Source organism: Trachurus trachurus (assembly GCF_905171665.1).
Source record: "Trachurus trachurus genome assembly, chromosome: 17".
NCBI classification, from domain to species: Eukaryota; Metazoa; Chordata; class Actinopteri; order Carangiformes; family Carangidae; genus Trachurus; species Trachurus trachurus.
Window position 1 is genome coordinate 20,473,026 of NC_139900.1, and position 288,358 is coordinate 20,761,383.

The following is a 288,358-nucleotide window of genomic DNA, read 5'->3' on the forward strand; positions in this document are numbered from 1 at the left end:
GAAGTCTGATTATGACTGCTGCTCTGGATCAGATTATTTGCTCATAATTCGGGTTATTTTCAAACAGTGGCCAAACAACAGATCAATTAATTATTATAGACTATATTTTCCATTTTTGCTAAGCGGTTTGTTCTGAATTAAATAAAAGCCTGTCCCATACAGCCGCGTGTGTTACGCCGTGGTTTGTTGATGCTATCATCTTTGCCTTGCGCAGATGATCCTTCATAATTTGTGATACATAATCATCAAGTCATAAAGCAAGACAGGCTTTATCATATTACAATAGTTTCTGTGATTTAGGCAGGGTATACAGTAGTTAGTTCTAGTTTAATAGCCTAGAGTTTAAGCTGTGGATTACTGCACAGATCACTGAGTCATCCGCCTGTCGTCCTCCGTTCTCACAGATGCCACCTGGTGGTTGTTTTGGCACATTGAGGCTTTTCATTAAAACCTCTTGTCTCGCCAAAGAAAAAAAAAGCCTGAGTCTTGTGCCGTCTCGCGTGGACCACGCGTGAAGTCCGCAAATTTGAACCAGTAACATCTGTAGGTTTTTGGCACTCAACGCATGGGAACGAAAAACGAGAAATTACGTGGTTGGCACTCAATGAGTTAAGAATGTCTATTTTCTAACAAAAAAATAAAATAAATAACTTGAAGAAAATAAATAACTTGTCATCTGGAGAAACCTAAATGATTTTACATAATGTTTGTTTTATTATGCTGTCATCGCTATACAGTGGCATCAGATGCAGTTCTGTCCTTTAGCATGTATAACAGAACTGTATTGTCAAAATAAATTACAGATCTGGTTCTGTACGTCATTCACAAAATACATATGCACTGTATAATATGCACTGTATCTATAAGAATAAGAGTAAGACTTACTTTATAAATCCCCAAAGAGGAATTCATTTAATTCATTATTTAATTAAAATGTATTCATACAGATAAGACTGTGGGCCGGATTTACTAAAGGTTTGCGTGTATTAAAACGTGTGCAAACGTGATTGCACGCGCAAACACATGTGGAACCTGATCTACTAACCGGACGCACCGAGGATTGCGTCCCTCACACAGGCAGAATAGCACGTGCGATCCATTTAGCGTGTTTGCCTTGATGCATATGTAAATATGGGCGTTTCAGCCAGAACGTGCAAAATACTGTGAGGAGTAGATGCAAATAGATTTATTTAGCGCGTGCAATGTGATTTACCAAACCAGGAAGAGGTTGCGGTGGCTGTTTTTGCGTCTTTATTTACCACGTCTGAAAACTAGGGCTGGGCGATATGGACCAAAAGTCATATCCCGATATATTTAGTCTGAATATCGATATACGATATATATCTCGATATTTTTCCGCAAAGTGAGAGCAAATGTTAAGTCAAAGTTAAAGCCAAATATGACAAGTCACAGGTAGTTTTATTGAAACCGGCTATTTCACTGAACAGTTGCAAAATCAAATGAATAAATAATAAACAGGTTTCTTCATCTGGTTCATGAATAAATGTTAAGCTGCTCAAATAACAAAATGTAAACATAAATACTACCTGACAAGAGTATCTTTTTTTAAATCAAAGTAATGGAGTATTTTAGAAGGCGTGATTCCATAAGGCCTCTTCTAAGATCAATGTTAAAAGTTGGCTGGAAATTTGAAAATATTGTCATTATCATGATTATTATAAGACATTTCTGTAACATAAACACCAGCTATAGCAGAGTCTTATAGAAAGGCACTCTTGAAATGTTGTTCAACCAATCATAAAAAAAAACTATTTAAATAAGTACAACAACTGCCTTGTGTCTCTGTGAAAGTGTAGCGTTTTTTTAATCTGGAGTCACGTGACGTGCCACACGTCTTTTTCCGGTCAGTCGTCATGGAAACGTCACGTGACACTCACGGATCCACGGTTTGAACCAGAGTGAAAACAAACGTGTGTAAACCATGGATGTATTATATTATCATAGATCCATGGGGTAAACGCGAACCTTACGAGCTGAATCTGGTGAAAGCACCACGGCTCACAGAGGTCTGGAGCTCTGACGCTGCTGCAGGGGACGACGTGCTAACGGCTAATAACAGCTAACGGCTAACAGCCGTGCTACAGCAGCTGACTGAGCCTCTACAGCCTAGGCTCGGCTCGTTAACGGCAACGAGGTCGACGTGGACTTGGTGCGTTCCTCTCGGTCAGCTGGTGAAGCAGTGGTCTGATAAGCATGAATAAAATAGTTAGAGGAGGGGCGGCGGCGTGGAGCGCGGCGAGCAGTGCAGGGAGCTCCAGATCAGCAGCCTGAATGGAGCAAGGATCACAGCGCAAATTTGAACTATATCGATATATGCGATATGGTCAAATTCCATATCCCATTAAAAAATATATAGATATATTTTTTATATCGATATAGCGCCCAGCCCTACTGAAAACCATGTACTAACTGATACAACTTTGCCAAAACGTATGCGTTTATTGATTTGATACCTGTCAGAGCCCCGTGATCTTACATCTCTGCATTTCCTCACGTCTGGGTAATTTTGTAATAGTTTTTCAGCCGTGTTAAAAGTCTTTTACGCGCCGTTACGCACGGGGCACGTCTGTCCTGCAGTGCGCTCCTCTCCTCTCCTCTCACCTGGCTGCTCAGCTCCGTCTCTCAGTCCCGGTCCCGGACTGAGAGACGTCACCGCTGCCTTCACCCGTCTTTGATCTCTTTCAGAGCGTTTAGATATGTGTCCCACCTGAGCTCTCTATTAATCCACTCGATCATGGGCGGCACACACACACACACATATATTACAGGTGTGTGATTGTCGCTGCAGCTGCTGCCTGTTCGTCACTATATACGAGTTGGGCCCTGTAGCGATTTGTGTTTATTTATCTAAACAGAGCGCGAGAGAGATGAACACACATGCTGTCATTGTATGTATCGGATCAAATGTCATTCTGTCCCTTTGTCCGTCCAGCTCTCTGTCCACTCTCTTCATGGCGGAAACGATTACACGCGCAAAACCCTCATTTACATATTGCGGTTTGCACGTGTTGTCATTTAGTGGGTTACTCTTAGTAGATCACCTGTTTTGCGTGCACTAACCAAACTCGCAATATTATAGCGGGCGCAAACAATATAGCGCCCTCTATCTGGGATCTTAGTAAATCCGGCCCTATATGTATAAATTCATTAATAAATAATCATGAAAATGAACATATTTTTGTAGGAATGTGGAGGATAAGTTCAGGACTTGCACTGCCTGGGGGAAAAAATAGTGATGGTGTGGCAGCAGATTCTGTATCTATTGCCAGACAGCAGCAGGGTGAACAGGCTGTGGCTGAGGTTTATATCATGAAATGATCATTTCCAATTCTATTTTATGCTGCACCTAGATTTCAAATTTTATGGACTTGAACTTAAAACATTGAGGTGTTTCATAAGCAGCAGAATAAGAAGTTAATTTTACGATACTGCAACACTCCATATCATATTGTTTCACAGCTTTCTGCCAGTCCTGCCCAGGAGCAAGAGGCAACAAAAGCTTGGAGATTGATTCCACCCATGCTTCATCCAAACAGCCCCCCAATATCCCCTACAGCGAATCACAGTCAGCAGGCAGTACCTGCAATACCATGAAAAGACAGATCATCAGACAATATCTTACTGAGGGCAGCTGGCTCCAACTGACAGCACTCCCCTCAGGACATCTCACTCTGAGCCTGGCTGCCTCGACTCAATCACAGTTAGCTCGAGTCTGTAACATGGTCTAAGTTGTCTGCTTTAATGTGTCATCAGTAACATAATCCTGATGGACAGTTGCATTTACTAGACCTGGTAACTTTGACATAGTTGAAAATAATCTACCAAATACAGATAGAGTGTTTGTGGATTATAGTAGTTCAATTCCCGTAATACATCTCTTGTCAGCATATGTGATTTATACATGTATGTTTAAATAGTGATTTACTGAAGAACATCCAATCCTGTAGTGTGGTGAAGTGCATGTGAGTTCTCTGAACATGACAGTTGGCGGTTACATGCTGCTATTCTGACATGCCGCTATTTCGACATTGACTTCTAATTGTCGGAATAGCGGCATAAACATTATTTTTCAAGCGTCCCACTATTCCAACTTTTTTTTTTTCATTGTCGGAGTAGCGGCACTTTACTATTTTTCAAACATTCCGCTTTTCCGACATTGTTATATAGTCAGACGTGTCCTTTTGATTTTTTTTTTTCTTCATCTGAGACACTGTTTCTCATAAAATAGGCCTATAGAGAGAAGAAAAAACAAACCCGCCAAGTTTAAAAACACACTGGCAGCAGCGCACACTGATCTGGAGCAAGACTGTTATTATTCTGTCACCTGAGTTAACGAGGTGCACGTGTGTTTGGAGCTGACGAGAGAATAAAGAGTGAGACAACACGGCCCTGAGGAGGAACTGTGAAGGACTCAGCTGTAATGGAAAATGACCTAAACGGTTAAACCGAGTCCAGTAGAGCTGTAACTGTGTAGTGGAAAGGCGTTCAACTATCGTCCGGTTCCAGGGTGCCATTCCGAAGGGCCGCCACTCCGAACGTTTACTTTAATTTGTCGGAATGCCGACCCTTAATTATTTATGGGAAAAGGGTGCCATTACGAACCTGAAAGAAAGGGTGCCATTCCGAACCTGAAAAAATCTTGAATGGTTTACGGCACGGAGTAAACAAGCCTAATTGCGGTGGTAGCGTAGTGGTCAGAGCATCTGCTTTTGACGCGGTGGATCAGGGTTCGACTCCCGGGGGGGATACATATTAACTGCGATTTTATTGGCCTCTACCTAACCTTTTTACTAAACTTAACCAACTCCTTTCTACATTGCCTAAACCTAACCAAAGCACAGAGCAAGGACATTTATTTTCAGCAGGAGTGCCGCGGCTGCATCAGACCATGGATGTAATGCATCAGACTCGCACCTGGGTGAAACTTTGGAGGCGGAGGGGGAGGGGGAGGGGCCGGTCGGGCGCTGTCCCCGCGGCGCGTCGTGTCAAGCCGGGCAGGAAGTCAAACCACGAGAGAATCCGGTCAATTTTCAAAATAAAACACATTCGGAACGGCGGCCCCTCGGGAAGTTCGAAATGACGGACCTTCGGGAATTTTCGGACTGGCAGACCGTCGGAATGGCGGTCCTTCGGAATGGCGGTCGCCCCCCCTATCGTCCTGCTTTAAAAGATTTTCTGGGATAACGTGGCAGAATACATAAGATTATTCTTCTTTCTGTTCCCTTTTGTTGAGATTTGGGAGGTTTTTGTTTTTATTGTAGCTTATTAAAATGCAAGATCATTTTTCTGACTGATTTATTGCCCGATGCCATGTATCTCGCTTTCTTTACCCCGCCCTCCGCCCGTTGTCTTCGTTGTTGCTTTGTTGTCACTTTGTAGCCGCTCCACAGAGGGCACATGGCTAATTAATATGCACGTGCTGACCATATATGGTTGTCTAGGCATTCCGGGGGCGGAATATGAGGTGTGTTCACGTGCGCACCATTCTTGGATCCAGTTTGATTTATCAAAGAGAAATTTCGGAGAGTTGTGCACGCACAGTTTGATAGATCTGAAAAAGGTGTAAATATTTTGGGTGTCTTTTCGCCGTAGGCCTAAGCAAAAAAATTTTGTAGCAGAAGTTTTACACTGCTTACTTACAGTTTTGATAAATGAGGCCCCAGGTCCAGAGCCCAGACGCTCACAGCTGCAGCTTCTCTGCGGCGCTGTCCGTGGTGCTGAAGGTCACAGGTTAACTTGACAAACTGCAGCATAGTTCTGTTTGTTTATCATGTGTGTCAGTTTTGTTTGCGACTTGATAGTTTAGTTGTTGAGATTAAGAACATCACTCCCTCATCAAACCGGTGATAGGCATGCTGAAAAGAAAAAAAGAGAGAGAGACGCGCCTGGGTATCGGAATATCGATACCAAAAAGTGTCGGAATACCGGGATGTCTAGATAGAGGGATGTCTAAATAGAGACATGTCAGAATAGCGGGATGTCAGAATAGCGGGATGTCTGAATAGCGAGCGGACCCCTGTGGGAGGAGGAGTAAGGAACGGCCGGGCCAATGGAGACAGCTGCAAAAGGCGACCACTGTTGCACTTCCACCATTGCACAGGGTCACCACCTAAAGATAAAGATCAAAATAATAATAAATATAAGATTACTTTTTCTGCATATAAAATAAATTTTGTTCATTCTGTGGGGGGTGGGGGGCTTTGTTTTAACAAACCTGTTGCTGCTCATAGCCTCACCAGACAACTTCAGAGCATATCGGACATACAGGATGGAGTTGAGGGTGTGCAAGGACATCCAATTTCTAAGTTTGCTCGCACTCATCTGGCTGAATAATATCTCGACTTAAGCATTTGAGTATGGCAGGGACAACACATGACAAGTTCCAGAAATGGGTTGAAACCAGCTGCATCCCTGAACTTCCAAACTTCACTCCAGAAGCCCACTGTGTTTTTAGTTTCATCCCACTTACTTAAGATGGATGGCACGCCATTGCTGGACAATCTTGTCTATCACTGCAGGAGAGTAACTAAGGAGCTTGGCTATTTTTATTTCTCCCAGGCCCTAATTGTGCTTTAGAGTTTGCTCTATATTGAAAACTGACATGTACTGTAATGCTTCAGTGTTGTCTGGCAGTCTCAGTCTCAGCTCATTAGTGAGGGAGATGGTGAAGGCTACACACCGCTTTCGGGCATTGTTCGTCTCCTCAGGCGCAAGGTGGAGTTCAGCTTCCTTTGACTCAGTAGAGTAACCAATGTATAGTTTGGGACTAATGTAACCATCAATAGGCTCTTTGAGTACATCAGTGTGCCAGTGGATTCAGCACCCTGCTACTCACAGACTTAACCAAGGTGTCCAGAAGTTTAAGAGGATCTACCTGATCCCCCTCAAAACCCTTGATGGCAGACTGTACCTCACCCAGCACTGACTTCAAAAAAGTCAGATAGAGGATGTTTTGGGAATCACTGTCCATGGGGAATGAAACCTCAGCCATGTAGCAGTCTTCACTGGACTTGGTGAGTGCAAAATGCAGCTTAAGCGCCTCCCACTGGTCCAAAATGCCTGGAAGTACTGGTTCAATGGACAGATTGGTTATTTGTAAGGGTTTCTTCCCACATGTAATTGTAAACCCTCTTGTTCGGTCCAGGGTGAACACACATAGGCTACATTCAGGTTCACGGTGTTTATTCCTCCTGACAGACAGAGAAAGCTGATGGTTAGGCTACCTTTTTTCTTCTTGCCTCTTTCCGACTCGATGCTTATCCAACCATCTTCATCCTCCAGATTGGGGCAATGCGTGTTAATTTAGAATACCTTTCTTTCTGTTCTTCAGTACTCATCAAATGGTATATTGCGTAAACCATCTTGGTGGACATAAAGTGTTATTTTGATGAAAGAAGTTAGTATGAAGTGTGTGTACCGCGAGCGCCGCAGACTCAGCGCGCACTGTCCGCAGTCGTTTGAGGTTTCATAGTCGAGCGTACGGTGTCACATTTAAAACAGGTTGATGTGAAGATTTCCCGCCGAGCAGACCATTGTGTGACACTGAGTCTGCGCAGTGGTGAGCTTTCATTTGGGCACGTCATAACACACACACACGGGCAGGTCAGGCTGGAACGCTAATAAATGCTAAACGCTAATTGCTAATTTACACACACACACACACACACACTCTCTTAACTGTCCATTGTGTACGATGATGACGCTTGCTTCTTGGGGTGGGGAGGGGGGTTAGCGATGTTGTCGCTGGTGCCACTTCAGGTGGCTGACGAGGCCGATCCGTGAGCCGATCATCCGTCCGCAATCTGGGCAGGGGAGCCCGGATGCAGGTTGGATGCCGGCTGCCCTTTGATGTCGCTGGGCTCGTCTCTCGGTCCTCCTCTGCTGGTTGCCGTCATGTATGGACGAGGTTACTCTGGCACAGGCGGCCTGCCAGGCTGGTCGATCAAGTGCCAGAGATTCAAGCTGCGTGGGGTTGATGGTGCTGCGCTTTAGCAGGTCTTTTGTGTAGTCCTTGTAGCGTCTCTTTTGTCCGCCAGGGGCTCGCTTTGCAGCACTTAGTTGGCCATAGAGGACTTGGCGGGGCAGGCGGTGGTCAGACATGCGGATGGTGTGTCCTATCCACCGTAGGTGTCTTTTGGCAACGGCTGCGTCCATACAGATGGAATTGGTGCCGTTCAGGACACACACACACACACACACACACACACACACACACACACACACACACACACACACACACACACACACACACACACACACACACACACACACACACACACAACCCCCCACCCCCTAAAAAAAAGGCTGTATGCAGAGGAGTTGTGAGCAGAGAGATTGATATGGCTCTGGTTGTGAGGAATTGAGAGGAATGGAGGGGAGCGGGAGCAGAACGGTTTTGTTATGCCGCCACTGGGGGGCGACTGACGTGGTGATTTATGACTGGTTTGGATTTATTGCGTAATAAATCCCAGAGATAATCCTGCCCAATTCAACCCCAATTTCAAAAATTTACAAAAACTTAAAAGACAAATATTTTGAATTTGGATGGAAACTGATTTCTAATTATTTTTTACATATTTAATATTATGTACATAAGACCCTAAATTACACAGTTAGAAGGCTTTTGGGGATTTGGGTCATTTACTGTGCGCAGCGTAGTAATGTCACTAGTCGATGCAATATTTAAAACAAATGCTATCACAATATAACACATTAACACACATTCACAGACAATCTGTACAACTCGGTTCTGCAAAAATCAATCAATCCGACCTTCACTGAACTAAGCAGTCTTTTTTTTTAAAGTATATTTTTTTCGGCTTTTTGCTTTTTTTTATTTGATAGTGATGACAGTAGAGATAGACAGGAAATGGGGAGGCAGAGAGAGGGGGAATGACACGCAGGAAAGGTCTGCCCGACGTGGGATTCGAACCGGGGACGCCTGCGGTGAGGACTGCAGCCTCTACATGGGACGGCCGCTCTACCCACTGCGCCACGCACCGCCCCTGAACTAAGCAGTCTTAACACAGTAATGTATATAGTCCTTTATGATACATTTAGTCCCACTGCCCTGTCCTCACCTTGGCAAAGACCTCATACTCAGCCTCATATCTACATTCTATCTGCCTAGCCAAAGCTGAAATACCCAGTAGTGCTGGCCTGAAAGGCAGTTTCATTTAAATGCCATGGCCTGATCAGTGGTCCATCTGCCATGTCTACATATCGGGCTCCAGCAGTCTTGTTACTAGTCACTAGTCAAATTAGAAAATGGCCAGTGTGTGACCTAGTGCACCTTTAAATCTTGAATCATAGCCTCTCTCAAGTAAAGAGCAAATACTTGGCAGCATGAACTGGCCATCTGCATTGTAATTGCTCACGTTTTGCTACAGTGGCCAGCCCAACTGGCTTGTTAGGCGTCTTAATATAAGAGCCAGGCCTGTTCCCATTTGTCCAACAACCATGTATAATTGTTTCCACTAATCTCACCAACAGCCACTTATCCAGAGAAATATCTCAACATTTACCCAATGAAATGTTGGCCTTACCTGTTGGCTCTAAATCCTGCACAGACATATACAGTTCCTAATGATGTTGCTGGTCTTCCAACCACCAACAGGAGGTTAGCATTAATGGTTTAGCCCTAATAGCTTGTTATTGAATTTTCGGCACAGAGATTCATATTGCCTTCTGGATCAACTATAATAATTGTTGGTCCTCTTAACTTTTTATAAGTGCCACTTTTGTTTTTTCCCATGCATCCATTTATGACCAATTACCTGCAACCTGTACTTTGTGGTTAACATGAATTAGTAAATGCTAGTATACTCACATTTCAAATAACATTCTTGATAAACAAAGGCAGAATAGTGTAATGTAGGATATACTATGTTTAATAAAAATATGAAGGAGAAACATGTAAAAAGAAAAGAAAACTGGTCCCACAACCGACCCTGTGGGACACTAACTTTGTGGCCATTACATCAATTGGAATGGAAGAGACTTTAGTTAGAGACACTGTTTCTAAAAGCTTGGATATGGAAGTGGGAGAGAATTGATTTGAGATGCTCTGGGGTGAGCAATAAACATTTCAGTGTGGGCTAAAAGGTACAACAGAAGCTCTGATGGATTTGCCAGCTGATCAACAGTCTTGAATAAAAATCTGGGGTCATGCTGACGGCCAGTGACAGGATGGGAGAAGTATTGGCTCTGGCATTTTTAAATGTATTATTATAGGGTAGTGGATAGCTCGTAACACTTTTAAAAACACATCAAAGCGCAAAAAGTGAAAGGATTTGAATATTTTCTTAAGTCACTGAGGACAGTGCTGCAATATACAGAGGCCTTGTTTGTAAGTTTGATTCATCTTCCTCTTACCTGACTGAGATCTGTGGGATTAAAAATTCTGTCTTTTCTCCCCCAAACCATGGATCCAGAGGGTTCTCCTGATCCTCGACAGTTTAATCAATAACTGTGAACACAAACAAGCCTCAAACAAGGGACAGACTTTGTGGATCAAATAAAGCCTTGCGAATGTGTGAATGCGTATGTGTGTGTATGCACGTGTGTTTAGTTCTGCTCTGTTGTAGAAAATTGTACACGTGCACAGATATTGATCAAGCTGTAAAAATCGAACAGGATTGACAGCATGCTCCATGTATAATGCAGCATGTGATCTTCACATTCTTCAATATCATGATGGCTGTTTGTGTACAATTATATTGTGGGTGGGTAGATTTGTATACGTGCTCTAAATCCTCCAGCTTATAACTGGGTAGAAACAGAATGATTTACAGTACAATCCACTTCAAACCACATCAAAAGACTGAATCTCTGGCTCACGCAGAGCTCTCACATTGAAATTGATTACAAAGGAGAATTTCAGAATATCAAATCCCCAGGAGAAAAACATTATAAGTCTATATGATTTTGCTCTCTGTCCATTTTAAGTACAGAACAATAGAAAGTCACGGAACAATTAATAAGAACTGGTATTTCAGAATTCCACTTCCCCCCCTCAGGCTGACCAGAGGCAGGACATAGAGGGATGTGTGCACACAAACAAACATATGTACACAGAGTAGAAATTAATTTGTACTTACAGTAAACGGCTGAAAAAAGCAAAGGGAAATTGAAACTATAAACTACTGCATAGTACAACTTGATGTATGCCTCCACCAACCAGCCAGGTGGCAGGAAATATAGTCACAATCTCCACCTGCTGAGTTACAGCCTTGAATAATGGACAGACGTTTTTTTAACATGTCAAGCCACTCCAGGGTTGCCAGGTCTGTGAGCAACTCAAAACCCATCCAACCGGATATTAAAATGGCCCAAAAACCAGCCCAATACCAGAACTCAAAATATGTCCATAAAAATCCAAATATGTTTCTTTTAAAGTCCAATAGCATTGCTATAATTGCGAAATGCACCCTAATATCTAACACCATAAACATTAAAGGCAATTTTACTAAAAAAGAATTATGTAATTTACAGTATATTATTAGAACTTAAAGCCCCAGTATGTAACTTATTTGGTGTTTTATTAGCAAAAATCATATATTGCTTTCATAAATACGTATTTTGTTGAATTACACCCGCATACAAATGAAAGCTTTCTCGTACCTTAGAATGAGTTGTTACAAGTCGTTACAAATACATAAGTGGGCGACGCACCGAACCTCGGCTGCCATGCTGCATCGCCATGTTTGGCAGCGTGACCGTGGGTAACCACAGAAACTCAGCGGAGCTGTCGGCTCGGGGAGAAAGTTTTCCAGGTAGCGCCTGTTAAAACTGTCACCACTGTGTAGTGTGAGGAAGGACGGAGGCACTGATGTTGCATTCAGGTGCAGTCAGGCGGACGGCCGTCGGCAAACCAACCGGATGCCATTTTATTTGACGAGAAAATGATGGTAAAATGTGGGTCAGGTAAACAATACAACATCACCATGACAACATATTGTCACGCCTGTATTGTTTTGCCTCGTGCTGGTGGACCACTTGTTTACATAGAGGCTGGTTTATCCTGTTACATGCAGCCGAAAAAAATTAAATAAGTCTATATTTCAAGCTTGTTTTGTAGCGGAAGCTCCTCGTCCCGGTTCATCCAAATTTGACGAACTGGGAAGAGGAGCTTCAAGAAGCTTTCGCTATAAAACAAGCTTGAAAAATAGACTTATTCAATTTTTTTCAGACAATTTCGCATTTCGGGACTCCAACACAAGACGGACCTTACATACGAGCAGCATGGAGGTATTTGGATGTTTTTTGGTGTGTCTTTTTGTTACGAAGACAGTTGGTAACCATTTGCATCCATTTTCAATTTGGGTGAACTATCCCTTTAAAAAGGAGCCCGATTCCAAAGGGAAAACCATGGACCTGACAACCCTGAGCCCCTCTCAACTGATTGTCTAGAAATTTACTCATTCTAGGTTAAAATTATGAAAGACAATACTATAATCTATCTGATTAACTGAGTGAGAGCAGGTGTGGTGTGAGCAGGGCAGGTGAAGCAGTGAGTCCGTGGAGAATGACAGGTGAGTGACAGGGACAGACTGTGACAACTTAAACATTATATGAGATGAGTCATTTTGGAAGACTGAATAAAATAACTATAGATGATGAATAATGAACAATGGTGAGTGTAAAATTGATCATTAGAGGTGTTAGAGATAAAGTGCTATGATAATCAGAATATTGTAAAATGAGGGTTTGATATGCGTTGGTATGGATCTCTTTGGGATAAAAGGAACAACTAGACAGAGACAGACTTTTTTTTTTTTTTTTTAGCAGTTTTTACTTAGCACCATCACTTCACAACTTCAACCCAGCCAGTGTGTAGCCGGCGGGATCTGGCTGCAAGACCACCATGATACGTTTTTAAATGTTTTATCAGGCAATAAATGCTCCTGATTCTGCTTTTGTTTAATTTTCAGGACAATTAGGACAGGATTCAGGATTCGGGACAACTGCTTTAGCGGAGTAGCTTCGCTCCAAAATAGGGAGGAATTGTGCACTTTGTGATAAAAGCATGACAATTGGTACACACATAGCCAAAGGCCTTCTGAAAAGAATTGCATATGGAGCCATTGTGAATTTTCAAAATGGCTGCCAAGTGTTATTGATATAATGTGAAAATCAGGACATAATTAGTTAAATTGACTGTTGATGAATTGTTTGTTGCACAATATCCCTCAGATATCTTTGTCCAGCCCCACTTACATGGCAAAGGTAGATGTGTCGTGGACAACAGCACTTGACCCCACACATGGCCTTCTTGGCTCTCTTCCTCAAGGGCAGCCTTTGTGGGGGGATTGACTGCACTTGTGCCTCTTTGCAAATAACCTCCACCTTGTGATTTCAATGTGAATATGCTGGTTCGGTTATAGAGTAGTATAATGGACCTCTCTATTGTAGCCATTACCTCCTGTGGAATGCCATCTGGGACACAAGAGAGTTTCAAAAGGGCATCTAGAAACACAGCCAATGCAGTCTCTTTCCCATGGCCAAGAAAGCTTGATACAGAGTCACATCATGTCAATGCATGGAACGTTGGTAGTGTACGTGCCTTCAATGTATCTGAAGTTCTTCCCAGTTCCAAATGCCAACCAAAGCTTGTGTTCTGGCTGTAAAGTCTGAGCCACTGCTACAGCCAACACCACAACATCAGTATCAACTGTTTGAATCATGATTTTATGAAGGCCATTTCTTACATGCTGCGTGGGCAGCATGTAATGACATGCGACTATCAGCTTCCTCAAGCGTACAAAGGGTAATCGAAGACAAATGGAGTGATGGCTGGCTGAGGATTCTCCTATCAAATGTGACAGCTGTTTATCCTTCTCCACAAAGCACTTGAGCAGAGCACCTGAAAGGAAATCAAACAACTCAGTCTTATTGCTGAGTTGAGACCTAGCACACCTCTCTGCAACCCTTTACCACGCTTTGCTCTTGTAGAAAAGCTTGTCCTGAGTCTTGTTCAAAGACTCAGGAAAGTAACGGTCCCATACCAGATCAAACCTAGACACACTTTCAAGTTGGTTTCAGCATCTGAATGATGGCAGCCCCATATATGGACAGTTAAAAATCTACACTGGGTGGGTGGTGGTGATGGTGGGTCAACAAGCAATTCATAATGGTGTAATGAATACATTTAGCTAATTATGTCCTCAATATCAAATATCCATCTGACATAGTGGCCATTTTGACCCAAGTCATGGCAGCCACATTAAAAATTGCTTTGCTTTGCTGCTCCACTGCTTGGATTTCAGGACCGTCCCTAAATGGTCACCTGATAAGGACAGTCCTGCTTGAGAGTGTGAATGAATAAACTGTACTTGGTAACTGTTAAATAACACTGTCTTTTCTACTCTTCCTCAAACACAACTAGGACACAATGATTCTGTGTGTGGCATTGTGGGTTAGAAGAAAACCCTCTGTAGAAAACACTAACAGACGTACTGTAGTGTATAACACTATGTCTGTATCTCTCCCCTTCTTCTTCCTTTGACCTTTTATTTCCTTGACAGAGCTATTTTCTTCTCCCTGTCACTCATTATTTGGGAAATGCTGATATATGAATATGTGCTGTAGGTATTTGGGTAAACAAGCTTTGAATGCCTTCTGAGAGGCAATGAATTTTGAAGCAGGCTTCAAACGATGAAGTTTGGTATTCTTCTAAGACAGTCGTCAGTTTGTGACTAGAGCTTTCTTTTTTTGAGGACATCCATGGATGTATTATTATTTTTTGTATGCCAGTGTGTTTTGCTCCTGGAAAAAAAAGACAGTAGCCTGTGCCAGCATTTGTTTTCAGTGCCAGTGTAAATCTACACGAAACCAAAGAAACTCTTTCAGAAACGCATTAAGGCAATTTAAATTATTTCCATAAGAGACGGAATAACTAATTTAAAAGCATTCTCGGAAGTTGACTGTTGAACCTGCTTAAAATGATAAAAAATATATAAACAAAATATTAAAAAAACAAATAATAAAACAAACAAAACTTAATTTACATAATATTATGATGCTGCCTAACTCAGAGTAGCTGCTCCTACAGAACATTTATAGGAAACTCTTCCTCTCTGTGCTAATAAAGTTTTGTTGAGCGCTGAAAGAGCTCTGATGATTTGCATCAGAGGAAACACCACAGAGACGGTTTGAGCCTCAGCCCTTGTCCACATGGAAACAGAGCATGACCCAAAACTATCTTTTTTTTGTTCGTTTAGTAGAAGTTTCCTCTTGTACACAACAAGAAAATCAAGAAATATCTGCGTACACACTGATCCACTGAAAACAACTCAAGGCGCTGTAGTGCAGTACATATCCCAGGCCTGTGTGGCGCTGGAATGCTGCCACATATAAACACCAAAAACAGAGAAGATGTAAAGCTTCCCCGCTGTATTCAAACTACAAACATTATAAGCTGATTAAATGTTGACTTGGAGTCGTGTCAGTGCAGTTGTGACAATCAGTGATGATTTAATGGCCACGTTTCAGCCGCAGTGTCAGAGGGACCTGGCAGTAGTTGGCTGTTGTTACGTTACGTCCATAGACTGTAACATCTAGCAGTGTGGCTTGGGGGGCAACCGCCATTCTGACATCCCACCGGTCTGACAGGCCTCTAATTGTCTAAATGGCAACACTTCATTTTCATCAAACGTCCCATCATTCCGACCATTCTTGCCTCCTATGGTCGGAATGACGGTATTTTTTTCTTTTTTTAAACATCCTGCCTTTCCGACAATTCCTTTAATAGCCTATGTTTTCCCCAAAAGATTTTGCACTGGTTGGGCTTAGGCAATGATGAAAAGGAGTTGGGTAAGTTGAGTAAAAAGACCAGGTAGAGGCTAGACAGGCCAGATAGATAGAGAGAGTCCACATGTGCGTTAACAGGTGACTACCTCCTATACATTTCCTTATATTGAAAGCAAGAATGGTGGTATGTCGGAGTGGTGGGATGTCGGAATGACAGCATGTAATCGTGTGGCTCAGGTCACAGTTTTAGAGTGATGGGGGGTATGACATTGTTTTTCAAAATCTGCTTGGGTGTCACTCTGGGACCTAAAAAATACTGTTTTGTCTGGACGGTAAAAAACGTATGCGCATTCACTGAAACCCGTATCCGTGTGGATGGGTTCTCAGTCAGAACCAGAGACTAGCATAGCAAAAACAGGAGTGTTGAATCAACTCCCACAGAGTCAATTTTAACACTTTTTCAGGGTTCATATAGCTCCACACTCTACAGAGTTAAATTAATATTTTCAAAATAGTTAATTATTTAATACTGTGTCAGAATTACTCTTTTAACTCACAGAACTAGGTTAAATTAACACTAGGCGATTTAACATTAACACTGTGTCAGAGTTACTTAAAGCAGAAGTAAGTGATATATTTGTGTTAATATAAGTCTTAAATAGTTATATCTTCCGACAGCAATCACTTACATAGAGTGTTTGGTCTGAAACACGGGTCTGTCAGTCACTCTGCTCTGCTCTGAGCCGAGGAGAAAACATTTATCGTATCCTACAGTTTTTATCCAATGAGGAGAGAGAACGGCATGCAGGGCTGTGTGTGCAGCCAAGGGACGCCGTGAATGTGGCGACGTAGGGACGAGGACTGTTATGGTGCGTTCAAGGAAACTCGTATTTTTCCGACCGTGAAGTCGTACCAGTTCGATCTGGTACGACTTCACCGGTCGGAAGTTACGAGTGGCCGGCCCGTTATAGTGACTTTCACCGGTAAAACAGGTCGGAGAAACACGAGTGAGTTGCCTGGAACGCTACAAAGTCGTAAATTGTGACTTGAAGCTGTAATTTACGATTTCAAAAGCCTGCCTGGAACGCAGCATTAGCGAAAACGACCGGACCACTTACTTCTGCTTTAACTCACTAAACTGGGTTAAATTAACACTACTTTTACTTACTTTTGAGTTGCTTTAATTTCTAAATGTATTGAATTTACCAAAATATGAATTTAATATAACCTTATAATACCATAATTAAAATGATGATCAAACTGGTACGACTTCACAGGTCGGAAAAACACTTGTTACGGGTTGCCTTGAACACACCATAATGTCTTGACAGCCGATGGAGTTTGCAGCCCCCGCCCTCGTCATGGATCTATTGGTCCTCGTCTATACGTCACCACATTCACGCGCATCCCTTGGCTGCACACACAGCCCTTCAAGCCGTTCTCTCTCCTCATTGGATAAAACTTGTAGGATACGAGAAAAGTTTTGTCCTCGGCTCAGAGCAGAGCAGAGTGACTGACAGACCCGTGTTTCGGTCCAAACACTCTATGTAAGTGATTGCTGTCGGAAGATATAACTATTTAAGACTTATATTAAAGCAGAAGTAAGCGATCCGGTCGTTTTCGCTAATGCTGCGTTACAGGCAGGCTTTTGAAATCGTAAATTACAGCTTCAAGTCACAACTTACGACTTTGTAGCGTTCCAGGCAACCCACTCGTGTTTTTCCGACCTGTTTTACCTGTGAAAAGTGCACTATAACGGCCACTCGTAACTTCCGACCCGTGAACTCGTACCAGATCAAACTGGTACAACTTCACAGTTCGGAAAAACAGGAGTTACGAGTTGCCTTGAACGCACCATAACAGTCCTCGTCCCTACGTCTCCACATGCATGGCGTCCCTTGGCTGCACACACAGTCGGAGCTACCGTTTGTGTCATAAACACAGGAATATCAACTCTTTACTTGCTTCAAGTGTACATTTTTTTCCACAGATAGCATCAGGTGGCTACTCAAACATGTGCCAAGAAGTTTTTTTTTACTTGAAGCAAGTAAGAGTTGATATTCCTGTGTTTATGACACAAACGGTAGCTTTCCCACTGCACCTGAACACACCGAGCACGGCAACTTGGGTCTCACGTGAGACTCCGGGAGACTTTGAATTAGATCTAGTTTTACAAACATGTCGGCTTGCTTGAAGTAAATAAACTTCTCGGTGCATGTTTGAGTCGCCATCTGACGCTGTCTGTGGAAAAAATTGAGGCTTTGAGGGATGTAAACAGCCTGCAGCAGAACTTGCATCCACTCCCATTCATTGCTGCCGTGGCGATGCGGGGACAGACGCAACTACCACAAAACAGGAGCGATTAAACTGAAAATCTTCAGATTCCTTCTTTTAGACCTAAAATGATAGGAAAATACAGCCCCGCGTTGAATTCGCCTGGAATTGTCCTTTAAGTATTTGACAAAAGACTGGCATGTCTTCCTCCGTTGTACTGCAACCAACAAGTCCAGCTTTGTACTCTATACCATCAACTTTAACTAAACTTGTTGAGAAAACACATTTTTGACAATAACATTTCAAGCAGTTTGCTCAACATTGCTGTGAACAATATTGAGGCTGGCTGACAACCAAACAATTTAAACTTAGGTCTTGGATAATAACTGTGCTCACCTTTTAAATGTGAAATCAGCTCCTGACTGCTGGAATAAACTCTCTTACATATAAAGCATAGCATTTTTGATCACAATGCTTTTTAGAGATTGTCTTGCCTTTTACTCAGGTTGTGACAAGTATTTCCTGGTTAAGGAGTTTGGTTCTCATGTTCCAAGCACCATTAGAAGACACACTGAACACAAAATGAGCTGTCAAAAGCTCATCAAATGCCCCACAGGAGCAGCTGGCCTTGCAGGGGATGAGACGCTATAGTCCATGGCGAAATAGAGTCTGTCGATCTTCCTCTTCTGGCGCCCAACATCCAGGAGGTCCGGCTTCTGGCTCAGCTGGTTCCGAAGATGTTCTTCCAAACTGCAGCAAGACTGGGGTTGACACAAGGACATTGGACATTAGACACAGAAGTCAGAGAAAAAGCATTACAGAAGTGATTATTCAAACATCTATGCAAACTCAAAGGCACTGGCTCATAATCTGGAGTTGGTCCCCGGGCGCTGCACCGTGGCTGCCCACTGCTCCTCAGGGATGGGTTAAATGCAGAGAAAGAATTTCACTGTACTAGCTGTATATGTGACAAATAAAGTACCTTTACCTTTACCTTTAAACTCGACAGCAATTTGTTTAATCAACCTTTTAGCCACTAAGACTGTAATATGACAAATAATCAAAAAATACTATAAATATTAAATTACCTTATGAAAGACTACATGTCAGTCCCCTTGGTGTCGGCCGAAGGAGATGTAACAGCAACAACAGGGAGGCCAGGCTAGCCTGACTCTCGCCAGACCCTTGTAGTTCCGCAAAGCTACGCTGAGCTCCACACAAGGGTCTGGGACTGCTCCATAGGCGATTCATTTCAGAAGGCGGGGCCTTGTAAAAAAATCTTGTATGTGATTGGATAAACCACTTGTCCGTTATCTTGAATGACGTGCTACTTCAGCCACTCACTGCGAGCCGCCATTGTTGTTTGACTCAAACAGTCGCTTCAGCGCTACGTCTTCTCCGGGGAAGAAGTTTGCATTGGCCTCGAGTCCAGACCCTTGTGTGAAGCTGAGCGTAGCGCCTCTGGTGGAGCTTTGCGGAACTACAAGGGTCTGGCGAGAGCCAGGCTAAGGCCAGGCAGCCACTCCTGCTGACAGCTGACTGAGGGAGATGCTTTGGTTGGGTTTAGGCAATAAAGAAAGGAGTTGGTTAAGTTTAGTAAAAAGACCAGGCAGATGCTAGACAGGCAAGAAGCACAATGAACGTTATATGTCATTCATTTGAAGCATTGCTTGTTTTACAGTTAATTATGCACATGATCCATTTGACCCCAAAAAGGAAAAAAGGATCAATGCGCATTGCGCACTGCACAGCCTCCGGTTCCTTTCTGATAACGTCCGTCTGTCCGTTCGGAGTGGGGGGGTTTCTGAATGGAGGGGTTTCCCCAATAGCCTTTTCGGAATAGCGGGGTCTTTAGAAACAATAGATAACCCCGCTATTACGATGAATGGAAGTCTATTTTCGGAAAGGGGGGTGTAACACCCAAAACTAGTTTTGACAGTTACAAACATGAAGCTTTGTTTTACACCACTTTGAGCATGCATTAGACTTGGTAAAATGCAATGGATAACGTTGGAAACAGTTTTTCACCTCATTAATAATTGTTAGCTAGCATTACATTAAAAAAATATAGGCTAAAAGCTAACGTTAATCCCACACATTAGCTGTTCAGTACCAGCAACAAAAAGCTTAGGAAAGTATCTTATAAATTCTCCATAGATATTTCATTTCATACACTGCATTTCATGTAATATTATTGTTCCCGTAAGTTTAATTTGTACTTACCGTCTGTGTAAAACTCTCCATCCAACATGCATCCATCCGTGGTGAAACCGAAACCAGCAGCAGCAGTGCACATGGAAGAGCAGGCTATTAATTGATGTACGGGTCTACCTGGGGCCTACCAATTTAACTCTGTAGAGATGTAATTCATCTGCTCTTTACATCTCTACAGAGTTAATTTGCTTGGGCTTGACTAACACTGGTAAATAACTCCAACACTGAACACTATTTGAATCAGAATGTGTTAAAATGACACTTTGAGAGTGGAAATCAACTCTGACATGTTTAACCCTGAAATTTCAACACTTTCAACACTTTTTGCTGTGAACAGTTAGCATCTTCTATTTGTTTTTGTGTAAGCTTGTACCTGGTACTGGCACAGTCTTAGTGAAAAAAACAAAAAAAACACACATTTTGAGCTAGATTTAGCTCAGAAGCAGAGCAGATAATAAAGCAGCAACAATCAAGAAACTGAGAGGGCAATAACAGCTGCGCCACATCTTAACTTTTTCATAGACTGACTGCAATTTTTTTTTTAAATGTATTTTATATATTTATATGTTGACATGATGAGTTCTCTCTTCCCTCATCTGACTTATTTATTGACTGATTCAAGTAGCAGGCCTGTGCTATATGGATTATTGCACCGTTGAATGGTTGTAATCCCAACCAGTGGCTACGGCTCTCTTCACGGAAGTCTGAATAAAAGAAATCATTTCTACATTGTACGGTCTTAATTTCCATTTATTGAAGCCTTGAAAAGATCTTAAATTGCATTGATTTTTTTTAAGACTGCGAATAAACCCTCTGAATGGGTTGACAAGCAGCAGTGTGACACGCAGCAGGATGACGGGAGACTTTGAAGTCTGTAAAGAAAAAAAAAAGCAGTGAACTGTGTCAGGCACACCGAGGGAGGGTCAGGAGGTGAAACAGGCACAAAAAAAGAAAAGGGTCTTAACAAGAATTATTTTCCCATATCAGATCTAAGAGTTGTCAGTCTATCAAAAGGATATTTCCTTCTCATTTCTTTTATTCTCTCAATCTTTCACTGTTGAACCCCAAACTTTTAACCTAAAACTCTGAGGAGACATCAACTAAAGCTTGTGAATTATCACTGAACCTTTTCCACTGGTTTGTTGGGCTGTCAGGTGACATACTGTAGATATTAATGGTTCACGTGTAAAACATCCTCTCCCCTTAGCTTTGACAGTCAAACATCTTCATTCAGTAGGTGTGACTGATTCCTTTCTCTCCTCAACTGTTTCGGTTGTTGTTCATTATCACGCCAGCACTTCATGTTCTGTTGTGGTTACATGTTCATAATGAACTAGCAGCTGGTCCTCAACGCATCACCTAGTGACCTGTTTAAAAGGATAGTTCGACATTTTTGGCAAATTGGCCCATTGCCATAATCCCTCTAGTCGCTGCAAGCTATTTTTAGAATGGCGGAGCAGAGCCGTGAGCTGCTCAGAGCTATGCTACGGAGGCTAATGGAATTTCTTGGTTTCTCTCATTAAACTCATCAAATACACAATCCAACAACATCTGGTGGACAAGTTGTGACCTGCACATTCACCACGTTATGAGATAATAACTGAACGTTCCGAGACAGAGTTGTTTTCGAGGCAAATGCAGAGACTGCTTGCTGAAAAACTGCCTCCGACGGGAACGCACATCAGTGGTTTCGCATGAATTTACCTTGAAAACATCTCTGTTCTGATTGAGCTGTTTACATAGCATTTTAATTCAGTTTGGACCTCTAAACCGATTCTAATTATAATATTTAGCTCCATGCAAACCCAGCTAATGTCGACTTCCTGATTTCACAAGGTTGCTCTTTTCTTTCACACCTGCACACCACACCATCCTGGATGCTGCATGCACACTCCATTCCTTTCTTTTTTGACAATACTGAGTATTTCTCAACCTCCATCCATCTACCCACCTCCAACTCCTCAGCCGCTCATCATCACAAGCTCATCCAAAGAGCCCACTCTCACCTCAGTACATGAATCTTCTCTTGGAGGAATGATGAAGCCAAAGCTCATTAAGATGTGCCTCCACTCTTCATCCCATCATTGTCCCTCTCTCCTTGACCCCCATTCATCCCATTATGACCATGCTTGTCATCCCAGTAATAAATGACATGGTCTTTGTTGCCTGCAGTAGATTGGCAGTGGTCTGTCTACAAATGGAAAAGCTGCACTCTCTGCAGCTGGTGATTTAAAACCAATCCTCGCACCGGAGCTTGTCCCCATCACAGCACAGTGATGGGCTTTGCATCTACTGTATCTTTGAAAATGTCCTGTCCTTTGCTCTGGTTTCTTATTTTGGAGATTATTTTCATTAGTAATTGTGCTTTCACAATTTCAATCCCTCTATATTTGTCGTATTTCCGCACATGTACTTAAAAGTTAGTGTTTTGCCTATGTGTGTGGGGTGTGTGTTCCGTCCTCGGGGGACCATCTCACTACAGCGAAACACGTGACCTGGCTCCACAATACACATGCAAATGCAGGCACAGCATGCCCAATGCTTGTCAGAAGGCAAGTGGCAGTACAAAGAGTCCTCTGAAACATCAAGTGGTGACTTCCACACTAGCTCAGGGGTAACATATCTGACCTTGGAAGAGCTCTCAGATGCTTCCCTTGCTTTCAGGAAATCACTCACTCGCTGCTCTTTTCTTCTCCCCTCTGCTGTCTCCTCACTCTTTGAATCACAAAGCGCAGCCCTCATTGTGGAATATGCTTTCACACATCACTGATTCCTCTTCAGTCAAAGCTCTGTCACATCCTCTTGTTTTTTTTTTTTTTACCTTTACGCCTCTCTCTCTCTCTCTTTCGTCTCTTTCTGCATATCTTTTGACTTCTAGGAACATAAACTACATTTACATGGACAGCAGTTATCCGACTATTGACTTATTCCGAGTAAGACAATATTCTGATTAAGGTGTTCACATGATTTTCCTTTAGAATATTCCTTTCATGTTCCTAGTTTACATGTTATAGATGGATTAATGAGACGGCTGTAGGAGTACGTCACGCCATCTGACTTTCCCTCCAGAACATTCCACACTCAACAAACAGTTTTGGGTGTTTCATTTTATTTGATGGAGGCTTCTGCTGCAGTTAGGCCTACTTATTTGTCATGCACATAGATGACGGCGTCATCTCCAACAACAGGCCTGTACTTTCATTCTGCAACCTTATGCCACCACTACAAACTGGGAGCTACTGGATGAGAGTACGAAGTAATGACTGGTGGGAGAGAGTCGCTTTAATGGGATTTGGTATCTCTTTGATGTCCCGTGTTTGCTGTAAAGTGGTTGACCCCTGCCATGTGTGTACCTGTCCTGTCGCAAAATGTAGCAAAATTCCCACAGATCGTTAATATTTCAATGAAGGTGTGTACATGTGTTGGATAATGGGACTAAAACAGGAATACTCCATACTGTATGTCTTAATTTCATTTTTTGTTAAATTAACTTTTCATTTCATTTTTTGTTAAATTCAACTATGACCTTGACCAGATTAATGTAATTAGAAATCGCTGTCAACATGGTAGTTTTCTAATCAGGGTATCAGAGACAGGGTTGTTTTCAAGACAAATTCAGAGACTGCTTGCCGAAATACTGACCCCGACGGGAACAGGCATCAGCGGTTTTGCATGAATTTACCTCGAAAACAACTCCATCTTGTAACGTTCCGTTATTATCTCATGGCGTGGTGAATGTGCAGGTCACAACTTGTCCACCAGAGGGTTTTGGAGTTGTTGGATTGTGTATTTGATGAGTCTGATGAGGGAAACCAAGAAATTCCATTAGCCTCCGTAGTGTAGCTCTGAGCAGCTTGCGGCTCTGCTCCGCCGTTCTAAAAATAGCTTGCACCGACAATTAAAGGTAAGGAACCTACTCCTAAAACTATACACTGTAAGAAATGTCCGTAGAAATTACGGTAAAAAACTGTCAAATAGCAACAGTAAAATACCGTAAAATCAAAAATAGTATATCACTGTAGTAAATACACTGAATTACCGTAAATCAAGATACAGTAAATAACTTTAAATTTTACGGTCTTACTAAGTAGAAAATATGGAATTTTACTGTGAATGTTGTAAAAAGTTCGCAAAATTCACGGTAAAATACCATAATGTCACAAGCGTGTAATTACCGTAAAATTGACGGTATCATTCTGTCTGAATTACAGATTTTGCTGGTGTTTACGTTTAAATTTACGGTACACAACCATTAAATCATACCATCATTTCTATAGAAAGTAGAATGTTAAAAAGTATGGTATCAGGACAGGCTGTGGTCACGTGGGCATTGTTCGGGTCGATGTGAAGCACTTAATGCAATTGAGAGTGAGGAGTTGTCGTCACAGCTCAGAATCCCAATACATCCATGTCAGAGCCCCGCCCCCCTTCTCCGCCATGATGGAAGGATTCCGGTGGCAAAAGCCATACTAGTCTATGGGCAAAACAAAATCGTCTACTCTGTAATTTACTGTTTTACAATGCCGGAAATAACTGCTGTGTTAAAAACTGCTCCAGTGATTTACTTTCTCCTTATTCTTTCTTGTAATTTGTTCATCTGTTGGCGCAAAAAAGAGCTAGAATTTAGTCCGTCTCTGTGCTGTTCTGATGTGTTGCCCCTGGCAACCGATAGCGTCTCCTTCCATCATGGCCGACTGGCTGCTCAAATCGGCACGTGACTCCTCACTCTCAATAGAAAAACTACATGTTGTCAAAACAGAATTAAGATAAGATTAAGATACTAAGTCAAAATAACATGTAATAGCCTATATGTAACATATATTTCAGAATAAATGTGCAAAAGAGTTTAGACATAAATATATATATTTTTTAAAATACAAACATCTCTATTGTACAAACATGTAGTCTCCATAACATACCTACACACAGTAAAAAAAAAAAGAAAGAAAAAAGGAAAAAAAGAAGAAGCTTGAGTCAGCTCTGGCTTGGGTGACCAACAGGTGACCCAGCAGTAACCATAGTAACCCATTTGTTGGGTCAACGGTTGGTTTGCTGCGCGCCACCAAGATCCGTTATTTTTGGCCGGAGCGCCGTTACAACCTGGTTACAACCAAGCTGCTCTGTTGTCAGCCAAAGACGACATAAGTAAAGTGGATTAATTTTATTTTTGATGGAAATGCCCCAGCTTCAGTCTGCAAAAAAGTCTGACTGCTTCAGCAACGAGTGTCGGTGGATCGGACTGGACTTTCTCAGGTTGGATCGATACCAACTGTCCGTGGAAAAGCTACAGATGAACTGTAAGTATTTAAAAATGAGCATGGTTTGTGTTACTTTGGCCGTTTAGCACATGAGCTAGGCTAACGCTAACGATGGCTAGGCTAACGCTAACGACCGTTATGCTAATACAGCTAACGGTCTATTGTTATGCTAATAACGATAACGGTCGTTATGCTAACGCTAACGGTGGATCGTTAAGCTAATAACGCTGACTACTATAGCATGAGACTAGCGTGAGAGACAGGACCTGAGAGTAACCAGAGTTTTTGTGTTTTCTAATCAGAGTAAAGTATGTGGAAGCTAACGTTAGCACATGGAGATAGACGGTCTGAAGAGGAGCCTTGCTCTCATGGAGGTGCAGAAGTTCCTAAGGGAGGCCAACATCATTACTGTTAAGGTAAAATATGTGTTACTGTGTTTGTGTGGAAGAGGGAAAATACACCGGCCTAAAACTGCCTTGTTCAGATATCCATGTAGCTACTTCTGTCCATTATCATTATTACTGAAGTGTTACATGAGTTCATTTTGTGTTCAACATATACTATATTTGTACAGAACCATCCCATCCTTAGTTGTACACATTTTTAACTCTACAAAATCATTTTACCTTCTCCTCAGCATGGTGCAGTTGGAGAATGCAAGGCAGCCTACTTTGCAGGAATGTGGCATGGCCAGTACATCTTCAGCGTTATCAACACTCAGCTTCAGTGAGTACATTTAAATTGATAGGCTTCTGAACTGGTGCTGCCATTAGCCTAAATGTTTTTGTTTCTTCATACCTGTCAAATATTTACATGGCCACATCAATAATTATGTCTCCCATTTATGTCTACTACCCTATTATCTGGAGTTCCTTAAGGATAAATCCTCGGAACTATCCTTAAAAAAAAACATCAAAATCACTGATTTAATGTCAAATCCAAAGGATTGTGTGTTTTCAGCTGTAGCCTCCACAGTTTCTCCCTCAGTCTCTCTCAATCTATTAGATCTGCTAAATCTGTTAACTGTTTTAAGCGCCTCCTGAAATCATATTTATTGGTTGGCCTTTCTATTAGATTTTTTAAACCTACTCTTCATTCACCATTTTTTTTTTTTCTGTTCCAACTTCTTTTATTAATGTTTTGTTTGTTGTTGTTGTTGCTGCAGGAAGCACTTTGCAACAGTGTGCTATATAATAATAATTATCATTATCATTAACAATGTTTTCTTTGTTGTCTTTCTTTGTCTGGTTGCAGAGAGGTTCATGCCAGTCCACAGTAAACACCTGATTGAAGACTGCTGGTGAATTTTCAAGCAGGAATGATGACAACACCTGCCCAAAGTTTCTTCAACATTGTACCATGTCTGTATGAGACTCTGTCCCACCTGTCTTCAGTCAAGTCTGGACCCAATGACTCAAACACCAGTCTTGTCAAGGCTAATTAGAGGTAAGCAATGGTTTATGTCAGTGTAGCAAATGAGTAGATGCAAGCACAACTCAAACTTCACTCAATCGATCTCCCACAAATGCACGGTGCCAACAGCTTCATACAAACATACAGTAGAAAAAAAATCAGTATTACGGACAGGATTCAGGATTTTGGCTGCAATTCGTCAAGGGTGAAACAAATACTGATGATCATTTAGTCCTGAAAAGTGACAGTTTCTACCTTTTACACTAATACAATAAAATAAATGAAATACTCCTGATGACCTGCAAAACTATATTCCAGAGTGCTGGTTTCATTCTATGTATAGCTCATTGGAGCTCAGTTTAACAACAGAAGGCTGAATTTATCTCTGTAGGCACCATGCTCAGGCACTGCATCAATCTAACCTTTGCTTTGTTTCTGTTTTCTGGCTGCAGATAGGATCATGCCAGTCTACAGTGGACACCAAATGGACAATATATGAGTCTTCAAGCAGAACTGGTGACTGCTGGATGCTTTAAGTTCCAGTTTCTTGAACACCATGTATATGTTAAGAGCCCTCTTCAGCCAAGTCTGGACTCAGTGACTCATTAGTGTTGATCAACACAGGGCAAGTGGCTCCTTTTTTCATTATGTTTATTTCTTCTATCATGGACTATCCTTCTTCATATGTATGGACACACACTGTCTTTTCAAGATGTCAACACTGCCTTGTGAGTATACTGGACAAGTTCTGTTTTTCACAGAGAATGTGTATATGCAAAGAGAGGTTCTTAAAGTTTATCAATTATAGTCTGTACTTTGGTTTACAATGGGCTTAAAGGACAATTCCAGGCGAATTCAACTCGGGGGTGTATTTTCCTATCATTTTAGGTCTAGAAGAAGGAATCTGAAGATTTTCAGTTTAATCGCTCCCGTTTTGCAGTAGTTGCGTCTGTTCCCGCATCGCCACGGCAGCGATGAATGGGAGTGGATGTAAGTTCCGCTGTTTAGGCTGTTTCCAGCCCTCAAAGCCGCAAATTTTTCCCACAGACAGCGTCAGATGGCTACTCAAACATGCACCGAGAAGTTTATTTAAGCAAGCAAGCCGACATGTTTGTAAAACTAGATCTAATTCAAAGTCTCCCGGAGTCTCGCGCGAGACCCAGTTGCCGTGCTCGGTGTGTTCAGGTGCAGTAGGAAAGCTACAGTTTGTGTCATAAACACAGGAATATCAACTCTTTACTTGCTTCAAGTAAAAAAAAACTTCTCAGCGCATGTTTGAGTAGCCACCTGACGCTGTCTGTGGAAAAAAATGTACACTTGAAGCAAGTAAAGAGTTGGTATTCCTGTGTTTATGACACAAACGATAGCTCCAACTGCACCTGAATACACCAGCACTGCAACTTCGGGCTCGCGCAAGACTCTGGGAGACTTTGAATTAGATCTAGTTTTACAAACATGTCGGCTTGCTTGAAGTAAATAAACTTCTCGGTGCATGTTTGAGTCTCCATCTTACGCTGTCTGTGGAAAAAAATTGCGGCTTTGAGGGATGGAAACAGCCTAAACAGCGGAACTTACATCCACTCCCATTCATTGCTGCCGTGGCGATGCGGGGACAGACGCAACTACCGCAAAACAGGAGCGATTAAACTGAAAATCTTAAGATTCCTTCTTTTAGACCTAAAATGATAGGAAAATACACCCCCGAGTTGAATTCGCCTGGAATTGTCCTTTAATTGGTTATTTCCTTAATAATTTACCATTTGCATTTTCTGACTGTAAAATCTACACCAACAAACTGTAATTCCATTATGTGTTGTACCGTATTTTTTACGGTGAAATTCTGGCAACCACAGCTGCCAGTATTTTACCGTGAATTTTGCAATAAAATACCGTACTATATCTTACAGTTTTACCGTGTTTTTTCACTGATGGACTGTAATTAGGTTTACAGTATATCCGTTATTTTTAAAAGAATTTACCGTAAACAGGTTTATATTATAACTGTTATTTTTACAGCAAATTACCGTAAACAAATAACAGTTCTCTACTGTGAAATTTACAGTTGCCAAAACAGCATACCGTAATGTGTAATACATTGTGACCGTATTTTCTACGGTAAAATTCTGGCAACCACAGCTGCCAGTATTTTACCGTAAATTCTACGGAATTTTTTTTACAGTGTAGGGATTATGGCAATGGGCCAATTTGCCAAAATGTTGAACTATCCCTTTAATCATCACCTAAGGGAGATGATGCTTTCTGCCTGGGTAGAAGGAAGGTGCAGATGGAGATGGCGTTGATTGAGATGATTAATGTGTGGACTTGGGTCATGAGAATTCTTGGCTGCAATGACAGCTGGATGAGAACAGAGAGAGAGGAGTCGGACACTTAAATTTGACAGCTAATGACTGATTTGTGAAAGAGAGAAGGTGGTGGACTGTTATTGAATGAAATCAAGTGATGAGTGGTGGAGCAAGTGGGTAGCAGGAAATTGGTTGGTGACTCAGTGAGCATGCTCAAAGAGATAGTCTTCCTGACTGAACTTTTGCTAAGATTTATAATTTAAAAATGAGATTCCTATAAAGAACTTGTTAGTTTCTTGGGAAAACCCAAAGGATGTGATGCCAGCAGAAATAGTATGCTATGATAGCTCATGTACACTTTTTTATCGTTATCGTCCTAGTTAGTCTCTATACAGTACTGTGTGCAAAGAAGTTCAGTAAGTTTTCACATTCAGTACGCTAAGAGGTAGGGGTAAGGTAGGTTTTCTCTGTTGAGTAGAGAAGACATTGTTATGCAGAGCAGATTACCAGTGGAGCTAATGTACTTTAAAAATGACAGCTCATTTCATCAGGTTTTGATAGCCACTTGACTAAATGAGATACTTTAGATTTGAGTATATTTTTAATACTGATGGTCCATTTCAGCGGTTATTTTTCTTCACCTGATGGAATGCACAGAGTGAACCCTTTTTAAGCGCATTAGACATTTTGTCTTTTGTGATGATGATTAAAAATGGTTCCCATTTGGTCTTGAGGTGAAATCTTAAATACACCATCATCATAGGAACTGAAAGAGCGCTCTTGACAAGTTAGATCACACAAAATTTTCTTTGAATCGTATCTTTAAGAATCCAAAAGAAATGTTAAAGTTTTAAACACTACTTTCACTCATGCCTTCACTTTTGCTCTGTACCAAATATGATGTTATTGTTCTTTTAATTTAGCAATTTAAAAAAATTACACCATAAAAAAGTACATACACATCTTTTAAATTCTGACTTTGTATAGGTTCTTTTTTTCCCCTCCATGTAATAACCTCTCACAAAATGAGGACAAGTTTTGCCTGTAAAGTCAGACTGGTGAAGCTATTTGAACTTGCTGTGTATGCATGCAGAGTGTTTTTATTTTTTTCCCCCATCAACAGCAGGACTTTGGCCACAGTGCTGATTACTGACCAGAAGCGTCGGTGGTGGACCAGTCAGCCATATGCCAGCCAATTCCCTGCTGGTAACCTTCAGCATGCAGCTGATATGCACCGAGGTGTCTTTTCAGAAGGTCTCCGAGGTAAGTTTTGCTGCTGATGAATCCTTTCACATTTAAAACTTGTGAAAAATGTATATTTTACTTTTTATTTATATAACCATTCTATTGCAGGAGGCCATATATATAATTTAGAGAATCTTTATGCACCACAGATGTAAGGCTTTGTCAGTGAATAGAAAATATTTTTCATGACCAGGAATGTTCCACTTATAAAATGAATACAGTTTATATTGCTTAACCACACACAAGCATTGCAGTTTGATTTGTATAGCTACCATGTACCTACAGTCTTTATCAAGCACAGTACATTATCCTCTCTTTGTGTTTGTCAGACTTGGAACTTTTTATGAGAGAGAGAAGGTGAAGGGGATTTGAATTGATTGCATTTCATATATACATTTTCGTCTGATTGTTGAAATGTTTCTGCACCTTGATTTTAGTCCAACTCTAGTAAATCCAGTTGATTGGACATGATTACGAAAGTCACACTGACAAATGATGCTGCTGCCTTGTTTGGATTTCCTGGTTGATGACGTAAAGCTCCATCCCCAGGTAAGCTCTCTCTCTCTGATCCTCACTACAGTATATCTGCACATGTGGTTTTTGGCTTGTCTTTTGGTTTTTACACCCAACAGTAGGAAAAACAAAACTAGGCTTTAAGAGGCTATTGAAATGTCACTTGACAGCCCAGAGGTAGAAAGGGCACATGTTAAAGACACACATAAAGGGCCCTAGTTTGGTGGCGCAGCGCAGGTGGCGCAAGGTAACGCAGCCGGTCTAATGCAAGTTTCGACCAGCGCAGCCTAGCGCAAAGTCAGATTGGAAGATTGGTAGATCGCGCTGCGCTGAGATAGGCGTGGCCGCGCAGCAGGGGGAGGCGTCACAGATTCAGCTTGGTGCAGTGGAAGTTGCGTGCGAAAATGTCCCGCCGAGGGTGCGCTGAAAGCTCGCCACCTCAAACCAGGTCTATTCTCAGCGCAGGGCGGAGCGCAGCAGGTGCAGTGGAAGTTTGGCTGACTGACGTGCAGTGTACACACGTCACCAAGACCTCACAGGCAGATTTCCACAGTTCCAGGCATATTTCAATGCAATAAATATCCACAATAACCACTATTTAATGCAACTAATGGAATCAACACGTGAATTTATATCTATATAGATTGTCCCGTCACATCTGACGTCAGATCAAAGCAGAGATCAAAGGCTGTGGCACGATTAATGGAAACTCCACCTGAATTAACACAGCAGGGACGAACTGGCACTGAAAAGCAGCTGTGGATGTCCCAAGCAGGACTGAGGGTGGATGACTGCATGTCGCTGCCGTGTTGAGATACGCACTGTGCCCTGATCCCCTTTATTTATTTATTTACTTATTAATTCATTAGCGCGAGCGACCACGTCGTCACGCAGCCGTAATGAAAAACAAAACACAAATCATCATCTCTCTTAGCCCACCACAACAGCCTCGGTATCAGATAGTCAGTATATAGCCTACTACAGTATAGACCCTTTCAGAGAGTATAAACAAAGACAGGTGTTACCAAGGATACTAATTAAGGCTCCATTCTATTTAGTGTACCAGAGCGTTTTCTAATGAGCCACACCTGTCTTTGTTTATACTCTCTGAAAGGGTCTATACTCAGCATCTCTCATCACAGAGAAAAAAGAAAAAAAAAGAGACGGACAGACAGACAGAGAGACAGGGGGGGGGGGGGGGGGGGAGCGTCCTTTACGCTGATTTCATCCCGCATGGTGTTTGTTTATGTTGTGATTAGTGTACACCTCTCATCTGTCTTACACAGGGTTTGAATAAATGTGAGTTTCTTTATTAGTTTATTAGTTGTTGTTTTTTAGCTGGGCAGTGGTTCTCAGTGTATCAGATCAAACCTGATTAAGGATATTAGTAAACTCATTGTTGGTCAGTTAAAGGTGAGGAGAGGAGCTCATTTGATTGGTGAAGATCCGAATCGGCTGTGTTAATCCCACTTCTCCTCCTGTCTCCCTCCCGCCCTGTCTCCTCCCCCTTTGCCGTTTGCGCCGGTAGGAGGGACGAGGGGAGGGTTTGCGCTGGCGTAAGTCGGACTGCGCGGCCCAGCAAACTTGCGAAATGGACCTGGACACACCCCGTTGGCGTGGCGAAGCTGCGCTGAACTTAGACTTCGCCCGGTCTAGGAAACTAGGGCCCAAAGAGTGCATATAGGCGTACACATATAAATACACACACATACATACTCACAGATGATTTAGATTGCTGTTGTTCCTGTTACATTTTTTTTTCAAGTTGATGAATTTGATTATCATTTCTGTTTCATTTTATTTCTACCTGATTTCACTCTATTGTTGTCATATCTCTGATTATTGCTGCGGTGATTGTTATTATTATCATTAGTGTAATTTAGTGTAACCCTTTTTTCTATTATTATTATTATTATTATTATTATTATTATTATATTTTTATTTTAACTTTTTCTTTCATTCTATGTGATTTTGGGGATCCAATTAAAATAAACAGTATGCGATACGACCAGTCAACCACATCTACACAACTGACTAGGGCTAGGCAATATGGCCTAAAATTTATATTGCGGTAAATTTTGAAGCATAGATGGTAACAATATTTGGGTTGACCCTGAATATTCGACGATTCGACAGCCAGTCAAATCGTCGCAAAAAATGGTTATGCCATTTGGGGTGCTCACTGTTGAGCAGCTGCTTTTCTTTTTCTTTTTTTTAACAATCTGTTTATTGAATTTTACATGTTAGAAAAAAACAATAGTGTTCCATACAATAGTAATTACAGATGTAAATTCAACATATCACAGAACAGATACCAACCCCCCACCCCCATCCCTCTGGCACCTAGCCCCAACAGATTAACACATATTAAAAAGTAAAGAAAGACAAACAAAAGGGGGGAAAAGATGGGTTGATAGAGGAAGAGAGAAAGAGGATAAATAAACAAGTGAATAAATGAATGAACGAATAAATAAATAATAGCAATACAGAAAAAATAAATAGATTAATAAGATCAATAAAGAAGCATAAATATCTAAATAGGCAGATAATAAGAAATATAACTCAATTAAAAATATGAACAGCTGTTTTTACATAAGATTTTTTTTTTCTAGCAAATTATGATACATAGCTTATTTTGATGCAAACATCAGCAGTGCATAATATGTCCACAAGGAGGTCCTGAAACACCAAGAGGGACAGAGGGAGAGAGACGGTCCTGGGTCAGGAAGGAGCTGCAGCTGGCTCAGCAGGACCAGCACCAGCTGAGTTGATTAGCACAGCAGGTCTGAGTTATCTAATCAATCACTCCCTCCCTAGAGGTCGTGGTGGTGGTGGCGGTGGAGGTGGAGGTGGAGGTAGTGATGGTGGTGGTGGTGGTGGTGGTGGTGGTGGTGGTGGAGGTGGAGGTGGTGGTAGTGATGGTGGTGGTGGTGGAGGTAGGAGAAGGACTGTCCATGCCGACTCAGAGGGCACGTAAGTCAAAAGGACTATTTAGTTTGTGCCTGGACATTTTAAGTTGGTGCGCTGGTGGAGCCATGTGCGAGCATCCTGTTTAAACACCACCTGGATGGAAGAATAGGAAATAAAAACACTTGCTTGCACTCTTTTTTTTTTATCTCAACCTTCGTCTGTGCCTGTAGTGGCATCTTTTACTAAAACAGATTTGTTCTGTTCCATGTTTTACGCGATTCCAGATAAAAAAAAACTTTACAAAACTTAAAGAACCATAAACTTAAACACAATCAAAAGACTCAATCTCCCACACCGTGGACTGTGGATGTAAAATTTCAATAGTGATCTTTTTTTAATGTTGACATTTAACAATCTGGATTAAAAAGATGGAACAGATTGTCAAGTAACCGCCACTAACAGGGCTCCATGCTGGCCAGTCACAGTTAGCTTCTCTCCATGTGGTCTGTCTTTGCCGTATTAGCAGCAACAAGTGTTGTTGTATATTATTTTATTATGAAGAGTGTAAATCATTTTTTCTGCCGGCATGGTGTTAAGGTGACAGATGGTTTCTAATTCAGCCCCAGCTCAAAAATACTCAGACTTTAAACGATACACCTGTTCATTCCACCATTTCCTTATGTGTTGGTACGGTATGTTAGACTTTCTCAGTCATCAAACATTCAGATACGTCCTGAGACACCTCAAAGATTTCAGGGATCCTGCCTTCTAAGCTTCCAAATGAGCCATCCCCATTTGCAGGAGTCATGTTCGTGGTCCTCTAATACAGCCTGAAGCAGATTGTGGAGATCAAGTCAGGTCAGCTCCAACTCCTCTGCTCTTTATGCCATTATTTTTCAAGACAGCTAGCGGAAGCCTCCTCTCTACTCCCTGTTCTCAGGATATGATGAGAGTGAGTCAATTCCCTGTACTCTCATATTTTCTGCTTGCTCCCTTGCAACTGACAGTAGCTGCAAATGTTGCCGTTTGCTGTCACTGCTGTCTCCATGCTCTCTCACACCTCGACATTACTGTAACATTTAGTTCCTGTGCAACTCTTAGACTCTCCCGCCTTTTGTAATTTTGTTTTCAATCCCCATCTTTCTCTAATGTCATATCCTTTTTAAATTAAACCTATCCCTTGTCTGATGTTTTGCCTTTGTATCTCTCTTCTCTCATCTACAGTATGTATTAAAGTAAAATTCAGATTACCTGGATCTCATTTGATGGGCTAGATTCGGTGGCGATGAGATGCCCAATGTAAGAAAACACAGTCGTGCAAATCATCTCAACACAAACAAATGTAACACAACACAATGCAGTCACTTTGAATTAATCCCTTTTTAGTGGCCCCAATACAACCATTGTATTAAGTATATGCCGGACATGTATGGTGAAATTAATGGAGATGTGTTAGATAGATAGATAGATAGATAGATAGATAGATATATAGATAGATATAGATAGATAGATAGATAGATAGATAGATAGATAGATAGATAGATAGATAGATAGATAGATAGATAGATGGATAGATAGATGGATGGATGGATGGATGGATGGATGGATGGATGGATAGGTTCTTAAGTTTAAGAAATTGCCATATTGTACAATGCACAAGACCACACAGCTTTTACAGGTATTTCAACCAGTGAATAAAAAAACCCACCTGGAATAGACCATCGTCTACAGCAGGGGTGTCAAATGTGCGGCCTGTGGGCCAAGACTGGCACAGCAGAGGGTCTAATCCGGCCCTCAGGATGAATTTGCCAAGTGTGAAAATTACATAAATGACAGAAGAGGCTGTTGTTGAAATTGCACATATTTTTAGCAAGAAATTTTAGGTTGTTTATAATATATTTTGTAAAAGGACAGATCATGAACTGTAAACATTTTAATAATGTACTAAAACAAAGGGAAAAATTCTAAGTTCTTTTTATTCATAGGTTGTCATGTTATTATTTTATTGGTCCAGCCCACTTGAGATCAAATTGCGTTGTATGTGGCCCCTGAACTAAAATGAGTTTGACACCCCTGGTCTAGAGGCTGACATGTGGACGCTGTTGCATCAACTGTGTACAATGTGTGATCTAGTTCCAGACGATTTATCTGATGTGCAAATCCCTCATCCGACCTTGGTATGAGGTGAAAGTCTCATCGAACTCTATAGTAGCTGGTTCCCAAGTTCTTGTCTTGTCTTGACCAGGGGCCTGTTACTGCTGTTGCATCTGGGAAAAAGAAAAAACAAAGATTGGTTTTGTTTGTATTTCATTTATCTGTATTGACTGTGGTGAAGGTAAGTGGGAACACCAAGGGAAGGACAATAAAAACAAAAGAAAGTAGGGTCAATTGAGAACACCAGAGGTTTTACCAGCCTCCTCACTCTGAGTCTGGGACTTTCTATTACTATGTATTGTATTTTGGGGAGCGCTACATGCAGCTGCCCATATGAGAAACAAAATTGTTCATAGAGTGAAACTGTGACTGGGTGGCATGCTGGTTAAATGGTTAGCACTGTTGGTTCTGGGTTTGATTCCCAGGCCTGGGGCCGCCCTGGCAGGAGTTAGTATGTTTTCCCTGTGCCTGCATGTGTTCTCTCTGGGTCCCTGTGTATCAGTCCTGCAATGGCCTGACAACTTCCCTCATCCTGTGTCAGCTGGGATTGCACCTCCGCCCACACCACTGTACCACTGAGCACTTTGATACTTTCACATTAATAATATAGAACTGATTTTTTTTTTTTTTAAGGGAATCTACAACAGAACAGAACCTTTAAGCCCAGGTCTAATGCCCCCCCTAAAGACTCAGACCTTGAACCTTCACTGACTTATAGATGTTATCTCTAAGTGACTGAGGGTGAGAGCCTGTGAGGGCTCCAGATGCTATTCACAGGAATGGGAAAGCACTTACCCCCTTTTATGCTACCATGACAACAAAATGTTGTTGACGCTGACTGGTCTGGGACTGATAATTTACTGTATACTGTACTTTCAGCACACACAAGATGAGGGACAGACTCAAAACAACTGTTCTTGGATCAGATCTGACTAAATCATCATACAAAAATCACAACACAGATGTGATGAGCAACATAGGACTGACACTAAACTTATTTTTCCTGCTTGATAAATTAACAATAAAGAACCTGGGAGCTCTCTCTGTCTATGGTCGTTTATTTACCTTTTTTTTTTTTTAAACACTCGTGTTCTGATGGCTTCCCCTGTATATAACTAAACAGCGCTATGAACTGTGGGTAATTTCCTTATGCAAAGTCAGCATCGATGCTGACTTAAAGGGGAACTATGTAAGTTTGGTCGCTTTTCCACTGTTTTGCTAACCCTCCTACTGGCCATGTGCATTTGTTCACAACAAAGCCGGCGTGCAATAGATGTTGTTACAGACAAGATAACAGTTTACAGTTTATGTCACAGAATGTGCGAAATATGGAAATGTTAGCAGGAGTAGATTGCTAGAAAGCAATCAATAGAGCGGTAGATAACATTATGTATAATGATGTTATGATGTTTATATTTGTGTAGTTTAATCTGTCATAAACAAGAGCTTACTGGTTACTGGGTGCGTTTGTGTCGCAGTGCACAGAGACGAGAACTGGGACACGGGGGCGCTCTTGCAAGGTTGGTTTTCAGCAAAGAGAACAAAAAGTGACACGCAAGTGGAAGGCAGAGAGCCTCCGTTCTCCCTTCTAACAAGTTAAGACATTTATTAAATCATCACAATTACCCAAAAGCTATTTAATTATGGTAGAAAATATAGCATAGTAAAGCTACAAATCCTGCATAGTTCCTCTGGGGGCATAAAGGGCTCACTGACTCACTGACTTGATGATTGTGTTGTATTTTTAATGTGACCTGCCAAGGGACTACATAATGCAAATTAGTTTAAAGCTATAATCTGGTACAACATGGCAACATTTATGTTTGAACTGTACACTGTCCCTTTTAAATAAATTAAAATTGAATTGAATTGATGTGACAATGGGACAGACACACTCTCATGGACTTCCCGTGAATGTGCCTCAAAGTCAGTGAGTCTGTGAAGGGTTGGATTGGAATTGGGCCTTAGTATCACATGAAACACCAGAAACTGTTTTTCCTTTTCCCTGGTGTTTCCCCTGTCCCCCTGTAACTTCTCTGTCCCTCCCTCTACATGGCTGACCTCCTGACACACCTCAACTCATCTCCCTTATCACTCACCACGTGCAGCTTAAAGACTGGTCACTCCCTCCATTCTCCATCACTTCGTTGTAAATCCTCCCGTGCTCGGCTTCTTTTTCTCTCATGTGCATTCTCTACTGTGTTTCTTCTCATGGATCTTTCTCTCTGTCTGTCATTGTCTCCAGTTCTGCCTCCTGGTTTTTGCCTGCTACTCCCTGTATTGCCTGCTCTGTACCTGCCCAGCTCAGCCTTCGCTCTCTATTTGAGGTTTTTGTTTTTTCGTTGTAAATTCCTTAAACCTGCCTCCTCCTTTGAGGTTTGATCTGTTTTCGGCTTTACCTGAACAGAAATATGCAATCTCAGTGACTTTGACTTTGATTGCATGATGGTTAGTCCCTTGGGCTGGGTTGAGTATACTATTTATGGAAATACTGAACTCCTGGGATTTTCGCACCCAATGGTCCCTGGAGTCTTTTTTTTCTTGGAATACTGCAAAAACAAATAACTGAGAAAAATGAAAAATAAAACAGAAAAGACAGCAGTTCTGTACACAGTAACATCTTTTTGTTGAGACCTTTCTTTTTTTTGTGATTCACTTTCTATTGGTTTTAAGCAAAAAAAAAAAAAAAAAAAAAAAAAGACATGTACATACCCTACCACAAGTCAAAACAATGCCTAAACAGAACATCTACACACACAGAAAACATACAGTATACACACAAATATATGCATACAAATGCAGACTGATGAAAATAATTAACGCAAAGGCTGCTACCAATTACTGTTGTATCACCTACTGCTGTATAAGGGCCCCGGATTTTCATATACATATACCTTCTTCCTCTGTTTGCCTCAGATTTCTCAACCCACCTTCTAACCACATCCCTCTCTCTGATCATCCTTACTCTCATCCCTCCCTTCCCTCATGGGAGCATATCTATGTTCCCCTCTTACCCCCGCAAAAAGTGCTATATGTTCCCCAGTTACCCAAAAATAGGTTCTATGTTCCCCGCTTATCCAAAAAAGGCAGGAGATATAGCAGTAATTCATTTACCAACCCTAACCAACTAACTAACTAACACTAACCCTAACCCCAAACAACATTTTTTTATTTATTATTGACACAACATACAATTTAACAAACTACACATAGAGAGACATCACCGAACAACAACAGTAAAGACACCAACAACAACAGACAGACAGGGGACAGGTGCAGGGGGCCTAGTTACAATTCTGCCTCCAGTACTTAGTTTGAACTTAATTTGAACTCAACCGCATCCCAGCCACAGTCCATGGACCCACATGCCCACCTACAGGGCCCTGCAGGGCAATAGATGCCTCCTCCATGGCAAGCAACTCCAGATATTCTTCAAACCACTTATCCATGTTGAGGCTGTTTGGTTTCCTTATTTTCCAGTTCGTAAGTATCATCCTTTTCGCGGTGAGGCAAGCCAGACCAAACAGGAGCTGTCCCACACAAGAGTCCACAGTGTTTAATCTTCCTCCCAGTATGCATAATATAGGGCACATTGGGATATCAATACACAAAAAAGATTTCATGAAATGTATGACTTTATCCCATAGGCTCTTTACATCTGGACAGTGCCACATCAGGTGTACTAAAGTGCCAGTCTCACCACAACCATGCCAACATAAATCAGACAGATCACAGTTCATTTTCTTAATGACTTTTGGGGTTACATATGCTCTAAACAACGTATTTAACTGTATTACTTTGTTTCTCACACTATTTGATAGATAGTTAGAGCGTTGTAAAATGTCTAGCCAATGGTCTGTGGTGAGCTGCAGTCCTAATTCCTTCTCCCACTGTACCTTAGTTGATAAAATGTCTTCCTTACTGTGGGACAAAAATCTATACACCTTAGCAACCGTGCCTCTATCATTGACTGCCTCTCTCAATTCTTTGTCAACAGCATCGTTATGACTTAGAGAGTTCCCCTTATTTAAAGCTGCCCTGTGGAGTTTTGCTCATTACGAGCCATCAGCCGTGTTTTTTTTCGAGTAGGAGTCAGTCTGCGCCGTTCGATGACGTTAACCCCCCCCTTCCCTCCCTCCCTCTCCGAACGGTAAGTGCAGGTAACCAGGCAACCAGGTGACTGGCGAAGTAGGAAGAGAAAAAAAAGTTGTGGTCATTCAGCTTTGGCATTTATTTAGGGGTGTGACCTTATACATGTGTAAACGTTTACACGGAATGAAACTGTAAACGTTTAGTAAAATCCCTAAACGATATCTAGGCCTACACACAATTTATTTTCATATTTGTATAGGCTACATAGGCCTACATTTTGGGGGAGCTGGGTGAAAAATAGTCCCGCACACTGTCTTAATTTATAGAAAACTATGATTTAATAAAAATGATGCTGTGACGCGCTTCCCTCCTCCAAAATGTGTGTAAGTGCGTTTTTTCTTTCCTTTTTTCTTGTCTTTTTTTTTTGCGAGCGAGTGTGATGGCGCCGCCACGCCGGGTCAAACATTGCTTTTCTGGTTGCCAAAAAATATTCTAAGCAAATATAGCCTCCCTAAACACAAACAAATAATCTTAAACGGATTGAAAGGGTCTCGGGACATTAAAGACGGCCGAGGACCGACGAGACGCCTCTGGGCTGGTTGCTCCTGCCCGGTCTGTCCTCCTCTCATCCTCACTTCAGCACCTGTCCTGGGCTGCACCGTGTCGGCTCGGCTCGCTCCTCGTTTTAAATGACTTTACTCCTAGTGTAAACAATTTACTGTTCTGATCACTCATATGCGTGTATAGTTAAGCTATACGTTGCATTATTATTAGTTATAGCTACTTCAGAAATAAAGGAGGGTGGAGCGAGCCAAGCTGTAGCCCAGGACAGGTGCTGAAGTGTGGGAGAGGAGGGAGAGACTGGGCTCCGCGGGGCTCTTGCGAGGAGGAGGAGGAGGAGGAGGAAGAGGAGGAGGAGGAGGAGGGGGAGAAGAGAGGAGGAGGAGAAGGAGGTCAGCGAGAGGGGGGGGGGGTACGGTGGTCAACTCTGAACGCGCTCACCGGGCGGATCTCTCCAGTTGCGGTGCGGTGCGTGTCGGGGGGGAGGGGGGCGGGACGAATCCGCCGTCGGGTCTCCTCCGCTCCGGTGTAACACCGGCACGGTGGCTCGGTGGCAGTGCTTCCACCGGCTGCGCATATCAGACTAGACAAAAATAAGATAACATGTTCTTCTTCTCTTCTGTTTACCAGCGCTCTAAACTCTACGTCAAATCCGAACGTGTTGCGTTGCATGCGTAATGCAAACGTAATTCCCTGTGCGACAGCGCGGGAAAGTCGCTCCTCAGAGGCAATTGCGCTCCTGGGTAAGCCAGGGACTCTTGTGTGGTGGAGATGCGTTCAATGATCATCCTAATAAGTCGTTTGGCAGTGGCTGCAATGTAACGGACATTGTTTTATATGTATAAACTCCACAGGGCAGCTTTAAATAGTGTTCGAGTATAATTTTGAGATGAATATATTGGAAAAACTCTGAGTCATTTAGATTTTATTGGCATTTCAAATCATTAAAATCAACAATTTTCCCACCAACTATCAATTGACTCAATGTATTGATGTTATTTAGTTGCCATACTCTATTGACAATAGGTTTCTCACCAGCAGTGAATAAAGGATTTCTCCAGATAGGACACAAAGGGAGTGAAAGCCCCGTAATACCTAGTTGTCTATGGAGTTCACTGGCTATTTCACATGACTGTTGGATCAAGGAGTTATTATTAATATATTTGCTGCCTCTTGGATGGTACCACAGCGAGGCTAGAGAGACATTTTTATTACTTTGAGCGACGATTTTTTGTTCTATCCACATCCAACTCCCCTCTGGGCAATGTCTTACATATGCCCAAGATAATACATATCTACTATTATATGATAGGTAGTATGATTATACATCAGGAACACCTAACCCCCCCCCCCCATTTTTCTAGAGATGGTTAGTATTTTCAAGCTTATTTGTTTGTTTTTTTTATCTCTCCACAAAAACTTTATAAATAATGTTTTTATTTCTTTAAACCACTGCTGAGGAAACTTGAGAGGGATTGCAGACATGAGGAATGATAGTCTTGGCAGAACATTCATTTTGATTACTTCAGCTCTTCCCCACAATGATAGAGGCAGGAACTAACTCACACTCACCCTAACCCCAAACAACATATTAACGCTACTGCTATGTTTCCTGCCTTTTTTGGATAAGCGTGGAACCATAGAACCTTTTTTGTGGTGGTATGTGTCTGTAGCGTGAGTAGGAACTGCAGTTGGCTGCTCCTCCACCTCCCTCTACCTGATTGGTGGAACAGCACCGGGTGCAGTGGATTTTAGCAAATACGATTACAGGCTGTAGGTGTAGCCAGAGGAGTTGGATTTGGTCCTTAATAACCCATTTCATGTACTACTATCAGAATATAGTGGCAGTTCCAGCAAATCTGACTAAATAATTGTTACCAACTGAAGCTTTAATACAGCCCCAGCCAATATTCTTGAGAATATTGAATATTCTCTAGCTCAACTTTTTTTTTTTTTTAACTCCGTTTTTAAAAAATTAATTTTCAAAGTAAAACAACAATGAAAAACAGCAGCGTCAGTGGGACACATGTCTATTTGTTATGGAAATTAAATGTCTTTGACTTCATCTATCTCAACTTTTAAACAACTACAACATAAATGATTACATTGCACATTGCTCTGGGTTTTGACAATATGGTATTGTCGGCTGGCAATTTATTTTAATTACTGGCACACAGTGTCTCCTGAGATAAGTTGGACCAAAAAGCATCCACCTGTTGGCGCCTTCAATGCCCTGGAAAAGAAGGACACATTTGAAAGAGACTTTGAAGTGGAACAATCCTGTGATGCAGTTGGTCTTCAGATGCATCCTGTCAAGAATAGTACCCCTGAACTGAGACACAGCAGGAGAGAAGTCATAAAAAAGAATTTCAAAATGTACAACTCCATGACAACTGGACAGTGTTGTCACAAAAAAAATAATGTGATATAATCCAAGACAGATTCTCAACATCCTTGTGTTGAGACATATATTGATTGCTAATATTGAGGAAAAGATAACGTAGTAGTAGAAATAAAAGCTGCTCCTCTATGTTAGTGAGTCCGCAGTCCTTTTACAAATGATGGATAAAATTATCTACATGCCCATTTCTATATTTTTTACACAGGCAGCATGGACTAGTCTATTAGAAAATCTAATATTCTGGAGATTGTTGAAAACTCAACTTGACATCTTGCGGTTTGTATTTGTGCAGACGCTGGTCGTTGCAGGTGTTTGAATGCATTTTTGTAACTAGATACCACTGTGTGTATGTGCATTTGCACAGTAGGCTATGCCTGGAAAAGTGCTCTCTCTCTCTCTCTCTCTCTCTGTCTGTGTGTGTGTGTGTCAGGCATGATGCTGATGTGGTAGAAGGCTAAAGTAGTGAGTGAGGGTGAATGTTCGCCTCCGCATACTGAGCGTGTCCACTTGATGAACAATTATCATTCATTACTGCTGGCTGTCAGCCTCTCTCACTCTCTCTTTCTCCCCCACCTTTGCTAATACTCTGTTCCTTCCCCTCCTCCTCCTCTCTCTCTCTCTCTCTCCTGCTTTTCTTAGATGTCTTTCAGTGATCGGTATGGAGCTGTCATTCTGTCAGCCCTCCATCAGCCTATCGATTCACTGATCTTTGCCTGACCATGGACAAATGCTTGCACGCCACTTTCTCTCTGTTTTCTCCTGCACTTTCCTTCTCCTCCGGTCCCTTCTTTCTTACTCTCTGACTTGTTCTTTAGCTTTAAATTAAGTAGTTTTGGCAGAGGGGTAAATAATCCATTCTAAACTTTATTTCACTGTGACAAGAAATATTGCTCTTTTAGACAAGAGGTAAAAAGTGGTGCGCCAGTGGTGTTTAGAAAGTGTGGAAAGTGATCTCCTCGCGGTTCAGGGAAAACAGCCTGATATTCAGACGGAAAGGCCATTTTGTTTCCATTCATTATTCACCTCTCCTTTGCCTTTATGCCAACCATTTTCTGTGGGGAAGAATTTGACTTTGTCCAAAAAAAGCAATCACCGGCGCGCAACTGCTCTGACGCTGTTTTCCTTCAGCACAGAAAATCGAGATGTGCCAGATGAGGTGTCCTAGAAATACCGAAAATAACAGAGGAATGATAGTCACAGATCTCTGTGATCAGAAATCAAAGTTCCCTCAGCAGCAGCAATAAGTCTGGTGTACTTGGTATTTCAACCGACAAAAACACTGTTATGAAAGAAGAGTCTACAGCCATGCTAGCAGGCACAGTGCTATCTTGAGAATGCTAATACGCTCACAATGACAGTGATAAATCAAAGTTGTGGACCCTTTTGACCTGATTGATCAGAACAGACTCATGTCTTTGAATGGCTTTGTTGCTTCACCTTTTTTCTTTTAGAAGCTGATAACTTAGGTTCTACATTTATTTTATGTACCTAATATATTTGGTGTTTTTATGACCCATATTGTGGTTAGAGAAAAAGGGAAACAACATAGAACCACATTTAGGTGGTAAAGCAATTTATTTAGTAGTAAGGAGTACACAAGGAGGGCAGTCAAAAAGATAGAAGGTGAAATGTTGTTGGTGCACTATGCATGCAATCTAAACCTGAAAAGTAAACTACAAGACTATCTTCTCTAATTTAATTAATCAAAAACACAAAAAGAATAGTCCCTATTTCTGGGGAATCTATTATTATTATTATTATTATTATTATTATTATTATTATTATTATTATTATTATTATTATTATTATTATTTTTACTAAAGGTGAAATTTCTGATCAGTTCCCAAAAGTACCAATACCTTTGTTAACAATCACGAGGGGGGAGTAGAAAACTGAAAATGTGTAGATGTATGAAGTAATTTCCAGACAGATGCACACTTTTTTGCAGCAATATACTGTATGTACTCACTTTTTGAAAAAAAAAATGGGAGAGAAAGATTTGACTTTCCTCAAACCCATCGCCTGAATGTGGCTACACTTTGGTGCTCTTTCCACTTCAGGTTCTGGACAATTAATATTGAGTGATTGTTGGTAGGTCAATCCCACAATATAATACTAATACTTTTTTTATTTTTTTATTTTGAAGATCAAAGACGCTAGGTGGAAGGTAGAGAGCCTCCATTCACCCTGTAACAAGTTACAAGTCATTTCTGTAAACATCATAATTACTTCAAAGCTGTTTAATTAAGGTAAAAATGTTACATAGTTAAATACTCGTACCATCAATACCATGACTCATATGTTCACCTTTGAACCAATGAAGTTGATCCAAGTACAGTCTGTCTATGTAAAGTTTTCTGGTGCTAGTTCAATATAAGAAATTCTCAGACTTTAATAGATGATGTGGAGTAACTCCATCTGCAGCCTGTCAAGCTCTATTACTGTACACACAGAAATACACATGAAATAGAATATCAAATTAAGCAAGTGATTCCTTTGAGGAAATCAATTCACATTGTAAACTAAACATCTTAGCACAGGTGAGTGATGGTGTGTTTTTTCCACTTAAAGCACAGTCCAGTAGTGAATAGAATTGAATACTGTAGAAGACAACCTGGAATCTGACTGTACCACACAGACTTATACCCCAGAGTCTGGCCTGATGTTTTTTACTCTGCTCTCTCCATGAATCCCCTTCATGTCCCTACTGGTGTTATCAAATAATGGCCAAAGACAAATGATAAATCATCTATGTTAAAAAATAAAATAAAAAGTCTCCCCTGAAAATGACTTTACCTTTACCAATATCTCACTCAGATAAAAGTCTGGCAGCAGGTGCATATTCACCAACTGGTGCCTGGTTTTTTCCCCCCAGTCTGACTATGACTCAAATGAGTTCCAACTAAGTTTTGTCCCAGAGTTGATTAATAAGCTGATGTGAAAAATGGCTGCAACCCCTCCTCCACGGCCTGTCATTAGAGGAATGTGAGAATTAATGAGTAGGGGGTGTTGATTCATTTAGATGAACATTATTCTTCCCACAGCCAGTGATACAGGATAAATCAGTCTGATGATCAGTTATCACATTATTAACTAATAGAGATTCAGATCAGAGTGATTTATATAAAGGTTGGTTTTCTTCGAATGGTATTATTTCTTTTTATCAGGTTTCTCCTGTTTTCTGATTGAACAGATACGTGGCCATGGTGCAGACAGTCACTGTGGCCGGTGACATGGTAACATGTCCAACTGTGACTCTGCTCTGGCTTACCATGGCTTTGTCTCTCCTAATCAGACCAAGTTTTCCACAAAGTCAAAACAACTATGTACAAACTTGCATCATTTACAAGACTCCATCAGGAGTTGTTTGCATATCATCACTGCTCACATTTGGAAAGGGCGCAGACAAAACCCACAAAGTCCAACATTGTCTTTGCATATCAACACAATGGTTTTAGTGACCTCTGATTGGTGCGATTGGATGTTGTTACTGCTGACGTGAAAGCATGTTTATACTAGCCTATGTGTACGTTTGTCTTTACATAGTTTTCAGTAGCAGAGTAGTACATTTGACCGTAGCTAACAGTGTTTTTTTGACACTTCAAGTTTGAAACATGAACTGGTTGGTCATAGATAAAAAAACAGTGATCGTGCCCATTAAACCCAATAAAGCTTGACGTTACATTGCTTTACAACATACACATGCCACATGACAACGGGGCTTACAGGCATTTCAAAATTTTGGACACAGTTCAAAACAGTTTAGAGTTCAGAGTTCAGCACCATGGATAGCGACCATGCCATTTTGAAACCCACTCACAGATAATGAGAGCAAAAGCCTACTGTAAATTGCCAGTAGCTACTGTTTACAAAAACCCATTATAGCTTGATAACAAACAAACAGTCCAAAAAAACACAAGAACAACAAAAACATAATAAAACAAACCAAAGCATTTGAACGAGTTTAACACCACGAGTGACCATATCATTCTGAAACCCACTTCAATTAATAACAGCAGTATTGGATCAATAGGTAGAGTGTTTAGTAAATGTATGAACTTGGTCAGTCCACTGGAGTACTGCCCTCCCAGTCTGAATAGTGAAAATTTAAACGTGCAGTATCTGTGATGGAGGATATAGCGAAATTAACTCGGTAGAGATATAACAACAAGAAATGCTACAATAAATCCCAGGAACAAAAAAATGGAAATTGAATATGCTTCACACAATGCTGAATGTTTTCTGTATTTCAAATTTTGACCTCATCCACCTAACTGTGATTATGAGATCATGCGGACAGCAGCGTGTGGTAATAAAATTGTAACGGCTTTCCATTCAAAACACAATCAGACGATGCTGGTGTTCATTTTATGAATAGAAAAATGCTGGATCTCTCTTTCTCCAATACTGGCACCATTTTTTAAGCCAACATTAAAAACACTGGGCATGAAGAACATTAACCATTGTCCACCATGGTGTCCTCTAAAAACTTTTTCTTTTTATCCCTCACTATCTGCATGTTTATTTATTCTCCATACAGTGCAAGACTGAGTGACAGAGGGAGTGTGTTGGGTGGAATAAAACAGGGAAGGAGAAAACAAGAAAATAAGACAATGAAAGGATGACAAATTGAGATGGGGAAAGAGGCAGACAGGCCGGGTGACATGCAAATATTCCCCAGCGGAAGTAGCTGTCCCCTGTGATAGTGATGCTGTCATTTGAGCAAGAGGGCTGAACAGAAGAGAATAGCATAAAGAGTGCAGTTTATCCTTTTGGGTAGAGTGAGGGGACTGCTGCCACAGAGCCACTGCTACATAGCTTTGTCAGACTACTAACTGCTTCCAAAATATGTCACACACTTACAGGGGAAATATATAAAGAATAAGGAATAGATAGAATGTCAGTTGAAGGAATAGTTCAACATTATGGCAAATTGGCCCATTGCCATAATCCCTATAGTTTTAGGAGTAGGTTCGTTACCTTTAATTGTCATTGCAAGCTATTTTTAGAACGGCAGAGCAGAGCCGTGAGCTGCTCAGAGCTACGCTACAATACGGAGGCTCATGTGATTTCTGGGTCTCCCTCATCAAACTCATCAAATACACAATCCAACAACTCCAAAACGCTCTGGTGGACAAGTTGTGACCTGCACATTCACCACGCTATGAGATAATAACGGAACATTATGAGACAGAGTTGTTTTTTGTAAATTCATGCAAAACCTCTGATGAGCGTTCCCGTCGGGGGCAGTTTTTCGGCAAGCAGTCTCTGCATTTACCTTGAAAACAACTCTGTTTCAAAACATTCTGTTATTATCTCATAGCGTGGTGAATGTACAGGTCGCAGCGCTTTGGAGTTGTTGGATTGTGTATTTGATGATTTTTCTGTGGGAAACCAAGAAATCCTATTAGCATCTGTAGCGTAGCACTGAGCAGCTCGCGACTCTGCTCTGCCGTTCTTAAAACATCTTACACCGACAATTCAAGGTAACAAGCCTACTCCTAAAACTATAGGGATTATGGTAATGGGACAATTTGCCAAAAATGTTGAACTATCCCTTTAACTGACTGAATCACCAGTTTTCATTTTTAAATATTTGTCCAATTACCAAGCACATACTGTACAGTACACCAACCACTCACTTCTAAAAGTCTGTTCTCTTCTTCCCATTGTAACCTGTTCATCTTTAGCCAAGAAAAAAAGAAGTGGATTCACCTTGCATTCTGGGAAATGATGATGGAAAATTTGCATCTGAAATATTCAGAATGTACTGATTCACTGATCAGATTTGTAGGGACAACTTGCAATTTGCAAAATCCTATGTGTCAGTTATGCTTTATTCTATATTCGGATCCCCATTAGCACTCTCCCTGGGGTCCACATATTACTATTACAAAAACATGACATATCACACACAGTATAATAGATATCAGTTATCTGATCCAACAAGTCAATTTAAAAAGTTTTTCATTATAAAAGCAAGAGAAATCACATGGAATAGATGCCAGACACCTGATCCAACAAGTCAAATTACAAACATTTCCATAACAAAGTCCACTACAAATCATTCATATCTTTTATATCTTATCTTATAATATCTACTAAGTGCAGTTGCTCATTTAACTTACAATAACGTTGTTATTAACATAATCTCTCACCAATTTCTAAAAGCTTGCCTTGCGGGGTAGTGAGTGAACACCATGTAATATGTTCCACATTGTGTTTGCCCTGTACATTACAAGTCTACTAAAGCCTCTGTCCTGGGTTTTTGTTTAGCAATATAAGCTCTTGCCTGCCTAGTAGTGTTGATCTCTCACATAAATTATTAATTGTTGTGTGTTTGTGCTAATATTACTCACCGTACAGTAGAAATATGAATCAGCAGGTGAATGGTATGACCAGAGGCTGCAATTATTTCAGCTTTGTTTATGAGAAGTCAGCGACAAATGGTTCTAAATGCTACAACACCTCTTTAGGCAGCCGTTGCTATGAGGACGGAAGAAGACGGCCTTCATCACATAAAACAACACCACCACAAAAACACCACTGTTGCCATTTCATCCAGCTTTGATCTAGAATTCTGTATGTACATTAAATAAAGTTGCACATTGTGGTTTTAGTTTCACCCAACATTCACACATTCTATGGAGTTATAGATGCTGTGATTGGACGTTTCTAACTAAAATTAATTTAGGGCAGTGTTTAGCCTCATTCCGTGCGGCCCCGGTTCGAGTCCCGCATCAAGCGGTCCTTTCCTGCATGTCACAACCCCCCCCCCTGCCTCCCCATTTCCTGTCTGTCTCTTCACTGTGCTTTCCATTAAAGGTATTCAGAAAAGAAAACTGAATTTGAGCCCACTATGGGTGTAATCAGAGATGTTCACAAGTCTTTTTTTGCGAGTCCAAGTCAAGTCTCAAGTCTTTGGTCACGAGTCTGAGTCAAGTCTCAAGTCTTTGAGGGGTGAGACTTCATCAAGTCTCAAGTCTTTGGTCACGAGTCCAAGTCAAGTCTCAAGTCTCTAAAAAATAAAAGACTCCTGTCTCTTCTGGTTGTAATGACCCTTCTATCATCTGCTGCTATCCGCTCTACTAAGAATACTGCACAGCTACATCTAAGAGATTCAAAGCATTTACTGTAGGTTATTATCACTCCTTTATTTATACAGTATTGATTAGTTGTTTATTATATGATCACTTTAAACAGGATATTGCAATGCAATATGAAGAAAACACACAATGAAAGATTTCCTTTAAAGGAAACTGTATTCTGAGTCAAGAAAGAATCAAGGCTGCTCTGCCCCTCTGCACTGGCCTTTTCTTTTTTTTTTGTTTTTGCTTTGTTGAATTCAGAAAACCCAGATGAACAACATGGAAAATGATTTAGGCTGTTAATTATAGGTCAGTCATTCGATCTGGATGGTATACATGTAGCTCACATCTTTATGTGCAGCAAAACCTTTCTGAGAAGAACTGGTTGTTATTTTTATTTTTTTAATTAGCTCTGTCAACTCATGGGGGCGTGTCGACACGTCCAGACTTCCATACGGGGCTTCAGTCATATTTCGCAGCAAAAACATAAATAAACAGGAGGATTTAGCCTACAGTAGCCTGATATGTGCCAGTTGTGCAGCAGCTAGTCCCCGTGAACGAAGGTCTGACAACAAACGGACGTTGTACCTCACATGTAGGCTACGGACGGTGCCGCTATTTAAAAAAAAAAAAAAAAAAAGCCGGTTCACAGTCGCCTGTCACTCACCCGCAGCTGACTGCGCTGTCAGAGGAGCTCTGCTGTTCCTTTCTCTTTAGCCTGGTGTTTGGCTGCACTCTGTAGGAGTTCAGTATGAAGCTCTAACCTCCATCTGAATAACGTAACCGGCCATGTGGCGTTGCTCCGCTAGTGGTGTGTTAACGGCAAAAAAAAAAAAAAAAGATTGTTCACGAGTCTCAAAACACGAGTCCGAGTCGAGTCTGAAGTCTTTTGGGCACGAGTCCAAGTCAAGTCTGAAGTCTCTGTGGGTGCGACTTAAGTGCGACTCGAGTTCGAGTCGCAAACTCGAGTCCCCATCTCTGGGTGTAATCACTCATCTGTCAGATGACGTAGCCCAAACTTTGTGCAAAATTCTATTTTGGAGTAAATCCGGGGTGAAAGTGGTGTTTTTTGTTGCATTGGATAATGCAGACGCACAAATTATGCGTCACGTTGCTCACGTTTCATCAGCCAATGATATCAGGATCCGTCATCCGTCAATCAAACATCTGAGAAAAACGAGGAGACTTGTCCACCACCACCGACACAAACTCTCCACCTCCAGATAGCCTAGGTAGCTAGGTTAGCAAGCTATAACGTAGCTAGCCTACTAGCTAACAGTTAGCTACGTTAGCTAAACACACTCGCACACACACACCGAGCTCGGTCCCGCCCCAAACATTGAGTATCCCGCCCGCTCGATAACGCCCAATCAAATTTGTTTTCCTTACTCGGTAGGGTTTCCAACCGTCCCTTGTAATACGGAATCGTCCCGTATTTAGAGACTAAAAGACGTGTCCCTTATTGAACTGATACAGGACGCACTTTGTCCCGTATTTTTGAAAATCCATGTCTTGCGATTTTTATTAATGACCCAGTGCAGTTGTGACCGCAGCTGCTGACCCTGCCTGTCTGGAATGAGCTTCTCATTGACCAATGGGACACCGGGTTGCAAGTGTTGCTCGGATACGCCTGCGAAGCCGCACTTTCATTGATGTGGCTGCTCGCTGATGCACTACGCTACCCAGACAAGTGCGGTGGCAAAAAAACAACAAAAGAAAAACGATCGCGGAAGTGTAGAAAAGAACGGGAAAAGAAACACAAATGGCAGGAAAACGTGAGAGATCATTTATACAGAGCCAACCGCACATCTCCCAATGAAATGTCTGCATTAGTCACAGAGGAATCACTGGGTCAGGACCATGGTCAGGACTCAGACAACCACAGAGGAAGGAGAGCCTTCAGAGGAGTCAGGGAGCTCTTTCAGTTTGTTCTTCACCAGGTATTTCAGGAGGCTGATATAGCATGTATTAATAATTATATTTATTTAATTTGACTCAAATCTGGTTGATAGATAGGCTAGCAGTGACAGAGAAGAAGGTAATCTGAAAGTATAGCTAGTATAACTAATTATTATTCTTTTTAAAATTATGATTAAAACACCACATGCAATTCTAAACAGTCGCCAGAAATTTGTGATGTCAAAAAGGGGTCACGAGCCAGAAAAGGTTGGGAACCACTGGCATAGCTGGATAAGATCAACCACAGGAAAGCTGTCAGGACAGCTCATGGTAAATGGAAGGCCTGCTGCAAGATGTTTAATTGCATGTAGTGCTGCTCCTCAAACTGTGACTGTCTGTAGGCTACCAAAAGTTCATCATATTTAGGTCTAGTCTAACAGTAATGTTGTAAAAAAATAACAAAATTAGTCTTTCTGTACTTATGTCTTATGTACAACTGCCAACCCCCCCCCCCCCCCCCCCCCCCCCCCCCCGCGCGCCTGTTGTCCCCTGTCCCTTATTTTCACTTCAGACAGTTGGCAAACCTATTACTCGGGTAAACTTGTGCGGCAACTCTCGGAAACTTGTGGAAGGAGGTGTGACAAACGGCCATTTCTGAACACCTTTAAAGACGAAAAGGCCCCCAAAAATATTTACATATGAAAAAAAAAAGAATCTTGGGAGTGGTGGCCAACTTCTGTTCTATATTCTTGCAACTTTGACATTTAATCAAAGAAGCAGATATACAGAGAGGCTCATCTTTTGTTCTCATGTCCTCAAGCAGCCTGTCCTGTGAGGTTAAAGCATTTTCATGCTGGAAATTATACAAAGCACTCTATCCTCTGAGGAGGATACGCCTCTGCTCCACTGCATAGAAATAATGTATAATATAATGTGTCACCTTGTTTCAAGGCTAATGATTGGAAATTAGTGCTTCTCATTAACAGGTTTCACAGAGGAAACTAAATCAAGGGGGACACGGTGGAAGTGTGTGATATTTCACTGACACCGACATATACCTGGTACAACAACACATACGATTCCGCCTCAAGCAACGGCTGATCTAGTGTTTAAACCTCTGGAGGAGAAATTGACATTTGCTTTAAAAAGGCAGACTCTGCCTCCAGTTTTAATGTTTTGAGAAAAAAAAATCTTACCTGATATAACAGGTAAGAATGTCATTTTCTCATTTAAATAAATGAAAATGGATAATAGCTTGCAGTTCATGACCGAGCAAAATTTGTTACACCTTTGCCTCACATTAGTTCCACCTGACATCTGCTGCATTCTTGGGGCGTCTCCTGACAAATAAAAGCAAAACCACAACAAAAACAGGGTTTGCTTCAACCATCACAAAATATGTGTCAAACCCCAAAGGACTGTTTCTCCCTTTTGTCCTGATGTCATCCTGTCTCTTAGAACTCTTGCACAGAGCACAACAAGGCAGCAAGTGTGAAAATATGAAATGCAAAACTTATGTGGAAACTCCCTTGAGGTCTAGCTTCCAAACTCTGCCAAACCGGAGTTTCTTTCCCTGCTTTCAATGCACATAATCTGAAAGGCAACCAGCTCACAACTCAGTATATAAGAAACGTAAAACAAGTTATTTTCTAACATCTTTCCTCTGTGTTCTTATGCTGAAAAGACAATATTGGTTGGAAAAAGTTAACTATTTTTTTTACAATACAAACATCATAAAAACTGAAGACACAGTCCAATGGGTTTGCCTGAGGAAGGTTCTTAAACCGGAACGTTCTTATAATAAAAAAATTGTGCAAGTAACGCAGTGTACAGGATTCCTCTTTTCACAAATAAGTCCAGATCCTTGTCCGATGCACCTGTAAAAAACAGATGTGCGAAGACGCCTTTTACTTTGAACTAACACAGTCAATAGACAAAGGCAGAGAGTGACATATAAACATAATCTTACAGTAGATATGGATAAAAACACTAAATCCATATTACATCCAAATTTTCATTCATTCATTTCATCATTAACTTTTATCAAAAGAAAAGCAGTGACAAGTATATCTCATTATAGCGTACATTTTCAAGAGCTGATACTCAAATAGACACCGGTCTCCTATACTGGCTACAGGTTTAAAAGTCGGTCTCAATAGGAAGCTGGATCTGATTCTATTTTTTAAGTTCTTGTGAATGTGCAAAACCTCTCAAAGCCCATTTCTAAGCTGCTTCATTCATGCTAGAGTTCTCAACCGGCCTGAAAATTAAAATGCAACCCAATCCGACCCATGTGGGTTGAAGCTTGGACCATGATGCGGCTGGACTCAACCCTAACCTTCCAGATCTGGCTATTTCCTTCTATACTTACTCCTTTAAAGAATAGAACGATCTGACAGTATTTTCCATCTTTGCTGAGCATAAGATTTATTCAAAATTGAATAAAAGCCTGTCCCATATCGACACCTGTCTGGAATATAAGCTGAAAATTGAAGTAAATAAAAGCTTGGGCTTCTATTTGAGAATTTACAGTACAAAGCAGGAAGCACAGTCTCTGAGACATTCACAAGGAGGAATTACAGGAAAGGGGTTAAATCAAGGTCCTCATTGATCATTAGAGCTTAGTTGCTTTTAATTTGAAGATCCATTTGGCCTTGATTTGATTCAGACGTTTCTGTCTGTCTGTCTCAGGGATATGATCAATACCTATGGCCAACAAGACAGACGGATCATTGCCATGGTGATCTTCAAAATAGGAGAAGCACAAATGACTGGTGGGAAGACAGTCAAAGACGCTGCCGAGGCATACCGATGTGAATGAATATAAAAATCCTTTATTGAAACGGGGACCGACAAACAAGTCTTCTTCAGGGTGTCAAAGAAGACTTGTTTGTTGAAACTTGTTGGTCCTCGTTTCAGTCATTGTGCTTCTCCTTCAGAGATTTCTATGCCTTGAAGAGCAGCTGGTATTTTTTACAACACATTCCAGCCCTCACCTTTTTTTCTATACTTGTGATCTTCAGAATGTTGGGCCATTTACCATTTTTTCCTTATCTATCATAAAACCTCAACCAGTCCAGCTTCTACTTTCTTACAGCCTGGTGCATCTGACACTGTTTCTTCAGGTTTCTCATCTGAATTTGTCATCACAGTTCCATCCAGATTCATTCGTACTTATCATACAAGACAAAATTGTAAGAACAATTGTAACACAATAATAATACATTGTGGTATTAATTGTGGTATGGCACCTTTAAGTGCAGATCAAGGTGATTCACAGAGTAAGAGAAGAAAAAGGCACTGATTGTTTTATGTTACACAAGTAATTGAAAGATAGAACACTTTTTCTCAACACACCTGATGCGTCACACAGTGCTCTTTGAATCATTAAATTAGAGCCTTCCATGCTCAAATATAACCTGATAGAGTTGTAGTCAAGCAGGTTCAGGAATATGAAGCAAGATAAGCAAGCACAGGTCTCAAGAGTTTGTTCCGTGTATGATCCAGAAGAGAATTAGCAAAGCCTTTAATCACAAATCACCATCATACCTGTAGGTCCTGTTGTTTCTAGGCAAGGCAAGGCAAATCTATTTGTATAGCCCGTTTTTACAAACAGTTTGTCTCAAAGGGCTTCATAGCATCATAACAATATCCTCTGCCCTTAGACCCTCACATCGACTGAGGAAAAACTCCATGGAAAACCCTTCTAGCCTTCAGCTCCAGTCTGGGTCCAGGAGGCCAACACCCTCTTTACATCAAAGACTGGGCTTAACACTTTCCTCTTTGGAGAAGCATATTGTAAGGCCTGCTTTAGAGGAGCTCTGATCCATACATGAACAAATATCATACACATTTCTTGTCCACATAAACTAACCTTGCTTTTCTCCTCTGTGATGTGTTGCACACAGGTGAAAAATGTGCGAGAACTGAGCTTCCATCAAAATCGGCTTCTGTATAATTTTCCTAGTTTGGTTCCTGCAGTTTCCATGGTCACAGGGTTCAGAAAGTTCAACCATCATCAATACCGACAGCAGCAGCAGCAGCAGCAGCAGCAGAGAGCTCTCATTCAGTGGTGCTGCTGTTGTGTTTTAGATTGGAAACAGTGGAGGAAGTTGCAGCAACCGCTCAGTTTTCTGAAAGTATCTCATGGATTATGTTATTTAGTGTCCGAGCCAAAGTAGTGGTCATTGCTGAGGATGAAAAAAAAAAAAAGTGTTTTACCTGTTTAAGCTGCAGGCAGAATCCATTGTTGCCTGGCAGTGGTGAAGGTCAGTGTGTTGATGCCAGGAGCCTGGCCAGAGGCTATGGTGACTGGACCTCAAAGATGAGTCCAGACCAGTCACTCATGGACAAGCGTAGCCCTGTCCCAAAGCAGCCGCGCAACACAGTCCATGTCAACCCCCCCTTACAATTGACAATAAAGTCAAACAAAATATTGCATCTCTCAAAGATTGTTGCCTTTACTAGCCTACCAATTTCTTAACAGAGAAATGTGTTTATTTCCTAAAGGTGTCTTCCTTTTTACTTCTACTACATAACACTCGCTTTTAGTGTCCTCAAAGAAACCGTTCGTTGGTATCTGGGCACACAAACCGTATTCAGCGTCTTTAATGTCCTCCGAAGTCTTAGAAACATCTAAGATTCTGGTGCTAGCTGAGAGGTTTAGTGTTAGATTCTGGAGCTTTTCCCACCATTATCCTAAGGAGTCAAAATCTTTCTCTCTCTCCCTCCACTGCTCTGAAAAAACTTCAAATTACTTTTTTTTTTTTTTTAGTTTTTGTTTGCAAAAATCCATGTTTTCCCGCAGTTTGATACTTAACAGGCAATAAGACTTTTAGAGATTTTACTGTTGGGGATAGATATAAAGTGCTTGCAGCAAGGTGATGGTCTTTAAAACCAACAGGATAGAAAGAAAAAAAAAGTGCTTACTACTCTAGAACTTGAAATAATAGCAGCCTTGCTGTAGTGATCCTCTTATTTGGTGTCCTGACTTGGCTCTGCTGCCTTGCATCTGACTTTCTAACCCCTCTGTGCATTGATTTTAATTGAGCTAAAATCTGCAGTTAATCCTAACAGACAGGTTACTGAATCTATTGCACACTGCAGGCAACTTCTATGAAACTTTGATTTGGAGTAAAGTCTCCCTCAGTCCTCTGATTCCTGGTTTGCAGCACAAACAACAATAGAAACAACTCTTTATCTCTTGTCACTCTTGGCTATTACATGGCACCCTTTGACTTTAACTACGCTGTCATCTACTCTTTAACAACAAAGAGTGGCAATTTCCTCAGTACCTCTGCTCCCAGGGGAAGCTACTTCTCACACTTCAGTTTAGTCCACATGTTTGTCATCTATATAGTTGTGGTTTTCATGTTAAAAATGGCAACTGGCTATTTTAGTAATAAATAATTTCTATCATCTTTACCTCCTGGTGACCACAGATGTATTTAGTGTATAAATCTGTTGCTGTTTTCCTTCGAACTTCAATTGGACACAAGATAAGTCAACCAAATCAAATCAGCTCAGCGTGTGCTTCCACTGCTGAGGATCAGTCAAGAGACCCACCGCCATGAAACCAGGCGTTTAAAGTCTGTTAGTAACTGCAAAGGCTTTGCAACAGAATTATGATTACTTTATTTAAGCAGTGTGAATGTGTGTGTGGCGGCCACACACACATTCACCACCACCACCACACCATAGATTGAAGTTACTTTTGAAGTTACAGATTGTCTTAGTTTGTTAATATTGTTTATTAGAATGTAATTTGTACAAACATTAACATTTCTCTTACAGTTTAAACCCAGTGACACTGCAAAGGGTCCAACTACTTTTAGTTTTAGGGCACAATATTTAAGAAAAATGTAAGAAAAATCAAAACTGAAAATCATTCAGCTGGAGTCTGGAGCCAAAATGGAGTCTGGAGCTAAAATAAATCAAATACATAACACAAAAATACAGTATGTAATAAAACTCTTCTAATATGAAAAATATTTTAAAAAGATGAACATTTTAATGGCAGAAAGCTGCCAGCATGCCAGTGTCAGTGTCTGCCAAAAGCACAGTCAAGCTCCATATGTTTCCACCACTTATAAATTACTTAAGAAAATTATTCCCAGCATGAGGCTGCATTATAGACAGTTTTCTCTGTAACTGAACATATTTCAGGTTGAAACAGATTTGCTATCAGGGCAGCACAATGTAGGCGTTGATCTTTCTTCAGAGGGTGTGAATGGAAAATAAACCTGATGAAGTTGATGCAAGTCTGTGTTTGTTCTGCTTTGTTACGGGTGAAGTCATGAATAAAACCAAAAGAAAGAAGAAGAAGAAGAAGAAGAAGAAGAAGAAGAAGAAGAAGAAGAAGAAGAAGAAGAAGGTTTTGTGGTGTTAATTTGGAGATTTTGATTTAATTTAGAGGTTTAACCCAATTTTTGACCCAAATTTTTCTTCTTTTTCTTTCAAAATGACCACACCTACTGCTTTTAGTACACTCCTTCAGGACAGTGCTCCGGGTGTATGACAGCATGTACAGTATGCCCCTTCGTCCCGGTGTGAGTACTGGATGTGTTTGGGCTGCCAGATCGGCTTGGGATCCTGCGTTTACAGGTGATGTCATGCATACAGCAATCATGATTGGTTGTAGGTCGAAAAAAAGGGTTTGTACAGATGAACAATGTTCAATAAAGTTTTTAAAAAAGTAGAGAAATGCATAAGAAACATAAGAAATGCCTGTTAGATTGGCTCATGGTCAGAGAGCTTTCACACATCTAGGGTTAGTTTATTGCATACACTATATTAATGTGTGCATGAATGGTGGACCCCGAGCCGATCTGCATTGTTGCCAACTTGGTGACTTTCTTGCTAAATCTGGCGACTTTCCAAACCCTCTTGGTGACTTTTTTTGTCAAAAGCGACTAGCGACAAATCTAGCTTTTCCTGGTGCTGTTACAAACGTTTCTGGTTTGGAGACTCGGACCAGAAAGCACGTTATCACTGCTGTTTTCAACGTGCGCGGGCGCTGTGAGCCGGCCGCCCCCGTCCCAAAGCACTCACCGGCGGTCAGTCACACAGTAGTGTCACGGAGCTGTCTCCACCCGCGGAGGTAATGACGTCATTTAGCTACTTCTAGAGACTTTGACGTTAGCCAATAGGGACTTTCCTTACTGAGGAGTTGGCAACAAGGTTCAACACGGTTCAACAGGCAGTGTTGGTGCTTGTTGCTTTCGGTATGGATGATTTTGGCCTTTTCAAGCAAACTGACAGCACTAGCTAGGTGTGGTCACCTGTCTTCTGAAGAAGACGAAAGCATCAAGGTTTGAAAAAGAATTGTTTTAATTTGTCTTATGAGAAAACCTAGCTATTGCAATTTGCAGACATGAACTCCATCAAGCTACCTAACCTTAGCTAAGGTTAGCTAACGTTAGCTCAAGTAGGTAAATCAACCTCAGGGAATACTGTTTGACCAATCAGGTTAAAAACATTTCTACATCTTTCATTCACTATTAGCCATGTTCACAGCGTCGCCATCTTTGCTTATGTCGGCACTCCGGTTGGGAAGATTCAACACCGTCACATAACGTTACCGTTGACGTTAGCAGTTGCAGCTATGCCGGCTAACTTAATTCAAATCAGTTTGACCCAAATGTACCGGGAAGCAATGAAAGGAAAGCAGTTAATCAGACTCCCGACGTTTGTACGGCTAGCAGCCAGGGCAGCAGTTGTTTACCCACTCCGAGTGATGACATAAGGAAAGATGGCGACGCTGTGAATATGGTCAATAATGGCATGCTTTTGTTTTCAACAGTAACTATTCATTCAGTTTGTGTTATTATTTTGTTTTAGTTTCCACTGTTGAAATTAACCCTTAGAACTCAGAGCATTCTATGTGCTTTTTTACATTACTATGTTAAAATGTATATACAGGGGGTATAAGAATGTGCAGGACAGAGTGTCTTATATCAATTTTTTCAGTACAACCTATGCAATCTGATGATATAATTATTTTTTCATTTTCACCAATTATATAAACACACCTAAGGAAAAAGTACTCAAAATTTTTAAAATCGATTTGATTTTTTTTTATTTAACATTCTATCACATACACAAAAACAGAGATCAAACATTTTTGAAAGCTTGAAATTGTAAAAAAAATTATACTGACAATAAAAACTTGAACAAATATATTATAACACTGTCTAAAAACCATAAAAACCATAAATAACTCATTCAATTTCCAGGCGGAATTTTATGTCAAGGCATGCCATTCTACCAAAGTCTCTCAAAAATCTGCCCATGCTTGCCACTTAAAAAAAAATTTAAAAGCTCCTGTTCAGGACAGGCAAAGGGGGTGTCACATTCAAATGTTATTAAATTAAAATGTTATATTTTAAACCAACTGTATACACAAACCTGAGACAGAAAATCTGAAATATTTGAAATCCGAATGACTTTTTTTCATTTAAAGTGCTCTCACAAACATAAACACAGAGATCAAACATTCTTAAGGGCTTGAAAATACTTATTCTGACAACAGGAAACATGGAGAACTGTATTACAAACAATATCAAGACACAACTTCATGCCAGCCTATGCATGCCACTCAGCAAAACAGTTCCTGTCTAGCAATAGAGAGAGGCGAGTGTCACAAGACTGAGCTTCCAGGGAGTGGTGTTACACATCACTTTTTGTGTACACTACTGTCTCCCACTATGGACCTGTGTCCCACTGTGGACCTGTGTCCCACTATGGCCCTGTTGGAGCTGTTGAACTCGGCAGCACATGCAGCTGGAGCATGGCTGCTTTATCTTTTTACAGGAATACCTGTCTTTTTCAACTCCACATAGTTGTTTCACCAGTTCCACGATGTCCTTGTGGGCCAGTCTCCATTGGTTCCTGATGGCTGCAAGCTCTAAGCATCATGCCTTGGTCCCAGTTGCAGCACTGCAGTTACATAAACATAATTTTATGAATTAGTATTACTGTACAACATGCATAGTACAATCAAGAACATGAAGAACTTTAGACACCCACATTTTGTTATCAATTTACTGTGCGAAAAATATCACCATTATTTTCATTTCACCACAGAGATAAATATCACAATATGCATTCAAGAATATGATTAATTTAGGCTCCAAATCATGTTTTAGTTTGCAATTTACTGCAGAGATAAACATGCACAAGCACACGCACACGCGCACACACACACACACACACACACACACACACACACACACACACACACACACACACACACACACACACACACACACACACACACACACACGGGTTCTGTGTTGCCCTGTCCCTCCTTCACATTTTCCAGCTGGGGGCTCAATGCGCCCACAGCTGACCATAAGCTGGCCCTAAACTGGCCACTGGCTCTATATAATTGTATTGACACGAGGAAAAACATATTTACATTCATGGCTTTCTATGATCAAATTCCGAGAGACCATACGAGGTTCAAAACAAACTTACGTTAGATGAGAGGCAGCGGGCGGCTGCCGTGGCTGCTCGTCTCCTCCGCCGTCGTCACGTCAGCGTCTCCGGTCGGAGGACGAGTCGACTCCTCGCCCGCAGATGGCGACTCTCTTTCTGCTCATTCTCATCTTCTTCCAGCCCAAATTAGTACACACACGCCTGATGTATATTCGTAGTCCGATGTTGATCCATGGTTCAAATCCATTCATACCGTTCAATCCTGTCGTTTTTTTCGTTTTCCCCATTTGCCGCTCTCTTTTCCTCTAATGATTTTCCGCGGGTCCTCTTGCTATTTGTTTCGTATTTTCGCGGGTCGAAATTACGTCGTCAATAACAATAACGTCAAATACGTCACAGTTCAAAGTTCACTTGGCTCAAACCATTGTTTTTGTGAACAAAAATAAAATAAAAACGATCTACTTTGCGAGTTCGGGCGAGTATCGCTACTTCCGGTTTAAAAAAAAAAAGTGCGATATAAAAATAATCATAACTTTGACTCAACATCACATAAAAAGACAAAAAAATGCATTTTGTAAAGCCTGAAGATGTTACCTATAAACACACACCCCCATGATGTCAATATAATGAGTTGTGTGCTTTTCCCATGGCAATTTATCAAGGGTGCGCTACCGGCACGGATCCGTGCCGCCTGAGTTCTAAGGGTTAACAGTGGTGCTGTTGGGGCTCCTGCAACTTTGAAAGTTGTTTGCTTGTCTGTTATGTGCAAGGGAAATGGAGTACAGCCTTGACAAATATGTCACATGCATGGGAAGAAAGAGTGCTGGTATGATTTATTTCACCAGCTGTTATTAAATAGAGGCATGGTGGTGCTGGGGACATACTGTAACACTGCCAGGGCTAACAAGCAGTTTTCATGTCTTCAAAATGCTGACAAAGAAAAAAAAGAGAAAGAAAGTCTGCTGCAATACGAGTGAATTTGTAATGTGACCTTGTCTTTTTTTGGTCAGAGGTAATGAATGAGTTTGCCAAGTGAGTCTTGGAAAGCAATATATGGGGAATAATTTATTTTTGGTGTTTTATTTTTTTTACAAGCTGTCATGAAACTGACAAGGTCTATAAGTCCTGAATTTCAGATTTGTCAGCCATGATGCGGCCGTTATAATCAACCACCTTAAGATAAGAACAACTTTGCCCGTGCCTCCTTCAGCGAAGGTCAAACACTCTCCAACTTTGCATTTAAATGTCCATCTCCCCCTCGCACTGTTTCCAAACATGAATCATTCCTCTGGATACATTTGTAATAGTGTAATTTGAAAGTAATTTCAAACCCTGCAATCTGGACTGTTATTGATGACTGCGTCAAATGACCTACAGGTACATGCGCCGCACACATACATACACACACACGCCCATGTGCCAGTCGATTTCACCAATTCTACCTCATTAATTCAAACAGTCTTACTTTCTAAACATCATAAATCACTCCCCCGACTAGCCGCCCAGCCCCTCTCACCTTTTTCTCTCCTTTTCCCGCTTTCTCTTCAACCTTATCGTCCCTCCATCTCTCCCTCTGTGTCATCTCTTCCCTCTTCAATCACCCTCATTTTCTCTCCCTTCCCCATCGCTTCTTTGGGAGGTCCAGAAAAGTTTGTAGTATGCAGTCTGAATGGTGCTCTGATGAATTGGCTGTCTTCCATTGGCCTGAAGATTAGCCCAAGGGCAAACCCGCTCCTGTTTCCTGGGTGCCATTCTGAAGATGAATAACTGTTTATTAACCCAATGCAGAGTGACTCCTTCCCTACCTCATTATGGAGGAAGGAAAAAAAAAACATGCTGGCAGCTCAAGCTGGCCAACGAGGCGCTCTTTCTCCCCCCCTGTCTCCCTGTCCCCCTGTCCCTGCCACTCTCCCTGTCTTTCTCTCTGTTCCTCTCTTGCTTCCCCCAGCAGATAAACCAGCAGCCTGATGTAATGTGACAGTGTGCGTTTGGTTCTTGTTTGCTCCCTGACAACCCAGGAAATTGGCTTTTCATCTTTACAAAAAAACACTGCACTCGGTATATTAGAAGGCATTCATCTTATTATGAGGGGCAGAGGGTAATTGGAAGTTTATGCATCCATTTTACGGCGATGGAGAGAGGGCCGGATTTACTAAAGCATTTGCAAAAAATTCTGTCCCAGGCGCATGTGCTGTATATGACACAAGTCCAATGAGGATGAGTCACTCACACTGTACCATGTATTTGCAAAGTGCAGCTCCTTATTATAAATGCTTTTTAGCCAACACTGTAAATATATAAATAATATTCTGTTGCACTTATCAAACCTGCAGAAACTGACTTTTTTTAACCACTAGAGCTGGAAACACAAAATATATTACCTTTTTAGTTGATATGGTGAAATTGTTGACATTTGTACATTTGTACATCCAACTCTCTGACCTCCTGGCAAACATAAATTAAATATCTCCTCTCTTTTAGCTCTGTTTTTGGTCCCTACCAGCCCCTGTGGGACTCACTCGGATCTTAATAGCTGCTTAATGCACCCTTCTGTTAACAGCTACTTTCCTGTCTTCTGTTTAAGCAGGTGGTGTACAGTGGAGTTTTTTTTAGAGTTGAAAACAGCTGCCAACTATGCCGGAGAGAATGGAGAGAGTGAACCAAAACAGTGGATTTACAGACCAGACAGTGTTCTCATGGGAGCTGCAGACTCAGATGATAATTCTCTGTGTGTTTGTCACTGTGTGTGTGTCTTTCATATTGTCCCATGGTTTTCTCATCAACATTTCATTCATTGGTTGTTGTGTTATACAGTTGCTATACAGTAACTAATTTAAGAACAGTGATGAGCCCATAGGTGCAGAGCTGGAAATCACACATTATATTCAATCCAAAATGTCAAAATCTATTTTAGTTCTGTAACAGCCCAAGATTTCCTCTCTCAAAATGCATTAACCACTATATTACTCATTAATAGCTCCATATATGATATATTGCATTGCGGTCTGGAGAAACACATATAAAACAAACACTAATTCAATATTTTCGTGGCAAAAGAAAAAGCCATAAGAATCATCAGTTAAAAAAAACCTTACAGCGAGCCAACCAACCCATTTATCTATTTGAACATTGTGAAATTCAAGGACTTAGTTGATTACATTAGAATACAAACCATTGTACAAAGCTATAAACAGAATTCTTCCTCCACATAGAAATCTGTTTAAAGTGAGGGACACCAGATATGACTTAAGAGGAACATTACTGCTTGACAAACCAAAGACATTTTACAAATGTAAAAAATGATTGTGTATCTGCTAAGGAGATAAATATTAAATTATGCAGCACGCTAGCCAGCTTTAAAAGACTTTATTTAATTTCTTGTTACAATATGGAAAATAAAGCTTATTGATATTGTACTGTTAATTTTGAATTGTACGCTGTGCACCATTATTTATTTTGTTGTGACATAAGTTTAAAGATATGGCTTTGTTCTTGCTTTTGCATTTTTTTTTTTTTTTTTTTTTTTTGATGAGTATCATCTTGTAAAGTGTGAAAAAAGGGGTAGGTGTAAATAAACCAAACTTTTGCTTACACCCTTACTGTGCCTTGAAATGTACTGAAATAAACATATTTGTTCATTCATTCGTTTAGATCTTTGCACAAGACACAACAAGGTTTTTTTTTTTTCCAGAAAGAAGAAATTTCCAGAAAATTGGTTTACAGTTTATGCTTTCTTCATCCACTTCTGTCTTTTACTGCGAATATTAGAATTTGAATCAAATTCTATGAATCACACTCAGGTTAAAAATTCACAGAAGCAGATGGTTTGAGACCCACTTAGTCCTCTATTTACATGAACCCAGCTCAGTGTGCCAGAGGTGAGCCAAAGGCATTTTGGTGTTTCCACAACCTTGCCTGGTGCACTGTTGGCTCGCTGGAGAACAGAGTAGAACATCATACATGTTGGGCGTGTTAGAGACAGTTACAGTCACAGCCAATCACATTCAGTGCTGCCATCCCCTTTCTGATGCACTGGCTGAAGTTGTGAGTTTCAAATGTGGATACGGCAGAGTGAATATAGTGTAAATATGTCTCTTGTCAAGTTTGAATTCTCTTTGGAGATACTAAAAATGCTATCATCATGTCCACGACTCATAGTGCACATTCTCTTGGTCATTACAATAGTCCAAAACCATCTGCAGTTTAATGAATGAATTTAGGTTTATAATTGTCATGTCAAAAACTATAGACAATAGCAGGTGACAGGCAGAAATGCTCTGAGACAACTTTATGGGCAACCAGACAAGCAGGTAACTTTTTTAATGGAAACAAGCTTGACACCATGGGCATTGAAGTTTCAGTGGCTATTTTTGCAGCTGCCTGGTGTTTTTGTTGCACAGAATTACACCAGTTCTCCTGACATGTCTCAGTGTGGCTTCATATTAGAGACTGTATCCATACTGTCATGTATAGTGAGGGATTATTGGATAGAATTAATGCAGTCAAATCCAACAATCCTACCTTCATTTTTTTTTTTTTGAAGCTGTGTAAATACCATGTAGATCGAAGTTTGGGGGTTATAGCAATATAATTCAACAGCACCACAAACTACACTCTGTCAAATAGTTGCATTTTGTTAAAGGGATAGTTCAACATTTTTGGCAAATTGGCCCACTGCCATGATCCCTTTTAGGAGTAGGTTCATTACGTTTAATTGTCGGCGCAAGCTATTTTTAGAACAGCGGAGCAGAGCCGCAAGCTGCTCAGAACAACACTACGGAGGCTAATGGGCTAATGTGCAGGTCACAACTTGTCCACAAGAGTTTTGGAGTTGTTGGATTGTGTATTTGATCAGTTTGATGAGGGAGACCAAGAAATCCCATTAGCCTCCGTAGTGTAGTTCTGAGCAGCTCATGGCTCTGCTCTGCCATTCTAAAAATAGCTTGCACCGGCAAGTAAAGGTAACGAACCTACTCCTAAAACTATTGGGATTATGGCAATGGGCCAATTTGCCAAAATGTTGAACTATCCCTTTAAGGAGAATCAGGCCATTGAGTGTAACTTTTCCTTTTGAGCAAGAAAAGCTCTTACCTCCATCAGGGTTATGTTTCCACCTGCATGTGCTGCTCTGTATGTCATCAAGACCCCATAAAAATAATATATTACTGATTTACACAAAACTTGATGGAGGGATGAGATACAGGCCAGGAGAGAACCCATTAAAGTGCCAGTAGAGGTCATTTCCTGGATATTAGATTATTATTATTTTATGTTGTTTGACGTTGACCAGGAGAGACACTGACCTGCTGACAAAGAAAGTACTACACATAAACTTTCAATGAGGACGCTTGGTTGTAGCATGACACATTGTTGACAATAATCATTACTGGCACTTGTATTGTAATTGTCAGTATATGTGATATAAAACAAGTTCGCTCTCTGTGGCCCTCATTTATGAAACTTGCGTACACCAAAAAAATGGGTGTACACCAAATTCACCGCAAGGATCGGCATTTATTAATCTGAGCGTGAGCGTACGGTAAGCACAAATCTCACGCCAGCTCTGACCAGGTGTACGCACATTTGGAACCAGCGTAGAACATGCAGGAAGGAGTGCTGCTGTGTCAAAATGATTATTAAACCACAGTCTAATAACGCAGCGATGTGGAGCACATGTTGTTGTTGTTTATATTGATAAAAAGATTTTTAAAAAGTAGCCAAAAAAAAAATGATACCACCGGTCCGTGTTGAAAATTTAACTCGACTTTTATTTTGAACAACTGAGATGAATTAAAAACCATGATGTGACAGATGCTCGTTAATCAGCTGTGTAAACAGAAACAGTCAATGACAGACAGACCTGTTATTGTAGATCACACACAAACTTCCAACATCTCCTGCACCAGAGCATGACTGGACGGCTCCTCAGTCTCTCTCTCTGCTGGACACCGGAGCGGGGGGGGGGCTCCGCTACCTGTCCAGGTGCAGCTGATCTCCGCGGCGGAGTGTTTTTTTTTTTTTTTTCCCCCGTCACCGGGACCTGTCAGCGGGAGATCGAGCCGGTGTTTCACATCCCTCCATCAGCCAAACCATGCCAGCGGTGCTGATGGTCATAAAGTCGCGTTCGCAGCAGTAATATGATATGATTCCTCCTCAATCACTTGTGTTTAGTAAACTGCAGGAGCATTTCATGAGATCGCTGGGTTTCCTGACGTGGTCGGTGACACGTGCGTCTGCAGCCTCTATCCACCGGGATGACGCTTATCAATCACAAAATCTATCAATCTATCAATGTCCAGATATTTAATGTTGCCGCCCTCTCCCTGTTCAACGCGGTAATGTCGGTAAAGTCCCTCTTCTTGGCCGTCTTCCGTGTCTCCATGTCGTAAAAGGGGCAGGGCGACGCCTCTAAAGCAGGAATATATCGGGGCGTGACATTTAAATTACGCTCGTTTTCAACCGCCGGATTTATCACCACCACGCCGGTTCTACGCCGAAATCAGCAGCGTACACACTTTTGGTGAATCACACGTGACACTTGGCGTACACTGATATTTACACCAGAATCTACACCAGATCCTGCGCAGGTTTGATAAATGAGGGCCAGTGTGAGGATAATTGGGAGCAAATCAGTCTGCCAGAGATGAGAACAAACACTGTAAGTGACGGGACCAACACATGTCCAAAGTCAAACACTAAATCCAGTAAATCCATCTTAAGGCGAAAACCAAACTCAATTACTTCTGCCCTGGGAGCTGCATTTAGTTAGCCTGATTAAAAATATAGGCCTATAAAATGAACTAATAGAGTGAGAGTTAATATTAATTACCCATCAAATTACTAAGCACGGAGGTTTTTTTTGTGACTTTGTGCTCATTAAACTTGAATTTGAACTTGACGTTTCATAAACTGCGAGGTCACTTGTATTTTCCCAGCTGCATTGCCCAGCTCAATGTGGACTCAGTCCTTACAAAGCAAGGACATTAGAAGAGATATAAACTTGTCCTAATACCTTGAAGACAAACGGCTCTGTAAGACATTGCTGTGTTTGTTGTACATGTGGTAACAGTGAGGGGGTGAAATAACTCTCTGAAACAAAGAAGAGGATGCCAGATAGATAAACCACTTTGTTTTTACTTAAGCAAGCTGAGCACAGAAGAACTGCTGAAAATGACATACAAGGTTTACTGACTGTCAGTGAGAAATTAGTGAAGTAATTTTTAAAATCATATCAAGTGTCATCCTGCTTAGTTCTCAAGCTCACATGTACCATCGCTGCCCTGTAGAAATCTTTGCAAGTCCGGTCGCCGTGGTAACCGCCACAGCCTAATACTGGACCCACGTGTAAAAACTAAACAAAACGATTCAAACAAACGAATGGAAACACAAAGGAACAAACCAGTTTTCGTTGACCTGAGACTAAACCGAAAAAACCTTTCTTTTTAAAAGTATAATAAAATCAATCAGGTGTCATCAGTTACTTAGGTTTTGTCCGATCGGCAATAGAAGGATTTTGCAGAACAATTACATTATTATGCAAGTACTGGTGTGCACTGTGAATAGTGACTCAAAGTTTCACAACACCAAATCAAAACAAGTGTGACTGGCATTTACATGGAAAAAAGCTACATTACCACGTATTCCGGAGAATGTGTTTGTTGTTCTGTCTTGGTAGAAATACTGAAATATAAAAAGCAACACAGCCTTTGCTGGGAAATCAAACACAAAAACCTAAATGTGCTTCTTATCTTAACATTGAATCTCCATATAAGGCATGAGTTTGTTTTTGTTATAAACATTTTTTTGGTCTTTGCACTCGGTTATCTAAAAAGCAATGTGCACTTGTCCACACCTGGGGGTTAGATGGAGCATTATTTACAGCGTTGTTGTCTGCAGACCTTTTTGTTACCACATCAGAAGGTTTCTTAATGATTTTTCAGCTCAAAAAAAGTCAAAAACTCAACATTGAAGATATTTTGCCATTCAGTTTGCTGATGTGTTAAACCGTATTTGGGTATAGACACACCACCAAGGACAGAACATCACTAACAGGCTTCTCACTCAAATGTTAAGCGTAGATACTTACAAGTGTTCAAATGCCAGATAAAATGGAAGGCAGGGATTAAAAAGAAATATTCAAAGACAGTAACAGGGTTCAGGATTATCAAATTTTAAACTATTAAGCATAACATAAACAACTCATTCACCACATATATAATATTATCCCATATTCCCTTCCCCACCCCCAAGAGGCAAAGAAAATAGGCATAGAAAAGGGGGGAATCCTTTTCCACTGACTGGGTTTTGAAGACGCCGTAAGAGTTCCTCTTTACATATCAAAATCGCCCTCATCTTTGCAAGGTACAGATCTCAGATATACTTAATGACATCGGCCCTCTCTGACGTTCTGATTCACAAAACCCATCGGTGCAAGGGAGTCACTCAGCTCGAACCAGTTTGTCAAAAGCGGAGCGGTAACAGCAAAAACGTAAGCCTCCAGGCTGGTACAGTAGAGCCTCTGAAAGAGAGTCCATGTGTCGGTGGTTTCTCCACAAAAGGACTCGACTCTCCCTCTTGTAACTTGTGGATAAAAATGTGACACCAGATAAAAGCAGCCAAGGGCGACGGTAAGAAAAGCCCAGTCAGCCTTCAGAGGTGTGTGTTCTATTAATCCGGACAGTTTGAGTCCAAAAAGCCAACAGTCGTAGGGCCTCAACCCCCCCCAGGGTTTAGTTCAGGGTTAAGGTCCCTGAAGCAGCAACTCTCCATTTTCCGTGCGCGGTATCGCTCCTGAACCTGATTGGTTGTGCTGAGCTAGATAGCTAGCTGCACAGCTGGGCCAGCTCAGGTTCAGGAGAAGCGTTGGGGAGCTTGGAGTTGAACAACTGCAGAGAATCCTTGATGCGCGCCACCTCTCCGGCTGACAGCTTGAGCCGGTGGCGCAGCAGACAAGAAAACAGGTCCAGTGGCTGCGGCGCCGGCGGAGACAGGCGGTTGATGCGGTCTCTCATCTCCAGCAGCATCAGGAAGGCAGCGTCCTGTGTGCCCTGCGTGTAGGGGTAGTCCAGCTGGAGGATCAGATCCTTGATGCCCTCCGGGTCAAAGTGCATGCTGTATCCAAACACTTTCAGCGTGTTGATCTTCATGTACCCCAGGTTGGACGTCTGGTCGTCCAGATCCAACGGCTCGTAGAAGAGAGTCTCGTTCACTGTCGGATCATCCGTGACGATGCGGCTTCGCAGGTAGATGTGCACCGTTTCAAAGAAGGACTTCCATTTGTTGCCCAGAGACAGAGTCCAGTTGTAGCACTGAGCCGTGACAACGGCGTCCAGTCGAGTTCTCTCCCAGTCAGGGAAGTCAGGCTGGGTCACTGGCATGAACCAGCTCTCCGAGTGACTCCCGCCGAAAGGATTCACGTAAATGGCAGGCACGGGCTCCAGTGTCGAATTCTTAGTCGAGCATATCTGGAAAGAAATGCCCATTAGCATGTGGATGAGATTGGACTTGTTTTTGTTGCTCTTGAGGGTCAGCAGCATCCTCTTCCTCCAGGCAGGGTTGAACCAACTCCCCAGGCGGACGTCGTTGCTGATGTAGATGGCATGGACCTCTATTCTGCTGTCCAGTCGCTGCAGCAGGTACTTCGCCTGGAGAGGGACAGATATAGGTATTGTTGCATCTCTCACTCTCCATATAGTATATATACACATTTGTGTGTGTGTAATAATGATTATATATTATCATAATTATGTACTACATATTATGTTTGATGTTTTAAACTTAATCTTTTGTTAATATTATAAAAACATGAAAACCATCTTTAGGTTTGGCTGTCAACTTTAAAATGGAAACTATGCCTTTTTCTGTTGTTTTGCCAACCCTCCTCCCGGCCATGTGCATTTGTTTTCAACGAAACCGGCGAGAAAGCAATCAATAAAGAGGTGGATAAGGTTTTTTTTTTTTTTTTAGCATATAAGCATTTTATGATAGTCTAATAGTCTAATCTGTCCTAAACAAGAGATTACGGGTTATGGGGCGCATTTGTGTTGCGGTGCCGCCGAGACGGTGGCTCTGGTCTTGCAAGTTACAAGTCACTTATTTAACCAAATTACTCTGAAGCTCTTTAATTAACATAAAAATGTAGCATAGTTATGGTAAAAAAAAGTTCCCATTTAATAAAAAAAATAAAAATCTACCATAATTCAGAAGAGGGGATGACACATTGACATCTTGATGGTGATGATGCCTTCATTTGCATATCTATATAACTCCAAAGTCATAAAATCTAAATTTTATAACTGCTATACACAATAAAAAATATATAAAATCAAACTCTATAACTCTGCTGTGACAAACTTTGACCGTGGTACTTCCCGCTACAGTTGGTGTCTCCTAGACCACATTTTGTTACGGTAACGTAGGCATACAAGGGGAAAACAATACCAGCCAAATTGTTGTGAGTGACATAAACTGAATTATGGAATTTAATCTTTTAAATAGCCGGGTGTTCTTGCTAAAATCTGTCTTGCTTGACTGAACTCAAGTGTGTGTATGCATTGTACACATTTTGTTTTGTCATCAACATGTGGACTTACAATAAAGATTGGGAATAAATATGAACGAGATAAATAAGTATTGTTAATTTACAGGTATTTCACGTTTGAGTATGTCATAGATTGTAGAACTTTTTCAGCAGTGTAGCATCCTACAAAACAAACATTGATTTTTCCAGTTTGTGTTGTTATTTTTTTTGCTGTTATTGTCTGAGGTCTGATTGTCTGTAGGTACAAAGAAAGACATGACTGTGTCTAATAAAGGCTACTGTACATTTTCTCCACAGGGGTTAAAGGACATCATATGAAACCAACAGAGTCAACAAATGTGAGAAAGCTATGAGAACCTCAGCATCGGGCATGTCCAAGTCAAAGTTCAGATAGTGGTCCAAGGATGCGGCGATGCTCGGCTGGCAGGAACCGAAATGAAGGAGGTTGCCATGGTGACAGGATCCACATCGGGTCGCATTGTCGCTGGCACAGGAGGAGCAGGAGGTGGTGGAGGTGCCCACAATGCAGGGAACGGCTCCCTGGCAGGTGGGCTGCTCGGCGGGGCAGCTGCAGCTCTTCACCTCCTCAGAGAAGGAGCCCAGCACGCCATGCTCGTTGCAGTACAGCAGAGACTGAGCCCTTCTCAACCAGAACCCCACAGACCTGCAGGGGAGGAAGGGAAAACACAATAATACAGCTGTGAATACAACATACAACATATTCCAACACAGTATGTTTTTATTTGAACTTGTATTATAAGTATTTTAAACTATTTATTGCACTTTATTTTTTTTCTCTTTTCTTTCTTGGATATGTGTGCCATTGTTACTATTGTAGTGTATGTATTGTGTATGTATGTATTGCAAGTACAAAGCAGCTGTTACGACGCCACGGGACAAATAAAGTTCATCTGATTTGATTTGATTGAGAACACAGGGGCAGATCTGAAAGCTCACTATATACTGTAATTGGGTGTGGTCAGAATCACACCCTGTACATCGCCATGTTGAGGTAGGAAATTACACACTTGGAGGTCAGCAAAAACGTGCATTTTAAAGGTCATAGTATACATTTTTTTTGTCATAAAGAAGGTCTTGATTCTATATCAATACAATGAAAGAATCAAACACAAATGCACACAGCCTGTATTCAGAAATTGAGCCATGAAATCAGCTGTTGTGGCTTCTGTATCTTTGTGATGTCACTGTGACACCTCGCAGGACTTGGTTTCTTTGAGTTTCTACCCGCTAACCTGCTCAACACTGCAAAAACTCAAAATCTTGCCAAGAATATTTGTCTTATTTATTGTAAAATGTCTCATTTCTAGTCAAAACTAATCTCTTTTCACTTAAAATAAGACTCATCACCTAAAAATGAACTTGTTTTTAGATAATTTTCATTTGTTTCAAACTAATTTTCACTTGAAATAAGTAGAAAAGTCTGCCAGTGAAAGCAGGTTTTTTGTGCTTGTAATAAGAAAGAAAAATGTGATCCACTATCAGAATTTTCTACTTATTTCAAGTGAAAATATGCTTGAAAGAAGTAAAAAGTGTCTAAAAACAAGTTACTTTTTAATGTGATGCGTCTTATTTTAAGTAGATCTGTTTTGACTAGAAATAAGACAAATATTCTTGGCAAGATTTTGAGTTTTTGCAGTGCAGAGAGAAACCTGAGAGAGAAGATGTAAAACTACACTGTGGTGATTTGTAGTACTTAAAATCACATCACTACTGAATCTTTTTATGGTTCAAAACTTCAAGTAAAACACAGCAGTGTTTCTTCTTATGTTACATCACCTCTTCTTCCCAATTGCCCTAATCACTCAAGTATCACCAACATGGCATCTACAGTGGCCCCTAAAGACAAAGAACATTCAGTGCAGTCAGAGAGTGTTTCTTTTGTTATGTTGTAGTGTTGCAGAAATCTTTAGGTCTGCCTGTGGGGAGTCAAAAAACAAGACCGAGGAAATAGAATGCACAATGATTTCATTCTCTATAGAGAAGGAGGTCTAGTAGCTCAGGGTTGTGCCCACTGACCAGTGGTTGCAGCCCTTTCTAATACTCCAACCCCAAGGTTTATTGCAGTCAGGGTTCAGTAGGTTACCTAGACTTATATTATATTATATTATACTTATTATTACAGAGAATATGCTAACTTCAATAAAATTTCCACCACGTGCTAGAATCAGACATGACGGCAAAAAGCAGACCCTTGGAAATGCAGAAAATATAAATTGACTTTATGAATTATGAACTGACTCCTAAATAACTGTGACTGCTAAACTTGGACAATAATAAAAGCTATTGTGGCTGGGTAGCAGGGCTGAGACTGGGGATATGATTTCAACTTTTAATTTGACATAATCCCATTCATAATGAGTCTAGTTTTCAATGGCTATCATCAGCAGCCATCGGGACATTCTCGCCGCATAAAGTGGAGTCGGCTCAGTGTGGAAAGAAATAAAAACATCAATGAGTGACAAAGAAAAGAGAGACAAGGCAAGAGATGGAAAGATAGAGACAGCAACTGTGTCACCACTGCGAGGTCCACTGTGGCTCTGTGTGTGTGCCTGTCACCCACCCACCCACCCACCCACACACACATCTATCTCCCTCCCTCTCCCATTAGTGCTGACCGGAGTGTGTGGGTGCACCCTCAGCTGTGACCGGCTCAGCAGCTAGACAGGAGACTAGTGAGAGCTGGTTAAAGCAGCTCACTATACTGTGTTATTAAGCTGTAACGACTGAGGAGGACTCAGACAGACTGGATGAGTTTAGACATGCAGGATTTGTGTGTCTGTGTGTGTGTGCGCAGTGAATTGACATGGCTGTGCTGGATAAGAGCTTGTATTGAAGCCGCTGTATTCCCGAGCTCCCGCGGTGTCTTGGCGACACATTCTGTCACATCTGATTCTCGCTGCGGATTCAAAGCACCGTGTGGTTTTGACGACGATTTCTCGGCTAATCTTAATAGAAGCAGCGAAACATAAAGTGCAGCTGAGGAAAAAAGCATCATAGATTCACAACACAACTGCAGTTGTAGTCCAAGCAATCCGCATCCATATCTACACTCGGAGGAGCTGCAGCTCTGCTCACTGCCGCTGAAAGTATCCTGTCAGAGCTCAGTCTGCTCAAAGGGGGCACGAGTAATAAACGCTTCATGTTAAATATCCCATCCTCCCCTGCTTCTGCAGTAGAGTAGTATTTTTTTTAATCATCTTTTTATTGTTTTCCTTTTGTTTCCTATATCATTTTTATTCCCTGTCTTACCCTTACCCCCTCAGTTGGTTTAGTTCCACATGCTACTTTTAGAATCACTGTCACTTCCCCTCCACTATTGCCTCATTTTATCTCACAGTTTTACTCAAACGCTCTTAGTTTTCCCTTTACGCCTTCCTCTATTTGAACTCCTTTATCCCATCTTATCGAATCTCATTCTCTCTCCTTTTATCCCCGTTTTATTTATTTTAACCAATTAACTGCATCCTGCATTTTAATTTAAGTCCTCCTGGTCTCAATTTGTCGTTGGGGTCTTGTATTGCCTGTGTTGCTGTATTGTTTGGGCGGTCCATCTCCTATGGCTTGTGACATTTGTATGTGACTTGTCTTCTTTGGTATTTATATGTGTGTGTGTTTTTATATTTTTTTAAGTATATTTTGGGCTTTTTCGTCTTTAATCAATAGTATAGTTGAGAGAGAGAGAGACAGGAAATGGGAGGCAGAGAGAGGGGGAATGACATGCAGCAAAAGGCCACCTGAGTCGGGATTCAGTGCCAGCTGAGCTAAACAACGCCCCATTTATATGTTGCTTTTGTCAAGCACTTTGTAAACTTGTGTTTTTAAGATGCTATACAGTAAATAAAGTTATTATTATTACAGTATTAGTAACATGCTAAGTGTACAGTGTGTTGATAAAGCATTATGCATTAGTCAAACATTATCATACTGAGTGGTGATTAGTAATCCCACATACGTAAATCTGCTATTGTCAAATGTTTGTCCAAAACATATTTTGCTCTGTGGTATACAGTATACTACATACTCCAAATAACGCAGATTACAATCTTGCTATCATGCAATATATTTGAATTATGAATATTGTTCCTCACATTAATTAATGACTTTTAAAGACAGTTTTCCCAGTGGCTGAAGTAATGGGAAGTGGATCATGCAATGTGTTGCGCCAAGACTTTAACTTATAAGGAAGGGGCATAAATAATGTCTCAAATAACATTTCAGTAATTAGGAATTAATGAGTCATTATTTTTGTGCCGCTGAGCTGCTGATTCGTTGTTGATCAGGTTAAAATGAGAAATTGTTTTGTTGTGGGAGTCCACAGGCATCCATCAAGTTATACAATGAAAGACTCAATGCACCATTTGTAAGATGCACAAATGATAGAACAAATACAACAATCAAATAATGAATCGCAAAATAAACATGGAAACAATTAATTTGCCAGAGGGAACATCATCCATGCCAAAATGAACTGGGCCAGTACCATCCAGCCGTGTGAGAGTAAACATGGTCACATCTAATTTTCCTGAGTTACAGCAGATCGGTGTGTTTTCAAGAACATTATGATGTCACAGTGAAGTTCACCTTTATCTTTACTTCGTTTTATCCAGCCCAGGGGTGAGATAGTGGGCGGAGCTTGTCATTGGTGACATGAGCTGATGACAGCCATGCCGAACAGCCTCTCACATTACAATAGTTTACTGTGGGATATGGCTCCAACGTTCAGTCACATTTATCATTATGGGACTGGGCAGCAGGCCGCTGTGCAGTCGGACACTCAGGGAAATTTTCTTGGCAGAATCCTCATACTTTCACCTCTGAGTCGTAATTGGACAGTTGATTATGTTCCATTCTGGCAGGAACAATGCACGTCTTTGTAGAAAACTGACCATGCTTTGCATTTAGCATTGGCAGGTCCGAGCGGTCCACTGGACAACAGTAAAATGCAACACACCTCCTCATTTCTCTATGTTGTGATTTGATTTTAATGTGGCATGGACAATGGATGCTCTCCAAACACATGTTTTCTTTCAATTTGAGTCGAGGTAAAAGCAGACATAAAATGGAAATCTACAATACGTATTCCGTCTCACTTTGTTTCTCTGTTTCTTCGCTTCTGTTTTTGCATTTTAAATGTTTCACAGATTTCATTCCATGGTTAGAAACTCCCAATATCTTGTACCTTACTTCTGCATTGCGAGGTGTTACTGCTAATGTTTTTCTCTCCATTTCATGCCTCATGTGGTACTTCTTTTTATTTCATTCCCCCGTTAACTTGAAGAGGTGAGAAAATCTCTCCCTTTTAAAGTATTCTCGGAGTTAAAAAAGTTAAGTTGACGGAGGGTATTCAAAGACAAGTTTCAGAGATGAGTGCCTTAAACACAAAACAAGCCTGTTTATTTCATATGCATCCCATTTTCACAGGTGAAAATCAAATTCACAGTCTGCTCCATATTACTTATAAATGGGTTTATTTATCTATGGCAATTTGACACCTCTTTTTTTTTAAGAAGGGTGGCTGTTTGGTACGACTGCAATACAGATGAAAATGCAGAAATACATAAATTACCATCCACTTTGGTGCGGTAACAGTAGCAACAAGTTCAGACTGAAAATTGGCTCTGCAGAGATTCTATCCTCAGGCGAAGTTCAGGAAATCTCACACAACATTGCCCAAATGCTCCGACAATTCCCTCCCCCCCAGGCCTATGTAAATAGACAAAAATGAATGATGATAAAACAAATGGATTTGTGCAGGAGGAAATTGGGAGTTTTTTGCAGCCGAGCAGCGCCTGATAATTTGCTGTTGCTTGTACCGGGTGGGGAGGGCGTCGGCATCGGAGAGACCGAACTCGGGGGAGACGAAGGTAACTGCGGTAGAGAAACACATAGGAAAGCCGAGCAGAGGAAGGGAAGGGAGGGGGGAGACGGAGTGATGGGAGGGGAAGAGGTCTGTCAGGGAAATTGAAGTCCTCTGTAAACAAGTGCCGAGCTGTCAGTCTGGGGAAGGACTTGATTACAGTGTGCCACGATGCCGCATGCCTCGGCCCACAACGGCCCCCGCAGACGGTAACAAGACCCTTCATCTCACTTTCCCCTTTCTACCTCTCTCAGTCACCATCCTGTCATCACATCCCTCGCACTTTCTTCCTTTGTCTCTTCATTTTTTTTTGCATTTTTTCTCTCCAGCTGTGTAGCACTATGTTGAACACCTGCTGTGCAGCAGGAGGCCAACATGGGCAGTCAGTCACAACTCCCACCTTACTTTAAACTGAGCAAGGATGTCATGTCCATGTTGTTAAAGGGGACCTATTGTGCTTATTTCAGGGGCTTTTAATATGATATTGGACCCCAGTGGGGCACTATTGAAAGTTTCGATGAATAAAAAAACTAACTATCGCATACCACGGAAGTTGTCTCACTCGGTAACCAAGAAGTACAGAAATGGGCTTGTTTACTATTCTAGCATATATCAAAAATATCGAATTCATCCACAACCATACGTTTTGAACCCGGCAACACACAGCCTGAATCTTCATCGCAGCAATGACTTTTGCAAGATGTCTCTAAATGGTAAACACCAAATTTCACGACATCTCATATTATCATTGTATGGTAAGATATAACATCAACCTCTTACTAAAAGTCTGCAAATTACACTGGGCACTGAGGCCAGAGGCCAGAGCCAGGCCTGTTGCTATTTAGGGAACCTCCACTCAAATAGTGACATGTCAAAGTGAGAAAAACTCTCAAGTGTTTTCAGCGGTCCAGAGCTACTGAAACTGCCCCCCTGGGATTACTTCAACACACGCCTACCTCATGATATGGCACTTCCATGTCCTCTAGAATAAGTATCCAACACTTTAAACATATTTCTGAGTCTGAAAAGCTGGAAAAGAATAATCGGTTCCTTTTTATGACATATTAATTACAGTATGAACTGAACTTGAGGCTTCACCTGTAAACTCTGATAGGTAAGCACAGTAGACAATTTGGATCATTTACTGTTGGCCATAGTTTTGCCTTCTAAATGAGCCTGACTAACCTGAGAGCTTATTTAATGCCCTTCTGTCTGTCTCTGTGTGTGACCATAATAGAGCTAACAGCTTGTAGAGTTGCATTTAAATGTATATTTTGTGAAACATTGTGTAAGCAAGTTCAGTTTAAATCACAACAACAATAATGGCGGTATGTGAGTCATAAAGAGTAAACATTGGTGTAATGTTTCTATGAACACAAGGGGAGATCTGAAAAGGATCTTTGGAGCATTAGCATGCACTTTAAAGATGACTGTGCCTCTGCTTCCTGTTTTTTGTTGTGGAAGGTCGGTGAAGATTTGTTCTGCATAATATGACTGTTTTTAACAGTTTGTTTTCATAGTAGCTTCACTTAGAGGCAAACTCTTCCTTTTTTTTTTTTTTTTTGGGGGGGGGGGGGCATTTATGCCTTTTTTTATAGATAGCACAGTTGAGACAGACAGGAAACGGGGAGGCAGAGAGAGGGGGAACGACACGCAGCAAATGGCGCCCGATGCGGGACTCGAACCAGGGCCGACTGCAGCGAGGACTGTGCCTCTATACATGGGGCGCCCGCTCTAACCACTACGCCACGCGACGCCCCAGCAAACTCTTCCTTTTAATATATATGTGTGTATATATATAATATATATGTGTGTGTGTATATATATATATACACACATTTTTATTTATTTATTTTTTTGGGGGGGGGGTCGCTTTTTGCTTTCAATTGACAGGACAGTAGAGGTAGACAAGAAATAGGTAGGCAGATAGAAAGAGAATGACATGCAGCAAAGGGCACACCGGGGGATTCGAACCGGGGCCGGCTGCAGCGAGGACTATAGCCTATAGCGTCCCAAAGGAAAGCCCTGAACATATTCATGCCTGAAACTACAAGATAACAGAACTGAGAGGCGACAGCACATGTTAGAGGCTAAACAGGTTTTGCGAACAAATTCTGAGAGTGCTGCGGACGGTCGATTCAGATGATCCATGGTACTCGCAGGCTACAGCTGTATCCACTATTTACTGCATAATCTGTTGACTGCAGAGAAAAGCAAAGCTGAGACAGCTGAGTGTGAACCGCGCTCATGTTTCCCACCAAGTTTCGAGGATTTGCTAAATTCAACTCTGAACTCTTTCCCGACACGTAGCGGTGGGATTTTCCCAGTGTGTCCTACTTGAGGCCGGGTGTTAAGAGAGCTTGCAGCTGTGAATCTGCACAAAGCTGCAACCTTAAAACTCACAGCGATGACAAATTATGACATCTTCATTTAGGTTGTTTTCTGTCGTTGTATCCCCGGGGAGGGAGTGTAGTGGGGGGAGGGGCATACCTGTCTCGGGGCAGACTGATGCGAGGCTGGTTGGGGCAGCGTTTGCTCAGGGTGAACAGTTTCCTGACGATCTTCTGGGCTTTTCCCAGGACCAGGGCGGTGCTGGACTCCAGCTGGGTGTAGCGCTTCTGGAGGGACAGGTCGGCCGACCAGAACTTGGCAATCATGGACACATTCAAGAACCGGTCTGTAGGCAAGCGCTTCATAAAGGCTTTGAATTCATCTGCAGGGAGTTTGACAGAGGGGCAGAGGGAGAGGGAGAGAGGTGTAGAAAGAGATAAAAGAACAAAATGAAATGCTCTGAAGTAATTTATATGTTAACAAAGCCCCTTTGAGCACAGCAAAACCCATTCACCACATGCTATTTTATCCCTGGTGGCATTCCTAGATAATGACTGTGGAGCTGGGGGAGTTTCATATGTAATTAGTATATTTAAAAAAAAGGCTGTTATGTTCTAATGAATTGCCATTACAAAGTAAACACCTGTGCCTCAATCTGTAGTTATGCTCATTCACCTCACCATTACCAGCTCATCATATTCACGGAAGCATCATTTGCAACATTTAGCAACACTGTTATTTGGAAACACTAGTCATCTGGTGATTGACAATATGGTGTCACGTACGGGTGGATATTTCCATTTGTGCTCTGCCTCAAAAAAAAAAAAAAAAAATCTAAACAAGTTAGAGGAAACATCCATAATCAGGAGCTGAATAGATCTGATGACACCTTTTGGTAAAAATGGTCCAAAATCCTGAAAACAGTTATAAATGTAATTCATGTAATTCTGCAGCTGTCACAGCAAGTTTGTGTCAAAAGCCAAATAGACACAAGAAGGAAGGTTTGACATAAATACGTTTATGACATTATTTCACTTCGTGCCAGCCTGACATCACCTCTGCCACTTCTAACAACATTTTTAAACCATCAAAGCCTCTGAATCATTTCGGGTTAGACAGACCTGTGTGTGATAAATGTAGAGGCAATGAATTCTCATTAACAAAACATAAAACAGGGCTTTAATTATCTTCAGTGGTCTGTTGAAGAAAATATCATCCCTTGACCTCCATGTTATCCAATTATCTTTATCTAAGAGTTTGCCAGCTGAATTCCAAATGTTCTTGTAACACAGGTTAGCAAGTTGTGGAAAGAGTTGTAGAACTCTCCAATAATTGGCAGCCTTTATGTGACATTAATGTTAACAGGCGCACTCACAGTTCAGATCATATTGTGTAAACTGTAATGGAAGAAAATCAATCTCTCATTTGCCCAGCAATCCATCTATAAATAGAGCTGGAAACCCAACAAATGGAAGAAGCTCATTCAGGCTGTATACCTTATATACTGTACACACTCACAAGCACACATAAACATATATAGAAAAAGATACAATTCCAACAAGAAAGGAAAAATAAAAGAAATCCATGAGTTAAAAAGACAACACATTTTAAGTGTAAAGTGACAGTCACTTCCTAAGAACTACATTTCAGATAAAGTATTAACTGCTGACATGAACATCTTGTTTGTTAAAAACCTTGCGCATCAAAGTAAAGTCTAAGATTTAATTTAGATATTATTTAAGTGATGGAGATGATTTACTCATGCCCACATCCATTCATTCAGTCATCCTTTCATTCACACATTCAGCTGGTCACGCCCACATTTTCACAATGCAGCCAATCACAGTCTCCTAGTCATGCACAGCAAAACCTGGAAAAGAGACTGGTCATTCATCCCTTCGACACAGCACACAATACAGCACACACGACTACACACGAGTCAAAGTCAGAGTAGCAGTTAAGAGCCAGTTTGGAATCTCAGGAGGCCAAATCACACCAGTGCTGATATACAGTACAACAGCACTCCCTCTCGTGTGATATTGCTTAAATAACTCATAAGTATGGTTATAATGCGTTATAGAGATAGGCATCAAATAAAGTGTTACCCCAAACTCTCTTGAACAGCAGTCGCTGTGGCCACATGAGCTTTAATTAAAGGGGAGCGATGCATGTCCGCTCGGTTTTTCGCTGTTTTGGTTACGCTGCTCTTGCCCATGTGCATTTGTTTACAACGAAGCCGGCGAAAAATCAATAAATGGAGCGGTGGATAACGATATAACATATACAATGTTACGATGCGTGTATTTGTGTGCAGTCTTAACCGTCATGAACAAAAGATTACGCGTTTGTGTTGGGGTGTGCAGAGACGAGAGCTTGGACACCGGGGCGACGACCGAGTAACTTACACTGATGTTGCAAGGATGGTTTTCAGCTGTGAGACGCCAGGTGAAGACAGAGAGCCTCCGTTCTCACTCATAACAAGTCACAAGTCATGTAGTTAACCATCACAATTACTCCGGAGCTTTTTAATTAAGATAAAAATGTAGCATAGCCACGGGAGAAATCCTGCTTAGTTCCTCTTTAAAGACATCCCCTGACATAGTAAACACATGCCACAACAGACATGTCTCCTGCAGCCTGCAACCCCAGCTATGTGCAGTGTGGGTTAGTTTGGATGCAGTGTGGGAGCTACTTAGCAGAAATGTGTGTATAACAGTGAAACAGTTTGAAAGGGTTGGAATGGAGCCAGACAACGTTTTTGCTTTTAGATGGAAATTGCTGTTGGCTCCACTTGACTGCTTGTAACAGAAACTGTTAAAGTGTGGACGTCAGCACACTCTCCTCACCAAGACGGTTGGTTTTCACCTCAAAGTACCGCAGAACTGATCGATAAATGATTAGCGAAGCATCAATCAGACAGACACTGTGTATCATCGCTGGTTACCAGTGGCAGCATACATTATCTCCTATTATATATAACCCTTCTGTAGCTCCTTCAATTCACGTCTCCATTCAGCAGCAGGTTTCTCCTTCACGAGGTGAAACGTATGACATATGTTGAGAGCTCAACACACCGCACTGCGGAAACACACAGGTGGACACGCTTCCTTTGACATCTGTGGTACTTGCGGTGTGTAGTGCTCAATTACAGTCAGTTGATTGCGGTCAATCCAGTTAAATTATAGTGTATTTAAAGATGGTGCATGTGTTGATCCAGGCTGCAGCGAAGGTTGTAGCAGTGTGTGTCTGAGCGAGGATGTGGAATTGATTCATGAAAATGATTTGTGAAAGCAGGATTGCGTTGTATCTGTGTTCTGTTATACAACATCCAGTCCCCTGCACTTGGCTGTGGTTGAAAATGAAAGAAAATCACCAAGAAAAGAGGCACTTAGAATAAGAAGAAGAGGAAGAAAAAGAATAACCTAGGGAAGAAATAAATAAATAAATGGTAGGTAATCGTAGTAAATTTCGCCTTTATAACAAGTGAAATGTCTTTGAACATGAAATGCAAGAGTCATGAGTGATAATTTAAGAAAGTGTGCCTCATATTCTGGATAGAATTTTAGAAACAGACAAGTTTTCCCTGATGGCCACGGCTCCTCGACACATGGACTTCTATTACTGCAGAGACAGAGAGAAATGCAAATATAACACTTGTGATTAAATGGTGGTGTGGTGTGTGTGTGTGTGTGTGTGTGTGTGTGTGTCTATTCACAAGTGAGTGAATCTCCAACAAAAAGAAAATGAACTGGGAACTATTGGAGTAAATTACACTGAGAATAGTGTTGGCACAGAAGACCCAGCCTGTACTCTGTGTTGGCTTTTGGCAAGAGTGTTATGTTGTTAAGATCATTTTGGTTCCATTATGAACCAGTGGGCAAATATCATGCCAGTGTGAAACCTCTGGGAGACATGAATTTACTTTTCTTTTTTCCTCCTGAAACCCAGCTAAGTGAGACCTTCTAGGATTGTTGGTCTGCTGGAGAATCGTATTCCCGTGTGCTGTTGTTGGCAGGGAGACAGTGAGGAAATCTGCAGCCAAGCCGACCTGAGCTGAGCCCAACTGAAGAGACTCAGGCCTATTACAGCGCTCACTGATCCCAGATGACACTGTGCTCTGTCTCTCTGCAGCCTTCTCTTTGTGTATGTCTGATCTCTCTCTTCTGGACCGGACTGCTGAGTTTTGGGGGGGGGGGGGGGGGGTTGTCTCGTTCTCTCTCACAGGTTTTGTGTGTCTGTGTGTGTTCCTGTCTGTCTCTGCACCTCCTGTTGTTCCCTCATCTCTTTCAGCAGCAGCTCCTCCTCCCTGTACTGACATGGGACTAAATTAGTATGGCAACATTAACTTTTTATGACTCTGTTTAGTGTTTACTTTCACTTCTACTGATCTCTACAAAGCATTAAAGGCTATATGAAGGTGCATTTTCAAGTTTGTTATCTGAAGGCCAAATAAATTACTAGATACAAAATAATTGTGGAGATCAACACTCTTTTACAAGCTGAGTTGTGGTGATTGTGTTTTTCAGTTGCATTTACAGCCCCTTACAGCAAAGCCACATGAACTTCACATGTGATTCAGATGTGATTTTTCACATGTGAAACATTTTGCACATGGTAATCATGTTATTTGCATGTGGAAAACATGTGGTCACATTTGTTACCATGTAGAACACATGTGTAAAATATGTTACCACATGTGGAAAATGGGTTCACATGGGAATTCACATTTGATTCACATAAAATTAGGCCAAAAACACATGTTTCCCATGTGCAAATAACATGATTCCCATGTGTAATTTTTTTTTTTTTTTTTTTTTTTTACATGTGAATCAAAGTTCATGTGGTTTTCTGACAACAATGAAGATACACTGTGTGAGTAGCACTGCCTCTTCTGGGAAGACTGGAGGCTACAGTGACTCGCTATCAGAAAGTTAGGTAGGACAAGCTACAAACTTAAACTAAAGAAAATATGTTATCAGAAATACTTAATCCCTTGCAGGAAAAGTGGAAAGTTAAGCTGGAGTTAACGGCCACAGGCTGCGCACAAGATGATGCATGCACAGTAACTCAGTATAATAGATACAAGTGTTGACATTGTTGTTGCTTTCCATCTCTGGAGACAGCTGTCGATGAAGTTTGATGCTGTTAATGACAGTGTTAGCTACATGGTGATGGAGAAGTAAAGTATGTGTTATTCTTTGTTTGTATTCTTTCTTTGTATATCTTTGTTATTAATGTAACACTGACAAGAATGGGATTAAATTTATCATACAATAAGAGGCACTTCAAAAGGACAAATGTTGATTCTGGAGCACCTTCACACACATGTTCCTTGTCATCTCACACACACGTTTGATGTATTTGCCTTATATCTTTCACCTTCTGTACCTCCACCCACCAGAGAGGCACCGATCACCACCTCTGTGTCACAATGCTACTGTATATCCTCCACTCCAGTATAATAACTTTTAAATAAAGTGAATAACGTATAGAAAATAAAGTGTTTTTTTAAAGTGTTTTAACTTTTAAATTTGAATTTTCTCCATGTCCCATAACATTTGGAGGAGGTACATATTAGGGGGGTTTAGGCTGCCTTTAAAGGTAGGCTACAACTTTTTATAATACATCCACAGAACGTCTAGAGGGGTGCAAATAAAAGTATTAATTTTACAGAAGAAATTTTGACAGGCCCAAAATATATAAACATTTACATCTGGTCACGTTGGCAACGTCGGCATTACATGATCTCTGCGCCAACAGCATGTGTTTTCAGTCTGCTGAAACCGGAGCTGCTGCTTGTTAAATACGGTTAGCGTTAGCTTAGCTTTAGCTACTAGCCGCTCCCTATAGGCGTACCTGGCAACCAGTACAATTTAAGCTTGTAGCGATAGCGGGTGAGTGTGAGTACGACACCTAGCCTACTGGCTGGGAGGAATTAAACTTGTAGCTAACACCTTTAACATCTAGCCACATCTAGCGGATGAAAAATGGCCTTGCTGGCTAACTGTGGCTCACTTACAGTTTTTTTTAAATAGGCCACCTACTGTTCATTAGTGTTGCATTTTCCCTGTTAAAAATAAACCAATTAAAACAGAAAAAGAAAATATTTTTAATGACTTCTACCATTTTGGATGACGGGGAGAAACTCATGTAATCTGTTTGTAACAAGCTGATAGCTCTCAGCCACACATCTGATCCTCACCTCATCCACAGCTTCTGTTGTTGACATGACTTCCCCATCAGATATAGCTCATTACAATAACCCTCTTGAGTTCTGTTTTGAAGGTAGGTATTTTTTTCCACTTGTTCTTAGCCTATCTCCTCCATCAGTAATTAAACAACACATTGGTCTTTATTCCTCATCCACTCCACTGACTCACTTTGTACTCTTTAACCTTTTTTTCTGTTTTCCTCAGTCTTGCTCTTTTAATCTGTCTTCTGCTCTCCTTCAGCATCACTTCATCCCAGCCTCTGCCTCTCTCTCTCTCTCAGTCCCTCCCTTCTCACACACTCATGGCAGTAATCATTAGCGCTGCCATCATGCTGGAGGAATTTGTCTGTCTGTTTTCCTCCCTTTTCCTGACATTTATGACTCCATGTCCCAAATTTATGGACAATTTGGCTCACTCAAAATCTCCCCGATAAAGAGGCTGGAGGGGGAGGGGGTCGTTTCCATGATGGCTGACCATGCGGCCCTGAAATCTCCATCTCCGGGCTGAGTTAGTGATTCATGTCATCATCAGGCGGAGGCGACAGTTAAGTGACTGGCTGGCTGATGCCTGTTCATTTAACTCCCTACAAGGACATGGGTTATTAAAAAGGCAAGAGCCAGGATTTTGAAGAGCCCAAACAGAACAAAGCTGTTCAGAGTGAAGTTCACCAAACTCAAACTGTCTACCACTTCTTGATTCTAGCTGAACCGGTGCTGGGGCTCCTGGGATATGAGTTTCAGTCAGTGGGTACACATCTGATCCAAAATTAATCCATCTGACTTTGGTGATCCTCTGACTTTTCTGCCAGGTTGACATTTGCAATTTTTCTGTGACATCTTGAATTCTGCTAATTATTTTTTACTGGCAAATTCTACAGAGAGTTAAGTTTTTACCTAACTTTTAATCCATCCAGAGTCATCACAAGGCCATCACTAAGCTGCACTTAATGAAGTTACAATGAGTTAAAAAAGAGACATTCCCTTCTAGTGAATTTCTGGGGACCCACTGGGATCCCTGAGGGGGTTTCAATAAGAAAGAGAAATCATGTATTCTCACTATGCTCCACTCATAAGCAACATATTCAAATGATGTATGACTATGTGTCGGCCATGGTTTTCAAACACTTTCTTCTTTCTGAAAGCAGAAATATTGTTTTGAGAAGTCAATGGGTGAGTTTAGGAGCTTGGTGTGAAAAAGCTTTAAAACCACTGATATGAATGAGGTGTAAAATAAAGAGCATTTTATTTATTCATTCAATATATTTGTTAAACTCAACTCATATCTATCTAATGCGGAGTGGTCATGACAGATAGGAAAATATAAACATGCATTCAAATTTATGAGAATCCCTAAGACTTCATACTTTATACGATGGATTTTGGTTGTACTGCAAAACATAACGAGGCTGTTAGCATGCTGATGTTCGCCAGTGATTCAATATAACTTTACAGTGCGGCTACAATAGCTGTAATCCATCTACACTGTAACACCACTGTAACTAAATAAATATGCATCTAGCTTTACCCATCAAGAAAGCTTCACACAGTCAACTGTTGTGTTTGTTTTCTGTTTCCAATAAGCAATTTTGATCCTTTATTACTTTAACCCTGTCTCTTATGGTAAACATGACAAAAGTGCACTCATCTACTGTATTTGAGCACTGTCACATCATAAAACAGCATCAGATTACTGTCTGATCAGTGTCACAGATACAGCTGTGGTCAGTTGGAACAAGGAAATAAATGAATGATATTTTCCTCCAGTGCTTCTCATTCAGCAAGAAACTGTTCATTGTGGGGAGGTCTCGAGTACTTGTCTACTTCACCTAACCCTGCCAAACAATGGTCACGAAAGGGTTAACTCCCATTGGAAACCATTGAAAATTAGGCAGATTTAAATGAGGAAAATTTGAATTAACTTATCTATCAGAAAAATAGTGGGGCTTCACCTTTACACTGTGGAAAAGACAACGCCAATGTACCACACTGCAGTCTGGTAGGCGGCAATGTACCTCTAAGCTATGATGTTAGGTGTTTTCTTGCCTATAAATAAGTCAGGAGAAAAAAAATGACAGAAAGTTAGCGATGCTGCGCGTAAGCCCCGCTAGTGTGGCTTCACCTCGATGTGAACCCCATGCTGTACAAGCATTGTGTGTTCCTGTGTTCTAGAGGCGTGGCTTCAGAGAGAAGTTTGAGGAAAGAGGCTTGCACTTTTGAATTGTGTATTTTAAAATGTGACCTGCTCAACCCCTTTCTCCAGGATCTCCTACCCTATACCTTTAATGTTTATTGTAAGACGTGAATTCTGCAGATACTGTTGAAATTCATCTTCCTGTATTGGGATAATATGAATCTTCAAATGTGCATCTAATCATTTCATCTCTCCAGTAAACATTGCAACTGTAACTTAAATGTAACTTTCGTTTGCAATTTCAGTTATTCTATGACACTGTACTGTATATAATTAAAATATTCTGTCCACCACGCGCACATGAATCAGTTCCCTTGTATATATTCGCTGTCACTGCATCTCTGTCACAGCAGGAATTAGAATTGATGGCTTTACAACTACCTGTCATACAGCAGTGAACACTGACGTCTGGAACATTTCCTTCCTCTGGAGATGCTTTTTGTCTGTGCAGTGCCCCTGTCTGTCACTAACATCTTAGCAACGATCCTCTTTATTAAATCCCACATGATTTCCCACAACAACAACTTCAATAACCGTCCCTCTTCCTCTGTACCTTAAATTCAGTCGCTATAATGACAGACAATAGGGTTGGAGTTGGGATGTCTGCAGGCAAATGCAGCAGCGCTCCTCCTCTTTTATTCTGCGGAGATGCCAGCTGGGAGAGATGGAGTGGAAAACAGAGGGTCCAGAGCTGTCGAGTAAGCTGCTATCTCCATCACTTCAAAGTGTCTGTAGCACATTAAAGGCGCCATCCAACATACATCGCTGAAACTGCTCACACCACAGTTAGCGTGGAGGATTTTATGGTTGATGGTCTCCTTAAATCCTCTGCTTTAAAGACTAGACTTGCTGTACTTTTTGGAGTGAGATAGGTCACTGCTCAGTGGACTAATTGGGAAGACTGGCTCAATGTAAACACTGTACTTTTTTTTCTTAGAGCTTTTAGTTAGGGCTGGCTTAGGTAACCCTGCTGTTTTTATAGCTATGCTTACATGTAGCCTACTCCTCCTCTTCTGTCCTCTTTTTTGAATTGTCATTATCTCTTCTACTTTGTAGTTTGGCCTTGGTGTCTCACACTCTCGCTGTGTTTTCCACAGATTTCTCCAGAGCTCCATCCCTCTGCACCAACCGCCTCCTGCATCGCCTCTTTTCCTCTGCTTATGAACCAGTCTGCCCACCAGTACTCCCATTAAGCTAGACCTGTTCTCCCTGCTTTCCCTGTACAGTATATGACCCAGCCTGCCCACCAGAAGCTGCCTTCATCAGCTCCTATTTCACTGAACAATCCTCATTTATCCAATATTCCATGTTATAAACTGTAAACTGACTTGTCTGGACACAACATCTATCTTGAATATCTCATATATCTCATATAGTGTTCAAATGACATTATAGATGATTTTTTTTGCAAGGCTGGATTGTGGGTCCAGGTGGGCGGGGCTTGACAGCTGGTTTTAAAGCCCTGTTTCTGATAACAGGCTGTGTGCATTTCTCTGTGGACTACACACTTTAATACCCTCACAGTATTGATGTAGTACTTAGAGCTGCCCTTTAGTATAAAAAAAAACAAACAAACCAAAAAAAACATGGACATCTACCTTATGGGGCATTTAAAAATTATAGTTGCTGTACTTCTTGAAGTGTGATCAGCCAATTCTCAGTGGACTGATCTGAAGTATATTGGAGTATAATGACTGACAAACACTTTACTAACGCTGACCTCTACATTTTTATTTAATACCATAGTGATGTATGACGTATGTATAGAATCATATGTCTGCCCATCATCCAAACTTGCAGGTTTGGTTTCCCTGAAATCTGAGTATTTTCATTAGATCACTCAGAAAACAGTGAGCCAATCAGAAGATAGACTCACTTCTGATCGGCTCAGCTTCCTGGGAGAGAGGAGATTATTTGGTGTTTAAAACCACAAACACATCTTCTCTTGGATCAATACTACAAATAGAACACAGAAAAAGTGTCAAACATGGGACTTTTTTTTAATCCTATCCTTAGTTAATGCTGATTTAGCACCCTGAAGTGTAAACATTATTCAAAACTAAAGCTTAATTTAAGTGCCCATAGTCTTATAGCTTCCTGATGCATAACCAGAAAAGAAAAGTTTAAAATTTCTACTGTCACATTTGTAGCTATAAATCCTGTCAAAGGATCAGGTGGAGAGGAAAGGGGGAGAAAATTGGTCTTAGCGAGTGATTCATTATGATACACTCTAATTACATTTGCTTCTTAATAAAGTAAGCCTTTTGTTTTCTGATTAGCCCATAATCCCCTGAAGGCTTGCAGTTGTTCCAGACACATCTTCCATAAGCAGTTTAAAAATCCTTCAAGAGGAAGAAACTGCATCTACGTACTTAACTTCAGCTGAACTCACAAACGCAGAAGTAACTTTACACTCAACTATCTATAATTAACAGTGTAATTAAAGTTGCATTTATCTTCATGTATTAAAGGGAAGGCTTTGGGAGTCTTTAAAAAAAACAAAAACACATTACAATGTTTTATCAGGAAACAGAGCATGTGATTGTTGCTTTTGATGGTAACACAACAAAAATGATATTTTAATGATGAATACTCTTAGTAGCATTGTTCCACACATATATCACTGTCCAAGCATTCACACACATTCACACACTAACGCTACATCACGGGCCAATGTTGGGTCCAGGTCTTGCTTGTTAACACTTCAACATGTGGACTAGAGGAACCAGATTAGCAGACAACCTGCCTTACCTCCTGAGCAACAGCCGTAAAAGTCATACATTTCAGTTTTGTTAATATTTGTTTGGATTTGAAATCCAGTGAAGTGCTGATCTGAATATTAGTACCACATTTTTGACACACCATGCTCCGATTGGAAAAGAGGCCAGCACATTTACCTGAAACTGAAACTCACCATTTGACTTTTGATATTTGCCCTTATTGGAGCTGCAAAAGCTCCTGATACAGCTGCACATCTCTCCACTGCAAACCATCGAACTGGAATTAAGTGGAATAAACTATAATCTTTCCTCAGCACTTTAAAATAACTGTGCAAGGTTTGTAAATGTCAGTGAAAATTGTCTTTGTGTAGTCCTCTCATTTTAAATTTCAGATCCCTCTAGAACTTAAGAAACTCAAAGTTGTTATAAGTTGAGTTGAATTCAGTCCCTACAGAACCCACTGAACTGGACAAAGTCACTGAGGGCAGCATTTCATGAGGTCTGTGACTCAGGTAACAAATCGATTCAAAAGTTGCGGCTTTCAAATGATAGTCAATGTAGCAGCAGTAGGTCTGCATGTGCCTGTTTGGACAGGTTTCTGGACAGCACTGGATGGCAGAAAGCAATGTATTTTAGAAAACAAAAAAAACAAACTAAATCAGTTTCATCATCACAGCTTTATATTGCCATCAAACAGTCCTTTGTAACCCAAACAGCTGATCTGCAGCAGGAGGAATACGGCAGCTCAACAGCTGAAAAATGTGTTTCCAAAGTAAAGAGCTGTTTGACAGCAAGATGAAAACTGAGGTTATTTTTTGGGGGGAGGCCATTAGTTAAGTGGCTAAAACACATGCTCCTGTGCACAGCAGTGTAGCGTACTGCTCAGCCCCCTGCTCTGTGCTGGTTCTCCTGACTGCTTCTCCAAGCTGGGAGTGCTACAGCAGCACAGGTAACACACTGACTAAGCACCAGACCTCTTTTACTGGGGCCCAGTAAAAACAAGCTGTGTGCCCCAGTATAAATGTCATATAGCAGATATACTTGAAAATATCACTTTCCCTAAAAGTCACATATGTCATTTTTAATTTGTAATGCATATTAAGGGGTTTTGGCACCGATCTCACGCCAAACAACCCTACCGATCTCACGCCAAACAACCCTACCGATCTCACGCCAAACAACCCTAACAGTCACTTTAAATGTTGACTGAGTCTGTAAACTATAAAAAATGCAACAACTTGAAGAAAGGAGGATGTGTTAGACAGAAGACACTGTAGCTCACTCCTCCTCTCTGCTCAGGGCTCGCAGTTCAAAGCTCCATTTTCCACCACTAGCCATAACCCTGCCAACATAACTTCTGAACTATTGGGTGCATTGTGGGTAGTATAAATGCCAGGTTTTGACAATGAATAAGGATGAGTGTATATCTGGTTCTGCTGCACCAGTTCAAATCAATACTGTTTCAATTTTCTTCAAGCAAGAGCTCTTCCCACCAGGATATAATTTGATCTGATTCATTGGTCAAGTAAAAAACTTGTTTAAAAAGGACAGAGAGTTACTCACAGAGTAACTGTTACTGTAGCAAAGCAACACAGGCTGATGAAATTGGTGTAGTCTTGCCAGTTCTGGTGGTGGACCGTCCCCCTGATGAGTGGACAGGACGCCATGTACTAACAGCTCTCATTCAAATTCCTCACATGAACCACTAAGTTCCGGCTTTCAGTGGAATACAAATGGACCAAATAACAGTCTCACCTCCCTCCGTCCGAGGCGCTGCCACAGGGGGAGGTCTAGCTTTCAGAGCTGTGGAATTGTAACGTTGTGATTTATAAAACTTACAACAGACAAAACCTGCACCGGCATGACACGAGCTGAATGAAACTTAGGATGCTTTCATATATATGGAGGCAAAAATTATATATTTTAAAATATTTCAGCAAGTGCTGTTCGTGTTCACACACGTTTGTTTTCACTCTGGTCCAAACACCACACGACTGACAGAACGTCATGTTTCCAAGAAAAAAAAAGTAGCGGCGGTACGTCATGTTCACATGACTCTTGTAGTGCTGGTCAATTCATTTAGTATCATTTGTATTTATCAGTCTTTGCAAATAATACTACAGGAGCCTTTGTAGCTCAAATTTGTGGCGTATCTCTTTCTCTTATCACGTGTATTTACAGTATGTCCTTTTTTACTATACTTAACACACATTGTCTTAGATTTACTCATTTACTTTTTCTGAGTGTTTCTGTATGTCATGTTCTGTTCTGAAAAAAAGCTCAATAAACAAAGTAAAAAAAGACATTACGTCTCATAACGTTCCGTTATTATCTCATAGTGTGGTGAATGTGCAGGTCACAGCTTGTCCACGAGAGTGTTTTGGAGTTGTTGGGTTGTGTATTTAATGAGTTTGATTAGGGAAACCAAGAAATCCCATTAGCCTCTGTAACGTAGCTCTGAGCAGCTCGCGGTTCTGCTCCGCCGTTCTAAAAATAGCTTGCACCGACAATTAAAGGTAATAAACCTACTGCTATGACTATAGGGATTATGGCAATGGGCCAATTTGCCAAAATGTTGAACTATGCCTTTAACATCTCAAGCACGTTTTTTAGTCATTCCTTTACAGTCCTGTTGTGTGAGCTGCATTTCCCTTTGGGAAACCAAAATGAGCAGAGGCAGAGCACGTCAGGGAAGAAATAACATCAGAGGCTGCACTTATTGGACTCTTGTGGGTGATTGTAACGTGACAATGAAAATGCTTTGCCGTTGTACCTTCAGCCTCCACCGGGTCATAAACAAGATCAATCTCAATTAGAAGCCACCGTTTACCTTCCCATTCAAGCTTGGTGTGGTGCCTACATTTTTTCTTGTTTCCTTTCCAGAACCAGAACAACCTTCGCTTTATTTTTGTTGTGTTTGTGTCGTATTTTGTCAACTTGTGATGGATACTTCTGTGTGGAGAGGAGATTCTTCAGAGAGGAGCGTATTTCACTGAAAATGGAGCAAGTGTGGAGGACGCCACCCTGTTCCAGCTGAGATGAAGAGGTGCTTCTGTGGTTGCCATGCTGGTGGAGCAAAGGTTAAAGTAAAGGCCTGGAAGTGGAGATGAACTGGGTCCTTTCTGCTGTCAGTCATCATGGGAAATGTCAACTCTGCCCATCAAGAGTGATGAGCCGGAGATATTGATGAAGACTCAGAAAGTAGACATTTTTTCAAATCATAATAATACTTATCCCACCGACGGTTACTGCTGAAGTTCCATGTAGAGGTCTCCAGGAAGTCAAGCCAAAATTCCTGAGGCACTTCATGTTACGAAGAAGTTGAAGGGCCAGCACTCACAAAATGTCCTTTAGGTAGCTTTAATGGAACAGGTGACGAGGTACAAATGTTTCGACAGAAGACTGGTACTGTAGAAACATTTGTACCTCGCCACCGGTTCCATTAAAGCTACCTATAAAGGACATTTTGTGAGTGCTGGCCCTTTAACTTCTTCTATGCTTATTTGAGCCATGCAACCATCATAGATTGACCTGGGAAAGTGCTTGCTGATCCCCCCTTTCTTTGACTTCAATCATCTTTCCCTGATGGACTAACTGGGGGATGTGGTGGAGAGATGGTGGAGGCCATTCTGAACAACTCAGGTCATCCACTTCATGGCACCTTGATGGACCAGGAAAGCAGCAGCGGTGGTGGACGGCTCCTCTCTCTTTACTGTAGGACGAAGAAAGAAGATCCTTTGTACCTTCAGCCATCAGGCTTATTTATTCTTCTGAAAATGGTCGATGAGCTAACAGACTAATTAATTTCCCTTCGGGGATAAATAAAGTAATTTGTATTTGTATCTCTGTGTTTTGGTGTATAGGGCTCAGAGACTGAGTAATGTCAGAGTAGTTGCAGTCATACAGGAGCTGTGAAAGCCAGAGTCACTGACACCGAGCAGCAGGATGTCTTTGTGGGTTTACATTCCACTAACAGGCTCAATATAGCTCCTCTTTGTTGAAGAACGGCTGTACACAAGTTGCAAGTTGCGCATGCACAGGGGGTTTCAGAGATTGACTCAGTCAATCATAGACAAGAGCTGTGGTCCCGCTAAAATGTCACAGGGTTAACAAGGCTAACACACCGAGCGTGCAGTGTCAGAATGGAATAAAAGAGAAAAGGGTCTGTATATACAGGGATTCAAATATGCACACTGAGTGTACGATGTCCTTCACAGTCTCAGCTTTGATTGTATACATCGATTGGGTGCTGTCAGTGAGTGTGTGAGTGTTTTACTGACTGTAAGTATCTCTGTGCTGGAAGTTGCTTAGAGCTGAAATCAGCCGCAAGCAACAAAGGGTATACTTTTTTTGATTCCTTCCTTTGAGCGGTATTGAAAAAGAAAAGATAAAGTGGACTTACAGCACTTCTACTGCACATGTACTGTATTTTTGCATGGTAGGGGAATACTGGCTATTAACGTTGGGCAGAGGTCGACTGTCAGGAGAGACAAACCAGGCAAATGCTTAGGGGGGAAAGGGCGCCCCAGTGGTCCATTGTATTGGCACAATTTACAACGAAATCTATGAACTCCCACCTCCCATAAAAGACCAAACCCCCTCTGGTGAAGTCCCTGAGGCATTTAGGGGATGTATGTAAAGTGAAGCATGAAACAATAGTCAGTTATGATGTGTTCCTTTGGGTAAATCACTGACCAACTAATATGCACTGAAAAAACAGGAAGCAAGACACCACATTATAAGCAGCTGGATAACTGTACTCAGCTAGATGTTCCAACTACTGAAGCTTGATCGTACACCCTGTAGTTAAAATATAATTACTGTACAGCATCACTGCACTAGGTATTGTGTTCCTGGTCTATAATGACTGGTAGTAGCCATTAGAAGATGTTAAACTGAGGCCATGAGGGGAGGAACATGGTCAGCAACAATACGTGTTGCATTCAAATGATGAGTAATCAGTATTGATGGCAAGAAGGCACCCTCCACATTGATACAGCAACCACCAGCAGCCTGGACTGTTGACATCAAGTCAGCCAGATTGGTCGGAGCAGGAGCTACTTTTTGCTACTTTTTCTTCAGTTTTGATGGGTGTGTGTCTGCTGCAACCCAGGTTTCTGTTCCTGGTTGACAAGATGTGGTCTTCTGCTGTTCTGCAGCTCCTCCACCCACAGGTTTGACGTGTTCTGACCTATCGTAGCCTTTTCCATTGGCTCCACCAGTCTGGACATTCTCTCCTCTGACCTCTCTCATCAACAATGAATGAGTAGTGTGTGTCTTCTACAGAGAGTGTGGCATTGTGGGTTCCCTTGATGTTGCTAGGTTATAGAGTGTGCTACGTTAGCCCACTTCAACCTGATGCCTTTCTGTTGGCTTGTGCAACGGATGGAAATGAATACCTAACAAGTGATAAAAACACCTCCTGGCCTTAGTGGTGGCAGAGCTTGTGTGAGTCACCACCTGTGAGTGTGTGAGTGACTCACAGGCTTTACAAATGTGGAAAAAGTTTTGATTTTACCTTTATATTCATAATCAGGCTTGCCAATACTCCTGATTTTAGATTTCTGCCTGTGATGATCGCTAAATCTGAAATTGAGGCTGGAATCACTGGCATTTTTCCTTTTTATTAGATTTGCAAAAATATTTAAAATTCCACTTTTTAATTATCTACAGAAGAAGATTGATGAGGGAAAAGATTGGGGTCCCAATACACTGCCAAGTAAATGCAAGAAGACTGTAGCTGGGTTTGTACCAAATGTATTTACTACCCTTTACTCAAGCTACTGAGATACTGAAATGTTATTAGTCAGGTAAATTTGATATGACTGTATGTCTTACAGCTGTACATTTGTGTACAATTCAACAGGGAACTAGAAAAGAGAACTAAAGTCCATAAAGTAGCTTGAAAATGTTCATTTTGTCTTCTGTTTATCACCATTTCTTTGAAACATCAGCCGATGCTTCAGAGGAAGACTGCAGGCTGACATTTGAATATAAAGGTAAAAGAACATCCCCTAACTTATTAGTCTGTTTAAAAGAAAAAGTCAAACTAAACTCCATAAACTTTTCTCTGAAAAACACTTGCTCCTCTCGACTGTGCACACTCCACTTTGTGCCTTCCCTTGTGAAACTATGAAATTAAGTCTTTCTTCACACTTTTGTCTGCAGCTGCAGACTCTGAAAAACACTTTGCCTGTTTGATCAATATAAATATATTCCTAGAAAATGTTATATTTCAGACAACACAGTAAGAGCAATAGTCTGGAAACAAAAGAACAGACATACTCCCCCCCCCATGTACTAACCTGGAAATCACAAACATCAAATTTCATGCGTTTCACACTGCATATGACCTCTTGCAAAATGATATACTCTTGTGGTCTTGGTGATTTGGCTATGATTTCCTAATAGAGAATCAACATCTTGAAAGTGAATGACTGACACAGACACATAGGTTGACAGGCGCGACAGTAGTTAATGCCCAATGCATGACGTAAGAATACTGTACATCTCCATAAATGCAACAAAAGGTACACACACAATCACTTTGTCCTTTGTGTGTTTAGAAATCAAAAGGGATGAAGAACTGATTTATTTTGAGCTATTCAGAGCATTAACTCTGACTGAAGCTTAAAAGTTTCTGTTGCTGGCTTTGCAGAGATGTGGAATAGTGATGTGTGGTATTAAAAAAAGAAAATAGGACTGGTTCAGTAAATCATTCAAACTAATCTGGGCTACAGCACCAACACACTGGTCCAACTCCCACTTATCCTGAGAAAACACACGTCAATATAATGTGACAATACGTTCAACGTCCATTTTTTACCAGTCCATTTTAAACAGTCGGTCTGTCGGTGGAGGCAGACAGCCACAGGAGTCCTGCAGCCTTGTTCCTGTCTGCATCAGTAAAATCACTATCTTCCTCCTCTCCATGGAGCTGTATTATCCTCCACATCAAATTTGGCCTCCTCTAACTGAAACAAACACCTCAGGAGGCCAGCGCTCCTTTAGCATAGCTGTTTGAAGATGAACTACCTTCCTGACTCCTGCTGCGAGATCAGAGACGGATAATGGATTTGGGTGAAAACAAGAGGGGGTGAGGTGGTCGGCCATTTATATCCAGCATGCAATTTTCAACCTGCTTCCACCTGCAGGGCATTTTTCTTTCTTTCTTTCTTTCTTTCTTTCTTTCTTTCTTTCTTTCTTTCTTTCTTTCTTTCTTTCTTTCTTTCTTTCTTTCTTTCTTTCTTTCTTTCTTTCTTTCTTCCACTTGCAGGGCATTTTTCTTTCTTTCTTTCTTTCTTTCTTCCACTTGCAGGGCATTTTTCTTTCTTTCTTTCTTTCTACGGAGGGCTGACAGAACACATATGCTCCTTTCAGCGATGTTCTGCTTCACAGTCGCGCAGTTACATGCATTTGTGAGATGTCCGTGAAAGAGCAGCCATGCATGGTCGGCTGCTGGGAGTTGCCCAGGGTGATGGCTGCTCAAGGACATTTTAACAGCGGCCGCTAAAGAACAGGAGAACATTATTGGTTCACTCCGCCTGCCATCCGCCGTGATTGAGATATCGTCTGAAGATGTGACACTGCGGGGTATTACTCTGTGCAGATTGCAGGGTGTCACTGAGGGGAATACATAGGGGGGTGTTTGAATGAAGGATGTGGGGAATCACTGTCAGGCAGGTGTGTTTGTGTGTTTTTGTGTGTGTGTGTTACTGGAGGTGGGGGTAGGAAAAAAGCAGCTAAATGCCTTTTCATACTTCACCTCAACATGGCTGCTTTAGTGTAGGAGACTCTGCGATATTTCTTTTTAAAAGAAGCGATGTCTTTTGTGTATGAGAGGTTTCTTTGATCCATAACATTATGTAGATATGAAACACAATGTGTTTCCTCAGGAAACAAGTTCTTACAAGTGAACAACAAATGATTTTCACAGAACAAACAAACTTTGTGATGTCCAGGTGCATCTTTCCTTTTTTTCACTTGGCGGGTTAGTGCTTAGCACATTCACAAGACCTTTCATAAATGCACAACTCATACATTGAGTTACATTGCTATGGAATAACAAACTGGGAAATGTTGCCAAAATAAAAGTCCCCTAACAGCACCTGGAAATACAAGAACAAAATACACGTTCAAGGTTATTTTTTATGAATATTTCATAGCTTATGAATGTTATTTTTTGTATGTCACTTTATAATACAGTAAATAAAGGCTTCAGTTATGATAGCAGTTATTTGTAAATTTTTCATTTATGGTTTATGAATGTTACTTTGCATGTCACTTTACTAAACAGGTGGTGAAGGATTCATAACTGAATGACAAATGATGCTACCACTGGAACGGTTTGGTGTCTGGGCAACTTTGGGCGACAGGAACAAAGCAAACAATGCATAAATTCTGCATACATGACTTTAATAAAGCCACGTGTGATAACGGGACTTTGATGAAACATCTGGGTAACACACATGTATTTGTGACTGTTCTATGAGGCCTTCATGAACCATTGCAATAGAATGCTGAATAATATTTTGATCTTCAATTCAATATCTTTATTGTCCACAATTAGGGATGGGTACCTTTTGCATTTGAATTGATATGGTATCGATACTCTGTACCTGGGAACCGATATCGGTACCAATCGGTACCTGTTTTCGGTACTTTTTGTGTGTGTGGTAATTCAAATAAACAAATAAATCAAAATGTCTAAAATTGTAATATTTACCTCTTAACAACATCACAACTCCTCAGCCTTTAAGAGTATTTTATGTTTTAGGGATGGGCAATGATTTTATTGGAATAGTCATTCAATGAAAAAACAAAAAACAGAAAAACATAGTTTATGAGACTATCGTCTTGTCTGAAAAAATGTCCGTTTTTACTGTGGGAAAAGGAGAAATATGGAGAGACTCCTACAGCCATCAGAAAGCTCTGTGTGAAACTTTGTCAAATAAAAAAAACAACTGAGACTGCAGTGCAAACTCTGCAACATGTGGACTTCAGGTTTTGACGAGGGGAGAGTGGGAGACTTCATCCTCGTTCAGATGTGCTCTCATTACGTTACAAGGACTTGAATGGCGCCGCTGTGATGAGAAGCAGGACTTGGGACCGGAAATGACACAATAACACACATTAAATAAATAACATGTCATTCAATACACAAAGATCTTGAATTTCCAGGTGCAATGAAGGGACACTATTTCCCAGTTTGTTATTCCATAGCAATGCAACCTTATGTATGAATGCTGAGTCATCCCTTAGGAAACCCTCATGAATGCATTACAAACACCTTATGAAAGATCTTATGAATGTGCCATGCACAAACCTGTCAAGTAAAGTGTTACCCACTAGGGTATTGGCAGACATACAGTAGCTGTTACATGGTGATGAGTCTTTTCACTCACAAACTTGGCGGAGAAGAGACAGAGTCAGCATCTTGGAGAGAGCTCAGCAACCAAAAGACCAAAATCTAGTTATAGAATCAACATCAGTAAGTGCATAGAGCCATCAATTGACATTTTAACAGCTTGTATTGTGAATTGTGTAACCAACAATAGCCTCCCCCTTATTAATAAATGATACATGGAGGACAGTAACTGGTAAATGTCTACTTAAACACTGTAAGACTATATGCCACCCGGGCTTCCGATCGACTGTATCCAGTGTGGGGCATTGTCCTTAATACTCCCAAGGTCTAGGCAGCAGAAACCCAGATGGGGCTGGGCTGCATTAGTCTGTGGACAGATGGATTTTTAATGGTGCATCCACTCATGCTGCAAATGATCCCAAGTTACAGCAGCACCCCACTTATGTTTTTGCACCTATGCGTTATCACCTTGTTTTTTAATGTGTGAAGGTTAAGGAGCCAAATGGATAAGCAGGCTATCTGTGAGGTGTGGAGTCCAGTCATTGTTTACCAGTGAGATACATTACAAGTGGTTCTGTAACTTTCTACAATCTAATATTTACACTCACTGTGACTGCCTAACTAGGGATGATATGTTATACAATATTCATAGTACTTTTAATGTGTAAATCGATGTGTAATACTGAGCACTTGATGCCTTCTCTCAATGTCTTGCAGAATCCATGACACAAGGAATGAAGGTAGCTTCAAAAGGTAAAGTAGGCCCTTCTATGTATTAGTATGATGTTCCTAATAAAGTGTAGAGTGTAACTCATCTTAGAAATGTTATAATCATCTACACAGAAATGCATTGTGCCCAGAGGATAAACTTTACTGACTCTGATTCTTTCCCCCTTGATTCTTGAATCATTTCTTTAAGGGACTGTCATCACAGTTTTTTCTGATGATGCAGTTCAAACTTTTCTACATACCAGGCTGAATGGCACAAAATCTGGTACACCCTTCATGTTCCCCAAAGGATAAATGAGGATTCTATCTGTTCAGTTACTGTCAAAATCAAGTATTTTTCTTCTGTACAGAAGCTGCTCTTTTTTCAGCTGAAAACTGAAGGGGGATGTTGGCAATAAGAGCATCGAGACTCTACAATGACCTGCCTGGAATCTGTGATCTCCTTCAGATTTTTATACAATTTTGCAATTCTCCATCTGTTCAACTTCTCTTTGAAGTCTCCTGATTTCACATCCTTTGTGAAACACCTTTTAACATAGACTTGCAAAGTGCTCGATCAAAGGTTATTATTTCCATGAACGGGAATCATTTTGATTATCCCAAATTTTAACCTCATAACTTCAGGTCAGCATCTCATTATGTTAAATAATTTCATTTCTGACCATACCGCTGCAAAATTGGGCTTGATTTTGGACATTGTCATATAATTAATGACCTCAATCAATCTCAACAGTGGACAGAACCAGCTCTGACCTGTATTGATATTCCCCTTGTTCGCCATTAAATGCAAATTCATTATTTGACTCCATGTTTCTGAATTTCCACAATTCCATCACTGCCATGCTACCTTTTCTCCCCAAATGATAGTACACTGCATTGAAAGAAACACAACAGTTCCTCCAGAAAGTGTTGCATTTGTGAGAATATTTGTTCAGTTGTCAGCATTTTTATTGTTGTGCTACTGCCATTTCTAGTCTACTTAATCTATTCATTCATTCATTCACTGGCACCAAGGTCCAGCGACAGTTAGTCATATGTTTCCTATTCTCTCGTTAGTACTTGAAGTATCTCTGAAGCACCGTCATCGTCTTGAACCGACTGACTGAAGAATGAGTTGAAGGATACGATTTTCCACTCTCCCAGCCTAAAGAAAAAAACATATTGTTTTCAATCCTTAAGAGCATTCACCTTGTGGTTCTTACAAGCTGTGCTTTTAAATTACACGAACGCGAAAGGTGAAATCTCTCCTGTGCTCGTAAATTTCTGCTTTATATTTGATGTTTTTCTATTAAGCTCCAACTGCGGGTTGATGGCGAAGCTTTAACAAAATGTAGAACTTGCAAGTGCACAGAAGTCCCCCCCCCCCCACACCATAGCTCAAACAATGAAGTATCAAAAAGACACAAATGCCCACAGTTTGACTTATATTAATACAACATATGAGCACACAAGCAAATCCCCCACCTGCTAACATGAATCATTCTTCTTACCCTCGGTCTCTGATATGATGATTAAAGTGTTGATAGCTGGGTTGTACACATGCAATCCAGGCCGCGTTCTACTGAGATGCCAAAATTTAAGCCTCTATTTATTGATCAAAGTGCTTTTTTTCAATTTTCTACAGCGCCCGGCCGGCCTTGGTGCTGCCAACAAGACGATGTCCTATGGCAAGTGTTCCAAACAATTACAGGTGCGGACGTCTCCCCATGATGAAGAGTGCGCAGTGAGCTGCACATCTTTGTTCTTTCCTTATGAAGTGGTAAAGAAGTGTTTGAGCCTGTCCTGCAAGACGCCTCAGATGTTTGGGGCCCAGGGCAAAGTAAAGGTGGGTGATGTTTGCAAGAGGCTTAAACTGCACAGAGCTCTCTGTACAGAAGCAAAAGGGAATTACTTTGTTCCCCCAAGGGGGCCTGGGGATCAGGAGGAGGAGAGACAGATTAAAAGAGATTGGCTGAGAGAACGAGAAAAGATAGAGATCGCTGCGAGGGATTTGGCAAGCACTAGCACCGGTCACTTAAAAGCCAGATTTGTGCTGAAAAATTGAAATTGACTTTTTCCTTCCCCCTCCCGCACTTAACCTTTTTACACGGGAGGGAAATAATTAAGAATCCCAACGAGGAGCCCATTGTGAATTTATGAATTGCAAATTTGGTTCCAATTATCTCCGACCAATAAGATGCCACCGCTGAGGTGAGTAATGAGGGGCTATAAATACCCAGTGTCATCTGGTGTGAAATGAAAGGTGATCATATCATCATAACGACTGAGTTACTGACTCATGTAAACAGATATAAACTTTCTAATGAATTAACGGCTTCATTAATGAAACTTCAGCTTACAGGGTGATTGAGATATTAAATGTTCAGCCTGTCCTCATTATGAGCTTGGTTTATGACGCAGCGGACAGTGAATGTAGAACGCCTTCTTCAGAACTCTGCTTCACATATTTAGGGATACACAATGTTTCCCCGACTACAGCAGCTCCCACAGGAGCAGTACAGTTGGACGCGCACAGGGTGTTAGCTGCATTCTAATGTGATATGATATGATATATTGTAATACAAACAGGACTGGGTGCCAGGAGCACCGGGTGTCAGACCATGGGTAAATCAAAGGAGACACAGATCTGGTGTTCTCCAATGTAGACCATCATGATGATGATCATGGGTTATCTCCAGTGTAGAACATCAACCCCTTTAAACCTGATGCTACGATCTCGGCCCATCATCACATGTACAGTAGTTGGTTGCCCACAGTCCTGCATCATCACAGAGGTCAGTGGGTGAATAACTGGGCAGTGAAGAGAAAAATAGGAAAATTCCTGGAGGAAAGTGCAGCTAAATGCATCTTCCTCTGCATGTCATAATGTGTTAAGTACATCTAATGCAGTACAGAGGAAATTGAAAATGTAGACAATTATAGAAAGGATTTGTGTACATTAGGTGGTAGTAGAACTAGTCACACAGTTGCCATGTGCAACATACTCTATACAACACAATACTCTATACCACTGAAACTTCTGTTTCAGTGGCTCCAGACAGTGTACAATACAAGATAGATTGATTTTGAAGCAGTGTATGAGTAGTAATTGAGATAAAAGATGAATTACTGGCAAAATCAGTAACAGAAATGTAATTTATTTCTTCAAACTGGTTAGAATGCTCATGTTGTTGGTATACTTGTCATTCTACAACAACCTTAACTGTGTTATGTCTGCTTTGCATGATCTAGCATGTGTGATTCACAGCATCAATCCTGTGCTCTCACTAAATCAGTACAGTCCTCCACCACCAATAGTCTTCAGATCAGAGGGAGCCAATCAACATATTCCAAACTTGGACTTAGAGAGATGCAATAAAGATGCAAGTAAGAAAGTTGACAGGATCCTACACACAGTGTTTCTGCACTTCCAGGACTTACTTGGACCAATACTTCAAATGAAAGGCAAGGAACTGCTGGACTGGATCCACAACCACAGACCAATATCTGAGTCAGACATAAAGCTTTCTCAACTCAAAGTCACGGTTTAAAAACAAACCAACAAAACAAAAAACTAAAGATTTAAAGGAAGCTGACCAAGATCTCCCAATTTATTCCATGAAAATAACCGGGGTCACTAAAATAAAATTGAATAACACCCCAGATATATGCTCATTATACCACGGTTAACAGCCAATCAGATTGCTGGATTTCACCTTTCCGTTTTATAACACCATTTATATGGACTCTAGTCCACTGAATAACAGGGATACAGTATGATTCATAAACCAGTAGAAAATTGTGCACAGATCAGGTATATGGGGTCCCTTCTGTCTTGACCTAATAACTGTTTTTAGCCTCCTGGACACACTTAAGAGAAAATCTAATTGGCATATATAAAAAAAGAAAATATAAGAAACACGATCCACACTGTGGATTGGTTATTGCCTACGCAAATCTTTTTTGTTGTAGGAAAATAAATTGCAGCGGAGCTTTAAATGGCATTTTAATTCCTCCTTGCGGCATAACATGAATATATTAATATATTACAAAACATAATTTCAATTTACAAGTAAGGTCAACACTTATATCACATAATGTACTAATAGGGGCTATGCTTCCAGTTCACCTTCTAATGGACTGGCTCAACTCTCCCCCCACCGGGAGATTTGTGTCATTAATAAACTCTAAACTAGAAGAACCGACAGATCCCTGCTCAGAATATGGAAGAGGGACATCGATCTAGTGGACAAAGAAAAAGACTAACAGCTTTTGCTCAAATAAATATATCTCATGAGAATAAAAATCTAATATTTATCAACTCAAGCCAATAGGAGGCTATATACGCACATGATGTGGGAGTATTCCTTTGTTCAACATTGGTATTGGTTAAAACGATGCCTTCTAAGAAAGGTCCTCTCAGCTGGCCAGAATATAGCTACATGTCTTGTGTTGGGTTGGTTTGGTTGTTACACTACTTTCCAAGTGTTTTGTTTGTTAGCATCAGCATGCGTTATAGCAAATATAACAGGTTTGAGATCAGGGCTAACTCAATTAGCTAGCTTGGCTGTTTGCACAGGGATCGCAGGAACATCACTGGTTAAGTGCTAACGAGAACAATTTGGGATCCAATGACATTCATATTAATACTTTCATTTAGCATTGTGTTCTTCATCAGTCTCATTAAGTTAACAAGTCAAACTGTCAAACAGGGCATGTCAGGTTCCAAGGGCTTCAGTCCAGGAGTAGTCTGACCTGACTGAAGTGTATTTCTGCGATTAGCCGGAACGAGCCACCCGGCGGAAGTCCCGCCTTCCTGTTGCAGTTTTTACAGTCCCCTCGGAGAAAAGAAAACAACAACAGGAACCATGGATATTTCGATATGACTGTAAAGATATCCTAAACATATGTTTACGCCATTTGCTATCCAAGAAGGACGTTCTGGCCTGTTTGCTTTTTATCTATCAAGCTAGGCCCATCATCTTTAGAGAGCTAACGAGGCTAATGCATACCCCGCCAGCAATATTTTGCAAGCGCACCGTTGCTATGGCACCGGCCACAATGATTGTGATTGGTTGAACGGAATCCAAACAGCCGGGGCGTTATTTTCTCCAATCGCAGAATCATAGACCAACCAGCCAGACCCTTCTTTTCCGGATTACTGGCGAGCGAGACTAGTAGGTACAGGAGTGACCTGAGGCCTCATTTACATAGGATTCATATGAAAAGTGAACGTGCAAACCAAAGCTGAAAACAAAGAAATAATCTGATTTCTCAACTTTAAATAAATGCAAAGAACTCATGAATCCTGCTACATGTTGATCCATCACATGAGGCGGCATGGTACTACACTTTATAACTGAGAGCACATGAGCATCGGCATCACTGTAGTGCATTTCCTCTGCGCTCTATGGGTTTGGAAATGTGGTGCCAGCACCTGAGGGGGAAGACACTGTCACCTGCAGGTCATAACGGAGAGTGATTGTACAGGCTTGAATTTGGATTAATATAACATGTTGTTTTATTAACAGCCATCACACTCAGAGCCTGCCTCTGGTCCTCACACCGCTGCGTGCCAGAATAAAAGAGTCATGTGTTGAGCCAGGCCACCATTTGTCACTTAGAGTCACGCTGCTTTTCTATTTACATAAACAAATTTGTTTTCAGACTGAGCCTTTATAGCAACATGAGTGCAGTCAATCTTGCCATTACATTTGGGAAGTCAGTCATAGCTGCAAATGGCCTTTTGATGTCAGCCTTTGTAAGGGAACTTGATGTATCAACGACTCATTTTCATGATATTAAGTTTGGTAGGTGAGCACGATTTGTTTATTTCTTGATAGATTAATAGACTGGCATATCCAATGTACTCTGTGTGCAGCAGAGTTGCGTTCACTGCAGCGAGGAAAAAATGTAAACAATATGAATGCCCTCAACATGCTCTTTTTGACACAAAAGAGCAGCAGCTTTGCTCAGAGCTCCTTCCACTTGCAGGTTCTGTAGCTCTGCCCTCCGGCTCAGGTCCCTCACCACAACAGTCCGCCTGTGAATCTCCTGCTGCACGCCACCCTCGCTCATGAACCAGACCCTGATACTCTTGGGGCAGAAACTCCATCCAAACCCGGAGGGGAGTAATCCACAGTTTTCTTGGTAAAGAATCACGGCCTCGGACCCGGAGGTGTTGACCTTCATCCCCATCGCTTCTCACTCTGCTGCAAACCGCCTCTCAGTCTCATCTCAGCAACAGGAAATGGCTGACAGGTTTCCTATGACTCTGAGCTACTGCAGCTGAGTGAATAAAGCAGACTCCTCCACCTTGGAGATCTGGTAGAAATAAGCTCTGTGGGTCGTGACTAGAAAAACACAATACATTATACCGCTCTATAAGATATAGTTAAAGGGATAGTTGAGCATTTTGGCAAATTGGCCCATTGCCATAATCCCTATATATAGGTTTGTTACCTCTAATTGTCGGGCCGAGAACGGTGGATTTCTTGGTTTCCCTCATCAAACTCATCAAATACACAATCCAACAACTCCAAAACGCTCTGGTGGACAAGTTGTGACCTGCACATTCACAGATTATAACGGAACGTTACGAGATGGATGTTTTCGAGGTAAATTCATGCAAAACTGCTGATGCAAGTTCCCGTCGGGGGCAGTTTTTTGGCAAGCAGTCTCTGCATTTGCCTCAATAACAACTCCAACATTCCAAAAAAAATATTGCTTTTAGTTTGCGAAAACCTGCAATGAACACGCAGCTACTGTCTGGATTGACCCCAGTGACTCTCAAAGGACACACAGTACTGGAAGATCTTTCTACTGTGGTGGGTGTTTATTCCCACATACACCCAAAATATATAAAGTGATATCATTATAGTGCAGAGTAAACATTTAACAAATACACTGGCCCAAAGCTAAACAGATACCTTAATAGGAGACTGGCTTCCCAGTAGAGAAACCTAAGAACACATTGGGAAGGCTCTGCACGTCTAGACCTGATGTTGATATTCAACATGTTGATCCTGCTTTGCTCAGCTTTGTATTTCAGCTGCACAGTAGAGTGCCCCCCCCCCCCCCCCCCCCCCCCTTCTGCGTAGTGTTTACAATATGTTTCAAGTCATTATAGAAAGACAAGATCCTGCAGCTGATGCAAATGTTTAGCCCAAAATATTACATTTTCATGTAAATATTGATTATTTGAACTCAGGCTAGACGATTATACAATTCCCTGAAAGTGATTCGAAAAATAAGAATGTGGAAAAACAACAACAACAATTAGCCACATTCTTTAATTGGTATGGCAGATGTATTTCTACAAGCAGAGCCTTTAACAACACGTATGCCCAAATCTACATCATTACATCTGACTGGAGTTGCAACAACATGGTAAGGATGGGAGATGATCGTAACCACAGTGCTACTGTTTCTGTCTGTTCCTCATATTTATGGTTTATTTGCCTAATGTGAAAGCCCTGTTTCTGGATCTGTTAATCACCTGGATGAATCACACCATTCATCTTTTTGTAGTTGGAAAAACGTGAAATGATTAAATACTGTTCAAGACAAATGCACATTCATACATTCGTTCTTCAGACTCACTAACAGCTGCATTACTCAGAGCACACCCTAAGCATTTGCTTAGGGAGACAACCTGAAGGAGTCATAGTCATTTACTTCTCCCTTCTCGAATCACTCTAAAGGCCTATGACATATTTTAAGGACTATATATAGGTTCCAGCCTGAATTAATGATATCTGTTCAAAATATGACTATTGTTGTATGACCTCCTGTCCGGCTGTCAAACTCTTCACCTCATACGAGTTCATTCCAGAGAGGATGAACTATACAAGATCCTGCAAAAGAAAAAAAAAATGTCTTTGGCTGTAGAAGCTCATTAACGAGCACCTCATTAACTGGAAGGCCTGTCTGCATGGCTATATCCAGCGGTGACACACACGCACACACATACACACTCTCAAAAACAGTTACTCTGTTATAAGAGGATGCATGCACACCCCCACACACTGTGATGACATTTGATAGGCTGTGTGTGTCTGTGTTCTAATTGAGTCTCTAGAGAGTCACGTAGGCTCTTGGCACCAGCAAAGTCTCTGTCCAGACACTCAGGCCAGCAGCTGTAAACACACAGCACCAACACAGACTGCTGCTAACATATGCTTTACACCAGTGGTTCTGAAACTTTTTTTTTTTTTTTTTACATCAAGGACCCCTGAACTGACACAAATTTGACCATGGACCCCCCCCATTGAACAAAATTTTGAAACAAACAGCAGAAATACACAAATATTTGTTCTGAGACTGAATAATGCTACTTTTTTAGTCAATTTACGTTCAAATCAGGGCCAATGGCGTGAATTTACGGAAAAACTTTAGAGAAATGTATGGAAAAAAATGTAATATTTCTATGAAAAAGTGGTAAAATTTCTAGAAAAACAATTTTAAAATTCTAGAAAAAAAGTGGTTAAATTTCAAGAAAAATTTGGGGACCCCCTTGAAACCTCTCAAGGACCCCTGGGGGTCCCCGGACCCCACTTTGAGAACCACTATTTTACGCAATGTGAGCATCTCAACACTACTGCCGGTGTTTTATATGTTTTATTCCATCTGTTCATCTTGACCATGAGTTACACAAAGTGAAACTCTGGTCCAGTATTAGCCTAGAAGACGACAGGTTATTCCACATCTTGAACGGGACAGTTTGTTTATTTTGACTTCTAATTAACTGCAATATAACAATTTAACATTTTTATTAATGCATTCTTGATTTACAGTATGATTTGCTGTATCATGCACAAACTGAGTTTTGTTTTTAACAGTGCTAAATGGATGTTGCTGATGTGTGGACTTCCCTTCTAATGTTAATTAGGAGTCATGTGTGTGACTACTTGATGAAAGCATGGTAAGCCCTTTGTTTACTCAGCTTTTAGCTCGGTGTGTCTGATGCTCCTGCCGGCTCTATCTTTCTTTCACAAGCTACTGGAGTGTACCTTTCCTCTCATTATAAAGGAATAAAGGATCCACTGCTGAGAGTTTTAAGTATGGTGCTGCTGATATGATATTAATATACAAAAAGAGTTCCTTTTAGATCATGTGACACAGCCACAAGGCACATTTAGTTGATGACATTGACATTTTTAAATCTAATTATCACAGATAAATGTAGTATTTGAATTTGTTTTTACTAATTGGTCGTTTATACTTCATTCTTGTCCTTTTTTTTTTGATTTGCTGTATTTCATTTAATTCACTTTCATTGTCATTCCACTGATTGTTTCTATTCTTATTCTTTCTCTTTTATTATTTTAACTACTCATATTTCATGGTGCGGTGTGCATTGGTCTCCAAATCCTTTTTGATTTTACTTCTTCTCGTTCATGTTGTTTTTGTTTTTCAATCAAACTGTAAAGCACTTTGTATGACATTTGATTTGTTTGAAAGGTGCTATGTAAATACAATCTGATTGATTGATGATTGATTGATTACTGGGGTTTATCAGAAATAGAATAGAGTTTAGGAGTAACCACAGTCACAGTTGGTGCAGCTTTAAGAATATAGGGTAACACTAAACACTATTAAGCATTAGTAAAGCATTAATACTGAATTCTTCATTTATAACGCATGAATACTCATTAGTATGTAGTTTATAAACACAGTTAGTGCTTATCAATGATGAGTAAACATGTTTAACTTTGTTTATAAACTACATACTACTGAGTATTCATGTGTTAATTGTCTGAACAAACGTGTTAATTGTTTCTCTTCACAGCTTAAAGATACATTGTGTAGGAATTACTCCCATCTAGCGTTGTGGTTGTATATCACAAGCAACTCAATCGTATTTTTCATGCTGCATTCATGTGAAATTGGGCAGACGGCAGGCGGACGACATCCGCTGCACGTAACGGCATAAACAAGCCTCTATGTAAACAAGTGGTCCGTCAGCACGAGGCAAAACAATACACGTGACAATATGTTGTCATGGCGATGTGGTATTGTTTACCTGACCCACGTTTTACCGGCTTTCTCTAGACTTCTGTGACTAAAATGACATCTGGTTTGTTACCGACGGCCGTCTGCCCGACTGCAGGTGAATGCAGCATCAGTGTAACGCTCCATTCCTCCTCACTGCGTTACCGCGGTGACTTTTCACAGACGCCACCTCGACCTGAGCCGACAGCTCCGGTGTCTCCGGTGAGTTTCCATGGTTTCCTACCGACACGCTGCCACTGAACGTAAAAACATGGAGACACCACATGGCAGCCAGCACCGAGCTTACCCGCTCCATGTAGATATGAATGATATGAACGGCTAATTCAGAGCTGAAAGGAACACTTCAGTTTGTTGATGGGGGTGATTACTGATTAATGAAAAACATACTTTTGAACCAAATAATTGATTTTCGTGAATAGATAACAGGAGAAGTTACACAATGTCCCTTTAACTCTTTCGCGACCATTGACGAGTAAACTTGTTACAGCCTGCCGAAAGTTCACGACCATTGATGAGTAAACTCGTCAAAACCGTTTTTTTTTTTTTTTTACAGATTACGATAATAGACACTCTGAGGTACCCTGTGTGTGAATATGGTAGTCCTCTGATATGTAAAACTGTTTTAAACTAAAATCAAAACATAATGTTTTTTATAAACTGTGTGATCTTGGTTTTGTTTGAGTAATCGTTCTCCTTGAATGCTGCTCTGGGGACGGCGTGCAGCGCTGTGCGGCTGTCGGCTACAGTGTTGCAACTTTCTCGCTGAATCTGGTGACTTTCCAAACCCTCTTGGTGACTTTTTTTTTTTACAAAAGCGACCGACGACAAATCTGGCGACTTTCTCCGGTGCTGTTACAAACGTTTCTGGTTTGGAGACTCGGATCTGAAAGCCCGTTATCACTGCTGTTTTCACGGTGCAGCGGAGCGGGCGCTGAGCAGCGGGTGCTGTGACCGGCCGCCCCCACCCCGAAGCACTCACCGCCGGCCAGTCACACATCAGTGTCACGGAGCTGCTGCGCTGCGGCCAGAGACCCACACCGCTGCACCGCTGCTCTCCACGCTGCCACACCCCCCAGATTTGCCTACAAAAATATTTTTTTAGCCGTAGAAATGATTTGGGAGACATGCCACACTGCAGAGTAGCGGTAAAATGAGCAGATTGCCACTTGACACAAAAATGCATTTTTCTCTGAAACTAGAGCGGGAGCTCCGTTTTTGGAGAAACCCAGCTCTCTTCTTCTACTTCGTACTCACGAACGAAACGGCGGAAAAACTCGCCGTTTTTTCGAGGAGCACGTTGGAAAGTCACTCTTCAACCACGTGAAGACCGTTTGTTTCTAGGTGATGTACAGAGTTCGGTTCGACGTGAGAAAAAGGTAAACAAATAGCCAAAAACATGTGGTCCTGAGCGGATGTGCTGAGGAATTAGTGTGGTCGCGAAAGAGTTAAGAAACAGAAGCACAACATTTGCCGTTATCTGTGTTTGCTGTTTGTTGTCCAGTAAAGTTCTTACAGGACCCTCACCTGACCATACCACTGTCCGTGGGCAACAGGAAATCCAAAGTGAGTGTTAGCAGATTGTAACCTCATGATAAACTCTCCTGGGTTTAGATCTGTGTGTGTGTGTGTCTGCCTGGGTCAAACTTCACCGTGGTGGTGACAGCTCTTCAACACACCAAGTCCCCGACTGCAGCAGTCAGCCACTAAATGACGTGTCCTCATGGCAACGGAACACCACCACCTTAGTCACACTTCACAGTGTCCGAGGACGTGATAAGAGTGTTCATTACACCGACCCTAGAGGGAAGGATGACGCTTCCTCCTCCTGTTATCTTTATCTTCGGGGAGGAAAAAAAAAAGGGAAAGGGGAGGGTTGGACAGATTTTTCATCAAGACTTGGGGAGCTGTAGAAGTTATGGGATCAAGAGTGTGGGTATTTTTGTGTTTTGTGAGTGTGAGTCTCCTCTCCTGGAGCAAAGACTCTCCTCTCATCCCACGCTGGGAAGGAAACTCTCTCCAGCTTGCTGCGTAAGAGCCGGCCCTTGATTTAGAACACATCAGAAAAGCGCGGATCTGTCGGCAAATCTCAAACAAGGGGGGAATCTGAGATGGAGGGGATTAAAAAAAATTACCTGACTTGACTTGACTTCCTTCCGCTCCCTGTCTGCCCAGCCTCCACTTATCGTTCTCTTTGCTTTGATCGCCATTTCCTCTTCTTCTTTTAAAGTGAAGAACACTCTTTAAAGGAAACCAACCCCCTCCCCCACCCCACCCCCCTCCGCATCCTCCCAGTGGTCTCACCCTCACCTTTCTCCTCATCTGTTCTCCCCTCCTTCTCTATAATCTCATCTCTTTTGTTCTGCTTTCATGTTCCCTCCCGTCTCCCCCTGCTTTCCTCTCTCTCTCTCCACCTTGATTTACTCTCTTCCCCTCCTCCGTCTCATCTTTTTTTCCCCCTCCACCCCCTCCTCTACGCATGTTGAAGGTTTAATAGCCAACAGGTTACGCCTTGCAGAGCTGCAGCATCACCCTCCGCTCGCCCACAACAACATTCAGAGATGAACTGCTGCCACCTGCCTCTCTGTCAGCATGGGGCTCATACACCCTTGGGCTATTTATAGGCACACTGCAAAAACTCTAAATCTTTCCAAGAATATTTGTCTTATTTCTTGTAAAAATGTCTAATTTCTAGTCAAAACTAAACTCTATAAGACTCATCACCTAAAAATTAACTTGTTTTTAGATAATTTTTATTTGTATCAAACTAATTTTCACTTAAAATAAGTAGAAAAATCTGCCAGTGAAAGCAAGTTTTTTGTGCTTGTAATAAGAAAGAAAAACTTGCTCCACTATCAGATTTTTCTACTTATTTCAAGTGAAAATCTGCTTGAAAGAAGTAAAAAGTGTCTAAAAACAAGCTACTTTTTAATGTGATGAGTCTTATTTTAAGTATAATGAGATTGTTTTGACTAGAAATGAGACAAATATTCTTGGAAAGATTTTGAGTTTTTACAGTGCATGTGGTATAAGAACGGAAGGTAAATTGCTTATTGAGCTCTGCTGATGAACTTGCTCTTTTTCTTGCCACCACCCCCTCCCTCATCACTCCGTGTCAGGCTCTTTTGTTTCCGTCAAAAATCAAACTGTACCTATCTATGCCTGTTGATGTGTCCCCTCCAGAGTCCGCCTCTGTCCTTCTGGATAATCCTCACATCCACCAACCTCTCCATCCGTCAAACCTCCCCCAGAGACATATGTGCCGCCACCACCACAGAGAACTGTTCGCTCTCTCCATCCTTATTCTTTTTCTTCCTCAGTCTATCTCTTTCTATGCATGCATTGACGAAAAAGTTAGTGAGAATGAACAGGTGGATAGGACTACAGATACTGGAGACACAACCCCTGAGGGCTGATGGAGTCAAAAAGAGAGAGAACCCTCCAATAAAGCAGATAATAACCGGTTATATAAACATCCTAATGGAGACGGGCTGAGTGAACAGTAGTTTGAAAACACTATAGACACTTTCTGATAAGATCAAACTTTAATGAAGTTGGAATGAATTCAAATCCTGTCCATTAGGTTGGACCTTTTTAAACCAGATACATTTTAAACTTATAAATATGGATTACTTCTCTCCTTCTCTATTTTATGAACAGCCACTTCATTTTGATATAATGTTTAATTCTATTAAATATACTAACTCTTTCTGCTTTTTTATTCACACACTTAACGTTAGAATTAAATATATATAATCTATGCACTGGATTTTAATTGGTGACTGATGGAGGCACAATGGGGGTGATCCAGAATGAGGCCCACAAAGAATCAGAGGATCCACTGCGATGTGTGCCAACTAGTCATTGTGAGATGTTCACTGACCACTGCTGACTGAGGCATGTCACACACAGCTGGTCCCCGAGGGAGTTTTTACACACAGATGTTGCTCAGCTGTAAAGATCCAGCTAACCCAACCTCGAGGTGAGAAGGATATATTTGTTTTTCTAAATGGTTTCCTATATTCTGTGTATTATTATGTTCTTTACGTTAGAAGGTTTGGACTGGATCCACATAGCCTAGCAAATTAAAATTAAAATTCAGGTTTCAACCAATATTTGAACTTGAAAAGTTACAGCTCTGTGCTTTCATGATTTGCATTTATTTTTTTATTTTTTCTAATGAGATGACTTAGACTTTGACTTATACATAGATACTTTATTGATCCCAAAGGAAGTTTAAGTATCCAGTACCGCTGATACATAGGTTGTAATATAATTGCATATAATATAATAAGGGCATGGTAGAGCAAAATAAAACAGAGATAAGAAAAGTAAGAATATAAACTAATAGTACTAAACTATAAAGCACTTTGTATTACATTTGATTTGTTTGAAAGGTGCTATTGTAACCGATGGGTTCTTTTCATTTCATTTCACCAAAAATCACTTTATATTACAACTTTTAGTTTTAATATATGTTTTTCTTTAATATTTGGTTTTGGGGGCTTTTATTTTGTTAGTTTTATTTTGGTAACGTAACCCTTCCTTTCCGTCAACATCCTGTGCACGTCGCGCCGTTTCTCTCAGTCCGAAAAATGGCTGATGAGAAGAGGTAGGGGTAAAACGTGCTAGTGTTTAAAATATTTGTTAATAGTGTGAAATGTATGTTTTCTTTGTGTTTTAACCAGGCGGTTTTAATGCCATGGTTTTTTGAGCTAAACTTGAGTGAATGGGTATGTTATGCGTGCAGTTGTGAGTGTATTTTGCACGGTGCTCTGAGTGACGGTCGTGAGTCTAAGCTAAGCTAGTCTCTCATGCAGTTGTTATTCCTCCCCTCCTCTAGAGGTGTGTGAGACTGAGAAGAAGAGTGCTGTGCTGTACTAACAATAATATTGCTGTACGCAGGTGAGCTCCCATTTGCTTTTGTGTATTTTTTTTATTGCATTTGTAATGATTTTACATTTCTTATTCACCCTTTTGGTGTTGATGTTCATATGTGTTCTTATTTACTTACTAAAATATTGCCAGTGGGTCATGGGGGGTTGTTTGATGATTGTATTATGACCACGAGAATGAGATTAGGAGTTACACATCCAGTCCGAAAAATGGCTGATGAGAAGAGAGGTGTGTGAGACTGAGAAGAAGAGTGCTGTGCTGTACTAACAATAATATTGCTGTACGCAGAATAAATCTCCCCCTGCTGGCTGAAAAAGAGAACTGTGGTCCTTCGTTCCTCAACAACACAACACAACGCAGACCGGTTACAGTGGTGCCGTGACCCGGATCCACGCTGCTTCAGACTGGTTCTTCGTTTCTTCTGGAGCTGTGGATCAACACCAGCTTGGTCACATGGGGTTGCTACCCGCCAACCATCTTCATTAATGTATCTTTTGGTATAGAAAAAAAAGGAAAAAATTGAAAAGTTCATTTTGTTCAGCTATTTTGTATTTCCTGTTCTGAGGATAAATTTGATATTTTTCTGTATTTTATTGTGTACAGTTGGGTGCTGTTTAAGAAATTTAAAATGGCATTCTTTTGGGAAAAAGCTGGGAAAGTTGATGATGACAAAATTTCAGCTGACATTTTTAATCTTTCTGTTGGGAGGGGAAGATTTCTCAGTGAGTTAGCCAGTACTCCAGTCAGAGGTGCAGCAAATGTTGGTTCACCCGCTCACTGTTCCACACGTGCACCTGGTAATGTCGCACCTAGTTCCAGTCAGGGTGCCACACCTTCAGGTCTTCCAGACACGACAGACCCAGTGTTAAATGACTTGATAACACATATTGCTCAGCAAGTAGGACAGACCATAAGAGATCAATTGAGGGTTGATTGTGACGGGAGGGATGTTAAAGGCACACAAGCTCAGAGCAGTGTTAGCCAGATACCCAGTGACCCTACTTACCTCAACTTGACTGGTACCAAGTTAGTCCTACAGTCAGACGTCAGAGAGCCTCCAGTCTTCAGAGGAGATGGCTCCGACAAGAACACAGTCTGTGAGTGGGAAGAGTTGATGGGAGTGTATCTCAAGAAACGAGCCACGCCTCCACACGAACAGTACTTTGAAATAATGTCCAAGCTCATGGGAAAAGCTAAAGACACAGTAAGGATAACTCTGAGGAGCAGTCCAGCCATGAGACCTCAAGAAGATCCAAAAATCATCTATGACATTCTCAGGCGACATTTTAGTGATGTAACTTTTTCATGCATGCCTATGGCTGATTTTTATAGCACCGTCCCAGTGCCAGGAGAGACCCCTGTAGATTATTGGCTCCGCCTGAACAAGGCCGTTGATGCAGCAGAGGAAGGTTTGAGAAGGTTAGGCAGACACATGGAAGATCCTTGTCAGGAGGCAACTATGATGTTTGTTAAATACTGCCCTGATCCCACTCTCACTGCTATTTTCAAGCTTAAAGCACCAGATAAGTGGACAGCTAGTGAAATTCAAGAGCACATTGATCGCTACCAACTTGAAATGAAAGAACACACGCTCACCAAATCAAAGCGCCTTAAGCCAGTGACAGCTCAGGTTCAGACTCCTGCACTTGATGATCTTGGGAAAAGCTGTCATTCAGTAGAGTCGCCTGCGCAGAATGAGAGTCTTGCATCATCCAATTCCCCCTGTAATGAGAAATGCCTTCAAGCATTAGTTAGCCTTTTTGAAAATGCACTATCACAGAAGAGTAATGCTGCTCACAAACCAGTCTCCCCAGGACAGTTTCAGCATAGCCCCTGCAGGGTCTGTAAGTCCACGGAGCACTCCACGCTTGCACATTGCAGGCAGAAGCGCCTGTGCCTGGGATGTTTTGAGCCGAACCACATAAGAAGGAACTGTCCTAACCGTAAGTCTGACCAGGCTCGGAGTCCCTCTCCACCACAAAACCCTCAGCCTTTAAACTAGCGGGCCTGCATCTGGCGAGGGGATGTGCGGGTGAAGAAAAAGAAACCCTCAACAGTGTTGACGAGCAGCACTACATAAAAGCATGTGCGGCAGCACCAGTTGGTGCTAAAGTAATAGTCCAAAGTACACAAAGACTGGGTCCTTATGATGAACTGTTTTATACCCCAGTTACAGTGAACAACACATTTCAGGTGCAGGGGATGATAGATTCAGGTTCCATGGCCTGTACACTAAGTGAGCAAGCAGAGCAGAAGATGTTGAGTGAAAATGTGCTTTCAGAACCTTCTCCCTTGACTCAAGAAGTTGTGTTAGTGGGGTGTGGAGGAACATTAACAAAACCTAAGTGTATGTATGAAGTTGAAATGAAGCTGTATGGAGAGACCTGTGTTGTGCCTGTCCTCGTAGTGCCCGGCCAACGTGATGATTTGATCATCGGCACAAATGTCATCAAGTTTCTTATGCATCAACTGAAAGTAACCGATGACTATTGGCGTCTTGTCTCTAGTGGCAGTCTTCTTCCTGAGTGTGAGCAGTTCCTGGACCTCATGGCAAATTCTTCCCGCTGGAGAGGTGAAGAGCTTCCGGACAGGATAGGAACTGTCAAGCTCCAGCAGTCAGTCACTCTGCTGGCAAGACAAGAACATCTAGTCTGGGGTAAACTGCCAAATAATGTTCCTATGTCACCGGGCAGCACAGTAATTGTCGAGCCCACCTCATCCAAGTCCCTCCCCCGTAACATCATGATTGGTCGTATAATCACACCTTTGTGGGGTGATAGGTGGATTCCCATGAAAGTTACCAACATGTCAGACAAACCTATTACATTGAAGAGAAACAGTAAACTGGCAGACGTGTCTCCCTGTTTAGCTGTAGAAGATTTTGAGGTTTTCCAGGGCACCAGTCAACCTGAAACAGTCAAACATGAGAAAACACATGATGAGGGCAGACCAGTGGACCTAAAGCAGCGACTACAACAAGCTGGGCTCACTGACATCGACATTGATCAATGCCATGCTGGTTCGATGGGAAAAGAAAAATTAGTTGAGCTGCTTATCAAGTACAATGACATCTTTTCAAAACATGCACTGGACTGTGGTGAGGCAAAAGGGTTTGTGCATCGCATTAGGCTCACCGACGAAAGACCATTCCGCCTCCCTTATCGGCGAGTACCACCAGCCCACTACCAGAAGCTGCGACAGGTTCTGTCTGAAATGGAAGAACAAGAGATAATAAAGAAATCAGTGAGTGAGTATGCATCCCCACTTGTTCTAGTGTGGAAAAAGGATGGGAATTTGAGACTCTGCACTGACTTTAGGTGGCTTAACGTGAGAACTCTCAAGGATGCCCACCCACTGCCACACCAATCAGACTGTCTGGCTGCGCTGGGTGGAAACACCTACTTCAGCACAATGGACCTGACATCAGGTTTCTATAATATTCCGATGGCAGAGGAAGACAAAAAATACACTGCATTCACGACCCCCATGGGACTATATGAATATAATAGGATGCCGCAGGGTCTCTGCAATAGTCCTGCCTCATTCATGAGGATGATGCTGAGCATATTTGGGGATCTGAACTTCAGTAGTTTGTTGTGTTACCTTGATGATTTACTTGTTTTTGCTTCAACAGAAGAGGCAGCTTTGGAGAGGTTAGAGACTGTGTTCCAGCGGCTCAGGCTTCACAACCTCAAACTGAGCCCCAAAAAATGCCACTTAATGCGGTCATCAGTCAAGTTCTTGGGCCACATTATAGATGGCAGTGGTGTGGCGGTGGATCCGGCAAAAATTGAGGTCATCTCCAAGATGTCAAAAGCGGATCTCATGGAGGAAGACGGCTGCGCACCATCGGTCAAGAGGATAAAATCTTTTTTAGGGATGGTTTTTTATTACCAACATTTTATCCCCAATTGCTCCTCTATGGCCAAGCCCCTTTTTGCACTCACTGCTGGGCAGAAGAAACGTGGTAAAGTTCGAGCCAACTCCAACGCTGGCTCTTACAGAAAGCTCAAACCCTCTGATTGGACAAATGAATGTGATGTAGCCCTGTGTGACTTGAAAGAGAGCCTTTTGAACTGTGTTGTCCTCTCACACCCAGATTTCTCTCGTCCTCTCATCCTATCCATCGACGCCTCACTGGACGGACTGGGGGCTGTATTGTCACAAATTCCAGCTGGTGAAAAGAAAGCCCGCCCCATTGCTTTCGCCAGTAAGACTTTGAGCAGCTCTCAGAAGAAATATCCAGCTCATAGGCTGGAATTCTTAGCCTTGAAATGGAGTGTGTGTGAGAAGTTTAGTCACTGGCTGAGGGGGCTTCCTTTCACAGTATGGACTGACAACAATCCTCTCACCTACATCATGACTAAACCAAAGTTGGATGCGTGTGAACAGCGCTGGGTGTCCAAGCTCGCTCCTTACACCTTCGACTTGAAACACATACCTGGCACTAAGAACACAGTGGCTGATGCTCTCAGTAGAGATCCCTTTGCAAGAACAGTCAGTCATAGGCTCATCACTGAACATTACAGCCACCTTCTCGCTGAAGCTGAAGCTGTCAGTCAAGATGGCATCCAGGATGCCTTCCGATTAAAGGTCCAGTCTCATCAGGTGAAAAGAACAGCTTGTGGTGTTGCCAGGTCCCAGCATGATCTTTTCAAGTGTAACTATGATACTGTAGCTGTTAAAGCTTTGTTAGACACACATGATCAGTGGGAGGCTGCTAGTGAAACCAGAGCTGTGGAGCTGATTCAGTCAGTTCAGAACCTGCTGCCGCCTGGGCAGGATGCCCTTCCTGTGTTTACATTGGAGGAACTACAGCGTAGTCAGGAGCTAGATCCCACTATTTCAAGCATCATGTCATTTGTCATCCGCAAGAGGCGTCCCTCTAGGCGTGAGAGAGCAAAACTAGACGGGAAAGCTATGGTGTTTATTAAGCAGTGGGAGAGACTCCAGGTTCAAAATGGTATTCTTTACAGAGTCATTAAAGATCACATCAGTAAACAAAGGAGACACCAGTATGTTTTGCCTGATAGTCTCAAAGAGAAAGCACTACATGGCATCCATGATGTTGCTGGGCACCAGGGGCAGGCAAGGACCCTGCATTTAGCAAGACAGCGGTTTTTTTGGCCCAAGATGGAGTTTGATGTGAAGGAGTATGTTAAGTGCTGTCAAAGATGCATTCTAGCCAAAACACCGGACCCCTCGGCCCGAGCCCCACTTGAAAGTATCAGGACTTCCGCTCCTATGGAGTTAGTGTGTCTGGATTTTTGGAGCGCAGAAGACAGTAAGCAGCGCTCAGTGGATGTTCTCGTTTTAACAGACCACTTCACAAAGTTAGCCCATGCTTTCCCGTGCACAAATCAGACTGCAAAACAAGTAGCTAAAAAGCTGTGGGATCACGTCTTTTGTGTGTATGGTTTTCCTGATCGCATACACTCTGATCAGGGGGCAAACTTTGAGAGCGAGCTTATAGCCGAACTGCTGTCACTTGCTGGAGTTTCAAAATCACACACTACAGCCTACCACCCCATGGGAAATGGAGGAACTGAGAGGTTCAACCGAACACTTGGAAACATGTTACGGTCTCTCCCTCTCAAAGAGAAACACAAGTGGCCTCAGCAAATACAAACCTTGACATTTGCATATAATGCAACAGTACATGAGACCACGGGATACGCACCGTTCCAGCTCATGTTTGGTCGTATCCCAAGGCTTCCGGTAGATGTGATGTTCAAGCAAGTGCTTCAGGATCCAGTGGTTGTTGATCACACAAGCTATGTAAACACGCTGATGTCATATCTTCATGAGGCAGCCAGAGTTGCACAAATACATGCAGTAAGAGAACAAGACAAGCAGGCAAGGAGCTACAACAGAAAAGTAAAAGGCACTCACCTGAACATAGGAGACAAAGTACTGATTGCAAACAAGACTGAGAGGGGGAAGAGAAAACTAGCTGACAAGTGGAGTGCAACAGTGTACACAGTTAAAGAAAGAAACCTGCAAACTCACACATACAAGCTGGAAGACAGTAGAGGTGACACAAAGATAGTACACCGCAACCTGGTTTTGGACATCAGCTTTCTGCCTGTGGTGACAAGTGAAGAAGGGCTGTGTGACACTGAATCTGAGGACCTGGATTGTGAGGAGGAAGAGGATACAGGAGACAGAACAAGTGATTGGATAATGAGTGGATCAGAGGACATTCAGAGTCAGGAGACTAGGAGTGAAGGATGGGCTGACACAGACCAGTCATGTCAAGATACTCCAGAGCTGGACTATGACGAGCCATCTGAAGATGACCAAAGCAACCACTCAACCAGAGACAATGACATGGACAGTTTGATAGTAGAACCTGACTCAGACTCCCCAATCCTGTCAGATGTGTCTTCAGGACACCCAGACACTCAGTTATATCCAGAAGACTCACACACTGACGCAGAGACTAAGTCACATTCAACAAACCTGAGACATGACACTGACACACAGTTGCATTCTTTAACTGACACAGACAATGTTGTCAGGACACGGGTGGGTCGGGTTAGTAAGAAAGTCAACCGGCTCATTGAGTCCATGGTTCAGAAACCTTTTTATTTTAGAGACTTGGCAGGTTCAGTCAGCAGAAAGTCTCAGTCACTCCTCACATTGTTTTAAGAGGGCAGTCTCTCATGTTTTTTTATTTTCTTAAGCTGTGAAGATGTATTTAAGGGACACTGAGACAAATTGTAATGTGTTTGATAGAGGCAGGTAGTTGTATGGTGTAAAAGGCATCATATTAATCTAAGAGATGCTAAGGCTTGATCACCCTTATGTTTTCTCTGAACCTATATTAGTAGGTGGCTCATATGGCCGATGTTAAAGCTGTGATGCTTTCAGTGAGTCCTGGCCCGGGTTTAAGCATTATGGTTCAGGTGTCCCAGTGCTTTACTTTGATTTATACAAAAGTATGGTCTGGATTTTGGTGAAATTTAGGAGGGGAGGATGTAACCGATGGGTTCTTTTCATTTCATTTCACCAAAAATCACTTTATATTACAACTTTTAGTTTTAATATATGTTTTTCTTTAATATTTGGTTTTGGGGGCTTTTATTTTGTTAGTTTTATTTTGGTAACGTAACCCTTCCTTTCCGTCAACATCCTGTGCACGTCGCGCCGTTTCTCTCAGTCCGAAAAATGGCTGATGAGAAGAGGTAGGGGTAAAACGTGCTAGTGTTTAAAATATTTGTTAATAGTGTGAAATGTATGTTTTCTTTGTGTTTTAACCAGGCGGTTTTAATGCCATGGTTTTTTGAGCTAAACTTGAGTGAATGGGTATGTTATGCGTGCAGTTGTGAGTGTATTTTGCACGGTGCTCTGAGTGACGGTCGTGAGTCTAAGCTAAGCTAGTCTCTCATGCAGTTGTTATTCCTCCCCTCCTCTAGAGGTGTGTGAGACTGAGAAGAAGAGTGCTGTGCTGTACTAACAATAATATTGCTGTACGCAGGTGAGCTCCCATTTGCTTTTGTGTATTTTTTTTATTGCATTTGTAATGATTTTACATTTCTTATTCACCCTTTTGGTGTTGATGTTCATATGTGTTCTTATTTACTTACTAAAATATTGCCAGTGGGTCATGGGGGGTTGTTTGATGATTGTATTATGACCACGAGAATGAGATTAGGAGTTACACATCCAGTCCGAAAAATGGCTGATGAGAAGAGAGGTGTGTGAGACTGAGAAGAAGAGTGCTGTGCTGTACTAACAATAATATTGCTGTACGCAGAATAAATCTCCCCCTGCTGGCTGAAAAAGAGAACTGTGGTCCTTCGTTCCTCAACAACACAACACAACGCAGACCGGTTACACTATATAAATAAAATTTGACTGATTGATGTCTGAGGTTGATCAGAAATACAAGAATGGACTGGAGTTCAGGAGTAACCATAGTCACAGTTGGTGCAGCTTTAAGAATATAGTTCCAAAAGCAACGGTGCATGTCTGAGCAAACATTTTAATAATTTCCTTTCAGAGCTTAAGAAACAAGATAAATATAAATTATGTACATTAATATGTTCTCCATCTTTGCCAGGAGGGCTGACACCCTTCATCAACAAGCTTCCTGTCAGGCCCAACCCTCTGTCTGGTGGTGGCACCATCACAGCCCACAGTAGTGCTTGTTGCTTAACTTCCTGAGTCCATTAAAGCTGAATCACTTTGCTTATTATGAGGTGAGTGCAGCCAACTGGACAGATCGCCAGTCTATCACAAGGAGAGGACAATCAACCTCACACACTCTCATTCGCCTCCTGTTGTGCTGTGTTTGGACTGTATGTGGGAGGAAGCCGGAGAACCTGGAGAACCTGGTATGGTTGTGTGTGAGTATGAGTATATGTGAGTTTACAGCTATATGAAGATATACAGTATATATTGCTCTTATTTTTTTATTTTTTTTAATGTGTTTCATATTTTTCATTTATACATATATTTTTTCTCATTGGCCTTGTGGGGAGTGGGTGGGTTCTGTAAACTGAAAAAAAAGTATATAAATAAAGTGTTTAAAAAATAATAATAATAATAACCCACACACACAGGGAGAACATGCAAACTCCACTCAGAAAGGCTCCAGGCTCAGGAATCAAACCTAAAACCTACTTGTTGACAAGCAACAGTGCCAACCAAGGTATGTTATTCATCCGCTCCCATATGTCAGGGGACAACATAGAAAATAAGATGCAACCGAAGGCAAACTCCAATATGCTCTCAGAAAACAAACAGCTCCACCTTTCTCCTCACTTTTTAATACTGCTAATGAGAATTTGCCTGTTCTCATCAGCCTTTAAGTAGACATGTGAAATGAGGATGTTCTATACTTAAATACTGGAGAACAGCTGAATGCAGGTGGAGGCCCAGTAAACTGCAGTTTCATTACCTGCTGCTTGAACTACTAACTACTAACAAACAAGGACAATTGTTTCTAACAGCTAATCTCTGCCAACCAGCACAACTCCCAATCCAAATCCAAAAACCTGAATAGTTTATGTCGTCTTGTCTGGAAAAGTGTAAATGTTCCCTTTTACTGTCGCAGAAGAAGGAGAAACCTACGATTCAGTAGAACGATCATCGTACAATCACACTTGACGTCATACCAAAGATTATTAGATCCATGTCTCATAGTGTGTCATGCATTAGTGTTAGAGGCCATTGTCGTGGAATGCCAACAATCATCTTGTCCCCTCTGCTCTTTCCTTGCTTGGCTGAACAATTAAACTATGGGTCTGTTCCAAGTTGTTCAAAATGCAGCAACTAGTGTATTGACCAAAACAAAAATGATTCTCACACATTAGACCAAACTTGGCTCACCTCGGATGGCTTGTGGCCTCTATTTAGATTCCATTTTCTCTTAATCACATACAAGGCTCTGAATGATCAAGTGCTGCATAGCGGAGCTCCTTCCCGTCTGAACAGGACCCTAAGGTTCTGCCAGTCCGGTTCCTCTAACTATTCCAGCCTGCAGGTTAAAAACAGAGTGATCGATTCTTTGCAGTACTTGTGTCTCGGCTCTGGAACAACCTTCAGACAACATCAGGTCTTAAATCTCCTCTATAAACCTACCAGACTACACCTCTCTGTGGCCATGAGCTGTTCTTTCATTGTGTTTATCTTTTATTTTCTTTGAAAGCCTCTAGCAAACTGTCCTACTGACTGTGTATGGCTACATATTTATATATATTTTACATATTTACTTTTGATAAATGTTCTAATGTTGATTATGTTTTGAATTTTGGGGAGCACTTTGGGCAAATTGTTTGAAAAATTGCTCCATAACAATTTATTCTAATTATCATGGTAATAATTATGATTATCTTTATTTCTTCTCAGGCCATTTTACCATCAGTGTTTCTTTTTAATATGGTGCTGTCAAGACATGATTTATTATGTTGCCAATGGACAAAGAACATGTTTTGCACAAAAATGTGACAGTTCAGACATGTTCTGTTTAGAAAAATGTATTTTACTTATTATATTTGTATAAACTTATTTCAGTTTTTACTACATACAGTATGAATTAGTGAATAATATATTATTTGATAATACAAAATACAATTCTGCCTGCTTGGTAATCTCTCTGTGTGTGAGTGTCTGACAGGAACACACACACTCCTTGATCCTCAGTACTGAGCAGGCTTTGTAAAAGCTCACTCCCCTGCTGATTCTTATTGTAACACTCCAACAGTGACCAGTAACTGTTCTGTTTTCAGGAATTTAAAGAGAAAACATGAGGGGTCAAAACGAGTGATCAGGAGAGGGAAAGTAGAGCAGCAGGAAACAACAAGGTTACTCTACATGCTGACTGAATGAGTGGAGTTCCACAAAAAAAAACAAACAGAAAAATCCAACCGAATGTGAACCCAAGCAAAACAAAAGGGTTAGCCAAATACCAAACAGCCATTTTGAGGTAGGAGATATTTTTTTTATCTGGAGCATTTTTTACTGCATTGCTTGAAATCCTCTTCATAGGATAACAATCCTATTGTTACAACACCCAGACTGCAGCGAATTAATTAAATTATTTTACACAAAAATGTCAGTCATCTATGGAATGGACAATCCTGTTTTCCCAGCATCTCCTACTCTACCTTTAAATGAAAGATCTTGTGATGTGTGTGTGAGTTACACTAATGAATAGAAGGAAAACATTTATAAAATAAAAATAGAAAAAAAAACACACACAACAGTTATGTTCTCCTCAAATATACTAGTTTTACACCAGCAGGCCTAATTAGCTGTGGCCGATAAACAGCAGCTGGCTTTAACTGTAGGCATCTAGAAGACAGTGAAGCAGATGCACATGTACCAGTGTTGTAATGTTTGACTCCAACACTCAGGCTTGATGTGGACTTGAGCACTGATGACTTTTACTTGGCTATTGTATCATACTATAAACAATCTGCCTTTAAGGTTGTAACAGCTGTGTTACTTGTGTTACTACACCTTTATCTTATTGTAAACTCTAACTGTTCAACTGTGTGTTTGGATTATAAATCTACAGTTCCCCTTCACCTTTCCAGTGAAATTTCTGTTTTTTGATTATACATTTTTAGCAATTTTAATGCATTACCCGTCACTACTTTTAGCACTTAGCACAGTAATATAGATGAATGTTGGTCCAAAACACTGGACCTGAGCTGCAAAAAAACTCGATTATACTTTAAACCTTGCAATTGTCTGGCAACAATGCATCAAACGACAATGTGTAACAATGTGAGAAAACTACTGTTCTGGTTCAATCACACATCACAGCAGGCAGCTCTTTGCAATGAAGAAAACTTTGACCCACTATACGCTTCCTGCTGGAGCTGGAACTCTACTCAGTCAGACAGTGTGTGCTCTCTCTGCACTTAAAATGTACATATGTGCTTCTGGCCCAGACCTCAGCTCTCTTGTCACCACAGGTTTAGGGCGTAGGAATACACAGCTGAATAAACTGAAAACAATGTTTTGGAAATGGCCGGCAAATGTTATAGATGAAACAGCAGGTCACACAAGACATTTCACATTTTCCACAGTCAGGCGAAAGCTTTCACCAGGCTCTGTGATGGTGATGGGCAGGCATCTGTTCGCACTCTGCTCATCACCATCACCCAGAAAAAAAAACACATTTCCTGATTATGTTTGTTAGACCAAAGCTGTCAAAAAAAAAGTGTGTTATGTGTGTGTTGGAGCATTTCTAATTCAGAGGCAGGAGAAAGCACAGCAGGGCACATCAATGCCTCCACCCCAAACCAAAGACCTGATGGAATCACCTTGTTCAATTAGTCAGTCATGTGAAGCCATTTAAGTTCATGCTGATCGCTGCAGACAGTAAGAGCCAATATTCTTTTGTGTTTGCTTCAGTCACTCAAGCAATTTCAGGCAATTTAAGACATCTCATCTTTTACTACTCAGTAGCTAATGGTGTGTGGGTGACCTGCACTGGAGGCCTCATGAAATCCATTAGAGGGACATGAATGTTCGAAGAAAAAAACAAAACAAAACCCAACAACAACTAATAAAAATATACACCGACCAGGCATCGCATTTTGACTACTGACAAGTGAAGTGAATAACACTGAATTACACTTCATCATGGCACCTGTTAGTGGGTGGGATATATTATGCATCAAGTGAACATGTTATCCTCAAAGATAAGGACATCCTTATGGACAAGCGTAAGGATCTGATCCAGTTCTCCAAGGACGACTGGGTTTCTCATGTGCTGCAGCTGCAGCTCTTGTGGGCTGTTCCCGGTCTGCAGTGGTCAGGATCTATCAAGAGCAGGTCCAAGGAAGGAACAGTGGTGAACAGGCTCATTGATACACGTGGGGAGAGAAGGCTGTCAGAATACACAGTGCATCACAGTTTGTTGTGTGTTTGGCAGAAAAGGGGACCAACACAATATTAGGCAGGCGGTCAGAATGTTATGTCTTATCAGCATGTGTGTGTGTGTGATTTTATTGAGGCATCTTGGGAACTGGTCATTCAAAGTTTAGCTTGGTCATTGGATGTATGTTGTCTCTGACGCTTTGTCGTAGTAAAACTGTCAAGTACGTCTTTATGCAGATGACAATGTTCTATATTTTATTGGTGATTTTTCGTGTGATTGTTACAATCATCAAGAAATATCTAGTTTAAACACATGGCAGTGTTGTAATTGGTGCTTGCAATGCAAAACATATTACAAGCTTGGCATCTTGGCTCAAAGCCTATTAATGTATTGTACTGTACATAGACAAGCAGAACCAGGTTCATATTGAGTTTCTGCAGGAAGGTTGTTGTTTTATTAACATTTCTAGACTATGGAGATGTATTGGTGATCCATTCGGAACCCCCTAGAGTCACTCAGCAATTCCACATTGTGTTTGTTATGAATCATGGCACCATGTAACCCTGTTTTCTTTGAGAAAATGTGATTTTTTTAATTGAATTTCTTTGACCTATTGAAACACATGTTTGGATTTTATGTAGTACTGCAGGCTGAGTTTGACTGAGGATGCCAAAGTAATTGTGGTTCAGTTTCCTCTATGGCCTTGGAATCCTGACACTGAGTAGCTAAGTGAAAAGCCATTCAGGCTATAGAGCACAATTTTCTTTCTTAACTGATGAAAACATTGCTTAAACTGATTCCAGGGTTTTATAATCTAAGAGAAAGAGGTTTAAAGGTCATTTCAAGTTTTAAGTGATGGATGTTGAGAATTTCTGCAAATATCAAGTCAGTGATACTCGGTGCAACATCATAAAAAGGCTCATCCATATGAAAACATCTTTGAACTACTCCATTATAAGCTCACATAGGCTCTACACCTGTGGATTTCTAAACAACGCTATCATGTAAAGGCTCACATCAGAGCCTGGAGAGAGGAGCATGCTAAACTCTCATGAATCCACACTCTAAGTGCTTTCGCTCAAAATGTACTATGAGACAGTGATAACAGCTATAACAAAAGCTCACTGAAAGTAAGGCTTGGTTTGGGATTTCAACAGTGAAAGAAATAATGATGGACAGTTAGCCTTGAGGGGAAAAGAAAAAAAGACAATGGGAAAAGGAAGAAATAAAGAGGAAGCAAAGAAGGCTGCCTGTGCCAAACACAGTTCTCCTGTGAAATAAAGGAAGGAAATGATATGAGAAGGTAAGGGAAGTGTTGCCAAATCTTGAGCTGAGGCAAAGCACATCTCTGGGAGTAAAATAATCTCTCCTCCTTTTGATGTTTTGATAAATCTAGGAGGTGCATGTGCTCCATCTACACCCTGAGACAGCGTGCTTTATGATAGCAATAAAGGTATAAATGGGCAGAGACTTAAAGCAGCAGTGTCTTGATAGCATTGAGTGGAATCCATGCCAGAACTATTTGTAGGTGGTACCAAGTATCAAACGGATTCCTGTTAGCTTGCAGGGAGGTTTTCTTTTAATTAGCATAATGGAGGACGACAGACAATTAGTAGACTTGTACTGAACTGCAAAACTACAAAAAGAGTAGTGTACTGTACAGCAGACAAGGTGAAGAATGAATTATGATCAGGACTTGTGGGTTCACCTATGATATATGACTGCCAATTATAACAAGAGGGTGATGGTTTTAGAGTGCTGTCTGTTACTGATATAAAAATAACTAGCTATAAAAATATATATAAGCAAAGGGCCCAGAACACTGAGAGCAACAAATTAATGAGGGCTGTCAAATAATAGAGTGCAGCAGGGATGCTGTGCTTTTTGAAGACCAACCTGGAAGTCAGCATCACACAGGCTCCTTTGACTTAAAGGTCAAGCCACTGGTTTTTGGATAACTGCACCAAATAACTATATGCCTTGATTGGCTTATTGTTTTTTCATCTTCAGTAATTTGAAACCACACATGGCAAATTGCTTGTTTTCAGAAGGTTAAACTTGTGACTCATGTGCTGGCCACAGGGAAGAAAATAAAAATAGAGAAAGGTGCAGGTTGGTATGCTTACAGCTGTCATGGTAACATACGCACAGTGAAGTGACTATGGTTGTTTTGTTTGCTTATAAGGATTTGCTGGTGGGTTGAAGGGAATGGATTTGTTTTTTTTAAAGATATGGAGAGACATAAAATTTGACCTGGTATAACAAATCATTATGTAGGGAGCATAAATATGTTCATAGCAGCTCGCAGTTCCACTCCGCTGTTCCAAAAACAACATGCACGGACAATTAAAGGTCACAAACCTTCTCCTAAAACCATAGGGATGATGGCAATGGGCCAATTTGGCAAAATGTTGAACTATCCCAAATCTCTTATTAACACCACATAAATCTACAGAACTCAATTACACATTTGTGTGATATTTAATGCTTTACAGTTAATATATAAGACCTTCTATTGACCAGTAATGGACTAATGCCCCCCTCAGAAGTGATCCCATTAAAAATGGGATTTCTTCTCTTACCTTACTCTTTCATTCTCTCCATAGAGAGATGACACATTGCCTCCCAACCACCTTCGGAGCAGGGAACTGAATCTCAATTACTAGTAAGTTCCATCTTATGTTTCATGTATGAGTGACCTCATTAGTTTAGTTACACTCCGCAGCAGGTATGGTGGCTGAAAACCCACTCTGCACAATGGGCGAGGTAATATCCCGATGATCCCACCTCATGGTTGACTCTCTGACATATGAGTCAGTGTATTACTGTGTCGACCTTGTTGGCACAGTCTGGTTCACTCATTTTTCAGTCAGTGTTGACTGCTGTGTAACTCCCCTATTAAATAGGCCTTGTGGTTTTTGTTGCTTAAATGAACAATTGTAAATACTCACTGGTGCCTTAAATGTGTCCTCATCCACAGCTGAAAATAGTTCCCATCAATTGCATTATTCACCCCTGTTTGAGTGACATGTTATATATTTTGGGGCAATTGATGCTTACATTTGCAACTCACTTCTAAATATGCTCAGAGAGGTTGAATGGGGTTGGATGTCAGAATGTACTGAGAGACTGACTAAAGGAGTTTCAAACTGTGAAATGATGAGTTTGTTTCAATAGAACAACTGCGATCAAAGGATCTACATGAGGCAAAATGAGAGAATCAGAGTTCAACTTGAATTAACTTTCATGCATAAATTTGTGACACTGAGCAAAATAAGTTTTGACAGAATTAGGAATAACTTTTTAGACATCAGTGGAGTTTTAGTACCAGGCCTGGATAAAATTGTTAGTTTTGATCCTTTCATTGTACTGTATGTGTGGATGGTTTCAAAACCACTGAATACTAACGATTGTTCACTCAACCAATTGCCAGTTGTTTTTTCTTCCATTTGAATTCAATGGGCTATTTCTAAGTTTTCTAAGCTCTGCTGCTGAACAATAATTTCCAGTTGGCAGCAGGTGGCGAATGCTGTTTGACAAGAGCTTCAGTCATGGCTGTGTTTACAAGAGGTTATAATACGTCTTACGAGCGGCTCGGCGTCTTCGGGGCAGACTGGAGGCTACGGTGAGCCGCTATCAGAGACTGCACAGATGGTCTGGGGCTAGCTGCGCTAACATCAGCAGAGGAGGAGGTGTGACGGAGACAAGACCACACTGATGTTTTTTTCCTTCAAACAGCTGTAGGTGAGTAAAGCAATTAAGTTTTCGATGAACTCTCACTGTTTCGTCTGGAGCTATGCACGGTGTCTGCTTCAGCTAATGGTTAGGTTTCTTTATTGGATTTTGTTGACCATAATAAACATACAGAATAACATCCTTATTGCATTCTTTCAGATGCAAAAACTATGAATTATTTGACTATTTAAGAGCAAGTGGGGTGTGCTGACATCTGTGACCAAATGTACAGTATATTTTCAAGAACATTTATTTCCTGTCCATTGACTGAAACATAAACACTTCAAACCAGGGGAAAGAGAGGGAGAGAGAGAGAGAGATGCTTTGGCAACATAGTTCTCGTAACATTCATACCAATAAAGCAAATTTGAATTTGAATTAGAGAGAGAGAGAGAGGAAATGACATGCAGTAAAGCCTCTAGTCAGCCATCCATCCCAGCCTGCTGAGAGCTAATGCCACCACATGATCTGCAGCTAGACCAAAAGCATTTAAATGAGACCAATTATGCTTTGAGTTTCCCCTCTATTAAAGTGTGTTATATAGCCCTTGTGCCTTATATGGTCAAAATAATTAGTGTGTACATTAAAGTGAGTCATTTGTAAGGGCAAAAACCACTTTTACTTATACTCTCATGGTGAAAGTCTTGTGTGTCTTCTAGGAGTATTGACGTCACTGCGCTGCGCTGCAGTGCCTCCTACCTGCTAGCTGAACCCTGACCTGGTCACGCCCTGTGAGCCTGACACGCTCTCAGAACACACAGAGAGGAAAAAACACTGTAAGAGCTGCAGCAGTGCATGAACTTGCTCTGTGACCTTGCTTCTCTCTTTCTGTCACCTGCTCTCTCTCTCTCTTTCTCTCACTCACACCACATCTTGTTGTCAGATTGGCTAATAACAACACACACCTGTTCATTTGCATTGTAACGTAGAGAAGTGGAATCTGATGACAATCAAGTGATCATCACATTCACCACGCTATGAGATAATAATGGAACGTTACAAGACAGAGTTGTTTTTTAGGTAAATTCATGCAAAACCGCTGGTGTGTGTTTCCTTCAGGGACAGTTTTTCAGCAAGCGGACTCTGTATTTACCTTGAAAACATCTCTGTCTCATAACGTTCCGTTATTATCTCATAGCCTGGTGAATGTGCAGGTCACAACTTGTCCACCAGAGCGTTTTGGAGTTGTTGGATTGTGTATTTGATGAGTTTGATGAGGGAAACCAAGAAATTCCATTAGCCTCCGTAGCGTAGCAGCTCACCGCTCGGCTCGGCGGTTCGAAAATTAGCTTGCACCCACAAATAAAGGTAACAAACCTACTGTTATGACTATAGCGATTATGGCAATGGGCCAGTTTGCCAAAATGTTGAACTATCCCTTTAACTCAACAATCATAATCAGGCTAAGCAGTCACACAATTGTGGTTATCAACTCGGTATGTCAATCCAGGGTTTATGAGCTCATGGACATGAGTTTGTAGAATCGCAAACACGGACACGTCTGACAGCAGCAAAGCAGCGTCTTTTACTGACAATAGGAGGAGACAATGGGCCTCATTCACCAATATCTTTTTAGATTGTTTCTTAAATCATTCTTAAGACATTTTTTAAGAAAACTCTACGTCAGATTCATCATGTTCTTAAACCGCAGAATTGTTTGCAGCTGTGTTCTTATGCCATCTCCTCGTAAATTGAGAGCGCGTGAGAAAGAAAGTTGAAATGCTCAAACGAAAATCTAGGAGGGAGCACCAGACTCCAAACGTAAAAAGAACTTTAGTAGTGAAGTGGAGCTGAGGCAGGAATGAAACAAAGAAAGAAACAAGAAGCTTTTAGATTGTACGTTGAATTATGCGATTGCATAATTGTGTTTTTCTGGAGGGACTGAGAAACCAAGAATAAAAATTGATGAACTGTAAAAATGCCCATAATAATAACTCTTGAATCTGTAACTGATGGAGCATACTGTATCTCACACTAATAATTAATGTCAGAACCAGGTATTGAAGAATCTGGTGTTAAAACCTGGCTGTGTTTTCCATTCTGCAACACCAATAGGTGTGATGTTCCAGAACTGTACATGAGAACCAGCCAGTAAAAAAAAAAAAAAAAAAAGAATAACCCAGAGCAAGGAAGATGTGATTTGTGTATGAGAGTGGAGCTAGCTATCAAGATAGCCTTGGGTTTTTAAATTGGGAAACAGTGAGTGGCTTAGGTTTGAGGATATTATTCTCCTCTTCTTCTCTCACACACAAAATGATGTAGTCGCTTCCTTGTCCTCCTTCTGTCTCTCAGACTCACATGTGAATAATCTCGCACACACACATTCACGCGCACGCACGCACGCACGCACGCACGCACGCACGCACACACACACACACACACACACACACACACACACACACACACACACACACACACAATCCTCCCAGTTGTTTTCCTCTCACCACAATAAATTTATCAGCCCATCCCAGCAGACGCGAGTCGGCCCAACTTCCTAGGCGCACCCAGAAGCCAAAAACCCACTTTCTCTGTGTGTGTGTGTGTGTGTGTGTGTGCATTACACAGTTAGAGGAGAGGCGGAGAGATAGGAACACAGAGAGAGAGGAGGGAGAGACAATAAATACTAACATCTAGCTCTGAAAGTCAAACACTATTTGCCATGTAGATTCCCCTCCTGTCATCTCTGTCTATTCATTTGTCAGCGTGTGCCTGTGTAAGGCCAGCGCACGACTGCATGTGTAAGTGAAGAGTGTGTGTTCCTTAAAATTAGATAAAAATTTGATGATCCCCTGGATACATGCCTGAGGGTGTACAGTACAGTATATGCCTGTCTGCGCTGTCTGTCCTCGGAAGCCTTTCATGATATTTTTAGCTCCTTATTCAAACACAGTCTGTAAAAGTACATAAAGGCCTCATTTTTCATGACAAACAGCACAAAGTTACGCTGCTGACAAAAACCATAAAGTCAGCGGAACAAGAAGAAACACTCGTCTTCCTCCTCTGTTTCCAATCCTGTCAGTGCATCTTTAGAAAGCTTTAATATGCAGCAAAAAAACCAAACAAACAGAAAAAAACAACAACCTTGCAGAGTCAGGTGCTGTCAAAACCACACTAAGTGAATGCAAAGAAAAATGCTGCTTGCCTTCCGTAATGTCACTCTCAAAGCAATTTCCACCTAAATGGCAGCGCACGCACAATGAACTCCCCGGGGAGACACAACAAGCTCACAAAAGTTTAAGAAAAGCTGCCAGAAACCTGTCTCCAATTAAATCCTGCCTACACCTTCCAAGTCATTAAAAAATGAGAGGGGTGATGTGTTGAGATGTATCATAAAAAAAGGGTGAAAAAAGAAGCTAATTTAGAAAGTGACGCCCGACTTGTTCTTCATCATTGCTGCCATTACATCACACACCTGTGTCTCACTCTCTGTGATGAATAGTTTTGATAAAGAGGCCCAGCTTGCCGAAAATCGATTTCGCAAAGAATGAGATTATACACCTGACGATGGGCCTCCACAGACACACACAACCAGCACACTGCCGCCTGTAAACTTTGTCACACATTACGATATTATGTTTAATAAATTTGCAGCACTTTCAAGAAAGTAAGTCGAAAAAAAAAATCCTAGATAACACACAGTTCCGCTGAGTAATACTGTAAGGCCCCAATCTTGTGTCTTTTAGAGAATGAAGAGGTTTATTGAATTCCCATCCAACTTTTCTTTAATTATCAACTTTCATAAGACAGCTTAGCTCAGTAGAAATGAGTCACACTGCTGTGAAGTTATCTTTTTTAATTTCACATCAGGGAAGAACAGGCCTCCACAAAATCCTTAACTTTAACTTTCAGTGTTAGTAATAAAACTCCAACAACTTGTGTTCCTCTTTTTCCCTCTTCCATTGGTGTATATTGCTGCTATTAAGTACACCTACTTATCCTCTGGATACCACTATTGCTACTAGAGTTCTCAAATACTTCCTAAATCTAAACCTGACCTGAAAAAGTCCAAATTGTTCAGGTCAGGTCAGGATCGTGTAACAGAAGGTCCATGGTGCACTGACTCACTCACCCATAAAGGACGTGCAAACCAGACTGCCAAGCGGTCATTGACCGCTTGACAAATGGTCACACGTTTAGGCAGTCCGTACCAAACACAACGCAGAGGGCCAGATAACATCAGCTATACTCGGCTTTGGGTAAAAAATAATCAAATGCCATCAATCAAAGTTAATGAGGTGACATGACAACTAACAATAAAAAGGCTGAATTCCATTCTAATGAAAAAAGACACTGTTAAATTACATTACAGAATGCCATGGCAAACATTGTAACAAACATGTGTAGTGTACATTGCACAGCCTGTCCAGATCCAGCTCTGCTCCTTTTCAGGACCATGGACAGCGCCGTGGTGTTTTTACCCTTGAATCTCTGTGACTCTCCTCTCTGTGACACTTGACCAGTATTTGTGTTGTTTTTGCTGATTCTACATGGTACACAACTACAGTAACTCCCTCGTGGTGCCAGGTGTGAGTCTGTCGGGCTCCAGGTCAGCATTGTACATGATGATCTAGGGCGGGTTGGGTTTTGGATTTTCAGGCCTGTTGAGAACTCTATCTGTTAGCATTAAGGTGGACAACAAGGATGACAGTGGTGTCATCCAGGAGTGTCACGATACCAGAATTGCAGTAGTTGATACCAATACGAGTGAATATCCATGATTCTCCCCCACAATTAAAAGCAAAACAAACCATGTGCCTCTAAATTCACTCCAAAAAAAAAAAACAGTTTCACATCAAACTTTCTTGTTTTTAAGCTCCACTGAGATTCAACACCTTCTGTAACTGCAGAGAATATAAAGTGCTGGCAGCAACATAAAGTTAAGAAGAAGAAGAAGTTTGTTTTCACTCTGGTCCAAACGCCGCACGCCACTGGCAGAGCCTCATGTTTCCATGACGATCAACCAGGAAAAGATGCGTGGCGCATCATCTTCACATGAGCTCGAACTTGTGCGTACACCAGGTACAGTAGTAGGTGTGGGTCAATGTTTGGGCCGTGATGATCACATACTAACAAACAGGCTGTAGCCGCACCGAGACTACGCGTGTGCTCAGACTCACATGCATAAACTGCCTTGCATCAGGCCCAACAGGAATCACACGGCCTGCCAAGGACAACATTGTATCTGGTACTCATGGTACTGGAAAAAAAAAGCTGGCACTGACGTATTTTTTGCGTGTTGGTATCGACTTGGTACCAAAGTATCAGCTCTGATGACACAGTCTTACAAGGTGGAGTTAAAGGTAACACTTTATAATGAGTACACACTATTAAGCAGTAGTTAAGCATTAATAAATACTGAATTAACGCATCAATACTCATTTGTATGTAGTTTATAAATACAGTTAGTACTTATCAATGATGAGTAAAACATTTTTAACTGTGTTTATAAACTACATGCTAATGAGTATTCATGTGTTATAAATGATGAAGTCAGTACTTAAAGCTTAACTAATGCTTAATACTGTGTACTTATTATAAAGTGTTACCGTTAAAGTTTATCATGTGATAAAGTTAAAAGGGTGTCCTTATAGAGAGAAGTCCATGCTTTTTATTGTGAAGCAGGTCAGTTTCTTTGCTATTACTGTGAGAGAATCAAAGCCTTGGTCCACAGCCTGTAACTGAGCCTGACAATAAGCCATCAGAGCATTACTCACCTAGCTTATGCTGGCTAATGTAGCTCACTTCACCTAGATGTTGCTTTATAACAGGCTGCACTTAGTCTTACTTCACTACTACTTATTAAATTACATTGAAGTATCTCCCTTTATCCCACTTACGGCTATTGCGTCAAATGTTTAGAGGAAACCCCACACGGCATACTGAAGTCATTACAACCACATACTCTATATCACAAATATATTAGTGCGTATTTCTTTATGAAGAAAAAGAGCAGCAACTGAACAGCGCACCAGGTATACTGCAAAATATCACATATCCTCGGTGACTGTGCTCTGTTTGTCATTAAAAATCACAAATGATTATGAGCAACATTTAGCAGGTACACGCTAAATAGATGGAGCGTTACCGAAGAAAACAGCGATCCAGCTTGGAGCTATAACTCATCGCCATCCCACTGGAACGAGAACAATCTTATGCAACACACTCCCCGTCCAGCTGTCCAAGCCTCATCTCTTATTCTGCGCTGTAAAAACCTTTAGTACCTTGTAAGCCTGTCTGAGCCAAAATATGACTGTAATAATGATTATGTATGTATGTATGTATGCAACGCATGTAACATTTTGTCAGCTGAGCCTCATGTTCTAGGAGGTTAAGGCCTAACACCACGGATAATAATGTGTTGATTTAAACAGATGAAGACATTTGAATAAAGCAGCACTTGAATAAATACATTGATTTGACCATTTTATGCACATTTTGTGAAAGTCTTTAAAAAAAAATCAATATTTGCTTGCTTCAGCTCCAAAAAAAGACTGAACAAAATATACAGCCACTAGTAGTAATTAGCCCACCAGGGTGCTAGCAGCTCACAGGCATTATATACCATAAAATGGTATTGAATCTTTCATGAAACTGACAATGCTCTCGGGGAGTGACATCACATGTGCAAAACAAATCCAATACTGAGCAAGTAAAATGTTGTATAGTAGGCTATAGTACAAACTTTCCTCACCATCCAGTGGATGTGCTGTTAAATGTCAGTACTGTAGGACATACAATTGATTTATAGCACTGCCTACAGGTAGAATATCCTGAGAATATATGAGTTTGGTAGCCTAATGATAGCAGAGTAGTGGCCAATTTTGATTTATGAGTGTTTTTTTGCTCTTAAAAACACAAGTTTAAAGGTTAATAATTCCAAAACTTTTTTATAAAATGAAATTCTTGTGATAAATTCATCTCAGCAGTGCCCATAGATGACAAGAGCTGTGTCCCAATTCAGGGGCTGCATCCTTTGAAGGGTGGATTTGAAGGCTGATTACGTCACGTCACAGCACTGCGTGAAGGCTGTCCCAATTCGTCCAAATTCGAAGGCTCCTCCAAATGCGTCCTCCTTTTCCCCACATTCGGAGGATGCACCGCTACTATCCTTCGTGGCCTCCCGTATCCCAAGGTGCTTTGCGCCGCTAGCTATCAAACGGTAGCAGCTCTGTGCTGTAACCACGGTAACCCGGCTCTGCGGCCGGCTTGGAGGCGTGGTCGCCCGCTGAGCCGAGCTCTGCTGGCCGCACAGGTGAGGAGCGGAGGCAAAGCATCTGAGTGTGACAACTTTTAATAAGAAAGCTATGAAAACACATTACTTGTGCTCTTTATTCTCTATTCACTTAATAGCCTACCCCCCTGGCTGCTGTTCAATGGTTTGTTTATTAGTATATTAATGATAACTGCCCTTGTATTGATTCTACTTCTTTAAAAAAAAAAGAGTGAGGGGCGGAGGAGCGGTAGAGCCGTTGCAAGCGCCACTTTTAAATGTTTAACGTTCGGCCGTTGTTTATGTAACCGGATCCCCACTCCTGGTTAGTACGCTATAGGTTCGTGAGGAGCTAAGGGACAGGACTGCTGAAACCATACAGGAAAGTACACACGACAAGGTAGGTTGCAAAATGTATGTTTTAGTTAAGTAACTTGCAGGTGATAATTCACAACATGAAATAACATATGAATTACAATGAAATAAAATTGGGCCCTTTAAAATAATAAATCTGGTCAGTCAAAAAAGAGTCAATCTGTCAAGTCTGTACTGTGATCTCTGTCACAATAAATTGTCTTTCAAATCCAGTGTCTGGATTTTCCTTAGTATTCAAGTGTCCAATGTTCTCATGAATGTTCCTGGGAAGAGTGAATGTGAATGTGTGAATGTGTGTGACAGTCCTGGCGGCTGACACCACCCTACCACCAGGTGGAGTATTCGATGAATCGGGTCTCAGTTCCAAGCAGAATCACGCTGGGAGGCTCGCCATCAATGGATCTCCTGAAGAAGTTCTCACTCTATCCATAAGACCTGACCGAGATCGACCGATGGAAAAACCGAGACTTCCTCGCTCCGGACCGTCTCCAGGGATTTCACCGGCGGGTTATATCGATTCACTGGCGTGCATAAACTATGTGTTTTAGCAGCTATAACCGTAACTTGTTAATTCTCTTCCCTTTCCTTTTTTTAAGCTCCGTCTGCTATGAGCTCGTCTCCGCACTTCCACACACAGCTGATCACGCAGGTACGTCGTGATCTGTCAATCACGCTCAACCGGAGGCGGGACTTTACCAACTCCGTGTTTTGATTGGCTGTCATTTCTCACTCTCACAGCATAGAAATAGTGCATCTAGATTGACACATTATTACTTTTAACCTGTGTTTCTATTCACTGGGTTACACCCTCCCCTTCTAAATTGACATGAGTCCCTTCATGTTGTTTCTTTCAGAAGGATTGTTACTTTCAAATGTTTCAACTAGAACTCTATTAAATCCTTCCACTAAACTTTGAGCAAAGGAAATCAAGGGATTTCCAAGTTGTGGGTAAGTAAACTTCCCAGGTGGTCTCTTTGAACGTTCAGATTTACGTACACTGTCCATACTTTGTTCACTAATAGCACCATCTGTTTTTTCTACAGGAACATGGCCGTTAGCGGTAGCTGGATGGTTATGATCTGTCGGAGGAGCATCAGCTAAGTCACATGAACTTGGCAAAGGAGTAACTTCTGCTCCTTCAATAGTCTGCTCTTGAGAACTGTTTGGAGTGGTTAACTGTTTCTGCTCTCTCTCCATTAGTTGTTCATCCCTTTCCATTCCTGATACGGATGCATGAGGTGAGCTTTGAAGTTCAGTCGTATCATGTTGTGTTTCCATCTGATCAATGTGTTTTTCTGTTCCATCACAGAGGTTGTTTTCAGGTTCCTGTTCCATTGGGTTATTTTCCACAGGTTCAGAGTTGTTTCGAGTCAAATCAGGTAAGTTTCCAGTCAGGTTCGTATTTTCTTTTTCCACAGGTGAGTTCAACACATCTGCTGTTGAAAGTTCAGGTAAGTTCACAGGTAAGTTTCCCGGTTCCATTTCAGGTACATTTTCCAGATCAGGTGAGGTTTTTGTTTGAGGTCCTGTTTCACTTTCAGTCGTTTGAGGTCCTGTTTCACTTTCAGTTGGTACTTCCTTCTCAGGTAAAGTCATACTGACAGGCTCAAGGATCCTTGCTTCTGTCTCAACCATTTCAACTGGATAAAATAACGGACTGTCATCTTCTTCTTCAGAATCCAGAGGTCTCTCATCGGGTTGGACTAGGGTTCGTCTTGTTCTAGGCCTAACAGTGGGTCTGGTTTGTTCAGGCTCTCCCTCTACTTCAGAGAGGAATCCGCATGGGAGTAATAGATCCCGGTGCAGTGTGCGCGTTGGGCCATCCTGACCTTCAGGGCAAACTGTATAGACAGGTAAGTCTCCTGCTCTCCGCTGCACCACATAAACAGTGGACTCCCACCGGTCAGCGAGTTTGTGCTTACTGCGCAGGCGGAGATTACGCACCAGAACCCTATCTCCTATCTCCAGACTCGACTCTCTCACCCTCATGTCAAACCTTTGTTTGTTTTTGTCCGCTACTTTCTTTGCATTTGACATAGCTAATTGGTAGCTTGCTGTCAAGTAAGACTTCAAGTTTTTCACATATTGTGAGTGTGAAGTGGCTGAGCTGTCTCTGACTGGCAACCCGAAAGCAATGTCAATGGGTAGTCTCGGCTGTCGCCCAAACATAAGCTCATAGGGTGAGAAGCCAGTTACTTCGCTCCTCGTGCAGTTATATGCATGAGCGAGCGGCTTCACATACTCACGCCACTTTGTCTTTTCCTTTTCCTTTAGAGTACCCAGCATGCTCAGTAGTGTGCGGTTAAACCGCTCCACTGGGTTTCCTCTGGGATGGTACGGACTCGTCCTGGTCTTCTTTATACCTACTAAGGTGCAAAGCTCCTTAATGATCAGAGACTCAAAGTCACGGCCCTGATCACTATGGAGACGCTCTGGGAATCCATAATGAACAAGAAACTGCTCCCACAGACATCGAGCTACTGTGGTGGCCTTCTGGTCTCTGGTAGGTATAGCAATGGCGTATTTTGTGAAATGGTCTGTAATGACCAGGACATCTTTGGTGTTATGACTGTCCGGTTCCAGGGACAGGAAGTCCATACAGACAAGTTCCATCGGTCGGCTGGTTTTGATACTGACCAAAGGTGCAGCCCTTTCTGGCTGGCTTTTCCTTTTGACACATCTTTCACAGGTTTTGACCTTTGCTTCAACATCAGATGACATTTTAGGCCAATAAAACCTAGATCTTGCCAGCTCCAGGGTGCGCTCCATCCCAACATGACCCATCTCATTGTGAAGGCTGGTGAGCACAGATGACCTCAACACATGTGGGAGAACAAGTTGATACACTGGTCTGTTGTCACATTGTCGCCTCCTGTATAGTAGACCATCCTTCAGTTCAAAACGACTCATCTCTCGCAGCATTAACCGAAACTCAGGTGACTCAGAGTTTAGTCGGGCAGGTGCTGGTTCTCCTGACTGAATCAACTTTATGATACCAATGATGTCGGGGTCTGCTTGCTGTAGTCTGGCCAACTCGGTGTCACTATACCTGGGGACCGTGGAAAGCCCTTTAAAGGAGTCCTCCTCTTCAAATGCAGCTGGAATGGCATCTGGATGAATAGCAGTGACTCAATTAGACAAGGGGGCAGTGATGGTTCGTCCTGTTCCACAATGTGATACTGACAGGTTGCCTTGACTACATCCACAGGAGCCAGGTGGTGTGAGGTAAACTCACGAATCCGTGAACTCTCTTCTTGAGAACAGCTGTCATCAGTCAACTCTCCATGTGGCCTCCTCGACAAGCCATCTGCGTCCTGATTCTGCTTTCCCGCACGATATTTGATATCAAATGAGAAAGTGGACAGGGAGGCTAACCAGCGGTAGCTAGTGGCATCCAGTTTGGCAGTGGTGAGTATGTACCGGAGGGGGTTGTTGTCGGTTACTACTGTGAAGGTGTTTCCATACAAGTAGTCGTGGAATTTTTCAGTGATAGCCCACTTTAAAGCGAGAAATTCCAGCTTGTGGGCTGGATATCTAGCTTCACTGCATGACAACCCTCTACTTGCAAAAGCAATAGCACGACTCTCCCCATCCTGCACCTGGTACAATGCCGCTCCAAGACCGGTTGTACTTGCGTCCGTATGAAGGACATATGGTAGCTGAGGATTAGCGAACCCTAGGACTGGAGAAGAGGTAAGTTTACCTATGATTTCCTCGAAAGCCTTCTCACAATCGGGTGTCCATCTTTCTCCAAACTGCTCCCTGGGATTGAAGTATTTGGCATCGGTTTTGATTACTTTGGTCCCTTTACGTGTCGGCGGATAACCTGCAGTGAGATTTGTTAAGGGCTTCACAATCTTAGCATAGTCTTGTACAAATCTCCTGTAATAACCGGAGAAGCCAAGAAAGGACTTCAGCTCTTTCAATGTTTGAGGTCTCGGCCAGGTCTTAAGTGCTTTGACCTTTTCTGGGTCCGTTTCAACGCCGTTTCTTGACACAATGTGCCCCAGGTAGCGTACTGAGGTTTGAAAAAACCGGCACTTCTCTGGTGAGAGCTTGAGGCCATTATCTCTCAGTCGATTCAAAACATTGGTCAATCGGATCTCATGTTCTTCCAAGGATGTGGAAAAAACAATCAAATCATCAAGGAAAACGAGCACTTCCCGCAGGTGTATGCTGCCCATGCACTTCTCCATTAGGCGCTGGAATGTGGAAGGTGCATTCGTTATTCCTTGCGGCATTCTATTCCACTCCCAAAATCCCAAAGGACATACAAAAGCTGTTTTTGGTTTGTCGCTCTCCTCCATCTCAATCTGATAATACCCCGATTTCAGATCCATTACAGAGAACCATTGAGCCCCACTGAGTGCAGAAAAGGATTCCTCCAAGTTAGGTAATGCATATGCATCCTTGATGGTTTGAAGGTTTAATTTCCTGTAATCCACACACAGTCTGATGTCACCATTCTTCTTCTTGACAACCACAATGGGTGACGAGAAGGGAGACTCAGATTCCCTGATGACACCTGCATCGAGGAGGGATTGGAGATGGCGGCGCACAGCTGCATAGTCCTGTGGATGTATAGGGCGGGGCCGCTGTTTGAAAGGCGTTTCATCCTTCAATCTGATATGATGTTTTACCTTTGTTGCATGACCGAAATCAAGCTCATGATGAGAAAAGACATCAGAATAGGAGTTCAAGGTTTTTGTTATTCGAGTCTTCCACTCCATGGGAAGTGGAGAGTCTCCAAAATCAAACTTGAGGCTCTCAGGCATGTTGCATGGCTGTGGATTTGTGTTGTTAGCCGATTGTTGTTGTGTCAAGGAGCTAACTGTTTGTGATCGACATGAATGACTAACTTCTGGTTGCTGCCGACTGGTGGTGTCCTGGGCTTGTATGATTTCTTGAGGAACACTAAGCTCAGCAATAACACAGTTAGTAGGTAGAACAACATCATGACTAGTTTCGTTTCTCAACACAACAGGGATCTTGTATGGAGACTGCGTTGGAATGGAAATCAGACAACCATCAGTGAAGATTCCACCAGGTAAGGATGAAAGGGTAGGTTGTTCAAGTAGTGCCCATTTCTCATTGTTTAAACTACTGACATTAACAAAACCTTCCAGTACAACTTTTTGACCAGCAGGAATAACATCTGCCTTTTGTCCTCGCAGTTTGACAAAACCAAGTTGACCATCTGAATTTTGTTTGTGTCTGAGCTGTAAGGTTTTTAAAACCTGTTGGTAGCCACAGTACGATTTAGCCTGTAGGGAACTGTCATCACAAAATTGCTCATAAAGCGGATCAAGGGTGTTAGTTCCAATCAGTACAGGTATGTCACTGTTGGAACGGACATCTGGTACTATCAAAGCTAGAGTTTGAACTTCCGGCTCAGAAGCAATAAACTCTCTTGGAAACTGCACATTTAACTGCACATAGCCTGCATATGGAACTGACTGACCATTTGCTCCTTCTATTTCTAATATGTCGCTCACTGGATGGATAGTGTGGTCTGACAGGTGTAAATTATAGAAGGACTGAGACACAGTTGTTACTTGAGATCCTGTGTCAAGCAATGAGTGGCAGTCAACTCCGTTAACTTTAACGTTAGCGGTGCTTTTACTTCCTACGAGACCTTTAGGCAGCTTTCTGGTTTGTGCTGTTCTGTGTTCTTTTAATGATGCTGTGTATTGTGTTTTATGCTCAAAGTTGGGACTTATAACTTCACCTGTTCCCATTTGCCCCTCAATAGGAACATCACCTAGTTTAAAGGGGAAGTGTCACTAGAGGTGTTTTTCTTGTCCCAAGCCTGTTGTCTTTCTTTCAGCTCTTTTCTTTTAGCATCAACCAGCTCCGGATTTGGGGGATTGCTACAACTGGCGACGACATGACCATCCTCCCCACATTTAAAACAATACCATGGTCTGGGCCTCGACGACGGGGTTTGGCCTGGTGACTGCTTCTGAGAGGTAGGTCGGCTTCCATTTGTCTTACCTTTTTGAATCTTAGCTGTTTTAGATTTCACAGATTTTTCTCCCGCTGCACATGAGAAAGCTGAAATCTGAGCTTGGAGATTGGCTATCTGTTTCTTAAGCTGCTCCACAGTTGTTGATATACTGTTGTCCTGGATTTGCATATCATAATCATTTATCTCGTTGATGCATGCAGCTTGTGCGTTAGCCTGAACTTTTGGCTTTGTGATTCCTAAATGCTGCTTCATTCTACTCGCCTTAGCTGCTTGCTTATCTTCTTCGGTACGCAACAACAGCAGAAGTTCTGAGAAACTTGGTGGATTATTCTGCTTTTGTTCAAGTTGGAGTGTTGCAATCAATGAGTTGTTCCAGCAACCTCTGCAGAACTGTTTAAGTAGCTGCTTGTCTGCGTCACTTGCACATACAGTTTTCTTTCTCACAACTGCATTCAAGGATGACTGCAGCCTATGAAGATAGCTGGACGGCTTCTCTCCTGCATTCTGGTGAGTATTAAGGAATTTAGCGAACAACTCATCACCGTCTTCAATGGTTGCATACGCTGAGTCAAGCAAATCCAGGTAGGCGTGTGGAGGAGCCTGGGGACCTAAAGGCTTCACTACATTAGCCGCGGGAGGTAAGAGGCTGTCAACGATTCGTCTTACCAATTGTGATTGGGAAACGGTAGAATCCATCAAGTAGAAGTCGACACTGGTTCTCCAGGTGTCGTAGTCAACTTCATAGTTGGGACACGGGACTCTTCCTGAAAAAGATCTCAGTTTAGCAGGTGAGTGGAATTGAGATGCAATGTCTGTACTTTTCACAATGTGTTCCACCACTACGCGCTGTACATCTGGCGTACTGAGATGCTCAGGAGACAAGTTGAAGTTATGCATGCTCCCTCCTTGTACAGGTGAAAATAGTGGCACAGCTGATTCTGTCTGAAGTGGAGTTTCAGCAGTGGTAAGTTTTAACTCTTGAGCTTGTGTGAGATTGGGCGGAGTTATGGCAGTTGCAGAAGGGGTCGTTAACTCCTGACTCACTGGTTGGTTAGGGTTCCCAAAAGTTTCTGTTATTCTGCTAAGCTCCTCTTTTAAAATGTCCTCAAAGGACTTTCCACTCAGTTTGGCTATGTCTTTAAGCTCAGTTAGGAATGTATGAGTGACCTTTGTGCCTGCTTCACCGCTGTAGACACTAGACAGGGTTTGCACATGGTGAATAATATTAGGGTCTGCAGAACTTGGCCTATCAAATGGCAACATAGCGCTAAGGTTCTGTACTGCTTCACCCGATTCAAACTCAAAAATAGCCTGTTTGTCAAATTCTGACTCAGGGTTATCAATACCAACTATCCTTGCAATTGACCCATACTGCTTTAGGTAATCAGCAATCTCCTCATCTACAGAGGTGTGAGACAACCCACTAATGATGAGCGAGTTTGGTACTTTGATATTCTCTGTCTCAACAATCTCCATTTTTACAGTGTATCACTCAAAAGCTCTATTTAAACCTGAAGTTTTCGAATATTTCTTTTCAGAAAAAACAATATGCAACAAAATACTGCAATCAATTCAATTCAATTCAGGTGACCTTCATGTATGATTGCAGTCTGTCCACAACGCTCCTGGCTGGCTCGCCAAGTTTTGTAACCGGATCCCCACTCCTGGTTAGTACGCTATAGGTTCGTGAGGAGCTAAGGGACAGGACTGCTGAAACCATACAGGAAAGTACACACGACAAGGTAGGTTGCAAAATGTATGTTTTAGTTAAGTAACTTGCAGGTGATAATTCACAACATGAAATAACATATGAATTACAATGAAATAAAATTGGGCCCTTTAAAATAATAAATCTGGTCAGTCAAAAAAGAGTCAATCTGTCAAGTCTGTACTGTGATCTCTGTCACAATAAATTGTCTTTCAAATCCAGTGTCTGGATTTTCCTTAGTATTCAAGTGTCCAATGTTCTCATGAATGTTCCTGGGAAGAGTGAATGTGAATGTGTGAATGTGTGTGACAGTCCTGGCGGCTGACACCACCCTACCACCAGGTGGAGTATTCGATGAATCGGGTCTCAGTTCCAAGCAGAATCACGCTGGGAGGCTCGCCATCAATGGATCTCCTGAAGAAGTTCTCACTCTATCCATAAGACCTGACCGAGATCGACCGATGGAAAAACCGAGACTTCCTCGCTCCGGACCGTCTCCAGGGATTTCACCGGCGGGTTATATCGATTCACTGGCGTGCATAAACTATGTGTTTTAGCAGCTATAACCGTAACTTGTTAATTCTCTTCCCTTTCCTTTTTTTAAGCTCCGTCTGCTATGAGCTCGTCTCCGCACTTCCACACACAGCTGATCACGCAGGTACGTCGTGATCTGTCAATCACGCTCAACCGGAGGCGGGACTTTACCAACTCCGTGTTTTGATTGGCTGTCATTTCTCACTCTCACAGCATAGAAATAGTGCATCTAGATTGACACATTATTACTTTTAACCTGTGTTTCTATTCACTGGGTTACATTTACGTTAGGCCATTTTTTACGTTCGGATCAGGAAATGCTCCTAAGGCTAGACCGTCCCATTTACCGATGGTTGATGCGGCCGTCGGAGGAGCCTCCGAAGCCGTTGCCTCCAGAGACCGCGTAGGCTGGGTCCTCCGAAGGCTGCAGCCCCTGAATTGGGACACAGCTAAGGTTTCCTTGGAATTGGGTGATCAAGTTTAGAATTGTTCATTTTGGGTATTTGTTTGAACCTTTAAAAAGAAATAGCATTTTTAAAACGTTAAATTGGCATCATTGGAGCAAAGATGTAGATCATTTCACAGATCAAAGTGTCAAGAAGATGTTCATTCTAGCCAAATTTTGAGACAATCGAAAAATTGTAAACCTCATTATTATAGCACCATGTTTAAAACAATTTGTATCCTCTTTCGTGACTGAGGGCTGTCTCATATGATAAAAAGAAAATACTAAGAACAAATCTAAGCTTTTGCTGCTTAGACCCTGAATGCATCATGATGCGCATGAAACAAGTGACTTAAATGACCTCTGAAGCTTCTACAACACTGAAGAGACAAGAAATAGCAGCAGCTGACATCAGATCTGTGTGGAGTATAATGAAACAAACAGCACTGTCATATCTCATAACCATGTTCCCACCATTTGTAGTTTGCTGATTTTTTTCAATTCAGTCATCATTTGTGCTACATTTGGATGAAAATTGAACTTACAATAAAATCACACACTAATTCTACCAATATTGGCTATAATATGGCCTTATTTTCAGTGCATTATATCTTAAAGCTGCACACATGTCTGTTATAGTGTCCTTGTGCCAACCACAGTCATACCAACTACAGTAATCCTGCACATGAACATTATTGATTGTTGAGGCCATAGATCTAACGCCGTGCTTATTACTGACACACACAAGCAGGATTTGGTTTTAAACAGTCATTCCAACACAAATTAATGGCTTCCTGTTTCCATCAAACTAAAACCTCATTCAACACAAGCACTTTGTCTGCTTAAACAAGTTTCCTATGAGCCATCACAGCCCTTACCTGATTCCATGAACTCTTGGTTGAAGCTGCTCCAGGCCTCTTTGCTCTTCTCCAGGTTCTCCTCCATGACCTTGATGTCAGCGAAGGGACAGTTGCACTCTGGGAAGCGGGCAGAGCACCGGCACCAGCAGTCGTTGTTTCTGCAGAGCAGCTCGCCCTCGGAGTTGCACGCCACATAGCTGAGGGCCGCCTCCACAAAACGCCCACGCAGGAACTCTGGCAGGACATCTTGCAAGCCTGAAAAACACAGGGTAAAATAATGTTTTTATTTTCAGAGTAAAGTTCTCACTTTTTTTCTCCCCTTCTTCTTCTTCCTTCCAGACGGTAGTTCAGCAAGATGCACTGAAAGACATCATGAGAGGAAATCCCTTCCAGAGATGTGTCTATCTTGATGGATGACAGTTTTGCTTTGAACGGTATCTTTTCATAATTTGTTACCGATTATTCCTTCAACGGACATACATTTTTTAATCACATAACATGATTTTGATTTCTGCCATGCATTCACGCCGTGACAACGCATTGACAGCTCTAATTCATGCTTCAATATACACATCAGAACACAGCTATTTAAATGCCCGTCTGCCATAGACTCACTGAACGCTGCATAGAGATACTGACACTAATAACATGGCTTATTATGACAGAGGCCAATAGAGATGACACAGCAAAGACAACAGCTCATCTGCTGGCTCTGTCTATTGTGTGGTGGTGGTGGTGGTGTCTGTCACTCAACAACATTTCAATTGGCTTTCTGTACTGTAGATGATTGGTGAGGAGACTTCACCTTCATACAGTTGCCGTGGTATCATCACAGGAGTTTTTTCTCCAAAGCAGCTCTCATCATATCAGCCTCAGTGGCAGCTGTTGCTACAGGTACTGAAGGTGCATATATAAAACCTTTAGAGGTTTGCTCCGGGGCATATTTAGAGAGTTTTGGGAGCGTTCAGTAGCAACTGTCAGCGAGTCTGCAGTCACCATAAACAACCTGCTGTTCCAACCTGGCATGTACAGGTTGTTTCCTATTATTTCTTCTTCCCGCTGTGTGATGGAGATGCTCAAAGCATCATGAGAGAATTTTTTTTGTTTTTTATTGCAACAGGCAGAGATGCTACTTATCTTGGTCCATCTGTTTTTAAGAGCAGTGCGCGGAAATGTGCAGACACTTGACATTTGTTGTCCTGCTGTGCTTGTTACATCATTTATTTTTTCCCCCACTCCAAAAATGATTTGCCCTTAACCAGAAAGATGTTTTATTACTTTGACGTGCAACTGGATAAAGCTTTGCAATACTAGATGTAGAGTACACAGTACAGCTTTAAGAGTCTTAAAAAGGAAGCTTTGGAACAACTTCTGGTGTACCTTTCTACCTTACCGTTCTGTTCTTTTTCTTGATATTTTTCATTGTTTGTTTTTTTTTAAGTTTTGAGTGCTGTTTTTCTAGGCTGCATATATAGTCTTGCCTTTATTTCAATAGCAACAATTAGAGAAGAAATTGAAAAACAGGAAAGCTGGAGGGAGAGCTGTCATGCAGAGGTCAGATTCACAGCTGGCTGCATAGGAAGTTTTTATAACACACTCCTCGAGGTGAGACACAATTTGAGTATACTGTATTTTACAACTATCAACCATTTTCTTTTCAGCTGTAATGACGAACGGCTCCTGTGCTGCCACAGATGTGACCATGAGGATATAACCTTAATTGAGGCAAAAATTCACCATGGCAACCTACTACATTAGTAGCCACCCAAAACCGAACAATCTGTCATTGACACACACCTGGACCTTCTTGTAGCACCGCATTAGGCCTATGTAATTGCGCCGCATTATGTAATAATGTAATAAATTTTCACCTCATAATGTAATAACGCAATATTTTGTAATATAATTCTTGAACGCAATATGTAATAAACTTTGCTGCATTTTATAATAAGTTGTTACATAGCCTAATGCACCAAATTATAACAAAATGCGGGTGTTGCACTTTTTTTATGAAACAATTTAATAATTTGGTGCAATATGTAACAACTAATTACAAAATGCTAGCCTGGCTAACACCAGACCTCATCTCAATGTTGAGACTCGCTCTGAAAACCACCCATTCATTTTTTCGTATTTGAGGCGTGGTTCATGAAAGCCCAGAGCTGTTTATTACTACAAATGTCTATCAAATGCATCTGTGTACATAGCTTAGCCAATCGCATCAATCATACCCGATGACGTATGTAGAGCGACAGAAATCCGATGAGGAAAAAAACGCTAAACGTTGGTCTTTTTTCAAAATAAACATTCTAACGCTGCATCAAAAGGTAAAGCAGCTGCCACCATGTTTGATCGACAAGCTATCAACAAAGTTGCTTCGGCGTGTCGTCATCGTCTTGCTGTCCCCTCCTCTGTTCTGTGATTGGCTCCCTCATTGAGGGAAAAATTGGGTCCATGGTTTCCAGTCTGACTTTCAGAGCGAATAAAATCGCGCGCAAGGCAACATGGGTATACCCAGGCTAACAAAATGCGGCAAAGTTTATAACACATTGCGTTCGAGAATCTTATTACAAAATGAGGTTAAAATTTACAACATTATTACATAATGCGGCGTTATAATGTGGCACTACATCACTCACTGATATAGTTGATCACATAACAGACTGGCCAATGCTACCCACAGCTTCCTGGACTGGACAACAGAGGATAAGAACCATGTGAGTTAGAGACTAACTAAAAAGAAAAAAAAACTGAACTGAACTGAACTGAAGGGGAAATGACAAGCAAAAAACCAAACAGTTTGGAATCCAGGCAGGACAGAGAGAGAATGACTGACAGCAGCTATTAGTGCAGCTAGAACAGGTGATCTGATCCTAATGACCCGACTCCACCCACCAGGCTCCTGCAAGGAGGGGCCTGCTTTTCATTCCAGTCGCTGGTGCAGAGCTGCCGTAATCGTGAGACAGCATGGCTCGGATGAATAAGTGCAGGAGAACATGTGTATAGGTTAATGGAAGTCACTGTAGGAGTGAGGTGAATGTAAATGTGTCTCTCTGTGTTTGGACTCTCAGCTTTAATTACTCATTTAATCACCGGTGGTGGTGGTGCTGCTCCTGGTCGCCGTGGTCCACACTCACACCTGTTTACTTGTAGAAAAGGTGGTAATTAGGAAGTGATTTCATAAAAACACTGATAAATAAAAGCAGGACAAACTTTACCTGTCTGACTGTCCCTGTTGTCTCCCTCCCCAGCTCTGCTCTCCCTGTCTCCTTTGCCTCATGACACCGGCTACAACACAACTACGATCATAGACTGTATGGGCTACAACGAAGGATGTCTTAGTCTTTATTTCTCCATAACAACAGACTAACTCTACATTATACCACTTATTACACGGCTTATGAGTGCAATAATTAATTTAATTTAGCAAAATCTGCAAGTCCGGTCACTTCTTTGCTGTTTTGCTAACCCTCCTCCCGGTCATGTGCATTTGTTTTCAATGAAGCCTTTGATAATCAATCAGTGGATTGATGAATTATCATAAACATGTTACAGTGTGTGTATTTGTGTAGTCTTATCTGTTGTATACAAGAGATTACAGTTTACGGGACACGTGTGTCGCAGACTTGTGGTGCCACAGAGACGAGAGCTGTGACACCGGGTCTGAGGCTCTGATCGCAGGTTTGGTTTTTAGAGCCTCCACTCTCCCGAAGTCTTTTATCTAGCATCGCAATTAATCCCAAGCTGTTTAATGACAGTGAAAATGAAACAGGTAAATATCTTGCATAGTTCTTCTGCTCTCTGCTACTCTGATCAGAGCGGCGTCCCTAGCAACAGTCTGTTTTACTTAGCAATGGTCTGTTATACAGAAATAAAAGACAATAAAATGTAGAATCAGAGTGTAATTCATTAGAGTGCAATCAAAATGCATGTGTCATAAAAAATGTTAATCCACTCTTTTTGTAAGAAGGCGACAGATAAGTCGGTCCTCAAGATGGCGCTGTGTGACGTCACACGACATCTATGAATAAACGCCTCACTACTATCCAGTGAAGGTTTTATCCAATGGCTTTAATATTACTGGAGGATATCTGGCATTTTGCCGCACTGAAGAACAACTGTATGTGTCCGTTTTCCTTTTTCTCACAGCCATAACCACTTGTACTGGCCAGGTGTGTGGGAGTGAGCAGGCAGTGGACCAAACCACTGTCAGGCCTGTTGTTCCAAGAGCTCCAGAGAGGAGTTGTAAAACTATGCAGAGATGTTTTTTGGATGTTAACCCTTAGGGGTCTGAGTCTTTTTTGGCTAGTTTTGAATACTTTCGATTTTGCATTTATATACCGCATAAAAATATAAAAATAAATATTAATCATATCCATGTTTGGTATCTTTCTTTTTCAGCACCTATATGATCTCATATAGTATTTTTTTTATTTATTTTAACATACTTTATTAACATATTGGACCCAAAAATACACAAACAATCACAGAGTAGTGGCAAAAAATTACGAATATGTCAAAAGAAATGGAACATCTGTCCATCCCATCCCACTTTTGTGCTCAGATAAACATTTTTGTACTATCAAATTAAAACTATCATATCTCTGGTTTTACATGGTCCATCAATGTCAAAATTCAAATAAAAATGTAAAATATTGGACCTTGAAGAAGTGAGTTTGTAGATTTGTTACATAGCTACAGTACTAACTAAAGACCCAACCCACTGAATCTAATGCCACAACAAAATGTTCAAGATATGGGAAACGCTGTCTGTGTTCATGTCCTTTATGTAACAACAGGGTATTGTAACATCACAGTTTCAATTTCACTGCTTTCATTATTCAAATTACATTCCCATTCTGTTCAGCTTAATCCAAACTTTCCGTCAGACTCACAATAACACACAGTGGTGTGCTAATTACGGTGCCAAAGTTTTCCTGACAATGCAGTGTATTAAACCAAAATCAAAGGCTGCTGTGTGATTTTAAAAGTGCATCATGGGTTTGTTAGGGAGCAGCAGGCGGCTCTCAGAAGACTTGCAGTGTGGTGTTAATGCTGCCTCTGTGAATCTGTCTGTTGGTCCATGTCTGGCTCCCTGTCTGTCGGGCTAATAATCATCAATTTGTTGTGTCAAAAGCTTCCTCTTTCCACTTCACAGTCTCATTCTGGATGATTTTCAACATCCAAGGTAATCCCGCTGTGCCTCGCTATGAATATGCATGTCTCTTCTTTGGTATTTACTCTTTCAATGGCTTGGAAAGAGATGTAATTAGTCATATTTTTCCTCTTCCGTGCTTTGGCAGGTACGAGGAGGCTTTTGCATGTGTGTGTGGGTGTGTATGTATGTACTAGTTGCAATTCTGGCAAGGTTTTCTTCAGTTTGGGAGACAGCTAAACACCAATTACTATCCCACTTTATCCCACTTTCCTTTGCTTTTCCACCTGGGCCTTTCTTTCTTTCTTTCTTTCTTTCTTTCTTTCTTTCTTTCTTTCTTTCTTTCTTTCTTTCTTTCTTTCTTTCTTTCTTTCTTTCTTTCTTATTATCTGTTGAAGCATTTTTGACCTTGGCTTGGCTTATAATGGATTGTTATTGCATTAAAACAAGCCATGGAAGCAGTAACACATGGACTCAGTGGTAAAGTCACAGAGGAATGCCCATTCAAATTATGTTGATATCATAGGCCAAAGAGGACTCATCTTTTTTATCCCTCTGTAGGTTAACTTCCATAATTGCGCTCTCATCTGATAAAAATCTTTGCACAGGGTCCACTAATGAGAACATTTCTTGTGCTATTTCCTTTTCATCTGATCATGACATGTTTCCAGTAAGTGGACCTTTAACAGAGATTTGTTTTGCAAGTACCAGTTTTTAAAATTAATTCAGTTTCTTCTTTCCTTCCTCAGCCACAATCATCCGTTGACACCATTACCCTCGTGACAGCAGAACATCACTTTGCTCAGTAACAGTTTGACATTAATGACTGTCCTCCAATGATACACAAGCATAATCCTGAATTGAGAAATTTATAAATATAACCTTTTCAGTAACACTTTATTTGACGCCTATCTCCATAACGCATTATAACCATACTTAAAATGAGTTATAATGCGGTTATAGCACTGTATAACTATAGTTATAAACACTCATATCAATAATAATATCAATAATCATAACACACTATAAAGCATTTTATCATGACTTATAACGTCAAGTATTATAATACATTATAATTGTTAGTAACTCACTGTCAATGCCCTCATCGATAATGCATTATAAATATAATTATGATGTATTATAATTGGTTTATAAACGTGTATAACTATCCTTATAAACATTCATACATTATTATAAGACTTTATAACAATAAGCATAACACATCATAGAGCATTTTATTATGGCTTATAAGGTCAAGTATTATACTTAATGATTGCTGGTCCCTTGCTAACCGTTTTTGTTGCAAGGGTCAAAGTGTATTATAATCATCATAGTTGCAATATATTAAAACTCTTTATAATGCATCATAATCACTGGCATAATGCATTATAATGTGATTATAACTTACTCTACGTGGTCATTTGGTGCTTCAAGTAAAGTGGTGAAATTGCTGACCTGATAAAATGCTTTATAGTGTGTTATGATTATTGTTATTAAGCATTATGAGTGTTTATAACTATAATTATACAGTGCTATAGAATTATAACTTAGTATAAGTATGGTTATAATGTTTTATAGAGATACGTGTCAAATTAAGTGTTACCAAGTTTTCTCCTTTATTAATGCAGTGTAGATGTAGCCAACTAACAAAACCATGACTGCTCCATAAGCTTAGTAAATTAATTATTGTAACCATGACTATGAATGTCTCTAATGTTAGCGGGTTGCTATTTCAGAATGTGCTACTGTGGGCTGTATCAGAGGGGGAGGAAACGGCATCATGGTGTTGTGAGAAATCCTAAAAAAACACGTGAAACAGTTTAGAAATTGATAATCCAAATTCAAATTTAACCTCTCTTTGTCCTCTTTTAATATTCTAAAATAGTTAAACAGTAAAAATTATTGTTTATATTCAAGTACTGAGGGAAAGAAAATCAGTGTGGCTGTCAGGCATGTACTCCTTCTCTCAGTTTGCAGCTTTTCACCTTTGACACGCGTGTTGTTCTTACAGCGGTACACGAGTACTCCTCCAAATGTTTGTCACATTCATCACGCAGCTCACATCTGCTGATCCAAAACTGAAAGAGAGCTCACGCTTCACCGTGTCACATAACGCGTCTGGCATGAACATTAACCCCTGCGCGGCGCCTCATATCATTCGAGCTGCGGCGATGCAATTAAGCCAGTATGCGTGTAGCTGAAGTGGGAATGATATGGCAGGCTTATTCTGCTTGAAAGAGGCCTTCAACATGACTCTTTCTGAACTGTCAGGATACACATAAACTCTGAGAGGAGGATTAGCTGAAAAGGAGTCACATCCTCCAGCATTTGAATGGAAGCTAAAATGAAAGTCTTTTCAAGTCGGCACGTCACTGCAGGGGGAAAGTTTTTAAATTATATATCAACTTTCCAAGAACCTGGACAGCCTTGTTTCACTTTGACCACAGTTTACTTTTAATGAATGCTGCTGACAGTTTTGGGACAGTTTTTTTCTTTTTTTTTTTTTTTGGTGGGTCTGAGTGTTATTTAACATTCATCCTGTATTTAATTTCAAATTCATCTCTCAAGTTAAATTAATATTGACCCAATTTGATTTGGGAAAGTTTCACAGGAAAACAGTGGACGCATTTTTGCATTGATAAAAATTAAGGTAGTTAATTTAACCAGTTTTCTTTATGAAAGGATTATTTTTTTAGACTGATCTTGGCTCTGGCATTTTGCTGTTGCTGTGTGTCACTGGTTGTTGTGTGGATGACGACGCTGTTAGGATGCTGATTGTAGATTGCTGTATTTATTGTTGTTGTCTTTTATTATATCTTCTATTCATTATGGATGGGCTGACTGGAGAAATGAATTGCCCTTTTGGGATTAATAAAGTATTCTGGATCTGGAAATGGCATGCCAAACGATTCAAACACGGGCATTGTGTATACGCTTGTTCTGTTTCTTTTCTGTTTACCGTGTCAAACCTTATCTTTGTCTATTATGTCAAATGTTGCTGTCTTTCCCACAGTCACAATGTTCTTTATATTCGCTCATGAGATATGAAGCTCCTCACACCAGCAGGGTGCAATGATTTAGACGAGGGCCAGCGGGGTGATGGGTATCAACATCCACAGTGTCATTTTTCAAGCTCTAGTTTTCTATACACTCATAAAGCAGCTATTATTTAACTCTACAAAGGTTTTCATTTCCAATACTAAGTAATGAAGTGGAGATGTTTATTAATACATAAGAAAATCAACCTGCTTCACTTCTAAGCGAGTGAAACGAAGTCTGCGACTCTATATCCACACTCCTAACATCACACTGAGCAAAATGAGGTGGTGGTAATATGTCAAAACGTGTAGGTATGAACCTGACTGACTAACAAACGCGTCATTTTGATTTGAGCCAACTCTACAGTCTCTTTATAGCTGCACACAGAGCTAAATGTCAGTTGCTATTTTTTGTCTGTTCAGTTAACACAAGTGCTGTTGCATTTTATCTTTTTTTTTGTGCATAAACTGAAAATGTGTTTTCATATAGACGGCCGGACACTAACATACTGCATGGTGTATTAGATGGCATCAGAAAGACATGACAGTCACCAGTCAGAATGGTCCAACCACCACTCAGAAATCTGTAAATCTGAAGACTGATGATAAAAAAGGTTGTTGTATATAATGGAAGAAAAGCTCAATCGAACTAATTTGTCATAATTTCTCTTTTTGGCTGGTGAAAGTGATCCAAAAAAGAAAGAAAAACAAAAAATTGGATGCTCTTTCTATTTATTTTTGTCTCAGTTTTCCACTCCCCATCAATTTCAGGAGAAACCTGTGGCTATCCCCTCTCGATGGGTGCTTTTAGGGTCATTACCCATAAAGCTCTGCTTGCCTCCATACAGCGACAGATTTAGATCACCCCAGAAGACCAGAAATGGCAGACCCATGGTTTCCTCTCCCTTCTATCCCTCAATCTCCAGCAGGGCCCACACTATCCATTTTGGGCAATTTGAGGCTCTTAAGCCTCCCCCATGATCACCAACCCAGTGTGTGCATGTGCTCCATAAAGCTCCTCTATGGCGAGTGCCATGCCCACTACACTGGAATGCACTCTTGGCTGTGGAGACGATGGGCTTGGTACCCTTGGACTGTGCTCCAACTCTGAGAGCCTCGGGCTTTGGCAGTGACCCAACTTCAATATACAATACAGACTGCCACAGACGCTGCAGTATCGCACACACACACACACACACACACACACACACACACACACACACACACACACACACACACACACACACACACACACACACACACACACACACACACACACACACACACACACACACACACACACACACACACACACACACACACACACATCCTGTCTCATCTGTCTTTATGCTCATCTTTATGCCTGCCTATCTTTTTTTCTCTCATGACATTTCAGACTGTCGATTGAATTTTCCGCAGACCTGTTGCAGAGAATGGCATGCACATTTCTCTCAGCTGGAATCCTCTGTTGTTTTGTGCTCTCATGTGACAGTTTTGTTTTCTGTCACAAACGCTCAGCTACATGATGGTGTATGGAAAATGCAAGGAAATAGGGTTGAGTGAAGAGAGGGAGCCAATATGTCTGAGGCCACTAGACCTGTAACCAATAAATGATTGAAAATAATTAGATTTAGAGTGTTTCTATTTTAACTAATGCAGGCCTTTCATGAGATGCTACTCAGGAAATCAAGCAGTGTTTGAGAAAGTACAATTTATGATCAACTAATGCACTGCTAGTAAAAAACAACAACAAGAAAAACAGCAATCTCACAGTGAGTGCAGAACAAAAATGCATCTATTTATATATTCTTGGACTCTACATTACTACAACAAGACTTTCCTCCGAAGAAATTCCTCAAAATCTGGATTGGTCTAAATTAAGGTTCAGTAATCAATAGGATAAACACAGGTAGACGATTTACTGGAAAATGTTTTCGCTTTCGTCCATCTTGCACCAGTCCAAGAATTTCACCGTGCGCGTGAAGGCTAATGGGAAATGTAGTGTGAAAACACTCCCGCATTCCGAAAGTCCTCGTACTCCCTTTAAGGCAGAGTTTCTGAAACTTTTTCAGGCCAGGGACCACATAACCCATAAAAAAACACTTGTGGACCACCTAACTCTACATAACCCCCAAAGCAATTATCACCTTGTGGACCACTAGGGGTCGCTCACGACCTTAGAGCAGCCTTTCTCAAAGAGGTGTTCTGCAGGGTTCAATACTGGGACTTTCCTGTTTTGTTTAAACATAGTCTGCCTCATAAAAATTATAGTTGCCTAAGAAATATAGAGCTAGACCGTACCTTACACTGGAAGATATAAGAAAGATGACTCATGTACTGCACTTGATTATAGAAAAAAAAACAATGGATAGGCCACGGTTTATGAACTCTGCAGAAGTTTTAACTTCTGCACAAAAAAAGTCCATTCATTACATCCATTTTTAGAAAACAAAGACTTCTATTATAATTGTAATCACTGCGCCTTGAATCAGTGAGTGAGACGTACACACAGGGGAGAGATGAGACCAGAGACAATAGCTGGAGAAATAATTGGTGAGAGTGGGGGAGTAGGATATAAAAAGAAAAGAAAGAGAAAAGGAGTTGTTTAAGCCGCTCAATTGTTTTGATGTGTTGAATGTTTTTTAATATATAAAAATTGCTGAGACTGTTGAGATGTGAAATGACTCTAACAATAAAGACGAAAAGCGAAACTTAAGCTCATGTAATTCTTTGGAACTAAGCACATTTTCTCAGAAGCTCTCTATTGTGTATATATTACTATTACAGTGCTTCTCCTCCTTGGAATGGGAGTGAACATCTGATAATTACTGGAGTGTTATCATCACTATACCCCTGGACCTTTAACCTTTTACTTGAAGAAATTACTGAAAGGACACTTTCTAGCCATCTGACAAATGGACTGCACTTACATAGCACTTCTCTAGTCCTACTGACCACTCAGAGCAATTTACACTGAAGGCCACATTCACACGTTCATAAAACACTCTTTCCCATACATACTGAGCTTTTCTATGTCACACATGCTGCCGTCTCGAAAGGTGGCCGAACGTCTTTGAATTCTAATTGCCTACCCCCGCTACAGGTTTTGACAGAACGCCTCTATAGGAAGTTTCATCTGCCGCTTTTCCCAAAGTCTGCCTCTCTCTAAACAAACCCTTACATTGGAGACCACTTAGCCACTTCGGGCTGCGATGTCAAAGGAAGCACAGAGGGGAAATTTTGGCAAACGATTTATATGCTGCTATGTTTTTACGGTGACAGGTGGTGTGTTGAGACTTTGTCTCAGTGACTACCTGGACCTGGAGGGAGGCACTTGACAGATCTCTCAACCTGAAGGAAGTCACAAGTGTTGCACAGCATCTGTCCCTGGGCCCTGCTCCTGCTGCTGCTGGAACTCCAGCAGAGCTCTAAAGTCGTGTTTGAGGGAGGATGTGTTGGAGCTTTTCCTGGAGTGACTCTGTGATGTCCTCACTACAGTACAGTACAGCTGCAGCTATAGCTAAACTCTTGCTCGCAGTCGTAGTAAGCCTTCCTCTTTGCTCTTTGCGTCCTTTCACATAGACAGAGTGGGACAAACAGAACAAACAAAAATTACCATCATGTTCACAGCATGAACTCTTCCCAGTCTAAGTACATGTAAATGATCATTTGAAACCCTCTGAGGTCGATGCCATTGTATACGATGGCAGGGGTATTGTTTTACTCTTTTGCGTCTATCTCTGGAACGCCAAAAGGTAGCGACATAATTCTTTTTTTATTGAAAGCACTGGTGTGTCTGTAGCTCACCCAGAAGCAGAGTATCAGCCTCAAACATCCGTGTCCAATAGGAGACTCCTGTCCCATCACAGGCTGGGCCAAAGTCCTATAGGAGACCTGTGCGCCTTCACACAATGTGTCAAACAGTGTTCATTTACACAAGATGGTTGCTCTGTTGCCTTGTAGCCTATGATTGTGATTATCACCATTTACACATTTTAGTCAGGCTAAGACCAAGACATTGGAGTCATATAGAAGAATAAAGTTTGTTCACTGCAGGAAACAAGACAAAAAAGCCTGTGCACCCCATGGATGTCAGGCCTGTGATGTGGTTCTCTGCCTTATTGCAGACATATTGTTTTCATGCCAGGCCAGTGTGGCATTTTTGTAAATAATGTAAATAATATATTTTTTCTATCATAGTTAGAGCCCTTATTCGTTTTCACCTCAAAAAAAATCTTTATCTTAACATTACCCTAAAAAGTGCAACTATGAAGTTATGTACTTACGACATTGCCTCTGTGACATTTACAGTGTGGATGGTGCAGATCTAAATCAAATCAAAATAAAAGTCTACCCATCAAAGCAGAAGCAAGATACTGTGAGTCACTGCTTTTAGTAGGAATAGGAACGTGTGGGCTGCAGATTGCGCATTTGTTTGATTCCATGAGTTTTGGAGTGTTTTCATTAGGGATGGGATTTTATATTCAGAGGTTTGTACTGTTGTCATGGTCAAGGCCAATTCTGACAAACCTTTCTCACAGTGTATTTCCACTTCGAGAACTTTCACCAACTTTCCACCAGAAGAACCAGGGTCAAATTAAAGTTCCAGAGAGATCATCTGACCCTGAGAAAATCCTTGCTTGACACATGCAGTTACAGCAGTGTTATACCACACCTGTTGCTTTCCAAAAAACCTGTGACTGCAGTTTTTGATTAACAATAAAACAAATATAGCAGCCCCAGAGATTAGAACTAGATAAAACTAATAAAGACTAATAAAGTCTTTTTTGCATCAAATGCAAAAGAAAAGGTTTTTCAATACGATTCCTCAATGTGCTATGGACAGTGTGAGTCAAAGGACCAAAATGCAGTTTTGTTTGTGGCAGAAAACTCAAGATCAAAGCATCTGGATAGGGCAGTGGTGTTTATCTACGACCCAGTGGGACCACAAGAGGCCCTGAAGCAAAAATGTGGTATGAGGGAGATTCTTGGAGGTAGATTATTGAAGGTATGGATGACATGCCTCAGTGGTATATTGAATGAATGACTTTTATTATTGTGTCATGCATACTTCTGTTCGCATTGGGCTTATAAGACACCAAGAAAACAAATCGGGACCAGAGCACATCATCAACACATCAAAGAAATAAGAAAACAGAGGTTCAAAACCATTATCCAAAAAAAGAAAAGGAAAACAATGCCAAGGTTCAAGGGAAATCATCAGAAATTAATTAAACTGATGTTCCTGTCTTCTTTTCCAGGCTTTAGAAATAAAACTAGCAGTCTTAAATACACTGAGATTGAACAACCACTCCAGCTGCTGCTCATCAGACCACCAAAATATCTCAGGGTTTTGTCCACAGATTATAATACCTTTCTCAAATCATCATACTTTGTACAATATAAAAGGAAATGGGACTCACTTTCTACATCAACCTTGCTGTTGATATAAGCTTTTATTTGTATCTTTACTTCTATTTTGCCCTTGTAATGGGGGTGAGGGCTGATGGGGTATGGTGGGGTGGGCGGGAGGGTTTTGGGAGATCATGTTTCTATGTCTAGGACCCCCTAGAAGACGAGATGATACATCTCAAGGGAGTTATCCTTCAGTAAATTTGAATTTGAACGTCATCTAACTCACACATTTAAAATATTCTGCTATCCTCTGGAAATTTTTAAAACGACCAACCTCAATGGCCAGAGGACATTTTCAACAATCCTGAACTCATGATCTTTTCTGAGTCACCCACAATTTAGGGAGTGAGTGATGAGTAAGTGATAAGTGCATGTAGTTTTTCCTGAAGGTTCTCAGCCACCCAGATCATTGAGGTAATATATTCCCAGGTAAATCTTTTGTCAGGAGAAACCAAGGCACTCATCTGGAATCTGAGGATGAGTCACATGTTTGGCCTGGATCCTGAACTCTCTGATCCTATGAGTGTTCTATAGACTTTGATCCAATGACACTCTCATGGGACATCGTGCTGAGAGCTGGTTGCTTTCTTTGCTCTCATCTGTGGATTATGTAATCACTTGTCCGAGCCAACCGATGCGCTGGCTTCTATATTCTGTGTCCCTGCTCTCCCCACACAGTCCTGAGTGTTATTACCAGACCTGCTCTTTCTGGACTGGACTCTTTTTGATACAGTCATACTCAAGTATATACACCACCCACACTCCAACACAAACACGCACAACTTCTATACACAACGGAGCTGCACAACTAATAACTGAAGAGGCTTTTCTTTTTGAAGGCAAAAAAGCCCTACAAAAATATTCAATAAAAACTAGAATGGTACTTAGAAGAGAGCACTCCTCCACAAAGGCCGAGCAGTCTGTCAGATCCACATCCAGAATCACAGATCTCAACCCCATAAAACTATATTATTTTTCATTTTTCATTAAGATTAAAACATCATTCCCTGTAAAAACTGACAGAAAGATGTTTTGTAAAGGGAAGTGATAAAGAAAACCCTTCAATCAAACAGTTTTCCTCCACTATTAGGAAATAGAAGACAACCCAGTTGGAGAAGATACCTGCTCCTGCAGAACCGCCAGAGAAACCTACAACATATTACACATGTTGTTCACTAAACTGTATAAAATGATTATATTTGGATATTGATTTTGCATATGGAAATTAAATAATGGATTGCATTAGTAATTGACACAGTAAGTCACCTATTATCTTGATTGGTTCTTTGATAACATGCAGTTGCTAGTAAGCTAATATGTATAGGCCTGTTTGAACAAATTCTGTTTTCATAGCCCTAATAATCATAGTGTCCATGCTTATAATTGATCTGGTACCTGTTACACTGCCTATACAAAGTCTTCATACCCTTTTGTCAAATACCTTTTCTGAAAAAAAAGGCACACTCACTCTTGTTTAAGCTATTAAAAATAAAATACACCTGGATTATTCTGTTGCCATGTGGAAAAAAGATTTTATAGTCAGATGAGACTATGATTTAACTTTGTGGAGCGAACTCCAAGTCCCATGTTTGGCAAAAATCAAACCATCCATAACACACCCACGGTGAAGCATGGTGGTGACAGCATCATGTTGTGGGGATGTTTCTCTTCAGCAGAGACTGGGCTGTTGTTCAGAATTGAAGGGAAAATGGATGCTGCCAAGAACACCCTCTGCTAGACAGCTGAAGACGGGGAGGGCAGTCACCTCCCAACACGACAATGATCCTAAACATACTGTAGCTACCGCAAGAAGAACAATGCAGTGGCTGAAGGATAGCAGGTGAATATCCTTGAGTGGCCAAGTCAGAGTCTTAACTTATATCTAATAGAAAATCTGTGGATAGACTTGAAGAGAGAAGTCTATCTCCACTCACCACATAATTTGACTGAACTTGAACAATTCTTAAAGGAAGAATTGGCAAATATTCCCCAATCTAGGTATGCAATGCTGGTGGAGACATGCCCAAAGAGACTGATGGCTGTAATTAAAGCAAAGGAGGTCAGAACTTTTTTTTCATTAGAAGAAGAATAAAAATACTTTAGTCATTGTCCAGCAGCTTACATAACCTAAAATGATATGATATAAATGGCAAGTAAACGTGTACAGCCTAACGAATGGCATTGTGCATTTTGATGGCAGCAGGAATGAAGGGTTTCCTGAATCTTTCTGTTCTGCAGGTCAGGGAGATGAGCCTGCATTAGTTTAATGTTGTAAGGGTAAAATCGTAAAATAAATCTGGAAAAAGTTTTGATTTCAGTCTGTATGACAAATAATCTTGCTATTTCAAAGGGGTATGATGATTTTCAATAGGCATTGTATATCTATAGCTAGCCTTTGACATGAGCAGCCTGGCGGTTTATGGCCTGGGAGGGACTTGCGTCGGTGCCTGTTTCATCAGGTTATCATTGTTTTGGGCGTATAGTATTTCATTATTAATGGCTGCTGCAGATATGTGGAGGGACAGTCTAATTAAAGTGTGTTCCAAAACACCCACCTAATTCCTAATCCAATTCAAGGTTTCACCCTGAATTACTGCTCTGATATTTCTTTCTTTCTTTCTTTGGTTTTTTTATGCTTTGTTAGCTGCCACGCTGTAGCCAGATCCCATGCTGATAATACTCATCATTTCAGAAGCAGAGGGCACGTTGCCTGCATCCCAACAACACTGCTGCCTTTGGTCTCACAACTGAAAAGCAAATTATACTTCAGCTCTGAAGCAAGCTAAAGTACCCACTGTGAAGCGGTGGCTCAGTGAAATGTGTGACACGTCGCACTTGGGATTAGGTAGAGACTCGAGAACAAACTATATGAGTAGAAAGTTTGCTCCCCCTCTCCGGAAGAGGCTAGTGATTATCCCTCATGGTTCTTAAAGGAAAGGACAAGGCCGAGCGGCCAGGGAGGATAATGATGTTTTGATATTCTCTTCTTTTCCTTATGCTCTTTTAATCTTTTTATCCATTAGACAATCTGCCCACAAGCTTGTTCAGTTAAAATGCCCATGCGCCTGAAAACCCTCAAGAAAGTTCTGATCATTATTTTGGGCATAGAACAAGAAGAAGAAGTAGAATACGCCACAGAGTTATCAACATGTGAGGTATCGGAATCCAAGGACAGGGGTAATGAGTTGCATTTTTATGAAAACGAGGAATAGTCCGGGAGCCAAAGCCTGATTTTTTGATGAACCTTGTTTCGTCTGATAAAGTTTTTTTCTCTGCTGTTTCTTGTAGCTGGGGGGTTCCTCTTCAAAATCCAAGAGGGTGCCCGGTGATATCCCTTGAGCATTTTTAAATATTAACCCTTTGATGCCCAAAGTGCCAAAATCCCAGTAAAAATAATGTAAGCCCTTATTTAGTTACTACAAATAGTCATGATTGTATGATATTTGGTAGGGAGTATCATGAAACATAGGGGAAAGTAAAAAAATAAGTTTCTGGGACCTGCTGCCATGCTATTTAAAAAAATCACCCACAATTTCTCCAGAAAGACAAAAAAAATTACTGTCCGTACAACAAATTCTTGTCAAAAATGACATTTTTCTGCCACTTTATCTCAAACATCACTGCTTCACATGTATATAGAAAACTTCCCAAGTTTGTAAGCTTCAATTTGTGCCCATGATGACCTTTCTATCTCAAAAGTTGCACTTGCTATGGCTGGAAATTGTCACTATACCCCAGATCAAACTAAACGGAATGTTTGGTCTGATGGTCATTCCAAGTGTCACTTTCCAATGGTTAATGGAGAAATCTGAATGTCAAAAGGTCAACAGAGATTGTATTAGGTTTTTATTTTGATTCTGATTTATATTATTATTATTATTATTATTATTATTATTATTATTATTATTATTATTATTATTATTATTATTATTCTTCATGTATTTAATTATTTTGATTTGATTCTGCAAAGACAATGCAAATAACTCTCTTTTACTCAAGCATCTGCGTGGCGTTTATTACCAACAACAATAACGCTCTCTTGAGCATCCCACATGGAAACCTTTCCATGCAGTTGCATGGGGTTTTACTCTTGCAGCCACACCTGATCATCTCTAGAATGTAGTCTGGGACAAGTTTGGCATCTTCTGGTAGATGGGTTGGGATCAGTGGCCTGTTGCATGAATCTTTTTTTTTATCCAAATTCCTCTGGGTTCAGTGCTGGTGGCAGGTTTATTTGGTCCAAAGAAGTGCTGATCCATCAATGACAGTGACATCTGCATCACCAGCATTCCTCTTGTAGACTTTAACCTGGAGTGACTTCTTCAGTGTGGACTTTGCTTTACAAATTCGCATTAAGATTTAGATTTTTTTTAAGATTTGCATTAAGTCTCCATGGGGAATGCCAGTGATGTCCTAAAAGCTGGGTACGAGCTATCAGCCATTGGTAACATAGATGCACCATTCCAGCAAGTCCTCGACTAAGCCATTGCCTTCATCTCTGCCTGTTATGGCATAAAGGAGAGCATAGACACACACAGCATGGTCACACACAAGGCTATTTGTCTGGGGGGAAAAGAATGGAAAAGGACATATGTCTGCTCCAAACCTAGCTGCTCTCCCACCAGCAAAAGAGGCCTTCTTGAGAATGTTAAGAGGCCCCACTTTCAGGCAATGTTGTGGTGAAGTAATAATATTAATAATATAATTGTCTATAGCACTTATCGAAATTAAAATTACAAAGTGCTTCATATTTACAACAATAGTAGTTCAGTTCAGTTCAGTAAACTTTTATTGTCAATCACACAATGTAACTGACAGTTACAAAGGGGATCGAAATTGCGTTTCCCCAAACTCCAAATGTGCAATTTAAAAACATTAAGACATTTAAAAATTTCAACATCATCATACCACACATACATGACATAGAAAACACAAATATACTGACAGATAAGAGGCCTATGATATTGTGGGGAGGTAATAAAGTGCAATATGAAAAGTGCAAAGTGCATAGCAGCAGAAACAAGTCCATATGTTATGTATGTGTATGTTCATATGTGTATGTGTATGTTCATGTGTGTATGTGTATGTCCTTGAGTGAATTGAGTAGTCTGATGGCCTGTGGAAAAAAACTGTTGCTGAGTCTGGTTGTCTTGCACCGCAGGCTGCGGTAGCGTTTGCCGGATGGTAAGGGGGAGAACAGTTTGTGTGCTGGGTGGGTATTGTCTTTGATGATATTGATGGTTCTCTTGCAGCAGCGGGATGTGTACAGATCCTGGATGAGTGGTTGGGCTGATCTGGTGATCTTTTCTGCTATCCTCACCACCCTCTGTAAGGCCTTTTTGTCCGCAGCAGAACAGCTGCCGTACCAGACAGAGAGGCTGCTGGTGAGGATGCTCTCAATAGCACCCCTGTAGAAGGTGGTGAGTGCAGAAGGGGGAAGGTTGGCTCTCCTCATCCTGCGGAGGAAGTGGAGGCGTTGCTGTGCTTTCTTGACAAGGAAGGTGGTGTTTGTTGTCCATGTCAGGTCATCTGTGATATGCACCCCCAGGAATTTGTTGCTTTTCACAGACTCCACAGCACTGCCATTGATGGTGAGAGGTGTGTGTGACATGTTTTTCTTCCTGAAGTCCACTGTTATTTCCTAACATAAAGCGCACATCGCTATCGGGAGCTGGAGTAGCCGCTGCCGTACAGGGCGCCGCCATCTTCACAATCTTCCACAATAGTAAGCAAATGGAAATATAACAATTTAAAAACGAGTACAATAAAATTAGCAGCAAATATTATACAATCAAGTTACAGTAGGAAAAGGGAAGGCCAATCGATAAAAGTGAGTTTTAAGAAGGTGTGACAGTTGAGGTTCCTGTCACTATGCCTCCAATTGATCATGTGCCCTGGCTACTTGGCCAAGGGGATGTCCCTTTGGGTGACTGGCAAGCGCACATGACTCTTACCCGGGAGGTGTGGGTTCAATCCCTGCCCGGGCCCTCTTCACCTTGCCACATTCTGGCGTTGTTGGCAGGATCCATGTAGCACTAGGGGTGGGTCCATGGATTCCTAATGTGTGGCAGCCTGCGCGGAAGCACGAGGACGTGCTTGTGAAAAGAGGGGGAGAGATGTGACAGTTGAGGTTCCTGTCACTATGCCTCCAATTGATCATGTGCCCTGGCTACTTGGCCAAGGGGATGTCCCTTTGGGTGACTGGCAAGCGCACATGACTCTTACCCGGGAGGTGTGGGTTCAATCCCCGCCCGGGCCCTCTTCACCTTGCCACAAAGGGATTTAAAAGAAGATACTGAGGTTGCCTGCCTGAGATCCAAGGGGAGAGAGTTCCAAAGTTGGGGAGCACGGACTGCAAATGTTCGGTCACCCTTTGAGATAAGATGGGATTTTGGGACAACAAGTAGGCCCTTGCTGGACGATCTCAGGCAGCGATCAGGCTCATAGGGAGATACAAGTTCAGATATGTATGCTGTAGCCTGACCATTTAGGGCTTTAAAAACAAGCAACAAAATCTTAAAATCTATCCTAAAACTCACAGGTAGCCAGTGAAGGGCTGCAAGGACTGGAGTGATATGCTTGTTTTTTCTTTTAGAACCTGTCAAAAGCCTGGCTGCCGCCTTTTGTATCAGTTGGAGTCTCTGTAAATTTTGCCTGCTAAAACCTGAATAGAGTGCATTACAATAGTCGAGCCTAGAAGAAATAAAAGCGTGGAGGACTTTCTCTAGGTCTGAGGGGGAAAGAAAAAATTTACAGTAATCCTGGAGAGCTGTCTCAACTGTGCGAAGCATGACTGTAGCACTTTGGTTACCTGAGTGTCAAAGGACAGCTCGGAGTCAATTATTACGCCCAGGTTTCAAGCTTCCTTCTGAATGTTCTCTAATCATGAATCCAGATTTGACAGGAGGTTTGTTGTGTTAGCAGGGTAGGAGGAGTGATTAAAAGAACTTCTGTTTTGGAGCCATTTAAAATTACAGGACATCCAGTATTTGATCTCAGCTAGGCAGGATAGAATGCATGGGACTGTGACAATTGATGGTCCTGTCACTATGCCTCCAATTGATCATGTGCCCTGGCTTCTTGGCTACAGGGATGTCCCTTTGGTCGAATGGTCAGCACACATGACTACCACAGGACATTGGAAGATCCGGGACTTAATGGGACTTAGAGCTGTGTGTCATCTGCGTAACAATGGAAATTAATGTTGTGTAACTTGCAGATAATTTGTCAGAGGGGGAGCATATAAATAGTGAATAAAAGGGGACCAAGAATTGACCCTTGGGGGATTCTGCAGAGGAGGGGAGAGTGAGAAGAGGAGGCCTCGCCAAGTCTAATGGAGAAGGAGCTACCTGTTAATGTTCTTGGGGACAACGGGTGGAAATTAGCCTTTGGCTACACTCTGGCTTGCTTATATCTTATTCCTAGTGAAGAAATGTTCATTAGCATGCATTGTCCCTCCCAAATAAATAAAAGTATAGTGAACCAGTCCACAGCCGCATCACTGACACCAACTACATTTTTCAAATTGGTTAAAAGCACATTATGGTCAACTGTGTCAAAAGCTGAGCTTAGGTCAAGGAGGATTAGGATGGAGTACCTTCCAGAATCAACTGCAAGCATAAGGTCATTTGTGACTTGGACCAGAGCGGCCTCCGTGCTATGATGGGCATGGTAACCGGATTGAAATTTCTCGAACATATCATTCTGGTTTATAAAAGAATTTAGTTGTATACAATTTTCTCTTAAATCTTTGGCAACTTAGAAATGGGTCTAAAATTTTCCAGAGCACCAAGGTCACCTGGTGAGCAGGGTGAACAGTGGCATGTTCAAAGGAAGATGGAAAAATACCAGTGGATAGTGAGCAATTTAAATTTAAATTTAGTTAAAATATCAGGACCAACTGATGCAGGGATACAGTCTAGGGAGCAGGTGGTTCTCAACTGCATCTGAACAGAGAAACTTCACCAAAGTGGGTAAGAGTTGGGCGTCGAAAAGGGCCAACATCAGCCTCAGTTTCCATGGCTACATTTCCGAGGTGCTGCCAGATTTTTACTGTTTTGTTGGTAAAATACATTAAGAATTCTTCGTATCTCTCGGAGGAGGAGTCACAAGGTTCATTAGGAGGAGGCTGGGTTAGAGAATTCATAGTTTAAAGAGTCCTGGGGTTGTGTCCTTGTCTGGCAGTGGGATTGAAGAAGTAATTGGTTCTGGCTTCATTGACTCTGTGTTGATAAAGGAGCATCAGCTATCTTAGGGATGCCAGGGAAACACTGAGTTTGTCTTTCTTCCACCTTCTTTCAGATCTTCTACACTGCCTCTTCAGAATCCTAAGGTCCTCATTTAGCCATGGTAAATGGGAGGATTTTGATCTTTTAACCCTGACAGGTGCTATGGTGTCTAAGATCCTGGTACAAGAACTGTTAAAAACATGGACGAAATCCTCAATATTGAAATCAGATCTCCTTTCTTGCTGAGGGCCAGCAGTTGAGGCAGCAAATTCATGACAGAACTGAGGAACAAGGCATGAATTAAGGGGGCGGGATCGATGTAGGACCGGAGGTAACGGATCGGGAGATACGTAGCATTGTGATCAGAAATCTCAATATAAACCTGTATGTCACCAGCACTGAACCCAGAGGAATTTGGATAAAAAAAGATTCATGCAACAGGTCACTGATCCCAGCCCATCTACGAGAAGATGTCAAACTTGTCCCAGACTACATTCTAGAGATGATCAGGTGTGGCTGCAAGAGTAAAACCCCATGCAACTCCAAGAAGTGCAGCTGTAAAGTGCATGGTTTGCCATGTGTGGCAGGATGAAGGAGGTCCTGGGCGGGTTTTGAACCCCAGTCTCCCAGGTAAGGAGTCATGCGTGCTGACCATTCGACCAAAGGGATATGGTCATCGCACATGACTCTTACCCGGGAGACTGGGGTTCAAACCCCGCCCGGGACCTCCTTCATCCTGCCACATTCTAGCGTTGTTGGCGGGATCCATGTAGCACCAGTGGTGGGTCCATGGATTCCTGATGGGTGGCAGCCTGCATGGAGCACAAGGACGTGCTTGTGAAAAGAGGACTAGAGATGTGACAGTTGACGGTCATGCTCCCTGGCTACTGTCCTGCCACACATGCACAATGTTGTGTGCATGCTTCCATGTGGGATGCTCAAGAGAGCGTAATTGTTGTTGGTATTAAATGCCACGCAGATGCCTGAGCAAAAGAGAGTTATTGAAGTACAGAGTGGTCTCTGGCGCAACTTCACCAACCCACAAGGTGCATGGAAAGGGCCTATATCTACCCTCCTAGAGTTTTTACAGTTTTTGAATGACAGTTTTGCAGGTTTAAAAAATTCACCCTTAATTAGAGGCCTTGAAGAAATCAGCTTCCTTGATATTAATGTGACTAAAAAAGACAATGTCCTCTCTTCCTCTCTCTACCAAAAACCTACAGATCGCAACGCACTTCTTCATGCTGCAAGTTTTCATCCAATTCCTCTCAAAAAGAAGTCCGCCATTTAGTCAACTTGTCAGACTAAAACAAATTTGTGCTGTCCCAGAACAGTATAACAAAAGTAAAGATGAGATGCTCACTAAATTTAGAGAGAGGAATTATACAGAAGATTGGCTAGTAAATGCAGAAACAAAGGTAGACCTAAAAGGCAGAGATGCATACCTACAAACAAAGAAATCAACAAAATCTGAACCGAGCCTTGTATTCTGCACTACATTCACACCCAACACTAAAAATATTAAAAGTGTAATTTTAAAACATTGGCATATTCTCCAAAATGACTCATCTTTAAAAAGGACTTTTCTGACGCACCCATGGTCACTTTTAAAAGAGGAAGAAATATAAAGGACAGAATAGTCAAAGCATACCAGCCTAAAGTCACAAACACAGCAGACTTGTAATTTTAGATGTGGTACCTGCATAAACTGTCAATTCACCAAAAATATTAAACAATTTAATCACCCTGTCACTGATAAAATGGTTAATATTACGGACTTGGTTACATGTATATCTAAAAATGTGGTGTATCTGTAGGCATTGCCTTTGCAGAATCAAATCTAAATAATTAAATACATGAATAATAATAATAATATTAATAATAATAATAATAATAATAATAATAATAATAATAATAATAATAATAATAATAATAATAATAAAATAAATCAGAGTCAAAATAAAAACCTAGCCTAATACATACCCTCAATCTCTGTTGACCTTTTGACATTCCGATTTCTTCATTAACCATGGAAAGTGACACTTGGAATGACCATCAGACCAAACATTCCGTTTTGTTTGATCTGGGGTATAGTGACAATTTCCAGCCATAGCAAGTGCAACTTTTGAGATAGAAAGGTCATCCTGGGCACAAATTGAAGCTTACAAACTTGGGAAGTTTTCTATATACATGTGAAGCAGTGATGTTTGAGAAAAATGTCATTTTTGACAAGAATTTGTCGTGCGGACAGTAATTTTTTTGTCTTTCTGGAGAAATTGTGGGTGATTTTTTTTAATAGCATGGCAGCAGGTCCCAGAAAATTATTTTTTTTACTTTCCCTTATGTTTCATGATACTCCCTACCAAATATCATACACTCATGACTATTTGTAGTAACTAAATCGGGGCTTACAGTATTTATACTGGGATTTTGGCGCTTTGGGCATCAAAGGGTTAATATTTAAAAATGCTCAAGGGATATCACCGGGCACCCTCTTGGATTTTGAAGAGGAACCCCCCAGCTACAAGAAACAGCAGAGAAAAAAACTTTATCAGACGAAACAAGGTTCAACCCCATGGCTCCCGGACTAGAACAGGAACAAGGTAGTTAACATGAGCAGAGATGGCCACCATGAAAGCTACAGAAAGAGTTGAAAATCCAAGAAAACGAGAGAAACCTCTGAGTCACTGTTTGACTGAGAAGACATGTCTGGAAAGAGTGATGACAGCTGGTGTTAACGCCAGTTTTATTGGCTGTTACAGCTTACGTTTTGCCATAATTGTGTTCTGATAGTATCCTGGAGACACTCACATAGCACCAGACATGCATCATTTTTATTCAACATGAAGCTAAGAATTCTGTACTTAAAAGACTATGACCTCTGGTTTAATAGTGGTGAAGACCCGTGGTTTGCTCAGCTTTTGGCAGAGATGAAAAATACTGTAGGCTACTCAACTAAAAATATTGGAAAATTTATGTAAAAAAAGAGGTAGCAGCTACAAATCCTATGCACTGTATGCAATGTAAAAAAAACACACTCCCTATTAAACAGTTGTATTTTTTTTTTTTTTTCATTGCCCCTTGTTAAATTATTTGAGCACTGGGATTGTCTTTATTTTGTTGAGAACATAGTATATAATATAGTGTGGATATAGTAACAGAGCATCACAGAAAGGAAGATTTTCCTTTATGAAAGTAAAAAGCATGTCCCATGTTGGCAATGCCCAATGCAGTGATCGCTGGATTGATTCCCGACTGTGATTCCCGACTGTGATTCCCCCAGTTTCTCTCCCCACTTTCCTGTCTCTCTCCACTGTCCTGTCAATTAAAGAGGAACTATGCAGGATTTTTTTTTACCTAAACTATGCTACCTTTTTTAGCTTAATTAAACAGCTTTGGAGTAATTGTGATGGTTAAATAAATGACTTGCAACTTGTTATAAGGAGAATGGAGGCTCTCTGCCTTTCACGTAGCGTCTCTTGGCCGAAAACCAACCTTGTAAGATCAGAGCCTCCGACCCGGTGTCCCAGCTCTCGTCTCTGTGGCACAGCGACACAAACGCGCCCCCTAACCCATAATTTCTTGTTTATGACAGATTAGACTATATTCAAACATTCACATTGTGCATGCAAGACAAATTTCAGAGTGATCTGACAATAAAGTATTATCTTATCTTATCTTATCTTATATACAGTATGATATACAGTATAACGTTATCCACCGCTCCATGCACATGGCCGGGATGAGGGTTAGCAAAACAGCAGACAAGAGACTGGACTTGCATTGTTACCCTTTAAAGGCAAAAAATGCCTCCCCCCAAAAAAAAAATCTAAAAAGAGGTCAAAAGCATTACTACAAATCAAGCGTTGCGTTAGTTCTGGCAGAGCACGCTACTTAAACTGCTCTAGTCCGACGTCACCTCCCTTGCTGCTGCTTCCTCTGCCGGCTTTTTTGCAACCCACCTCCACCCCAGCTCCTCCTGTTATCTGCCATGAACCTCATCATTGTATCTTGTTAGTTGCTCTGCTCTGTCTGGGTTTTCTTTGCTGCTGTGCTCTCTGCTTATGCCGTTCATGATGGCTCATGAAGGGCAGGAAGGTGCTCTTCCTGCCTCAGGCTTTCCACGAACAGTATCATACCACCAAAAAAAACTTGTGCAAGTAATTAAATATTATTTTGACAACTCAATAAAAGTTACTTGACTTTATATAATGGAGTCACTGGACCTTATTACTTCCTATGTCAGAGTCCTGGTAAGAAGATAGGACAGAGGAAAAATACAGAGTAGGGTGACCATGACTGAATACAACCCACAGGCCTTTGCTGCATGTTACCATCTCTCTCTTCCTGACTTTCATCTCTCTCTCTCGCTCTCTGTTTTTTTTTATTATATTTTTTTGGGGGGGGGTTTTGCCTTTAATCAACAGGTCAGTGGAGAGAGACAGGAAATGGGGAGGCAGAGAGAGGGGGAATGACATGTACTGTAGCAAAGGGCCGGCTGCAGAGAGGACTGTAGCCTCTGCACAACCCACTGAGATAAATGGTGCCCCTATTGTAGCATCTCTATAAAAGACAATGGGTACCCACAAAATGTTTATGAAAAGTACAGATTGTCCCTGCACAAGTTTACCAGCAGCTTTCTGTCCCTAAACTCATCACAGAACTTGACTGAGATTCTTCTGTCCCCTCTCAGACTGATCATATTTACATGAGGTCGTCTGAGGAGAAACTCTCGTCCTGTCATCTCCAAAATAAGAGCGCGAGTCTCCTTCGCTTTCAGATTTATCGTCTCCTTAAGTGGCTCATTTAACCAATTTCATTTCTGTCTGCACACAAACCCTCCCCACACACCCACCCCAGCTCTCTTAGTACAGATTTTTTCAAGATTGGTGTGGAGATAATAGTGTCTTGTGATGGTCCACACCTGCAGTGCATCACACTGCAGTGAGATATCTGTTTAATCAAACATGAGGGCCGGTCCGTGGATTACCACGTGAGCTTTGTTTGTGCGCAGGGTTCTCTGAGGTGTGGCTGCAGCCAGGGGTTAGGTCGGGGTCAGCGCGGCCAGACACGCTCCATCTACAGCCGGGTAAGATAACAGATTCCCCCTGGAGACTGAGAGCCAGTCAGGCAGAACAGAAATATAAACTACTGCAGCGTAAAGTAAAGGGTCAGCGGGCCCGGCTACTACACACCAGAGGTGAGAAACCTCGGCAGCGTGGTGGATGGAGGCAGTGGCGGTGTGTGTGTTCAAGTGTGTACGAAGGAAATTCCTATATCTTCAGTGGAGCTTTTCTTCAGGGCAGTGACTTGAGCATATGTGCATTAATTTAAAATTAATATGTGTGTCAGGATACAAAAAAAAGGTAACTGTAATGCGTTACAAGTACAGGAAAAAAACACATAATCAGATTACCGGTATATTTGATTAAAACGGAGATTACTTGGTTGATTACTTTACATTTTTTAAAATTAACCACAGGCTATAGAGCAGATGTATGCACACAGCGGACACATAGCGACACTTTACGATGCAACACCTCAACAAACCAACACGTGAAACAACCTCCTGTAGCCTCCATCTGTGTGTAGATTTCCACACATATTCCGTCCCTATAACTCCGACTCTCAAATCAAACCATCGGCCACTGCTCCGACTCTGGAGCCCAGAGCAGCTGGAGACCCCAGACCACAAGATCAGGGACCAGAACCATCTGGCGTGATAACAGCCGTGTATAAAGTGAGATTAAAATGTAAACAACAGGTCACTTTTTCCGTGATTTTTTTTAACTCTCTGTTTCTGTTTTTGTAGAACGGATGTTTTCTATCATAAAAATGTTGCGGTTTCCCACCTCCACCAATATTTTTCCTACCTTCATGAGGTCCTTTCTATCCACAAGCTGTCAGGCTCCTGAATCAGAACATGCCATGAGCATCTCTCTATCTCTCTAACCCTTTTGCCCTTTGCACTTTATGCCCTTTGGTTTGCACTTGATCTGCTTTTTAAACTTGGATGTTTTTATACTGAGATCTGCATTTTAATCTTGGATGTTTTTATACTGAGATGCCTACTTGCTGCACTAATGAAATAATTTTCTAACCTTGTCTATATTTTAAATGTGTTATTTATATTTACTTAAATTTTTTTTTAAACATGTTTTTACTCGAGGGAAAGCACAGTCTGGGGGGTGTAGTCAGGATTTCATTTCACTGCTTGTTGTAAGTGTACACTTTAACTATGCATGTGACAAATAAAGAATCTTGAATCTTGAATCCTGTAGCTTCAGGATCCTCCGACTGACCGGTGACTCATGGTTTGTGCTGCGGCTGTGACTAATGTTGATAAAGTGATGATTTACAATCGAGAGTTTATCCATTGTTTACCGGATGCTCGGTGCGTTTCCTGGTTCCTGAGTGACTTAATTTGCATGTTTGGTATTAAAATAATCCAAAACTAACTAAAAGTAATCCGTTACATTACTTCAATTTTGTGATACTTACAGTAAGTTACTAATTACATTTTTTAACAGGTAACTTGCAATTGTACTGGAATACATTTTTAAAGTGACCCTCCCAACCCTGTGTGTGTGTGTGTGTGTGTGTGTTATCCAGCCTTACCTTTTAGGTGGATCTTATTTTCTGGGCTGTGCACCAACACAGAGCTAACTGAGTCCAAGCTGTCGTAGTTACTGCAGCCGAGGGGACCCGTCCTCGTCTCAGTTACCTGGAAAACAGAGGGAAGGCAGATGTAGTCGCTGCACATATACATTATATATGTCACACTTTATTTTTTTTCTTTCTCCCACAGTGATTTCACAATAGCAGTGAATGCCCTTTGACTGCAGAGAAAAGCATGGCCATCCTTCTCTTCGGCTCCACACCTGCACAGACAGCCGCAGCTGCCTGCAGAGAGCTGGCAGCCTGACGGAGAGTCGTGTAGGAGGGAGAGATGAAGGAGTGCGAGGGAGAGAACAAGCGCAGGTGTTTGTAAAAGATTTCAACTTTGAAGCCACGAAAATCACAGGTAGAAGGAGAAGGTCACATTCAGCTGAGTGTCTGTTAGCAGGTAGAGCTTTAATAGACATCTGAAAATCTACCGCTCCTTAGGCGTGTTTAGATTTGTCTGGGCAGACGGATATTAAAGATGTTACAATAGGAAACACAACCTTGAGCACGGTGAGACAGCAGCCATTGATTGGTTATACTGCACATATACAGTGTGTCAGTACATACGTATATACACACACTGTACAGTATCCAGATTACCTTTTTTTCTTTTTCTGATGCTAATAATATCACGTAAACCAGGGGTCTCCAACCTTATTTCCTCTGAGAGCTACTTTTACAAAATGAAAATGGCTGAATTATTGCTGTTAGGTTATGTTTGCTATCACTGTTATACCTAGGCTACTACCCTTTATATCGTGTTTGTTATTGCGACCTATGTCACCGTCGTGATTCTTTAATTTCTTTCCTTATCTTTGCACTATTACATCACCACACTACACTGCACTCGAACTACACATGCACATCTTGTGTATCCATTGCTGTATGTCCGTTATGTTGTTTGTCTTGTGTTTCACAATAAAAAAAAAAATTTAAATTAAAAAAAATGAAAATGGCTGAGAGGTATTCATGTTTTGTAACATTAATTCTTTACATTTGTAAAACAAAACTGTGTTTCCCACTCTTCATGAAAATAGTATTTAGTAGTTTTTAGCCTCTATCACACTGATAAAACTGAAACTATTACTTTCAGGTATTGTCCTGGGTGGCACAGTGGTTGAGACGCGTGTGTGCGGATTAATTTACACAACCATAGTTTGCCTCAGAGGTGGAAGCAGATGTAGTCCCTACCAAACGGCGGGGAATAGGTCCTGTAAATAGCAAAATAACAGTCTACTGTTATTCTCCAAAAATGGACATGTTTGGTATTGGAAGTATTGATACTTGAGTATCGAAACGCACGTCACTATTGTCCCTCCTCTATTAAATATGAAAGGAGGCTGAAAATCACATGTCTGTTCTGATGATACAAGTCTGTGGTCCTTAAATGCGTGTTTCTCTTCTATAATACACATTCTACATCTCGGGGCAGAGTTCCGTGGGAAAAAGGTAACCTGGGATTTGACACAACACCGACAGCTGGGTAGCATGTCGTTGTAGGAGAAGCAGGTCCGTGGAGCTGATTGGTCGATTCTTAATCTTATCACATGAAAAATCTGGATATAAGGTGCAGGTTTGCCGTGCAACCAATCAAGTTTTCAAATGTATGTATGATTCATTAATCCTTTGATGAGCTACTGGGGAAAGGGGCAGCGAGCTACTGCGACATGTTGGAGGCACCTGATGTAAACAGTCGCACCAAGCTAGCATTGTATAATTGTTTACATATTAGCAGCTAACTTTGATGAAGAACTTGAACTTTTAACTTTCATTTATCATTACTCTGGTTGTTTAAAAATTTGTTTTAAAAAAGAAAACAGTTAAAAGCTTCTCCTGCTGTGCTACCCAGATGTGGTGCTGAACAACAGAAAGAGAGAGAGTACACTTTATTACTGATCAAAAGCCATTTTTACTAATCCACTCCTGTGAAGAGATAATACTCCTGATGTTCTAATGTTTGCACATTAGTCAATTATTTTAGATGTATTGTGATGGACTGTCAGTGTTTCTGTCGCTCCACACTGTTGTTGTTGTTGGGATGGTGTGGACTCCATCTGCTTCCAGTTAGAATGAGTTTTAAAATGTTCAGTTTATCCTTATGAAAACAAAGGAGTCCTTCTCAGCTACTTGATATGCACACATCATTCTCATCAGCTTTAATTGTAATTTCTGCACATTTGTCAGCTCACCATTGTGTCTCTTTGTTTCTCTACTCCATGCATGTTGCACAATAGGATCTAAATGTATTTCTCTATCAAGAATGAGCAACTTACACAAAGCTATCCTACCGTCTTAGCTGAAAATACATCTCTCAAATTTCTACAATCAAGGTCAATGAAATATTAATTGCAGCATGAACATCTGACCTGGATATAAAAGCAGCTGAGATGCATGTCACGGAAATGTGTTAAGTTAACAATATCCTACTTGACATTCTGTGTATGATGCTCCGCTGTGGGGCAAATTGAGAAGAAAGTAGAAGAAAAGAAAAAGGACTAGACGGAATAATGAGAGAAACTCAGAGGAAAAGAGCGAAAAGTCAAGTGTGTAAAGAGACAAAGGGTAAACGTGGGAGAGACAGAGATGTTCAAAGATCAAGCAGGAGACAGAAATAACATGAGGAATGAAGGCAAAAGGAAGAAAGAAAAGAAGACACCAAAAGATGGAATAAGAAAGGGTAAAGCAAATAGTTAATTTTCTTTTTCTTTTTTTTAAGATAGCATAAAAAGATGGATATGGCCTCTGGCAGAGCAATTCTCCTGCTAAATCACTCTATTTGGCAAATGATGCAGCCTGTGTGAATCTGCCATCCCTAAAACAGCCCTCACAACTTCACACTCTCCCTTGCATTAAGATCACATCTATTATCAAAAGAAATGGAAGTTACCCTTCAAGGCGCTACAAAAGATACACATCTCAAACATCTCTCAAGTATCATCTCGCTGAGACGGAGTTCAAGTTTAGCAGGAGATAAAGGCGGGAAGCAGCAGAGGGAGATTAGTGAGGGGGAAAGAGGCCGTTTTGGGTTGTTGTTTAAGCCACAGATGTGCTCACAGATAATCAGTGCTTTCATAATGAAAGAGGAAACTGTTGCATTTCATTCATGTCTTTGTTTTGACTATGGAAGAACATCAGATCTGGTTAAATTGAGCTAAGTCTGATAAAAGGGCTATTTATAAATGTAGAAATCCTCTAACATTGTTTCTCGCCGGGAGCGGGTGGTGGTCGTTGGTTGTTGCTTGACAAGCTTCAGCCACCGTTGTCTTTACAATAAGAGTTTATGGTAACACTAACTATCATTATAAACACTCATGCTTATTGTTATAAAGCCTTATGATAATTTTTGGGTGTTTATAATGTCAATTGTACACGTTTATAAGCCAATTATAACACATTATAACTATATTTATAATGCATTATCGATGTGGGCATTGTCAGTGAGTTACTAACAATTATAACGTATTATAATACCTGACCTTATAACTCATGATAAAATGCTTTATAGTGTGTTATGATTATTGTTATAAAGTATGGAACTTTTCATACTTCCTGAACTAGTTCCATGAACTATACATTATCCCTTACTTATAAATATGGTTATAATGCATTATAGATATGTCAAATAGAGTGTTACCATTAGGTAAAGTAATCTGAAAGCATACAGTAGACTAGCTGAACCACAGCAAAGTCAGGATAGCCCATAGGGAAGTGGAAGGCCTACTGTCAAATGTTTAATTAATGTAGTTTTTACTACCTTAACTGTTCAGTAAACAGTAGTTAATGCTAACGTTAGCGATTAAGCTACATCGTCACAGTCATTTGGCAGATGCTTTTATCCAAAGCAGCTTATGGGGAACATCAGTAAGCTTCAGTGCTGTAGGAACCTTGGGCAAATACTAAAGTGATACATCCAAAAATAAGTGTTAAGACATTAGAATAAAGCAGAGAGCCAAAAGTGTGGTTGTAATGGTAAGGAGACGTGGGGCGTCCGCCATCCGCCTGCTCTTTTCAGCATGTTAAAAAAAAGGTTAACATCGCTCCATTAAAATACGGGATTGTCCCGTATGTGAAAATTAAATAGTGCGTCCTGTATTGAGCCAGGGTTTGTCCCGTATTTCTGAGTTGTCTCAAATGCAGCATCATCCCACCTGCATTCTGTTAAGCCCCGTCCAAACATTGATCAAAATCTATAAACCTATATTGTTGCATTTTGTTTTTTGTAACTGACTATAGCTTCCATATCTGGCAAACTCTCCATCTGTGGGCACATGGTATTCTTTCTTTTTTTTTTCCTTTGCCCAAAAGTGTGCAGTAAATGCTGGTTAAACATTTTATGGTTTTACGAACAGAGGTGCTCTAAAGATTATTAAAGACAGAGATGGACACGCCTGCTCTGATTTGAGTTTGTTTATTTTTATCATTTCTTTGACATTGTCACATTACGTGACGGTTATTATCAATAAATTAACTGATAACTGATATTGTTTATGTTCTTATGTGAATCTAATGCATTTTGTGTTATTCTGCCTTTCATTTGTTTTGAAACATTGACTTAGGTCTGCCACACAATGGGCAAAAATGGTAATTCATGGATAAGGCTGGATTACCATGCAGGCAGCTGCTCCGGAGCCCCACACCTCCAAAGTCCCCAAAAGCACCAGTTTTTTTTTTCATGACAGTTGTCTTATGGTAATTTGATTAACTGCAAAAGTTACAGAGGAGTGAAGAGTCTCTGTACAGTCTCTCTGCTGAAGTTGGCTCTTGACTGGCGCAGCGCTGTTGTAAAAATACTCCTCCTTCCTCTGTGTGACTCGGAGCCAGCTTCCTCTCTCACATCAGAGCCGCAGATTTCACACAAATGTTACAGGAGGTCTTTTTTTTTTTGTCCCACCGAAACGCAGTCTAAACTTGGTGCGTGATTGAGGTTCCTCCACGTTTGTTGCTGGAGATAAAGATAACCGTGTTTCACTCCCACCTCCTACTCAGTGCTGCAGAGACACAAAGCCCAGAGGCGTACATGGACACAGGTCAAGTGTATCCCACTCAGTGTCGCTTCCTCCTCGGGTGATGAGTCGATCTCGCAGAATATGGCGCGGCAGGTGGCTTGCATACCAGAGATCCTCATTTAGCAGAAACATGTGAAGGATGCTCCTTTTCCAAGTGGGAGTAGCTCTGTGTGTGTGCGCGCTATGTGCACGTGTGTATGTACGTAGGAGGGTGTATTAAATCTCTGGGTGTTAGCAGGTGCTAATGAAAGGGACTATTTATGTGGCTGTCAGTCATCAGGATGAAAGGCAGCTCTATTCTTAGCACCACAGACAGGTAAAATACTTCATATGTGCAACTTTGTTTAGTATAAATATTAATAAACCCATTACATTAATTCTTATAAAAATTAATAAAACATTAATGCACATATGCACACAATACATATGCACATAACCAATGAGCTCATCTTAAGGCATTAATGAGACGAGTAGTTTCTAGAAAATATATTTTGACGTTGCTTCATTTACATGCAAATATATGCAGCTGAAACAGTAGGTATTCCAAAATCTAATTATATAAATGTGTCATTAGGAGAAGGTAGTATAAGTGGATGGATGAAAAATGTCATCAGGTGTAAAAAAAACTATTTCCTGATTATACATACAGTATAATGTAAGGAAAGTGAAAATCATGTGATAATTATAAAGTTAAAGATTAAAAAAAGACTTTCATGACAGAGCTGCACTTTATGGAGTCTTTTCCTGTCTTAAAGAATAATATACGGCACTGAGAGAGATCTGCAGTGTTTGGGGCATCTGATCGTGATGTCCGCCAGACTTTTTCTAAAGGTTTTTCAGGGCATGTCCAGAAGACTGGAGGGCCGGGAGTAGATCCAAAAAAAAAAAAAAAAAAAAGACATGCTGGAGGGAATGTAATGTATATTTCATGGAGCCTGGATATGCAGTGGGATCCCTCAGGAGCAGCTGGAGGTTGTGGCCTGCCTGCTTAGCCTGCTGCTAGAGAGTGATTCAGAGCCAGACCAGCACAAGAAAATGGATGAATAGATGGACGGAATAATAGATCTGAGAATATTTTTTACAAAAACCGTTGCTCATTATTCATGCTTAAATGAGCTGCGATAAAAGCTGCAATTTGTTAAAAAGAAAAGCAGGATATCAGAGCTCTGCTCACACTGACAAGGTAGGAGTTGCAAAAAAAACCCTCCAACTTCCTGAAAGTCACAAGGCAGAAGGTCCTCTCAAGTGAAAAGGACTAAAGATACTCTATAAAAAAAGATGATGTACTGGTGGGATGGTTCACACTTCCTGTGGTTAGAAAAAGACACACTGAGCTCATCCAGGCCTGTGCAACTGGTATGAAACGTGACAGTAGTTATCTAACCTTAGAAGTTACAGAGACAGGTATATTTTTCCTGTTTTTACAGCCTGTTTCTGCACAAAGCTTTGGGATATTTTTAACACGAGCCGATGGATTTTTGTTGTTGTCATGTGTCAAAACAATACAGAACAATACAGCAGTAGATACAGTGTGAATTTATTCCAGATAAGACTGCTTGTTTCTATCTGCTGTCGACCGATCAACCCAGTACAAAACCATATCAGTCTATTAAGACCATGTTTGCTTAAAGTATTTGTGACATAATAGTAACAAGAATATCACTTGCTTCCATAAAAATACAAGGTTTATTTCAGTTTTAACATTTATTAAACTGTCTCACATATAAGTCCCTTAAAATTTCAGTTTATCCTGTTGGAAAGAGATGTTGGCAGCTCCACTGCAGCAGGAAATACACAAACCAAGAGTGAATTTCTTCTAAAGTGAACCATGTCTGTTTGAACGTGTTATTTTAATATCATAATGTTTGACAGATCTGTGGCTTTGGTGACTATGCACCACAACAAGATCACATTCACTTCTGCCATTGGAGTTAACGGAATCGAACCTGGTGCTGGTCTGCTAAGGATAAATGCATCATGTCTCCTCTCAAGACAGGTTTGCTTAAGTTTTCTATTCTTTTTGTATTCTACTTTAATACCTTGTACTTTAATTGAGCATTTTGCACACTTTGGAATAATATTAATATTTTGCTGTGTATTAGACATGAGCAGCACAATGCAGCTGAATTTGAAACTGCAGTTTACAGAGTATCGCTGGATAGACCCAAACATATCAAATGATGTGGGGGGGGAAAGAAAATCTTAATAAATGCCAATTGCTTATTTATATGTTATGTTTTTGTTGATTTATTTGCAGAAGATTGTGTTAGTGTATATATTTCCCTACAGACACAGCTCTACATAACTGAGCAGGGTTTTTGTCTATAATTAATTTAGGCAGGACAGAGGACGTGTTCTGACTGAGATGCAGTATTCAAACAGCAAACTTCAGAAAGCAAGGAAATGCTTAAATCTTTTTTCTAACATTTAAAGAAGGAGGTTGTAAATAAATTAAAAAACTAAAACTATTCCAAAGTGCAGAGGTTATCTTTCTCTTGTCTTTTGTAGACTGTGTGTGTGTGAACCTTCTCCAGTCATTAGAATTCTATTTGGTGCTCTCAAATTAATAAAACTTTTCTTTCTTGGTAAAAAAAAGAATAATTTGCACCACGCAGAGGTAGTCTTTGTGGGAAAAACACATCATAGAGCTAACAAGAGCTTCACGTCCCCCTTTTTAAAAGAGCCGCCATCACCTCTGCCCGCTGAGAGGTCGCTGCTGCGTGTCGTGTTTTTTCAGCAGCAGCACCTGGAAAAAGCCACTTTACTTATTTCACACAAAGTCTGCACTTTGCAATTACTCATTTCAATCAGATATGCTATTTAAGTTGAAGCATGAAAGCGCGGTCCGCCCACCCACACACCTGCTGTCATCACTCGAAAGCCAACAGATCTGCTCTGATGTGAAAAATGTACTGCTTGGTTATGCTTAGCTGCCTGTCGTCAGGAGGAGGGGGGGAAAAAAAATCTGAATTTAAACAAGGTAAAGCCAGGCAGGGGAGATAATGGGATTTCTTACACTCTTTTTTTATTTTTTATTTTTTTGTTCTTTGAGTGGATTTTCAACAAAACTGTGCCGTGTGCAATTAATGATGAAAAGAGCTGGTAAAAGCCTGGTGGTGGATTTGGGGGTAAATGACGATTTACCACATCAAGGCCACTGGAGTGTTGAGTGTGCTGGTAAATAAAGTGAAGCGAAGGACATAAAAAGGCATTAAACCAGTTAACATTTCAGAATCTGAGCCACTTTCTGCTGAAATCACAGCTTTTTTGTGTCGATAATTCCCAGACGCTGTGATCCAGCTGCACACCCATCAAATAGCAAAGGACACAAACGACCTGCAACCCATTCCAGGTGGCAAACAGTGTACAGTATGCATAAATATATACATATTTTTCCCACTGGAATCTTAAATAATCATGACATTTGCCCTGCTTTAGTGTCTCTCTGGGCTAACAGCACAGTCTGCCTTTAAAAATAACAATAATAATGATGTCATGTACTGATGCAGGCTTCTGTTTCTCTCCAGCTTTTGAGCGATGACGCACCTTGAAAATAATCTTTAAACAGACCGTTTGTGTGCATACCTTGAAAACAGCAGCACTATTTGTTCTGGGTGCAGCACAGAGGAATATATCCCAGAGGGACAGTTTTATAGCAGGGTTAATGTTTGTGTGCCTGTCTTGATGGGTGGCTGTTTGTGGATCTGAAGAACTGCACAACACAAGTCTACATATAATAAATAAACTGCGTATTTGTGAGTTGTATCTTGAAAAAGGCTTTTTTTTCTCCTTTCTTTTTGTTGTTCAGGGCTGCTCGAAAGCAGATAATAAGTATCTGGATATGTTAGTGTAAGCAGGCTCTGTCATGTATTCAGTACCTTGATTGCAGAGGTGGCGATCTGGAGGTGGTGCAGTCGCCTCAGGGTGCTCTCTCGATCTGTGAAGTAGGAAGCTGCCAGCTGGTGAAGCAGCTCCAGAGACACCACCGAGCTGTTGCTGTTGCCCTCCGACTTCTTATTCAGCTTCTGCTTGTCCAGGAAAATGGTCAAGGATTCCTCTCCTGTTGAAAAAAAAAAAAAAAAAACAATCAATAACTCTCGTCATTCAACCTCCCAGCTGTATAACAGTGTACTGTACACAAACTATTTTCACTGAGAAAACTAATTGATTTTCAATCCTGTTAAACTGTGTGGTTATGACAAGTTCGCCATATTCCAGTGACTGGCTGATGTTATCCTCAGAAGACCTCGTGTGAGATTCTGCTCTTACATTTGACATATCTCTGGCACGCCCTCACTCGCTGCGGTTTGTCAACTGTGCCGCAGACAATGGATCATTTGCTTTTGCTCCACTCCCTTTCATCAGACAGTCATAGCATCACAAAACACTAAACACTCTCCCACATAGTCTGATGGTTGTCTCATTACATGCTCCCTGAGGTAACCCATGAGGAGAATTAACAGGATGAGACTGGAGACTATTTGATATATTTATTTATTTATTTTAAATTGACTTTTCTTACATGGACACTTATTATAATGGTCTCATAAGGTTCATGCTGATAGTTGCCAGTCACTGTTGCCTAAATGGTTGGAGATATTTCAAACTTTCAAAAAAAAAAAAGTCAGAGCTGGCAGGGCTCTGTGTATTTACTGGAAATGTTCCAGACTCCCTCTCCTTATATTAGCTAATATGCACCTTCACTCAGTGGAGTTAGACAGCTGAATTTGGAAATGAATGAACAGATATGGGAAGAGCCAGACATTTTAAGCCACCTAATGGAGCAGTATTAGCTAACATTAGCAGCTGGCTATAGCAAACTGCTGTTATCTGAACATTTTAGACTGGACCGCACCAGCAGGACTGTCCTATGATCGCGAATGTTGCTGGCTGACTGACCAGCAGAGCCACAGTCTAATGAGTTTCAGTTTTTCTGGTGGGAACTACAGGGAAGCAGAAGAGTGCATCCAATACACTGAGCCTCATCTAATTTCATTGTAGTCATGTGAGACACTACAGGTGAACAGGGTAAATATTTAAACTAACAGACATCACCATGAAACTTCCCAAGTTTATCACTTACATTAAGACAATTATTTTTTGTATTACAGATTTTGTCAAATGTTATGTTAAAATATGTAAATGAGGCAATATTGAAATAAATATGCACAAAATTGCATATATTTCCAGAATATAGTAAATCTGAACAATGGATAAATATATTTCCAAATTAATGTTTTATTTTGTTGACATTTTAGAGTCAAGGGTTTTTACAGAGGGGATTCTGGATATCTCTTTTTATCACTCTGTTAATGAGAAAATACTGTCACCAGCCCTAAAAAATCTAATTTTGCCATGTTTTTTGGAAAGAAAAGTTGTATAAATCAGGCTGTGAATGATATATCAACAATCCCCTCTGTAAAAACCTTTAGAATATAGAAAGGGATAAAAGTGAAAGGTTTGGTGTCCCTAAGTGCTACTGAAGCGGAGATACAGCCTAGAAGAGCATGAGAAAATACTCATTTTGAGAAAACGGCCTCTATAGATTTGTATTGTAAAATTCCATAGATTGTTATTGGCAATTGTACTTTTACAATTTGTTGCTGATGCAGAGGATAGCCTATGACAATTTTTGGAGCCCACATCATTGTTCATTGCCCGTAGTGTCTTGCCAGCCAGCAGAGCAGGAGAAAGGGAGGGAGAAAGGGAACACATTGGTAATGAGGCTTTTCACTAATGACTGTAGCCAAATCTATGTATCAAACAGAGTTGGTCATAAATACCTGCCTCTAATAAAACTCTGTTAGATTCAAGAGTTGTAGTAAATAAAGATTAAACAATCGTAGTTCTCAGACAGAGGCTGTGAGCTGTGTGAGAGACTAAATAAGAAAGATAGTCGGTCTCAAAGTGGGCAGTCTGGTTGCTTAGTGGTATCCATTTCTGCTTCATCTCCGGCTCGCTCTCATTTCCTCTCATTTTATTAGTAAATAATAGGAATAGAAAACAATAATTCTCAGTGATCATTTTATAAACTGATATGGATTGAACCACACGCCACTCTTTCTGTTTCATTCAAGTGTTTGATGATTATGTCGGATTTCATTGCAGGTATCAGAGTTGATCATGGCTATAGACCCGTCTCATTACAACAGCCAGAATGCTGTGCTGAATCTTGTCAGGAGGAATTCAATAGGCATCTTTGAGTATAAGGCATGCTAACTTTATATTAGATTAGCCACCACACCTGAGTTCATGTATATCTTGTGTACATTATTGCATTGTCTCCAGGAGTGGACAGTGACAAAGTAGCTACATTTAAATTGATTTAATTGACTACCGCAAGTCGTATTTTCAAGTATCTATAATTTACAAATGTAATATACAAGACAGTATATTTTTTCCATTTTGATTCAGATAGTATTTCTGCTTAACATACTTCACAGTTGGGTGTAGCCATAGGGGAGGCAAACATGAGAAGCAACAAAAGAACAAGATGAATATAGTAGAACAAAGGAGGAAAAAAACAAAGATGTGGGATGGCATTTGCTCAGCCAAAGTCTAATCAGTATGCAGACGGACTCAGCCCATTTAGTGGAGGCTGTTAATTACATATAGCATCTAACTACAAGTCTGCCAATGCATTCATCTATGCTTTGTTTCCCATGCTGATAATCCACTGAATATGCCAAGTGATAAGTGGCCCCAAAGCTAGGTGTCTGTGGATTTCACACAAAATATCCGAGATATTGAAAGAGAGTCAGAACCGATAGGTGTTAAAGTCTATGTTTCACCTTCTTTTTTAATATATTAATCGTCTATTATAATGTTTATCAAGTCTCAGGGCTCTGGGCTTTTAAATCTCCCTCTGCCCTCTGCTTCTTTTGGAATGCTTATACTCACTATAAGATTTCTACAATATATATTAAAAATGGCTTTAATATATATATACATTGCTATGTGATGGCCAGCATCAGCAGTATGTCAATATCACAAGCTTGTTGTTGTGATCTTAGTGCAGGTCTGGGTCTTGTTTCATGAGGCTCATGCAATCAATACTGTGGGCAATTCTGTTTTGTGAGTTCCTTCTCTCCTCTGAGATTGAGGGTAAAAAGAAATCCAATAAAGAGACATACACTAAAAATGGGTCAATTTAATCCCCCTTCTGCTTTGTAAGGCTCACGCAGCTGCACACAATCTTCATCAGTGGGAACGATGAGGGGAAAATTACAGAGGAAAACAACCTTGGCTGAATGCTTCGGGTCTGAGGTGTTATGGCAATTGTTGTATATACCTCAGCAGCACTGCTCTAACACAGGCTCTAACTCCTCCGAGACCAACAATGAGTAGCTCCTCTATTTTTGGTGTGTCCCGACACTTCCTAACCTCGGAATGGAGGCGAGTGTGTCACCTGCAGTCCTTCCTTACCTCCCAGGGTAGCAGAAACTAGGAAGTGGGTCCCATATTTCTTGATGAGGTTTTCGTTGATTTGCTGAAGGGTTGGTCGTCGCCCCAGTAACCGGAGGTTGCGCAGGAACTCTGGCGCCAGGGGCAGTGGGGCTTTGAGGAAATCTCTCTTCTCTGTAGCCAGGCTGTTCACCTTCCAGTGGCTGAACTCCCTGAAATGATAAATACGATAAAAGGTGAATACAGACTCAGTTAAGATCGATGCAATATGGTATATAGACACATAAACACACAAAAGAGAGCCATGTTATCCAGTGTGTCCAAGACAAAAGGTGCTTGTAAACCCCAGAGTAGTGTGGTCAAAGTTAAAAACAGAATAGTCTGGATGGACCTCCTTGAAGGGGAAGGTTAAGGGAGCCACTAGTAGGTTTCCTCTAATGATGAACATGATTTCTTACCAAGAGTGATTGGTGGAGATCATCTCTCAAACTCAAGAGGTCTTCTGTGAGGGGATGATATCACCTTTTTTTAGCTACTTTAATGGTGCTACAAGTACACTACATTATTGTGAAAACGATTGGGACTCATACACTGCCAATAATAAACAATGGATTAGCAATTGGTTTTGGTCTAATACAAATGGAAACAATAAGGTAGCCAAGAGTAAGTAAGCCAAGAGCCGAGTTCATTAGTTCGTCAGTGTTTCCCACAGGATTTTAGGAGACTATAGCAGGAGGGTGTCGTGTTTTAGTGCGTTTAGCATTTAAATTACGTAGTATTGTATTTAAATTATGTTTAGGCCGTTCCTTTTTGCACTAGCATTGCATGTTTTTATTGTTTTAGACATTGTAGGATAGTTTTTTTTATATGTCTTATTCTTTGTTGTTCTTCTTTGTATTTGATTTCCTTTGTAAGTGTATTTCCTTAGCACATTTCCTTTTGGAGCAACCTGGCATAAGAATTTCCTTCAGGATGAATAAAGTTCTATCTAATCTAATCTAATCTAACCTAACCTAACCTAACCTAACCTAACCTAACCTAACCTAACCTAACCTAACCTAACCTAATCTAATCTATAAGCATGCCACTAGTCCCATGAATGGAAAACAATGAGTAAGTTATAGTACATATAACAAAGATTATCACGTGTCACTCTCTGGCCTTGGATTTCTTGGATCAAAGGAAGAAAAAAGCAAGGACCCCTTCACCATGATGGACAAAAGTTTGCTCAAACGACTGCCTGAGGGGGTTGGTTGCATTACCACTAACCTTTTTTTTGATAACTCATAGTAATCTAATGCATTAGAGTCTAAATGGGGTCAGCGTTGCTTTTTTGCCTGCCTTTCTCAGCAGCGGTTGTTTGTTGTTTACTCTCTTATTTTGCTGCTGGAGATAAACTTGGATGTGGCTTTTCAATTGGCCTATCATTCCTTCAACCATCCGCTATTACCAGAAAGTCCCAAACCCTCCGCTCTGTATATGTTGGAAAACCCCTGAGCCCTCCTTCCAGTTTGTGCCGTTGCTCTAGCTTGCTTGTTCCTATTTATTTCAGTTGCATTTCAAAAATTAATATGGTGATGATTTATTGATGCTAATCTTATCTTTGGGACTTAAATCTTAGCACTCAAAATTAGATGAGAGCACTTTGGACTTCTGAAGGCCAGTTTCACTATTTTCAGATTGCTTTTGGCTGCTGGTGGTATAATTAGCATAAATATTTAGGATCCATAAATTGGTGCTTGCCATGCCATATAATTATCAAAAAAGCTTAATTAGCCTCAGTTCAGGTCAACGGCTTTTTAAAGCTGTGTTGAGCAGGTGGAGTTTGTACCGGAAAACCTACAGTGGATAATCACCTGACTCTGCAGTTTCCCCTCAGATCTACAGAGTAATACTAGTCTTTCAGCTTCTGTGACAGCCTGCAACTTTACTGTTTTGATTTTAACCTCACAGCTCTTTGATTTGTTTTTCGGAGCAAAAGCTCTGTAACACCCCCTACCAAGCAGCAGACAGAAATGGTTACTGAGAAAAAACCCCAGTGTATTTCTCAGGCGTTGGTGAAGACCATACACTGTCCATAAAGATGGACATAGCTCCTATAACATCACCCATAGGTTTCTAAAGAGTGGTTCTGAAAGGCTGCTCTGCCTGGCAGTGCCTGGCTCCACTTGTTTGTCTTGCCTTCCGGCCCCCAAAATGTGAGAATTGACAAAAAAAATCTGTAATGTGCAGGCTCCCTAGGTTGAAAATGGGTGAGGCAAGCAGTGGTTCATTTTCATTTAAAGGGGCAGGCACTGAAACCAGCCATTCTGAACAGCGCTCTTTTGAGAGGATGAAAAGAGCTGTGATGTTTGATCCTTGGGGTATTTTGACCAAAGCATGTCTTTAAGACACCTGGGAACTATTTTAATTTGTGGAAAGGGGGCATAATACAGTATGTCTCCTTTAAACATACATAGATAGAGATAGGAGGTGTGAGTCGAGCATACACTAACCGACCTGTCACTCAAAATATACATCACATATACATATAGTTTTAAAAAGTTGGACGTTTTAACATTGTGGGGACTGACTCACTGTTGGAGTCACTCTCTTGTGGCCATTACAGGAACTTCAGGTTTTGGTACTTTAGTGTTGTCTTTTTGTGTTGTCACTTGGTGTTGCAAAAAAAAAAAATGTAATAATAAAATACATTCAAAACAAAACCATAGTCCTTCAACTTCAGCAACCATGTAGATCATTAGAAGTGTCTATTGAAATAGTGCTCCAGGAAGCATATACCTGCAGACATAGGAATTGCATATGCATCAAATTCACTGCATAAAAGATGGATGTTGCTGAAAAATATAGAATATTCTATTATTTCAAGCACCGGTGACTTTTATTTCCTCGTCACAATTATATGTGAGATTTTGGGGCTTAGTAACACTGAAATTCCCGCATTTCTAGCCAAGGCCTCTCATTTCTGTTCAGCTGGTCAACAATGGACAGCGACAGAGGGTGAAAGTACTCTGGAGAATGTGTCCATTCCAAGAGGCTGATAATCATTTCATCACTTCACTCCTGCAGAACCCCAAGGTATTTGAAGATTATGCAAATACCGGCACAAAAGTACCGAGCTACCTCATCTGCATAAATTTGCTGCAAAACAAGAGGCGCTGAATATTAGCACATTATGTATGCATTTTCTCTGAACAAAATACCAGCAGTGACACACTGTGTTTTCCCATGAGTAATCTCTCTCACTCACACACACACACACACACACACACACACACACACACACACACACACACACACACACACACACACACACACACACACACACACACACACACACACAGAGAGAGAGACCGTACACAGAGGGAGGTGCACATCCTGTATCATTGTCTTTAGTTTCGCAGTGGCTGCTCTTACAGTGCCTCTTTGCGGTCAATAGTTTACTATTACAGACAACATGATACTGTAATTACACTGTTGTCAGCATTGTGACTGTACTCTGGAATACATACAATGGGCCAGTTCCCTTAATAATACAGAATGAATATGCATAGGGTCACATCACATCACATCACATCACAGTAATGGCAGGAAGGGGTTGTAATTAGTTTGTAGTTGTTGCTGTGCATTATTAGTCCTCAAAAGAGAGCTCCGATTTGTAACCATTTAGCACAAACCATGACAAAGCTTCCCTCAGAAGGAATGGCCCCCGGAGCATATGGTCAAACTAGTGCTTCATTAGGTGGTTCATTCCCACATAATGCACCAATTAATTTCTGTAGCCCAGCCCGCACTCACAGCGCAATTTATACAAGACATCATTAACTCAGGCCACATTGTACTATCATGAAAACAGGAGGCGACTGAGGGAGGCTGAGTCTGAGGGGACGGTTTGGAAGTTCAACAGAAAGCTCTGCAAAACACAACAATATAAATAGACTGAAAACACAAGAGGAGCTCAAGCAGCATTTGCTTTCTTACGCCTACCTCTTCTTCCTACCTCAGTATGAAGCCATTGGTTTGTGTGTTTTTTTTTCTTTCTTTCTTTTTTTTTTCTTTTATCGACTCAAATGTTGTGAACAGATTTGACTATTCTGGTTTACTTGCAATTAAATGTCCTGTTTTTCCAAATCATAATTATATAGAATTACAGACATATTAACAGAAAATACATAATTGAAGAGAGTGGTTAAATTGCAGTGGAGTACACTGAAACAAAACTATCCAGGGCCTCAACAAGGGGGTAAACTTCTTGTGATCAGATCACCTGAGACTTTTGTTAAAGGGGACATATTATGGACATATCACTTTCTGAAGGCTCTTTAACATATATTTGGGTGTTTGTCTTGCCTTCCGGCCCTCAAAATGTGAGAATTGACAAAAAAAATGTGTAATGTGCAGTCTCCCTAGGTTGAAATCCACATGGTTATATGAGCTGTTCCCTCAGTTGCCTTCCAGTGATGTAACTAGGATTCAAATTTGCACAATACCACCCTGGTACCAGTAGAAGGGATGGGGCAGGGCATTTAAAGGGACAGGCACTGAAACCAGCTGTTCTGAACAGGGCTGTTTTGAGAGGATGAAAAGTGTGATGTTTGATCCTTGGGGTATTTTGACCAAAGCATGTCACAGATATGTCATTAAGACACCTGGGAACTATTTTAATTTGTGGAAAGGGGGCATAATATGTCTACTTTAATACCAGGTCTGAGTGAATAGTTTATTAGAACTGACTGACTGTTATGACTGAGGTGATATTTTCTTTATAAATTCTTTATACCCATCCCTGTGGGAGTATGCATAACACATGTCAAGTATGTTTGTGTGCCCTATACAATATTCAGAATTAATTCTTTCTTTCAGAATGTCCCTACAGAGCTCCTTCTGCCTGGCTTACATTCTCAGGATGTCTGGTTTGACCGTCTCTCTCGTCATTCCACCATCTCTGTTGAGAGCGTTAAGGTCTGGGCTCTGACTGGGCCACTCTCAAAGGCGGATTTTCTTTGTTTGAAGTCATTCTGTAGTGGGTTTGCTTTGATGTTCGGGGTCATTGTCCTGCCGCATCACCCGACTTCACCCCGACATTTGATTTCTCTAAATCAAAGAGGAAAACTCCCACAAGGCACCAGGAAACATTTCAACTGTTTTCACTGAAGTAGGAACAAGCTAATCTTGATGTGCGTATGTAATATCAAAGTGGTGCTAACGGACATTTTCGATCCCCCCAAAATAAATCAATAAATTCAATCTAGCCATGTGCACTGTTGTACAATGTACAGTGAAATTGTACATTTCCATATGTGTCCAATATATATATATAAAGGAGTTAATTCATAAAAAATACATTAGAGTGGCACTGATGAAGTGCACCAACTGCATGGAGAACATTGTTATCCAATTACACACATAAAACATAGTAACTGATTTTTAATTAAAGACTGCCAAGAGCAACAAAACATTTTCATTGGACCAGTGCACCTGACATTTAGCAGGTGTATCTCAGTGTACTGTATGTACCATGTTTGTAATGTTTTTAGTTTGTGCGTGTGTGTTATTGCCATTGAATTACATTGAACTGAACTGAATTGAAAGAAAGATCCTACAACATATAAAAGCTTGCCTTTTTGTTCATTTTCTGTGGCTCAGGTATTATAGCAATGCTGGAATGAGCTTTTTGTTGCCACAGCATCTGGAGCCCAGAATTTAAAGGTCATATATTGTAGAAAGAAATATGTCCAGGTTCTATATTAACACTGTGAAAGGATCAGAGCCTCAGTCCAAAGAGAGATACACACAGCCTGTATTCAGACACTGAGCCTTAAAACGAGCCATCAGGACTTCTGTAACTTTGTGATGTCACAAAAAAGCCCCGCCCACCTAGACCCAGCTGGATTTACCATCCCTCAGTGATTACCTGAAAACTGCTCCATTGTATATTATTATATCTGTAATATACTGAGAAGTACAATGTGAAATTTCTGCCTCAATATATTGTGTGTAATGTTTTACTCTATGCAGAATGCCATGTGTAAAGAGTGAAATGCAATGATAAATAATGAAAAGTAAACTAAAAGCATTCTGAGGTGACATTTCTACTAAGTGACTATAAACTAAGTGAAACAAAATTACCAAGGTAATTCCAACTGCAATGCCTGGAACAAATATAGCTGTTCTAATTCCAGCAGCAGTTACATGACAAATACCCCAAACCAAAGGTCAATCTCATTTGAAGGCGGCAAACTATAACAATTAGTCTGCAGCTATCACATGCATCAGCAGGCATTAGTTTTAGCTTAATATTTAGTCCAGTGAGTCACAGGATGGCAGCCAGCAGTTGCGCACTGATTAACTGGGGCTGATTTAGACTGATGTGTCTTTTGAGCAGCTTTACAGTGACTGAGCACAGGGAAGGGGAGCTGACGGCGATAGCGCCATAATGCAGAGAAAAGCAGTGCATCATTTATTTTTCCTTCCATGCTTCGCTCTCTAAGAGTTAACTGTGAGACTGCTGGCTGACTATTTGGCTAATGATGATAGATAGAGTTAATTAAAAGATTTTAGCACAGCGCTGATTGCACCTGCAGCTGCTGCACTTGGTTTTGCCCCCCCCCCCCTTTTTTTTTTTTCCTTTTGGTTCTTTTTTTTTAACAGAAAAAAAAACACTTCTGCCTGTGCAAAATTTTCCCTTGGATGTTCATACTGGCAACATGACATAAAATAACACCTGGACGTTATTAGCTCTCAGACAGAGGGACATCAACCTGCAGGTTTGTGGCATGTTCAAGGTGGCACAGCTTTATGGAGAGCAAGGTCACTATTAGAGCCATCCAATTCCCTACAGACTGTGGTGATCTCCTGACTCTCCATCTGGAACCAGCATCACTTCAATATTTTGATTTATCCACAGTTGTGGTTCAGGCTCCACTGATTGTAGTACATTTTCAGGATCACGTTAGGTGTTTAAAATGCTACTGGCTATACAGTATATTCATATTACCCTGGTACAGTTAATACTGAATTGTCAGTTTTTCGACTAAAACATTCAATTGAAGGACATTTCAACTAGCCTTCTATGTATTTTGCGGTTATAATAAACACAGCAAACAAGGGATAGTTTTGGAAAACTGGCCCATTGCCATAATCCCTATAGTTTTAGCAGTAGGTTCGTTACTTTTGTTTGTCGGTGTAAGCTATTTTTAGAACCTTAGCTTAGAGCTACGCTATGAAGGCTAATGGGACTTCCTCATCAAACTCATCAAATACACAATCCAACAACTCCAAAACACTCTGGTGGACAAGTTGTGACCTGCACATTCACCACGATATGAGATAATAATGGAACATTACGAGACATTACATTACGGGTTGTTTTCGAGGTAAATACAGAGACTGCTTGCTGAAAAACTGCCCCTGAAGGCAACGAGCATCAGCTGTTTTGCATGAATTTACCTTGATAGAAAACAACTCTGTCTCGTAACGTTCCATTATTATCTCATAGCGTGGTGAATGTGCAGGTCACAACTTGTCCACATGAGCGTTTTGGAGTTGTTGGATTGTGTATTTGGTGAGTTTGATGAGGGAAACCAAGAAATCCCATGAGCCTCCGTAGCGTAGCTCTGAGCAGCTCGCCGCTCGGCTCGGCCCTTCTAAAAATAGCTCACACCCAAGGTAACGAACCTACTGCTATGACTATACAGATTACGGCAATGTGCCAATTTGCCAAAATGTTGAACTATCCCTTTAACACTATCTACATGAACTGCTGAATCACTACCCTTAAAGCCTTAGAACTGTTCCACAAAGCCAATACCATCATGGTACATTGGAGTTTCAAATAAAACAAACAAACGAAACAAAACAAAATGTTTTTACTTGAGTTTGGTTGGTCCCGTAGTGATACACTTGGTGTGAAATAGAGTTTTATTTTCAGCCTTCTGAAGCACAGAAATTGTCAAAGTTGCCGTGTACCAAACCTTGATGTGTGATATATTTACTGGGATGTTCCCAGTGCTGCCGGTGTCTGTTCAGACACACCTCAGACAACAAATCCCAGAGTTCTCCGCCAGTTTTCTACCTCACATACTCATTTTATCTTTTTGGAAACTGTTACATCCAGATCTCTCTCCAACCTTAGATATTTCCACTCACAACCAACAGACGGCCTCTGTTGCTAATTATATATCAATCTGCTTCTATTTCACATGTACATGACACAACATGCTGTCATTACCTGGTTGTTCAATAGTGACGATTTGACAAACCTGCTTGATATTATGTGAGGTAACTTGGTGTCTGTTAACTGACACAGGTTTTTTATTGCCACTGTCATTGGAGATCATTTGGTGTATAGCGTTTGTGTGGTGACCATCCACTTTTGTTTTGATTGTTCTACTAATTAATTTCATCAGCTTTTTGAAGCACTCTGGAAACGACAGCCTGTGACATTATCAGCGTTACCATGGTGACATTGATAGTAAAGTCAGAGCTCAAAGTGTCCAATACTGCAATGGGAAGGTTTAACATTGATGTCAACTGAAAATCTTTTGTGTCAATATCCAGGTGCTCAAGGGTAGCCTGGCTTATATGTGTCTGTGAGTCAGTATTGACGACCTGAGGATGAGAACAGGTTCAATGGTAAACACAGCTTTGGCACACCATACGTATATCAATTTTGAATCTAATATTTGTGAATGAGACCCAATGGCTTTATGATTTGAGGTGGATAGAAAAACTAAGTGAGGTGCAGAGCAGTGAAACACAAAAAGGAAAAGTCAGAGAGCTGTTTCTCTCACCTCTGGAGAGAAGGATTGCTCATAGGTTCAGTTTCTCCACTCCTGAATTTTACACTAAAGTTCACCGCAAAACCTATTTGTTCCAAGTTCAGAGCTGAAACTTTATAATGAGCAGTTTCACCTGAGTTGGCTACAGTCTCACCTAAATCTCACCTTCAGGGAAATTGACCCATATACAGTTTCTGGTGATTTCTGGGCTTGGTGGTTGGTGGAGTTGCCCAACCCTCGAGCTTCTCCATGATAATTGTGCTTCACTGCTCACAACCAATCGTCCATGGAAATGAGCCTTGATCCATGAGAATGAGGGGGAGAGAGTTTTATAACCATGTCATCTCAAGTATTTATGGTAATTATGTAAAATTAAGAGTAATGCAAAATGAGGAATTGACATGGATATTATCATGAGTACCTGAACACATTGATGTCTGCTGCTGTATTCTGGATTTTGTTCTATGTTAGCAAGTATAAACTATTAGCTATAATAGCGATCATTGTATTATCACTAAACATTGCAAACTGAGGGAGTCTTTAAGGACTTCAGTGGTTTTACAACTTTTTGCTCATTAACTACAGTATTTCACAGTTACGGAGCTTCCAAACCATGCTGCTGCAGGCATTTTCCTATGATTTCAAGGAGCCCTATTTTGAGTGCTTAGACTGATTTTCTGCTACTAACCAACACCTCTTGAAATTATTTGGCTAAGCTTCTTATTTTTCACACCAGGGACCATATAGAGACCAGCTTTACCAGATGACCAACTGTAACCACTGCTCATGAAGCTACATGCTTTGGAGCTAAAATGCAAATTACTTGTGAATCACTATACAGTAAAAAAAAAAAAAAAAACATTGGGAATGATTAAATGAGAACTGACATTCCCATTACTTTTTAAAGTTTCTCTCCCATCAGCCAGTCAGGAGCTAAACTGTTCTTGAATATGGCCCCTGAACCTTTAAGTTGCTATCCAACATTTATGAAGCTTTCTTCACAAATATTCAACCAAAAGGTATTCCTCTCATACAGTATATATGAATAGGGATTTGCTCCTCAGGCATGAGGACCACTGTACTTTTTCAGTTTAAGAGACACAATCCTACTTCATACTCTTGTCTCAGGATGTGTGGTCATTAAAACTCCCTCCTGTCTTTCAGGAGCCTGCAAGAAACAGGCCCTGTACCCAGTGTGGAAGGTGGAAGCCAGTGCATGATTTTTTAATGATTTCTGAGCGGCTCCCACTAGAGTCATTATACATCTCCCGAAAGGACCTAAACTGTACGCTTACTGCACCGGACCTGAAGTGGCAGCGATTGTATTATGACGGTTAAGTAAAAAGAATATTTATAGTCACAATGATATATATCCCTGCAATAGATTTATGACCGACTCAATGGGAGTTTTATGGTGAGCACAGTGAAGTTTGTACAGCAAGTACAGAGTATATAGTAGCCCAGGTTTGGAGTTTGTATCACAGAGGGAAAGTCAGATCGATTTAATGAGCAACAACGTTAAGTCGTGTGTCCTGAATCTGCACAAGGCATCACCTGCCTGCTTACGAGGCTGGCATATCTAGGTTGAGTGTCTCTGTCAGTTATTTTTATAATTTGTCATGCTTCTGCTGCATCTTGTTGGCCTAAGACACCAAAATATATACAGTGCAGTCATTGGCACTGCTGAGATTTGACATGATTGCAGCAAATTGGGGGAGCCATTTTTAGAACTGCACCTTAATACTTTCACATACACAGGCGTCTGATGCAAACAACAACAAAGAATTAGGCATATTTATATTTACATAGTTAAATTACTTTCATATGCACTATTAGTCAAAGATGTTAGACGTTTTTAGTTGCATTTACATAACCAAATGCTAAAATTAACAAAAGGAATACACATATAATCATGAATTCCTCTTGGTGAACTAAATATAATCTAAATGTTGGCAGCACAACATCTGTCTGCATTCGAAATGAAACATTATTCATCAGTTTGTTGCACACTTTGATTTGACCTTCTGTCTAGTTCAGCTCCACGGAGTTTAAAAGGACGGTTCCATTTTTTTTTGACACGGGGTTGTGCCAGGTACTCATGAATAGTCGATATACTGCCTGTAATAGACCATATTCAGTGAACTCCCTGTTAGGAGAGCCAACCAAGACCACTGGCAGACTAGCAGGGCTTTGTGTTGTTATGCATGGTACAACTGAGACAATCCAATTTATGTTTAAATGTTCACTTTATGTATAATGTTTTCAGAATTGTACTTTGGCAATATACTGTAGCTATAACACCACAGCTGTGGGTCAGCTGAGTGAATCAGAAAGCACTACAACACAAGGTACTTCAGTACAGTAGTTAAGTGGAATACCACAAACCTATGATCTAAATAGCTGCCAAATAATGTTCTTTCAATGAACTAGTGGATAAATCTTTAAAATCCACGTGTCTACTATGTGTTAATAAAACACTGTTTTACCTGCAGTTGTGTTTTAAGCCTGTTTCACTGCCTCCAAGTGAAAAAAAAATCAATTAATGCTTCTTTAAAATGAACTCCCCCTGCTAACAAGTCCTCCAACCGTTTGTCTCGTACCTAATACGACTCAGAGGAGCATGGTAGCAGGCTGTGTACTTGACCTTCGTTGGTAACAATAATGCATTCATCCACATCTATACAAACACACTATCAATGAATATCTATATAACTATATAGATACACACTCTACTTCACTCCAGTCATAATCATCAGCATAATAGACTGCTGGCCCAGAAGCCATATGGACTCAGTCAGTCGGTCTTCATTTTCACAGGAGGGCAGTTTCTAACCAGGGATGAGAATAATATGCTGCTTGAATCTTAAAGCAGTGATTACAATCTAATAATATAATGAATAAAAGTTATAAGGGGACAGTCTCTACGTTTATGATCCTTTAAGTGCACTCTGCTGATTACAGTGGTTTTACGCGTAATTGGGCAAACAGTGATGGTGCTGGTGCAACTTTCCCTATAACATAAAGGACCTGAGTGCTGATACCACCACTTACATTACATCTGCATTAATATACTGTACAGGTAAGATAACAAACATTAAGTACATATCCCTAAAGGGATAGTTCAACATTTTGGCAAATTGGCCCATTGCCATAATCCCTATAGTCTTGATGGACTAATTGATAGAATAGTTGAGATAAATTCATGCAAAACAGCGGATGCGCGTTCCCACCTTGAGCAGTTTTTCTGTCTCATCACGTTCCGTTATTATCTCATAGCGTGGTGAATGTGCAGGTCACAACTTGTCCACGAGAGCGTTTTGGAGTTGTTGGATTGTGTATTTGATGAGCTTGATGAGGGAAACCAAGAAATCCCATTAGCCTCTGAACAGCTCGCGGCTCTGCTCTGCTGTTTTGAAAACAGCTTGCACCGACAATTACCTACTGCTAAGACTACAGAGATATGGCAATGGGCCAATTCGCCAACATGTCGAACTATTCCTTTAATAGACTGGTGGCGCTGTAGAGCAGTTGGTATTTTTGCCTGCAGCAATGCATGTTTGCAGGGAACTTATCAAGAATATATAGGATACATGCTCATATAAAATTCCACTGTATACAAGATCATACAGATACTGAGATCATGTATGGGGGCATAACAATTAAAGGTAAGGTAATGTGTAGGTATTTATATTTTTATTAATTTACATTTTATATATTCAGAAAAACAATTGTCAACTTAGAATATAAAGTATAACAAAGAGCACACCTGTTATCATATCTTTCTATATTTTCATACTTTATCTTGGCTGAGAAGGCAATTTAAACAAAGAGAGCAGCTTTGAGGTAGAAACATTTAGATCTCTCTGGTTTTGTTTGCACAATCATGCTGAAACAATACAGTCTCTACATGGTGTCGACTCAATGGCATCAAGCCCATTTCTGTTTTTTCTTTAAGAGCGGCTTCAAGAACACATTTTGTTCTTAAAAAAAAAAAAGACAACCCAAAGGATTGCATGACGTGTTCTGCATTTGCTCGCCAACCTACCTGCCTCCCTGTATTAGTATCATGCCGGAGAAGTGAAGGAGATGAACGCCTCACTTTTCCCGTTAAATTTCTCTTAGCTATTTTGAGAACTGCTGTAGCCAACCACCCCCTCTTACTCCCCCCTCCTTTGTGTGTGTGTGTGGGTGTCTTTGTGTGTGCGTATGTGTGACAAGAAGCTGATATGTCCTATTTCCCTTCAAAACTGAAAAAAAAGAACTAGGTTTTGGGTTTATTAATATTTGTACCCACTCCTCTACTCCCCGAAAGAGAGACAAGGTCTATCACTTCAGCATGACTTCCCCTTTTCTGCATTAAAATGAATTCATTTCAAATGATACGGCATCAATTTGATTGTTTCTCAGGCTGAATAATTGTTCTGAAAGAAACTGAGATTAAATTTCTCAGGTGTCTTTGACGTGGAAGGTGCCCTGTGGTGTTAATTTGCTGAGATATGCTCTGTCTGTCTCTGTGTGGTACTCCTTTGACTTTCCAGTAATACATTTTTGTAACTGCATTATTCATAACTCTAACTGAAAAGGGGGAGATTATTTATTGATGTGCATAGGTATCCCCACATCACACAGTGAGAAACTTTCGCAAAGTTCCTATACATGGTGATAGAATTAATGCACTCCATTGTGGCTGTATAGGCACAGACACATGCACATCTTTAATGAAAAGACTTTGGAGGAGAGACATGGGCAATTATTACCAGCTTTCTTCTCCCATGTGTGTCTTTTGTGGTTCTATGGCATTTACAATGAAGTGGTTAAATACTCTAGGATGTATTTGACAACCGGCTCTCAGCTCCTCTCTCTGTCAGCTACTCATCAATTCACATTGTCTTCGTCTCTCTCGGGCTGTTTCATTTTTTAGTCTCTGCAGTGGATGCTGCTTTATCATCCACTTATACATCCATGCAGGGGATGAACTATGCACAGAATACATAAAATAACTCTATTTTTATCATGTGCCTAAAATATTCAAATGATAGTGCACTTTTATATTTTAATGCTGAAACAGAAAAATAGATAGGAATGGTAGTTTTTGGGGAAATATTCTGATATTGCAGTTTTTTAAGGGTCCTTTGTTGTATGACGGTAGATTGCCATGTGTCTTTTGATTATGAATAATCTTAGTGTCAAAAAGTGTCAAAGCCTCGGTCCATAGAGATGTGCAAACAGCAGAAACAGAGCTTTAAAACAAGTTGTCAGGACCTCTGCGACTTTGTGATGTCACAGCAAAACAATTACCACTGTCAACCATAGCCTAAACCCCGCCCACCTTCCAACGCTGAGTTTTAATTGAATAAAATTAAAAGTAGCCAATCCAAAGAGATTCTTAGCACTTTAAATTTTTTCTGTTGGTTTTGTTTTGTTTTAGTTTTGTGCGGTTGTGTTTTTATTCAGCCGCACAGAAAACAGGGTTAGGCTCGGACGCTCTCTTCTGATTGGTTCATCTGCCTTTTATTATTAGAGCCTGAGAGAGGAGATCTACAACTACACAATACCTTTAATATTTATGTGCTCATTAACTGTTAAAGAACAGTATTTCCTATAAGCCCATAGAACTTTGTATGGCAAACATGTCTTAGCAAAGGATGAAGCCCGTGTGTGAGTGTGACGTATATCTCAGACATGGCTCTGATTGCTGCAGGGTCGTGAGGACACTGTGCAAGTCTGTCACCAGCTAAGAGGAATAAAGGAATGTGAGCATTGAGATCGGTATAAATATGGATGAAACCGACTCACACTGACGTCAGCACCCACACTTCTTCACTGAGCTGTGCCTGGAATTTTTCTTTTCCGTGCTCGCAAAGTAAACGTTGTTAAAATCACAAAGATTTCAATTTCCTATAGCTGAGCAGAGCTCTGAAGTGAAGCCAATTTGTTTTACAATATTGAAAGTAAACCCCAGAAAATAAGGTTTCTTTTTCCCCCCAGAAAGACTGATGAAAGAAATGCTAAATGAGAGATAGTTACAGAAGTTAGCAGAACAGACGCTGGCTCAGACATGAGGTCACGACTTTCTCCTCTCCGTGGGAGGCCTAGATCAAAGTTGGTCTGAAATGTCTATGATTAAAAAAAAAATATCAATAAAAACTGACCATAACAACTCATTGGACCATGTTGCATAATTTAAGAGAGAGGTTGAACACGGAATGGGAGGAGGTCCAGATGGAAATAAAATTTGTTGAAAACATCAATAATGGCTGATTTGAAATGGTCTCTGACTGCAGATGGTGAGTTTCCTCAATATATTGTCAAGCTGTGCACTCGGCCAGGCTTCGGCGGTGGACCGCGGCATGGAAACAACACCTGTAGAGCATCAGTCGAGCTGCGCTGCACAGCTAATGTGGCGGAAAGTGATTTAAAGTTACTGATGATAAACAATACATTTTAAGCAGAGGTGGACAAAGCACACAGCTCCATTACTCGATTCAGAGCATAGTTACCCCATATCTATCTATCTATCTATCTATCTATCTATCTATCTATCTATCTATCTATCTATCTATCTATCTATCTATCTATCTATCTATCTATGCTTTACCCACTGATTAAATTAACTTTTAAATGTAAACTTAAAGGAGACATATTATGACCATTTTCCCACAAATGAAAACAGTTCCCAGGTGTCTTAAAGACATGTCTGTGACATGCTTTGGTCAAAATGTCCCAAGGATCAAACATCACAGCTCTTCATCACTTCAAAACAGCCCTGTTCAGAACGGCTGGTTTCAGTGCCTGTCCCTTTAAATGCAAATGAGCCACCGCTCACCCTACTCCACCCCTTCTACTGGTACCTTTACTCACAGGTAGGGGTGTGATATAGCAAATTCGAAAACTAACAACATCATTGTCAGACAATCGAGGGAACAGCTTGTAAAACCACATGGATTTTCACCTACGGAGCCTGAAAATTACAGATTTTTTTGTCAATTCTCACATTTTGGGGGTCGGAAGGCAAGACAAACATCCCAAAATATGTTAAAGAGCCTTCATAAAGTGTTATTTCCAGAATATGTCCCCTTTAATATATGACTTAAAGCAAATTTAGACATGTAACCGTGAGTCGTCATACCATCTCATCTTTGATGCTGCCTCAACACACACACACACATTTGTCATTTCTGTATTTATACTGTACATTTTGTTGAACTTCATTCTATTGTATTAACTGTTGCAGCAGTAGCCTATTTTGATAATAGAACATTAACTTTTACCAACCTGCTCCAGGGACAACATACTGTATGAAAATTTGCCATTAAGGCTAACTCTGGCACATTTACAGATGTTGAACCTGATTATTTTGATCAATATGCACTGTCCCTGTTCAATACAGTAAAATAATCATTTTGACACTGAACGACAAAACTGAAGCTCACGATTGCAAGCCAATTAGGAGCAGCTTTTATTTTGACATGATTTCTAAATGGAATTCCAAATAGCTGTAGCCTGACAGTGACAGGGGCAGCCACATTTCTCTGCCTCTTGCACTGCACTTACACTCCCCTCAGCTGCAGAGTCATCTGAGGAAAAGACAAAAAAAAGGACTTGGACTGAAAGTCAGAGGTGTACAAGGTGAGGAAGAAAGGTGAGAGGACAGTCCCCCTGTGGTGCTGCACGAACCGGTTTTATATGACAGGTAGCCCAGTGGGATGTGACGGCGTCTAACAGTACCAATGCATTCTGGACCGGGATTGTATTAGAAGCGCAGGTGGAGGTGAGAGAACGTAATTCTCACCGTGCTACCTGCTCTGTCCAGGTGAGAAGGGGCTTGTTGGAGCAGGTACATGAGTGTTCTCACCCGGTCTGAGTTCTGGTGATTGTTCTAAGCCCAGTTATTCTCATCCAAACACTGCATAAAATGTATTAATTTACAACCCTCTCTTCTCAATTTTCTCTGTATGAGGCAGTCTCTCTTCTCCATCATTACCAGGCCACTCTCTATGCCCCCGTTTCTTCTTTTCTTTCCTCTGCCACTTAAAAAAAAAAAAAAAAAAAAAAAAAACCCTGTCAGACAAACTTAAATTGCTTTATCAGAAAATGAAATAATTCAGCCTACGGAACAAAAGCAAAACAGAAATGTCCGTTTTTCTTATTCCGTAATATGTGCAATTTCATCCAAATGAGACTGGGTATTGTTAGAAACACCAGTGAATCAATCTTGCTCCCCAGTATTCTGACCTCCATCACCACCCGCACCCCCCTCTCCTCTTACCGAACACAGAGCGAAACCTCCAAGATCTAATTCAAAATGACTCCGTCTAAATTAAAAGAGAGAGCATGGACATCCTGCGGTACAATTGCAGGTTACTGTTTCTTACTGTATTGCCCTGGAGGAAGTTCCCCACAGAAAATCCACAGAACCAAAAAAGAAGAATGAGTTTGTGGATGTTTTTTTCCAGCTGGGATGAAATAATTGAATCAGTACGTGTTTATACACAGACCCAGTGACACTTATTATTGCGGCAAGCTGTCGAGTGTGTCCTGGTGTGATGCCATTTCACCAGCCACGTTCACATACTGCATGCAGACATGTGCACACATGTGGATACGAAGACCAATTACAATCCAATTCTGCTGCACTAGCGGGTGGGTGGGAGGGTGGGGGTTTAAAGATTGTCTGCTGTCCCTGAGCTGCCGAGGACTCAGCAATATGACATTCATTAGCACCTGATGCAGGCGGCACTGACGAATATAACAACCCTCTAATGGGAGGCAACCACTCTTACACTACTTCCAATTTGATTCCACTCCCCTGCAGTATATCTTAAAGCCAGCAGTCAAGTTTAGAAAAGAAACAACAAATGATGGAAATGTACGGTCTAAATCAGAGGATGCAAACCCTTTTGCTTGATAACTCATTTTACATGAAATACATATACAATGGGGGGCAACCGCCATTCTGACATTCCACCAGTCCAACATAGGCCTCTAATTGTCTAAATGGCAACACTTAATTTTCTATCAAATGTCCCATCATTCCGTCTCCTATGGTCGGAATGACGGTATTTCTTTCTTTTTTTTAAACATCCCTTTAATAGTGTATTTTTTCGCCAAAAGATTTTGCACTGGTTGGGCTTAGGCAATGAAGAAAGGAGTTGGTTAGGTTTAGTAAAAAAGACCAGGTAGAGGCCAGACAGACTAGATAGATAGAAAGAGTCCAGGAGTAAAGAGTCAAGATAAATAGGAGGGAGTCACCTGTTGAGTAACGCACATTTCCTTATACTGAAAGCCTGGTTGGAATGGTGGGACGATGGCATGTCGGAATAGTGGTATGTCGGAATGATGGTATGTCTAAATGGTGGTATGTCGGAGTGGTGGGATGTCGGAATGACAACATGTAACCATATACAATGAGTATTGTCTCCTCGGCCACAGTTGCAGTTTTTATCCAGCTGGATTTAAAACCTTCCTGTCTTTTTTCAACTGTGTTCTCAAAGTTTGCTGTCATTCTGTATTTCACCGTTTTGTTGGACAGTGGTTCATTCTTCAGTTTGTTAGCCGCCTGTGGTCCACATAGAATTGCAACCATTTTAATTCAAACAGGGTTAATCTGTGCTTTTGACAGTGTTGTGTGGCTTTTTGGCCTGCACAGTAAGGAGAGAGGAATGGAAAAACTATCTGTAATGATTTGGGGCCTGTTTGTGACAATGAGTTCCCATTTTTCTGAGGAAAAACTCTTTAGGTTTGCCCACCACCATTTGTAATTTACTTGGTAACACTCTTTTTCTCTTTGTCGGATTCAGTATTCTCTTCTCCCTGATGCTTTGTTGTTTCTCCATCAGCTGTATTTGCATTGCTAGCTTACCTCCTGCAGGAGGGATGTTGACATCACACGCCCTTATCCATGCAATAGCCTACATATTTTCAAACCTTTAAAATTGTAATTTTTTTCTTTTGCATAAATTAATAAACGTTTAATATAATGCTTAAATTTAGTTGTTTTCAGTTCATTTAGAAAATTCATAATTCAAATGTTCATTGCAGCTTCACTATACATGTGCCACCCCCCACTGTGGAGCCTGCAGGTGGATGCTGTGGAGATGTGAAAATGTAGCAGTTTAAACAGCGCTGCAGGCTGAGTGAGGCATGTCACATGAGTAAAGCCATGCAGCTCGAGTTTTCTGCCTGAATTAGCTCGCAGGCTTCACCCCATTAATGAATGAAATGCTGACTCATCTATATTAAAGACATTTAAATTATTATAGCCTGCCCCTTTAAATCAAGAGGGCTTTGTGACCTCTCATGGATCTCTGGCACCTCCCTGTGGGGGTCGTACCCGCCCCCTTCGGGAATCACTGGTCTAAATTAAGCAGTGTTTGAGTTATGAGGGAGGCAGGTGGGGGTTAGGACGCCAAATAGAGGCATAAGCCCACACAGAGGCAACACAATTTCAAGTTTGGGTGAAGTGTAGGAGTGCTGGTAAATAACATTTCTAATACCACAATGATACAGAGAAGAGATCATTATTAAATTGTGCAGTCAGTATTTCCTGTGTGTGTTTACCATGTGTGGACTTTGGTGTCACATCAGTGATTTGCAGCAACTGTCCACTCATGCAGCAGCCTCTCACTCATCTCATCAACACCCATCCCGGAGCAATTTCCCCATGCAATGACAAATGAGCGATGGAACACATTTGTTACAAAACTGCAAACAGGCCCAAATTTTTCATGATGCAACCGGCAGTCATCGTTCCGTGTAATAAACTGATTGGTAAAGTGTGTCACTGCTTCAGGCAGGTTTTTGTGACAGGAGACTTGATAACAAATGTCACTCCCTGTCTCTTTGTAAGTAGGCATTCGTGTTGCTAACATGTTAGCCAGGTTAGCCATTTGAATCGGGGCCTACATATGTGACCTGATCCAGTAAAATGAGTCAGTGACCCAAACTGAGATTTTGGTATCAATGTAAAGATAGCCATTTGAATAATTCCACTCTCACTCTCTTTTTCCGATTGAAAACCTGAGAAAATTGTTTAAACAATATAGTCTCTGGTTTGAAGGCCAGCGGACTTTGGCATCTGTTCCTGTACCACGTGATTACACACACCCTATACGGTCATGTACAGTCACCCTCAGAAAGCAGAGAATCTAACACTTCACTTGCTGTTTACAGCTAATCTCTATCATAAATGGTTCAGAAGTTATTTCATGTTTTGTAAAACAACTGCAAGCGTTGCATCGATGCTACGCTCAGTTTAGCATCGACGCTATATGCTCAGCTTAGCATCTGTTCCCGTACTACGTGATTACACGGACCCCGTCATTTGTTGTCACAAAGGCACTATTCAAACACTCTCGGAAAGCGGAGAAGCTCACGATTCGGATGCAGTTTACAGCTCAACTCTATCATAAACGGTTCAGAAGTTATTTAATGTTGTGCTCGTCTAGAGGGTTAAAGTTGCAAGTCAACTTTAATCGTCATTTACGTGCCTTTTCTCAATTATCTGGACTATGAAATTTTGGGAGATTGTTTGAATGTCATTTCTTTGAAATTAGCAAAAAAAAAAAAAGTTTTTTCAGCTGATTATCTAAAACGTTCGCCGGAGCGGGTCACATATCTTGCTATTTTACAACACTGCAATACACCTAGGGGCAGTGAAACAAACTATAAACAACAATGACATATTACCACATTTTGTGTTAGCAAACCGCTGACAGACATGGAATTGTGTATTTGGTCACCCTACATTTACCACTGTTCCTGTCCCTACTAACTATGAAAGCAAATAATAGGCTCATTTAACTGCTTAATTCTGCACTATTCACAGGCTACCTGCTAAATTCGCAATTCGATGCAGTTCAATGGTGGACAGGTGGAGCTGACACCAGCTGCCTGCTGTGGTTGAAAATTAGGTTTATCACACTCGAGGCTAAATAAGAACTAAAAAAACAATGAGTTGAAAGGCCGTGAAGGCTCCATGGTGCTGAGGGGAGCTGCAGTGTTTGGGTGACAATGCAGAGAGGAGCAACTCACTTTCTAAATTAGCTAAATAGGTGTTATGTCTCAGTGAGTTTGGTGTTGTCGTTGGACTACTGTAACTTTGTGATGTCACCAATCTCAGCCAGCCCGCAAGCCCCGCCCACCTGGACCCTTCATCCAACCTTGCAGGGTTTGGTTTAACATGTTGACCTGAAATCTACTGTGTTTTAATTTCATCACTCAGAAAACAGTTGGCTAATCACAAGAGAGGCTCAGAGTCTCTTACTTCCATCAACAATAGCTACATCTTCTTATGGATCAACACTTCACATATAACAGACCAAGTGTAAAATATAGAACCTTTAAACAATTAATTTGCATAGAAATCCATGCACATTACATGTTTACACACATCCTTGACATGTGTAGTTTAGTCTTAGTTACAAGGATAAGAATTTTGTTCTTAATTTGCTCGCCTGGTTAAATAAAGGTTAAATAAAAATAAATAAATGAAAAAATACTTATTTGCAATGGTAGTAAAAGACAAGCACAGGTTTACTTGACATAATTGAAAACAAAATGTTCCTTAGTGAAAAGCTTTGGGTGATAAAGGACATTATAGTGACTTGTCCTCAAAAGGCACAGTTTAATATTTAGATTCCATACATTATGAATCAATGCTTGTTTAAAGGGGACCTATGCAAGTTTGGTCGCTTTTTGGCAGCCATGTGCATTTGTTTTTAACAAAACTGGCAAAAAGGCAAAGCGTACAGCGGTGGATTATGTTATATATCATACACGTTTTACGACGTGTATATTTGTGAAGTCGTATCTGTCATGAACAAGAGATTATGGGTTACATGTTGTGATGCCGCCGAGACCAGAGCTGAGACCCTCCATTCTCCCTGTAACAAGTCATTTAACCACCACAATTACTCCAGAGCTTTTTAATTAAGGTAAAAGTCTTGCATAGTTCCCCTTTAAATGGTAGTTAGTTTTGGTGATATTCAACTGTATGAAATCACTAATTGAGCCATTTGGATGAGTTCAAACCAAAACAAACATGCTTTCATGCTAATCATGCTTTAAGATCTTTTTTGGCACCTCTGCATTGCATGTAAATGAACATTATCATGCATGAAGCCACGGTGTTGCTGCTCTAGTGGACCAAAGTGTGCCAGAATGCACCTCGCTGCGTCCTAGAAGCCTTGAAAAGTCGGACATTACAGTAGTTTGCTTCCATTGGCCTGCCAGTTCCCAGTGTGCTAAACATTAGGCATCCTGCCAAACAACACAATGTGGTAGAACTAACTGGTTCTTAGCACAACCTGGCCACCGTCTGCTCTTATCCATATGGTCAATTTGTCTTCCGCTTTCACACCGAAGGGAAAAGAAATGAGCACACATACACGTGCAGATACACACACACACACATGCTTCCTCCTTTCTCTAAGCCCTTATCGGAAACAACATTGCCCTGCTCCTTTTCTTCTGCTGTTCCATTTCATCTTGTTCTCACCTGTTTTTTTTTTTTGCTCTTTTCTTCTGAATTCACTTCCTCCCTGTCTTTTCATTCCTCTGCTTCCTGGCTCCCGCGTCTCCCCATCTCCCTCTTTTCACAGCTAATATTTGGACAAGCATTCAGCTCCTCGGCTGCTTCCTTGTTTTGATGTGTGGAAACTCTTAGTACGTCGCTTCACAATCATTTGCTAAATAAGCCGTTTTGGCTGGTGCTATCTCCGCCAGAGAATTTACTGTACCCAAAAGAGATTTGTCTGTTGATCATGGGGGTGGATAATCCTGAACAAAGCAAACAAAACACATCAAAATCATGATTTCAGCAGGAAGTTAAGGTCGTACATGACGGGGCAATGCTGTTTTTCTGGAAAATGAAAGCACACATTGTGCAGCATGAGATGAAATCATAATTCTAGTGATACAGACTACATCCTGTGTTGCATTCTTGATATGTTTGTAAAGAAATCATTATCATAATTTGCTTGCTTGGCCACAGTTGCCAAAACCTGGAACAAAATTCAAGGCATGTGTGTAAGAAACCGATATCCCCGGAATCATGTCTTGATATATTTTGTAGATCATGAGTCATCCTGCTGCAGGATACAGCAGGGAGCAAAAAGCTGTCAACCTGCTTGTATAATGCTACTAAAATAACATCAGATGTCAATGTGCATGGCAACAATATGAAATACCCAACTGGGGGGATTGTCTGGGGGTTTGCAGACTTACAGTTACAAGTGCTTACAAAGATCATGATGCCAAGACTGCATCTTGTTTTTCTCAAAGATTTGTTATTCTGTAGTAGCCTATGTAAGTGGAATAGTATAGCAGACTTATTACACTTAAATAGGGACTGGGAGTTATCCAAAATGTGCGTGTGAGGAATAGGAGAAAGAAAAGAATAGCTGGATTACAGACAAAAATAGAGTTGGGTGACATGCAGCCAAATTCAAATTGGCAAGTGACCATTTAAAAAGATAGCCTAACTTTAGTGGTAATGATGTGTACAGACACACCATGTACTCATCCTCCACCTCCGACTAAGAAGCAGCACACAGAACAGATAGTCGATCTAGGCTGTTCCTGGAACTAGATCAACATTGGCTCCCTCACACGGGCAGCTAAAAAAACTCAGACTGGGTTCTTTTTTTAAATAAAAGCGGTGATGAAGAGCTCCTTATAGCTCTGCTACAGCAGTAAGTGCACATTCAGTGTGTTAAAATGTTAGTTTAAGTTGATCACATGCCTTCAGCTGCCTAATTAGGTGTCTGTCATTACGGCAGCCTTCCAACAAACAAACTAGGGATGGGTATCGTTAAGATTTTATTTACCACTGTGGAATAGTTTGACTCCGACTTGAGGTCAACCAGTCGTGTTTTTCCGGGGAAACAGCTGTTTGCCATCTCAAGCCAGGGGGGGGAGTGGTCCTGCTGCAGTGCTGGCAAGGCTCAGAAAATCCAAAATGCTGCTAATATGCATACTGTCTCATTAGGTTGGCCACGTTGCCCCCATTATGCACAACAGATGTTATAAATGCAGCTTTAGTTATTTTGTCTTCAGCTTTCCTGCAGTTAGCCTGTTCTTTGGAGCAAATTTGAACAGTAAAACTATTAGTGGTCAATGATAGGCAGACTGAGCAGTAGGGTTTGCCCATAAAAGGATGCATAGGTAAGCTACACTGATGCTAATTATGAAGTGAACTGCAAAGCCTCAGTTTTTCCATACTGACCTCAAATTTGGTGCAGTGTTAAACAGGTGTGTGAGCAAGGAAATATTTGTCATATGGTATTTTATTTATTTACTGAACAACAAACAAATGAACAAAGTTGAGTGCATTATAAGAATTTATTGAACTCTTGTATTGTGTGACCGATGAATTCAGAATTTGTCTTGTTAGTTTACTTGTTTGGTTATTGTCACTTTCTGTTTTATTCTAAAGTATCCGTCCTTGTGTGTCTGTTGTGTTTGTCCTGTTTCCATGCAGTCTATCCCACTGTAAGGTTTTCTCCTGTGTTTACTTTCCCTTGCCTGCCTTCTGTATTCAAGTCAGTATCTTCCCCTCTGTCTTTGCTTCATCTGTTCCATTCCTGTGTTCTCTAGTCAAGTTTCCCTGGTGTTTCTTTGGCCTTCAGATTTCCATCCTTATTAAGGTTTTGCCTGACTGCTTTTGGATTCTGGACTGCACTGGGTTAGTTACCTGTCTTATTTATTTATTCATTTACTGCTCTAATTTGATCCATGGCCTTATCACCCCGTGTCTTACTATATTTAAATAAACAGTCTCTGGGCATTTGTCTCTGTCTTAGGGTCCAGCCAACCAAGTACATCAGAGTTTAAACGATTAACAATTGCTCAGCGGTGTTTGAGAAGTTGCTGAATGTTAAATAGAGGCAGAACAGGACACAAAGCTGTGACTGCAGAAAAGCCCTAATAGAGCTATTTGTACATTTTAGTGCTGCGTAGCAAGTTAAGGGGACATATAGGCTGTTTAACATATATTTGGGTGTTTGTCTTGCCTTCCGGCCCCCAAATTGTGAGAATTGACAAAAAAATCTGTAATGTGCAGGCTCCACAGGTTGAAATCCATGTGGTAGTACGAGCTGTTCCCTAAGTAATGATGTCTTTGGTTTTTCAAATTTGCATAATGCCATCCCTACCTGTGAGTACATGGTACAGGTAGAGGGGGTGTGGCGGGGTGAGCAGTGGCTCATTTACATTTAAGGGACAGGCACTGAAACCAGCCGTTCTGAACAGGGCTGTTTTGAGAGGATGAAAAAAGCTGTGATGTTTGATCCTTGGGGTATTTTGACCAAAGCATGTCACAGATATGTCTTTAAGACACATGGGAACTATTTAAATTTGTGGAAAAGGGGCAAAATGTGTCTCCTTTAATGCATTCTGAGCAGCGCTGACTATTCAGGACAGTAAAGATGCTGCAGAAGCAAGACAAATTAGCTCTTAATGCTGATATTAACTATGTAGCAATAGCAAAACTTACAAATGGCTCCATGTTTGAACACCAAGATGAATGCTGGCTGATGCGCGTTCCCGTCTGGGACAGTTTTTCGGCAAACAGTATTTGCATTTGCCTCAAAAACAACTCTGTCTTATAACGTTCCGTTATTATCTCATAGTGTGGTGAATGTGCAGGTCACAACTTGTCCACGAGAGCGTTTTGGACTTGTTGGATCCTATTTGATGGGTTTGGTGAGGGAAATCCCATTAGCCTCCGTAGCTTAGCTCTGAGCAGCTTGTGGCTCTGCTCCACCGTTCTAAAAATAGTTTGCACTGACAATTAAAGGTAACAAACCTACTCATAAAAAAACAATAGGGATTATGGCAATGGGCCAATTTGCCAAAATGTTGAAGTATCCCTTTAAAGGTTCTCCATTACTACCCCGATCAAATGGCCACACATGAAGCTGAGGTGAGGAGCTTGCCATCAATGGACCCTCTGGTCTCTCCTGTCTTGTGCTGGTTTTCATGGTCTCACACTAAACTGTTCAGGGCATCAAGCACTTTGAGACATCCCACTCCCTGCTCACCTCACCATCTACTCTTCAGTTGAAGTCTCATGATTGATAATTTCAGCTCCTTAACAACTTTATCTCGCACAGAATAAACACAGCTCGGTGATTTGTAGAACAAGACAGTGCTAGTGATGGCATTTACTTAAGCCTCATCGCAAGTCAGTGATTTTAATGCATGAGTCAGGCGACGTATCATTTCGTATTATTACTGATGGAGTGTCGCATTGCTGACAGATTCCAAAATACCTTTACATCCACTGGCAAGAGGTTAAAATTTATAAACCAGATAAATGTTTCTTAGCAAGATTTAAGTCAGGAAGACTCATTACACCACCTCAGCCCTGCCTCTTGGCTTCTATCCATCATACATATTTCCTCACTTCCCTCCATCTAAAATTCATAAGGGAACTCTGCTCTGGTTCAAGCTACCTTCCCAAATCCTTATGCTCACTACATGATGCCAATCGCTAATCAGCAGATTCTGTAATAACCCAATTAGCTGCAACTATACTGTGCTGCCTGCTGCTCCTGTGGCGCCAACACTAAACCACAATCTACTTTTCAAGGTGCTTTCGAACTTTTAACAATTCAAGACTTGTTGTCCTGACCATCGATCCGATGTGAAAGCTGTAGCTGAGACGAGCTACAGCTTCATCTCAACACAGAGGCTGAGAGTTCAATCCAGTGAGTTCTGCAGCTCAAACCAGAATAAAAATGAAGACAAATGTATTTCTGTTTTTTTTTTTTTTATCAATAAATAAAACTAAAATGAATGTGAAAAAATGTGTGCAAGTATAACACTTTGTATTGCAATACATGATTCACTTAAAGCAGATATCAGCTTCACGGCCGTTTCGGCTAATGCTGCGTTCAAGGCAGGCTTTTGAAACCGTAAGTTACAGCTTCAAGTCACAACTACGACTTGGTAGCGTTCCAGGTAACCCGTAGCTCGTGTTTTTACCATCCTGTTGTCTGTGAAAGTTCCCTATAACGGCCACTCGTAACTTCCGACCCGTGAACTCGTACCAGATCGAACTGGTATGACTTCACAGGAAGGAAAAACACAAAGTACGAGTTTCTTTGAACGCACCATGAGTTAGCAGCCCCCGCCCTTGTCAGGCATCAATTGGTCCTCGTGCTACGTCACCACATTCACGCGCATCCCTTGGCTGCACACACAGCCCTTCATGCCGTTCTCTCTCCTCATTGGATAACACTTGTATCCCACAAGGAAAATTTTCTCCTCGGGTTACAGCAGAGCAGAGTGACGGAGAGACTCGTGTTTAGGCTGAAATACTTCATGTAAGTGATTGCTGACGGAAAATAGGACTATTTAGGACTTATATTAACAAAAACATTCCACTGATATCTGCTTTAAAATGATCAAAGAGTTAGTGCAAAATGGACATCTTGGCTACATATTGGAAGTGCAGGGACCTCCAATATATTTTCAACTTACTCCATGTTGTCTAATTTCCATTATACTTGACACAAGGGGCAAACACGGGTAGTAGAATCATTTTTCTAATGTCCTACACATTATACACTTTTCTCGAGTTAAAATGAGAAGATCTGTGGTTTTAGGAACCAAAGGTCATCTGATTGTTGTTGTACATCTCCTCTCTCAGCTTCTCTCTTGAGATCTAACAACAGAATGTTGAGTCAATCTGAAGAGAGGAGGCAACATAGCAGATTTCATCCTGGTCCAGTGAGCTTATGGCTATGAACAATGACTGCTTTTTTGTGACATCACAAGTCCTGATGGGTGTTTTTTTTTTAGGGATTAGTGTCTGAATATAGGCTAGGTGTATTTGTGGACTAATACTTTCACAGTATTGATATAGACCCTGGAGCTGCTTCATGGTGAAAAACAGACATGGACGTCTAAAACATGGGAGCTTTAAGTCAAGAGACTAAAGCCACCAGCCGGTGGGAGACAGCCATGGTAACATATCGTGATCATTATTTCTAGTGAGTGCAGGATGGCGGTAATTAAACTGGAATGACACTCCTCTGTTGAAATTCACATGGGTATATTGTATATTTACTGTACAACATGTCACTGTACAGAATGAAACTGTACTGCACCACGCTGCTGATCAGTAAAGCTGCATCCTTTTGTTCAGAAAATGATTAACAGTGGCCGGTTGACCTGCTGCATTACCACAAAGTAGAAGTATCATGCATTCACATTCTGCCTCTGTCAGTCAATCACGTAACCTAATGTCACTGGTAAAGATACATGGACAACCCCATTGATAATTAGAGACAGCAGCCAATGCAGGATAATTAAGGGGCCGTGCATGTAGATGGTTCATCTTGTTGGTGTCAGGGGGGAATAACAGATTCGAAGCCCCTGTGTCATCCTTTAGAGTCACGGAGTGTACAGCTAGTTGGATACTATCCCTCACACATGATTCATTATGCAGCTGACATCCAGCCAGCAGGACCTGACTGTGTTCGGCTTCAGTGTGCGGCGTGCATTGTCGATACGATCAAAGTCTGATTCCGCTGAAGTTGCTGCACAGATGCATTCCCCCATGTTTCAGTAGCTCTGTGATGATGGTCCCTTCAGGGGCAGCACACGTCTCCTCACACAAAAATGGCAAAAAAATTACCTTTCAGAAGCTTATTTCCATCAAACACTCCCATAGCAACTCCCTTCTCTCTGGATATCTCTGGCTAAACTCCATCTCATGCCAACTCGGATAGGTTAGAACCTCTGGAGCTCTCCTTAATATCAGCAGAGATAGCACTGATGTCCTAAGTTAATAAAGTTGATGAAATGTTTTCATTAACATGTTTTCCAACTCTCAGGTGCTTGATAGGTACAGCTATCTGTCATTAGAGAGCCTCATTGCTTTACACTGTGGGGAAATACATCTTGAAAGTACAGAAAATATCTGTAAGAATGAGATTAAAGGGATCTCTGATGTTTATAATAAAATATGCATTCAGCAGGAATTGGCAAACACCCTGATCCCTCGATGTTTTTATGTGTTTCTTTGAGAGTAAATTAAATCACGTTCACAACAGCAGAAAAGCCTGATTCACCGTGAATCCGAGTGACTCACTAATCAAATCCCAGCTCACATCAGATTGTCCGGATTCCTTGAACTCATCAGTTAATCGGGTTGTGTGTTTATTGTCGGAGGGAGATGCAGAGAGGCCATATGGAGAGGAGTTGACTGTGCTGAATAAGTTGTATGCGAGTGCAAAGTGGGAGTGGGGGTCGGGGTAAAGCGGGTGTTTTATTCAGAAAACATAATCTTTTGATGATGAAAAAAGAGGAAAATGTTGCCCAGATTTCCATCCCATCAGTGTTGTATCTAACGTAATCTTCTTTGACGGAAAGCTCTTTTTGATGTTTTATTGTCTCTGTGTAGCTCCAGAGTTCTTTTTTCTCTCCATCTCTCTTACTCTTCTCTCATGGGCACATACACACACACAGCAGGAGTCTGAGGGTGTAAATGTGAATTCAAAATTTGTGCGAGAGTGTGTGCCCTGATTTTTGTCAAAGGGACTGGGTAAAGCAACTCTCCACATTTCACACCAGGTCCTACTGGGAATCTATATATCAGAAATAGTAAATGTAGTTTCCACACCTCTCACTCTGTCTCCCTGTGTCTTGCTTACACTATTTGGGAACTTCTTGTTTTAGTCAGTGTTCAGTTTAGTGTGACTGCATTATGCCTTTTATTTTGTTTTGTTTTTCCTGAACAGTGGATGTCAGTGTCAGATTTCCCTTTTTTTGTTTATCTCAAAACAAGTTGCACAAAGGAGCCATTGGAGGTGAATTATTGTATATTCAAAAAAACGTTGCTATTTTTATTTCTTTTCTTCTTCTTTTTTTTGTAAAGGAACATTTATTTCACAACATAAATCTAAGTTGCCCACAGCTTCACTGTTTTGGTTCAGTCTCCGCTGACTGTTTCATTTGAAGATGCAGCAGGCAGCTGCTTTCAGGAAAAAAGAAAAAAAAAGTTGTGATAACTGCACAGTCTGGCAAATTCAGCACCTGACTGGTAAACACAGGTATTTTTCTTACAGATGCTGTTTTCACAAGACCATCAGGAGTAAAATCTAAATTTGAAGTGTAATATTGTGACTGCTGAAAGTGTTTATACATTATACAGTTAAAATACGTCAATATTATAGACACTGCCCCCAAGTGGCAAATAAATGAGTGAGTTTGTGTTGAAAGATGCAGAGCTGCAGGCCCATATTCCCATTTTTACATTTGTTCAATGTTTTATTTTGAGTGTTGATCTATAAGAAATATATGTGGTTTTAAGAATCAAAACCCATCTCATTGTAGTTTTACATCTCCCCCCAGGAGCTCTGAAAAAAAAAATACTGCAAGGTTGATCTGCAGGCTGGGTCATGGCTCAGACTGGTGACCACTGTGTTGTGACATCACAAAGTTACATAAGTCCGGATGGTTCATTTTAAGGCTCAATGTCTGAATCAGGCTGTGTGCTTTTCCCTGTGGACTTAAAGGTGTACAGAAATGGCCATTTGTCCTGTTTGTCGCGCCGAGTTGTCACGAGCTGCAACACGAGTTTACCCGAGTAAGGAAAACAAATTTGATTGGTCGTTATCGAGCGCGCGGGATATTCAAAGCTTGGGGCGACCCCGAGCTCCGTGTGTGTGTGCGTGTGTCAGACGTTTGAATGACGGATTACGGATCCAATATCAGTGGCTGATGAATCGTGTACAGGCTGACGTATAATCCGTGCGCCTGCATTATCCAATGCGAAAAAAAAACTACACTAAAAAACACACTTTCATCCCGGATTTACTCAAAAATAGAATTTTGCACAAAGTTTGGCCTACATCGTCTGATAGATGAGTTATTACACTAATTTCATGACCCAGAGTGGGCATAAATTCAATTTTCTTTTCTGTACACCTTTAAGGCTTTCACTGTATAAATATAGACCCTTGGCTTGAAAGTACAGGTGTAAACGTACCCAGAACACATTGAGGAAGGATTGTGACCACAAGTGTAAACAGTAATGGGTCCTACATGGGGGGCACAAATTGGGGAGATGCCCTCAAATCACTTATTTTGGGCCCAAACTCATCCCTCAAATCTAAGGGGGCATGTGCCCCCTCGGTTTCCATTGACGTGATGCCTCTGTCTGCGTGTTTTTTTCCATTGTGGGGTACAGATGGAAATGAAATGTGATGACAATTTAAAAATTGATTCAAAAGATCATATTAAGTTCTGTGATATCATGGGGTTTCATTTCAAAATGTTCAACTCTTCTTTTCACAATTTAGCTGTTATTGATATGTAAATTATGGAAAGGTTTTAAAGTTGTCAGGATGTTAAATTTTAAAGGCCCTGCATACAAATGTGATTTTAATTACTGTGGCTGATGAGATCTTTTCTAATGACTGCGTAGGCGTGGACAGACAGAGCCGGACTCGCCGCTCCCTCTCTCTCCTCTCTGGCTCTTTGTACACCTGTCAGTGCACAACAAATCACACTCTTATCCTCCTCGTCAGCACATGGAGTTTGGTGACCTCATGACACCTGACACCTGTGTGTGGGTGTGCATTAGTCATAATAAAGCAAATACTCATATAGACACGACATACATGAGTGAAGTTACCATAAATGTCACCTGTTTATAACGGCCAACGTAATATTAAGTTACTATTATGTCACAGTGTTGGCTGATTGTGTGGAGGCTAAAACTGTCATTAAGTGCTGATGTTGAAGGCAACTGGACTTTCTATTCTTGAAGACATTTAGCCTCCCGTCCAAGAGGCTTCTTCAGTTCTTAAGACCAATGTGAAGAAAAAACAGGTATTTAACCCTTAGTGGGGACAACACTTTGGTTAAACCCCCATCCACACCTGTAGCCATGTGACTTTAAAGGAGACATATTCTGCCCCCTTTCCACAAAATAAAATAGTTCCCAGGTGTCTAAAAGACATGTCTGTGACATGATTTGGTTAAAATACCGCAAGGATCAAACATCACAGCTCTTTTCATCCTCTCAAAACAGCCCTGTTCAGAACGGCTGGTTTCAGTGCCTGTCCCTTTAAATGCAAATGAACCACTGCTTGCCCCGCCCCACCCCTTCTACCAGTTACATCAATGGAAGACAACTGAGGGAACAGCTGGTAAAACCATGTGGATTTCAACCTTGGGAGCCTGAAAATTACAGATTTTTTTGGCCAATTCTCACATTTTGGGGGCCGGAAGGCAAGTAAAGAGCCTTCAAAAAGTGATATTCCATAAAATGTCCCCTGGTCTTTAGAACTGAAGAAGCCTCTTGGATGAGAGGTGAAACTTCTTCAAGTCCAGTTGCCTTCTACTTCAGCACCTAATGCCTACGATGACCTGGATGACTGAGTGAGAACCTTCACTGACTTCTAAAACTGCGTATGTTCATCCTGTAGCTACAAGGAAAAATTAGATTACTCAACTAGTTTGTATATCCTGAACTCATAATAGGCAAGGCAAGGCAATTTTATTTGCATAGCCCATCTTTACAAACAGTTTGTCTCAAAGGGCTTTACATAGCATCATTACAACATCCTCTGCCCTTAGACCCTCACATCAACCAAGGAAAATAGCCCTAACTTAAATAGATGTGGGTGAAACTGTAATGGAATATACACAATTATATGATATGCATAACTTTCATCATCATGTTTATTTAATTTCAGAACTACCCCATTATTGCACTTGGGAAATCATTAGTGGAGTATGTGTGTCAAAAATGGCTGAACATGCAAGTTCATTAAAGTGAACTTCAACACACAGCTTCATGAGCACACTGTGGTGTGCGTGCTACATCAGCTAATTGTTTAGGGTGAGAACTTTCTGCAGTATAAATATACCATAACACCAATTCTATGTGCTTTTACATGTTATGCTGTTAATTTATTATTTTTAACATGTCTATCTTGGTCTGAGACCTTTGGAGTGTTTTTACTGATGAAATTTGAGATTATTTTTATGTACAATATAAGCAGACATGAATAAACATACTTTTTTATATGAACTAGACATACTGTATATGTCAACTTGTGTTTTTTAGATTCCACATAACATGCATGTTTTGTTTTTATATGTATATATATTTCATGAATGGAAATCCGACATACTACTTATATTCATGACAATAATAAGGTGGACCTCTATGAAAAAGAAATGCTTTGAGACTTGGGGCCCTATTTTCCTGGCGCAACTCAGGGGGGCGCAGCGAGGCGAGCCCTGGCACAGCTGGCGCAGTGGCATTTTCCTCCAGTGCAACAACGTGCGCAGCGGATTCGGTAAATTGGCAGACTGCTGTGCGCCGAGATGAGAGTGGTCGCGCAGCAGGGGGAGGTGTCGACAGATTCACCTTGGCGCAGTGACAATTTGTTGCAGATAGACCGCGCGGAGAGTGCGCCAAAAGCTCGCCTGCTCCAACCTGGTCTACTCTCAGCGCAAGGCGAAGCGCAGCCAGCGGACTGGTATTTTGACTGCCCAGCTCACAGACCTCACAGGCAGGTTTCCACAGTTCCAGGCACATTTAAATGCAATTAATAATAATAATAATAATAATAATAATAATAATAATAATAATCACAATAACCCCTATTTATTGTATCTGAATCAGCACATACACGTATATCTATATAGATTGTCCCGTCACACTGATGACAGATCAAAGGCTGTCGGCATGCGTAATGGAAACTCAGCCTGACTGAATTAACACAGATGAAACCAGGGGGGGACTGGGAGGGACTGGGACAAAAAAGCAGCTGTGGATGTCCCAAGAGCAGGTGTTGACACTACACACTGTGCCGTTGCGATGATCAGCTATTTATTTATTTACTTATTGATTTATTAGGGGCCAGCGCCGCATCGTCACGCGACCATAACAAATAAAACTGAAAACAAATAAACTATCATCTCTCACAGCAAACCACAATCAGCCTCGGCATCATAGTGAGCAGATATTCACATCTCCCCTCTCAGGTAAATTCTAAAGAAAAAAGAAAAAGAGAGACGCTCCGTGATGCCTCCTTTACGCACAGCTGTTTGTTTATGTTGTGATCTGTGCACACGTGTTTAAATATAGGTTACTAAATATGAGTGTCTTTATTAATGGAAAAGGTGTGTGTGTGTTTTTTGTTTTTTGTTTTTTTTTACTGGGCAACAGCTCTCAATATGTCAGAGCAAACCTGGATAACATCATAACCTCCTCCCTCCCAGACTACTTTTGCATCATCAGCCCGTGAGGTCTGTTCGCGCGACCGGACACTACGAGCTTGGACCGGACCAGAACATCAGTTTCCTCCCGTCTCACTTGCTGTGAGAGATGACAGTTTATTTGTTTTCAGTTTTATTTGTTATGGTCGCGTGACGATGCGGCTCAATAAATCAATAAATCAATAAATAAATGAAGAGTTCATTTGCAAAAGCAGATAACTCCGTTTTTTTTTTTATTCTAGAATCTTCATTTTTTATTTTTTATTTTTTATTTACATAAGGTGATATCAGTCAAACCAAAGTTGAGTGACTTTGAGATGTAACAAAACAGACATATCTCAAAAAAATAAAGTTTTATTGAAAACAACACTATGCAAAGAATAATTACAAAGCCTCAGCTCATTTTTTTCAAAATGGCACTTATCTGCTTTTGCAAATGAACTCTTTAAATATAGCAGATCATCGCAACGGCACAGTGTGTAGTGTCAACACAGTGACAGCAGTAATCCATCCTCATCTTTCATCTGTGTTAATTCAGTCAGGTCGAGTTTCCATTACGCATGCCGACAGCCTTTGATCTGTCATCAGTGTGAGGGACAATCAATATAGATATACCTGTATGTGCTGATTCAGATAGGGGTTATTGTGATTATTAATTCCATTTAAATGTGCCTGGAACTGTGGAAACCTGCCTGTGAGGTCTTGGTGACGTGTGCGCACCAAGTCAATTGCCTCCCTCTTCCACGGTGAAATCAAACGTGCGCCTCGCGCGCGCGGCGGATTTAAAGGCGAGGAGAGGAGCTCATTTGATTGGTGAAGATCTAACTCGGCTGTGTCAAACCCACTCCACGCCTTCTCTCCTCCCCCTATGCCATTTGCGCCGGTGGGAGGGAAGTAGGCGGGATGCGCCCAGCTGCGCTTCGAAGGAAAATTGCAAACTGCTCCTGGACACTACTCGTTGGCGAAGCGAAGGCGAGGCGCAGGCCTGATCCGCTGCGCCTGCGCTAGTTTACGAAAATAGAGCCCATCATTTTTTTATGTGACTTCAGGTTCTGTCTGAGCGAGTCAGAAAGTTCTCAGGGCAGCCGTTTTGAAATGATTGCCCTGTTAAATGTTTACATGTAAATGAAACATTTTTGCAGTTCTTTGTGACCTTTATGAGCTGAACAACTCCAGGCATTTCAGTGGAGACTGTTTCTTGTCAGTTATTTTATGATTTTCAGCTGCATAGAGGCAAAATGGAAAAGATCACAGTTTCAGACATGCACACACCCACACACATTCTCTCTCGCTCTCTCTCCCGCTTTCGCTCTGTCCATCAAAAACATTTTGTCCTGGCAGATAAAGCTTTTCATTGCATCTTCAGTAGCCAGTCCTCTGTCTGATGGCAAATAGCTCATATCAAAGGTTAATGCGGAGGCTCGCTCGCATCAATTTGTTCACATTCGCTTTCTAAAGACAAGGATTCTGCTGCTGCGCCGCAGACCCTTTATTCACACAGTTACTGCTGGGTTCCTTTAAACAGGTAATTCATCACTCATTACGCTTACGCTTTGTGAGTGCAAGAGGTTAATTCATTACACTAGTCCCTGATGTAGTCCAGACTTTTTGTGTCATTTTGTAGGAAATTCAAAAGCGGCTAAAACTGAGCTGCTTATCAGGGACATTAGTTGTTGATGTTCCTGTCGTCTTTAAAGCAGCACATTGAGGTCCTTTTACATGTGTGTCTGTGTGTAGATTGTGCACAAAGTTGTCACTCAGCAGAAGGATTTTAAAAAACTTAATTTACTTCCTGGAATTTGCAGTGGATAAAAAAAAGGTCCATCTTTACCTCCGAAAATAAAAGTCAAGTCAAGTTAATTTTATTTATATAACACATCTAATTCAACAGGTGGTGACTTAATGTGCATTGAGGTGCACATTGTTGTTTCTGGCTGGTGAAATAAATTCACACTCCAAGGCTACAGCTACGTGCCAGAGCAAACTCACTGCTCTTCACACAATCCACGAAGAGATGTGTTGATATATGGAGACAACGCTGCAGAGCGAAGCAGAATCAGACATTATTTTCCATATCAGGACTCTTTTGAGTGCACTGCGTGTACTGTAGGCTTCCATGGCCACCACTGTGCAGGATTAAAGATTAGCCGTGTTCCAATCGACATTTATTTGCTGCTGTGGTTGCACTAATATACTGTAAACTACACATTGATTTATATTATTTAAACCGTTTAAACATGAACCATGAGATGTCCTTTGCACCATTGGCCCCTGGTCTTTAAAGGAGACATATTATGCCCATTTTCACAAATTAAAATAGTTCCCAGGTGTCTTAAAGACATGTCTGTGACATGCTTTGGTCAAAATACTCCAAGGATCAAACATCACAGCTTTTTTCATCCTCTCACAACAGCCCTGTTCAGAACGGCTGGTTTCAGAGCCTGTCCCTTTAAATGCAAATGAGCCACTGCTTGCCCCACCCCACCCCTTCTACTGGTACCAGGTAGGGGTGGTATTATGCAAATTTGAAAACTAATACTAATATGTCCCCTTTAAATTAGGGTTCAGGCCAAGGACCCCATAAGTGATGGAGAGATGGAGCAGGGACCCCCTACTTTGTTGTGTAAAAATTGTGTATTATATTAAACTGGGTCTAGTGCCATGTGCATCTTGCTATTGTGCATTTACTCAGCAATTGAAATAAAATACAGTTTCATACTATATATTCATGGCCTTGCCACTGCCATTTCTAAACAACCCTTGTTAATTGATACCAATGCCAATATCAACAATATCTTCCAACTGCATGAAAATCATGTATACAAGCTATTCGAATTGATGTTTTTTATGCTAACATATTTATATTTATATTTGATGACCTCCCTGCAGTACGTCTGTGGACCCCCATTAAAGACGTCTGGTTTAGAGCATTTAAGAGTGTTAAATGTGTATGATAAGAAAATATTATACAATTTTTTGGCTTTGGTCATTTTAAGGGATGTGTTGATAATAAGAAAAAGTGGAGAGAAAAAAACAGCTCTAGCACTAGCTCTGTTGTTATAAGCATTTGCAACTAACTTTAACTTCAACAACAACTTATTTTGCAGATGCAGCTACTTTCTTGCAGACAGTGTCAAGCCATTACAATAACTGTACATATCCTGCATAAGCACAATATTGCTCTCGGGCAACAAGCAGAAAAATGTAAAAATAAGAAACAAATATAAAAGCAATCAGATAAGCCTCATAGGGAGTTAATTCAAATGATGTATATAGTTTATTTGTTTGTCTTACATCATTGTAAAAGTAATTTACCATGTCTTAGCTCCACATTTCTACTCAGTTTAGTTATTTAATCTAAAAGCTTTCATTTACAGCTTTGCGTTCAATTTGTCCCACTAAATGAGACAGGGGCCCACAGCCTGATGCATTTGACTTCAAGAACAAAATTCAGGGACTTAATCCATTGATGCGAAGTGAAGAAGTATCGATCATGTTCATTAGAGAGGGCATCTTTTGGTTCTTCTGCTGTGTTTACCAGGTTCCCCAGCAGCACAAAATGAACTGCACAATGACTGAAACCAAATCTGTATAATTCAATTATTTTCAATTTCCAAAAACCAAACTGAAACCGAGCTTAACGCTTCTCCCCCGAGGAAAGAGACACACTAATCACCACGTGAGTCAGCTGCTCGTCATGCACTGGCGTGTGAGGAAAATCCAACATTAGAACACAGATTCAGAGATTCAGTCTTTCCCTCCCTGCTTTGTTCTTTCACTTACGTGTGCGCACACCTCCCTCAGCTTTATGCTGTTTATGTTTCTCTTCATCTCTCCCCATTCTGCTTTTCCCTGCCTCTCTGTGTGTGTTTGAACCCAGTTGGTGTTTAAGACCGGTGGTAATGTGCTCAGCAGTCGGTGCTTCCTTTGTTTCATCCCTTTATGAAACAGAGAGGTTAACATATCAAAAAGACTGCAAAGACCCTCTGTGTGCATGTGTGTGTGTGGCGATACAGTATGTGACCCACATTTGTGTTCTGCTGTTGGTCAGTACACACAAACACATGCACGGTGTGGCCAGCAGGCGAGTGTTTCCTGCTGCGCGGGCTGTTGCCTCCTGACTGTTTCCATCACAGAGCCACAGGCCTGTTTCTGCCCCACTGCTTTATTCACGCTCAGCTCGCTATGTGTCTGACGCTGTCAACCACACAAGACTGAGTGTTGAAGTTGGTCATTAAAGGGCACCCATTTGGCTCCCCACCAGGCACAAAAGGGCTCAATTCAGTGTCGGCGAGCTTAATAAATCATGATTAGGTATCTGAAATGAGCACATTATTTCGTAAATACTGACCACGGAGAGACATTTTGTATTTTCCTCCCTGTGCAGAGAAGCTGAGCTGTGACAACAACCAAGCTAAGTGAGATGAGACCTCAGTATCTGCGGTCCTACCCAGCTTAATAATCATAGACACTGAGGGGGTCCTGACAAAGAAGCCAATCAAAGAACCCCCCCAACCCCTTCACATGGTCGGTGGTATACGATTTACAGATGTCAACTAAACGGCTCACATGCAGACAGTCAGCAGGTGCTACAATTTACAGATGCATCCCAAATCATCAGGGGCCCCATATGTGGAGATATGGGCCACACAAGTGGACTTTATAGTGCCTTTAATGGAGGTTTAGAGGGGGGTTGTAATAGCTGTCGTTGAAAAATGTGCCAATATAAGGGGCCATATGGGCCCATTTTCACCTTGAGGGTCACCCAACAGTTGCCAGGGTTTTTCCCCCCCCCCGATGGTTTTGCCTCTCATCATCGGCCTCCTGATTTCAGTCGACCTCCAAGTCTTTAAAGGAGACATATTATTCCCCTTTTTCACAAATTTAAATAGTTCCCAGGTGTCTTAAAGACATGTCTGTGACATGCTTTGGTCAAAATCCCCCAAGGATCAAACATCACAGCTCTGTTCATCCTCTCAAAACAGCCCTGTTCAGAACGGCTGGTTTCAGTGCCTGTCTCTTTAAATGCAAATTAATCACTGTTTGCCCCGCCCCCACCCCCTCTACTGGTACCAGGTAGGGGTGGTATTATGCAAATTCTAAAACTCATTACATCATTGCCAGACATCCGAGGGAACAGCTCGTAAAACCACATGGATTTTAACTTCAAGATTGAAAAAAAAAAAAAGAAATATCTAGTTAAAATATTTCTATTTATAATGCCCCTTGTGTATATTCACATTCTCCTTGTATACGGTGTTTTGTATACTGATGGACTCTATTTATTGTATTGTTCATATATATTTGCTTGTGCTGTATTGTTAAATTATGATGTCCCTGCAGGTGAGGGCTCTGATTGGCCCACATGGTCCTTGGGGGGTATTTAACCTGCCTCCTCTACTCACACCATGAGATAACCTGACGAAGGTCCAAGGGACCAAAACGTTGTGCTCTCATTAAAACGACTATGCAGGTTAAGACAGTGTGCGGGAGCCTTCTTTGATCTATGCAGTGAGCCTGAAAATCAAAGATTTTTTTGTCAATTCTCACATTTTGGGGGCCGGAAGGTAAGACAAATACCCCAAAATATGTTAACGAGCCTTCAAAAAGTGATATTTCCTTAATAATATGTCCCCTTTAAACTCATCTGATTCATGACATGAGTCTGGCCCCAACTGCAGTAGATCTTGGCTTAAACACCAGTCATTGCAGGAATTAGACATGGCCTTATCAAAGAAAGGAAAATATACAATTTCCGTAGATGACATTAGGGTATTAGTTACCTACCCCAGCCGAGAATCAAAAAAAAAAAAAAAAAAGAAAAGAACATACATGCTAATTAATTAGAATTATATGACATTTGTACAAATTGAGTGATTCCTAACAATACCTCTCATGAGTTGGAGGGGGATTTCACAGACAACGGACATGAGAGAAGATGAAAGGGAGATGAGGAGGAAAGTGCAGACATCACGTCCTCATCCGCTGACGGTTCTCGAGCTTGTTTAAGGCTGTAGCAGCTGATGTAACTAGTGCCCCGACGAGATAAAAGGATTTAACGGATTAGGGTTAGCCCAGGAAAATGTAGCTAACATGTATTCCATCTCCATTACCCCTTATTAAAAGCTAATGAGAACAGCCAATTTTGCTGGAGCTCTGTGGAAAGTTAATGTAGGGAGAAGCCTGCCGGCATCCTACATAATAATCAGATATCAGCATTAGTAAAGGTCACGGGGGTACAGTAGGAAACACCAAGAGCAGTGCTTTACATGTGTTGTTGGAGTCAAATGTTGTCGTCACAGTGTTTAGTGCTGGATTCTTGTTCTATGCCACACATACAAAACAGCTGTTCCCAGCACATGGACTCATAAATATATTTATCTATCACTCATAAATCTACTGTTCTATCCTGTACTCTATCATTAATGATCGCTCATCAGACTAAAAATTATGTTTCATACTATTCCATGGTTGCACTGCAATTATTATGGTTATTTCACATTGTACATCACTAGCAAGGTTATTTTTTGTTGAATAATAAGAACATAATAAGCTAAAACAAAATCTAGTCTTTTTCATTTCATTCTGGCCTGGAGCCCGTGTTGTCAGGCCTCCGCTAGCTTTGTTTCTCTGCCGTCGCCATTGTTGTCATACAGATTGAGTGGAAGTGCGCCAGTGGTCTGGAGGAATACTTGGAGTAGGAATGCATTGGCTAACAATGCAAAAGTGCTTTGTTGTTGTGGGTACAGCGAGGGAGACAGCAATCAAATCAAAAAGGGAAAAAAAAGAGAAAAAAGAACAAACAATCCAAGAAATTTAGGAATCCATTTACAAGATAGAAGCACAAAGAGGAATCCAATGAATCTCTGATTGCGAGGAAGGGATATGAGAGGCCTTACATCCGAGTGAGTCATCAGAAATGATGGCTCGTCCTGCCATTACAAGCTCCTAAAGTGATGAGTGAATTCATTCAGCGTGAACTGCCAGAACGTCTGTTGGACCGGTAACTTAGTAACAACTTTATATCAAACAGTAAGCAGCTGATGAGAGGAAACAGAAGTGCACATCGACCTGTCATTAAAGACACTTCTGGCTGTTTACATGGCAACCAGAGAGTCACAATCAACCCGGAAAACAAGTCGCAAAAAAACAAATGCTCCTTGCAGCACAGGTGCTGCCTACTGGAATATGATATTCCAGTCATTTAAATAATCAGTTAATGAGAGCATTGGCCAGTTGCAACAATTATTATTAACAAACTATTATTATTACATTTGTTCCTCTAAAATAATATGAATAAAGCAAGGTCCTTGCTTTAAATCCTTAATATGGGTGTCCTCGACTAAGGATTTTCATAGTCAAATCTGATTCAGCAGATTTTACCTTTAGTTGACTAATCATCGAATCATGTTGTTTTTTCCCTCATTGATTCATGACCTCATTTGTGTCTTTTCCCGTTCCGGAGAAAAAAATACTAAAACACCCAAGTAAACACATTTAATTCTTCAGTTGGCATAAGATAACAACAACAGGACATTATCCATCCATGTTCTTCCTGATCACTCATTAGGCTGCATGCACGACATCACCGTCTCTCTTTTGTAGACGGTGCAGCGGTGATGAGCAAGCTTATGCCATGAGTTAAAGGGATAGATGAACATTTTGGCAAGTAGGCTCATTGTCATTCTCTCTGTCTCGTAACGTTCCGTTATTATCTCATAGCGTGGTGAATGTGCAGGTCACAACTTGTCCACCAGAGCGTTTTGGAGTTGTTGGATTGTGTGTTGGAAACCAAGAAATCCCATTAGCCTCCGTAGCGTAGCTCTGAGCAGCTTGCGGCTCTGCTCTGCCGTTCTAAAAATATCTTGCACCGACAATTAAAGGTAACGAACCTACTGCTATGACTATAGGGATTATGGTAATCTGCCAAAATGTTGAACTATCCCTTTAATGAGTGTGTATGGAGAATGAAAATGTGAAGTCTGTGATATGTACATCAGTGCTTGTAGCCGGTCCAGAGGTCGAGTGTCACAGCACCATGGATAGCGCTGTTTTTTTGTGTGTGGTGTGTGTGTGTGTACATACAAGTGCTGCGCGATTGATAGACAGAGAATGTGTCACTTGTTATTATCTGATTATAAGAAAAGAAAGAAAGTCTATGTTAAATCAGTTGTTCAGCAGTCGTGAGCACTCCCATATAGTCAGAATGGTACAAGGTTGATAGTGGAATCAGACCTCTCTGAATCGAATCAACAAATTGCCGTCTATCAGGGATCACACCTAATCCTTAATATCTATTAAATTAAATTTTGAAAGGTAACATCACTCTTCCAAACGAAGTCCCACAAGGTCTAAACCTTATGATAAGACCCTCCCTAAGACTAATAATCATTATTAGAGGAAAGTAAAACAAATGCCAGGAATCCTTTCAACATCTTGGTCCAGCTGCTAAAGAGCGATAGCTCTATTGACACAGGTTTAGTATTAATGACCTTGTGAGCCTCTTTAATGAGGAGATTCTAACTATTAAAGAGCAAATTCCTCACCTCCTGCCCTCAATCGGCTCCGATTGATCATTAAACACAGAAAACTTGGAAAAAGCTGTAAACCTGACATTTAGACAGTTTTTCTCCTTTTAACCTCCTCAAACTCACTTCACTGATTCCTAAACCTTCAACCTGTTATCACCTCTTCTTTAGATATTTTCAGTCCAATTCTCATCACTTTAATATAAATACAACCTCTTCTTATAAAGCTTATATTTGATCCAGGTGTTTTATACTGTATTTGTATCAACATTCTCATCAGTTGTGTGAGCTTTTACACATTAATGATGAATCACAAGATTAGACAAAGAGTTTCACAAGATATCTATAAATATCTTCATTAAAGACTCCTTAATAATCAATTGTTATGCAGATGATACTTGCACTTGTCAGTGAAGACAAATAAAGACAGACATTTTTTGCCGTTAGACTCAGACACAACTGAAGTCTGGCCCTGAACGCCTCAGAAACTCAACATCTAATGATATAATTACTGTAGATGTTGTTGCCCTGGCCTCCAGCACCGCTGTAAGGAATCTCAGAGTTATCTTTGATCAGTATCTGTCCTTTAACTCCCACATATAAACAACTCCACCACTGCCTTTTCTCAATTACATATCGTTGCAAAACTCAGACACATCCTGCCTCAAGAAGACACAGAACAAACTGTGATGCTGTTGCTACTTTTTTGCCAGGTTATTGCAAACCCTTACTATCAGACTGGACGAACAACTAAAGGCAGTTGATCATATGTTGGCTTCTCCTTCGTGGATACCTGGAAACTCCAGGATAGAATGTGCTGCCGGAATACAGGCATATTGTTGTTCTGTCAGAGCTGGCTCAGATGCCTGACAAAACAACACACACAAAGGCTGGCAAATAATATTTATTAACACAACTTTACAATAACAAAGTCCAACCTATATCTGTGATCAAGCAGGACTTAGGAATGGCTGGGCCAGTTACCTGTTAACAATTTACAGCAGTAACAATGCATTAATCACACTGATAATCAATAGAATATATATTATAGGTCTCATTGCCATGCTCCATCCGGCAGGGGGACTGCCAATGGAAATTAGCCTATTGGCTATAATTGCGTGCATTTACATTTTATCTTTTTAAAATGTTCATTAATGTACACTGTCCCTCTCGAACAAATAAAGGAAAAAGAAAGAAAGAAAGAAAAAGAAAGAACATCTTGGTTTCCATCATCAAACTCATCAAATACACAATCCAACAACTCCAAAATGCTCTCATGGACAAGTTGTGACGTGCACATTCACCACGCTATGAGATAATAATGGAACGTTACGAAACAGAGTTGTTTTTGGGGCAATTGCAGAGATTGCTTGCGGAAAAACTGCCCCTTTTACATGAATTTCCCTCTAAAACAACTCTGTCTCGTAACGTTCCGTTATTATCTCATAGCGTGGTGAATGTGCAGGTCACAACTTGTCCACGAGAGTGTTTTGGAGTTGTTGGATTGTGTATTTGATGAGTTTGATGAGGGAAACCAAGAAATCCCAATAGCTTCCGTAGCGTAGCTCTGAGCAGCTCGCGGCTCTGCTTTGCCATTCTAAAAACAGCTTGCACCAACAATTAAAGGTAACAAACCTACTCATAAGATTATAGGGATTATGGCAATGGGCAAATTTGCCAAAATGTTGAACTATCCCTTTAAAGTGACTGAAAGCCAGTGGTAGAGCAAGAGAGTAGATGCAGGGTGAAGGTCACATGTCACCATAAATGACCAACTGTACTGGCCCAACACCCCAAAATGTCAGGTTTGAGGGGAAACTGGACCCAAATGCAGACCAGGAAACTGGTATAGTGCAACAAAAAAATAATTTAATTTTTAACTCACAGGGAAATATACAGGCATTGGCATAACTCACAGGGAAATGTACAGGCATTGGCAACAGGCATTCGACGCAGACGATCCAACAGACTCAAAGGGAGAACACTAAGGTTAAGACTAAAGGCAAAGGAGCCCTAGACTAGCCATCCGCCAAGATATTATCTTGCCCGTTAATGTGACGAATATCCAAATCATAGCCCTGCAAAAAACAAAAACCATCTGACCAGCCTCTGGTTTGGGGATCTGATTTGGTCTGTGCAAACCACTAGAGGTGCCGTTCCTCCCACGTACACCTCAAAGTGCTGCAAGGCCAATGCTTCTGCCTCTTTCTCAATAACAGAATAGTTAGCCTCATGTTGATTAAACATCCCCCCCCCCCCCCCCCCCCCCCCCCTACCCCAGAGTAGGACAGCTATCTATGTTTACGAAAGAAGGCTTAATAAAGCTTGTACATTTTGCTGGCACAGGCTCGCTTTGACCCATTCACTGGCTTTGCCGATATTGACTGCCGGGGGGCCCTTCCCATGATGCACTGAGCTCCTGTCTCCCTCTCCATCTGTATATTCATATCTCATTACTTCATGGTGCTAACTCTTCACCCTCTCTCTCCCGCTCCTGTGTGGTTTCTCTCTGCTCTCCGTCTGTCTATTTTCTGTAGTTGCAGGCCACCTACTTCCCCCACGATCCTTCTCAACACCCACTGTTATCATTATTAGTCCTTGTCTCTTAATTATCTGTAGTCCAATATGAAAGTTGTCTGACCCGCTGCTTTTATGGCCCAATCCAAGCAAATCAAACTGCTTGGTTGAGATTGAGAGTGTGCGATGAAAAAAAAAAAGTACGTGCCAAAAGTTAGGATTTCTGTCTCAAAGAAAGAGACAGACATCAGGATGAGTCAGCCATGTTGCCTTCTCTGAGATCACTGAGAGTGTCCTGCAGCTAAAAGCAGAGTCATACGACAATCTGCCCCACTTATGTCATGGAAACTTCACCTGTCATTTCACACCGCACTCTCACTTTATTTGTAAGTGATGCTGTCGTTTCCATTTGATTCAAGCCTGGGCAGAGGGAAGACAGCGGAATGGGGAGGAAGAGGGAGAGAGAGAGGAAAAGACTGTCATTTGGTATTTCTAAAAGAAAAAAAAAAGAAAACCTCAAGTTTGAGACTCCACGTATAGCAGGACGTGGTCAGCTAAAATACTCAATTTTCTATGAGAAAGTGTTCTGTGATAGAGACATTTTGTCGTACATCCCGCTGTCATGGTGACCAGAGAGGCAGCAGGGGACTGCGGCTAAGAGTATAAGTGACTGTATGACTGTGAACCAGCCCATCACATATCCTCACATCCCTGGCTGACTTGATCTGGATGAATAATACTTAACAAAAGACAGACAGCCAAGAGAGAGAAAGTGAGACGGAGCCGCTATGATTCATTCCAGAGTGTTCCGTGTGTCTTTAGAAACAGTCACAGTTGACTCCTACAGTGGTCAAGGAACAAAAGAAAAAAGTAATACCATAGATAATTAAAACATTTAATTTTCAGGCAAGTTCACATCTCTGACAGTACAAATGGCTGTGTCAACTTTCAAGGCCACGAGCAATGAGAATCTATTTTTAAAGAGCTCATAGGAGGGAAGGAGGGAGGGAGGGAGGGAGGGAGGGAGGGGAAGTGAACGACAAGTGAAAGAAAAAAGAAAAAAAAATCTGAATATATATATTCCAGGTTGAGGAAATGGAAATTCAAACTGCAGCCTCAGCGGATACAGGGTATATCTATCACATTTGGTATTAAATTTGGAATAATGATAATGGTGACAGGGGCCAATGTGAACTCTGGACCAAGTGCAGGTCTCCAATGCATCATTTATAGACCACACAGCGAACAGCCTATACACACACACACACACACGCAAAGCTCTACACTTCTCCAGCAGTGAAAATAAAGAGAATTTCTAAGTCCTGCCTCAAGATATTAAGTAGTTTTGTTTGTGGATGATCTTCATATCATGTTAGTGTAATTTCATGCTGCATTTGGGGACAGACAAACCTTAACGTGGGGTTGGGCATGGTCGGCATGCAGCTACATGAGGCGGGTGCGGGGGTGGGGGGGTGCGGGGGGCAGCAGCTGATTTATCAGCTGCTGCCTTTAAATGCAGTAGTGTGCTACACCTGTGATAGCCACACACACATACACACACACACACACGAGGAAACCGTCACACCAGCAGCTTATCGGAGACAGTTTGGCTCGAGGTGCACATTAGAAAGATGAATATTTATGTTGGATGTGTGTGTGAGCAGTGTACATAATGAAGACGTTGTAAATGAGCAGATTGTCTGGTGAGATTTTGTGTTGTGTTTGGTCATTTACACTGATTCTATTGATAAAGCAGCGCTGACTTTAATGACTTTGATGTTTCCTGTAATTTGTCAGATCTTACAGTCATATAATTGTCTAAATCAACATCTCAGCGCATCAGTTAAAGGGATATTTCAACATTTTGGCAAATTCACCTAAGGTTCATTGTCGGTGCAAGCTGTTTTTAGATCGGCGGGGCAGAGACGCGGGCTCTGCACGGCGCACGGTATTTTTGCCTTTCCCTCATCAAACTCATCAAATACACAGTCCAACAACAACTCCAAAACGCTCTCGTGGATAATAATGGGGTGGTTTTTGACTACATTCCAGACATGGCTGCTCGGCAGAGTGTCTTCAAAAGCAAGTAGTTCTGAGTATTTCCTTCACGCGTCGTAATGTTACATAATTATACATTATTTTTTTAATGGCGTGGTGAATGTGCAGGTCACAACTTGTCCACGAGAGTGTTTTGGAGTTGTTGGATTGTGTATTTAGTTTGATGAGGGAAACATGGAAATACCATGCGCCTCCGTTGCATTAGCTGAGCAGCTCACGTCTCTGCCCCGCCCATCTAAAAACAGCTTGCTCCGGAAATTAAAGGTAATGAACCTACTCCTAAAATTATAGGGATTATGGCAATAGGCAAATTTACAATATTTGTTGAAATATCCCTTTAGGGAATCAAAGGTGAGAGCTGAATCACGAGACATGTTTCAGACATGTTACATTATGACAAGTTGTGATTACTTCTCTGTAAGTAGTGGAGGCGTGAGTTTCCTGCTCCATCTCAACTCACTAGATCATCATAGAAAGAAACAGTAAAAAGCTTTGAGGGATAGAAGAGAAATGTGGGAGAATGTACAACAGCTATATCTCTCTGTTCTCTGCCTGTCACTCAAAATGAACAACAGCTCTTCTTTTATCTATTCACAGATTACATGGAGTGTATTTAAAGGTTTGGGCTTTAATCTGCCAGACACAATGCATTTAGCATTCCCTCTGATCCCTGTTTAGTTGCTCTTTAAAGAGTCCAACTCGCAGAACACAGTTTTTATTTAGTTAAATTAGGAAGGACCACATGAATCCCAGCTGCACTATGAGCTTCCTGTAAAATCAATTCACACCCAAAGTAAAGATGCAAAATCAGTTCGAAACAGCTCATTTCTAATTAATTAGCTCATTAAATCTGCACACCAGGGCTGTTTAATGAAAAAGGAGCGTACTCAAAGCTGCTGGAATTCACTAAATGCAAAGAAAAGTTTGAGGTCTTCCTGCCTTTAATCTCCTCTGAGAAAACGTGCATCATGGGAGGAGGGGAAATATTTCTGTTTTTACTCCAACAACACACAAATCAACAGTGTTATACACAGAATTAGATTTCACCCATCCTGCAAATTTTAATACAACAAACTGTGTTATGAGTAAAAGTGATACGGAGCATGTTTTCATTACATGCTCTAACACACTGAGCTCCTTGGTTGAGACTGTTGGTTTAGGAGTTAGTGCTGCATTATTAGAAATGAGATCAGCATGGAAATTTCATATATTTTATTGAATGATATTTTTCTGTGATACTTGAAGTCAGTATGTGGCTGCTCCACATCAAATCATAACCCATGTCAATAGAGGCCTGTACATTGTACAAAAAAATAATAAGAATAAAAAAGAATTATTAAGCAAGGATATAATATGTAAGGATGGATGAATGGAGAGAGTGTAATAAAATAGAGCTTGACATTTGCATTATTTAGTGAAACTGCTGAAACTAAATCTATGACACTCCATCTAAAACACACTGTTCTCTAATGCTTAATGAAGTTTCTTGTGTCTTTGGGTACATTAATCAACTTGGATTATATGTTATTAAATTATAATGAGAATGTACGTATATGCACACAACTTCTCTATCTTCTAAAACTTGTAATTCGCTCCATATGCTGCTGAGGGATTTGAGGGAGTCCTTGAAAATGATGAAAGATGCATCGCTGATGACCGGCCCACCTGACTGACTCAAACAGTGCAACCACTGAGAGAACCACAGTCTTGGAAAGAGTCCATGTCCCAAGGTGCTGTGCTGTGCTGATGGGTGTAATATACTCTGAGTCCAAGCTACAGTGTCCCTACAGACCAAGGTGTTAGGCCTGTGTGATGTGCTTTTTAAATAATTCAAAAGGTTTTGCAGTAATTTCATTAAAGCAAGTACAAAATATCACAGCATAAAAGTCTCAAGTAAAGTATTTAGTAAAGATAAAGAAGTGTTGTGTTTGTTTACTTAGGTCAACTTCTAGTGCCAGTGGAGCAATTTATTGGAATGTATTTGTTTGTTGAGTTATTTGCCTATTTGATAATGCACATAGTGAGCAGTGGTATGGAATATAGAGTGTAGCAAAAATACTAATTTACATCTGTAGTCCCTGGGAAATACATCCAGTTTTATTCAAGTTTATTGTTGAAACATGAATTTCCTCTATTTGATGTGATTATTTTCTCTAAAACGTGTCATATTTGTATGTAAATAAAACCTCAAAGTTAATTTAACATAACATTTCATATTCTAATCTTCAGAATGCAGAAGAACTTCAAAACATGAGCACCTGACTTTAAAAGAAAAAAAAAAGGATAATTTAATTAACTTACGTTAAACCAGTTGACATAAAAGGTTTTGTTTTTTGAGTGTAATTTCAACAGAAATTGTCATAACTAAAAGAGTTTGATGTGAACTGTTGTGTAGAGGAGCTGTTTATAGACTGAACGCGTAGGCGCAAAGCTCTCACCTGTAAATCTTGTATCTGGTAGAAAATCCCTGCTGGAACCTCTCTCTGAACTCGGTGTACTCCGGACATCTGTGGAAAGGTCCCTTCTCTGACAGCAGCCAGTCCAGCTGTCCTCCACTCTGCCTCGCGCTGAAGCCCCACGACGTGGAGCTGGGAGGGGACGAGGAGGACGAGGATGAGGATGAGGAGGAGGATGAGGAGGAGGAGGAGGAGGAGGAAGATGCCAGGGAACCGTGGAGCGCCTTCCCAGCGTGTCCCCCGCCGCCCACTTGCTCAGCTCGGGTCGGCCACGGCTGCCATAGTAACACCCACGGCAACCATAGGAGCATCAAGTAGGACGTCGACCATCTAGCAAGACAGGCGGAGCCATGGGAGCACCTCTCTCTTTTCATTGGCCAAGGAGTTGCCATGGTCCCGGTGGTGATGTACTAGGGCACCTGGGACCGGCATTTCTTCTGACAGTCACCTCTCACTGGCCTGAAGAACCAAACACAGAAAACATTTGGTTTTAGTCACAAGTCTCGGTGAATAGAGGCTGAAACACTTTACTACATGAAAGAATTCAAAACTCATGTAGTTTGTCGTTGACAGATGCACTGCCAACCTCACATTGTCACGCAGTCCAGAATTATGAAGGCAGCATGAAGTGGTATTTATCAAGTTAACATCATTCACAGCAGCGTGATTGTTTTCATGTCTGCTCTGAATGTGCACATGAAAGGTATTGTCTGCATGTCACAGGCACTTGTAATTATTGTAATAAAACCTTGAACATTAACTGAAAGCAGAAATCAGAGGGATGGCGCTTTTGTTCCTCCAAAAGAAATTCTGTCACCGGAGAAATCACATTTTACTGATGAGGGCCCTGCGTACAGTTTGTTAAAAAAAAAAAGTGAATTTTAAAACATTTTAGGAAAGAAAAAAAAAGCTGAATGCATGCAGTGTGGTTTAGAAGTATTGTGTCTGTTGGCCAAACGACAAATTAGTGTAAAACTCTGCAAACCAGGGTTGGCACCGCTTCCCCAGTTCCTTGGGAGCCCCAGAAGCCGCACTGTGTCTGTGACAACTGCTTTGTGGCAAGTTGATTTGATGGAAACTTAATTCCTTTTTTTAAGGGGGGGGGACTGGCAATCAACTGCTTTTGGGGCCCATAGCTCCTCTTCCAACTATTCAACCTTCTGAGCATCTAATACAGAGCTTTTCCTCTCTGTAAGTGTGTTTGTGTGTGTATTATACATCATATTACATATTTCCTCTGAGGACAACCTTTTTGAGTGCATGTGCGGTTCTTGTGGTTAAAGACATTTTGGCAAATTCGCCTATTGCCATAATCCCTATAGTCATAGTAGCAGGTTCAGTACCTTTAATTGTCGGTGCAAGCTGTTTTTAGATTGGCAGGGCAGAGATGCAAGCTCTGCACGGTGCATGGTATTTTCACCTTTCCCTCATCAAACTCATTAAATACGCAATCCAACATCTCCAAAACGCTCCTGTGGATAATGATGGAATGGTTTTCAAGGCAAATGCACGGCCGGAACTACATTCCAGACACGGCTTCTGGGCGGAGTGATTTCAAAACTGCAAGTAGTTCCGATTATTTGCTTCCTGTCATAATGTTACATAATGTTACATGATTATTTCATAGCGTGGCGAATGTGCAGGTCACAACTTGTCCATGTGAGCATTTTGTAGTTGTTGGATTGTGTATTTGATGAGTTTGATATGAGACAGGGGACCTGTACCATTCACCTCCATTGTGTTCGCTGAGCAGCTTGCTTCTCTGCCCTGCGGATCTCAAAATAACATGCACCGATAATTAAAGGTAATGAACCTGCTCCAATGACTACAGCCAAGGGATTATGGCAATAATTGCCAAAATGTTAAACTATCCTTTGAAGGGTCAAATCCTGACAATTACATTCCTTATTTCTTTAGTATTTGGATCCACTTGTCGTGGTGTTGTTGTGTATGTGTGCATTTGACTCTGTGGTTCATGATTTTTGTTCTATATTTGTTTAGTTTTTTAGTCTTTTAACCTGATCCTTTTTATTGATTTTACTGATACTTTGCTAAACTTGCATTGTCTTTGAATACATTCCACAAATAAATGTGACCTGGCTTAAATTACTGTATTATTATCTCACACTGCTCTTACATTTCCCACAGTGCCTTTCTATAACCTCCAGAAAACGAGCCTGAACCGCAGCTGCGACTGAAGCCAAGGTAACTTAAATTCTTCACTTTCAGTAATCTGCAGTAGGCCGCAGTGAGCCGCGTGTCAGTCATGAACTGGGGTCGCCCGCTCATTAATATCTGCCAGGTGAACTGTCAGTGGTTGTCCAAACATGCACCTGCATGCAAACCAGCTCTCTCGTCAGAGTGATCACTTGTTTTTATGCAAATGAAGGTCAAATGAAATTCAGCCAACCTCGGTCCTCAGCAGCGTGAGGAGACGCGATTCACCTTGACACATGGCGACTGAAAATAAACTGCATCGTCTATTGGAAACTACAGGGGAAACATGGTTCTGTGTTGGTCATTGACAGACACAGAGGGTGTAACATTATGATAATACAAATAAAAATGCTCTATGGAGTGAAAAAAGTGCAATGTCCCTACATTTAAGGTCCCATGTATCAATATTTTCATGTTGGTATCAATAAAAAGACATATTTGTGTTTCTAAGATCTAAAAACCATCTGAATGTTGCTTCATGTTTCCTCTCTCTGGCTTCTCTCTGGATCTGACATTTGCAGAAATGTGAAACCTGCGTTGTTTACATTTCATCTTCTTCTATATTGCTACATATATGGTATATTTGCACATTACTGCCACCAACTGTCATTGGAAATTTAAGTAGCATGACTGCGTCTCAAGCTGTCCGCATGCACATGTGCCAGGATTCCCAAAAGTTACAGACAAAACAAAGTTGAGCCATGAGAAGATCCACTACTGTATATTTGTGTTTTTAAGACCAAAAAGGAAAAAAACATCTCAATGGAGTTTAATATCTTTCTCTAGAGCTCATGTCAGTGAGCCAATCAGAGGAGCCCTGGAGGTTGCAGCTTGGTGTAAACACAACATAGAGAATCACTGACACATCTGTGAACACTGAATCAAAACTACTTGCCGTATTTGCTGGGAAAGAGATCAAAGGTCATTTACAAGACACTGCACCAAAACCCCAAGAACACAAAGTTATCACTTTCAGGTTCATGCAAGAGACTTTTCCGCAGGACATTATATATATCCTTCTGTTTTCTCAGATTAGTAAGAGGATTTTTTTTTGGAACTGTTCAGTCAAAATCACATATACAACATCCTTCAGGTCTTTGGACTGAAAACAATGTTTTTATTATTCTGAGCTCCCAGGGCTGGAGGCTTTTTTTTTCTATTGATGTTAGCACAACAAAAAACAGGAACTCTCAGAGACGTGTTTTTGTACAGCATGTCAACAGCCCTCTCGAAAAAACTGAAAGAAACAATGAATTTATCTGTTGAAGACTCCAGGATGTCAGTGAAAGCTCTAGAAAATAAAAGAACAGTAGGTGGTAAATATCTCAGGCTGTTTATAGGGGAGACCAGAGCTGCTCAGTTGTGACACTTCCACTACCTCCAATCAGAATGGAAAATGACAAGTTAAAATGTAAGTCAAAGGTAGGACAACTGTAAAAAGGTTAAAAGGTTATAATTTATTACGAGTGGCCATTCATTGATTATCTCTATATACTGTATAGAGATATACTATATCAATTAATACAGTATCTCTCCCTATATACACAACAACCCTTAACTGTGGTATAATCAGCCTTATACCACAGCCTGTCGTAATGTATTGGTGAAAAAGAAAAAAGTTATAAATGTAATAATAATAATAATAATAATAATTAATTTGATTTGTAATGCACTTTATATTGAGCAAACAATCTCAAAAGGCTACATTAAAAAAAGATACAATTTAGAGAGAGAACGTCTCCCCAAAAGAAACAACTAATGAAAGGCTTTTTTAAAAAGGTGGGTTTTTTTGTCTGTTTAAAATCAATTGTATCTGTCATTTATTGCTTCTGCCTTTAAGGTAACAGAGGTAACGATAAAAACCCCATTTTACTTGGGAAATGCACTTATAGTTACATTTTGAAGCGTTAACCCAACAACTCAGTAACAATATCCATCTGTTATTGATTACTGATGTCTTGTTCCTACAATGAACCCAGGCTGAATTGTAACATTCCACGCCTATGCAATACCTACATCACGATCGGTGCAACCAGTCTGTATAAAATTTGGAAAGCAGAAACCATTCCCAGTCTCCAATGCTTAATTAGAGAACAAAATAAAATCCATATTACCGTGGTAATTAGTGTAATTGCGGCCCTGGAGCTAAACAGAACATGTCTTGTAGCTGTGCTGAAGGATGAACAATATTTATGTTTCTGTCAGTAGAGAAAGAAGCCTCACTGGTGTACTTCTGCCAGCACATTTAGCCATTCATCTGTATATGAATTATACATGATCAAATAATAAAACTGACCCAGAAATAGCTGCTGTGTAATTATGCTACAGTGATTTTAGCTGAAACTTTCCTCTCAACATTTTCTATTTAATCACGATGGCTTGTCAAAACGTGGCCATTCATTAGAAAACAATACACTTTTCACGCTGAATGAAAAATGCTTTGTTCATTAATCACACAAATACAGGAATTTGTACCATGATGGAGGCACTCGAAATTTGCAAAGATTGCTGGGTAGCCTTGGTACAGTGTAACCACTGACCTCGGGACGAAGACAAGCTGCCACAAAATAGCCTTGAAATGTGGTGAAATGACACAGCTGTCACAACTGTAAAATCTTTTTAAAGGTTGAAACCTCAAATGATGTTATTAAAAGTTTCCTAGTGAATGGAAGTCACTCACAGGATCACTTGAGTGCAAAATGTGCAAAGTGGCCTCACAGTGCTTTTTTTTTTTTTTTTTCCAATGCCTTGCGTGTTTGGACAAGGATGTCATCACCCGCCTCTGTATGGATCAGTGGTGTTAGCGGCATACACATACACATACATACACACATCATGGCACTACAGCTCAGGTGTGAACCCTCAGCATCTAACACCAAACTCCCTTGAACATGGCTTTTATTTAGTCAAAGCAGGCAAAACACTCACTATATTAACATTTTTTTTTTTTTATAAGTGACACTTTGAAAAAACTTTGCAGTGCCCTTCAGAAAAGTACCGGCTCGCTTTTCATTCCACCGTTAATGACTCGCCGTGCTGCTGGGCGGAGTCTACAGGGAGAAATCAGCATTTCAGAGCGGATATGTAAAGCAGTGGAGAAGACGCTTTAAGTGGATTGGGAAGCTAAGTATTCCCTGTTTATCTTACAAACAAATTAGAGAATTAATTTCAGGTGGATAAATGCAGGCTCAGACATGAAAAAACAATACTCAGGGCGCTGCATTTTTAATTTTCGCTCTCTGCGCCAAGAGATTACTGCAGTTTGAAAAGGCAATTAGTAAAGTCATCTGTCAAGTGAATGTATTTATGCAACTAAAAGCAGGATGAAAACTTGATGAATGAGATGGCACGCTACTGTTGCAGGTACTGTATGGCTCGAGGTAAAACTGGTACAAATTAAAAATAAGCCACCTTGTGACTCTCCAATTTCTCTTTTTGTTATGTCCCAGAAAGTAAGAAAATATAATAATAATATTACTGTATATATACTGAGGAATAAAAAAGACTGAAGAAAATATAGAAACAAACCAGATAACTGAATGTTTGAAATCCCATACTAACTTATATCACTGTGCTGATAATAATGTTCCTATATGAAAAAGAGCTTTTAAGGTGCTGCAGGTCTATAGAACGGCAACATGAAAAGATGAATAGGCTATAATGGACCTTGAGTGTCTTCTGCATTGACCTCCTCCTTCTCATTTACTTCCTTGTTGAACTTTCCTCCTCATATCTTGTCTTTCACCATCTCAAGCATTCTCTTTTGATTTCTCATCTTAATGTCCTCTCCCTTTCATTTGCCTATATGCTTATGCTTGCTTTGCAAGATTTTTTTTACCTTTAAACTATTAATTTATTAAACAGCTTCGGAGTAATTGTGATGGTTAAAGGAGACATATTATGCCCTTTTTCCATAAATGAAAACAGTTTGCAGGTGTCTTAAAGACATGTCTGTGACATGCTTTGGTCAAAATACCCCAAGGATCAAACATCACAGCTCTTTTCATCCTCTCAAAACAGCCCTGTTCAGAATGGCTGGTTTTCTGTGCCTGTCCCTCTAAATGCAAATGAGCCAATGCTGACCCCCTCTACTGGTACAAATACTCACTGGGGTGGTATTATGCAAATTCGAAAAAACTAATGACATCATTGAATGACAACTGAGGGAACAGCTCGTGAAACCACATGGATTTCAACCTAGGGAGCCTGAAAATTGCAGATTTTATTGTCAATTCTCACATTTTGGGGGCCGGAAGACAAGACAAATACCCAAATATAAGTTAAAGAGCCTTCAAAAAGTGATATTTCCGTAATATGTCCCCTTTAAATGACTTGTTAGGGGGAGAATGGAGGCTCTCTGCCTTCCACCTAGTGTCTCTTGGCCGAAACCACTTTGCAAGTTTAGTGCCTCTGACCAGCGCCTGCGACCTGGTGTCCCTTGTGGTTGACACCAACACTATAAGACTACACATATATACACGTTGTAAAACATATATCATGTTATCCAATCCGCTCCACGGATTTCCTTCTTGTTGGGATCGTTGAAAACAAATGCACATGGCCGGGGAGGGGATGAGCAAAACAGCGGAAAAGCAGCCGGACTTGCATCATTCCCCTTTAAGACGGCTACATGAAGCATACACTGTGCACCAATCCAGGACCTCCCCAGAAACATCTCTACACGTAAGTATTCGTACAGATATTCAACAGTGCAGTGAATAAAACGCTGCAAATACAGATCAGGAGCTTCAGTTACAGTAATGTTTACATCAAACATGAGCACCAGGAAAAAACAATGTGATCTCAGTGACTTTGATCATGACATGATTGTTGGTACCAGAGTATTTCTGAAACAACTCATCTCCAGGGATTTTCACAAACACAACAGTCTCTAGAGTGTAAGACTCCCAAAAAACAAAACACATCCGGCGAGCAGCAGCTCTGTGTAGACAAACTGTTTGTAGCTGATAGAGGTCAGAGGAGAGCGGTGAGTCTGGTTGGAGCTGACAGGAAGGCTGTGGTAAATTCACATAATCCAGACAGGGGGGGTGGGGGTGTAATGGTTTGAGCAATTAATGTTATCTTGGCACACTTTAGGTCCTTTAAACCACTTTTTGAATGCCACATTATGTAATTTAGTTTATTTCTATATGGCCTCAACTGGTCATTTACCAGTGGCTTCTTCCAGTAGAATAAAACACAACTGAAGCTGATTTTTAATTTGAACCTGCGTTATTGTGTTTTTGTATTTGTATGTGTGGACATGTGTGTGGGTGTGTCTGTACTGCAAGATGCCATGCTCACATCAGCAGCACAGGAACAGGACAGGGAGGAGAGGAGGGAAGAGATGGTGCTGAACCACATTCTTCATTTCTTTGTAAAAAATATATATAATATATTTAATTTACTCACAATTTAAATTTCTTATTGAGTGTATTAGAAACATTTATAAAATTTACTGAATAAGAAAAAAAGAGAACAGGCCCACACAGGCCTGCATGCTTTAACTATTTCACTAAAAGTAAAAGAGAAAGAAAATCCACTTTTCTTTTAAATCGGAATCCAGATACAGATCATTTTTGTGTTGAACAGATACAGATACAAATGAAGGTATCTCTGCATGTCTATGTATGTGTCATGCTGTTGGGGTATGTGTGTGAGAGAAAGAGAGCAAGCGAGAGACATTTGCCTTTCAAATGAAATATTCTGTAACTTCTTAAACCACCACCTCACAGAAATAAGGGATCCCCACACACTGCGAAGCCTCCTCTCCTCTGAGACTCCCTTACTAATTAGAAGATGCATAAAACATGGTGCAAATGCCAGCGAGACAATGGAAGGAAATTGTGAAATTTTAGCCCTGACATTTAATGTTCGCCTTGCATTATTCACACACCCTTTGTGTATTTACCCATCTCTCTTTCTCTCTCTCTCCCCGCTCAACTTGAGCACAGAGCAGGAAGAAGGTAAGGTAAAATGGCACGGACACCTTGAATCCATATTGGAATCGGAGGAGGGCAAGGAGGAGGGGAGCGAGGTCTTCCAGGTGGAATGGAAAAATCGACCACGTGTCGCACTTAAATAACATCTCGGAGACAACAGCCCAGTCAGGGGGGAGTTGTGGCTCATGTTTATTGGATTTTCACTGGGCTTCGTGAGTTGTTGTACCGTGTTTGCACAAAAAACGCAGAGGGCGAGCGAGAGACGGGGGGAAATGAGAAACATGAGGAAAGCTGGGAGCGAGACAAGCGGGGAGAAAACAAGGACTGACTGACGGAGGCGGAACAAGCTGGAAAAAAATGGCTCTTAAAAACAATCTGCAGCTCTACAGTACAGTATATTCTGCTCCTTAAACTCCCCACCCAGCCACTGAGTGACCGAGCCAAAGGCCGAGGCTTTGACCTTCTGTCTGGTCTAAGTAATTTGTGCTTTAGCTCGGAACAGCGAGAAGCTGGTGGCCTATTTTTTTTTTTTTTATTCCAACTTTCCTTCTTTTTTCTTTTTTTTTTTTTAGCAGCAGCAGAGAATAAAAACCTGCACCTGAATTCATCAGCCTCCTATCTCTGTGCTGCAATTACTGCAGCTGGGAATCCTTATTGGATCTGACACACATATGTGTTTCATGCTTGCTTTTAGCGTATGTGTGCAGATTTGTGTGTGTGTGTGTGTGTGTGTGTGCATATGCTGCCCAGCACCTGGCTGGGCCTTTGGCAAACATTAGAACAGGTGGAGGTCCATCAACATTAGAGGCCAGCTGTATTCTTCAACCCCAGCAACTCACTACTCACCTCTCAGCGTTTATGCCAGTCAGCAGCAATAGCCGGCCAGATGCACACCTGCTCCTGCACCCTTCCCCCTTCCCCCTCCCTCCCTCCTCCCCTTGTGATTGGGGCTCTCCAAACAGCAAGGTTGGGTTGGATTTCGGGGGTGCGGGGATGGGGTTGGGTGGGGTGGCAGACGGAAGAAACGAGAGAGCAAGCTAAGGGGTGCAGGATTGATGCTAACAGAAAGGGATGACAGTCAAAGAGAGACAAACAGGGAGGTTAAAAGAGAGCGACAGAAGGAGAGACAGATGAATCCGGGGGGACAGGCAAAAAGAGAGGAGAGGAGAATGGCAGAGACAGAGAGCAGCTCAGATCTCGGTTCAGATGTGAGCATGGGCTCGGGTGTGAATAGCAAACACTGGCTGCAGGGGGGGACGGGTGGATGCCAATTTTTTTTTCTGCTTGGACCTTTGCTTAAAGGTTGGATTTGGTGAAAAGGACAACAGAGTGAGAGAGCTCTCTACACGTCGGCCCAACCCACAGCCTGTGGAACACTGTTTCGCTCGTAAATCAAGTTGACTATTTACATTTCAATGTTTTATTTACTTTGTGCAGATGAAGCACTGGCATTAGAGAGACAGGGACCAAATTGCTGTTTTTCCTCCGTGAGATGCTCATATGAGTTTAGTCTACTGGATCTACCCCCGCCTCCCTCCCTGAAACCTAACTGAGCAGTGTAGTGAGTCTGCTGGAACTAATTGACACTAATGGCAAACTATTAATTCACAAACACTCCAAGATGACGTCTGTTTTCACAGTATGAGCCACTGGATTCATAAAAAGCTGCTGAATGAGGCGCCATGTTGGAACATTGTATATCTGTGCTTCCACTAACATCAACTAGATAGATAGATAGATAGATAGATAGATAGATAGATAGATAGATAGATAGATAGATAGATAGATAGATAGATAGATAGATAGATAGATAGATAGATAGATAGAGGGGAAAAGTGAAACTGCACATATTCAGTGTTGACCTCACTGAACTAGTTGGCTAAAGCGAGGCCAAAGTGACAACCCCGGACTGTAAATGAAGCCAAGACTTAAGTTTCAAAAAGCTGCAATTCTTCAAATGGCCACTTGAGGCATAGACTCGCATGTTAAAATCCTCAACTTTTACCGTAGCAATGTTTACAGTGTGGCATTAAAAAAGCTTTGGTCTCTAGATAGTTTCCTTTTCCATGACAGCTTTACAAGGGCAGGTGACTTCAACTCAGCTGTTTATATTATATCAAGGTTTAAAATTCTGCATATTTGAAGGTCTGCTTTTTTGATTGACTTTGACCTGGTTGACACCAAGTGCCATGCAGGTGTCACTGGCCGTGGCTAGGTCACGTTAGACACTCTCAAGATAGTGAGAGCAGACCAGAGGTCACATCCATGTCTATAAAACCAAATACCAACTCATCTGTATGAATGGTTTATATTGTAGTTTTATGTTTCCTGCCTGAACAAGATTAAACACACTAAAATAACACATCATATCTCCTTACAGTTAGATTTAAATGTAAAAAGATATATATTTTCTTCCAGAATCCAACCCATTTCAGAGGTAAGGTCAAGAGTGGGTTTGGGCTGGCTGACACGTGTTGACTTTAGTCAGGATCTGGACCATTCTGACAAAGATCTATGATCGAAACGTTGATCTTATAGCCTACAATAAACATTTGAGGAGCTACAACAGTGTGCAGACTTCACCCCTTTTTCTAAAAGTCTGTTTGTTTGTTAGTCCTGCACCTGTAATACTTTGGATGAGCATGCTCTATTGTGACCTGCTCAGACACACCATGGATCGAGCTGATAGGCCCCTGTGCCTGCGTGCATATGCATGTGTGTGTGGCCAGCCAGAGTGTTTGTGTGCTCTTTTGCAGAAGGTAATATTTGCCAAGTGATTCAGCCAAGCTTATTTTAGAAATTTCATTTGCGAAATTCCACTCTGACTTTCAAGAAGTCATCAGCTGATTGAATAGAGGAATCAAACAAGACACGGGCATAATTGTTCAGACAAGTCTCATAATTAAAAACACTGAGAGCGGTAACATTAACTGTCAGTGTGGGGGCGGTAATTTGGCTATAAATATTCTGAAATAAACTTGACGAATTTTGGATGAAATGCTAAACAGCATCCAAATCTTCCCACTCAGTGTGGGCAAACACAAACACACACACATTGCGCCCAGTGTAACAGGCTCGAGTGTCTCCTTAAAGACCTCTGCAATCTGTCTGCATCAAATTAAGCCACTTCATCTGATCTCCCTATTTCATTGGAGAGGGTTTTTTTGTTGTTGTTGTTGATGTTTTGTTCAGTTTTTTTTCTTTTTTTTCCTAGGACCATTACAGAGTTTCTCATAACAGCTTGTTGACCAACCAAAATGAAGTGGGGAAAAACTTCATGATTAAAGCAGGAGAAGGTTGATCATGACTCGAGAGCTAACTCCTACATGTAGCTGTCAATATTTTATGAGGCCTTCTCCCAACCCGCAGAGATGATTAGGAAGCCTCGGCTCCGCCTTCTGACAGCGCCTCACTTCCACTTTCTGGCTTGCAAAAAAAAAAAAAAAATCTAGTTAACGGCCCAGTGAGAGGAGAATGGTGAAAGTTCTCTGCAATTAAAATGTGTGACCGGATTAATCAGCTCAGGACAAAAACAGGCCAAGAACACTGCAAAAACACAAAATCTTACCAAGAATATTTGTCTTATTTCTAGTCAAAATGTCATTTCTAGTCAAAACAAATCTCATTATACAACACATTAAGCATATTTTCACTTGAAATAAGTAGAAAAATCTGATAGTGGATCAAGTTTTTCTTTCTGCTTTCACTGGCAGAATTTTACTTATCTCAAGTGAAAATTTGTTTGAAACAAATGAAAATTATCTAAAAACAAGTTCATTTTTAGGTGATGATTCTTATTTTGAGTGAAAAGAGTTTAGTTTTGACTAGAAATTATACATTTTGGCAAGAAATAAGACAAATATTCTTGGAAAGATTTTGAGTTTTTGCAGTGAAGCAGAATCTGAAAGAATAAAAAAAAAGAAATTAATAGTTTTCTTTCTCAGATTCACAGAGCCTTCATCCCTGCAGCCTGGTTTTGAGTAAAGTAGGTGGTAGAAACCCTGACCCTTCCTCAGTAATACATGTACACAACACACACACACACAAGCGCGACTGGAATAAGAAGCAGCAGAGCAAGCGAGAATGTCAGCACAGAGCATAATGCCGATAATGTGCGGAGACACAGTCTGAAGGTCTGTGGTTAGAAAGTAGAACCCCCTACAAATTACATGCTGCGCTGGCTCCCTGTGCGTGCGTGTTGGGGGTTTGAGGGTTAGTCTTATCAGTACTTTCTCTGGCCAGTCTCCAGCTACACAAACAAACAGCCATATGGTCAATTAAGGCCCATCAATACCTCTGTTAACATCTTTACCAGCTGATAATTAAGGAAACAACAGTCTGTCAGCAGCACGCACCGCCTAAAGTCATATCACCTCACCTCACATACCGTACCTGCTGCTCGCTGGTAGGAAGTCAGGGGAACAGAAACACCTTATTTAAACTGTTAGTTTTAACGCAGCATGACAAGTCGTTGTTTGGTGAATTAAAACAGATCACTGCTGTGTGATTTCACTCTCAAAGGTGTATAATTACTAAAGGATGTTGACCACCACGACAGAATAACAAACAAAAAAATGCATATACAGTGTTTGAGGTCTGGTAGTATAGGAGATAATAGAAAGAGACTGTTGAAGAAAAATCATTCAAGTCCATAGTTCCAGAGTTTGCTGCGGTGCGGTGGGTTTAATAGTAATCTGGAAAATGGTGAGTGTCACAAAGCAGCAATAGACTGACCCAGAATGAAGGGCAGAAGGACAGATATACAGTTGAGGAATGAGGAGCGGTCACATAGACGTGTAACTTAATCATCAAGAGACAGGGAAGTCCTATTGTCACCAGTGATGGGACTAACAGCGTTATAAAATAACAATGTCACTAACGGCGCTACTTTCCCCCCTGTTACAACGCCCTTACCATTACTGACAATAAAATGCACTGTTTCGCCATTACTTGACTCAAGAATTCTCACCAGAAAATAATCCACCCCTTTTAAGTGTAGGGCATTATATACACATTATTTTCAGTCCATCAACTGGTCGGAAAAGGCAGTTTATCTGGAACTAACCAACTCAGTATTCCTGTTGGTTAGTGCTGTAGTTAGATCAACAGAGGTTAGGGAGGGAAGTCCAAGTAATTTGATATATTTGAGCATTTTATTTTTTTTTAAAAGTAACACAATAGTAATAGTAATAGTAATTATTACTTGTAATTAATTACTTTTATCATGTAGTAACTCAGTTACTCTTTCGGCAAAGTAACTAGTAACTATAGCAAATTACTTTTTCAAAGTCACATGCCCAACACTGATTGTCACACATACATGAGTGGATTAACAACAAATATATGACTTAATTATCAAGAGGAAGATGTGGCGCTTTGTTGGGGAAGGTAGCACCATAATACAAGTGAATGGCATTGTTTTGAGGGGAAGAGATCAATAGGGCAAACCAGTGGGATGTAGAGACAGAGACACTCATAGGTGTAGGGTTTTGCTGTCTTCACTACACAAAATTAATATTTTCTTCCACAAGACACAGAATGAGCCACCAGCAGAGGAATTAATGTGTGTGGTATCCTATCCAAGGACAAAAGTATTATCAGCAAAATGCACTCAAATGGCCCTAAGTAATTTATTGGCAGAGATAGCTTTATATATAGCACAAATACAGTATATATGTGTGTGTTTGGGCCATTTGTAGTAGCACAACAACGCTCCTTTTTCCACTACACAGTTAGAGCTCTACTCGACTTAGTTTAGGGTCTTGTCTCCCTCTCTTTTTTAGATCCTCTCGTCACTTCGATTACAGACCATGGTGTAGTTTTGCACGCAGCCGCCATTAAAGAATAACAAAAGTATCAGTACAGATCAGTGGGTGCTGCTGCCGCTGTGTTTTTAGAATTGGGGGGTTTGATTCTTGTGTCTGACGTTGCGCTCGTGATGACGCTCTGGCCAATCAGTGGCGAGCATTCAATTGACATCACATTTTACTATCAGTTCAGCTGGCTTGGAACCTCAGGAAAAAAAGTACCAGGCACCAGGCAATAATATCCTAGTGGAAAAAGCAAAACCAAGTAGAGTTGAGTTGAGGCAAGCAGCACAGCACCAGATCCACAGACTCTGGGCCATAGATGCCCCTGAGACAGTCCAGCACACAGTGGCAGGGTGAAAGATGTGAGCTGGGACAGCACACACACACACACACACCAAGAGGCATGACAGCGTACACGAACATCTGTGTGGCGTACGGATAAGAAATCCCAGAGGACGCACCACCAAAAGTGGTGGAGAACAACAGCGTCGAGATCCAGTGGGACTTGGAGTTCCAGACTGACAAACAGCTGCTGGCTACCCAACCACATACAGTGGTGGGCTGACAAAGGGGCAGGAGAGGGCAGTTGTGATAGATGTTGCGTTCCCAACTGAGGGTAATACGAGAGAGAAGAAGAAGCAGGGGAAGTTCAAGAAGTAGAGGGGCTGGAAGAACAAAGTGGTCCCAGTGGTGAAGGGAGCACCACAGAACCCTGATCCCCAAACTGGGAGGAGGTTCAACATCTGAGGTCACTGTACAAAAGATTGCAAACATGTGCGCACATGTGTGTCTGTACAAAAATATACACACACATTGGTCACAATACATATTTTCTATATATGCCTTGAGTGAAAACATATAATGTCCCTTTGTTGCAGATCTCGGCTGTAAACAACGATTCATGAATCATTAGTGAAGACATCTCTGACACAATACGTGGTTCTCAGCAGTAAACAGAGAGAGAGAGAGAGGTACAAACACCAACTCACATTCCCCGGAAATATGAACGCCTGAGTGGCTGTCATGTTACAGTCTCATTCATTAAGCCCCTGGAACTTTGTTGTCAGCTACCGGAGGAGAGATTCAAAAAATAATGAAAAACTAGTCGGCTGGGAGCTTCAAAATGCAATCAGTTACAAGTTTCTGATTACCTGCTGAAAAAACTGCTATCGAGAATCGGGGGAAAACAATCTGATTTCCATCAGTTGCGTCCACAGTAATTGGCTCCGGAATGTATTGATGATGGCATAAAAAAAGGATTGGGTGAAGTAGGCTACCTACTGCATCCTGGAAAATAATGTTGATCAGATTTGGGAGAACATGCATGTGTGTGTGTGGCTGTGTGTTTCTTGCATATTAAGAAAGGTAGAGGGTTTTATCTGTTATTAATTGACCCTTTGTTGGCCTTTTGATTGGTCTGCTGATCCACCAATCAGAGCGCTTCTCCTCATGTCATGAGATGTGCATCGTTCTAAGGTTGGACAACCCTGGGATGAAACTCTATGAAACAAGATAAGACAGCAATTATTTTGGCAAAAAATACTAAACTAAACTACTAAAATGTGTGCCTGGGGTTAGTAGTGACTCACGATATCCGGAACGTATTCCCGGAACATCATTTTTATCCCATTCCCCAAACCCAAGACATCAATTAACAACCTTCAAAGTTATCTAGCAAACATAACGTTACCGTTGCAAATGTCTTTTGAACTTTGTGAAGTTTTATGAGGAGAAACAGGAGGTCAACGGAGATAAAGCGTTAGCTAGCATCGTTAGGTAGCTAGCTAGTGAGTGATTTTCCCCCACTTTTCAGTCATGTAATGCCCATTCAATTGCTCTTTAGCCACTTCTGTCTTCTATCACAGACACCATTTTATTAATTTAAATTTTCCTTACAAGCAACTTAAATCTGCCTAATTTTCAATGGTTTCCAATGGGGGTTACAGTCCTGGCTGCAGATCTTTCCAAAAACCCAATAAATGATTTTTTGAGTACAAAATATTCTAAGTCTATGAATTCAGCCTAAAAGATGAGCAGAACAGTCACCATTTTAAAGGAGTCAGGGCTGAGCACTGGAGTCATTTCCTATTTCGAAAAAAGAATCACTTAGTGTTATTCAGTGGATATAATTCTTCTTTATAATGCCTCACATTAGACCAACCCTTCTGTCTTTCCATCTTTGTCACCCATCCGTTATCCCCTCCCTCCTACTTCCATCGCAGCACTTTCCTCCCTCTCTCATTAGCTCCCATCTCTTCTCCTGCCCCCCCCTCCTCCTCTCCTCTCCCCCTCTCCCTTCGTCATTTTTCTCCATCTATGGCTCTGATAATTACACAAGCTGCTCACCACCGAGTCAAGCAGCCTCATAAAGTCCCTATATGCATACTGCAACATCTCCTTTATTAGTTGCTAGCTAGTTTAATCCTCCCCAAATAGGTCCACACAGAGTCAGCTGGGCCTCAGCTGATATTCTGCCAGCAACAGCAGAAAGCGAGTTCTGGTAATTGAAAAGGCCGTGGAGGGATGTGGGTATCAAATTATAGATGTACCTGCGGCTATGTTTAGAATATACAGTTGGGTCCAAGAGTCACTTGAATATGAATATTCACATGCACCTGAGCGTCATTTAGGTCACAATAGTACCAGTGTGCATGAGCAATCTGCTTACTAAAGTAATAATAATGAGCAGCCACTCGCGACACAAAGAAGCATAATTAGAGCGATGAGTATGCAAATATTTAAAATTCTCAAAACACAAGCCTTAAAGAGCACATTAAGGCTTAATTTGAATTATTTCTCAGAGTTGCATTTATCATTTCTTAAACATGAACAAAGGCTTTCGCAGTTAGCCTCAGCTTTAGAGGCTTTCAGCCTATTTCAGCCTTTTGTTTTGGTTTTACACTTCACAGACTGTGCTTTTTAAATTAGAATGCAGTTATTAAGTTGCTTTGAACATGAGCATCTGCCAATATAATAGCGGCAGGCAGCCTGCCCAGCACCCAGTGGCAGACAGACAAAGTTGGTGCTTTGCTTGTGAGCATTGTAAGAAGCAGATATTTTTCTTAAGAGCTGTTTAAAAGTGGAACTAATAGTCAGTGAGGATTTCTCAGCTGCAGCCCGGAACATATTGATGTTGTTACACGTCTGTAAATAGCAAAAACAAGTCAACATGGTGGTACTATTAACTTATCTTAAATTGAACAAACGGACCTTAGGCACTGACACAAGGGCACATATGTAGGCTACAATACAGCAGTGTTTCCGAGTGGGCAGCTGACTGCTTAGTTGTGACATCATAACGTTTCAGAGGTCTTAACAGTTCAGTTTCTAAATACAGGCTGTGTGCATTTCTCTGTGGACTCACTGCAAACTTTAATGCTTTCACACTATTTATATGGAAATCTCACTTGTCACATTATACAATATAGGACCTTTAAAGTCTAACATTTTTTATGTAATATGTTCTTCCACAAACTAATTAAAAACAGCTTGTCAGCCCTTTTGCTCTTGCTCTTTGCATTTCATTTACTCGTCATGGTGCCAAAGGTAACCTAGCATGGTTGACCACCCACCTTGAAGTTGGCTGAATAAAGACTCTTGGAAACGCTTATTGCCTGGGTAACTTAAATCCCAGCGCACAAGCTCAAACAATACAGAAAAAAATTAAAAGGTCATACATGGTGGTATCATAGCTACTAATTACTGAATCACCCCAAGTCATCGCTAAATATAATCAATGTTGCCTGCATCCGCACGGCAGACAGTGAGCGCACAAACAATGTTAACAAGCTCTTAGAGGGATCGTCCACAGCTGAGTAAAATCTTTACATATAAAAACGGTTGGCGGATAATTGAGTGAGCATCAGGCCCCTCGTGGGCCATGGTATGCTTACCAGTCTGGCCACGTAGGGTAATAGGGCAGCGATGCAATTAGCACTGGTCCAAATGTAGCTGTAATGATTATTCCCACTATTACACAGACAAAAGGTCTTTGACCAAAAACACTAACTAGCCCCAATGTCATAGTGATAATAGCTGGACTGACACACATTGTGCCGGACAAGCTGATTTATAACATTTTCGGTGCAGTGAAGTCACATTGTCGAACAAACACATCCATTAATGAGATTACAGAAGCTTTTGCTTGCTGCACAGCTGTTTGAGTGAGTGAGCGAACAGGCTGTAGATGTACAGAGGGAAAGAATATAAATAAATACATTTTAACTAGGCGCCACTGCAGTGTGAAATTAGGGTGATATTGGATATTGGAGTCAAGAGGTGAGCTTTTCATCCATAGATGAATTTTCTGATTGATTTTATGCAATTATTTGCTTTTGTTATTGCACTGCCAATAGATAATGGCATATTTCATGTCAGTTTGAAGCTTGATTGATTTTGCAGCTGCTTCAAATTCCTATTATTCCTCATGTTGTGTGAAAAAAAAAATCCTCAGTGGCGGTGTCACATTAATAATATTTGGAACGGCTCTGACACTGTCGTGACGAGCAGTGGCGGCAGCAGCCCTGTCGACCAGCAGCATCCATTAATCTGTTCTGCCATCTGTCAATACCACTAAGTTGACAATAACAACTATTAATGAGTGGAATTAGCCATAGCCGGAGGGCGAGGCGCTTTTTTAAAGAAATCCATAGGCAAGCACAGCTGATCGTTCACCGCTGAGTCCGGCCCCTCACTGTCGTCGCACAGCTCCTGAGAGTCATCAAGGACGACCCACTGCCATAACAAGAGGGGAGTGTGCTGAATTCCCTGTGTGTTAAACAGAGCATCCCATCCTCTGTTGAATGAAAATAGAATAAAGCTCCTCTGGCAGCCGTTTATCCAATAAATGATGCTCATATGCAGATGCAGTGTAATTGCAATTTTTGTTTCTTATGTTTTCAGCAAAAGGCAACCAGAACCCTGCTCATCAACGGATCCATTAAGTTTGCACTATAATTATCACCAGTTACAATTAATGGGACTATTTGAATATTTAGCACTATCTTGTGCCATCTAAAAGAACACTTGGCTGTTAATTGAGCTGGTGTGAGCACTCAACGGCCTGTCAGAGCAAATCCAGGCAGGCCATATGTGGGCTAATAGGCCAACCATGGTGTTAGAATGAGTTTAGTTATCTGGAGTTGAATGTTCCCACTTGGCGAATTGCTCGATCCACACACACACACACACACACACACATAAAAACACCAACCTGGAAACACTCATTTCAATTCCAAACACACACCGTCTCGGTGCTCCACAACCTTAGCTAATTTTTTATGGAGAGCAGTCATTTTGCTGCTGCTGTGACCAGATGCTGGACACATGCACCCCGAGACTTGAGGTGAATGAGAATGAGGGCTAATTAAGCGTGGGAGATCGGCAAAGTTCAAGGGAACGTGCCTCCTCCTCAGTAAGCTGGGATGTTTTTAGAGAAAAGAAATGAATCTTGAAAGATGGAGACTCTGTTTATCCAACAGTGGTACATAAGGACAGTAACAATGAAATTTCATTCATATTATGGAAATATCACTTTTTGAAGGCTCTTTAACATATATTTGGGTGTTTGTCTTGCCTTCTGGCTTCCAAAATGTGAGAATTGACAAAAAAAGTGGCATCCATGTGGTTTTACAAGCTGTTCCCTCAGTTGTTTTCCAGTGATGTAAGTAGGATTCAAATTTGCATAATACCACCCCTACCTGGGACCAGTAGAAGGGGTGGGGCGGGGCAAGCACTGGCTCATTTGCATTTAAAGGGACAGGCACTGAAACCAGCGGTTCTGTACAGGGCTGTTTTGAGAGGATGAAAAGAGCTGTGATGTTTGATCCTTGGGGTATTTTGACCAAAGCATGTCACAGACATGTCTTTAAAGCAGAAGTAAGAAGAATATTTGTGTTAATATAAGTCTTAAATAGTTATATCCGATGGCAATCACTTACATAGAGTGTTTGGTCTGAAACACGGGTCTGTCAGTCACTCTGCTCTGCTGTAAGCTGAGAAGAAAACGTCTCGTATACTTCCTTGTATCCTACAAGCTTTATCCAATGAGGAGAGAGAACGGCATGAAGGGCTGTGTATGCAGCCAAGGGATGCACATGAATGTGGTGACGTAGGGACAAGGACCAATAGATCCATGATGAGGGCGGGGGCTGCTAACTTACGAAGTTAGCCAAAACGACCGGATTGCTTACTTCTGCTTTAAGACACCTGGGAACTATTTTAATTTATGGAAAGGAGGCATAATATATCTCCTTTAAAAGTATGATCTGCTAGTACGTAACTTGACTACTTGGTATTATAAAATACAGTTTTAAATTGAACTATCTAATAGCAATTAAAGGAAATAAAAATAATGTAAATGCTGCTTTCAGTCAATAAAATAAGATAATGATGTAGCTGTATTACAAGTACTTTACATATTATACAATACAGCCTTTAATTCTTTTCTTAATGCACTACTAGTTTGTATCAGCTTTAATAATCCAACATTTGAAGATAAAACCTTAAAAGGCTGTACACAGACATTCCTTTATATTGATCAATGTTATCATCAGTGACTCATTTTTCCATTTTGTTTGGCTTGATAACTGATTTGCATTCTTGACCTTTGAAATGCTTTACTCTGTAATGCGAACCTCTTTTTAATTTGCTGCTGGATCAAGAGTGCATCATCGGACGTTATTTTGTTAAATATAATGGGTCTGTTTTTAAGGTATAAAACCTAGATTTTTATGGTGTTCGGTCACATTTGCATATACGAGGGCTGCGTCGGCCCTTTTGAGGCCATTTTGCGAGGTAATGGCCACTTAGAAGTTATTCATCTTCATCGAGCGGCGGGCGGGCAGGTGGAGAGGCGCGGGCTGTCTGGAAACACGGAGCCAAGTGAGTTTGTTCTAAAACTGTCATGTTTATGCTCGTTCAGCGCTCACCCACACAGCTGTTCAACCAATGTTTAATCATACACAACTTTCTTTGCTTGACCTATGAAGAGATGCTCAATCACAGAGAAGGTTAATAACATATAATGACAACGTTTAGCTGGGCTGCATCCTCTTATTAGATTATATAAGCTTAATTGTCCTTTAAGGCAAAGAGTAATAGAGCACTGCGGAGCAAGCCTAATCACAACTTTATTCACCTAACCCTATCAAGTAATTAAAAGCACATGCTTACATACTTACATATACTGCTCATGCTTTTAAAACTGAACTTGTTTTTACATTATTTCAGCCAAAATACCAAAATGGAATTGAAAAAACAGACGACCTGAGAGACCGCAAGCTCACCCCCCGCTGTCCAAATTAAATTCTGCTGTTAATATGACCACTGGCAGGAAGCCACGGCACATAGGGTGCAGTAAATTGTTATAATTGTCTCCTTAAAATAGTAAGTGAGTGTTTGGCCAAGATAAAGTTAAAGCTAACAGCAGTAGATGAACCTCTTGTGTTGTTGCATCACCATCCCTCTACCATCACCCAAAGGTTAGGATAAGTTTGTGCTTGCAATTATAACTTTCATCAAAGTGTTTTTGTGTTAAAACTAAGAGTTCAGCAACATTGTTCATTTATTAGCCAATACTTACTGTTGCGTAACTTTCATTCAAGATGGATTTTCCTTTTTTATATGGGGAGAGATATATTACAGTGACTAGATGCAGTGGTTCATGTGTGATTAGATTTGCCACTGTATTAATAATAATATTTATTATAATACAAAAAATAACTGAGCTCTCAGAAGAAGTGAAACCTCACCAACTGAGATAAATGCAAGGGGAATCAAAGAGAGAATTGTCCACATGAAAATTTTATTAACGTTTGTTCCTTTTAAACATTTTTTCAAATTTGAGTTTTTGTTCTGTTTTGTTGTAAACTTTTTGACAATGTGAAGCATTTATTATTGATCGGCATGGCCTCAAAAACAGTAAAAGTTACTCTAAAACACAAGAGGGATCCATGAGCATTCCCTGCTTGAAACCCTTGTGTGGTGGACCCACCCTCAGGTGCATTGTAGGTCCTGAACCTCCACAACTATGGCTAATTCATGTCCTCCACATCTGCACATAAACAAGGGTCCAAAGTTCTTTGTGCAACATTAAAGCAGAAGTAAGCGATCCGGTCGTTTTGGCTAATGCTGCATTCCAGGCAGGCTTTTGAAACCGTAAATTACAGCTTCAAGTCACAACTTACGACTTTGTAGCGTTCCAGGCAACCCACTTGTGTTTTTCCGACCTGTTTTAGTGCACTATAACGGCCACTCGTAACTTCCGACCCGTGAACTCGTACCAGATCGAACTGGTACGATTTCACAGGTCGGAAAAACACGAGTTACGGGTTGCCTTGAACGCACCATAACAGTCCTCGTCCCTACGTCACCACATTCACGGCATCCCTTGGCTGCACACACAGCCCTGCATGCCGTTCTCTCTCCTCATTGGATAAAAATTGTAGGATACGAGAAAAGTTTTCTCCTCGGCTCAGAGCAGAGCAGAGTGACTGACAGACCCGTGTTTCGGTCCAAACACTCTATGTAAGTGATTGCTGTCGGAAGATAGAACTATTTAAGACTTATATTAACACAAAAATATCGCTTACTTCTGCTTTAATGTCATCATGGACCCTCACAAAAATCTCAACTGCAGTATAAATGGAACATGCATATCCAGCCAAAGAGGAAATGCATCTTGCTTCACTACATCAAGAATCACTCCCATACGAATGATAGCACAGAACATAAACTGCGCTGATTTGTTCAATGTAAATATAAATGGCAGGGATACTAGGATATCATGACTGAGCATGACAAATGGAAACCCTATATTTTAGAATTACATAACACATTTCAAATAGATCTGTCGTTACCATATTTTTATTACGACAAAATAAGAATTTCACAATATCTTGCAATATACCTACAATACAAAAAAGAAAAAGAACCAGGATGACAAACAAGGACGAAATGAAACAAAATGGACTGTGCCAAGCGTGGACATTGACAGTATCTGACTTCCTCCTAATGGATAAGGCTGCGTGAACACTGCCTTCCTCCAGGAATGCTGGTTAGGATTTTCTGAGTGCAAAGTGGATGCAAAGTGGACAAGTAGTGGATTATGGACTGAACAGACAAAAGGAGGAGGCCCAGGGCAGACGTCGACATCAAAGCGCTTGAGAGAGCAAATTAATGTCAGTGCGGCGCTACATCATTAAACTGACCGGTGTGTGCTCTCTAGAAAAAAAAAAAAAACTGAACTCAGACCTGCAGCATCAACACTGCTACAGCATCACAACACATGCATGAAAAATGCCTTTTAAAAGGTTTATCGAGCTGTGGTGAGACAGAACGACAGAATGAGCTCAGAACCAGAAAACATTGATTCAGGTTTTTTTTTTTTTTTTAAGCCTTGGTAGCGCCTTAAAAAGCAGAATTAATATAACGGAAAACTCCTTCAATAAGCAAAAAACCTTACGACATCCAACCCAAGGCGGACAACTGACAGTTAATTTTTGTATATATTTTGAATTTTAGAGAGTATCCACCTTTTTAAACGTTTTAAAGATAAAGATTTACCATTGTGTTTAGCAAATGTCCAATTAGCTACAGCCAAGGAACTGCTGGAGTGTTAACTCCCCTAAGCAGCTACAGTACAGAGCTAAGCCTACAGTTTGACATAGGCTAGGGGCAGCCTGGACCGTGACCTCTTAACAACTCAAAACAAACTTTTTCTTTCATTTCCCTTCATCAACATGCTCTTGCTTCAGCCCTATGGACACGAATAAAATCATTTGCCTAGTTACAGTTGCAAAGCTGTGATTGGACAACGGCTGCTCAAAGGCGGCTCTTGCAAACAGTCGATTGCTTTGACAAATTCATACTTCGCTTCTCACTGGCGAGGCTGCAAGAGACCACAGATGGCATATTGCTTACCATCTTTATCCCTCCTTGCCTTGAACTCATAACACAAGGATAAATCCTAGCTTTGGTTTTAATCAATGTCTTCTATATCAAATAGTTTCTGGGCCCAGACAATGCCTGATCTTCTCTTACTAATTACGTAGGACCGGAGCAGTCGCCATCGGTAAACATCACATTCTGCTTTCATTTCGCCGGCATTTCGGGAAGACACTTCTTATTTGCTCTCTCAGCTCTCTTCGCTCCCACTCCTGCGGGCCCGATAGCGCTCGTTCCCTACCTCTTCCTCATCCCTTTTGTCATTAGGAGAAAAAGGTTTGATGTCAAATCTCAATACATCCCTTTGTTCTCAACACTTCATCCCCTCAAATAACCCTCGATGTCTGAGAGGCTTTTGATAAACAGTGTCGCATGTAAAGCGCAATTCAGAGGGTCCTAAAAAAACTTATATCTGCTCTGAAACCAAAATGAAAAATGTAATCCCATCCCCTGGGTCGCATGCAGCCTCATTACTCATCGCCGCCAGTGTCATGCGGGAACTCGAGCAGGAGGTAAGGCTGTGAAATATTGTAGGTCCCCGCGTGTAGCTGGGAGAAGGCGAGCAGGGCACGACTGAATGCATGTGTGGGCAGCATGTTCTATTTGTTTAAATTCTGTGTGGGCTGTGCCAGTCACCAGAAGGGGGAGGGGGGGAGGAGAGGGGAGGGGAGGGGAGGGGGCAAGCATTGCGCTATTACTCCATTACCATGGGGAGATCAGTATAACAGGGCAGGGAGTATTATGACCCCGTCATCACCGAAATACATTCCTCATCGTAACAGCATGGCTTCTGGTGGCGATGCTTAATCAAGGGGCCAAACGGCAAGGCTGTCATCTCATCTCTCCGGCAGCCACCGCATGTTGACATGTGTCACTTGCGCTTTATCCCGAGCACCTCAGACATAATGGAATCAGCTGGTGTTTGCATAATGAACCCAGATGAAAAAAAAAAAAAAAAAATACAACCTTGGACCATTTTCAAAGAATGATCAACAGGGGCATTCTCAGAGGAGCATATGTTTCCTTTGAACCTTAGTAAAACTGCACAAATTGGCTGCGAGCGGTAGAAATTTGAATTTGCGAGATTAGTGAAAGAGGCTTGATTGAGGACTGATTTCCCCTTCCAACATCATCAGCGCTGACCCGCCTCCATTACTGTAGCGCATTAGCAGCTGATAGTCAGTTCACTGAGATGTGTTTAAGAGGTCCCCTCATCTGTAACAGATGTACTACAGTCTCCTGGGTCACAGCGAGTCTGTATACCTCACACACACACACACACACACACCTAGAGGGAGTATATCTCCCACTGCATCACAGACAGATTGAGAGCTATTTTTTAATGATCTTTTCCCCTGGGATTCCTATAGAAAACCATTTAGTTGGCAGCGCCGCTCCTAAATAAAGCCTGAAGAGGTCTTTGTAATTGCTTCGCGGGGCCACAGCGGTAACGCTTCATTTTGCCGAGCAGGAACTGCAGCTGTAGCGTCGCAGAAATGGCCCATCATGCCTCTCTGCTGCATTTAACCCCTCCCTCTGAACGACCGCCGCAACGCTAACCTTTCTCAAATCTCATATGTCTAATTAGCTTGATTGGGACACTAAAATATCAGTCAAGTGCCAACTACAGCAAAAAAAAAAAGATGGCTACATATGTTTTGTCACTATTAACAATATGAGAGACAATCATGGGCCATATATGTAATTCCATCGTCACATAGCGTTTTACACCCGTACCATCCACTCCAGGCTTGATTTGTCACAGCTCATTATCACTTCATTGCAGACAATGATTTGGCCTGGCCCTCGTGGATATGGAGGATTATCTCTTCCGTGATCTTCACCTTGAGGAGAATCTACAGTAAAACCGTTTAGCAGTGACGCTCTGTTCCTCAAGCGTGGTTAGATTAACGCCGGGCCCTGGTGACGGCCGAGTCGCCAAGGAGACCTCAGTTATCGGAGGAGGAGAAACACACAAAGCTCTGAGAAGAAGAAAACGGTGCAAAGCTTGAGAGGACGTTGTACTGTATGTGGCAAATGCACAATTGAAAAGAAGTCCAATCAAAGAGCATGACAAAGATTCAGTCTGACATCTACAGCACATGTTAACTCTCAGATAGCAGCCTGCCTTGTCTGGATTTCTGATAATGACCAAATGTCTCCTGCAGCCGACATGAGTGCTGAGGCTTCTTCGCTGACACTTGGCAATTTATTAGACAGTGCCCACGATGGATCCTGGCAATACAGACATGTTTTCCGTTTAAACTGATTCAGTATCACACACTCTTGAATTGGATAACAGGCAGGGGAGCTACAACTTTTGACTGATGGGAATAACAGCGTTACTAATGGCGCTTCTTTTCTTCAGTAACAAGTAATCAAAAAAGTTACTCTTTCCCCCATTAAAACGCCATTACCATTAGGGAGAATAAAATGCGCTGTTACTTGACTCAAGAAGTCCCTTCCCCTAATAACACACTTGTTAAAGTGCATGTTACTTAAGCCTAGTTTCCACTGTCAGTACGGTATGGCACAGTACGGATCGGTATGGGTACGGTTCGGGTCGGATATGGTCAGCTTTGCGTTTCCATTGTATAAAGGGGACCTTCAGGGGGAGGCGGAGTGCGTGTCGAAGCGTCACTACGTCGACTTATGTAGCGACACTGGCTCGCGGTCCGGTTGAACCCAATCCTGGGAAACATCTGAGAGGCGGAGTGATACAAATGCGTCGCAGAGCCTGCCTGTGCGGAGGAATACTGAGTGAGTTGGTTAGTTCCAGATAAACAGGGGGCTGGTGAAGTCCAAGTTACTTGACATATTTGAGCATTTTATAACGCAATGGTTTTTTTTTTTCCTGGTAATTAGTTACTTGTATAATGTAGTAACTTGGTTACTAACTCATCTACTGTTGAGGGAAAATAACAAGTAACTATAACTAATTACCTTTCAAAAGTAAAGCGCCGACACTGACGCTGTCCGAAGGTCTGGTCTTTTACACTGATCCTCTACAGTAGAACAAAGTCTCTCAAGTATTCAAATTGTGAGCATCTGAACATCTACAACAGAAATCACCAGTGGACCGTGATGCAGATCTGAACCAAAATGTCATGTTTCTGCAAGTTAAACATCCCCCATCTAAAACCTACAGTAAAAACCACAGCCACTGCTATAAAGATGTGGAAGAGGTAGTCGAATCCAAGCATTTTAGACATAGGAAACAGCAGTGACTAACACACACACGCAGGCATAGGAGGTGCTGGAGATGAAAATGTTAACCAATGATACAGGATATAAAATGAAAGGATGATGCCATGTCATTCATGCTGCTTTCAGCTTTGACGTTGCTATATTTGTAACAATGTAAATTGGGCCCTGGCTGCACGCTCCCACATGTTGGGGCTCAGCTCAGCACACTCCACTGATGATGTGTTTTTTGGATGCCTGTGCCCAGACATATAACCTGTGAATGACTGAGAAGTATTAAATATATTTTGGGACTGGAGCCTTTTTTCTATTTTAACCAGTGCAGCTTTTTCTGGTTGAATCACAGTTGGCTACTCAAACCAGCGAGTGAGATCACAGGAGAGAGATAACGTCAGAGAAATAAATATGAGAGGTGAGATGGAAGAGGGAAAAGGGCATGTTGAAGCTGTTAAGATGTGATATGAGATTCCTGGTTAACTGTTGGAGCTCAACATGAAGGAGAAAAATGGAAAGTGAAGCTTGTTTTTTTATCTTGTAAAACTACACACTTCTGTTATTATTTATTTATAATAATTTGCTCGAGGAGATTTCATGGCCCTGTTTGTATTTTAATTGAATACCCCTGATCTACATTGTACACTGTCTGGTCCTGTATCATATCATGCTTATCAGTGTGTTACAGGATCTGATCTGAATCTTATTGGAACTGTGTTGTTGTTTTTTTCAGTATGTACATTACTAAGTTGTTAATCCCCTGGAGGACAGTCTGTTATTTAGTGTTTACCGTGATTAAGGGCTGAGGAAAGACGCTGTAACAAAGTGCTCATAAAGACGAGTAAAGAACAATCTCAAGGGTATAATGGCATTTATAGAACAGCCCCTTAATGTGTATGTAGGCTGCAAACGTGTAATTCTAACAAACAGATTGCATCAGTTAATAGCTCCCCGCTCTCTGTGAGGGTTAGAAAAGGCAAGTTGAGTTACCTTATGAAAATAATTATCATGCAAGAGCCATTTATTAGGCTGCATGGTCGACATTAAGTGTTATAAAAGTCAGTGTCTGTATCCTGATAATGCAGTTTCTAAAAAAAACAAGCTTATCTACACATGATATACCTTCTAAGTCTCCCTCCAAATTATAATTAGTGTGATGATGATAAACAGTCATAAAAACTCTCATAAATTCCATCGATAAATCCCAGAGAAAAATGTGAGGCCTCAGAACTGTGTCAAGCCGAACGGGAGGATCATTCGGTAACAGAGGCAGAGTTCATTTTTCTATCAGTTGGTAATTAACACATTTAGTGGGTTTTTCTTTGACACAGTCCATGTGGTCCAACGCTGCGGAGAGACCCACAGCCACCTGGCAGAGTTTACTCAGACGTTGTGGCCAAAAAACAGGAGGGGAGTCAACAGTAGAGGTAAAGTTGTAAAGCCTGGAAAGTCTCTGAGCTGCTGTAGAGGCAAACAAACAGGACAGGCCCTGCAGAGAAGTTCCAAGATGAACTAAGAAAGAAATAACACAGATATACTGTATAGCTGCTTGAGATAATAACTGGATGTTGTACAGTATGTTATTTAGATAAACTTGCGTTGTTAATCATTCATATATAGGGTTGTTGTAGCCATTTCTTTTTTGGTTAAAAACACAATAGGCCTGTACAATATCAGGAAAATTAGTGATGTGCGATGACACCGTTCACTATCCCAATGACGATTTGACTTATAAATAAGTGTATATTCAGGTGTGCAGATTAATCATACAGTTCCTGTGTCTTTCTGAAAACGACTTAATATGCTGTAGTACATACGCCAGGCCTGTAGTGGCGCTGTAACACTGCTGCATAAATACACCAAAAACAGAAAAGAAGAGTGAAAAGCTTGCGCCCTGTAAGAAAAACTCAAAACATTATAAGTCGACTAATCACAAGAAGTCGAGCCAGAAGAAATCGATGTGTCCATGCGGCAGCCGATCAATGCCACATGGACGTGTTTCTGGTGTGGTATCTGATGGAAGTCGGCCATTGTTGTTGTTAGGTTATGTTACGTCCAGCGGTGTAGCCATTACAGGTATGTGGTGTAGGAGTTTGAATTGAATGTGAAAGCATGGTGCCTGTAAATAAAACGTACTGCTTTTCACAATGTTTTTTTGCGCATGTTGATATCGCGTTGACAATGAAAATAAGATTAATCAGGCAGCCCTAGTTAACACCTTGGTAAGTTGTTTGCTTGGAAAATGTATTTAGGGAAAATTCTAATGTAGAAATAATTAATTTACAAGTTATAATTTCTAACATCATGTTTTGAATCATTTGATTTTGGTCACATGTCACCGGTGGGTGGTAGTCAGTCCACAAATGTCAGATGGGTGGAGGCTGTGGTTTGATGAAGTTTTTGTTTAAACAAGTTAAGTTTACCTTTGTTAATTTGGTGGTATTTTCATTATTTTTGGAATTTATTATTGATATTCAACATTTTTCAACTGTTTTTGCTTTTAAAGAAGCAAAAATTTGTCTTTTCTTTGGAAGTGCATCTTGTGTTTACAAAAACACTGCCTTTAGGAAACTGGTCAGCAGCTGGTGGCCTATTTTATTTTACACATTCAGACTGAAAGTCCAACATTTAGCCATTAATGTCCTCTCTCTAGCCTCTGTTGAGAAGTTCTAAAGCTTCTCTAACTTACTGAGTGATATCATTAAAATAACTTTACTAAATGAGCATGGACCACGGTGCTACATGTGAACAATAACAAAGCAAATTCCATTCAGATTTTGATCAGTCAATTAGTCTTTGATTATGCTCCAGCCTGCCGTCTAATGGATTAAAGAAAAAACTGGCATCAGGCCAAATGTTGATGCGTATTCACTTTAAACTGATAGTGGGCAGTTATATTTGATAGTATCTTTTTATCAAGATCACATATCCATCTCAGTGTCCAGTGGTTGGTGCATGTTTTACCAGACCAGTCTGACTGGTACCAGATCACACAGACCTCCAGCAGCTTTCACATCAACCTGAATGACCCAAGCAGAGCAGATTAGAACCAAAAGTGCCCTAATATATGGAAAACGTTAAAAAAAAGAGGTTATAGCCATCGTTTCCAGTTAAGTGATTTATTTTGTGTCCTTCACTTGAAACAAATGAAGACCCACTGAACCATTTGCCTCATAACCAAGCAACCGTGAAATTCTGTGTGGTCTTAAAACGAGCGTTGCGTGAAGGTTAAATCCCATACCCCAGGATGTTGAAACAGGGCTGTTTCCAAACAACCTTTCCTGTCTATGCGATTTCTTTCTCAGAATTTCACCATTCACGTGCAACCATGGCTGCCATTGCCTCGGATTGTCTCACGGAGCTTTTTTAATGTGCCGGCACCCAGGAGACATGTGTTTCTTTTACTCAGTTTACAAGTGCGATGGCGGCAAGGTTAGACACAAAGAAATTGCACCAGATAGTGTCATCCAAAACCAGGAAGCACAAGAGGCGTCTTTTTTTTTTTTACTCATAAAATCACAAGAGCGGTATAACAGACTGTTCGGCTGCAGCTGCTCAAAACTAGTTTGAAATAACACTCCACAACTTCACACACTTGTTACTAATTTTCTCCATTAGGGTGGAGTGCACTCTTTCATGCTCTCTTTACAACTGTCATTGATGAGATTTAGATGGAGCGAGGTGGGAGGATGGGTGGGTGAGTGAGAGGTAAAGGTTAACACAGCGGATCAGCGGGAATACATCGGCTGATATGTATCTTCAAACGGCTCCTCCCACTATTTAGAAAAATCACTCACAACGCACTTAGAGGCCATCGCTTTGACTTTCCCCACTTACATGTAGGTGAGTGTAAATGCATGTGTGTGCAGTTTTAATTGGTGCGGTCTGTCCTTTGAGAGTTCCCCACCACTTCTCAAACAGTTAGTTTAATGGAGCATTACTCCAGTATCTGGGTTAGCAAAGTCAATACATTGACATCGCGCAGACATAAAATGTCAGCGCAGCCACCCATACAGCCTTTGAAACTCTGCCTCCCTCCCCGCAGCGTGGATTATTCACAGCCCAAGTGCACTCTGGTTAATACGAAATCCAGGATGAGATGTGGCCGTCAAAGATGCCATTTCAAGACGTATGCATGGAGAGCTAACTCGTATGTTGACATCTAAATTCAGAAGACATGGTTTCATTAATCTAATGAATAGGTTAATATAAAAAAAAATGAATTCTGAGGGGGGGAGTTGTTAACTACAAACTCATGTTGCATTTCTATTTGTGCACAGACATGATAAACAAGATACATGTTATACAGTTATCTGTGATTGTCTGTCATCATTCATTTTGGAAACAGTCAGTCTGACAGATTCCACCCACTCACTTTGCTTTAAGCTCCTGACTCCAGTTGCATGCTCAACTGCATGCAGAAGCAAGGCAACTCTGACAGCATATTTCAAACATGCACACTCTCCACTGTTTTTGTACTTTTTGCCATTCAATATCTCCAATATGAAAAGTTCCAACACTCAAAAGCAATTGCAAATGCTCAACTTCAACATACCTCCTGTAGCCACACATTGGCTTTGTGATGACTGTGGTAATTACATTTTCACATCTTTTTTTTTTCTTCTTTTTTTAAAGGGACAACGAGGAGTTTTGGAAAGCGATTTCCCATGAGTGCACGACGGATGAAAGCGAAAACATTTGCCACGAATGTTTTCAAATCAAAATGAAAGTCGGAGATTCGAAGACTATCAGATACTGTCGTAGTTCCGACCATAAACGACGAATCGGCGGCATTATTCCCATGAAATTCCTGCGAAACCAAAAGTAGGAAATGCTGGGCGAGCCGACCACTAATAATAATAACAAAATAACGATAGAGACAAAACGATATATTTATCGAAAATGGACCCATTAACAAGTGTGGGTAACGTAGATTCATCCACATTAATATGAGACTTTTTTATAACAAAATACAAACTCCTCGTTGTCCCTTTAAATATATGAAAATCAGTTAAATTAGATTCAGTTAGACTAAAATGACTGAATTCTCACAGGGATAAGATTCCTAATGTTGCTCCCCAACACTATGGCTGGAAATGAGGCCAAACCACAGACTTTCAGTTTTAATGCTACAACATAAGAAGATACTGTACATAAAAGCAGATGCAATCTTTCCTAAAAAAAATCTTGAAAGGCAGGTGTGACTGAAAACTATCATCAGGGACATACATTGTGGATCCTGCAAACCAACAGTGAGCGATTCCAGCAGACAATCACCGTGTTTGCGGTCAGTAATGAATATAATGTATTTGTCTGTACTATGATAATCCATATACTGCACATATTGTTCTTCCTGCGATTTACTGCAGCAATGCCAGAAACATCTAAGCCATTTTTGCTCAAAAGTTTGCTTGGCAAATATATCTCCACCTGAATACTCAGCACTTTGTGAGCTTAGAGAAATTAGCCCCCATCAACCTGAGATACTGTCAACAGACGACAACTGTAAAATGCACCTTATCTCACCTTATTTTTTCTCTCCTCATTGACACTAGAAATGAGAGCTTACTGCGAGTCTGGGCCACAGTATTCATGTCACGTCTCCCCAGCAACACAGGCAGAGTCTGCAAAAATATATATATGGTGTTTTTTTTTTCCATCTTCTTTCCTCACAATCTCTTAATGTTAAAAAGAGAGGGAAAGGGGGATATTTAGATTTCCTTTAATCTTGCCACTCAAATTTCAGCTCTTATCCCTACCAGCACTTCACAAACTGACATGCAAGCAAGTTCTTCTTTATCCATTCAGCATGGCTGCATCACTTCTATGCTGTGTGTGCGTGCGTGAATAGTGCAAGTTCACATGAGGTGTGTATACAAGCTATTGTTATGGTGTTATTCCTCTTGGCCCTCAGGTTACAATGTGCATCCACTCAAGTCCTGCTACTGCTGCAGCTGCAGATGATGGTTCTGAGGTCTGTTAAAGGGTCTTTTTCTTCTTTTCACATCTGTCACTCTCCCCTCTCTCTTTCATTCTTTCTCTTGCTCTCTCTCTCTCTCTCACTCTATTTGCCCAACTTTGGGGCAATTTAGGTCGTGAGCAAAGGAGACTGAAAGATGTGATACTAAACTGAGTTTGACACATGGTTATCAAAAACACATACAGACTGATTGTGTTTTGGAATTACTGTAGGTCCGGATAATCAAGTCCATTTAAGCTCATTTCCTGCAAATGCTTAATACAATTTACAAAAGTATGGCATATTACACAGCTACAGCCAACATAAACAAATAGCTACGCCCACTATTCTGAACCACCCCAGTCTCATCAATGTTTTCTCGCACTAACCATCTTGATATGCACCGTTCTTTCACCTGTCAACATGATGCAAATACCAGTAGATTTTTTCATTGAAGTGAGCGATCTGATTCCAGCCTCAGTTTTCACTTGATTAACATTAATTTGTATCATGTTAAACTTCATATGAATCATAGCTTAGGATTTTTACAGATATATTTGTGAAAAGGAGATAAACTTCCCCATAATGTTACATAAATCAGCTTCAATGCTGCTTTGTAATATGAGTTGTTGCTTGGAGTAATGAGCCCACAGAGGGATTTTTCACCCAGTGCAGGTTCATTTTTAGTTCTGTGGTTACTGTTGTGGTGTTGCAGCACACAACTTAACCACCATTTTTTTGGGTCAGTCTCACTGGTTCCATTAACCTTGTTTCCAGCAGGAGCAGGAAGCTGTTTTCCGAAAAGTAAAGTAAAGTACCTCCCAAGCACCAAACAAACAGGAAGAGAAAGCTATTGACACGCTGGTGAAGATGGAGGAGCAGTTTTCTTTCTCAGGAGATGGAGGGAATCAAAACAGAGTCAGGAAAAAAAAGAGGATCTAAATTGGGAAACTACAGCTTATAGTCAGTCGCGGATACATATCAAGAAGGTTGTAATAGAATCAAATGTGGTTTGAATAATTACTTCAATGATCCAGTAATCTGCTTATGGTGTTTTTTTAATTAATTAATTATTTATTTATTTATTTTTTGTAGGGGAAGGGTGTTCATATGGAAAGAGATGGAACTGTTTAATCTGTAAAATGCTTAAAGGGATAGTTCAACATTTTGGCAAATCGGCCCATTGCCATAATCTCTATAGTCATAGCAGTAGGTTCGTTACCTTTATTTGTCGGTGTAAGCTATTTTTAGAACGGCGGAGCGAAGCAGCAGGCTGCTCAGAGCTACGGTATGGAGGCTAAAGGAATTTCTTGGTTTCCCTCATCAAACTCATCAAATACACAACCCAACAACTCCAAAAGGCTGTCGTGGACAAGTTGTGAGCTGCACAATCACCACGCTATGAGATAATAATGGAATGTTACGAAACGGAGCCGTTTTCGAGGTAAATACAGTCTGCTTGCTGAAAAACTGTCCCTGAACGCAACGCGCGTCAGCGGTTTTGCATGAATTTACCTCTAAAACAGCTCAGTCTCGTAACGTTCCGTTATTATCTCATAGCGTGGTGATTGCGCAGCTCACAACTTGTCCACGACAGCCTTTTGGAGTTGTTGGGTTGTGTATTTGATGAGTTTGATGAGGGAAACCAAGAAATTCCTTTAGCCTCCATAGCTTAGCTCTGAGCAGCCTGCTGCTTCGCTCCGCCGTTCTAGAAATAGCTTACACCGACAAATAAAGGTAACGAACCTACTGCTATGACTATAGAGATTATGGCAATGGGCCAATTTGCCAAAATGTTGAACTATCCCTTTAAGCTTTCTCATTGTTTGCAGTGATGCATGTGTGTGTACGGTACACACTCCCCCCACCATGTGATGACTTTGCCACTGAGGCTCAGTGAGCTCTCTTCCTTCCTGTTCCTGCTCTGCTTGCGTTTTGGGACTTTTTCAGAGCGTAATTACCGCGCCCGCTCTCTCACAGCAGCAGGTTCGCTACGTGAGTGGAGTGTAATGCTTTTACACCCCCGAACATTCAAACATTCAGGTTTGGTGCAGGAGCCTGTCCGGCTCTAACATGAGACAGATGTTACATTTTGATTTGGAAATTAAAACTGTTTTGACGTCAAACATCCAAAAGTTGTCCAGCTGACATTGTGACATTTAGCAGATGTTGGGTGTTTTGCTGAGGACTAGAGTGTCAGAATGTCACGATGGCATTGGGGTGCGAGACATTTGGAGGATTTTGGTTACCGAGCAACACAACATAAAAACAACATCATCAGCTGTTGTTAATTGACAGTGTCATCCAATGTTGTTGTGACCTTTAACTTTGGTGATCCGACATCACAACTTAGACTGAACCATTTTTCAGCACATTGGTGGTCACCTGCAGGGACAAGGCTAAAGCAAATATATGTGTATGTAATAAACGTGCATGTGTATCTGAATGAGATGAAACAGAATTAATATTTGGTTATTAAAGTTGTGTAGTATGTACTGTAAAAAACATTTTAAAGGAGACATACTATGACCACTTTCCACAAATTAAAATAGTTCCCACGTGTCTTAATGACATGTCTGTGACATGCTTTGGTCAAAATACCCCAAGGATCAAACATCACAGCTCTTTTCATTCTCTCAAAACAGCCCTGTTCAGAACGGCTGGTTTCAGTGCCTGTCCCTTTAAATGTAAAATGAACCACTGCTTGCCCCGCCCCACCACTTCTACTGGTACCAGGTAGGGGTGGTATTATGCAAATCCCAATCCTAGTTACATCACTGGATGACAACTGAGGAAACAGCTCATAAAACCACATGGATTTCAACCTAGGGAGCCTGAACATGACAGATTTTCTGGGGGGCAATTCTCACATTTTGGGGGCCAGAAGGCAAGACAAACACCCAAATATATGTTAAACAGCCTTCAAAAAGTGATATTTCCATAATATGTCTAAGTATGTAACACGTGTTTTGAAGTGTTTTGACCACTTGCGGCAGCAAACAATCTGAAGTGGCCAAACAATAGAGAGAGAGCAGCTGGTGTATTTGCTTATTCATCATGTTGTGTTGGTTTGATACAAAAGGCGAACTGAAGAATAAAGAGAAAAGTCAACAGTGTTCTCCGCCACAATAACACTCAGCTCTGATATTGCACTGAATGCGAACTGCATGCAGACTCTCCTATTCACGCTCACACCCCGAGTTTCCGCTGACTCCTTTGTGTGGAAACTATATAGAGATGAAAATACAAAATGCAAAGTGCAAAATTGAATGGCCACTGCTGCAAACATTCACAGACTCTGGTATGACTTTTACCTATTTGAAATATCCCAGCATCCAATCTCCTGAGACCTCCTGTGATATGTGATTCCAATCAGACTGTCAGTGAATGCGAGCTTGCCTCTCTTCGCTGTGTAAAGTGCAGCGCTATCAGCAGTCTGAGTGATCCACCACACCCCACAGGACAGTTCAGACCGCTGCAGACGGCTGTAATATCAAAAAATGTCTGATGCTCTTGCAGCAGTTCATAAACTGATTGTCGTGCTTAAGATCGAATCTGGACGGTAAATGTCTGAGAAATGCTCAGGACAAGTTTTTATCTGCTTGCTGACTGCCATAATAATTGTCCTTTTCCTCTGTGCTGCTCCCTTCTCCTCCTACAAATAAACCACAAATTACTACTGAGTTACATGAAATAAAAACAATTTAAAGCTGAATTTCATGCGCTTCTCTACAGGTAAATGGACTGTAAGAGATCCCATAGTTACTGCTGTTTGTCTGCGCTACAGGTTATTATGACACATAGTTACATTTGAAATCAGGCGACATCTAGTGGTCATACTAGATATGACAGGAGCAACACGTGACACAGCGTGAAGAGACAAAGTCAAGGTCAGGAGGTAGTTGAGGTGGATGGAGCGCAACGTTCGACTGCTACTACCTTTTTTACCTGACTCTATAATGTTATTTTTTATCATGTTAATGTTAATGTATAGCTAGAGATATGTACAAGTTATAAAGTGAGTGTTCTTTCTAAGAAGATATGATTAAATATGGTATTTATTGAAATTTAAAGGGGCTTGTGGATAATTTTCCTTTGGCTAATGTGGCTGAATTCATAGTGTCTCAATTAGCAGGGAATTTCTGTTGTGACTTTATTTTGTGATTTAGTCTAATAAACACTAATTATTTATACATGAAAACCCTGTAGTCTAATATGGTAATACACTACTATACTAAATACTTAACTTGTAGCCTGCTGAGACAACATGTATTGTACTCGATTTACTTACTTACACCACTGTTTCACACTGATTTCACTTCATGGCATTCACTGATGGCATTTTGATATTTGTCTCTGCTGAGTCAAAGACAGCAGGATTTTAATTTGCAGCCTCTTTCTCTGTTTTTGCGTGTGCCTTTGTTCATATTGCTTCTTTATTATTATCTTATTTTTTAACCTCGGCACCTTTTCAGAATAAAGGAACATGACTGGTCAAACCAATTTTATACACCACAACACACTAACATCTCTTTATTATGTGAGCCTTGGTAACGAGGCACATTTGTCAGACACATTACTTACACATCGCTGTTGCTGACTTTAGTCCTGCCAGGACAAAGAGAAAGAGTGTGACTTGGAAATGTTGAAATTTCTTTAATGGCTCGCATTAGATGCAAAAATACTCTAATTTAGCCCGAGTCCATTTATACCTCGGAGGGAAATGGCTGCTGTCTCTGTGGGTAGGAAGAAAATTAAGCTTTTTATATTATTATATAGAGGTAACAACACATTATCACTGTGTGTATAGCCTTTTTATGCATTAATGAGCTGTATCAACACATTCTCATATCAATTATGTTTCTGTACATCTACATTGTAAATATGTTTTTGTGAACTGGCTGGCTTGATATATTTTTGTTGTTTGTTTTTCTTAACATTTATTAACGGCTGCAGAGTCAGCAGGAGGTAGCAGTGGTAGATGGCAGGTGTACAAAGCACATGATTTTCACACCAGATAGTGGGGCACAGGCCCATCTGTGGTTAGGTTTCAGCAATAAAAGCACTAAGGGGGGTGGGGGGTTTAGGTGAAGCATACAGTTTCTGAAGGTACTCTGACCAATTTACGTAAACCAGAAGCTTTCCCCAACATTTGGTGCTGTGAGCGTCTTAACAGCTAACAGCTTTAAATATATGGAGGATGCTATGGTCACTACATGTGGATATTGAGCTCAGATCAGATGACATCCTTCATGACAGTCATGGCTCAGGAGGTAGAGTGGATTGTCCACTAATCCGAAGGTTGGTAATTCAATCCCCGGTTCCGCCAGTCTACACGTCCTTAATGTATCATCAGTGTGTGCGAAAGTGTGTGATGGATCGATAGAAATAGAAAAATGTAGTTAGAAGTGCAGTATGAATGTGTGACTAGAAAAGTGCCATATGAACGGAAGTCCATTTACTGTTATGAAACATCAATAGAAATTAAAGTGGTTGCAAATAAATAAATAATAATGAATCAAAAAACAACAACAAAAATCACATGCAAAAATTTGTAGTCTTAAGAAATGACTAGTCCTTGTCCTTTTTGTTGTTGCACTGACGTTCTTTAGATGAATGCCTGGGAATTATGATCACTAATGATATATGTGGATAGACCATACACTCAGAAGACAGAAGTCAATCACAACACAGGCCCTGACATGGAAGTTTCATTGATGGGCTATATATGTTTCCGAGGGAACTTACAGGCCTAAGTAAGTAGTAAGTAATGATAGATATGTAAAAATTAAAGAGAAAGAAAAGTAAATAAATAAATAAGGCATCTGAATGGTGATAAACCATGACATTTGTTGGAGACAATGTCATGGCTGCCATTGCTGATCATGGTCATGAGATATGCCGTGTTTTTAATGTTGTGTTCATCATCCACCGCGCTGGAGAAAATTAACTCATCTGTGTTTGCATGGGTGAATAAACAGACATAATGTGGAGTTCAAAGAATTAAATTTCCATTTGCAACAGACTGGGCCCAAGGTCTTGTTAAGTAAATACTGTATTAGTTAGGTAATTTTCTTTCAGTCTTATTGAAGACGATCTCTTGATGGTACAAAACTGAATTAATTCAAATGAAAATTCCTCTGACTTTATTATGTGCATTATATGTATATATATATAGAGAGAAGGCAGCCTCACACGGCTGGAAGTAACTGCCACAACAAATCACACGACTGAAAGTGCTGAAATATTAATGTCAGAGAATGAGAAGTTATTAGTCAGGAATGAGCACTAGTTAAATTATCTCCTAACCACTGGCCCCACCATCAGCATCATCACCGGCTACCAACGCCGGCCCCCCATCAGGGGTCCTGGGCTCCCTGCTAAATGGACACAGCTAAAATTAGCAGCAAGACACGTTTGGCTTCATCCGCTGGCATTAAGGAAACATGGAGAGTCCCTAATAGAGTGATCTTGCTCTCTGTCTGTCTCTGCAGCTTTAGCAGTATGTAGCAGGCTTACAGGGTCCCACTGCTATTTTTTTTGGATCAATAACACATGTATTGGCTTTCCTACTGGGGTTGCACTCTGTGGATCGATGTAACAATAGCTGTGCGTGGTGCTGTGAATTAATTACTCACACGCTAGCATGCATGACTCATCTGATTCCTACAGTAAAGATCTGAGACCGGGGTGGCTTGCCTTTGGGACGTCATTTATTTCTGCGGTTTGTGAAAGTTGCCGGCCAGGACTAGCGGATCCTCTGTGCTATTTGAGTGTGTGAGAGTGCACGCTCTTTGCTCCCTGCTCTTTTAGTGCAGCACAAAGTTTTGAAAAATACCTTTTTAGCTCTCAGCAGCTTTTGACGAGGGGAGAAAAAATAAAAAAACTACTGCATGGTTGCTCATGGGGCCTCTTTTAGAAATCGGTGAGAAGCTGTTTTTCTGCATCGTAGACAAGAGGAAGAGAGAAATTGATCACCTGAACTATTCCCAGGCCTCAGATTTAAGCAGCTTTAAGGGGCTGTAAAGGTGTGTGAGGGGAGGGTGGCAGTTGTCATAGTTGCTTATTTCCCACTATGCAAACATGGGAACTTCTCCCCAGGCTCTTTAGAAAATGCTGAAGCCATTTGACAAATCATTTTCTCCAAGTGATATGGCTTGTAAAGTGGCTGTGTGCATGGGATTTCATTCCACTCTAATAACACCGAGCTGAGCTGAGCTGAAGTGAGCAGAGATGAGATGAGAAAATAGATTGAGCCACAACTGAGCTCTGTGATGGCCTCGCAGAGAAAATGGATGCAGCGTTGAAGAGGGGAACACGACTAACTAAAATCAGGTCAGTAACGCCATAATGGACAAAAAAACAACAACGCTCCGCTTGTGGAGCTGGTGACTATACCTACCACACGCATTCAATTGATCTAATATCTCCCCTCCTGGGCATAATTCATACCTCCTGCATATCCAAAGCTATTTGAGAGCTTTACTTAACTAGCAGAGGTGGAGTGACGCATTTTCAGACTCTCAACCTACAGTACCGCTTTTTTTTCTTTGAGGTTTGCTCAGATAAATCCTCTGCAACACACATTTATTGTTGTGTTTACTGTTTTGTGTCCAGTTGATAAATAATTTGTTAATAAGGGTTAGGGTGCTCCAAAGTGTAAAAGGAAATTATGTGTCCTGTGATAAGAAATCAGCAATCCCCATCTAGTTAATTATGTCCATCGGGGATTGACTTAATGTATAGGGGTATGTGTATAGTATATGTACATATCCAACTATTAGATGGCCAATACCTTTAACTCCATAGAGCTACTGTATCATATTGATATTTCGTACTACGTATAACTACTGTGATCTATATAGGACGATATGTTAATATTCAACTATAACTATAATTATGATGGGACATTATTGGTATGATGAGAATAATAATAGTATATGTGATTATTATAAAGGATGGTATATGACTGTGTGTATGACCAGATAACTACATTTCTTCTAGAACTAGAACTATTAAATGGTTAGACTGTATTGTGTTATCGTATATTATTAGATAACTAAATTTATTGTTATTATATAGCTGTAACTAGAATCACGAATTAGAACTATGTATGTATGTAATTGTGTGCATATATTGGCTTCCTATGTTATTTTTCTTTTCTTTTCTTGTTAATTGTAAATTTAAAATGTGTCTTTGTGTTAGTTTATTTGTTTGTTAGTTTGTTTTTTTGTTGTTGTTTTTTTTTGGGGGGGGACAATCCCAGTGAGTTTGGTGATGACACCAGAGCCACTTCCTTCAGCTGATGAAGACCGTGAGATGTGTTTGTCAGGTCTACAAAAGCTATTAACTGGACCTCTGAGTTTAGATTGTTTTGTCACAGTCTGTGTGTTTCTTTCACTTCAGTTTCTGCAACCAGGTCTATTGTGGAGGAAGAAAGCTTGTTGGCATTCATTGCTGTCAACCAGTTTCCTATTTAAGGCTTCCACTGAAGGGCAACAAAGCCCTTCATTTCTACACATAACAGGCTTATTTTTTTTTTTAAATCAAAATTAAACTAACATGACACAAGTAAATTGCACAAATGGTGAAGTTTTAATGCTTTTTAGGATCTGGCAGCAATGGAGACTTTATAACTGTTAATTGGAGATTTACTTAGATGTGTTATTACCCCATTAGTGATCAGTGCACAGTTTATAGGCAGGATGCCGGAATTTATGAATCTTTAATGTGAGCTTATCAAAATGAACCAGTGAGTGTATCTGTACAAATAGCATTTCTTAATAGTATTTGAATCTACAACTAACACAATATGCAGATGATACAAATATCTACATTTAAGATGCAGACAACCATATTCATATATTCATAGATTTTCCAGTGGCAAACCAGTGGTTAATGGATACCAGCTAACCTTCTGCACGTTTCCAGTGTCGTTGTAAACCATTAAACCCCATTATACTCCATTACATAAATGCTTTTAAAACCCCCCCTTGCCAAGTGCCCTGTTTAAAGAGTAAAGGTCTTGTCTTTTGGATAAGAGAACACTGGATATAGGCAACTTTCTACCTTTGGTTACATCACAATAATGTCAATTCATTGGTCCAATGTCTCAAAAGCCAGATATCTGTGGTTGTAGTCATAAGACAATACTGTATTAAGTAGCCTTTAACACTAGAACCGCCAAGACGGTCTCACAGACCGTTTGTGTTTTTCTTATGTAAATTACTTTGTTTACATTAAAACTACAGGTCTCTCAGTCCGTGACTTTTCCTAAATATATGTGTTTGATGGTTTCTGAAGCTTACAACTTACTAAAATGAAACACACTCGATTTCTGAGCAATTATACCTCGGACCGCCAACAGCGGTCCCACAGACCGCTGCATATAAACGGCAGTTATTAGACCGCTGTGTCCAGCTGTGATCACACAGCAATTATTACAATGTTTCCATTTTGCAGTTTTCGCGCTTCTTTTTTTCACTTATTGTGAATTGTATTTTTATATGCCGAGAGAGAGAGAGAGAGAGAGAGAGAGAGAGAGAGAGAGAGAGAGAGAGAGAGAGAGAGAGAGAGAGAGAGAGAATACGGGCAAAAACTGAAACAGGCCGGTTAGAAAAGAAAAGAGGAAAATCACAGAATACAGGATATATCCAGACTCCTCGGGACGTGAGGGAGGGAGGATTGGATGCTGGCTCAGGTAGTGATGATGAGGAAATTGTAAGCTGCATCTGTCAGATATATGCATCTGTCAGCCGTCAGCTGCACACGTCTGCTCCATGCAGATGTAACGGAGGTGCGCGGACTGTACACAGACACTTCACAAACTTTATTTTGTGGGCTCAGGACAGACTAGATCGTGATTAGCCTGTGTTGGATATAAAGCGTCATATATAATCACTCTCGTTTATAATGATTATTGAATTATAACGTAGCCTAATAATAATTCTCTCGACTGCTGTCCAGTCCGGTAATAACGGGTTTCTGTGGGCGCGGAGCCTAAACTACGTAATATCCAGGCAGAACAACTGTAAAACACTGGAGTTGATAACAAACTGACCTAGAAAAAATAAAAATCCAGTGAACATCGACTCTTGATATGAGAGCAGCACACGTGTCCAGATGCGTCACTTTCAACTGTAGGCAGATGTGTGTGCTGTAGGTGCAACAGGCGGTGCTGTAACATCACTCAGTCTACCCCCCAACCACATCCAATCAAGACCCCAACATAACATGAAGAAGGACTAACACTACTAAAAATTAAATCTTATTTTTTCCACTTACAGAACTGTTTGCGACTGGAAACAATGTAATTACACGTGGCGGTCTGAGAGACCGCTGTGGCGTTTTAAGGGGGATTAGAATGTTGGTGGTTCTAGTGTTAAAGGCTGACTTCTCCTTATACATCAAATTTACATAAAAAATAAAAAACACCACAGCTTCTTACACTGTCTCCCCTACCTGGAACTCTTCAAGCCCATTTCTTGGGCTTGATAAACAACAACTTGGATGTTTTTTGTTTCTAATTCTAATCCCATGACTAGATGTGATCTAGTTCATGTTCTTCTGTGACGTGTTTTGCATTTGGTCTGCGTTGATGTTGTCTCAACAGTGTAGTGTTTTCATGCTAGACTGTTGACAAGCTCTGTCTTGAGAAAAATTCAATCTTGGTGTTACTTGGATAAACAGAGAAAAGAAAAAAAAAAGTAAAGTAGCTCCTGCTGTTTGTTACATAAAGCATTGTACTTTCTGAACTTCTTCTGGATTTACACAAGCCCAAATGCATTTTAGATGTTTCCAGGGCTTCTGCGTGCACTATTTCCAGCTTTTGTAAAAAACGCAGTGTTAAATAATTATGAGCAGGTGAGTTGGGTGCTGAACCTTGGAGCGCATCAGGTGCAGAGCAGCACTTTCATGCCAACTCTTGGCCCTCAGGGTAAGAGTGGAGAGGAGAGACAAAAAAGCAGGGAAAGGTCTGTTGCTTTAGAAACACTGAGTCACCTCCATGAACTTGTTGGTAAAAAACAACAACAACAACAACATGATGTTTGAGCAAAATTAAGAGATGCAAAATAGCTGGAAGAGCGGAGGAGAGGTGATTATTTAAATGACTGCCAGGGGGACATTTAGGTGAGAATGTTGAGCCGTTTTGGCCACCATCACTTTTCTCAGTGTAGGCACGGGGCTGTGATGCTGGAGGCACAGTGCCCCTGGCAACGCTGCCATGCCAACTCCAATCATGTGTCCTGCATCGCTACAAAACAGCCCAAGTCCCCCGGGAGGATGCAGCCAACAGCTAACGAGAAACAAACACCTCTCTGTTCTTGATGCTCAATGAGAGACACAGCCTTGGAGAGAGAGAGAGAGAGAGGCTGAAGAGAGAGCAAACAGAAATGGAGAGTTTAATTTGCTGGCTGCTGCCTCTGAAAAGCAGTATGCCACAGAAACAGCTGGCCCACTGTAGCTGTAGTTGTTAGCTGCAATTGTATTTCACTCAGGCAAAGAGAGTGTATGATGTGGCGTGTGCGAGGGATGACTTGTGTGTGAACTAGATTGAAAACAAGTTACTCCTCCACAGGGCCTCCTAAAAAAAGTAGGAGAGGAGCTTTACGAAGCTGCCGACAGACAGTTTGATGAAAGACTTTCCAGAAATAATCGCTTTGCTCTGAGATGAAAAAAGTCCCAGGGTTACTAACTGCTATTAAACTGAAATTAAAGTAATAAATAATCAGTGATACTTTTGTTTAAAGCTGCTCTTATCTATATTTGATATTACTGAGAGTGGGTGAAGTGACTGTACGTAATGTGAACCATTCACTCATTATGACCAGTCCACTGCCAACGCCATAGAGCTTTAAAACTCCTCCTCAGCTTATCCTCGTATTTTCTCTGGCCTACGGCTGCATCTTCTCAGGTGCAGCAGCTCATGTGTAGGGGTGGTGGAGACCAAACCAGAGCTAAAATGAGAATTAATAATGGATGTATTCATCACATGGTAAGAAACAAAACTCCCCATTGATGCTATGTTGCCTTTTGGGTGTGTGAATTGTCATGTACTCGGTAGGGATGCACCGATCTGGCTTTTTTCAATCCCAATGCCGATACCAATACCACTGTTCAATTACTAAACTGGGTATGTTGCCATGAAAGACAGTGAGGGAATCGTGCTTGACTTTAACATTACATTCCTAACTTTGTAAAACACTTTTGCTCTGTGTTTGTTGTTGAAAAAACATAGAAGTGTAATGAACCTTTTTGGCCGGGCGCCCCCTTCAAATTCCTCACCTAGCTGACACACCCCCAATGCCTGACACATAAAAAAATAAAGGCAAAAGCCTGTCGTGGAAGCTGTATCTTTCAGATACAGCTGTCAAGATGCTGTATCCCTTTTATTAAATATGAAAGGAGGCTGAAAATCACAGGACATGTCTGTTCTGATGATACATGTCAGTGGTCCTGAAATGAGTGTTTCTCCTCTATAATAGACATTCTACATCTCAGAGGCAACGTCTTTCCACATACAGGCTTCCTTCTCCTTTCAAACAGGGCAGAGCTCCGTGGGAAACAGTAGGAGAGACACAGCCCGAGGGGGAACCGGGATCTGACATAACACCAGTGGGAGAAGCAGGTCCGTGGAGCCGTGTACTGCGGACGCACACAAAGAAACAAGGGTGTCGCACCTAATGTCGTTGAGTGGGCATAACGCGCGTCTACATTGAAAGTAATGGGTTTGTACGCACACAAGATGCTACATCTGAACACGCCCCCCTCCCCCCCATGCACACACACATGCTTTAACCAAGGTGATGGCTAAAATCACCCAGATGGCCCACCTTTGACTTAGATAGGCAGGGAAGGCCCTGGATTAGTAAAATATAACCCCATACTGCCGCCTTTACCCTTTTCATGTCACACATCCCCTAGCGGGGGAGCTAGCTTGCGCACCGTGCACCACAGTCTGGGAATCCCTGCGATACCCCATCTTACTATTTTGTTAATATCTGGGCCGATATTCGATGTTAATACCGGACCAGTGCATCCCTAGTACTCAGAAAGCTTAAAGTGATAGTTGAGGTTATTTATTGTGTGGATAGTTATCTACAATTAGTGTTAAACCTTCAGTGGATCCCAGTTTAGAGAGGCAGTGGCACAGAGGCTGAGTGATGAGCTGCTGTGCATTGGGCTTTCAGAAAAACAATGTCTTTTAGCTACTTTGAAACAATGTCTGTTGAAGTGTTCACTTTCTTTAGAGCAGTTTCATCACTTTGTCTTACTGTCGGACAGTCTTTTCCTGCAGGACTACATTTTTTTCAACCGCTGAACCTCCATATTCTTATGCACAAGTGCAAACATATAGCTCTTCCATACCTCACACAGCAAACCTGCAGAGGAAGACCGTGCAGGCCACAGTTGTGGTTGTGCAAAGCAACTACCAAGTATTAATATGCATAAACTGCCATTGTAAAAAAAAAATAGATGTCCAAAAAACTGTTTCATGATGTCATTACCAAAAGTCTATGGACTGAGTGGGAACATGTGGGCAACCACAGAAACCACGATGAAAGACCTCGAGAAATGTTGACTGTTTGTCCTTAAACTATAAACAAGTTTAATATTATTAATTCAGTCCCCATGAGGAATAAGTTCTTGTCTATTCTCATATTTAAAATGTCATCTATTTTTCCCTCTGCCCCTCTTCCTCTTACACAAAGATTTAATGATGTACAAATGTACACAGAGAGTCCAGGCGCTTAAAAGAAAAAAGGTGGAAAACTTTAGTTCACAAATGGAAAGGTTGGCTAACTGAGCCCTAATGGCTGCAGTGATTACTGAAGTGCCCTTTAATGAAAGCTGTTTCTCTGCGACTGGGCTTGGCAGCACAGATACCATGATTGCTTTCCTCCACAGTTAGACATGGACGTTAGGGAAGAGGAATCACCTCGCTCCCTCTTCCGTGGCTGAGGCGGCGTTTAGCGCGAGACGCCGCGGGCTAGAAGTTTGAAATTAATTTCCTTAAATTCCAAAAAGTTTATAAAAAATGTATCAGAGAGATAATGGAGGCTACGGCCGCATCTCGTCTACACTGTATCTGTCAGTCGGCGCTGACTCTCTTTGTATCCCTCTTCTCCTGTTCCATCTCTCTGTTCCGTCTGGCTCCGGACTTTTCCTCCCCTCTTTCTCCCACAGCTCACTTCCCTCTCTCGCCTCTGAATCTATATCCACAGGCTTTTTCAGAATCTTCTTTCAGCTGCGCAGCGATGGAGGAGCAGCATTATTTTCCGGCTCTTTTTTTAGCCTGGTAGCTTCATCTGGCTGCCTCTCTTATCACCATGAATTAGAGAAAAAAAAAGACAGCGAGAGAGGAAGGAAAAAGCTCTGCTGAGGACATTTAATATACTGCCTACATATTCTAATGGAATGAACATGAATGTAAGGCTCAAGTCTTTATTCAGCTTAATGTAATGACTAGTTTGCTAAAACAGTCTTAACCTCCCCGCCTCTTTTAATAGGAATATGTGCATTTAGCTTTGCCAGAGGGAATTGTTAGAGGTTAGAACAGTGGTTTCAGATCAAGTGAGCTGTTGTGTGCGTTACATTGAAGTGCAGCCTGTAGGTTCTGCGTGCCCCGGTGTGGGGTTAAAGTGGTTATCCACTCTAGTCACCCCCCCACCCCCCACCCCGTCAGAGCCTCCTCCATATCAGCAGCCAGTCAGTAATGTTTTCAGACAGATAGGAAGACGAGCTGTGCTCATTATGAGGAGCATTGTGTAGTGGCTGGTTGTGCGGGTGCTCAGAGGTTGTTGAAATGTTTGAAAACCCTTGACGAGCGGCTCGGCACCCGCAAAATGTGACTCCGAAATCAGAGACCGCAGCTCGGATCCAGTCTCCCACCGACTGAACTGTGACCACAAACACAGCAGAAGCTTCAGTAACCTTAACCAGACCTTTTAACCAGACCTCAGCTACGAACAGTCATTCACTGCTTTTCCAGCGAGTGTTGAATTTTTAGACCAAATAATGGAACAAATGGATATTTCATAAATCTCAGTATCGTTAAATGAAATAGTTTCAATAAAAAAAAAAAAAGTGGGGATTAATTTGAATGAGCACTTACTTGCACTTAAAGCAAAGATGTTTCTTTTTTAAAAGGCTTCCCTATGGTGCAAACTCATTAGACAAAACCTCAAAAAGGTTCTGATCATTTATAAAGATGAATAATATCAAT

At 41.1% G+C, this 288,358-nt stretch overlaps 1 protein-coding gene across 1 annotated transcript; it reads right to left on the reverse strand.

The window, feature by feature from the left end:
- Window positions 1-70,356: 70,356 nt before the first annotated feature.
- brinp2 (bone morphogenetic protein/retinoic acid inducible neural-specific 2) lies at window positions 70,357-240,453 on the reverse strand (the record flags this gene model as incomplete). The annotated part of the gene is made up of 8 exons (XM_083991619.1): window positions 70,357-71,178; window positions 72,432-72,738; window positions 80,443-80,665; window positions 149,581-149,817; window positions 178,017-178,122; window positions 186,949-187,130; window positions 190,496-190,686; window positions 240,044-240,453. The coding sequence occupies 8 exons, from the start codon at window positions 240,451-240,453 to the stop codon at window positions 70,357-70,359; spliced, it is 2,478 nt and encodes an 825-aa protein (XP_083847745.1).
- Between the last annotated feature and the right edge of the window lie 47,905 nt (window positions 240,454-288,358).